Source organism: Paramisgurnus dabryanus, chromosome 3 (genome assembly GCF_030506205.2).
Source record: "Paramisgurnus dabryanus chromosome 3, PD_genome_1.1, whole genome shotgun sequence".
NCBI classification, from domain to species: domain Eukaryota; kingdom Metazoa; phylum Chordata; class Actinopteri; order Cypriniformes; family Cobitidae; genus Paramisgurnus; species Paramisgurnus dabryanus.
In genome coordinates this window covers 31845020-32133377 of record NC_133339.1, presented here as the reverse complement: position 1 = coordinate 32133377, position 288358 = coordinate 31845020, and the positions used below count along the sequence as shown (strand labels likewise).

General features: G+C 37.7%; 9 protein-coding genes and 1 long non-coding RNA gene across 15 annotated transcripts in view; 4 read left to right on the top strand and 6 right to left on the bottom strand.

The window, feature by feature from the left end:
• wnt9b (wingless-type MMTV integration site family, member 9B) overlaps positions 1–15 on the bottom strand; it is a 6617-nt gene extending 6602 nt beyond the window's left edge. The window contains exon 1 of the mRNA XM_065255365.2: positions 1–15. This exon is cut by the window's left edge and continues 205 nt beyond it. The gene's annotated coding sequence lies outside the window, so the exon portion shown is untranslated.
• A 2761-nt stretch (positions 16–2776) lies between these two features.
• On the top strand, positions 2777–17357 carry arf2a (ARF GTPase 2a). Its single transcript, XM_065255514.2, has 5 exons — positions 2777–2906; positions 9710–9867; positions 12360–12470; positions 12550–12674; positions 15186–17357. The coding sequence occupies exons 2-5, from the start codon at positions 9720–9722 to the stop codon at positions 15345–15347; spliced, it is 546 nt and encodes a 181-aa protein (XP_065111586.1). The 5' UTR covers positions 2777–2906; positions 9710–9719; the 3' UTR covers positions 15348–17357.
• A 58151-nt stretch (positions 17358–75508) lies between these two features.
• Positions 75509–157421, top strand: srcin1a (SRC kinase signaling inhibitor 1a). 3 transcript variants are annotated; one of them, XM_073814007.1, is made up of 21 exons: positions 75509–75587; positions 94034–94063; positions 95210–95526; positions 111881–111907; positions 124591–124786; positions 126703–126995; positions 128709–129499; positions 130085–130177; positions 132170–132297; positions 132986–133006; positions 135904–136064; positions 140458–140633; positions 141255–141385; positions 141506–141653; positions 141744–142062; positions 142818–143231; positions 143803–143955; positions 146297–146359; positions 146639–147421; positions 151903–152016; positions 157023–157421. In XM_073814007.1, the coding sequence occupies exons 1-21, from the start codon at positions 75560–75562 to the stop codon at positions 157026–157028; spliced, it is 4392 nt and encodes a 1463-aa protein (XP_073670108.1). In that variant the 5' UTR covers positions 75509–75559; the 3' UTR covers positions 157029–157421. The 3 variants fall into 3 exon arrangements, with proteins under 3 accessions (XP_073670108.1, XP_073670110.1, XP_073670109.1); XM_073814009.1 differs by lacking the exons at positions 146297–146359; positions 146639–147421 and having other exon boundaries at positions 75513–75587; XM_073814008.1 differs by lacking the exons at positions 75509–75587; positions 94034–94063; positions 95210–95526 and adding an exon at positions 100022–100464.
• Positions 157422–159184: 1763 nt separating this feature from the next.
• On the bottom strand, positions 159185–190911 carry fmnl1a (formin-like 1a). Its single transcript, XM_065255519.2, has 27 exons — positions 190517–190911; positions 181367–182274; positions 177839–177922; positions 174683–174769; positions 174443–174516; positions 174270–174353; positions 173941–174084; positions 173287–173395; positions 173121–173197; positions 172932–173025; positions 169714–169788; positions 169263–169373; positions 168986–169135; positions 168777–168878; positions 167213–167489; positions 166822–167091; positions 166600–166724; positions 166290–166492; positions 165928–166162; positions 165776–165844; positions 165621–165701; positions 165297–165426; positions 165051–165214; positions 164844–164945; positions 163634–163732; positions 163393–163498; positions 159185–163028 (listed from the first exon to the last, which is right to left on the bottom strand). Exons 2-27 carry the CDS (start codon positions 181529–181531, stop codon positions 162964–162966), a joined length of 3282 nt encoding a protein of 1093 aa, XP_065111591.2. The 5' UTR covers positions 181532–182274; positions 190517–190911; the 3' UTR covers positions 159185–162963.
• mlx (MAX dimerization protein MLX) lies at positions 185072–192419 on the top strand. Of its 4 annotated transcripts, none has more exons than XM_065255522.2 (8): positions 185072–185172; positions 186096–186135; positions 187610–187687; positions 187821–187930; positions 188033–188135; positions 188228–188327; positions 188483–188684; positions 191018–192419. In XM_065255522.2, the coding sequence occupies exons 1-8, from the start codon at positions 185131–185133 to the stop codon at positions 191072–191074; spliced, it is 732 nt and encodes a 243-aa protein (XP_065111594.1). In that variant the 5' UTR covers positions 185072–185130; the 3' UTR covers positions 191075–192419. The 4 variants fall into 4 exon arrangements, with proteins under 4 accessions (XP_065111594.1, XP_065111593.1, XP_065111592.1 ...); XM_065255521.2 differs by having other exon boundaries at positions 185077–185172; positions 186099–186135; positions 187598–187687; XM_065255520.2 differs by having other exon boundaries at positions 185084–185172; positions 187598–187687.
• An 82-nt stretch (positions 192420–192501) lies between these two features.
• Positions 192502–194691, bottom strand: psmc3ip (PSMC3 interacting protein). Its single transcript, XM_065255524.2, has 8 exons — positions 194576–194691; positions 194379–194479; positions 194045–194134; positions 193828–193939; positions 193116–193261; positions 192939–192992; positions 192798–192857; positions 192502–192640 (listed from the first exon to the last, which is right to left on the bottom strand). The coding sequence occupies exons 1-8, from the start codon at positions 194595–194597 to the stop codon at positions 192584–192586; spliced, it is 642 nt and encodes a 213-aa protein (XP_065111596.2). The 5' UTR covers positions 194598–194691; the 3' UTR covers positions 192502–192583.
• A 790-nt stretch (positions 194692–195481) lies between these two features.
• Positions 195482–203543, bottom strand: retreg3 (reticulophagy regulator family member 3). The gene is made up of 9 exons (XM_065255525.2): positions 202958–203543; positions 201373–201479; positions 200313–200343; positions 200080–200206; positions 199815–199899; positions 199601–199738; positions 198446–198525; positions 198195–198327; positions 195482–198026 (listed from the first exon to the last, which is right to left on the bottom strand). Exons 1-9 carry the CDS (start codon positions 203200–203202, stop codon positions 197467–197469), a joined length of 1506 nt encoding a protein of 501 aa, XP_065111597.2. The 5' UTR covers positions 203203–203543; the 3' UTR covers positions 195482–197466.
• A 535-nt stretch (positions 203544–204078) lies between these two features.
• On the top strand, positions 204079–222732 carry tubg1 (tubulin, gamma 1). Its single transcript, XM_065255526.2, has 11 exons — positions 204079–204327; positions 204813–204925; positions 207495–207662; positions 208252–208320; positions 211198–211277; positions 211627–211753; positions 213791–213877; positions 217392–217541; positions 217681–217833; positions 217910–218071; positions 218159–222732. The coding sequence occupies exons 1-11, from the start codon at positions 204279–204281 to the stop codon at positions 218354–218356; spliced, it is 1356 nt and encodes a 451-aa protein (XP_065111598.1). The 5' UTR covers positions 204079–204278; the 3' UTR covers positions 218357–222732.
• Positions 222733–223472: 740 nt separating this feature from the next.
• Positions 223473–278398, bottom strand: plekhh3 (pleckstrin homology, MyTH4 and FERM domain containing H3). Its single transcript, XM_065271534.2, has 13 exons — positions 277864–278398; positions 267936–267991; positions 256818–256906; positions 255115–255297; positions 250561–250718; positions 245581–245704; positions 245081–245393; positions 243690–243897; positions 241331–241467; positions 233864–233984; positions 232932–233363; positions 231288–231479; positions 223473–224507 (listed from the first exon to the last, which is right to left on the bottom strand). The coding sequence occupies exons 1-13, from the start codon at positions 277996–277998 to the stop codon at positions 224379–224381; spliced, it is 2277 nt and encodes a 758-aa protein (XP_065127606.1). The 5' UTR covers positions 277999–278398; the 3' UTR covers positions 223473–224378.
• LOC135753617 (uncharacterized) lies at positions 234624–241308 on the bottom strand. The gene is made up of 5 exons (XR_010533815.2): positions 238650–241308; positions 238003–238062; positions 237805–237895; positions 237626–237705; positions 234624–237248 (listed from the first exon to the last, which is right to left on the bottom strand). It is a non-coding gene; the product is annotated as an uncharacterized lncRNA (long non-coding RNA).
• Positions 278399–288358: the final 9960 nt, after the last annotated feature.

The following is a 288358-nucleotide window of genomic DNA, read 5'->3' as shown; positions in this document are numbered from 1 at the left end:
TCCAGAGAGGGTAAGAGACGCTCGTCAAACTTATTGGTTCATCTGTCGTTTACTCCGCCCATTGACAATGAAAATATTCTTCTCGTGCTGCATATTGGCAGGTGCACTTTTCTGTGGTTTCTACACTCTTGTGGTTTTTGTTTATTAAAGACATGAGAGAGCCATTTCATCTCCCAGCACCACAATTAGATGACTAGTATTTAGTAATAATATGTTGTTTGATGACTTATCGAGTGTACTAAAATAATAACTACAGTACAATATACATTATAGGCCTATGTTAAGTTTATTACAGCTGTTGTAATTGAATAAGAGTTTCTCAGTATATACACATGGGGTTGAGGGATGCGTACATTTAATTCAATTCAAATGTATTTCTATAGCACTTTTCACAAGTTTGCACTGGAGCAAAGCAGCTTTACAGTTAATACAAAGTTGTACAGGCGAATATAAAAAATTGAATATATGATACAGGATAGGGTTAGGGTTAAATTAAAGACCCTAACCCCAAACTAGTTCTCTTAGTGAGGATAGAGTGAGCCTATTTACTCTTGTTTAGTTTCAGCACCATGTTAACAAACTGTTGCCCCAAACTGTGGCTCTGTTCTCATTTCCTTAACATCATTAACTATGCTGCTGTTGTTTCAGTCTTGTCATCACTGAGCACAAGATATAATGAGCTAATCACGACTGATCTTTCATCTCAGTTCTTCCCCCCTCCATCAGTTACTGACCAACTGGGCTCCAGATTTCCCTTATGATGTCACCTTCTTTGTTTACAACACCCACCTTTGTCATAGAGGTGTGTCAGGTGCACTTCCTACTTTGCTGTGACCAAGCCCAACAACATGAAAGAGGCATACCCTGCTCATGAAATGTGAATGAGTAGTACATTTATGTGTCCAAAAAGTACACTCTTAAAACGAATGTGTTAAATTAACACATCTTGTGTCTAGTTAAGGACAACACATCTAGTGTGTTGTCCTTAATTTAACACATCTCTGTGTTATTTTTGGAACAACACACGTTGTGTTGTTTTAACACATCTTGTGTTGTCCCTTTTATTTTTTATGAACTTAAATGACACATAATGTGTTAAAAACAACACATAATGTGTTAAATATTTTAACACAAAATAATGTGTTAAAATTAACACATCCTGGATGTGTTAATTTTAACACACTGTTTTGTGTTAAACTATTTAACACATTATGTGTTATTTTTAACACATTATGTGTCATTTCGTGTTGATTTTGAGTTCATATAAATAAAAGGGACAACACAAGATGTGTTAAAACAACACAAAGTGTGTTGTTCCAAAAATAACACAGAGATGTGTTAAATTAAGGACAACACACTAGATGTGTTGTCCTTAACTAGACACAAGATGTGTTAATTTAACACATTTATTTTAAGAGTGTAAAGAGGCCCAATAATAGGGACCATATGGACAACGAATAATCCTTTTTCATAAATATGCCAATATAAGACAATAGCACAGTAAATTGATATAACCTGCAGTACTTTGAAAATGTAAATGTGTCAAACAAAATATTTGTATTATAATATATAAAACTATTTTTATTACGTTGATACTTAAACCTTGCACCAAGGTTGGTGCCATATATTGAAGTTGAAATTAATTTATATTTTAGGCAGTTAGTCCTTGAAAATATATCTATAAAACTTATATTAAAACAAGTAAAATTCTGATATTGCCAACATTTTGTCCCAACAACATTTTATGTGTCAGGAACTTTATATTTCTTTGTAACTGCTTTTGATGCATCTCACGAAAAAAATCTGCATTAAAGAAATAGCAAAATTTTTATAAAAACAGATCTCTCATGAAGCTATTTAACAAATTGATCTGAACTTAATTTGAACTTTAACTTGAAGTAATATAAAAACATATGTTAATATGATAACAATTTTTTTTACAGTGTATAGTGTTTGCATTGTCATTTTATAAGTGCAGATTTAACTGATTTTTTTTAAAAAAGCATGCTTTCAGATGGTTAGAGCCCCCGTCCTATAGTGATGTACAATTTTAAGGTCTGCCATTTAAATGCAGGTTAAATAGACATCAAAGAGCTGCAAGTAGCTATAGCTGTGCTACTTTAGTTTTAGAAAGAAACTGTTGTGGTGTCTTATCTGTAGCACCCTCTATTGACTTAACTATAGCATCCACAAGAAATATGCTCAGTGTGTATACGAGAACATTACACCATCTGGTGGACTACTGATTATAGGCCAGTCTCCTTTACTATAACAATGAAGTTTTAGCATTTTTCAGGCTGTCTAAATAATTTGTTAAATGATTATTAAATTATGGAATTATTAGTATTACGTTGTATGGAGTGCAATTTTAGGAGATAGCAAATGGAAAAAGTATCAATTATTTATTTATGCATGCAGTAGGTTACAAAATAGCACTGCTAAGCACCTGCCACGCTGTAGTATCTCTGCCACTAGAGGGTAACGTCATCAAACCCATTGAAGCAATCAAGCGGCTATATATTAACATTTCAGCACTCCTACAAACCTACATTTATTTATCCGTTTACTTCGTAATTAAATAGATTTTAGTAGCTATATATAAAGAAAACCAGCAACTCGAAAACAGCATATATTTGTCTAACATTTTCAATTTTACAATTTGCATGAAAGGAGGTGGCCTGTACAAGCTTACCTCTGCCCTCCAATTATTTACGCCCACGATGCTATCATTGGGCTAAGCCGTTAAGAGGGCGGGTTTTCAGAGAACCTTTTGGCAATTTGATTGGGCAGCACTTTACTGAGGGCGGGACACATGACGCCACCGTCCTCGGACTAGAGAAAGACGCCATTTTGTTTTTAGCGGTGACGAGGAGAACCGGGAAATTGTAGCGAAATTGCATCAAAAGGTAAGTAATACGCAAACAGCGGGTTATGCGTTGTCATTTTGACGGATGTTAAGAGAGTTTGATCGTTTTTATTGTAATCTTCATTTTGCTATCAGAAGACGAGAGCTCGGTTTTGAAGGATCGCTTGAGTTAGGGAGGCTAACAGGCTAACTAAACGGATGTTTGCTTAGCTGATGTGGAACTGTAAAGCAGTTCTCTTACTCATCCCATTATACATGCATTTCGCCACTATTTTTATGTTTACTTGTGTAGTTACAGTCTAGGTACGTGGAAGAGTTAGTTATGAGTGATCTGATTAAAAATGTACAGCAGTTAAGTAAACATTGGTGATCTTGCTAACGTTACATTGCCTGCGCCCTTAGCACGTTAGCAGAATATGAACGTCGGCCCGACACAACTAGAACGCTGCATTTACAATCACCGACTTTTAAATCAATTCGTTTAATGTAGTAGCTTATAGCGTTTGTGGATGAGAATCAGTTATAGATCAGTTAATTTGTATGGCCGTGTTGCTGAGCTTTGATCATACAGTATGCAATCGTGTGATGTTTCCTCGGCTGATAGGGTCTTTGATCTGACTGCAATCCAGTCTGTAAACTTGACTAGATGTAAAGCTTTTTGATATGCGGGTTGTAAGAAAACTATCACACCTTTTCCCATTATATGATAAGCAAACAAATCATTGTCAAACACTAGATGACGACATGGTGAAGGGATCTTAGATCATCGTAAAAGATGATTGAACCAATTTCAGTTCACATCCAGGCCACGTTGACTCTAAATGAGAAATACAGGCGTGTGATGCGTATAAATGATTGATTTACCATGTTGATAGTGTAACTTTCAGCTGTGGTTTTACTGTTGGTTTTTTCACATTTAGTAAAAAGTTGTTTTACAAGTAGCCATAGACACCCTGTCGCCCTGACTGCCATTGATGTTAATTGATTTAGGAAACCCTTCTCGCTGAGCTTGGCTGTGTGTCTGTCGTAACATTGAAATTCCGTGTGGAATCAGATGTTGTCATGTGACTTTCCTTTAGCTTCTGTTGGGCTCTCACTTCCTAGTCTGCCTCCTAAATGCTGTGTGTATAAAATACTTTTGTCACACATGACTTATTTAGTCCCCTTTAGAAGTGCGTGTAAGAAGTCCATATGTCTTTTTATATTTGACACTTGTTATGTGGTTCTTAGTTGTCCTTTTATATGAACCAAAATATATAATTAAAGTTGCATTTAAGGAGCATGGGTATCACTTAAAGGGATAGTTCACCTAAAAATGATAATTCTGTCATCATTTACTCACTCTCATGTTGTTACAGACCTGCATACATTTATTTGTTCTGATAAAGATGAAGGAAGATATTATATTACCAAACATAAGCCCCATTCACTTCCATAGTATAAAAAAATAATCATATCAGATAGATAGAGCTAAGGCGCCAAGATACAGCTGAATATATTTTAAACAAGAGGGATAGTTAGCCTCAGCTTGCTTGAAACGCATAAAACTGAACCAACATATAATAATTACTACTTTTTGTTCGGACAGATGCAAGAGTGAGGCGCAGCTGCTTATGACGCTCTGGATTAGAAACGCACAACCAAATGACAGAAACTGAATGCGGCACCCTAATTAAATTAACTAAATTATCTTCGAAATAGAAATTTAAAGACGATTAATTGCACAGCCTTAGCTCATGAACGGTTTGGTTACAAACATTCCTTAAAATATTCACCTTCGTGTTCATTGGAACAAAGAAGTATTTACAGGTTTGTAACAACATGAGAGTGAGTAAATGATGAGACAATTTTCCATTTTGTGTGAACTATCCCTTTAATTGCATTATCGGTAAACATTACAGAGCTTTGAAGTGTCAGTTGAGAATCATCCTTTAATGTTACAGACACTATAGCACAGGTTGGATTGGTTGTAATAAATATCTGCAGTTTGTTAACTGTATAATAGAAATTAGATCTTAAAAATTTATGACTGCGTTTGCTTTGTCTTTCTTCTCAAACAGCAGGAATGTTGTTTGTTGGTACTCCCTGTTGGAAAAATAAACCTCCTCTGTGTTTAATTTGTAAAGTTTAGTGTACATTTTTTACTATGCGTGCAATAGGGCTGTGATGATGCATGGTGTTTCCCATTAAAAATACCTGTCTGAAATCGATTCTGAATCACAAGACTCGGATTCTGTGTTTCATGTCCAGCTTGTGCGTGTACTACAGGTCTTTGGTCAGTAGGAAGTCTTTATCAATCTAAAATCATTACGAGTCTGAGTTGTTTGCAACAACGTGCATTTAAAAAAGCAACACTCGTCAGACAAAATCATTCAAAATATTTTTTATCACCATGAAAACACCTGAAACTATTTGAAGAACAGATATTTTAATATGTTTATAGACATTTCTTGGAATAGCATTTGTAATGGTTCTTCTTCTGTGGCACACATGGCGTTTCTGCACGAGAGTGCCCTCTGGCTTTTGGATGTGGCGGCATTTCACCGTAATTCATTCAAATGTATTTATTCAGAAGATGCACGATTAATCGTCCCATCCTTAATGTGAAAGTTACTGTGCAGTTGAAGTATAAAGCTGAGGGCTTCATAGTAAGGTGGGTGCCATCATATAAGCTAGAGCTCAACCTTAAATTCTATCAGTTACAGCATGAGTAGGTCAATCTGTTGAAACCAGCGGAAACAATACTGTCAGCAATAATCATCACATGTGATGCATGATTTGTAAAGCATTGCTGCATTGAGGGACAGTATGAATCACAGTGGAGAAAGATCACATCAGAACACAATGTTCAGCTCCAGTTCTATAGATGTGCGTATTGATTAATAAACCTGTTCATTGAACTCCATGACTTATATTTATTCAGGACCAGATTATAAAATACTTTTTGAGTCCCATTACTTTATAACACTAATAATGGAGGCAGGGTTCAGGTTCAGTGTGTGGTTATTGCACAGTTATTACTAGAGAAAGCGTCTTGCTTACCATGTCAATTTAATAATTAAACTTGTTTGGGTCTCATAAATAATATATGTGACTTAATTTGTGGTTGATATGCCAAATGGTGCCTTTATCTAAAACAAATTAACAGCTTCATTTTCAAAAATGTTTTCCCATCTGTTCGATAGCTTTTTTTTTTCAACCTGGCCTTACTTTAGAGACATGCTGTTTGTTGGTAATTGTGAGTCTTACTGTGGAAATGTTTGTAATCTTACTTCTGAAAGTGAGTCAGTTTACAGGACTTCACTGCAGCTACAGTGATCTCTTTTTCTGATGTTATCACCATCATGGGTGTTTTTCCACATAATTTGATGCTTGTGTAGTAGTTTTGTTAAAGTGGGGAATGCGTGCTCCACGCTGTCTCTGTATTCTGAAGCCCCACCCTGACTTCCTTTAGTAATTGCACACTACTCCGACATCACAATGGGTGTGTTCTCACAACATTTTTAAAGGGTAACCTTTTTGCCACAATTAGACCTAGATGACAATACAGATGATTAGGGCTATTACTGTGCTACTGACAAGCCAACCGCTGAGGACGACAAGCAACTGCAACATTTATATGCTAGTTTTTCCTCAACAAAAAAATCAGCGTGAAACAATATTAACATGACGATCATGCGCTGGCTCGATTGTTTCAGTACATTGTGCTCATTTAATTTATTTATTTATTTATGCCACATCATTAAACTATATTATTTCTAGAGGTCGACCGATATTTAGAAATCAGGGCAGATGATGACCGATATATGATGCAGATTTTTTTGGCCGATATGTTTGACAATTTTCTGTTTGTACATAATAATCAAATTGTCCTCATCATTAGCAGATATTTTAAATGTAAAAATGTCACTATTTAAGCCAAAGTATTTTTAAAAATAGTAGAAAAGGAGTCAGTTCGCAAATCGGGAGCGTTGAGTACTAATCCGGTTTGGTGCCCGCAGATGTGCCTGCCAAATTATCGGCCTCCCCGATAAATCGGTTGACCTCTAATTATTTCCAAACAAATATAGCAGTCATGTGCTTCTCTTTAAATAGGGCCTTACACAATAAGTTTTTAATTTTTTCCAAATTCTGTTTTATTTATTCTCAAATTCTGTGTTTTCCGTTTGTATCTTTCTGGATTCTGGTTTTAATGGTTAGATAAAAATTTCTCTAGAGAGAAACCAAGCGCATGGGCTGTTCTGTTATGCTGCTTAATGATCTCAGCTTCAGCACGGATAGTGAAGAGCCCCCTGATCTCTGCTTTAGTCTAGCTTTCAGATATTTCTTGACGTGAATGTTAATCTGCATTTAAATCTTCCATGTCAAAAAGCTGAACAATATATTCTTGTTCCAATTGTTTCTGCCTTTTGTTCACACAGAACACTTTCAGTGTATGTTACGGAAATGTTACTAGGTCCACGTTTACAGATGTTGTTTGTGTTCACACAGAAGGCTCTCTGCCAATTTTACGAAAATATTCTGGGATCAAAGTTCTGTGTGAATGGGGTTAGCGTTGTCTCCACTAGGGCTGCAACAACGAATCGATTAAATCGATAAAAATCGATTACTAAAAGTGTTGGCAACGAATTTCATAATCGATTCGTTGTGTAGCGTGACGCAGAGACGTTTAATAAAAAAAAAAAAGGAAAAACTTCAGTTAAGCGCGAAGCGGAGTGAACACACTCGCACTGCGTTCCAAACCGCCTAATTCCTTACTATATAGTAGGCAAAGAGTACGAGAAGTAGTGCTTTTTGCCTACTATATAGTATGGAAGTATGCGGTTTGGGACGGAGCGTCGGTCTCTCTCGCGCACTGTTGCTTGCAGAGTTCGGCGCCTCATAGACAGGGCGGAGAAATTACAGGGCGGCGGGGAAAATATAAAAAAAACGGCAAAGGTAGAGGAAAACCACATGTCAGTGTTTTACTCCTTCCAAACGTAAGCGCGTCACCTGGAAGTTATAGCCGGCAAAGAGGTAATCAAACAAAGACGACACGCTTATGCTTTATGGAGCGACGACAGCGAGTTTCTAGAACGAAAAAAAACTCCAATGACAAACTCTAATGATATTAAACAAAGAAATATAACGTTGAGAGAGAGTTGTATGGACGCTTTTCCCCGTCATAGACCTGTATGTTAAATCATCGCGCGTCACTCTCCTGCTGTTCTGTACTGCGCGCTCCAGCTCATGCAGAGCAAGGAGACGCGCGTGCCCGGCCCAACATACAGTACATCATACAGTTAGTGCCGCCTTTTGTTGCAAAAACATCGTCTTACATTTTTTAAGGCGAAGTAATGAATGGTGTATTTGCATTTTGCGCGGGAGTAGAAGACGCATTTTCCGTTTTCACAAGACGCATTTATGTGGCCAAATGTAATGGAACAGTTTTAACAAATGAGATAGCTATCCGATCAGAGAAAACACATAAAGTCAAATATAAGGTACAAAGCTGTCACTGGGGCAGTACCCTTTATAAAAGGTCCTAATATGTACCATTTAGGTACAAATATGTATCTTTGAACTGCCAATATGTACTTTTGAAGTACTAATATGCACTTTTTGGGTACAAAGGTGTACCTTTTTGAAAGGGTACTGTCCAGTGACAACTTTTGTACTTTTATTTCTGAGAGTGTACTCGTATACTATCTTTTTGATCCCACCAAGAAATGCTTCTTGATGGGAAATGCATCATAAAAAGTCTATATATTTGGCAGATGTAAAGCATACATGTGTGTATTTTTTTGTGTTAGTCCATTTTTATTTTATTATTATTGTAACAGCTCAGGTGTGTTCAATGAGCAACAAGTTTGTGCACTTTCTAAAGATTTTAGTTCTGTTTTGAATAAGGGGTTGGAAATGAATGCTTTTCTTGTTTTTTGTTTTTTATCCGATTTATCGATTAATCGAACAAATAATCGACAGATTAATCGATTATTAAAATAATCGTTAGTTGCAGCCCTAGTCTCCACTTTCCCAGAAATTTGGCTCTTACTTGAGAATCATCTCTATTTTCCTGCACCATGTCATCTTGTGTACATTGTGTGCTTTGTGTGTAACTTTGCTCATGGAGGCTGATCACTGATTAGATACGCTTCACTGTAAAAAGTGAAATGTTGGATCAACTTCAAAAAATTGAAATTGGTAACACCAAAGTAAGTCTTTTTTAACTTGACAATGTCTAACAGTTTTCAAAATATTTGGCTCTATATCTTTTAGGTACAAGAAACGCACAATAAATAACACATCTGTCCTGGTTGTGAATAGGGTTGTGTAGGCCTCTTTGTATGAAACTGCAGTTAATCTCTTGAGTTAGAGTTCAGATTAAAGTTTAACTCAGTAGATAGGGTGCAGCATCTCTCCCTCTCTGATTAATTCAGATGGTAGGTGTCTCCTCTTACAGGTTGTTCAGGTTTCTGGTTTCCTCCTGTACTCTTCTTTCTACCTCTGGCATCCGGCATTCACCTCATAACTAAGCCTATTGTTTTTTCTTTTCTTCTCCTCCCTTCTCTTGTTTCTTCACATGGTGAATCAGGTTTAAACTAGACTTGTTTCATTACTTACAGATGTGGCTGAACTATAACCTACATCTATAGCACTCATAACATTCAAGGAGTTACCATCACAATTAAAAATACCCATCATGAATTTTTTACTACCATTGTTTTCTGTGAAAATTATTTTGGACTAAATAACTATAAATTATGTTATCTGATTTCTTTATCCGACTAAATGACGGCTGTTTAGTTTGAGTATTGATGTCACAATCAAGATATTTACCGTACTCTCTGTTCCTCTCTTCAGATCTGCCATCATGGGGAACATGTTTGCAGGCCTCTTTAAGAATCTCTTTGGGAAGAAAGAGATGAGAATTTTGATGGTGGGATTGGACGCTGCTGGAAAAACCACAATCCTTTACAAACTGAAACTTGGAGAGATAGTCACCACCATCCCCACTATTGGTCTGTTGAACCGATATACCCTATCACACTATTATTGCGTAGTATTCAATGCTATACCTGACTGCTAAGCTGTTGTTCTACAAGATCATTTTGTAGAGATGGACTACTGAACCCATATAATTATTTTTATTAAAAAAGTGAGATTTTCAGTATAGACTGAGGGGCAACCAATATGGAAGTGACTTAAACGACAATTCATCTTAATTTGTCAATTTGATGAGTGATTTATTAATTTTTTTATGTTTGAATTATTCAATTTATTGCCACTCATTTTAGCACATCACCTGAATCTATTATATATGGAGGACCACAAGAGTCATGCAAAATGTAATAAAGAACTTCAATATTTATTAACTACCTGGACAATAAAAATAGCAATTAATAGATTTGTTTAAAATTTCATTAATTAATCTATAAATAAATAGACAAATTTACAAAAAAAATCATTATGTAACATTTTATTAGGCAATAAAAAGTTAGATTATAAAAATAACGTAGAAATGAAATATTAATCCATTAATAAATAGTTCAAAGTAATATAACAATTTACAAAAACAACATAAAACACTCAATAAGTTCATAATTTAAATTGCATTTACAAATTCTTACATTTTGAAATTCCATTATTTAATTTGTTCAAAAAGCGATTTAAAAAGAGAAATAAATAACTGGATTTATAAATTGAACTACAAATACAGGTTTAAATTAGCCATTTAAAAGGGCATTTCCGTTTAACATTTCTGTTTTCATTTCCCGATGGTTATCCTTATTCTTTTCGCTTTTGATTTGCTTTTCGTTTTAGCCTCTCTATTAGGGCTGAACAATACATCAAATTTTTATCGTCATCGCGAAAAGGAACTCACGCGATGAACACATTGCAACAGACAGCCTTGACGCGATGAATGAAGGGAAAACGGTAAGCGCATGTAATAAACGTTTGACCTATCACGTTTAGTCCTGAAGACATGCCCTGCGTCCCAAACCGCATACTTCCATACTATATAGTAGGCGAAAAGCACTACTTCTTGTACTCTTTGCATACTATATAGTTTTGAAGTAGGCAGTTTGGGACGCAAACTTTGGATGGTTTGCGCGTTCATGCTATTAGGCCAATCAGGGGAACTCCAAGTCAGCTACGCCCAATTGATTTGTGAGGTGTCAGTTGCGATGCTGTGCCTGTTAGCAAAAACGATGGTGGAGAAAGGAGAGAAGAGTGAGGAAAATGTTTTGTCAGACAAAGACCTTGTGGTGAAAAGGAACAGCACTTGAGCTATATCATGGAATTATTTTGGATTTAGGAGAGATGACGCCGCAAACACAGGTACTGTGGAAGCGGTGATTCACATATTGCACCTATTGCGCGCTCAAGTTCATTATTTCAAATGTATGTGCGCTCTGGAAGCGCCGCAGTCACGACTCGCACGTGGTGCGACGCGCTCGTTTTTCCAGGCTTTTCAAAAACATTTTAACTTTTTTCATGTGACAATAACCTACGTGTCTAGCGTGTTCCACGCGTTTTTAGGCGCGACATGTGAATGGCCCCTAAAACATGAAAAAATATAAAATATTTATTGCAACTCACATCGTCATCGTAACATTAAACAATGTCATCGCACATCGCAACTTTTCCTCACATCGTGCAGCCCTACTCTCTATTTAGCTTTTCTGTGACTCTTTGGGTCCTTGCAAATGGTCAAATGAGAAATGCAAATTAGCTATGGCCAGGAGGATGTAACAAGCTCGCTGATTGGCTCTGATTGTACGTCATGCGCAGATTTATAGATCTCTGTTGAGGACCCAAAGAGTCACGGAGAAGCTAAATAGAGAGGCTAAAACGAAAAGCTAATCCAATAGCGAAAAGAATAAGGAGAACCATCGGGAAAATGAAAACAGAAATGTTAAACGTTAATGCCCTTTTAAAAGCCTAATTTAAACCTGCATTTGTGGTTCAATTTATAAATCCAGTTACTTATTTCTCTTTTTAAATTGCTTTTTGAAATAAATTTGGAAATTCCATTATTTAACTAAGAATTTGTAAATGCAATTTAAAATGATGAACTTGTAGAGTGTTTTATGTTGTTTTTGTAAATTGTTATATTAATTTGAACTATTTAGATTAATTAATGAATTTTATTAATGTATTAATTGCTATTTTTATTGTCCAGGTAGTTATTAAATATTGAAGTTCTTTATTACATTTTGCATGACTCTTGTGGTCCTCCATAATTATAGGACTAATCTAGTTTTTGTATATGACTCTTTAATTGTTTTTCTTTTAACTTAAGCTTTTCACCAACCCCCATCTGTTTCCAGTTTTTATTGAAATGTCCTGTCTGTCTTTGTTCACTGTGTGTGTATGGTAAAAAATCTTTGCCTTGGGCAGTAGTGTTATGAGAGCCGGGGCCCAGTGTGAGCCGCAGTCAGTTCATGCCCCCTCACCCCTCATTCCTCTCTAAGCTGTTGTTTAACTTGCCGTCTGTCTCTTTGTACAGGTTTTAATGTTGAGACAGTAGAGTATAAGAACATCAGTTTCACGGTGTGGGATGTGGGCGGTCAGGATAAGATCCGACCGCTCTGGAGGCACTATTTCCAGAACACACAGGGTCAGTGTCCACACATACAGAAATTGAGCATCACTTGGATATTTAAGCCATATTCAGTGTCCATCTCTCTCTTTTGCAGGCCTGATTTTTGTTGTGGACAGTAACGACAGAGAGCGAGTTAATGAGGCGAGGGAGGAGTTGACAAGGATGCTGGCAGAGGATGAGTTGAGAGATGCTGTGCTCCTCGTCTTTGCTAACAAACAGGTGAGCGACAGCAGACCAACATTTCCTGATCTGAATGCAGGCGGTGTCTGCAATCCTAAAGCATGTTTGGATCTTTTCTGATTGTCATACATCGCTTTAGGTATATCTGCAAATGCTTAGAGTTACTAATAGGTGTGAGTAAAGAGTTTGTTTACTTGGAGATATACTGTATCAATGCACCAAAATGTTATTTATTTACTAAGTTTTGTTATTTAAAAAAGCATAGAAGAGGGAAGCAGACTTTCATTTACACAGCTTTGATATGAGCACTTGCTCTATTTCTAAAACAGCTTTTATACAGGATGCTTAAGTCCTTGAATAGAAATTAGATCAAATGGTAAGGTGCCTAAAGATTCTTATTCAGAACCGGTTCTCGGTTCCCAACCCTAGCAGTTAGTAACTAGGGTTGGGAACCGAGAACCGGTTCTGAATAAGAATCGGTTCTGTTTTTTAAAAGGAATCGAAATGCACATAAATCTTAAGTTTCGATTCTAAAGCGGTTCTGTTGTGATGCACGGGCAAAGCGCTGGGAGCGGTCACTTTAAATAGCCATGTCTTACCTCATGAATATTAATTACGTTGAGCCACTGTTTACAGTCACGCAACCACATTAACGCAGCTTACCACAGAAAACACTCGCACTGCTGAGGTAAGCTTTTTATACTTCGTGTCAAACATGTCTAAAAGAAAGTCAAAAGTGTGGATTCTAGGGCTGTTGATGGTACAGTGCGCCCCGCGGTGATGTGCATGTCACAAACTATGAAAAATATAAAATACACTCCAGCAAAATGTCTTCAAGTTCGTGTAAACGCAAACAGCCAGCAGACTAGAGTTGGGGTTGTGCACACCAAAACTTTTAACGCGGCTAAAAACGCCTGGAGGACACCGGTTGCCAGCTTTTTTCAGCCGAGCGCTTTGGTAGCAGTGATACTTGAACTGTGAGCCGGTTGGTTGTTGTGATACTTGTCCCGCCCCTCCTCCGCTGTGATTGGACGGCCGTGTGGGAACTGACATTGACAAGCGGAGCTTTTCACCCAAAGTTGAATCTCTTTCAACTCTTGTTGCTCAGCACCGAGTGTGGAAAAACCGCAGAGCGCCGGTTTTCCCCGCGGAATAAAACCGCTGGCTGCTAGCTTATTTGCTTATTTGAAAAACGCCGAACTTCCATTGGAAACAATTGAAAACATCCGCCGGCCACAGGCGTAAAAGCTTTGGTGTGCACGCCCCCTATGTGTATAAACTGATATCAATGATGACCCACTGGCTTGGGGGCAGAACAATGAGTTAAGATATTCTCTCTTGGTCAAGGTTGTGAAAAAGTATCAATATGCACAACCAGTACAGCATCAGAACACGTTTTCAGAACGGCTGGAGACATTATAACCCCAAAAAGGTTCCTCACTTGAACCATTTGTTGTTTCACGGATGAAAGTGTTACAATAAACATGCACATAGGTGCCGACCCCATGGGTGCTCGACTCAAGCACCCACTGAAATGGCCAAGCTCATGCTCAATTTCTTTACATTTGCTTCACATTTCATGTGTAAAACCACGTGGAAAACGTCACCGTGCCGTTTTCCTCCTCTTCAAAGCATTTGGGGCTTCAGAGCGTCTGCCGTTGCTAAGTAACCTAAGCATTGCTTGACATTGTGACGAGCACCCACCGGCGGAAAAGAAATCGGCGCCTACGAACACGCACATTTGTTAAGAAATATATATCTGATCCTCATTACATTTTTAGATTTCAAAATGTATGTCTTATATACACTCACCTAAAGGATTATTAGGAAGACCATACTAATACTGTGTTTGACCCCCTTTCGCCTTCAAAACCCCCTTAATTCTACATGGCATTGATTCAACAAGGTGCTGAAAGCGTTCTTTAGAAATGTTGGCCCATATTGATAGGATAGCATCTTGCAGTTGATGGAGATTTGTGGGATGCACATCCAGGGCAAGAAGCTCCCATTCCACAACATCTCAAAGATGCTCTATTGGGTTGAGATCTGGTGACTGTGGGGGCCATTTTAGTACAGTGAACTCATTGTCATGTTCAAGAAACCAAGTTGAAATGATTCAAGCTTTGTGACATGGTGAATTATCCTGCTGGAAGTAGCCATCAGAGGATGGGTACATGGTGGTCATAAAGGGATGGATATGGTCAGAAACAATGCTTAGGTTGGCTGTGGCATTTAAACGATGCCCAATTGGCACAAAGGGGCCTAAAGTGTGCCAAGAAAACATCCCCCACAACATTGCATTAATGAGAAATTGAACAGGTGTTCCTAATAATCCTTTAGGTGAGGGTATAAGCCTATCTGCATCAATGTGAGTATGCACATACAAAATGATATGTACAAAATGATGCTGTACAAGTAATACGACAAAACACTTGCTCCAACATATAAACTCAAATCATACGTTTGAGAACTGCAGAACTGCAACCGGAAATTTTCTTACAATACCCAACCCTACTAACGGCACACCTCTTTTCATTTGTATCACTACAGGACCTTCCCAACGCAATGAACGCAGCAGAGATCACAGATAAGCTGGGCCTCCATTCCCTGCGTCACCGTAACTGGTACATCCAGGCCACCTGCGCCACCAGCGGCGACGGCCTGTACGAAGGGCTCGACTGGCTCTCTAACCAGCTCAAAAACGCTAAATGATCCATTCCACCCTTTCCCCTTCTGTCAGCGCTGTGTGTGTGTGTGTGTGTGTACGAGTGTGTGTGTAAAGGGTCACAGCACTGGTTTCAGTCTCACCCGGTTGCCCAGTTTATTCATTTCTTTATCTTGTGTCCAGTCTTGTGTACGTCAGAGGCTCTGCCCAGTGCTGTCTAATACACACGCAAGTGTGTGTGTTTGTGTATGAGTGTGTACTGAGGGTGGGAGCAGCTTTGCTGTGCCTTTTAAAATAGACACTCTGTACAGCACGGTTCTCTCTTTCTCCTCTCCCTTCTCTCTCCTGATCCCCCATGGTTTTCTGCACGCAAAGAATGATGGTTAATATTTCTGTTACTCTAATACACTGAAATAAGACTATAGGCCTATATTCTCAATGTTTGAAGCAATCACGCATGACTAAAATGTTACAAGGTGTGAGTTGCCATTTTTTTGACCCCCCCCGCATTTGATAACTCATTGTAACCTGCATCAGGTTGGGAAAAAGAAGGAAAAACCGACAATAAAGTGACGTTTCCCATCCATTCTTCTTTGCGTCATTTGAAAATCATGCTTTTGTCACAGGAAGCCTTTTTCAAGGGTTTCCATGTGAACACCAGCTCATTTTCTCTACTGCTCTCCTCAGTCAAGCGCATTAAAGCACAAGCGTGTGAAACCTTTCGTTTACATGGAGTCAGTATGTAAACGACTTAACGTTGTCTTAAACTATTTGTTTTTCAATGTGTGTCTGCTTCAGTTGATCTCATAGAGCTTCACAGCTCAAACATTGAAAGGTGAAGAAATCTTGTAGTATGATCATTAAATTGGATCCCAGGCACTAACAGATTTACATGTGTTTTGAATGCTATTTAAGAGGTGATGGCAGAATTGATGTGTGTGTTTATGGGATTGTGGGGGGAGTGAGCGCCCTCTGCAGGAGCAGTGAGGCCTTTTGAGAGCTGCTCCCACTCCAGTGATTCTTTTAGCTCTTTTCTTTATTTTTATTGTTATTGTGATTTATTATTTTTGGTTATTATGGTCTCTTTCAAGGTTTCCAGCATCATAAATACAGTTCAAATCTCATGAGTGTTCAGCCAAGGCCACTAAGGGCTTATAAGGTTGCATGCATTTTCCAAAGTGTAACGTGCCTGATATAAAAAACGCAAACCGAACATCTAGGCACATATCAGCTGGTCTTAAAAATAAGACCAGAGGGGAAATGCATGTCGGGTCCTCCCAAACCCAAGAGAACAGCTGCAGTTCAAAATGCAAACTTTAGCCAGTTAGATTAACCAATGGTAAACGTGTTCTCCCTCTTCCATGTATCATATTTTTGTCCTCCATGTTTCCCTTATTAGATGGTTGCTTTATCGTATGCGCCGATCCATTTTAAAACAATGTCACTGAAAGAAACAAGCACCAGCAGAAAGATAGGCTGAGTTAACTTTAAAAGTGTACACACATCTTTAAATTACGCACAACTGACAGACCCATTTTGCTTTCCTTCATATTCCAATTGCGACTGCGGTGTTAAACACAGCATTAAACATACATGCTGTAAAGATCACATTCTGGATGATTGCAGTAGTGCCGACTGACTTCTCATATGGGAATGGCTTTATGTTTCACCTTGTGTGAAACTTGATGGCAACATTAATTAGTTTTGACACAAACCCCTCCACTTTCAGTCATCAAAATCAACAAGTTTCATAACTCTAATAATGTTTTTTGGCCTTTTAGTTATATTATACAGATCTGCTGTAGTAGTTAAGATTTATTTGAATAAGCATTTATAAAGTGTATGGAAATGTATTTAGCTTACAAATTTCATTTAGCTGCCCTATGTTCAGACGACAAGCTTTAATTTACGAAATTCTGTAAAATAATACAAAAGCAAAGAACGTGTGCATATGTTTTTCTTTTACTTCAAATGGTTTTGTTTTAGCTTTTTTTTTTAAACCCATCTTGTAACATCTGATAAATGCACTATAATAAAGAGATCTCTATTACAATTGACTTTATTGCAGATTTATTTTATGGTTTCCTAATTTTAATCGATATTTGATATGGTGGAGCTATAAAATGACCGTCTCTTACATTTGATCGTCAGGGGGCGCTGTTGAATAGCTTTAAGATCAATCTGAAAGTTTATCCTTAAAATAGTGCATGCTTCGTACGTCATTAAATCCACATTAAAAAGGGCCTTTAAGGACTTTTTGAGCTTCTAGTAGTTCAGAATGTGTTTGATCATTTAAATTTATTATCTGATTGTGCTAAAAAAATGTCTGAAACAAAGCACATTTTCCACTGAATTTCAAAATAAGATACATTTCGAAGTCTGCATAAAACCTCATGAGCAAGCACACTTGGAATCTCTGAAAGATATTTTTGGTAACTCAAAAAAAAAAATCTATCAGCTTTATCATTCAAGGTAATTAATGAAGGTCGTGCGTTTTGCAGAATTTGCAACCTCCCATTTTACAGCTGGATTCTCAAATAATCTGCATCCCATTCTAGTACATTTTAAACATGTGCGGATGACTTTTGGTTTGGATTAACAAAACTGATGCTATTCCATAGAGTTAGATATGTGATTCAAAATCACTTTGAAGCGATAACTGTTTCCTACTTACATAACAGTGATGCATCAAAGACTTTACAAATCAAAGTTTAAAGTGCAATACAGTTTGTGAAGTGTTTAAAAAAATCTAAAGCAATGGTTTACTAACCCTACAGTGGCGCTTAAACTTCAACACATTAAAGATACTAATGCACTAACCAAAATTAAAAACTGGTTAAATGAAATTTGTCTCATTTTTAATACCAAAAAGACTGTTGTGATGATGTTTACAAAAAACTGTGAAACCAAAAACTATAGACTTTGATTGCAAGACGACCACTGAAAAACTACTAACAAAAAGTAGATCATCTGTGTTTTTGGGAGGTGAGTTTAAGCATTTTGGGATTATACTAGATTTAAACCTTACTTTTACAAAGCACATAAAAAAGGTAACTAAAGCTGTACACTTTAATTTACAACAGAGGCTGCCAAATCCTATCTTTACTATATGATTTTTTTCTCACTGCTTCAGTTTGGTCATTTGCTAGTGTCACTGCATTAAAACCCATTGATCAACTTTATAAAAAAGCAGTTAAGGTATTTGATAGGAAACCACAGTTTTTTAACTTTTTTCAATTCTAGAAAAGTAAAAATTCTTAAGTTTTGAAAATCTTAAAGTTTTGAAACACCGCTGTCTTATCTATAGGTCAATGAATGGAATGGCCCCACCACCACTGGGGGACTTTATAAAAAAGAAAAATAGAAAGACTAGTACAAAGGCAATAACTCAAGGGGACTGTGAAGTACTCTTTAGAAAGTCTACATTTGCACAAAATGTCCTCTCTAAAAATGTATTAAAAATCTCTAATCACAAAATGTGGCCATTTAACTGTAATCAGTATGGGCAGAAGGGAAACAATTAAGTCCATTAATTTAAAAGAGATGCCTTACTTGTGGTCCTTTTTTGGAAGGCATGCTTCTACCTTAAAAATTAAACTTTAAACAAAACAAATCACAAATTATGCGTTAAAGGTCATGTTCCTGATCCCATTTTCAATCTTTAGTTAGTGTGTAAGGTTGCTGTTAGAGCATAAATAATACCTACAAGTGATATATTTTCTTTAACAGAATTCAGCGAACGGCCGGTTTGGACTACAGCCCTCTACTTCCCGGTTGAATGAGGTTAGGGGGTGTGCACACCAAAGCTTTCACACCCGCAGCCGGCGCATGTTTTCAATTGTTTCCAAAGGAAGCTCAGCGGTTTATTAAATAAGCCAGCAGCTAGTGGTTTTCTCCGCGCTAAATACCGGCGCTCTGCGTTTTTTCCCGTGCTCGGCGCTGAGAGTAATATTCAACTTTGGGTGAAAAGCTTTGCTCGTCAATGTCAGTTCTCACAGGGCCATCCAATCACAGTGGAGGAGGGGCAGGACATTACCACAGCAACCAACCGGCTCATAGCTGAAGTATCAGAGCTACCAAAGCGCTCTGCTGAAGAAAGCTGGCACTCAGTTGAAAAAACAGCTGGCATTCGGTGTTGTCCATGTGTTTTCATCCGCGTTTAAAAGTTTTGGTGTGCACAACCCCTTAATTAAAATTTTTGACTAAACTCCGCCCACAGGAATACGTCAGTCGCCAGCTAAGCTCAAATGGCTCTGCTAAGCTGCACTGCTCTCGTATCACAACACACTAAACAAACTACACAATCAGAACTCGATACGTATTTCTGAAGGAGGGACTTCATAGAACAAGGAAGACATCAGCCCGTATTTAGGACAGTGAAACCAGAGGTACAGAGATTAGTAAATTGTGTGAAAAAGACAACGTTTTTTTACACGTGAAACATGAACACATGTTATATTGCGCATTGTAAACACAATCAAAGCTTCAAAAACACAGGAAGAACAGCCGTCATAGTAAGGGATCCTAATCCTAAAGTTTGCTTCCAAATACAGAGCATGCTGTAAGGCCCCACCCAGCATGGCAATTAAGCTTCCACATTTTAGAATACAAAAGGCTACATGTTGAAACCGAAATATTACACTCTAAAATCTGCTGGGTTGTTTTTAACCCAAGGCTGAAAAATATTGGACAGAACAAATAAGCCTATGATGGGTTTTTGTTAACAAACCATGAGTTGAAACAACCCAGCATTGTGTTGAAGCATCCTTATTTAGGCCTACCATTCAACTTGAAACTACTGTCTTTGCCCATGGTGCAGTTTTTGACTCAAACAAGTTCTCCATCAAGGACCCAATTTATGTTGTATTTGTTGCCAATAAGCCAGCATTCAGTTTTGTTAAAAAGAAACTCCAGAGCTTATAGTAACACCGCTAGACAGTAGAGATGTATTATGCAGTGGGTTGTTGGGCTATACTTGGATTGTATCTAAATATAACTTTGCTTTCAGGCAAAAAAGTTAAAAGCTTTTTCTTTTTCGTTTTTTCCTTTGTTGAAAAGTTATCTGAACATTGCAAACCATGATACTCTGATCTGCTGCAGGCTATTAGTTATGAGATTACATCACATCAGTGAAATCTTTTACATGATTGTTCACCTAGTTTGGGTTGTAATCATCTCCTGTCACAAATGAAGGGAATTTAACGTTTTTTTTTTTTTTTTTTTACATTACTCCCAAACAACATCTTGAGAAGAGAAGCAGTAGAGAACTCATTTATATTATAAGAATAGTTCACCCAAAAATGAAAATTCTGCCATCATTTACTCACCCTCATGTTGTAGGCTACTAAACCTGTATGAATTTTTTAATCTGATGAACACAATAGAAGATATTTTGCTAAATGATTAGCACATAGCTGTTTGACTTCCATAGCAGGAAAACAAATACGATCGAATTCAATGTGTGCCGTCAATTGTGTGCTTACCATCGTTTATCAAAACATCTTCTTTATCATGTTATTACTTTAATAATATTTGTTTTTCTACTATATCGAGGTCAATGGTTATAATCAGCTGTGTGCTACCTTCATTTATCAAAATATCTTCTTTTGTGTGCATCAGAAATAATAAATACATCAGTTTGTGTTGAAAAGTGGTGTGGACAAAAAATCAGATGAAAAAACATTACAGCAGGACGGGAAAAATATTGAATAACGGCGCATCAAAAATGGGCATAGTGTAGGCCGGTCAACAACACAAAAATACTCAGCATAAAACCCTTAACAATGTCAACTGCGCATATTACAGTCCCTACAACACCAGCTCAACCGAACAGTGCCAAAGCACCATACTGTAGATAACGGCAGCATGTTAAGTCAATGATTACAATGAAATTTATTACATATGTAAAAGAAAACACACCATAAGCACACAACACAACATATGTGACCCTGGACCACAAAACGTACACTGGAAAAATTATTTTCAAGAAAAACATTTCTTTGTATTTTTGCCTTGTTTTCAGTAAAAATATCTAAAAATTCTTAAATGAACCGTATGTATGAAATTTATATCAATTAATTATAAAATGGCTCTGATATGTCACTAGACATTAAGAGATCATTTTCATTTCAAATACTTATATCACTGACAACAGTGGTCCGGCCAGGATATTGTCATTTAAAAAGTGGAGTTGCAGCCCTCAACTGATGTTTATGTTGTCATGTTGTGTATTGGCCACCAGTTGTGTGATTGCAGTACCAGTTTTAGCCACAAGTTTTGTGATTGCAGCAGTAACAGTTTTGGCCACAATCCTACATACTGTTCCTTTTAATTAAGATGCTTTTTTTTGAAAAATAAGAAAATAAGTCTAGTTTTTAGACGAAAAATACAAAATTTAAGTGATTTTGTGCATAAAACAAGCAAAAAAATCTGCCAATGGGGTAAGCAAAAAAATGTGAGAATTTTTCTTAAACACAAAATTCTCGAATTGGCAGATTTTTTTGATTGTTTAATGCACAAAATCACTTAAATTTGATATTTTTGGTCTAAAAACTAGATTTTTGCACATCAAGAAAAAGCATCTTAATTTAAGAATTTTTAGATATTTTACTAAGAAACTTTTTCTTGAAAATCTGACATTCTTAGTATTTTGTCTTGTAGAAATATCTAAAAATCTTAAATCAAGATGTATTTTCTTTATGAGCCAAATGACTTAAGAAAATAAGTCTAGTTTCTAGAGAAAAACTATACAATTTAAGTGAATTTGTGCTTAAAACAAGCAAAAATATCTGCCAATGGGGTGAGAAAATTTTGCTTAAATTAAGTGTTTAAGAAAAAAGAAATCTTATTTTTAGATTTTTTTCTCTCCCCATTGGCAGATATTTTTGCTTGTTTTAAGCACAAATTCACTTAAATTGTATATTTTTTTTTACTAAAAACTATTTTCATAGGTAATTTTGCTCATCAAGAAAAAGCATCTTGATTTAAGAATTTTTAGATATTTTTACTGAAAACAAGACAAAAATACTAAGTAAGAAAGTCATTTTTGCAGTGTAAGTCGCACAGGTATTGTTTGATTTTTCAGAACATTTTAACCAAATGCTTTCAAAAAGTGGTGGGGACAAAATCAGCCATTTCAAAAAGTGATGGGGACATGTCCCCAGTGTAAATGACACCTCTGAAATACATACAGATTTAGAACAACATGAGGATGAGAAAATTATGACAGAATTTTCCTTTTTGTGTGATCTTTCCCTTTAACATTACTAATAGTCAGTGTTGCAAATGTCAAGGGAATGTTTGCTGAGCTATAGAACAATCACTGTAAATTTGCCAAGAGATTCCTATTTATTACATTATGACAATCCAATTTTACCCTCCATCTCTGTTTTCCTCAATGTATTGTTACATCCTCTATTACTCCTCTCCGCCCATCTCCTCCCTCAATTTTCCAATCTCCATGACTGATGTTTGATGATGGCTGGATAATGACTTCCATTGGTGTAATTGTGATAATCGAATCGCACGCTTTGAAGTTTCCTGGGATCCGCTTAGCTTAGATGTTAATAAGCATTATTGAAAAAGAGCTGAGACAAGGAGAACATTTACATTGTGTACCTTAACTAGTTTTGGTGTTTTTGTATAATAATGAGGTTAATAATACTATATTTCCTTACTTCCTAGCATGGTTCATTATCGCCTTAACATAGGTCTCACTGACACAACTGTCAGTGCAGGAAAGCGATCGACTTAATCCAGCACTGCGCAGATTGATCGGCGTGTGACATCACAGTACCGCGAGAGCGATTCGAAAGTTGTGCTCTCGCGGTACACAAATGTTAATCGCAGATCTAAATGCGCGAATACGGTTTGTATTTATTTCACACAAAAGTCCTTTTACGTCATTATATAACGGCAGCCGTTTTTATAAAGTCATCGCAGGTACAGTACAATGCAAGTACACTGTTTAATTAACTGGAAAATACTAAAATATTAAACGCTTTGCTAACCTTACCAATTAGTAACATTGGCCAAACCAGCAATAAAATCCGAAATAATTTTAAGCTATATACATTTGTAAGTAATTAAATAAATAAAATACAACATGTTTTTATCAAAAGGTGGCTGCAAAACCGAATGCAGGCAACCAACCCACAGGAAAATCCATCAGGACAATGAGCAGCCCAATGTTGAGCTTTTACACAGCTTGTTGCATTGACACACATCTCAATCTGTTCCAGGATTTTGGCTGGGTTTTACTCGTGTCAAAACGACCACAAGTGAAGACTAATACAGTAACAGGTGAGAGTTTGGGCCTTTAGTTAACTAACATTCATGTTCCAGAGACGTAGCTAATAATATAAAACTGCTGCTAATAGTTTTAAGCTACATCAAGCATCTCCATTCTCTTCAACATGCGTATCTGAGCAAATTCAGCAATGAAAATGTAACTGTATTCAAGTTTCTAAGACATAGCATCTGTTCTCTTTCCTGCTGACATGCTTTAAAGCAATGTAATTGTAAATTTCCACCCGGTTTATGAACACTTATTCATGCACCTCAGCACAAAGGCATCCCCATATGCTGTGATTTAATGGCGGCCGCTGATGGGAAGCAGTGCTTTGGCAGCAACACAAACACGGAAGGGGAGAATGATGGGAAACGTGGGACACTTGTATTGATTTATGATCGTAAATATTTGTTTGCGTGTGGATAGCGTGTGAGTAAGTTATGAGGGCTTTATGAGACCCGTTGTGAGTAACTGTTGGTTTATTTCCCACCTTTCCCCTCTAACCATCGAAGGGACCGAATCTCAAGGGACAGGTTACCTTGGTAACGCGACCTTACTTATTTATAGAGGCGGGAAGAGAGAGAGAGAATAGGACACGATAAGAAAGAGAAATCTCCTATTTTTCTCTTGCCTCCATGTTTGTGTGACGTTTGGTTGGCGAGGCGTGTCTTTTAAATATTCAGTTTGAATTCAACATCACAGACTTTTACGTTAAAAGCAATCCAACCATCTTAAACTGTTTCCTCTACATTATATCTTCCAGGAGACTGAACAGGCTCATGCATGTGCACATGCACTAATTGTATTGACCGCTGCACAGATTGTCCCTTTGAAATTTGAGGGGTTTTTTGACAACCCTGATGGGCTGATGGATGGGGAATGATGGATTGATGAGCGTTTATCTTTCCTTGATTCCCCACACTGTCATAAAGTATAATTGCGAAAATACCTCCCTCCATCGTTCTTGTTGTGTTAGAGATGATTGGATTGTTGTGTATGCATCATAATTCCATCCATTGGATAAAATGCGATCCATCCGTCCATTGCAATAATAAAGCATTCACTATAATTTAATTTTTTTGTTATGCAGGCAGGCCTTTTACTTCTTGGTAGGAGATCTGAGAAAAGCCTGTCATTGTGTGTGCACTTAGTTCATATTTGTGTGATCTCACCTGTACCGTATGCTTAAAGGTTTTCGAGGCCTTCCATATTGATATACAGTATAAGTACATGGTTTTGCTCTTACTGTAGCTCAGTGTGTATGCGTGTATTTGGTTGTGAGTGGTTCATTTGTTATGTGACCTTTTATAGATTGTCACATCACCTTTTTATCTTCCTCAGATTGACAGCTCCCATTCAGCTTCACACGCAATCGCTGGCACGCAAGCCGTACTCTGGGGACATTAGAGATCACCCTCGTTTATGTGTGTGTGTGTGTGTGTGTGCATTAGAGCTGTGGCTAGTGGCTTATGTACTGCTATGAGATGTTTTTCACATGCCTGCATTATTTACATCCAGTGATGTTTTACCCTCTAAAGGTCTTTAAAGTCTTAAAATCACCTGACAGAGTCTATGAGGTGCCCGCCAATGCACATTCTATTAATAGTCTTGATATATATATATATTGCATATTTTTATATTAGCTTGGCTTCGTTTGTGTATGTTAACAGTTTAAACAATGTTAAAACATATCGACAAGTAAAATAAAATAGAATCAAGTAAAACAAAAAATTTCAAAAAGTAGCCCTCCAGATTGTTTTATCCATTGTGGTAGCCCTTGCTCACAAAAAGGTTGAAGACCTAATAGTATATTCCCCTATACACATACGTTCTATACATTATCAGCAGCATTGTAAAATCTGATGCTTTAACTATCTGATGCTGACTTCCTATTTCCTGTTCTACAGATTTTATAATGATCTCGGCATACCTGTCAGCAGATCCTCACTGTTTCTTTACTCTCTCACACAACAGTGCAAAATAGCAGTACACGTCCACCATCATATTGGTCGCCATGGCAACCCAAAGGTCTGGGATGGTGTGTGATGATGCGTGCTGTGCTTTGGGGTTATGATTTAAGGGGAAAACCCTTTATTTAAAGCAAAACCAATTTTGGGAAAATTGTGCAGTTTTTTTAGATTCTACAATTATAATTTTTTTCCAAGGTAATCATTTTTAAGAGCACACATTATGAGATGTAATATAAGTCTCAGTTTAAAATACCCCACAGATCAAAATGCACCTTTTGGGGTGGGTGCAAAAACTGCTGTTTCCATTGCAAATGAGCTACTGCCTTCACTTCCTTACTAAGAGATAGCGAGTGCTTTCAGTTCAAAATAGGTCTGATTCCTTTGAATACTGTCATGGACAATAGTATATTTAGTTCTACAATGTGCCAACAAATAAATTTGCTGTAGAAAAGCTTTTGGGTAAAAGGTTGATTTTTTTATTGTAGGGTTGTTGTGTTAAAGGAAAACACCACTGTTTTTCAATATTTTACTATGTTCTTAACTCAACTTTGACAATTTAATACATACCTATCGTTTTTCAATGTGTGCACTTTTAATCTTTGTACATCGCCTAGCCCCATTCATTCCTATTTAGAATTTAGAAGCCACCAAACACTTCCATGTTTTCCCTATTTAAAGACTGTTACATGAGTTAAACGAGTAAGTATGGTGGCACAAAATAAAACTTTTGTTTGGAGCCATAGGAATGAATGGGGTTAGGTTAAATGCTAACACATGCAAGAAGCGCTGTACAAAGATTAAAAGTGCACGCACTAAAAAATGATAGGTGGGTGATTATCGCCAAATTAGATTTATGAGGTGTTATGAAACATTTTGATAAAAAAAGTAAATGCAAAGTAAGAGTATCAAAATAAGAAACATACAGTTGCAAACATCTCTTCATGTACTATTTTTGAATCCAGAATCCTGGATTCGGTGCAGCCCTAATACAAACCAATTTTGTTGTTTTTTTCCACATTTAAGGGGAAATTTTTCATTCCCGAAATGTGTCCATGACTGGATTTGGGATCTTTGACATTGAAATATTTATAATTAAAAAAGAAAAAGCATCAGTGCATGTTGTACTATAAACATTTACAGTAAAGAAACATGCAATTTGGTGATCATTGGTCAATGTAGAGACAATAATAAGGAATATAAATGTGTCCAAGACCAATTTTCACATCCTCCGCAACAATTTTCAATCATCGATTAAACCCTCAAGGAACTAACATTTGAAAAAAAAATAAGTTGGAAGGGACATAATTGACTGTGACACACAAGATGGCTACCAGGTAGGCAGTTCTTGGCTGTTTCTCAATATGCGTTCTTCAGCGATCTTGCGTCCTTGTGTCCTCGCTCTACGTCATCATTAACAGTCGAAGTTCAATTCCAATTCTCAAGAACGCAAGTACAGAGGACGCATGAAAATACCCGGATGAGTTCTTGATATCGAGGATGCATCGAGTGCAGACTTGCGCGCTGAAATCTGGGGAGGTCACGTGACCAGCAGGAAGATCGCACACATCTCAACTCTCACAAGTGCGTTCTGTGTTCTCGCGACCTTCTGAGTTCGTTCTTCCGAGGTCGCCTGGCAAGACCAGTCTCCACGAGAACACAAGTCCGTTCTTTGCATTCTTGGAATTGAGAAACAGCCCTTATTTTTTCTCTCCAGATAAAAGTTGAAATTTTGTTTGTCATAGTACCTAGACAACTTTTTAGTTCTCATTACCGAAACATGAGTTTGTAAATGCATATATTTAATATGTAATATCATGTTGCAGTAATGATAATTTTTGATAATGATAATCTAAAAATCTTTAATAATTCTATCTTCTTCTTAAATCCTCTAAAAATAATGGTTATAGTAAGTTCAGACCTTAATCTTGTGCAAAAACATTTTGGCTTCAACAGCTTTTTAAATGCTAGACACCTTCTAAAGCTGGATTTCGTGAGAATCACCCAGGTATGTATTAATTCATCTAAGCTGATGAAAGAACATAGTAAAATATTGAAAAACGGTGGTGTTTTCTTTTAACATTTATGTCCAAACACCTTGTAAAAGTGTATTTTGCATAATGTGTGCCCTTTACGGCAATATCGGAGAGTGAGTCATATATGAATGTGTGCAGTATCGCAATTGTTAAAACATTATTTATTGAGGGGGGACCTGGGAGTGATGGGACATAATGTAAGTAATTCATTTTAAATGGTCTTGCCCCTTTGACAATGTTTTAAACAAATATAAAAAAACACTTCTGGAGATATTTCTCAGTTTACATCAGATGGACAATGTTCTATCTCAAAAGGCCATGTGAGCAAATAAAAAAGAAAACAAAAGGAGCAAACGAAGGCACAAAATTATGGATAGAGCAATTTACATAGGAGGACTGTAAGGAAAGTGATAGGTGAAGTACAAGCTGCTTTGCGTCCAAATCCAGCAAGACAGCGAGAAGATGGGAAGCCAAGTGTGATGAAGAATTGAAGTTATTGAATCCTTTGTGCCCGACTGTGCTTTTCTTACAGAGTTATCCATCACTCTGACTCCTTATCTCTGTTCCATGACAAAGCAATATAGCCTTAATAGTCTAAGCAGAAATTGTGACGTTTAAACTGTAGATATTTGTTTGTGTATCTATGAAATAATCAAAAAGCTCTAGATATATGACTATTCTTTCATTAAAACCTGTTTCAGTAGCCTAGGTATGTGTGAAAGCAAATGCATTTGTGTGTGCATAGCATGTTTTCTGAGTAGGTGTGTTGGTACACAAAGCAGGCAATAGGGAAAGCTGTGATAAATGCACAATAAATATATATTTTTTATTCTCTCTCATGCACAGCTTGAGAAGTGTGTGTGCGTGTTTGTGTTGTTATACTAACCCACTCGACTGGCCTGTCCAACTGTGTTTTCTCAAAGCACCAGCCTAACATATCATATCGACATCTCCACCTCCAGTTGGATGGCGATTGCCATAGCAATGCTGTCAGTGGAGAGAAGGAAAATTTCTTTTAGCTGGGCTGCTGTCTGACGCAAAGGTTTCAGGACGTAGCACTGGGATTGCTGGAACAAAAGACAAGTGGGATGGGTAGTGAAAACAGACGCTTACACACATGCATACCAAGAAAACAATCATGTGGAGCTGCTTGCGGGTTTTGTGAGGGAAGAGTCAGGTGGAGAATGGTAGAGGAGAGCGGAGATGAGGAAGGTTAAAGAAACCCTCAAATCTGTCTTCAACTGTGCAGTCAGGGCCGTGAAGGAAAGATGACATGTTATTAGAAAGTAGGAATGAAAGGGGGATACAGCACAGTGCCTAAGGGAGAAAAGGATGAAGCCTCTTTTTTGAGCACAACCATAACCAGCTCACTAATGAGACAAGGGCATGCAAGTTATGTATTTAAAGACACAGCATATCAGAAAGATGTTAATGCTTTAGTAATGGTTGAAATTAAAGCCAGACCACATGAATTCATAAGTAGCCATAGGTCACCCTAAGAAATAAACATGATCAGCAGCGGTCAGTCTCTGCCAGCCAAGCACTCTCGGATTTGTATTCCCCTATAATTTGCGCTACTTAAGAAGTAAGGGATTAAAAATGGTGAGACTGCAAATTCTGTCTCAGAAGAAAATGTCATAACTTACTTGTTTGCGCTGAAATTCTCAGAAGAAAATCATTTCATTGCTGGCTGTTAGAGCTCAGAAATGCCTGGCGATATTTAAATTGCAGTAATCAAATTCCTCAGTTGGTCTCAGCATGACTCCACTGATTAGTGCTCAGAGATGCTTTTAAAGGGTACGAATTACTGTCCAAAAATCAAATTGCTGAACTGCATAGAAATGTTTCTCTGAAATAAATAAGAGTGCAGACAGCTGGGTAGGTTTAGTTTAGTTGACTTTTTACACAAGCAGCTGTAATATTAAGATGCATTGTGTAACTTTTAGAAGGATCTCTTGACAGAAATGTAATATTATATACACTCACCTAAAGAATTATTAGGAACTCCTGTTCAATTTCTCATTAATGCAATTATCTAATCAACCAAACGTATAGCAGTTGCTTCAATGCATTTAGGGGTGTGGTCCTGGTCAAGAAGATCCTCTGAATTCCAAACTGAATGTCAGAATTTAACATTTAAAGATTTAAGCAATTTTGAGCGTGGCATGGTTGTTGGTGCCAGACGGGCCGGTCTGAGTATTTCACAATCTGCTCAGTTACTGGGATTTTCACGCACAAGCATTTAGACGGCTTACAAAGAATGGTGTGAAAAGGGAAAAACATCCAGTATGCGGCAGTCCTGTGGCGAAAATGCCTTGTTGATGCTATAGGTCAGAGGAGAATGGGCCGACATATTCAGGCTGATAGAAAAGCAACTTTGACTGAAATAACCACTCGTTACAACCGAGGTATGCAGCAAAGCATTTGTGAAGCCACAACACGCACAACCTTGAGGCGGATGGGCTACAACAGCAGAATAATAGGAAAAAGTGGCTACAATTTGGAGAAGCTCACCAAAATTGGAAAATTAAAGACTGGAAAAATGTTGCCTGGTCTGATGAGTCTCGATTTCTGTTGAGACATTCAAATGGTAGAGTCAGAATTTGGAGTAAACAGAATGAGAACATGGATCCATCATGCCTTGTTACCAATGTGCAGGCTAGAGATGGTGGTGTAATGGTGTGGGGGATTTTTTCTTGGCACACTTTAGGCCCCTTAGTGCCAATTGGGCATTGTTTAAATGCCACGACCCATCTGAGCATTGTTTCTGACCATATCCATCCCTTTATGACCACCATGTACCCATCCTCTGATGGCTACTTCCAGCAGGATAATGCACCATGTTACAAAGCTCGAATCATTTCAAATTGGTTTCTTGACAATGAGTTCACTGTATTAAAATGGCCCCCACAGTCACCAGATCTCAACCCAATAGAGCATCTTTGAGATGTGGTGGAACGGGAGCTTCGTGCCCTAGATGTGCGTCCAACAAATCTCCATCAACTGCAAGATGCTATCCTATCAATATGGGCCAACATTTCTAAAGAATGCTTTCAGCACCTTGTTAAATCAACACCACGTTGAATTAAGGCAGTTCTGAAGGTGAAATGGGGTGATGACGTTAGAGGCTCCACCGTAAGACATCTAGCCTTTATTATGTATATCTATGGTTTTTATTAGCTTACATGGAAGTCGCTGTTATGTTTCTACAGTAGCCCTAAACAGACAAACTGTTCTAGCGCATTTCATCCCTACATTGTCTCAAACGTCAACATGTTTTATCCTGTGGCAGCTACTGTATGCGTTTCGAAATTGAGGGGTGAGCATTGGACTGCGTGTTGGTTGCAGTTTGCAATCTCATCCTTAGATGCCACTAAAAAACCCACACATGCTAGAAACTACACAGTATTAGAGATACTCAGTTATGAGTAATTTGCTCATAGCGTCATCAAAGCCTTTCCTTTAGGAAAACATATTCTTTAAATGACAGTGATTGAATGTGCAACAAAGAAACGACCTTTAAACAAAATGGATGTTTGCTTTTAATGTCATGTCAGAAGTCACTGTAAAATATGCTTTATGATTCTTTTGGTTTAAAAGAAAAGAAAAGCCGCTGCTAGTATTCGTTTGACAATTTAGTGCTGCATTGTAATTGTTTTGAGTCATTGATCATTTTTAATGTTTGAAAGAGGCATTTGACATGCTGGTAGAAAAAAATCACAATTCTGTAAGCTGCTACCAATGCCACGTTTTTACATGAAATAAATGCCTTTGTTGAATATACCATATAGGGTTCAAAGGAGTGTAGTTGTAAAAATTCTTTGATTTTGCATCTCTAGTTTATTATCTGTTTATTTCCCAGCATGAGAACATTTCAAAAAGCATCTTTTATGCAAAGTTCGACCTTTCATGCAAAGTTAACACAGTCATTTTGACTGATACCTAGAAAAAGAGTCCCTTATTGTTGCAATGAAATGAAAATGAAAAACTGTCATTTGTTTTGTAATATTATGGATTTTTTTTTACAAATGACTTGTAAAAAATCTGTGAGCTTTATTATTTTTAAGAAATTCATGTGCCCTCATAATTTTTAATCAAATCTCCTCTCTTCCTCAAAACGATCTCGCTTGGTATGGCAGGTGGGCAGATTCCGGGAAAAGATTGCAGCGATTAGCAATTAGCAACACACGACCCATCTTCAAATGAACCAATCAATTCTCAATGGACGAATTTCCAGCCCTACCTTTTTCTTTTCAGAAGCCATTTCACTCGGATATACGTTACCATGGGGAAAAAAGACAATTGCTACTTCCATTTCATGGCGACTTTAATGCCAAGACATTTCTTTGTTTTACATTTAAAACATTTCAATGACTTTTTAACCTGTGTTATCGTGGAACCAAGACAACTACACAATTGACCTATGGCTTAGCCATGCCCCCTCCACTCACTCAGACAAACAATCAACATTTGGTGATAGGCGCTACGGCAGCTGTCACAGGAGGAGACATTTCACAGGAGGCAAATTATGATTTTTGGAAACAGAAAGACTATATATAATCTCGAAGTCATCAAAAGGGCCTTAACTATGCATTGGAGAGTTATATTAATAATTTATTGTTGAGAAGGTCCATGAAAAGCTTCAGCATACGTTTCCAGGACAAGCCTATTTACCATCTTTATCAAGAGTAAGTTACCTATCCGTTAGTTTGGTGCTACAGTATTTACATAAATCATTCAGCACAACATTGCTATTACAAATAACATTTGTTATCTCACTATTTACATATACGTTTATGAAGCTAAGTGACATGATATACAACTCAGCTAGAAGCTAACGTTAAAGGTGTAGCGGAGGATTTTCTCGAATTTTAGAAAAGAACGGCCTTCTCCACTTTAAAAAAAAATGCAATTGCTCAACACTCCTTATTGACAACTTGGAGGACCAATAGTCTTGATGATCCACCCGGAAAAAGAAAATCCTCCGCAATACCTTTAACGTTTTCTAATGTAAGGCTAACGTTACATTAGAGATGTTGAAGATAACGTTCAAATACATATTTGACTTAGCTTAGAACAGATCTAGACATCCTTGTTTAATTTACCAAATTTAGTTGGTGTTGTGGTCTACGGAATAACTTAATCCAGAGCAAATGCTCAATGTTATCTCAGTTGAAATGTGGCTTTAGGAAAGAATAAAAAATACGCAACGTTGTCCAGCCTGTCCAAAGATGTTGTATTAGGGGTATTTGTAACACTATTTATTAAAAACTATAATTTAGGGTGTCAGGCAAAATCAAGAGGCAAAGGTGCGGTGCAAAAACAAGTGGTTTTTTAATACAGTGATAGTGATTGGTGTACAAAGTGCTGGTTATATATTTTATATTTACAACTATTTACAATATACTTGGTAACAAACAAACAAACACCAGGAACGCAGAGAAGGAACGCGATCAGTGCTAAATAAAAGAAATAAACAAAACCAAACAAATCTAACTCACGTTTGATCTTCTAAACTGCCTAAACCCAAAACAAAGAGAGAAAATAAAATATCTTCAGCGTCCAAGACGCCCTATCTAAGCTACATTCTCTAACCAGAAAGTTGGGGAAAACATACAGTGGGTGGCACAATGCATTTCAATGGACATGTAAGCAGAGAATGTACGAGTGTATTGAGTTAGCTACGCGTGATTGGCTCATCGCGGTTGGGGGGTGGCTTAGCCATAGGTCAATTGTCCACAGATGAGATATCAAGGGAACCTATCAGAAGGTATTGATTCATGTGGTTGTTGTAACATGAGGTACAGTAATCATGGTACAAACAGACTTGATACCGACTGCATTTGATATCACAGAATGTGCTGCACCCCAAGAATAGTACAAGAACAAAAAGGCACAAACACACTGAAACTGAAAACACTACTTTTGCTGAGTTGGACACATCGTCCTAATAACGTAAACCGGAGAGGCTCTATTTCAGGTCTATCAATATCTCTGTTGTTTCACATTGTTCTGTACTGGTTGTGATTGTTTGTTAAAAAGTCCATGACTGGTAGGGGTCCAAGGACCTGACCCTTTTAGAGATTTCCCGCTGTTATTTCGATCCATAGTCTTCATCTCACTTTCTCACGAACACAGTAACCCTTCTTTCCTTACTTCCCCAATCATTTCCCCCTTTCTCTCCTCCCTTGCATTTCATAATAATAATGACCTTGAAAATTACTCGACTATTATAATCATACTCATCATCGTCATGGTGTCTATCTAGATTTGAGCGAGTGTGAAAGATGAGCGTGATTGAGGGTGTGTGTTTGGAGTGTGTTTAATTATGCACTTGTATTTGAGAGCGATAGACCCCTGTGGTCCAACTGTAACGTGCAGTACTGCATAATAAAAATTGTGTATGTGTGTGTGTATCCTTATGCTCTCTAAAGAGACTAACTAGCAGAAACCGCTCTGAGGTTGTGCAGGCAGATCTTACCCATCTCATTATACAAAGCATAAGACATAGCTAGTGGCTAAACTGATGTTGGACCAGTGGGTAAAATATTAAACTACATAACCACTTGGCATATAGCCTGTGATCACCTGTAAATCTGTTTTTAATAGAGGTATAGCAGCAGGTTGAAACCGTCCTATTCTGTTTTTTCTGTCATTTACCAGATGGACTGCAGGCAGGCCGTCGTGTTCCCTGAGTTGGAGCTTGCCTGACCATACATTATTAATGATACAAATCATTAAGATCTCTTTTTCTCCCACTTGCCATCCCTTTATCTGTCAATCTTTCGACCCCTTTTTGTGAAGCATCCATAAATACACAGGAGCACAAACAGATCCACACAAACAAACACATACGCATACACCACTTAATGATGATCAAAAGATTTGTTTGACCCATGAATCAATGATGTATCATTAATATGCTCTTCAAAGACATTCAAAGCATGCTTTTAATATGTCTCTAGCAAAACTCGGGGATGACCTTAACATGACCTTCAGATAAATGGGTAGTTGATATGCAGTATGTGACATGCTGTACTTAATCTAAAACTTTTAAGATAATTTTTAAGACAGTATGTGCACACATATTATTTATCCAAAGAATTAGGAAGATGTATATATATATAAAACATTTGGCACACTACAGGACCATTCATGTGGATGTAAAAGCACTAAAGGGTGATTTTTGCACGGTTCAATAAACCAGTAAGAGCGACTCGTGACTGCTCATCCGATGGGTGCAAATTCAAAATAAGTGTTCGGAGTGTCGTGTGTTGCTTGCGTTTCAAAATATGTGTTTGTTGCGTCATGTGAACCATGTGCATCACGTGTTTTGTCAAAATAAGTGCCTGCTGCACATGCGTCAAAACCGTTTATGATTAAAGAGACGCTCACATTCACAAAATACACGCAAGACACTCACTTAACAGTAAACTCTGATTACGTATGAGATTATGCAAACGCGAGCGTCTCATTTATCATAAAACCTTTAGACGCATCTGCAGCAGGCACTTATTTTGACAAGACATGTGATGCACCTAGGTTCACTGGACGCTGTGAACACATAATTTGAAATTACGAACCACACACGACGGGCTACATACATGTTTTGACGAACTTCGCATCGAGCGCCCTCGAAAAAATCACAGTACATTGTGAGACTGCTGCTATTTTAAATTTTTCTAATTTAATAGTGTATTTTAAATTGAATTTTAATGTCAAAATATGTTTTAACCAGACAATGAATTTTTTTTCGAATTCCTATAAAATATTTTATTACTTAATATATAGTATATTTTCTATAGGAGCGGCTAAATCTGGCTCTCTCTCTTTTTTCTAATGCTGCGTTTACACCAGCCGCGTTAGAGGCAGCAAGCATGGGTGATTTACATTTTAAGTCAATGCAAAGACGCGATTACATGCGGATTATTATCCTGTGGCGCGGTACACGCGGTAAGCGCGGCGCGAATGGTGCGGAACGCGTGTTCCGTGCAAATCAAGCGTTGCCGCGGGAAACGCACAAGTTTAAAAATCTGAACTTTGGCGGATTTCCACGCCACATTGACCAATCAGGACCTTGCTGTAGTAGTGACATGATTACAGGAAGCGAGCAGAGTCTCAGCGGAGTTGCAGAAGCCCCTCCCATGACGCGAATTTCCGCGTGAATTTCTCGAATGACTAGAATTTCACCCGCAGATTTCACGTGCGAATGAAGCGATTGAACTCAAATGTTCAGGCGTCCAACTACCGCGTCTGGTGTAAACGCAGCATTAGTAGTTTTTTAACCCCTTGGGAGACAGATGACATTAGCTTCAACTAGATTTTTTTATATGTTACATTAACACTCCGCTAACTACTACGGTTTCATTTTAGGCACTGTATTTTGCTAATTTTGTTGTCCTTTTGTTGTCGTCTGTGTTTCTCTGTTTTTTATTAATGTAAAGGTGCTTTGAAACAATTAAGCAATTGCGAAAAAGCGATATATAAAAAAACTGAATTGAAAATGAATTTAAAATGACATAGTATTTGGTATTTATATTGTATTAACACCTCAAATCAGGAAGTTTAATTAGCATGTGCATGCATTATATGGCTTTAGCATATGTTTATGTGTTCTTTGCATGATCCTTCATGTGTTTTCACCATCTGCTCTATGTCTTTACTCCTGTTGTGCATGATGTCATTCTTTGTGCACTGTTATTGTATGTAACCTTAGACTGACCTTGATGATTTCCCCACCGCTATTATGATGAAAATGTGGATTGACTTTGTGATCTGCAATCATATACAGATGTGAAAGGATCTACCCTGTGCTGGGAGGTTATTTCTGCCTATTCTGAAAAAGCTTGTGTGCACAATGTGTGATTTGTTTTATCTTTTATTAATAGCATTATTTTTTGTGTATGAATGAAGGATAGTGTGTTTGAGCATTTTATAGCTGAGGGACAAGGAGTTCTGTCCTTCACTGTCTTCACTAATCTGCTAACTTTGGCAAAAACCCTCCCCTTACCATGCCGGAGAACATGCTGCTGTCATGGCAACCTCACCATGTTTCATCGCAATCATGAAACACTTGCTTGACTCTTCAGTATTGCGATTCTACACTGAGCTCATACGAAATAAAAAAACAGGATCGTTCTTCACTATGTTTCCTTATTCTAGTACATGCACACGTCAATCAAACTCTCTATAGGGCTGTCAATGTCAACACCTCCAATTGTCATTCTCAGTCTGTTAATTACTGTCATCACCCGAATCCTAATTCCCATTTATTGCCTGTCAGAAAATGGAGATAACCAGAATTGTTTAGGTCTTAAAAAATGTATAACAAAGAAACATTATGACATAGAGTACATTGAATAAGAAATATTTCAGATTCTGCATTATTTACAGTGTAGGCCAATCAAATTAGTGACATAGACTTGCCATGCCACTGAAGCACACAAAATGCGAAAATCTCAAATCAATCTGGGAGAACAAGGATCATCTGATGTTGGACTTTAACCCGAATTAATGCCAGTTTGTGTAAATGTCGTCATTAGAGTCAAAATGGAAACATTGCAAATACAAAGATCTTATTAGTTCACGCCTTGAACTCCACTTTAGATGCAATAGACATTCAAGGTGTGTAATGGTGTACATAAACACTGTCTAAAAGCAATAAAAAGCTAAATGAGTAATGTGCAAAGCAATAAATCAAGTAAATTATGCAATACACTAAAGATGCAAGTGAGTTTTATCTTCATCTCCATGTTAAACTTTCTTCCTCACCTAATCTGTCACTTACTTCCTCCTCATCTACTCTGGTGGTCCTTCCCATCACTCTCATACCCCCCCTCCCTCTCACAGTCTCAGCATTGCTGGTCCCACAGGCCTTTCGTGTGACTTTCAGCACCACGGAGAGCTCCGATCTCTCACAAAAACTCCATGCACTCCTCTACAAAGTCGTTTAGAGAGAAAGGTGCAAAGAGAAAAGAGATTAGCCCGCAGCCCAATCGCTGCAGAGAAGAGACTGTACCTTTAAGAGCACACAGGGAGAGCGAGAGAGAGGAAGAACAAAGCATCCTAATTCATCTTGGACTGGTTTTGTTAAGTCCAAGAAGCTGTACGTTTAGTGAAAGCTCTGTGCAGAGACACTCGTATATCCGCTCATTTCTACCTCGCGCACACACATGCACACGCGACCGCACGCGCTCGTTCTCCCTGATTCGCGCGCGCACACACATCGCCTCACGCGCGTACGGCACTGCCTGCGAGAAGCAGCTGGGAAGAGCCCATCTCTCGCGCTGAAAAAGAGAGAGAGAGACAAAGAAAGACGGGACGGAGGACAGAACCGGCGCCGGGAGAGACTAGCTAACAGTACGGAGTGAAGAAGAGAGAGAGAGAGGCGGAGGACCGGAGGGTGGATCAGGAAGCAGGCTCGTGGCTCTCTCGTGTAGGCAGCGGAGCACGGCGAAGGCATTATGGGAAATGCACCATCTCAAGGCATGTCAACCATATCTGTATCTAATCTTATGTAGCAGGCATTTTTCTTTGGTATTTCTGTGGAGAGGGGGTGGGGCAAGGTGGGGTTGGAAGGTGTGTGGATGTATATGTATGTGTTTATTTGCTTCTTCGGTGGTTAAACTGATGGCAATGGGTTCATGGGAGGCTACACTGGTGAAACTGGTATCCAGGCACTGGCTCAGTGGGTGTGGAAGCATAGAAATGAAAGGAGGAATTCACGCTTGGACAAACACGAGGCTGGGAAAACAATTATGTGATTCAGATGTATTACTAAATTGACATTTTGTTTGGATGTGTTGTTGGTTCATTCAGTGGTAGTATTTAAATCTAGGCTAAAGTCTCATAATCTAATTTTGAGATTAGAAGCATCAAAGTTTGATTTCACATTTATTTTCATAATTTACCTACTCAGTCAATATAAAAAATATCAAGATTATATTTTAACCGAATGAAGGATCATTTTATATAGAAGACAGTAAATCACAAACAAAACAAGGCAGAGTTACATAAGAAAATGTGTTGCTTGTAAAGCATGAATTACTAGTTGGTATCATATACTCAGGCTTGGTGATTTGAACAAACCCCTTACCTTAAATACAACAAGTTTGGCATGAAACTCATCATTCAATATTTTGTACTCAAAATGTATAGCATGTTGAAGAGGCGTGCCTATACCTTTTAAGAACCCCTTAGTAACTGCATAGCAACACCCTGGCAACTGCTTACAACACTGTGGCATGTTTAAAAAAATCTGGTTTTAGATTTCTCTTTTGTGTTGTGTGTGACAGCATTCAGAAGTAACTCCTTTACGCAGGAGGCTGAGAAACGGAGCCTGAGAAAGAGAGACGATAAAAAGCTGGAGAAAGGGAGTTGGGCAAAGAGGAGCTTGCAGGCATTTGTCCCAGAAGATCGCAAGCATGATAGAAAGATTTCATATAAGGCATAAGACAGAAATAGTACAAGGGAGAACAGGGGAATTCTTTAGGAGAGTAAAAACCATACAATAGAGCGGATGAGTGATAGAGTGAAGGACAGTGAGAGAGAGAGAGAGAGAGAGAGAGAGAGAGAGAGAGAGAGAGAGAGAGAGAGAGAGAGAGAGAGAGAGAGAGAGAGAGAGAGAGAGAGAGAGAGAGAGAGATCTGAAGGCAATACCCACACTCTCATGGGACAGACCAGCTTTGGTAAGCAAAACATGTAGGACTGTTATACATTGTTTAAATGAGCTGAATATTGTGAAGAGCTTCTTGGTGAAAACAAAAATGGTCAAGTTAGCAAGGATGATGTCATACATATACAATCTGATGTCAAGAAAGATGACCCCAATGTTTGTTTGTTCCTTTTTAAAAGCCTTTTCTTTGTCATTCTTAAACACATTTAGAATATGCAAAATGCTAAAAACTTTATATTTCAAGTTTAGCAGGGTATTGTGTATTGTCTTCCTGCGTTATGTTGCATAACTTAGCACATTATGTTTAATATATACATATAAATAGATATTGCCTTCAGTTTAGTCTCAAAGTTACAGCCAGCAGCACATCGTATATTGGGCTTGTGTGGGAAACAATCCCATTAGTCTGATTTAATTGATTTTACCTGTAATAAAATCTGCTGCAGACATACACATGCTCAGATGTGGAATTTCACTTTTCTTATTATCTTGTATCAGCTGCAGGCATTTTTTTTGTCATTCACTGGAAAAATATTTTAAAATACCCAAATATTGGAAGTTACCTTTTATGTTCCTTTTATGAAATGAATGGGTAAATGGTAACGGGCTTTCTGTAATGCTACACCAAGGCACAAGTACATGACACACAGGCATGTGGCATATGGCATGTCTATGGTCAAGTAGCTAATTTAAAGGGATAGTTCAACCAAAAATGTAAATTCTGTCATCATTTACTCACTTTCATGTTGTTACAAACCTGTATAAATTTCTTTGTTTTGATGAACACAAAGGAAGATATTTTGAGAAATGTTTGTAACTAAACCGTTTGTGGACCCCATTTACTTCCATAGTATTCTTTTTTCCTAATGAAATAACAAAACGTAAATGACACTTAAAGGTGCAGCTTGACAGAAGCCACTCCAACCCAGCATGAAATCTAGGACAGGCTCCATCTGGAACTTCTCGGATTGTAAACACAGCTAAAGAAGAAATTAGAGGATAGAGATCACTACAGATAAACTAGAACATTAGTCTGCAAACAGTTAACCGTGTACTTATGGTGCTTCTGGTCCTTTTTTCTTCACATCTTGGGAGAATAAGGTAGAAGAAGAATAAAAATAGCTTAATAAAAACAAACAAAAAAAGGTGAAAGTTGACCAAAACTCTGGTGAAGAAACTAGAAGGTGCGGAGGAGGAGAGGCTATAAAGAGCATTGCTCCGAGGAACGCTGAAGGGAAATAGGTGTCAAGAAAGACAGGTGGGCGTAACGAAAGCATAGAGTGAAGATGAAAGAAAAGAGGGGGATGAAAGTGATGCTAGGATGAAAGCGAAGGATAGAGAGATGAAATTAGAGAAAAGGGTTTCAGGATGAAGAGTAAAAATGAGACATTGAGAAATTATGTTGAGAGTTTATGCATTTGAGGGTTTGCTGAGTAATGTACTTATGGTTGTTTTGCAATGCAACTATTATACTATTTATAGTATATTGGGTACAAGGTTACATCTAGTTAAGCATTGAAAAAGTTCATCTTTAGTTAAAGCTTTAGAATCTATATAATTTTTCTGTAACCGGTAAGGTATTATAATATACACTCTTTTTCAAATTGCTGGGTTATTTGTTTGGTAAATATTTGACAGAACACACCACTGGGTTAAAACATAGACTGTAAAAAAAGATGGACGACGCCTGTTCGCCCCCTTCCATTGGTGAAAAGTGAAGCCGCCAGTGTCCCGATATGGCGCTGACATCTTGGGTCTTTCTCGCAGAATGCGCATATCAGACGATATCACAGCTGTCAATCATGACGTGACACCACTGTTTTTATATCATTAAATAACAATTCAATTTTATTTATATAGCGCTTTTCACAATTGTTAATTGTTGCAAAGCAGCTTTACATGAGTAGATGTAGAGGAGAACATTGAAAATCAATACATAGTATAAGAAGTAGAATATAGCGGCTAAGGATAAAAAACCGTGTAAGCGAGCATATTAATAATGTAACGTATACAGTAAAGTGCTAAGTTAAGCCAAAGTTGGCTGACTCTCCCTGGGACTAAAAACCCCCCTAGGAGAAAACCCAATGGGAAAAAATCCTAGAAGGACAAAAAACCCTAGGGAGAAATTAATATTTATATTTATAATATATAGACACGGTAGGGATAGGAAGCGTGTAAGCGGATTAAACTGGTTCAGCCGGTGGCCGTTGGTCGCGCATCGGTTGGGCGTCACGTTGAAGGACAGCCAGTTGATTAGTGGTGCGATGACCTTCACAGCAACAGGAACTGGGTCTGTTTGTCTCATTGTCCTCAGAGTCGAGGACGAGACAGGGAGACAAAAACAGAATTCTATTAGCGTAGGGGCCGTTCGCATGTAATGCAAGTGTCATACATTATAGTGGTTTAATTCAGCTTGGTTCCAGACAGGCTAACTATTGCGGCAAGAGTAAATTACCCATATGAGGTATGTGAGTGCTTTGTTCTAGACAAACTACTGCGGGAAAAGTACATTTACTGGACATTCTATGTGAATGCTTTGTTAAAGAAGAATGTCTTAAGTTTAGATTTAAATTTATTTAAATTTAAATAACTAACTAAACACAAACGTATTTTAAAAACAAACATTTGAATTTACATCAGTGTGATAAAAACTACAATAAATGACAGAAACCAGGTTCGGAAAAAAGATAATTGAAGTGTAATTAATTTTTTTAGTTTGTCTCAAGTCCCATTGAATAACATGGGGAGGCGGGGTTTATGACCTATACTGGGACCAGTCACTGGGGGGCGATCGAGACGTTTTGGCTTCACTTTTCAGGGCTTGTGCGGCACGCTTGGGTTAAAATTGATCTAATGCTAGGTTGTTTTAACCCAACTGCTGGGTTATTATACCAACCAAACACTGGGTAATTTTTTACCCAGCATTGGACAATTTATAACCCAGCTTGTGTTTTGTCCAATATTTACCCAACATGGGCCGAAAAATAACCAAGCCATTTTTAGAGTGTAGCATCAGCTTAACCATGCTTGATGTCATATATAAAGAGTTTGGTTCCAAATGGCGACAAACAGCATTTAAAAAAAATATCCACCGTGTTATTCTGTTATCTTTTCTCCATTTTTTTTCCAAAAATGCAAAAAATCCGCTCAACAAACCACAGCACACCATTCCACACATTGTAAACATTAATAGCGGTGCATTGAATAAACACAGAATCCTAGTTTTCCTCTTCTACTTTGTACTTCATGATCAACAAACAAACAAACACAAAATAAAACTTTTGATGGCATTGATAAACCTGTGGTGGTTTTCTGTGGCGGGGAAGAAACATAGGCTATCAAAATCGAATAATTTATATGAGAGGCACTCGGGCGAAGGAAAAATGCTGGCTGTTGCCTGTTCTCACATGACAGCATCAAGCCTCAGTCATGCTAACACATTGACCCCAGAGGATCTTATGAAAAATTTCCATTATTTTACTCAAGTCAACGAAAATCGAGCAGGAACAAAACATTTTACAGCTGATCGCTGTCAAAAAAGTTCAGCAATGACGTCCCAAGGATGACAGCAGCAATGACAATGTTCTTAATATGACAAAGGAAGTGTTTTGATTAATGGCATTAATGTTTATTTTTTTAATCCGTGTATACCACTAGTCAACTAAGTAAGGGATAATGTAGAGGCAGCCGGTAGTTATCGGGAAATAAGCCCCGACAGTGTGATCAGGACCCGACGCGAAGCGGAGGGTCTTGTATCACACTGAAGGGGCTTATTTCCCGATAACTACCGGCTGCCTCTACATTATCCCGCTTATTACACGGCTACTTGCCACATAAGAAAAAAAACCGGACATGAATATGAATTTGAAACATTTTATTGGCATATTTGTTTCAAATTAAAATTTTTATCCTTCCGCGAAACTTTGCACAGATGCATAAAATGATCGTAATACCTTATTAAGATCCTCTGCTTCATACTTGTCTATCTCCATTTTTTTTTTCTTTTAGCCAGTCTTTGAGAAGTTTTAATGCCCATTCTGTATTTTTTGTGTTTGTTGGCTTCGTAGCTGTCATGCTCTATTTTGTCAAGTTCAGTCTCAGTAAGCTCTCTGTGTCTTGTCGTTGTTCGTTCTTCTATCCACTGTTTAAATGTTTTGTTTTTTCCGTACGTGTTAAAATTATGGTTGCCCAGTGTTTGTCACAAGATGGCGACAAACAGCTAGTATTCTTTATTGGCGTGGAGCGATTTTAATCGTACAAGTAGTACCGGCTATGCGTTATTACTTTGGAGCGGTTATTATTTGAAAAGAACGAACCTGCAAATGTCTCAACTGACCAATCAGAATCAAGCATTCCAGAGAGCCGTGTAATAAATAAATATAACATGGCATAGATGAATACACATTTATATATTGATTCAATAGATTTATAGCATTTTGAAAATATTTTTTTTATAATAAATCTTTGAAAATCAAATTATGGATTTGAATTTTTAATGTTACTATAACCTACAGATGCTATGTGAAAGTTTGTAACAGAAAATAGTGGTTTTCATCTTGTCACTTTCTTTGCATAGAAAACCCAAATTAGTCAAAATGGATTTATCACGTTTTGGAACCAAACACTTCATATGTAATAAGATTATTTGTAACTTAATAATGGATACTCATGACACACAAAATAAATTTTCATATGATTCTTTGGCCTTACTATTGTGAACATTCCCATGTATAACCCTTCAGTTAAACATTTATTGTATCTAAGATGTATGATCTTTTTTGAGAGAACATGCTTTTGATCAGGATGATTATGCAACTTCATAGCATGAAAACAGTGGGGTAAAAATTGTCATTCTGACCCCACTCCAATTTTTGTCTGCCTCTTGATTGTTCGAGAGCCATTGAAGTGATTTGTACCTGATTTGAGTGTTTGCATGCAGTATGTCTTTTGGGTTGAATGGCAGTTTAAGAAATAGTTACAAATGATATTTCACAGTTCAGCTGAAAAGCCATTCATATCTTTATACTTGGGTGGTTATGGAAATATTCTAAATGCGGAAATTCACTTTGCAGAGGACCTCCTTTAAGACAGATTGTGTGTGACATTGTAAAATATGTTGTGTGCTTATTATACAAGGGCACCATCACACAGTCAGTGTTTAGGGTTGGCAACTTGGGTTAAAAATGCAGTTGTTAACACACCAAGCTGTGTGTAAACTCAACTAATAGATTATAGCATGCCCACACACGATTTGATATTGCTGTAATTGTCTGTGTTAGAAAATGACTTTTTATGTTTAGATTTGATCATATACTGTGGCACAACACTGATAATATTACTTTAAAGTAGAAAAGTAGCATTTATGGCACACAGAGAACAGGGAAATTACTAAACCACCAGTGTCAGAATGATGCTTACTTGTAGTGACCAAACTACATAAAAATTCATTGACCGCAACAGAAACAAATCATTGGATAAACAGCCCTCCTTGTTGAGAATTTGTAAGACATTTTAAAAAACAAATCTTTTCAAAGCATTTATGGATAACTAAAACAATTAATAGCTAATTGGCTGCTTAGTATAATTAGTATATAAAGCATTAGGTTTATGAGCTGCTTTAATGCATGGGGTATAGCTGCACTGAAAAATTGGTATCTTTCTACAGGCTGTTTATGCGAGGAGGTGGCGAAAGCATTTTAATAAGGTTAAATCTGTTTTTCTATATGAATACCTGTATTATAATCAACCTTTAATGTCCACTACATAATGAATTGTCAAATTTATAGCTGTATCAGCTCTTCTTTCTTTCATTCTTTCTTTTCACTCGTTCTTCTCACTCTGGTGCAAATACACACTCAACACAAATATGCGCTGCTTGTATTAATATGGGACTTTATTACAGCATGGCCGCTTTCATGACAGTAATGTCTTTCCAGGCTCAATCAGAATTAATTACGTCATCTGTTTCTGTAGGATGTAAATCTTTACTCTCAGCCAATATTACCGTGGTTATGGCTAATGCTGTAATCCCTTAGTAAGTTATGAGCATGCCCGATCATACTCATGCCCATTTGAGTAAATGTGTTTGTTTTTTGTGGATAAAACAAAGATTTACTAGGGGCTTTAGGTCTTGGCTCACAAAATAAACAATAATATAAATCAGAAAATTACACCCCTGAAAACAACCGTGCGTGCGCAATGCTTTTGAAAGTGTGTGGTCATATCTACAGATTTACTTCATAAATCCAGTTCTGGGCTGCCTGTACATGCGCTGGATCTATATCAATCAGTGTGCAATTTGCTGTGGAGCACAGAAAAGCCCACAAATGCTTTCATAGCACTTTCCTCCTGTGAATCGATTTGTCTTTATGAATGAAGAGCCAAGAGTCTTCAACATTCTTCTTGTCCTTTGTATACCTTTCTCGCCATTCTCTCCATCTTTCTTTCCCTGTGATCTCTTTCTTTCTTTGTGCAACTATAAATCTACATCTGATAAATAGTAAACAGAGGCTACTAGACATTTTGTGATGTGGTTTGTGAAGCCACATTGATGGATGATGATGGTAATAACATTTTGTATTTCCTAAAGATTTTTGCATATGAAGCTTATATTAAAAAGCACCTATCGTCTGATTCACGATTTTACATTTCCTTTGGTGTGTAAGTGTGTGTTAGTGCATCTTAAAGATATGCAAAAGGTAAGAGCCCCAAAGTAAACGATGACGCGAGTTACATCTCAATCGTAAATCTCTTTTCTTGGATTACAACAAACACACGGATTGTAGGCAACAGTTTACTTCCTGGGATTGGTGATGTAGACAGGACCAATATTATCAAAATTCCTCCCGCTTCGACTCACAGCCTGTAAGTTAACTCCTGTTAGCATTGCATTGTGAGCAAATCTTTCAAACATTCTAAGGAGCATCACATTTCTGGCTGACGTCAGATGTATACAGGCTAATCACAACATACAGATTAGCTGGAGAATCAGGGACCCAGCGCTTTTCAAGTTGATGAGTTTTGTACAAAATCAAAGAGTTTAAGGAAGGCAGGATATCTGGAGCTACACAAATATGTTTTTTCATAAAAAAACATTAACCATGCGAACACATTGTATTATATCAAAAACAAAAAATATTTTTTTTAGCAATGAAATAGGTGACGTTTAAGTTAAAAATTAGTTAAAAGCAATTACAAATAATGAAAAAATGGTGAAAGTATGTAACCTAGCTGTCACTGCGGCCATACTCTTTCAAAAAGTATAGCTTTGTATCTAAAGAGTTCATATTTGTACCTCAAAGGTATACATAAAGGGAACTCAGTGATACATGTAAGTACATATCGGTACCAAATGTATCTGTTTCTAATGGATATTTAGGGTACTGTCCCAGCAACAGCTGGGTTACATATTTCGACCATTGGTTTAACATTGTAAAAGGCACAATAAAATGTTTAAAGCTATCCTTAAAACCTAAAATGATTGTTTTTATGCAAACTTGTCATGATTCCACTAGGAAGGAATGGGAAGTGCAGGTAGTTTAGACCTCAAAGCGGTTTATTTAAAGGCGTTCTAAGCGAATCTGCGAGACGTTAGTTTTTGTTGACGTTTGAATTGTTTTCAAACAGACGGAGCGTAGCTAACTCCTCCCCCTCCCTTCCGTGCTTTCATGAACGTGCCCAACCCCCACCCCCAAATCCTTTTTGTCGTTTATTGGCTGGAACACTTTGTTTTGTTTTGTGGTGCTAGGTTTGGCCACTGTGTTGTTATTGCCGTTTGTGAAGCCTGGGCTGTCTACAGAGATCGCGTTTTTTTACAGTTTGATCAGCGGTCAGGCAGCAAGCAGATAGTGAGGAGATGTTTCCGGTATGTAACAAAAAATGTTTTATGGTCTAAAACGCGTCAATTCGCTTAGAGCACCTTTAACAAAAGTGCTCACGAGGGGGCAAAAGACAAACATTAACAATGACTAACAGGACACTTGACTTAACTTGACTCAACTCGACTCAAGCAGCAAACAACCAAAACGTACAAGACGATTTAGCCTTAAAAAGGAAAACTACACAAGATAACAAGGGAAGGTCAGGTGAGTGGAGTTAACCAATATTGAAATATTAACGAGAAGACAAGGGGGGTGGGGACATAAGTGAGGCACAGCAGCACACAGCCCAAACAAAGGCCATGTGCTACCACAAAAAACACGGGTACTGCCACAAACCTGCCACATGACTATGAAAAACTATGAATAACTATGACAGGACGGCAGGATCATGACACAAACTATCTTTGTTCTTTAACACTCTACACTATTAAAAATAAAGGTGCTACTAAGGTTATTTACAGTGATGCATAGAAGAACCATTTTTTGGTTCCTCAAAGAACCCTTCAGTCAAAGGTTCTTAAGGAGATAGTTCACCTAAAAATGAAAATTCAGCCATCATCTATACTCCTCCTCAAGTTGACCTGTGTGAATTGGTTTGTTCTGCTAAACACAAAGATATTTTGATACCATGCAGTTTTACACCATTGACTTCCAAAGTATACTTTCCTATTATGGAACTCAGGGATGCTCATACTTTGTTTACAAATATCTTCCTTTGTGTTTAGCATAACAAAGACATGCATCCAGGTTTTGAACAACTTAAGAATAAAGCCTGGTGCACACTGTGAGATTTCAGCCACGATTTAGCTGTCTAGGACACATTTTGAAATCCTTAAAGATTTCTGAAATCCCAGGCAAAAATCTGCCGTCTTTGATCGCTAGTTTGACATGTTCACAGAAAGCCAATTAATGACCGTTGCGATCAAAATTATCCTCTGACAAAATTCTGGCAGTGTCAGAAATTTTGAGAGACAATCCTGCTGTGTGACATCTCCCTACGACAACCGGCAGATCAAGAACCAATAGAAGCACAGAACCCGATGACGCATTTAGTGCGGCGACACCAACAAATCAATGCAGACAAATGTCAAAAAGAGCCAGGTAGATTGTACAGCAGGAGGAGAAACTTGTGGAGTTATGGAGAGATAAAGAGTGTTCGTACAACGTGTCATTGCCACTGTACCATGATAGGATAAAAATGAAGCAGCCTGGAGAGAAATCGCGCTGGAAATTCAAATTCCAGATACACGTCTCCTTTGTTTTTTCTTCTTTTTATGCTCTAGACAAGTCATGATTAAAATGAACAGTAGATGTTGTTTCGGTTTGCTCGCCTCTGCTTCAGCGTGTGTTTTCCTAGCCGTCGTCGATCGATGATGTAAAACTGCGGACGCATTTGTTTGCTTGTGTCCGATTTTTAAAAGTCTTTAAACTCGTACAGTCTGACATTGAAACTGAGATCATACAGTGTGACATGGAATCAATCCTAAAGCAACAATCCTAAAGGACTATTTAAAATCGCACAGTGTATACCGGGCTTTAGATGATGAATGAATGTTTAATTTTTTTATATTTTTAGGTTAACTATCCCTATAAAAGAACCACTTTCTTTCCTTTTTTTAACTTACTTTTGATAGGTTAAAGTGCCACTACAAAAAACCTTTGGTGAAACAGAAAGGTTCTGTGGATGTTAAATATTCTTTATAGAACCATGATTCATCTATGGCATAGTTTAGCTTAAATCTCCTTATTAATAAATCACTGATATGAAATTAAATTATGTTCACGGTTTTATTGCTGTGACTCACGATGGTCTCTAATATCCAGCTGTATATGAAAGCTGTTACCGCTTAAAAAAGTCATGTCATTCTTCACTGATTCTTGTCATTATCAGATATAATTCAAACAGTGAGGCAATCACACTGCACCACAGTTGCCACACAGGTGCCTGAGTTTGTTCTGCTCTCCTGCAGGCTCTCTGCTGACTGTCTCTTTCACTATCACTGTTTTTCTCCGATGATTTTCTCTGTCTCTGCATCCAAAAATCATCTGCCCATGCATCACTGTCATGTATTTGTCTTAAACAATATGTCTTAAAATGTCACCCTGTTCGAATCCCACTGATATTACCAGCTGCTATATAATATTTGATTGTTTTATGAAAATGTTATTTTTTTTGTTCTATACATGTGCGTGTTTCATTGGCTTTATATAAGTCTCTTTCTGTCTGTGTCTTTTGTCATCTACAAGCACCCTTGGCCTGTTCACCTGTCATGACTGAAAGTAGCACACCGCTTTTTGGCTGGACCGGTCTTTATTTCCTTTCTATCAGAAGCAGAACTAGGTCACACCAAGCTAGCTGGAGCCCGTGTCTAAAGAAAAAAAAGCGATCACCACTTAGTCTGGCCTGAGGAGCCCACAGTTCTGCGCTGTTAGCCATTAGTACCAGACAATGAGACTCCATCAGCACACGCTCCATCACTCAATTCAATCAACTTAAGCAATAAAACATCACATGCCGACACATATATGCTTTTAAAAGCAGCCCGTGAGATTTCACACCGATCTTAGTGCTCACTCTTAACCAACCATTGACGAATTCAATAAACTTGTTGTATCTGCCATGTTGGAAATCATGTGACCCTGTCTGTGCAATCCAGCCTAAAGCCTCCAAAAAAGTCTTGCTTTCCTACATTTGTTCAATATGATGACACCCCTCCTTCTTCTTCTTCGTTGGATGATTCTTCCCCCTATAGGAGAGTAAAGTGTCCATTGAATGCACACTACTTCAAAAGTAGTAGTAGGTCATACTTTCCGATTACTGTTTTTTGAATACTATAAATTTGGACATAGTACTCACCTCGCCAACAGATTTTCACCTACTATATATAGTATAAAAGTAGTCGGACATAGCATATGTGTTTGCAGGAAGGTATTTAATATTGAGTTATGGTGGGAGGGAAACAGCCAGCGCTTGCTGCATATAAACACACTTGGCCATAAAAGAGCAGAGAGTTTTACCCTTGCATTTCCTTAACTAAAGCACACATACACTCTTACTCGCACAGCTGTAACTAATCTGTAAATCTTTAAATAATGGCCTTTAGAACAAGGGTAAGGATCCATGTGTATTCCTGGCACATAGACTACATGTGTGTGTTTGTGTTGATGCATGAGTACTTGCCTTGTGTTGTGTCACTCTGAAACTGTGAAAGTGTGTGTTTGCACTGAAATGGTAATCGCCTGGTCTCCCTCTGACACTCATCTCCCTCCCTCTGTTCTTCATACATCACAGCAGGAAAGACCGAGGGAGAGAGAGAGAGTGAGAGAGAGAGAGAGAGAGAGAGAGCGAGCACGACAGTCACTCCAGAATACAAAGCAGGCTGATGGTGTGGGAGGGGTGCAGGGGCAAAGCAGGTTTATGGATAGGGTGATATGATGATGCACCTGTAAAAATAGTATGACAATAATTTTCTTATTTTCTGTTCTGCCTATATATATATATATATATATAACTTTATAATTTGCTTCAGTGACAGCAGTGTGAATACAAGTAAAGCACACTGAGATTTCTGCTTACGTTTCCTGCTGATTATATGTTTCTCCTGAGAAAAGAGCTCTCTCAATGTATCATTTAGCATTTCTTGAAAGGTCTCAAACTGTGTTGACTTTTGTCAAAGTCTGTGTAAAGCCTCAAAGATTTTCTTATGAAAAAAAACAGTTCTTTAATGTCCACTTTTCTCTTTAGGGTTTTAAAGTTAAAGGGATAGTTCACCTTGAAACTAAAATTCTGTCATTATTTACTCATCCTCATGTTTTTCGAAACCTGTATGCATTTCTTTTTTCTGATGAACTCAAAAGAAGATATTTTGAGAAATGATGATAAACATACAGCAGTTAGTGACCTTGACTTCCATTGTAGGAATAAAAAAAATATGATGGAATTCAATGAGTACCTTCAACTGTGTACTTACCATCATTTATCAAAATATTTTCTTAGTCATTTATCACAATACTTCCAAAATATGTTTTTCCTACTATGGAAGTCAATGGTCACTATCTGCTGTGTGTTTACCATCATTTCTCAAAATATCTTCTTTTGTGTTCATCAGAAAAAAACTTAATTCATACAGGTTTAGAACAACACGAGGATGAGTAAATGATGACAGAATTTTAGTTTCAAGGTGAACTATCCCTTTAAGATGCTAGTGTGCTTTAGTAAACCCTACGTATAGTGAAGGAAGAGTAATTATGAATTTTTCTGTAGCTAAACTGAATTGCTAAATTTTACTGATTAAAATAAAATAAAGCAAATATAAAAATGAAAGCAAATAATGTACTGTATACAGTTGTTAAAGCTGCCATTACACACGCTGTTTTTGCATTTCTGATGTTAATCCTATAGACCAGTGTTTCTCAAACTTTTTCAGCCCAAGGACCACTTTATCTTCCAATTTTTTTCTGAGGACCACCTGACAGAATCCCACTCTAACACGCCCCCAAAAAACAACAAAATAGGAAGGATAAGCTAAGTTTACATTTAATATGCAACTGTTTAAAGTCAAAAACTAATTTTTTAAACACAAATGCAATGCTATGTTCAGAAATTATTATACAGTATGAATTTTATTTCATTTGAACAAGTAAATGTGAAATGAGTTGCAGCTTAATATGAACAACAAACTGCACAACTCAACATACTATAACAGCCTAGGTCCCACTTAATGTCATTCCAAAGAGCCATTAGTTTAAAACTGAGATGGTGGGTATATGAAGTCTATGGTTGTAACTATGGTAACAATAAAATACTGAAGAAAAAAATGTCGCCTTAATGTCCAAAATCACTGAAATTACAGGGATTTTACACATGAAACAAAAACTAGTACATTACAAAACTAATAGATCTGTGGATTTTAGCTATTTTCAGTTGATGCTTGATCTTTTATTTTGACTCCTCTTTGGTTTAGCCAACCGATCCATTTTTACGTTAGTAAAACCGAAAGGCAAGAACTATCACAGTTTCGCAAGTGCATTAAAAATCTACTTAAATAAGTGACGATTGTATAAACACTTGCCTAGTTTAGGTCATCTTTTGGCGGACCACACTTTAAGAATTACTGGTGCTATTCACATAAACTCAATATTATTACTGTATGTAAACTCATTTTTATCTCTCTTAAGGAATTTTGCAGAAAAAACGTAAAAATCTCAATACAGTAGGGCTGCACAATTATGACAAAAATCATAATAGCTAATTATTCATCTTGATATTGTAATTACGATTATTATTGCCGATTAATAGATTTTTCATTGAAGTTTGAAATGTTTTATAACTTTCTTTGAAGCAGCTATGTAAATAACAAATAATTATGGGAGTTATGTTGTTAGTAAAAATACACGTCAACTTATCAATTTTAAAATCTCCACTGTATTTGGTGTCTAAACATACTGCTGAAACACACAGAAATGAGCACAAACAGCTGTTATTAAGGCTTTTGGGGATTATGTAATTGTTTCATCCGTAATTGTAATCCCAATTAGTTTTTCGGTTAATTGTGCCGCCCTACTGTACAGCATTACACTTTTTTTTTTAAATAGCTTGTTTGCATTAGTAAATCTTTTCAAGTAAATCTTTCCTCATCACTTAAAGCTCTCGGTAACACATGCCCCCAGCCTCTGGCACATGCCCCTGTTGTTTGTGTGGTCTGATTGTCATCAGTAATTGCCAGCATTTAAGCTCAGTAATAAGGACACCCGGGTTTTGTTTACAAGTAGACCTATAGGGGTGCATTCGGAGTGTAGCACATGTTAACAACACATGTAAAAATGCACGTTGGTGGGCATCTGCTATAGTGTTGGTAGATTATTACCAGTCAGAAGATGTACATTTTATTGCGCCAGGAAATTTGCTTTGCTAGTCTTTTCTGAAATTGCTCCTGCTCTCTAATGATTTGTGATATGAGGACAGAAGTGAGTAATATTTTGGAAGGAAATAGCGAAAAAAGTAAGTCATAAAGGAATAAGTGTAAGAGAGGATGTGTCTGCGTTAAGAGAGACTGTACATCATGAGTGTGAGGGAGTTAAAGCTTCAATTGTTTGACCTTCATCAAGATCAACATCAGAAGTGCAGCAGGGATTCATGCCAGCACAGACTGAAAATAATTTTATTTGGCTACATTAGATGGCTTCTAAATACAGTTCATACATTGTCTGTCTGTATGTTTGTTCCTGTAGCTCAAATGGTTAAGCATTGTTTTAGCAGCGCAAAAGATGATGGGTTCGATCCCAGGGAACATATTTTGATAAAATGTGTAGTTTGAATGTATTACAGTAAGTTGCATGTAAATATCTGTATTTGGCCAGACAGATGCTGTAGTCACTGAGATGCTTGAAGCACTTCATTTTCGCTTTTATTTGTTTTTCTATTCATCTTTCAACGTAAGATTTCTGGGTGGGTGAAAGATGTTTAAGAAAGCAATGGATGTAGATAGCAGATGACACAAACCATCTGTTTGCCCCTGCTGTTTAGACAGGATGTGATTTCGTAACTGTTGGACAGGTATCAAAGTGCTGGCCTCTGTACTGCCTGGCATCTGTGTAGGCAAGATGCTCAGTGTGTGCGTGTTTGTGTGTGTGTGTGTGTGTGTGTTAGACATAAACAAGCATACGCAATGAACTTTCAATAACTTTGCAAGAGTTCGGCCACCGTCCTCTGTTTGTCTGCCTTGAAACACCATCAATAAGTCCTGTCACTTAAAGATCCAAGATATTTACATGGTGACAAAAAGCAATTGCACCTCTCTATCTCTCTCTCTCTCTGTAACCCACACTAAATCTTTTGAGTCCGCACTGTTATATTTCTCTCTCTCACATATTTTGTTCCTCTTACCATCTCAGGTAGAGAATCTTCAAATATTCATGAACTTCTGGAATTACTGATGCAGCTTGTGAGTGTTTCCCGTGGGAGGTCTTCTGTGGTTTACGGGTTTCATTTAAGCAGCCTGTTTCGAAATGAAATGCTAGACAGTGTGAAAGTATGTGTGTTTGTCTTCTGAGCAGAAAGTCTCTTCTGAGGAGAGCGTTTGCTAGACACAGTTTATGAGATTCCATCTGCAGCCATTTTAACTGTATTAAATAACCACGAACAAGAAACTAAATGGATGTCCAGTGTTGTCATGGTTTAAAAAGCAATAAGACTAAAGAGGAATGTAAAGTTGATTGAATGGAATGTCATTCATACAGGACACCAATGCAATGAACTTAATGGAAAACACCACCGTTTTTTCATTATTTTACTATGTTCTTACCTCAATTTAGACAAATTAATACATCCCTATCTTTTTTCAATGCATGCACTTCATCTTTACACAGCGCATTGTGAAAGTGTTAGCATTTAGCCTAGCCCCATTCATTCCCAAACAGGGAAGCCACCAAACACTTCCATGTTTTTCCTATTTAAAGACAGTTACATGAATAGTTTGCGATTACATGAATACACGAGTAAGAATGGTAGCACAAAATAAAACGTGGTAATTTTTTTAAAGGATAAACATGAAAACTCTATTGTATGGCTGAAGATCACTTAGTTTGCAACATTTCGACCTGGGCGCGCCGTAACATCATCACTCCTGACTATTCCCCCTCTCGCTCAAACTTCCGTCAATATTACTGCACCTGAGGTCAAAGTGTTGCAAACTAAGTGCTCTTCCGCCATACAATATAGTTCTCTTTTTTATCTGCTTAAAAATTGCCACGTTTTATTTTGTGCCACCATACTTACTCATGTAACTACTCATGTAACAGTCTTTAAATAGGGAAAACATGGAAGTGTTTGGCGGCTTCTAAATTCATCCCTGTTTGGATCCTAAGGAATGAATGTGGCTTGGCTAAATGCTAACACATTTACAAAGCACTGTACAAAGATTGAGTGCACGCATTGAAAAAAGATAAGTATGTATCAATTCGTCTAAGATGAGGTAAGAGCAAAGTAAAATATTGAAAAACTGTGGTGTTTTCCTTTAAACACTCTGTTGACCCTAATCTAAACACCATCGCACATTCTCTTAACATTTAAGCAATATTGCACATAAACCTAAATCTTAATGGGGGTTGCATACCGTCTTTTGTTTTTCATTTTTATTTAACAATAGGTGACGGTTGGTAAATCCATTTTCTTCAATCTGTTATTTGGTATGTGATTGCATCTACCTGAATGCTTTTGCTTCTCATCCTGTGTGCAACCCCCTCCCTCATTAAGCAGCACCAGAGCACATTTTTAATATCTAGCTCATAATGTTAAACTTTACCTAGCATTTGAATTTGCTTCAGAAATCATTTGTAACCACTCATAGCTTTCCAACATGTACACGTACAATAGTAATACCTGACAGTTGCATCAGGAAGTTGGGATTGCACTATGAATAATTTAAGATCTAATTGATGCAGTGGTATTCACAGTGTTCAGTGTGTAGTATGTGTGAGAGGATTCCTCCTTGTTTCAAAGAAGCCCAATACCAAAGTATCTATTAGTGGCTATATAATTTCCTCTGATCTTTGTATTTAAGGTGTATGAAGCTGTATTGATTTTTCTCTATTTCAGTTTTCTGCTTCTCTCTCTGTTTGACACATGTGATATTGCTTTCTCTCCTCCGCTCTTTTCCTCTGTCTCTCTGGATTATTCCTTCCATCCTTCTCTTTGTTCAAAGTGCATTCTATTACATCCACGGTCCACCCACTTTTCAACATCGGGCCGAGCCAAAGATCCTGCTGTTCTTCACGTGACTGTAAACTGTGTTGCTGTATCTGTTTTTCATGCATGGGAGAACCTTGTATTAGCAACACACAAGTCACACTTACAAAATGTAAAGCATGCAGTGGAAGTTGCTTTGTAATGTGATGCACTCCATCAGCTCTGGCCTCAAGCTAGCACCGTGTTCTGGTGAATAAAGCCTTGCATTTCTATGCCTTGCCTGTCTGTTTTATGAAAGTGATGAGTTATTGTTGTACACCCGTGAGGCTGCTGGAAGTGTTTAAGGCTGAAGTGTGTAATTTTTGCAGCACTTGTGTCACCAAATGGAAATGCAAAAACAGTGAGTGAGAGTTTTCTTAAGCAGTCCCCTAAAATGCTACTACTACTCATCAAACAAAAACAAAAAATGAACCCACCAATTTACATTGTGTCAAATCAATGATTTAAAGCAGCTGTGTGTACGTTTTTGCCTGTTTAAAATCAAGAAAAACTATAAAATGTTTGTTCACACATCTGTTTCTCTGACAAAACAATGCTGTATCCAGTTATTATCTTTCTGAAATAGTATTAAGTAGTCAGAATATCTGTTTTTGTTTTGGTCTGTATCCTGCCACTACCAATTAAGCCAAATTGGACCACTTGGTTACCAGTTATCATGGTTGCTTAAATGAGACCAATGCACCATATATGCGACCCCCCGGTGGATGCAGCCTTCGAAGTGAGGTATTAATATCCACTAGTGATGCAACAATACACTTGGTTCACGGTTCAATACAATTTTCGGTTCTTGTCCGCGGTTTTCGGTTTAGTTTCGGTTCTGATGCCTTGGCCTATTAAAGTGTTTTTTAATTATTCTTTGCTTGCGTAACAGGAACAGTGAGATGTTAAGAAGCAAAAATACTGGTTTAAATTGCAGTTCTCTTTATTTTATGTAAATGCAAAAATCATCATACACATTTCTAGCATGGGCGTCGGAAGCAAATGAAAAGTGGGTGGGTCCCCACATAACAAATGTACCTCGCAAATATTAACAATACGTGAAGACGTTCAACTCTGTAATATCGCAAATGAAAAGTAATTGGCTTCTGTAAAAAAAAACTTGAAAATTATCCAGCGATCGTGCCATAATCAAAATAATCTATTTTACAGCAGTAATAATATTTTAACAAGTAGCCTATACTTTTAACGTTTGAAAGGAACCACATTTAGTGCTGTGTTAATTATCATTAAAAGCAAAACGGGAGTCTCTGTGCCTCCGCGACAGATGCAATTCTTCTGGCATCTCTTCTCATCATCTCCTCTTTTTTTCTTCTGTGTCTTGAACTTGGGGCTCGAGTCCGACCTAAGGTTCGAGCTGCCTTTAAGAACAGCAAGATAAGTTCGTTTACCGTTAATATTAAGACTAAATAGGCAGGCAAACTCGTGAAACAATGAAAGTAAAATAATCCGCTTTAATATGGTTTTACACGTCTCTAGAAATTATACTATAAATAAAGCAGTTATTAATTTTCCTAATGCATGGTTGTTTGACATTTCCTTCTGTTTAAAACGTTATACATTTGGCAAAGGAGGTTTTTCAGCACTTTGTTCGAACAGCAACTCAGCATCCACTCACCCCCGCGAATTATGTTTAAAAGCTGAAACGGGTCCGCGGTGTAAAAAAAGCAAAGGTTAGGGATCCCTGCTCTAGTGGAATGGATTTGGACTAACAGCGCTTTGATAAGTGAACAGACAAATGCGCTAAATTAGAGAAAAAGTGGGTGGGTCCATTATCATTGGTCTTAAAAAGTGGGTGGGTCCTGTCCTACCCACGTATAATGGTTCCGACGCCCATGATTTCTAGTGTATTGATACAATAATGTAAGATATAATTAAATAAAGATTTATTAAAATGATATCCTATTTAAACTGGGGAACATGGGAATTCATTACATTACATAAATTGGCCATTTTATATACCTGTACTTAGTAAATTAAACTTTACATTGTAAATTGAGGCTATACCTTACTGCACCACTGTTAAATCCAACATCATGCTGTCTGTGTAGAAACCAAAAATGCGTTCCTCAATCAAGATTACTGGAGAGATTTATTTTAGCATCATGCGCATTCTCTTCTTGAGTTGAACTTTTTCAACGGAAGACGTGTTTGAGGCAAATAACGCGTGTTTGCATCAATAACAAGCCCAATTTGCGTCACTCGCATTGCCCCACGCAAATTTGCATCTTTACATTGATGTTGTATACAATCTACACGTGCAAATAATTAATCCACGTCAGATTTAAAAGACAGTGGTGCCGCTTTTTTTGTTGTCGTACTTCTGATGGGTGTGTGTGCGCGAATTAAATCTGACACCAGCATTGCAAGCAGAGTTCAAGCAGAGTTAACGCAGCTAGCGCACAGTGACTGGATATCAACTCGATGTGGCGTTTAAGCATGCAGATCAAGCGGGCGCGCACAGTAACAAAAGTGCAGGGAATATAAAACTGACAGATTTGGATGGATAAAAAAACGCAATTCACATGCGCATATTGGACCGTGGGGGTTGAACCGAACGGTTCAATATTATATTTAGAATTGTGGCATCCCTAATATCCACACAAACGTAAAATGTAGCAGATAAATGTATGCATTTCATTATCCTGCATGTGTCTGGCAACTGAAGGGGGGAAGAGAATAAACTGTCACCAATATTGTGAATTTAGACTGTAATACGAAGTAATACACAAGATGTCAATGTTACATACAGCTCCTTTAATGATGACACCATAGAGCAATGGTTTATACTTTGTAAGGGAATTAGTTTGAATGGCTTACTTATAGTTGCCTTACTTAAATTATAGTAACAGTAAAAAATAATTTTATCTTATAAAACAATAGAGAACATTGTATTAGCTTACAGGCATTGTAGGCCATTTGGTCAAGAAACATTTGTTGTTACAGTATGCTGGTTGAAGATCTTTTCACATCCTGATAGCAGTCACTAAGTAAAGTGGACTAAATACATTTTTATAAATATATATTTTCTGTGAAAGGAGCAAGACCATAAAATATTGGCTTAATCATTGCATTTAATCAGGTATGATGATTTTATTAAAGCAATGTTTTGGTATTTATGCTAGGATCATTGGGTTAGTTTTGATTGTTATGCAGATCTGGCAACCCTGCATGTTTCATTACACCATGCAGACCAGCGAGACTAGAAGGCAAAAAGCAACTGCCTTACTTTCCGCAAAAACTAAAACGGCTATGAAGAAAAGCGTCTGGATCAAGAAATAGCTAAAAGCTAAGTTTATGTATTTTAAAGGAGATGTGGCTTTAAAGAGTACTCCGAAGGGACGGTGGGATCTTATGGTTCAAAGCTAGTTTTCCATGGCTAGCCTTTCTGAAATGCCTACCCTACCTTTAAAAACACAAACCAAGTTCCTTATAGGTGTGAGGAATAATATGAATCAGATTGGATTTCTGTTATTAGTTAAAATCAAAATTGCAAATGTACATACAATAAAGGTTAAAGGTGATCTAATAATTGTTAATTAATTGGATATGCTTTTTTAACAGAAAAGATGTTTATACACACACAAAAATGCATACACATGCACCCATGGGAATGATGATACATACACAGACTTTCACACAACATTTCAAGAAACTGACTGCCACAGCCGCACAGGCACACTTTCTATTAGCTGTAATCAGCATATTATTGCTTATTTCCCTGCGTGCACATACACACACACTCGCGCGCGCACACACACACAGACACACTCGCGCACTCACACATGGCATGGCACAGTCTCATAATCACTTTAATTGGAGGCAGTAGAAAGGAGGTAATTTGGCAGCAAGCGGAAGAGTGGAGAATGAGGGAGAGAGTGAAAAAAGAGATAAAAAGGGCAGGATTGAAGGCCCGTGTTTACTGAGCGACTGATGACTGGCTTTTGGCTGGTGTTTTTGTTGATGTGTTTTCGGTATTGTCTCTGGAGTTGAATAGAGGTTAATTCAGCGATTGAAAAGCAAGGATTGACCTTTACTACGCATTTGTGGCGTGTGAACTGTCATTTTACTGTACAGATTCTGTTGCTGGATTATATCCCCAACATTTTGCATTGCATCCTAGTAAAATATTTTGATCTAAGGGGGCATTTCCCCCAAAATTAAATATTTTCCTCCATTTTTGTCATGTGTGGGAAAAGAAATGAAAGAAGTGCTTCTGTACCCTCTAGTGCACGTCTTTATCTGGATCTTGAATAGGCCTGCTCTGAATAGTGCAGATGTATGTGTATGTGTGTGTTTATGAGGCATTTTATATATACAATTATGCATCACCACCACTGGCCCGTCCCAAAACATGCGCACACATACATCGGGGTATGGTGCAGTATATATGTGTATTGGAACCGAGAGCTATATCAGCCATCACTGTGGGATGTTTTTGGACTGATAGTGATGATGCAGGATGACTACCTGCTGTTTGGGCTGAAAGAGGATGACTTTTGTACACCCGGTTTGTCTCCATGCAGTAAGTTTTCACCAGGCTGCGTCTGGATCTGATCCAGGCTTTTGGAAGTTGCTGTTATCCTGTTGGTTGTATTTGCTGCAGATTGTCTTGGACTGAGTTTAAATGTGAAAGATTATTTTTAATTCACCGAAGCTTTTAATGCCGACAGCGACTGTTTTTCTGCTCTCTGCTGTTCACATTAGATTGCGCTACTGTATGTTTGGATTGCAAAGGCGAAGGAATGAAAAGCTTTTGTCTTTTTTTAATTGTTTACTTACATCATTAGCGAGCCTAAGATAAATGCTGTGCTCCGTGCCATTTTCCTGATGTGTGCGTGCGTTTCCATGTGGTGCAGCTTGCATATTTGATGTAATATAAACTCCTCGTAGGGGTTTTGTAATTAGTAATTGTGCGTTATATAGACAAATAAAGGTTGTTATTTAGTAAACAATATAGTGAAAATGATTTGTAATATCAAGGGGGCTTTAAATGTGCCTCAGAAAAACATCTATTTTTAAAAACGAAGGATTAGGAAAAAATCTGTGACCTGACTTATGGATGATGTCTTTTGATGCCAATAGTTCCTCTTCACATATACACTATGGCCTTTGACAGCACAGGCCAATTCATGCAGCACATCAGAGAAGTAAAGCCAGAGCAAAGTATCATGGGAAACCATGGGCGTAACAGTCTACTGCTAGTCGTCTTGCTGTACTGTCTGAATGTAAGAATGGTTTCTCTTATTATTTTACATCCATTTACTGTGAGTTTTATATTATATCGCTGGGGACGCTTGTTGTATAAGCTATAAAATTCACTCACATGTGAACTCTGAACAAAAGCTGTTCTTTCTAAAGCGCATGATGAACTTTTCTCATCGCAGCAGATGTTGTGAACCTGACACCGGCTGCAGTATTGTAAATTCTTTCATTAGGCATTGGGTGGGAGGTTGCATAAAATAACCAAGCATTTTTAGGTTCTGTCAGAGCCTGTGATTTTAAGAGGTCTATGCTAACTTATTATATGTTATTCGCCTATCATGTTCTCTGTGGTCTATCCGGGCTTTGAGTCATGAGTCATGCTTTAGTTTTTTAAGCATTGTGCAGCAGGAAACAGGCTGGTCATGACTGTCAGGGAGAATTACCTAGCAAAAGAAGATTTCACTAATGTTCCTTCACCTAAATTCCCTATAGCTGAGATTTCTGTGCTTTGTAAAATGCAAGGAGTGAGCTAATCAGGTGGGGATTTCATGTAGTTTTGAAGTTTCACAGATTCATGAAGGCTAAGTGATTTAATGTAATGTGACACGGACGGTGTATTAAATGGATTGTATGGGCAATTCGGTGGTTATGCAGATTATAGTATTGGTGTCCAAATCACCGCGCACAAACTGTCTGATGTATATTATGACAAACCTGAAAGCACTTTCTCAATGTGACAGGTAGGAGTTTTTTCTTACAATCCGAAGTTGTGTTTATAAGGTGTACGGTTGAAGTAATCTGCAGTGCGGTTGAGACCTTTGATCTTATTTCCAATGTTGTTTTGTAACTCATTCACACATGTTTCCAGCCCTGTCATTGTAGGAATTTTCACTGAAAAGTTAATCTGTTGTTTCATAGTAAGAAAATTACATTTTCTATTACATACGAGAGGTGCACTGTAGTTGAAGTATACTTGTATTTTTGTAATAATCGTATTTTATCATTTTTTTTGGAAGCATACATTACAAAGCGTATTATTATAATTTTTACTCCACTACTTTTTAAGTTTTTGTTTTACACTTAATATTTAAGTTCATTTTACAGCAAGTACTTTCTTACTTTTACTTAAGAAAGCATACAATTGCAATTAGGTATTAAAGGGGTCATATTATGAGATTTTTTAAAGATGTAAAATAAATCTTTGGTGTCCCCAGAGTGCGTATGTGAAGTTTTAGCTCAAAATACTCCACAGATAATTAAGTAAAGCATGTTAAAATTGCCACTTTGTAGGCTTGAGCAAAAGTGTGCCGTTTTTGGGTGTGTCCTTTAAAATGCAAATGAGCTGATGAAATGCAAACACTGATCACAATGATAGTGGTTTGTTGTAATTGAAACTCAGTTGTGCTGTCAATTATTTTTTTTTATCTCTGTCTCTTTCCCTCTTTACTAAATGACAGTGCCATGGTTGGTTTTTAGAGGCAATATTATTGTAATTGGCCTTGCTACCTACCTAACAAAACATGCGAAATCTGAATGACCTCATTTTTCGCATGCTTGCAGAAAATGGCTTACCCGAACTAAGTTACGTGGTTGATATTTTTCACGTTTTCTAGGTTGATAGAAGCAGTGGGACCCAATTATAGCACTTAAACATGGAAAAAGTCAGATTTTTATGCTATGACCCCTTATAAATAATTTTATATGCAATAGAAAGGGATGAACAGTATGATTTTATGCTTTATAATGTAGTGAAGTAAAACTTCCCCAAGACAAACACTCTTATAAAGTACAGATTCTTGTAAATTGTAACTAAAATACTTAGGTAGTGTCCAACTTTGTTACATACCTACCTATAACCCTAATGCTGCGTTTACACCAGACGCGGTAGAGGCGGCAAGCGCAAGTGATTTCAATGTTAAGTCAATGTGAAGACGCGTGTTCGCGCGAATTGAGCGTATGGGGCGATCAGCGTGAATGGTGCTTTTTGTGCATTTTGCGTTTGATGAATTTGAAGGCTGACGCCCTTGAAAAATGTGAACTTAACCAATCAGGAGCCTGCTTGCTGCTGTGGCGGCAGCCCCGCCAGGAGTCACTCATTCAGCATGAAGGCTTGATATTGTCCTTGTGCAGTCACCCGGAGCTATACGACAGAAGTTCTTATTTCTATAGAGACAGGAATAAAAAGGACCTCGCTTGAAAGAGTGTCAGTGAGGACATTGGGCAACCTGGTAAGTTGTAAATACACATTTCACTTTTGAGTCACATGATGTTTATCGACCCGTGCCGTTTATTTTCCCCCTATAGTAAGGTGACTAAACACAAACTGGTAACTCTCTCGATAAATGCACAATCAACATCAGCCATCCTGCAAACAGACAACCGCAAAGCACTTGCCCCTCCCACAAGATGCGGATTTGGCTTCTGATGCGCATCAAATGCTTGCTTTTTCCGCGCCTCTACTTCACTCTAGACTCGCAAATGCATTCAAACTGTTCAAGTGGCAAACTAGGCCTGGTAGACGCGATCTTGACGCCTAAAACACGGTTGGTGTAAACGCATCATAAACCTAACATTTTACATTTTTATAGAAAAACTTTCATTTTGTCATTGTTTAACACCTACTTAATTTTAGGGAACATTAATTGTTTAATTAATTGTTAATGGTTTGAAATGACATGGTTGGGGGGGTGGTCTAAAGCTATTTCATGCATTCTGACTTATTAACACTGTTAAAGGGTTGGATTTTTCATGCTGAACATAGGCAAAGTAGGCGTATAACAGAATATTTATTTTCTGAATGCACTTTGCCAGGTTCGTACAAGTTTCTGAAAGTTTTTTTTTTTAAACAAGAGAGATTCATACATAACAATCTTTGCTTGCACTTGTTTCTATGTTAGATTGATAAATGAGGTTCAATGTGTATAATGTGTAATAACTGGCTCACGCTGTTGTTGATTTTTTTTTTGTTTATCCTGAAGATATTGGGTAAAAAAGCTTAATCTATTTTAAATCGACATCTTAATTGCCCAAGTCAGATGCAAGGCTTGAAGGTCGCGAAAACACTTGTGCAACTTTCTATGAACTCTTTGCCTCTTTTCAGCATAATGACTCATGAAAGTATGCCACAGCGTTAAACTGTTCAGTGTCTATCTATAGCAATGTGCATGGCGTTCTGTGTGAACGACAGCTGGAGAAAATTAACAAGCACTCGAAAATCAAAAGTCCCCATCCATCTTTTCTCCTCAAGACTCTTTTTCCGTTTCTCTGCCATTTTCCGGATGAGTGACAGATTGAAAAGATCCAGAGATTACTTATTCTTTGTCCCCAAAGCGAATTGAAAACAAAGCAAAGGAGGTGGAGGGAAAATGAAAGGAGAAATATTTGGTTGGGCGGAGGTGGAAGAGCGGGGGGTGGAGGGTGCAGAAATATGTGTGATAGAGATAAGAAAGATAAAGATGAAGAGGTGGTGAGGTCTTTTTTGATACAGAGATACCATTTACTAGAAATAAAAAGACAGAGAGAAAAGCTGGAAAAGAAAGGATCGATCAGATACATGTGTTTTGTTTAATTCGAACAGATCCCGGTCTTAAATTCACAGAAAATGCAATGATCAAACAGACTTTTTTTTATCTCACAGAGGACCTGAAAACATCTCTGATGTTTGATTTACCCAAAAATTACTGTTTTCGAAGTTGAACAGAACCAGAGCTCTTGTAAAACACTTTAAATTCTGCACTTTTGTAGCACTTCAATTATGATTTTATTCATTTCAAGTCTTTTGCGCCAAAAAGTCGTTATTTCGTTTTATTTTCTACCCACTCTCTGAATTCAATAGGCTAAGAAAATAGGCTTTTTTGTACTTTTAACACTTAAATTACCTCTTATAAGTGGCCACCTCTTCACATGTGAAATTACTAACAGTGGGTCTTATGCAGTTAGTAGTTTCCAATCTTTCAATATTTTATTTGCCAACCTGAAATACACTGGGACATGTTCACTCCATACTAAACATTCAGGTTGGATTGATATTATCATCATGTGCTGTCATACAACAGGGTTCCCATGGGTCCTTGAAATTCTTGAAAGTTTGTGAATCTGGGAAAAAAAATTCAAGGCCATGGGAAGTTTTTGAAAATATACATACATAGATACAGGTCATTGAAAGTGCTTGAATCTATTTTATGCAAGAAGTTTTCTGGAAACAAATCCATATTATTCCCTGTGTAGTGTCAGATAATATCATAAAAATTCTGGACTTTTTAAGCACACATGCTAAACTGTTCGCTTTAAATGCTTATATCTTCTATATGTGAATGTTGATTCATACCAAAATGCTTTTTTTGCATAATTGTGTTTGACACATGAAAACGTCTCGGGTTATGTTTGTAACTGTTGTTCCTTGAAAGGGAACAAGACGCTGCGTCTCCCTTGCCATACTTCCTGCGTCCCTGTAACGCCATCTTTGGCAATATTTCAGATAGCGATATACTTCCTGGCTCCCGCGTCACCATGTCTTTGTTGTTAAGCCTCACCATTGGTTGAATTTGATATACACATTTAGATGCACTTACCACTGGAGGCATCCCCAAAGTGTCACTGCAGTGACGCAGCGCGAGTTCACTCGAAAGGGAACTGTAACAATGTATCTTAAAAGGTAACATGATGTAACCTTGCTCTCACTTGAAATGTGTCCCCACATTTAGTCCTTTAATTTGAGGGTATTGGACCTGGAAAGTCCTTGAAAGGTCCTTGAATCTAAAGTTAACTAAGGTGTGGGAACCCTGATACAAAAATGACCTTCCACAACATTTGTTAACTAGAATAATATACTGAAGTATTATTGCCTTCCTCTAATATTAAGAAATATATATTATGGTATACTTATTTAACATGAATTCACTGTTATTACATGTTGTCTACTGAGTATCTTATAAGTCATATGTACAACCAAGTAAATAGCCAAATGAATGGCCAATATTTGCACCATCATTTTATATACATAGTCTGAAGTAAGCAGTAAGCTTTCTGTCATGTAGACTGGTTTATTTAAAAAAAAGCAAAATCCTTACATTCATTATACAGATATTGCTGTTTTAAGTGGCTTGAAAAGTGCATGGAATAATGCAGGGAATTGAAGGGCGGGTGAAGGACAGCTCTGCTTGTCCCACTGAGTGCAATCATCCGATTTTTACATCATACCTACCCACCCACTGTCTGAATGCTTATCATTCGATATTCCATCAGATTTCCAGTTTTTATACTCGTTCATGCCCCATGGCAAAATGCTTGTTATCCATAAACAAGCATTTTTTATTTCCCTTGGAGCACTGTGGTATTTTAAGACATGCAGTGCATATTAAATAAGCTTTAGGCATTGATTTTGTCAAGATCTTTTCTAGATCTGTTTACATTGAGAGTGAAGTGGGTGCTGTCCATGGTTCTGAAACACTGGGCTAACCTGAAACTGTCCTTGGTGCTGAAAAAATAACTCCCTATAACCATACAGCTTGTATTTACTGCTTGCTATTTATTGAAGCTGTCTAAAATTATACAGACTGTGGTTTTGTTGCTGTTCTGTATTCATCCATTTTCTCTTCTAAAACGCTTTACTTAAAGTTTATTTTGTTCAGTATTTATCCACAATAGAGTCTATGTCATGTCCTCCCTTACAGTAAGATACTGTATCTGTGCATGTTTGCATTTAGCCATTGCATGATGCTTGCCACAGCGAGGCGCTGTATGTTGCTGCGAAACCCCTCCCTTTTTCCACAGACTCTCTCTTTTAGTTTTTCCACCGTCATCTCTTCCGCTTCATGACCGGTGGGTCTAATCAAATCATCACGGCCACACAACTGTGCCGCCTCCTGCTCTCTTTCTCTCCATTCCTGTCTCTCTTGTGTTCATGCTGTCCAGCTTCTTCTTCTGGGTTCCTTCTCTCTTGTTCTGAATCTGGGTCATTTACTCTACCGTGACGGACAGTCTCCCATTATCGCCCTCTTCACCTCTCTTGCCCAAAGCAAGAGAGCGACATTAAGAAAGGAGAAAGCAGGTGAGAGGGGGCTAAGAGATGACAGGAAGTCACAGAGCGTCCCAGTTGCCGGAATGCATGCTCTGATTGGCTGCTTGTCCGCTGGTGTCAGATTCTGCCCTCTTCACATGTTCACGCATTAACATCATCCTCACATGAGTGTAACACTGTAATGCACACACACACAAACACACACAGATGCATGATTGCCGCTGGATACTGCTGAAATAATGGCTTGTTTTGATTGTTTTTGCACGTCTCCCTCTAAAGCTAATGGACTAAGCATTGTCATTTTCGCTTCGAATGAGTAAGTGACATAAAGTCTATAAGAATGCCTGCTCCTTATGCAGTCTTATGCATGTGTGTGATTATAGCTTCATTCTGTTGTGTCAAACTGACAAGCATGTTGATCTTTGAAGCTCTTAGTTTAGTGTCTGCATATAAGCTTTCGCATTTGTATTTGTGTGTCAGGCTTTCTTTATCTATTCTCTTCCATTCGTTTTCTGTCACTCATCAGATAATCTTTCTGCAATATTTTCCTTTTCTCCTCTAAATTTCTCTGTTCTCTTAGTTTTATGGCTGTCACTTCTGCTTCTTCTGGCAATAGTTTTTTACAACAGTTATTTAAACAAATGTATTGTATGTCTTTATTTGAAGAGTTTGGATCCAAAACGCAATAAATCCACTTTGACTAATTTTGATAAAAACGTGTTTTCAATACCAAGAAAGTGACGAGATGAAAACCACTATTTTCTGTTACGCTACAAACTTTCACATAACATCTTTAGGCTATAAAAACATAAAAAATTCAAATCCATAATTTGATTTTCAAAGATGTAATACAAAAACAGATAATTTTTTCCTTCAAAATGCTATAAATCTATTGAATCAATATATAAATGTGCATTCATCTTTGCCATGTTATATTCATTTAGTTGACTAGTGGTATACACTGATTAAAAAAATAAATATTAACAGCATTAATGAAAACACTTACTTTTCATATTAAGAACACTGTCATTGTTGCAGTTATACTTGAGACGTCGTTGCTGAACTTTTTTGACAGCGATCAGCTGCAAAATGTTTTGGTCCTGCTCGATTTTTGTTGGCTTTGCATAAAATAATGAAAAGTTTTTCATAAGATCCCCTGCGGTCAATGTGTTAGCATGACAGAAGCTTGATGCTGTCGTGTGAGATAGAGCAACAGCTGTCATTTTTCTGTCTCCCGAGTGCCTCTCGCGTAAATTATTAAATTTTGATGGCTTACATTTCTTTTCCATCACAGAAAACCACCACAGGTTTATCAATGCCATCAAAGTATTATTTTTTGTTTGTTTGTTTGTTGATCATGAAGTAAAAAGTAGATGAGGAAAACTAGGATTCCGTGTGTATTCAACGTGCCGGCATTGTTGTTTACAATGTGTGGAATGGTGCGCTGTGATTGGTAAAGCGGATTTATTGCATTCTGCAGAGAAAGAGGACTGGCGTTTATTGCGTTTTGGGAAAAAATTGGGAAAAAACTTGACCGATATTATATTTTGCGTAAAATTAAGAATTTACTTTTAAATATTGACCTAATACAATACTGATTTTGGCGTTAACCCCCTTTTTTAAATGGCGTTTATGCATTTTGGAACCAAACGCTTTGTTTGTTTTTCCATACTTATGATTTAAATATTAATTTGAATATTTTAAGAATAAATTAATGTAATATGTCTGAACTGTTCTGCAATAACATGTATTGTTGCTGAGAAACCAAGCAAACCTTTTAAATTAGTACACTCTAAAAAAACAAACGGTGCTATATAGCACCAAAACAGTTGCTTTGGATCGTAACGATAGAAGAACCATTTTAGTGCCATATAGCACCGGTGAAGAACCAGTGAAGCACCAGTGAAGCACCAGTGAAGCACCAGTGTAGAACCATATAGGGGCCATATAGCACCACATATGGTTCTACATAGCACTATATGGTTCTACACAGGTGCTTCACTGGTGCTTCACTGGTGCTTCACTGGTTCTTCACCGGTGCTATATGGCACTAAAAATGGTTCTTCTATCGTTACGATCCAAAGCAACTGTTTTGGTGCTATATAGCACTGTTTGTTTTTTAGAGTGTACGGTTTCTAGTTTGAGAAATGTTTTTTTTTTTAAACATCCAGATGAAGATAATAGTTTTGGTGGGTTGAGTGTGAGGCTACTCTAGTTGGCTAACTGATTAGACTCTGTGCTTGTGTTTGTGTAATTTGGCACAACTGTTTTGAGCAGTCCAGGTTTATGTGTGTCAAATGCAGCTCTTTGAGGATTTTACAATGTTAGTATCACCATTGTTTCACTCAAAGCTAAGGTGTAAATGTGCTGCTTTCTTCACGTAGTGTTCTGAAGTTTAGAGTTTCATCATTACCAGTCACACTCGCACACATGCACACACACAAACATTCTGGTTTCCATGTTTTGTGGAGATATTCCATAGATGTTCCAAACTGTATATTCTATTCCCTAACCCAAGCCCTAACCCCAACCATCACAGAAAACTTTCTGCTGCTACTTCACATTTTCATCATTCTGTTTGATTTATAAGCTTGTTTCCTCATGGGGACCTCAAAATGTCCCCACAAGGTCACAAAATCCTGGTATTCCTATCTTTGTGGGGACAATGGGCTTTATGCCCAGCTGCACTACTTCCTGAACTTCAGCCAGCTCCTTGTTTCCTGTTTGCCATTATTGGACAAACTGATTAATCCAGGTGTGTCTGATTATTGTTGTTGTGACTGCTGAGGTCAGGCACACCTGGATTAATCAGTTTGTCCAATAATGGCAGACAGGAAACAAGGAGCTGGCTGAAGTTCAGGAAGTAGTGCATAAAGCATAAAGCCTATTGGTCCCCACAACGTGATAATTACCAGGTACACACACTCTCTCTCTCTCTCTCTCTCTCTCTCTCTCTCTCTCTCTCTCTCTCAGGCTATATCTTCTCTGAAATACCTCCAATCCCTCTCAGCATGCTGTCAGTGTGCTTGGTAATGTGTTTGGATGTGTGACTGATGCATTACATGACAGATATCCATGTGTGACATTCTTTTTCTGTGCTTAATTTTGTTATTCTTTGGCTTTAGAGACATTATGCATATGTGTGTGTGTGCTGTAAAAGTTGCCATGAAAATGTAATGTTAATACAACAGAATTCTTGGGAAAAACATTTTGAATAGGGCGAAACTTTGCAGAATACATTCAGACTTTCAGTATTAGGGAATAGACATATCCACACTGCACTGCTGTTGTGCAAAACACACACACACACACAAAATCTCTCATTAAAGTTGGTTTGTAATTGTTGTACTTGATGATAACCGTAATGTCTGGCAGCAGCAGATATGTACACGATGCATTAATGCTAAAATTCTCTAGAACAGAATTCCTATTACCTCTGGAATGAGATGCAGAGCTCCTGGCCGTCTGATGCCTGGCCTCGTTCTAACCTGACAGCAATACCCTCATGGGTGCTTGCTTATCTGTGTGTAAGACATATGTGTTTACTGATAGAGGTAAAGAGACATACACCTTTATACATTAACACAGCCAGCATGTATAGATATGCTTAGACACTGCATAAACCCACACACCGCCTCCGCTGTCTCTTTCTCTGTTTTTCTCTCTCTTTCAATGTCTCTCACTGATGGCATTTATTGTCCTGCACAGACCTCTTGTCTGTATACTGTATTGTTTCACTAATCTAATACTCTATCAACAACACTTGGTACTTGTATGGTACAGATTTGCCTGAAATTACAGTCCTAGTTTCTGCTTTATGAGATCTTTATGTTTGTAGTCCATATATTTGTAGAATAGAGTTTCAGTGCTGTTTGAATAATATTCACATCTAGTTTATGAATGAGTGTGACAGCTGTGTACTAATACTAAAGTGACTTCCATTAGTTTCCACACCATCCATTCAGATAAATCAGTTATCCAGATTTACACTTTTCCACCATTTGCTTGTTTGCTTCTTTCCTATCATCCCTCGAGTGCTGCTTTCTAGTAAGATCTCAGAAATGCATTGGGATTCATTACAGTCAACATCTTAAATTTTTTAGCACTGTTGGATCTAGAGGTCCTGGCCAACTTGTATTGTTTGTGGTCTCAAAGTGTTGTCCAATGATTTAGTTGAAGTCTTTGAGAGCTTTCCAAAGAAGAAAGACTTTGTCTCTTTCTCACACACAAACAGCTTTATGCAGTGGCCACAAAAGTGTTTAATTGTTTAAAGGTGCATTGTGTAACTTTTAGAAGGATCTCCTGTCAGAAATGCAATATAATTTACATAACTATATTATCAGTGTTGTACAGTGCTGGGCATGTTACATTTCAAAACATTTAACAACATTTGTTAGAATAATCGCTTTGTCGTTGAGAATGAGCTATTTTTATCTACATACACCGCAGTGTGAGAGGCTGAAAAGGAGATAAATCAGCTCTTTTTAAAAACTTCACTGATTATACATTTGTATTTAATTGAGGTGGTGGGAGTGAATAAGAGAAAGTAATGATTTCCAAACGTCTGCTTAAAGAAAGTTTGCATACGTGTGTTTGTGTTGTAAAGACAAGTGAGAAAAACCTCTAAAAAAAACTTTTTATTTTCTCTCATTTTCGCATAAGAATTTTTCACAGCAGGTTTCCAGGGATCGTCGGCTATTGAATCTCACGCTTCCAGGCAAAAATAGTTCTCTGTTTGAATATTCATTAAATGATATACATCAAGTGGATAAGCCGGAGGGTGGCAGGAGTAAATTCTCGTAATTTATGTGCATCCCGCCAGTGATCTTTTTGAGCACTGATGTCTGTTGTCTTTCTCTAGAAATAACAGATGACTCTTTAATTATTGTACGACTAAAACAGTGTGGGTCCATACTAACAAGTAGATAACTAGCAATGACATGTACACAGCAGTGATACACATAATAATAACTGTGTATTATCAGTATCTCTGAAAATCGGTGTATGTGTGTGTTTAAAGGAACATGCCCACATTTTGGGAATTTAGCTTATTCACCGTATCCCCCAGAGTTAGATAAGTCCATACATACCTTTCTCATCTCTGTACGTGCTGTAACTTTGTCTGACGCAGCCCCAGCTAGCTTAACTTACAGTAGCACAAAGACTGGAAGTGAATGGCTCCAGCTAGTAAACTGCTCCCAATAAGTGACAAAATGACATGAACATTTTCCTATTTATGTGTTGTGATTTGTATTGTCACAGCGTGTACAAATAACAATAATAGTACAAATAACTTTTAATAGTATACATACTGGGAACTATATTATCAGAAAGCGAAGCACTGCTACTTGGGCGGAGTGATTTTTGATCGATTTTTCGATTAATCGTTTTTTAAAACGTGGTCGATTAAAAATCGATTCTCAAAGAGCAGAATCGATTTTTTTTCCATATTTATTTCCGCAAACATTGACCGGAGGAATGGAAGCATTTTAGATTTCGCAAGCAAGACGTGTTGTGGCTTTTAATTTCTTTTTATTAATTACCCACTTGTAAACTGCTGTTCACTGTTCTTTTTTATTAATATAGTATGTATTAAATCTATATTCATTGAGTTGAATCGAGAATCGAGTATAAAAACCTACCTGAGAACCGGAATCGAAAATTTAATCGAGAATCGGAATCGAATCGAATTGATAGCTTGTGAATCGAAATCAAATCGATCTGGAACATCTGAATCGATACCCAGCCCTAGTGATAAGTAGCAGTGCTTCACCTTCTGAGAATATAGTTCCCAGTATACTGTTAAAAGATAGCTGGGTCTCATATGACCTTGTTATTTGTAGACAGTGTTACTATACAAATCACAACACATAAATAGGAAAATGTTCAGGTTATTTTGTCACTTATTGGGAGTAGTTTGCTAGCTGGAGCCATTCACTTTCAGTCTTTGTGCTAAGCTAAGCTAGCTGGGGCTGCGTCAGACAAAGTTACAGCACGCACAGAGATGAGAAAGGTATGTATGGACTTATCTAACTCTGGGGGATACGGTGAATAAGATAATTTCCCAAAATGTGGGCATGTTCCTTTAAAGAAGGTAAAAGGGAATGCAAATACATATTTAAAGTTGAAAATGTTGATGTTAAATTATGCAACAGGAATTAACGGTCTAGAAAGATCTCAGATTTACTTGGTGATAATAATTACAATTTAGTTTCTTGGTGCATAGGTCCTGACAACAGCCAATTAAATTGCAGCAAAGGGTATCCACCGGTCTACAGCTCTGGAGGGAGTACACTTTCTGTCCCAAAAATACATTGATTTATGTTTTAGTATAAAAATGTGTGTGATAATCCAAGCTACGAAAGTCCTTTATGTATGAAATCCATAACATCCATATCCATACAAGTAGCAAAGAAGCCTGGTTAAACAACCTGATGGTTTTAAAAATTATAAGGTTAAATAATTACAACAAAGATGGATTAAAGCATCGGGTAAATGAGTACATTTAAAGACCTTCATATATTTGGGCTTCTCAATGTCGCGCTAATTAAAATTAAGAGAGAGTATCCGTTAAAGAACTCATGAAATGAGACAATAAATGACATCTTCTTCTATTTTGTGTCCTGGCCTTGCCTGTAAAGTGGTTATTAGACTTTACAAGCCAACATCATTGCCTAAGAAATAATTAATCAGTGCATATTTAAAATGTCTTCACCATCTTCTGCTGACATTGGTTTAGTGTATAAACAAAATGAGTTCAAGGTTGTTGAAAAAGATATGATGAGGAAACATCTGCCACTATTGTCGACAACCAAAAGCTACACTTTCATGAATGAAGATCTAACAAAGCCTTACCTTACTTGAACAATATTTTAAAGAGACAACATGCTCAGCTCTTGCCTGAATATAAATGAAGTTGACCAAAAAGTTCTTCGATTCATTTTGTAAATGTTATGCATAAAGTTTAGAGAGTGCCATACCAGCCCACTATTATTACTGAAGTCTTGCCTGTTTCTGTCTGAGATCTGTCATGCTCACAACAAGAATGGATGAGGGGTGACAGATTCAACAACTGCCTCTCACATTTCTGTCTGATTTCTTGTGAAGTGAGTCGAATAAGAACAGAAGTGTTGTGTGAACATAAACAATTATAATGGACTAACAAGGATTCAATTTATGCACTGCTTAAAGGTCTGTATTATATAGAAACAGACTGTTTAGCTTCTGCGTTAGTCATTGAAGTGTAGTAGAACCCCAGAATAAAACTTTGTTAGTCAGCATGGATAACAAGCGTCTTTTGTGATGTGGCTTTGTGCTTGCTGAGGAAACAGTTTAGATAAGACTGAAGCAGGACAAAGGCTTGTCAGTTCTTTAGTGAGAAAAGAAGCTTATTGGCCAAAACCAGAATACATCCTACGACTGTCAGCGATGATTTCAAGATTGCTGGATGTTGTCAGCAGGGCTTTCTAGTCAATATAAAATTATCAGTATGAGTCACTGGGGCAGTCGTAGCTTAGTGGTTAAAGTGTCGGCTTGTAACCCTAGAGTTGTCGGTTCAAGGCCGGGAGTGAGTGATTTCAGACAATAAGAGCCGGAAGCGCTGCGGGCACTGTCTTGTGTCGAGATGCGGGGGTTCACTTGGCACAGTGAAAAGGATTGTACATTGGTGGACACTCATTATTGAGGTGCATTATGGGATTGAAAAAGTGTACTCGGTAATGTCCACTTTCGGACACCACTACAAAATGGCGGATAGGGCACTATTTACGGGTATATGGAGATAATTTGGACACAGTCCATGCCTGTGTGTGTGCATGTGTGGGTGTTTGTTTTTTTCTCAGTTGGACTGTCTGGTAGCCAGGTTAGTTATTACTGATGCCTCAGTGACACATCCCACCTTATCCATCACCCACTGACTAAACAACACCGCCGTCTGCTCATGCTGAAACACAGACACACACACACACACACACATTAAATCTTGCTTAACACACAATCTCATAAACACACATGCTGGTGCAGTTTTAGACTGGTAATAGCTTCTTGCCCCTCTTCTATCTTCCTTATGCGGTGAGCTGTGGATAATGACAGAGATATGTGGAGAAAGAGAGATGGACAGAAAGGAACATACAAAAAGAGAGAGAGAGAGAGAGAGAGAGAGAGAGAGAGAGAGAGAGAGAGAGAGAGAGAGAGAGAGAGAGAGAGAGAGAGAGAGAGAGAGAGAGAGAGAGATTGTGAACAAGTGCCAGCTTTCTGTTACCAACCCGCAAGGGCCATTGCTTGCACATATAGCTCTCTCTCTCTCTCTCTCTCTCTCTCTCTCTTTTCCTCAGTCGGTTCTGTCAATGCCTTAGAAATATTCAGTTGTGTGGTTTATGATTTTTGGGACCGGCTATATGAGGAATGATGGCGGGCTAAAGCTGTACAGAAGCGATAGGGAATGTAATGAGAAATGAGGAACAACGGGAGCCAGGTTGGATGAAAATTAATCTGTTTTTCATCTTAATCTTGATATTCCCAGTACTTTCCCTATTTGATTCTTTTTTTAAGGAGAGGTAAGCTTAACCCGGGGAGTATTATGATTATTTAGATAAGTTTGCCTTTCTCCTGGGTCTGTCCTTTTTATGAATGTGAATATAAGTTTACTTCTGCAGTCTTTTTAAGCTTTATTATTATTTTTTAAGACTTATACTGTATTGCGTGTTTCTGTTTGTGTAGTGAGTTTGTGTAGTTGCAGGTGCTTCACTGAGGGTTTACAACTGACTATATAATCAATTAGAATAATATGTGCATCAGTAAACACATCTGGCTTTTGCACACTTAGGAAGGGATGAAAAAGAAACTGAAAGTGCTTGTGTGTGTGGAAACAGACAGCGGTTCCTATTTCACCAATTAGTGTATTTAGAGAAAGTAGAGCGATGGTTAAGTAGCATTGATGCTGGAGGGAGCATGTGAAAGAAGAGAGAAGATGCAATTCAGAGCGAAAGACAAAATATAGAAAGCACCGAAAGAACCTGATGAATTATGCTAATCATTTTCGCTTTTAATAAAGTCATTTTAGATCGGTTTGTGCTAGAAACAGAAGGAGGCACGTGGCTCTTTGTTTGGTTTGGGAGAAAGAAGTTGAGTCTCTTTAGGGGTCATGTAATGATAAATGCTCCAGTGCCGTATACCAGAATAAAACGTGTTCGACATGACCTACGTGATATTTTTAACCAATCACAGTGCCTAACAAGACATCAAGTGTTCCACAAAATCCCCTAGTTTCTGTCATACCCTGTTACTCCAACTCGGGTCACCCATAATTCATCGCTCTTCTGGTTTCTGAGTTCCTCTTGCCCTCCTCTTCTTGTCCCAGTTTTATCTCTTCTTTTCTCTCTCTCAAGATTACACAAGGTTTTTCACTACCTCATGGATTTAGAGCGATCAGTTGGTTTTTTGCTGAAAATACAATTTTGTCTTCCATTGCTGCTGGTGGTTAAATTAAATTATTATATTTTAAACACAGATGTAAGATCAGTTTTGCAGTCCCTCTTAACTCTTTCACCGCCAGCGTTTTTAAAAAAAGTTGCCAGCCAACGCCAGCGTTTTTCATGATTTTCACCAAAGTTTAATGCCTTCCAGAAAATGTTCTTCTTTAAATATATAAACGTGCAATATACCAAATGAAAGAACAGACCCTCTGCTTTCAAACAAACAAAAAAACCGTTTCATCCTACCTTCAGTGGTTCTTTTGTAATCAGCTTTTGAATATGGGTAGGTTTCTGCAAAAACACCACATTTTGAGCAAAAAGCAGAGATAATTCAATTTTTGTGACGGACTTTTCATAGAGATCCCATTCAGTGCGATCTTTAAAACAGACACGGACATGCAGCCGCTTGCCATAGGGCAATACTTCCGGTTTTAAAAAGTTGCGGAAGGGCGCCACCTGGTGGATAATAGCGGTATTTCGTAAAGACGGAAAATCTCGGCATTGGCGGGGAAGCGTTTTCTCTTAATTGACAAGATATCTCGTCAATGGCGGTGAAAGAGTTAAAGGATTAGTCAATTTTCTTAAAGAAAAAGTAAATTTTCTTTAATGGACCCAAACACGTAACAATTTTAATTGCAGTTTTAACTGAGTTTCAAAAGATCCCAAACGAGGCATAAGGGTCTTATCTAGCGAAACTATTGTCATTTTTGACAAGAAAAATAAAAAATATGCACTTTTAAACCACAACTTCTCGTCTATCTCCGGTCCTGTGACGCGCCAGCGCGACCTCTCGTAATATGTCATCACGTCAAGAGGTCACGGATGACGAATGCGAAACTACGCCCCAGTGTTTACAAGTGTGGAGAAAGAGGACCGCTCCAACGTTGTTGTTGTTTTAAAATCGTCCACAAATGTGCGTTTCATAAATGTAACACGTGACCTTTCTACATCATTACGCAATTACGTGAGGTTGCGCTGGTGCGTAACAGGACCGAGGAAGACGAGAAGTTGTGGATTAAAAGTGAATATTTTTATTTTTCTTAAAATCGTTTTGCTGGATATGACCATTATGCCTCGTTTAGAGTCCTTTAAAACTCTGTTGAAACTGCAATTTTAAACTGCATTAAAACTAATAAGTGTTGGGGTTCATTAAAGACCATTAAAATGAGAAAAATCCTGGAATGTTTTCCTCAAAAACCATAATTTCTTCTCGACTGAACAAAGAAAGACATCAACATTTTGGATGACATGGTGGTGAGTAAATGATCTTGATTTTTTTTAAGAAAATTGACTAATCATTTAAGTCTTGAGATTTGAGTGGTCTCAAATTGCTATAAAGACAACTGCAAAACCACTCAATGGTAAAAGTTAACTTCACATTTTAAGGTATTAGTAAATCCTCTAAAAGAAACAGCTGTCATTGGAACTATTTGCTGTCATAATTTATGCCGGTTTGTCGAATAGCTGTGGCCATATTGTAACCTGTAGCAAATAGAATAGGAAGCAAAACTACCTATTTATCGGTAGATATTTTCATGTAGTTTATTGATCATAACAGATTTTCGCAAGTTGGCATAATTTCACTTTGTAGGGCAGGTGTTCCCATTACCTGCAGCTGTATCACCTGTAATGTTTTTACTTGTAGTTAGTATAACAGTTGGTAGAGCAGTAGGCATGTTGCCCTGTGGATTGTGGGTGTCGTGGGTGAGGGGCAAGACACGTCATCCCACCAAATCATTGCCAGATGGCTCCTCTTCCTTCTTCTTCCTCGCCTGTAACCACGGAAACCTACCCACCAGCCCATCTGTGAAGCAGCCCCACCCGATTCTTCTTCCATACAACACTCCCTATAGGCCACCACGAGGGACTAAGAGAGAGATAGAGCCAGAGAGAATAAAAATAAGCCTGAGATTTAGGAAGGGCTCATGGGGCAATCTCGGGGGAAATATGCAACAATTTGAATTTTGAGTTTCATCGTTTTTTTTTTTTTATTGTCCCAGAATATGTGTATGGTGGTTAACTTTTGTTAAAGTGTTTTTGCATTCTGCTCACCATATCAGAAAAAGATGACTTTTGAAAGATTTAAATGCATAAAATTTTTGATGTATATGTCTAGAAATTCGATTTTTAACTACTCAGTAATAACTTCATATGAATCATCTGTGTTTAGCAAATGTGAGTCTCTAAGCTAAAGTCAATATAACCGGATCAATGAAGGAAGCATATTCTTTCCAGAAACAAATGCAACACTATAAAGCAAAAAAGCCCCCTCCCAGATAAACTATATCAGCTGAATACATCAGTGTCTTTAAGGACATTAGCTAATGTTACCTTTCCCTTGAAACAAACCTAAAAACTTTGTCTTAGCCACAAACCCTTACAATTACAGGACCATCCACCCACAGTCTCTCCTAATGGTCTAGGGTATATGTCTCTGTCTGGAATTTATAATAGTTAATAACATGCCTTTCTGTGTTTTTGTATGAGCAGGAAAAGAGCAGAAAAATGTATTAGAGAATTCTGTGGGTTGTCATGGTGACTGAACCGAGTCTCTTTTTTGGCAAACAACTTGATCTTTTCCCCCCGTTGCTTTATCCCCAAAACAATATTTGTTTTTCCCAATATGCATTACTCATCATGCGGTTGAGTTTAATTAAAACAGTTTTTGTGTACAGGCGTGCAAGTGCTTTGTGATTTTTTTTTTAATATAAGATGTCATCTGAGGTCACACACATTTATGCAAGATTTGCATAATTCTTTTCCTATTTAGATTTCATTTACATCCCGAAAGACTGTGACTACTATCTGTTATAACTCGGGTCTGATGTGAGCTCCTTCTGTTTTGCCTGTCTCTAGATTCAGTTTTGTTGCCTATTTCTCGTGACTCTGGATTGTTGTGCGTCTAAATAGTTTTTGTTACTCAGCATGCGTACAAGTGGAATGGTAAGATCATGTTTATATTCTCATGTTCCTTACCAGTACTGCAAGGTGGTTTGCGATGCAAATTAATGCGAGGCTGTAATTGTTATATGTTTGCTTGCATGTGTGTTTACGTGAATGTAAATTGTGTGCGTGTACTTATGCATATCGCCTAGTTATAGATTCAAACGACCCATTGAATTTAATTTCACAGTCAAACGCTTAATAAGGTTTTATTCTGAAGTTATACATCATTATGACATCATCATTATACAGCTTCATTCTCCCATAACAGGCTTAAATGTGTCGTCTCACTACTAATGAAGGAATAGACTAGTCATCTACTTAAAATGATTCATTTTGGTTGTTTTACAACTAAATCCATCTTGTAACGGATGGAAAAGCAATAAATGTCTAAACTGTATCGGCAACTAAGAAGCTTTCAATGAAATCAGGAAGACCTAAAAAAGATTTAATTTCTGCTTGTGTGTGTGTGTGTAAATTGGGTAGCGTGGAGCAGGGCCGCTTGTCTTTCTAGAGACAACTTGAAAGTGGGTCGATTCTTCTGCCTGTTTTGTTGCTGTAAAGTGAAGGGATGAGCGGAGATGCACACATAGAGCTCCAGCACGTCTGACTTGGCAGACCCTGTTATTTTAGCCTGTCAGATAAAGAGAGGGAGAGAAAGAAAGAAGAAAATGTTTGCTGCCGGTAATGATTTCCTTCGAAATAAACACTTTCAATTCTTTGCTGGTATCGTATAATAGCTTAATAACTCGAGACATCTTACCCTGTGTGAGTTTTTAGGATTTCATCAAGAATCGTTGATTTTGTTTATCACAGTTGTCGGTTTTAGCAGCTTTTGGAAAATAAAACAAATCACCTGATTTTAAGGCTTCATGTGACACATAAATGACTAAAAACTTACTTTGGCAAAGTATAAGACCTAAGGAGTAATAGCTTTGTGTTTAAACAACACAAAGTTACTGTAAGATTCACGTTTATGTATATAAAAACACCGAAAGGATGTGTAAAGTCAATTCAGAGAATTGTTTTTAAACACTTATATATACTGCGGAAACATGTTACAAAGAGACTATTAACCAGTTTTTCACTATTTTTTTGTTTTTTTGGGTGGACCTGAAATCATGGCTCATGAGGCACTGGATTCAGATTCATTTTTTACTGGAGCCACCGAGCATGGCCCCAGCTCCTAGCACAATAATAACTAAAGTGCATTAGCATTGCAAGCATTCATTTGGGTTGTAGTGGTTGTATTTGACGGTTGAGTGAGTCGGCAGCTTTCTCATATTGAGTGGACGTGGTTTCAGCACAAACAGCGGACACGCCCCCAGCATTTGAGAGCAGAGAATCCTCCCTTTTTTCCAAGATTTTTATCATTGCTTTTATTTACACTGCATGAAAAGGCAGATTTTCGTACCAGTTAATGCCTGATCTTGATAGTTTTTTAATCATTTAAAATTGGCTAAATTAACACAATATTCGGTGGCATGACAGTGTTTACGCTCTTTAGATTAACACTGGGACCTTTAAAACATTTCCCAAGCCTGAACCTAGCAGCCTGAACAAAGCAGAGCCAAAGGCTCCAATGTAACCTGACTAATTCTGTGCTATTTAAAAACAAAACCTATATAATAACTAGTTTTACAGACTTACAATAGTTTGCAATAGCTAGATCAGTTGTTCCCAAACTTTGGGGTTGCAAGATGGTGCCAGGGGGTCCCAGTTTTATGACATTTTATATAATACATTACTTTATCAAAAATTCAGTGAAATCAAGTCTCAGAAAATATAGCTACCAACCAATAGCACTAATTTGATCATTTAGGGGCGGTTTCCCAAATCAAATAAAATTTTAATTGTCACATACACATACATACAAAGTATGAAACGCAGTGAAATGCTTTTTACAACTGTCCGGTATTCAAGCATAAAAGGAAAAAGGAATGCAATTTGGGAATAAATAAATAAATAAAGTATAAACTATACAAGAACTATATAAAAAAATAGTGTTTTTATGATTGTCCTTAAAGTGTCGGTGTGGTTAAAGTGTATGAAGTGGCACGGTGCTATGCAAGTCCAGAGTTAAAGTAAGAGTCCAGAATTAATCCCAGATAGGGATTAGACTACTTCTGGACTAAAATAAATGTCCAAGAGCTGTCCAAACTGAAAACAACATGCACTGGCATACACTCTAAAAAACAAACGGTGCTATATAGCACCAAAACAGTTGCTTTGGATCGTAACGATAGAAGAACCATTTTTAGTGCCATATAGCACCAGTGAAGCACCAGTGAAGCACCAGTGAAGCACCAGTGAAGCACCTGTGTAGAACCATATAGTGCTATGTAGAACCATATGTGGTGCTATATGGCCCCTATATGGTTCTACACTGGTGCTTCACTGGTGCTTCACTGGTGCTTCACTGGTGCTTCACTGGTTCTTCAGCGGTGCTATATGGCACTAAAATGGTTCTTCTATCGTTACGATCCAAAGCAATTGTTTTGGTGCTATATAGCACCGTTTGTTTTTTTAGAGTGTATCTTAAAGGGGACAGAGAATGAAAAAACATTTTTACCTTGTCTTTGTTGAATAATGGTAGTCTACCCACATTCACAAACATATAAAAAGTGCTAGACATGCTAAACATCTCAGTCTCATAGAAATTCCTCTTTTAGAAATGTCAGCCAGAAAACGGCCCAATCTGAAAAACTGATGCTTATGACATCACAGGCATCTCACTGCCCCTCCACTTTAAAATAATTGCCTAAATTTTTTGAGTGGCAGCAAAGTCAGCCAATCAGTAATGAGATTGCAAGTTAAGCCAGTAGGGGGAGCCAAATAGGTGCAAAACCACTTGTTTAAAATCCCCCACCCTAATAGAGCTATCTGAGAGAGGTTTTTAGGAAGCTTCTAAGGCATTACAGACCCCAAAAAATTTTTTTAATCTGCATGTCACATCACAGAACAAGGATAAATACTCCGTTCAATCATTCTATGTCACCTTTAAAATACATCAGCACCCTTTGTTTTCCCTCAAAATGCACACAATTAATGTTTTAGTAAGGCATGTTTGTTCAAACTAGTTATATTTCCGAATTAAACTAATTAAAATAAAATAAAAATTAAATGTCTAGTCCTGGTTAAAGGACAAGTTCGGTATTTTAGACTTAAAGCCCTGTTTTCAGATTGTTTATGGTCAAATAGAATGGTTTTGACTGAAATTTCGACATTTTCGGCTGCCCTGAGAATTTTCGCTTGTTTGTGTTTCAGCTCAGACCTCTACAATGGCTTTATAGGTGCACTGGAACAATCCTTCCTAAAATGCATTAAACTTTCGTTTACAAAGACGTGAAACTCACCGAGTGGTCAGGGGTGTTCACTGGTATGCTCACACAAAAATCGCTCCAAAAGACGCATTCCAACAGGTTTTATCGTAGTTTTTACCAACTCCATTGACTGTATTAGACGTCCTGTGAGGTACGGTATTACTCCGCGCCGGGAACTTTGTTTCTATTCTTGCAATTGGCAAAGGCGGATTAGCGCCACCTCCTGGGCTGGAGTGTTTATTATTCAAGCTCTAAGCGGAAGAATGTACGGGTGTGAGGCGTTTGGGGAAATAGGTCCACAAGTTAACAACGAATGCTAAAACAGCTGTTGGAAAGCATCTTTTGCAGCGATTTTTGTGTGAGCATATCAGTGAACACCCCTGACCACTCGGTGAGTTTCTCGTCTTTGTAAACGAAAGTTTAATGCATTTTAGAAAGGATTGTTCCAGTGCACCTATAAAGCCATTGTAGAGGTCTGAGCTGAAACACAAACAAGCGAAAATTCTCAGGGCAGCCGAAAATGTCGAAATTTCAGTCAAAACCATTCTATTTGACCATAAACAATCTGAAAACAGGGCTTTAAGTCTAAAATACCGAACTTGTCCTTTAAGCTAATCCCTGTTCGGGAAACCACCCCTTAATGTTTTGTCTAATTCAAATTCAAATTTTAAGTTTGAGTTTGTTTTATGTCATTAATTTTCGGGATGGGGGGCATGAAGAGATGCACCCTACACAAGAGGGGGAGCGCACTCCGAAAAGTTTCAGAACCACTGAGGTAAATAACTTCTTTAGCCTACTTGTGAACATTTACATCTGTGAAGTATTTCAGTAACAGAATTCAGAACATTTCCCACATCCAGTCCATGAAACCGTTAAGATCCCCATATTTCATTTGAGTTTCGTGAGGTTATTTTTGATTTAACATTACCGCACTTCTCTGATGTTGGCAGTTATGTGAAAGCATTTGACAGTGAAAGTGTTCTGCTAGACTGAAGGTCTGTGAAGCGAGCAGATCTGAAAGCAGACGTTTCTCACTCTGTCTCAGCTTCTTTAATGATGTCTCAGATGGTTTCCAGAAGTATATTAAAGAACAAACACACTGATTCACACACATAAGCCCACATGCACACACATTTTTACATATATTTGTGTATATAACATTTATATATAAAGTTTGTTTTTTTACATCTACTGTAGATGGACAAGTCTCCGTTGTGATAATGAGAAGATGTGAGATGGCAATCTCTTGTTTAGTTTAATTAAAAACTGTTATTAACCACAAAAGAAACAAACAAGCTGTTAATCTGTCCCAATCATTGCGAATGTGCATTTGTGTACTACTGTGTACCTGTTGTGTGTGTATTCAGAATACCAAAGGCAAAACCAGATTGCACCTCAATGGCACTGCTTGAGTCTAATCACATTTTCCAAGGCACAGTAATGATCCCTATCCAAACATATATCGTTTTAGATGGGTAGATAGGACAAGAAATTGAGTTTATGGTATGTAGCCGCTGTTGTACTAGTACTTCTGTAAGGTGTGTAAGTCTGTGAATTGTGCGAGTCGTCTGTAATGGACTTGTTATAGAAAGAGTTGTTTCCCAGTCACTTTGATGGCCCCTAGGCAGTATTAGCAATTATACAGCAGTGAGGGAAGGTCTCCTCTCTCTATCATTCGGGTGTTAGACACTTAAAGAGAGAGAGGAGGGGAGTGAGAGACAGACAGACAGACAGATAGATAGATAGATGTGAAATAAATGAATAATTGAGGTTATTTAATAACATGCATCCGCTGAACCCTCTACCCACACAACTGTATATACAGTATCTCTTACAGTTGATCTAGTGCTTTTTTTAGTAAACTTCTGTAAATCCACCACCAGACTGATTTATAGACTAATCCACAGACTCGTTTCATTCTAAATAGCTCATTGCATTTGCTAGAGGGCGTTTTTAATATGAATTTTGCCCGATTGAATAATTAATAACTGTATATGGTTACGTTGCAATATTTTACTTTCTGGTTTTGATTGATAAAGCAAAATGGGAAATTGTAATTTATGGAATTTATGTTTTCTTTTAAGGGGTTAAATATAATAAATCATATCTTGAATGTTTTATAGAGGTTAATTGTGTTAGTAAGCAAATAACCTCTAGAGGCCACTATAAAACAGTCACTTGCTGACTGATAAACCAGTTTGTGCTTCCAATCGGTTTGGGTTCACTGTTTGTTTAATGGTGTGTTTTGTGAATAGGTGCATATGTATGTGAAACCCAGATCTACTAGCTAGGATTTAGTAAAATAAAAAAAAGTAAAACAGCTAGGAAAGTGCCCTCTATGTTATGGATCTATGTTAAACAGATATTATTTTAGTAGTGGGTTTAATTTAAAAATGATTAAAAAAATAAATGGATGGATATTCAAGTGTGAACAATTTTCACTGACTCAAACATTGGACATGTTATCTTATATGCAACTCTATGCTTTATTTTCATTGGTAATGAATAGAAAAAATGTTTAATTAGCTCATTTCTTTCTTCTTTCCACATGACTGTTTCTCATTTGCATTTGAGTTGAGCGCATCTTCATGTGTAAATGAGTGCAATATATTCATATTTTCATCTGATTCCTGTCTTTTGGAAATAAGTTTTCAAACCCTTGTGCGTCAGCATTCTGCTTTCTCTCTGTCTCACTTCTGCCCTGTATAGCTTCTCTGCCGCCTCATTTGTTACTCCACCTCCTCCTGTCTTACCCCTCCATATGCTCCTCATAGGCTCCCGGCATCAGAAGGCAAAGTGTCTCCCTAATGGCAGCATGTGCATCACTGTGGTGGGTAAAGCAATAGCCAGGAGGCAAATGGGAAGTGAGGCATTAGAGCGTGTTAAATTTGAGGTGCTAAAACTACAGCATGTGTGTGTTTCACTATAAAGCTTTAATTTTTCATGTGTCAGACAATTTGTCCGAATGAGTTTTCTTAACTGTCCTGTTTTCTAAAAAGTGCTCTATGCTGCTGCTGTCGCTCATTTTTATTAAAACTTTTTAATTGTCTTTACAAAACTATTTTCTTATAACATGCTAATATTGCCATTCAGATGATTTAAACATTTCCATAATTATTATAAGGGCTGTAAAATACTTATTTTTTGGCTGCATACTCTGTGTGTAGTTGTGCAAAGATAGGACAATGATGTTTCAAGAATTTCTGATGCTGTGTCATTTCTTTATAAATATAAAGGAATGTTTCACTCCGAACAAATATCAGAAATCTTCATGTGGTTTTAATCTTGAATGTGTCCAGGTGTCTTTTTTTATAAAAATCTTTTTTTTTAATTCAAGCATGCATAATATTTGTGTTTAATGAAAGAAACAACAGGGGTTAAGTACACTCCAAAAAACAATGGTTCTAAATAGCACTAAAAGTGTTTTACTGTCTCATCGGGTAATCAGAGGGGAACTATTTTTAGTGCTAAATTGCACCTACATGTATGTATAACCTATGTAGAACCATATTGTGCTGTGTTGAACCAGAGGCGTTTTCAGCATTGAAGGATATCCGGGGCTTAGCCCAAACCATATTAAATAGAACTCGAAGAGCGTATAAAGTGTATAATAAGAATATTAACGTGATCTGTAGCAGCATATAAAAGTGTACTCACCTAATCGCGGTGGGTCACAGGAGTAAAGGGTCATAAGAACTTTAATCTTTCCTATCAAGTAGATTTTGCATGTGAGTTTTACACAGAACCGCCAAAATTAGATTTTTAAACTGCTGCGCCGAAGCAATAAGGATCGAGTGATAAATAAACCTACAGTACAATACTGTATACCTACTATCTTATATCATTTATATCTACTGTGTATACTACAACCAAACTCTTTTATTTTAATATACAGAATGTCTTAAACATAATATAAACGTATTGCTGCCGGAGACTTGCCATTGGCTGTTGTAATTGAATAAATGATGAGGTCAGTGTAAGAAAGTATTACAGGGGCTATTTTGGGGATGTTTTTCTAAATTTTATTTTGTTTCCTAGTATTTAAATATAGTTTTAAATTATTACGTTTAATGTAATAATGCGTTAAGTTATCTGTTTTAAATTTTAAAGATACTTTTTCAAGTTACCGTTGTAGAGATCAGTAGTTCCATTCCTGTAGTTAAATACTGCTCTAATTAGCTCATCCCTTACTCGCTGCATATTCAACAGAGAGGAAGGAACAAAGTAGCCCATAGGCTACCGACAACAAAGAAACGTGTATTATAGGCTTGATTTTTTTAAGACCTAGTCCTATATCTATTTTTAACAGACTATATGCAGTTAAGCCAATGCACAATAAAATAAGGCAACTTGATTTTACATAGGCTATTGTCCGGTTTCATATTTGTTAGTCAACTTTTCAAAATACATTCAGGGCTAAACTCTGAAGCCCCGGGAAAATCGCATGACACCGCCCCTGTGTTGAACCATAAGTGGTGTTATAGTCATCCAGCACCACTTATGGTTCTACAGAGGTGCTATATACAGTAATGGTTCCCCTATGATAACAAGCTTTTAGTACTATTTAGCACCATTGTTTTTAGAGTGTATATCAGGGGCAACTTTGGTCCTGGAGGGCCGGTGTCCTGCAGAGTTTAGCTCCAACTTGCCTCAGCACACCTGCCTAAAAGTTTCTAGTATGCCTAGTAAGACCTTTATTGGCTGCTTCAGGTGTGTTTAATTATGGTTGGAGCCCTCCAGGCCCGAAGTTGCTCACCCCTGGTGTAGATGATGAAAAAACTAATTCCATCAAATCCTAACATAAACATTTTAAGTTTTAAAAGTGCATTGTTACATATGTAAATTGGGTTGCAAACTTTACAAAACCAACATGCCCTTGTAATTTGTGGAGGCATTGCCTTTATACACACCAACCTTTATAACAGTGTTTAATTTGTTAGCTGTCGTTTTCTCCTGCTTGCTATAAATGTTGTTTGCTTGTATATTTTTAAAAGGTCTTGCTAACACATTATTTTGCATTGATTTTGTCTGTCAGAGTAATTCTAGCTTTAGTTTGATGGATGGAAGCCAACAGTTTGTCCTTACCCACTGTGTTCTGTGCTCTCTCTCTCTCTTTCTCTCTTTCTCTCTCTCCCTTTTTTCTCTTACCTCCATTACTGTAGTTACCTGCTTTACCACATCAGATGGGTCAACTCTATGTACTGATGATATCTGCTTAAGTGGACATCATGTCAGATCAATGTCTTTGAAAGACTTTTCCTCCATCCTAAACTTAAGACAATTAATCAGCTGGCATTTTTACCTTCATTATAAGAATGAAAAGACAAAAACTTGTAGTTTTCTGCTTGCGATGAACATGTTCTACTGGATTTTCACTTAATTATTTGTCCCCTTTGACATTCTGTTGACTATAAATACCAAATCATATACTCCACGCCTACTAATGTACTTTCTGCTTAAAGGTAGGGTAACAGAGATCCTGAAACATTTTTAGTTATGCTGGTTAAAAGTCTCCTCACATTCTGATAGCAATCACTGTGTTAAGTTGTTTAAATGTATTTGTAAAAATTGATGTCATCTGTGAAAGGCGTAGGACCAAAAAATGTTCAACAAATCATAGATTTCGGTCCGAACGGACGTTTCCTTTTATGTCCCTCATACGTAAGCGTAATTTGTATTCCCACCGCGCAGCGAGTCCACGCAGATACCATACGTCATCGGCGCGTTCACTTGCGCTCTGTCTGTAAACAGCGAGAACAGCAAACTTTTCTGCTGAATTGACAACCTACACAGGAGCAACAAAACTAAATGCATCTTTTATAACAACAACAGCAAAAACTGCCTGGATCAGCAAGAGCAAAAACCCAAATTAACATCTGTAACTTTACTGCTTTACCGCGAGATGCAAACAGCTACAGGAGGCAAAGGGTCTGAAAGGGTCGTTGCACTGTTTATTTTGGTAAGGTAGGTACGCGATATGTTTGTATTGAGATGGATTCAGATATTCTACTTTGATGAAACGTTGTGTTGCTTATGAAATTTGTGTTCGTTTTCCGGATTAGCATTCTCTGATGTAAACCAGTTGTTTATGTTGGTTATTTTGGAAATGTTATTCACTTTGTACTGCAAAGTTTTCTCACTGGTGAATGAGACATGAGACGTGACCGTCTGATCTGTGCGTGTTCATGTGTTTGGAAAGAGGCGTGACTTTGGATGGCGATTTGACTTGAGGGTGGGATCGGGATTTCATTGCTAGGCGGCTACCGTTAGCATTTTTCAAAATGTGTTACCCTACCTTTAATATCTGTTTACACTTTATTGTGATGATCCCAACGTTTTACTGACTATAAGTAACTTTTCAAGTAGGCTTATTTTAACCCTAACCTGTACAGTAAAACCTAACCTAACAATCTACTAATACTCTAGTGAGAGTTTGTTGACATATAGCTAAGGGGACTATCAAAATAAAGTGTAACCATGTCACTGACGCGGCGCCGACGGATCCACAATTCAGTTCGCCAACGCTTGACGTCACCCATTAAAAGTGAATGGGAAGCGTCAACGCTTACGCCCCGTGTGAATGCGGCGTAAGAGGGTAACACTGGCATTAATTTTGTTACTTATACAGCTTTAAACAGAACCATGTGACTGCATCCTTCACAATGTTACTGTACCTGCATATGAACCACAGATCAACATGTCTGATAATTCTTCGTTGAGAGGTTGTTTATATCTGATTAGATATGTTTTTTTTTTCTTTTTTTTAAGTACCATTAACAGTGTATTGGATTTCACTGCAGATTGCAGTGAAGAGAAATGAAAATAAAATCCTTGACATGCATTAATATTATTAAGCTATTAAATGAATGTCAATTGTAAAGCGTTCTTCCTTATGGGTATGCACTCAAGCAATATGCAAGGCAAGCTGAACTACACATCATGAACAACTCTTAAACAGTAATATCACTCAATTATACAGGCAGTTAAAATGTATTGAACACCAATGCACAGCTTGCATTCCACTGACTTATTTCTAATGCTAACACAGTTTAGTCAGAGTGTCAATGTATATTAGCGGCTACAATTCCCTAGAGCAAGTATCATAGTAAGTCTGTATCCGTTCTGTCTGCCCTTCATCGGGCCACTCTGCGAAAGATAATGCTGCTTCTCATGAGAGTGAACGCTATTAAAGTATTCAATCCTAACAACATTAACCACAAGGTCATTCAATTGAGCTGCTCCTCTGGAGCGCTGCTGCTGTCTATTATCAAGCACAACTCCGCTGTTTGTTTTAAGCGCCAGCTATGTTTCATAAAATACCTACTTTTAATCATATGTGAATAATTCATTGCATGGTAATCATGTTTTTAGCCCAAAGCTTACTGAAAGGGAGTAAAGGGCCGACAGAGAGACCTTGGTGACAGCCGAGTTGCTGAAGAGTCATTCAAATCCCATTGAGCTGAACAGAAGTGAGAAAATGATATGATATTTCTCATAGTGTCTGTCTGGGTCATTATCTAAATGCTGTCTCCTGCTCCACTGGTCACTGTGACATTTAAAAGTTTCCAAGGCAGTTCTTCTCAAGGGGAAACAGAAAGTTGGCAAAAACCTTTGCCCTTGACAATGTAGTGTGAAAAGGTCTTAGGCCACCATAAGATTTGATGTTTTGCAATGGTATAGTGATCATATATCAGTCTCTTTATTAAAGGGACAATGTGTAGTTTTTTAAGTATTTTATTAGTCAAAATCAATGTCTTTATTCATAAATATGTCCTCTGGCATTGATCTGACTTTTCTTGGTAAGCTTAGAATTTTTTTTCTTTACTTACATTGAACGGGTTAGTCCATGTCGTTTCGCCATATTGAAAAACTGTAATAGCAGAGAGGGACAAAAAGCGTAACGCGTTTCCACAATGCGTTTTCGTTCAGAACACCTGAACCAGCTGAAATGGACAAGGAGATCAGTGAATACATAACGGCTACCGTAGTTGCAACATGCATTTGGAAAAGCGAGGCGCTAGAGAGCACTATTAGTTTGAATGCGAAATACAATTTTACCACTAGATGGCGGTAAATCTTACTTACTGTGCCTTTAAAATACAACTATCAAATACAGAAAGTTTGTTTGTTGTATTAAAGGAACACGCCCACATTTTGGGAATTTAGCTTATTCACAGTATCCCCCAGAGTTAGATAAGTCCATACATACCTTTCTCATCTCCGTGCGTGCTGTCTGACGCAGCCTCCGCAAGCTTAGCTTAGCACAAAGACTGGAAGTGAATGGCTCCAGCTAGCATACTGCTCCCAATAAGTGACAGAATAACGAAAACATTTTCCTATTTATGTTTTGTGATTTGTATAGTGCAAATATCAAGGTCATATGAGACACAGCCATCTTTTAACAGTAAACATACTCTGAACTATATTCTCAGAAGGCGAAGCACTGCTACATGGGTGGAGTGATTTGCACAACTCTGACCAAACTCTCTGCTCCTCACCAGGTGCTGCGAGCATACAAATACAAATCACAACACACAAATAGGAAAATGCCCATGTTATTTTGTCACTTATTGGGAGCAGTATGCTAGCTGGAGCCATTCACTTCCAGTCTTTGTGCTAAGCTAAGCTTGCGGAGGCTGCGTCAGACAGAGTTACACCACGCAGGGAGATGAGAAAGCTATGTGGACTTATCTAACTCTGGGGAATAATGTGAATAAGCTAAATTCCCAAAATGTGGGCATGTTCCTTTAAAGTCACAATTATACGGTAGCAATTGTCTCATTTTCTCCGTTGTGATGTATGTCCGAGTAAAACGACTTCTGAAATGAAAATAAAGGTATGGCTTGACTTGAATTCATCCATTAAGTATTGTTTGTATCATTGGATGTTTGGTAATGTTGCTATTTGCTAATCTCTGCAAGCACCTGCCATTCCCCGTGACCAGAAGTAAAGAGAGATCATTTCGAGGATTAAAGATTATGAGAGCACATTAACTTCTGTTAAGTAAGCTCACAGATAAGTCATTTGTAAAAAATACCACAATATTTCAAAGGTGACATAGAATGATTGAACGGGGTATTTATCCTTGTTCTGTGATGTGACATGTAGACAACATTTTTTTGTTTGGGTCTGTAATGCCTTAGAAGCTTCCTAAAAACCTCTCTCAGATAGCTCTATTAGGGTGGGGGATTTTAAACAAGTGGTTTTGCACCTATTTGGCTCCCCCTACTGGCTTAACTTGCAATCTCATTACTGATTGGCTGACTTTGCTGCCACTCCAAAAATGTAGCCAATTATTTTAAAGTGGAGGGGCAGTGAGATGCCTGTGATGTCATAAGCATCAGTTTTTCAGATTGGGCCGTTTTCTGGCTGACATTTCTAAAAGAGGAATTTCTATGAGACTGAGATGTTTAGCATGTTTAGCACTTTTTGTATGTTCGTGAATGCGGGTAGACTACCATTATTCAACAAAGACAAGGTAAAAAGGGTTTTTCATTCTCTGTCCCCTTTCAAAAAGTATGTTTTTAATTTCAATTTCAGTGTGACTTTATTTACAGAAAAAGTCCGTTTAAAAATTTTTTTGTATTTAGTGTGACGTCCCATAATACTTAAGCAATATCAGCAACCTCCAGGCTCTCTTAAACCTAAATGTGCTTTTTATTGTTTACATAATTCTTGTATTTTCTGTTCAGTGTTTTAATAAAAAGACATAAAAAATATATATGGATGGTCATTCAAACAAATTATATACATACAAATATACACTCTAAAAAATTGGTGCTAAATACTATAGCACTAAAAGCTTGTACTCATAGGGAACCATTTTTAGTGCTATATAGCACCTATGAAGTGCCTATAAAGAACCATCCAAGGTTGATAGCACCACTATAGCACAAGATATGGTTCTATATAGCACAAAATGGTTCTACACAGATACTACATAGGTGCTATATAGCACTTAAAATGGTTCCTCTAAGTTTACGAGCCAGTGAACCACTTTTAGTGCTTTTTAGCACCGTTTGTTTTTAGAGTAATACATACAGTATATAATGATATAATATAATAACATATTTTGTTATATGTACAATGCAAGGACAAGCTGTTTTAGGTTACTCCACTCCACACCAGTTTGGGAGTGAATAGATTGCTGTTGCCACCGATTTGCTGGTAGTGGCAAATCTTCAGTTTTTGCAAATGTTTTCTGTAGATACTCCATTAAAGTAGCACAATTTCATTAATAATTGATCACATTCAAGTTAATCGTTTTTACAAGTAATTATGGAGTGAATTTATAATGGTTTAATTAACGTTTGAAATACTGAATAAGCAAGTGAATAAATATATGCTCTGCAGAGTCCTGCAGCTGTCAGCTGTATAGTAAGTTACTGTTTTGTTATGCTCTGTGTGTTTCTGTAATCTGACCTCGGGCTGTGTAAAGGGGTTTTTATCACCTGGGGCTACAGTTTATCATGCTAAAATCTTACAGGTACTCCATGAACATTTTATTAGTGGAATTGCTCCATACAAACAATCAAGGCTGAATATTTCCAGGCCTTGCTATTTGCCAAAACACTTTTCTGACTACCTCACCACACATATAAACTGAATTTTCGTATTTGTTTTTTGCAGTTTCACTCCTAAAACCTTAAAACCTGCCAGAAGTTAGAATCTGTGAAACGTGAAAGAGAAAGTAGTTGAAGGCCGATAGCTCGGATGGTTGATAAAATGTTAATTTTGAATGCGTGCATGTGTGTGTTTGTTTACCGGGGCTGTAAGGGAACTGACAGTGAGACTTACAAACACATAAGACAGTAGATATGTTTGGTTGGTGTGTTTTTATATTTCAAATTTTGGGGATGTTTACCGAAAAGTTCTATTTACATAAATGCACACACATACACCAACCAGCATTGTGAGAGATTGTTGTCAGCAAATAGTTTTTCTGTGTTTTGTGAACAGAGGTCTTGCGTCTCAGTGTAGGATTTCATTTCTTGTATTATTGATTGAGCAAGGTTTTTTATTCCTTTGCATAATACAGAACAGAGAGATGATTTGGGAATCAATTCTGGCCAGCAGCACCAAAGCCAATTATCATATATGTGAGAGATATACAGCCAGTGTAAAAGAGGAAGAATGAGATGTTTAACTCTGGTTGATGTTTTTTGTTATTTTTTTTTCAGCTAATGCTGGGGCCTGCTTTCCAAAGCAAGGTAACCACACCCGGCCTTTCCCACATTTCCTCATGTCAGCCAATCAGAGCCATTTACTGGCTTGTCATTTGTTTTACTGACATTGTCACCTGTACGTCAAGGTCTCGTCTGCCCAATACAATGAATGAGTTTGTGTTGTCGTGTCACAGTTCAAACTTCTGTGCTTTTCTACCGCCTTGACTTTATAAGTAAAAGAGAGGAAGAAAGTAAATCATTACAGAGAGAACTGACAGTAAACATGCATCGGATTTCATTGCTGATCCTCTGAGGCAGTTTAGGATGTGTGTGCTCCTGTCAGAAACTACATTATATGCAATATAAAAAAATGATTTATATATTTCATATTTAAAGAAAATACATTTAAATTTGGTCACTGGTTACTTGTGTTGCAAAAGCAGCTTGACTTTCTTACCACTGTGAAACACAAAATGTTTCCTCTGCAAAACACCAGCTGTTTCTTTTCATACATTTGATTAATTTTATGGTATTTTATTGCATAATATTTATATGAGCATTTCCACACAATAATAGACATAATCAAATGTTATAGGCCTACAATAGAAATGCATGCATGGAATAAATGGATCAAACTCTTTATGAATTAAGCCCAATTTCGTCAGAACAACTGGTGCTTTAAAAACCATCACTCTTGACTAGTGTAGTTATCTCTTTTTTACATGTGTATATGTGTCTGAGCATGCAGAAGTATGTGTGTGTGGTGGCTGTGATCCAGCATGTGTCCTTGGAAAGCAAAAGTGACATGACAGGCAATCCCCAAATGTAATATCCTACAGAGAAATTTCGGCTTTATTCTTTTCTCTAATCTATAGCTTGGTGCTTTTACTTTTTCAAAGTTTCTTTTCTTCCTCTAAACCTAAGATCAATAGCTCTGCAGGGAGCAGCCACTTGCTCCTGTGCTTTTCTTTGTTGTAATAAGTCTAATATCTCATCCCATTTCTCTCTCTCCCTTCCCTCCATCTCCCTCTCTCTCTCTCTCCCACCGTTTGCCTGTGTCTGTTTTCGAATGCATTTGCGCTGTCGCATGCGCGTGTGGTTGCACGATCGAATGAATGCGTGATGCCATGCTTCTCACATTCCCTAACTCCTACTCTTCATCGTCCCCCTTCATCTCCTCTCCCAAACCAGACCCGGAGCGTGGCGGAGGTCACATGATCTCCACCGATGACCTGGAGTACCCGCGCGAGTATCGCACGCTGGGAAACAGCACGCGACGCTTCTCCAACGTGGGACTGGTCCACACCTCAGAGCACCGGCACACGGTCATCGCCGCCCAGAGCCTGGAGGCCCTCACCAATCTGCACAAGGCTGACATGGAGCGCAAGCGGGACGTCTTCATGGACCACCTGAAGAACAAGTACCCACCGCAACACTCCCTACCACCCTCTCCATCCCCATCGCACGGCAGCATGAGGGGCACGGCCGAGAGGAACGCACGGGAACAGGTATGTTAATAAAATTATGTGCTTTAGGAAGTTCTTGGATCAGCATTGTTGTGAGTCCTGGAATAACATTTCAGTCAGCCAATTAGATTCTAGTGGTGCATGAGGTTGGGTTGTTGATCTATAGTCTTGAACCTATAATTTTCCTCTGATGTTAAAAGTAGTAAATGATGAAGGTTAAGGTTGGGGTTATAGATAGAATAAGGAAAGTTTGGTAGCACTTTACTTTACAGTACGTGTACTTACAGTACCTTGTACATATATGGTAAATATGTTGTACTTACAGACAAACGTGTGTTACTTAATTTTGACTATCTACATGGTATCTAAATAGTATCAGTACTGTACTTACCGGTTTAACATACTTACATAGTTATTATGATACTGTAGATAAGATACATACTTATAGTGTACTTATACTCTGTGACTAACAAGAAACGCTACTGTACTTACAAATGAATGTACAATGTAAGTATTAAGTACTTTCAGACAAGTGTGGGTTTTTGACATGTACTTATTGTGAACATATATGATAACAATGACAAACACTACTGTATACTTACAAATTGTATGTACATGGTAAGTGTGTAGTACTTACAGACCAGTGTAATTAATGACATGTTTTTATAGTGTAGGTATATGATGACTAATAACAAACATTACTGATGTGCCACTTTGTACTCAGTGTCTTTGTCCTTCATTGTACACTTGCATCTTATTTTATGGTCTGACTAGTTAATATAACTCAAGGTTGCATATGTATTCTATATCTTAGGTGGTAGGTCCTGTTTAATAACTGTGTAAAATGCAGCACTTTATTTTACAGTCCTGTTTCCATGCAGTTACTATGGACGTACTAATGAATCTACCCAGTAGTTAATGCATACGGTATTCAATGCTTGGGTTTAAAGGGAACAATAAAGGACAAAGAGACTTAGTACAAAAATGGCACATCAGTAATGTTTGTAATAATTTATTATATACATACACTATAAGTGCCTTTCATTAACTTACACTGGCCTGTAAGTACTACAAAAGTTCCATGTACAGTATATACAATTTATAAGTACAGTAGTGTTTCTCATTAGTTACAGTATACATATATTATATATGTGCTGGTTATTAACGTACACTGGCATGCAAGTACTACAAACTTAATGTGCATACAATTTGTAAGTACAGTGTTTGTTATTAGTTATCATATATGATGCCTATAAGTACCTGCCATCAACCCACATTTGCCTGTAATTACTTAATACTTAAATTGGACATTCATTTGTTAGTACAGTAGTGTTTCTTGTTAATTACAGTATAAGGACAGGACACTATATGTATGTATGTATGTGTATCTGGTATAACCCAGTACTTATCTAGAGTGACATAATAACTTTCAAGTATGTACCATTGGTAAGTAAAGTACCTGTGATGATACCATTTAATTACCATGTAGATACTCAAAAGCGTGTAAAACACATTTGTCTGTAAGTACAGCATATTTACCATATATGTACGGTACTGTAAAAATGCTGTTGATTCAAGAATGTACAGTTTTTGTTGTTTCTATCAACCAATTACTGCCATCTGATTTTAGATTTATCATCAGGTGAGTGCTTTGTTTGGTTGATCTTTGTGCTCTCATTTAAAATTACAGTTGTAATTGGTTGTTAGGCATGTTATTCCAGAAACAACAAAGCAGTTGGATCCAGAAATGTATTCTACTGTACTTGTGTAAACAGGATACACTCACACACAAAGGCACAATGATTTTAAAATTATTCCCATCAGTGAGGTATTTTGAAGGCGCCACTGGAAAAGTGTCTATATTGAGCCAACAAATAAACACTTTTGTCTCTGGTGGTATAGACTTTCTTTGCCCACTTACACACCGCTGGAGAGAAGCTGTCAAAATGACGTCAAGCCATTTTGTTCCAGCAGTAGATAAGATCCAGTCGCATGCTGAAGGGTAGTGAAAGCACAGTCACACTGTGAATAAAATGATTGGTTGTTATGGAAAAGCATGACGTAATGTTGATTTCGAATATGGATGATGTCATTGTGTCAAGCTAATATCAGCCAATCTTGTGTGCATTAAAATAAAGAGAGATAGGTAAGGGGCACATTTATGCTTAAGTCATTTAAATTAGTTTTTTGTTGTAGGAGGGGTGTTTTTTATAGGGAGAGATTTTATAGCTTCAGTTCTTTAATTATACTCTTCATTCATTCATTTATCTCTCTATCATCTCCATTAATCTCTATATCCCCTTTGGAAATAATTTGATTTCAAAGCGTTTCTTTATTTTGACACGATCTGTTTCTAGTGAGCTGCATGCTCCCTACAATGGTAAATGGACTGCATTTATATAGCGCTTTACATATTGCCTCACATTCACCTATTCACACATTCATTCACTGACAAGGCGCCATCCAGCTTGTCGGGAGCAGCTGGGGTTAGGTGTCTTGCTCAAGCCGGGGATGGAACCACCAACCTTCCGATTTGTAGACAACCTACATGAACCACTTAACCACTGCTGCCCCAAATGGCAGCTGCTTTCTTCTGCATCATCCTAATGCTCATTGGATGAATTTTGCTATACTCTATATAGACGGTTTTAACCTCAACAACATAAACAAACAGCTTTTGTGGACTAAACGTAACTCCTGGAAGACCTATGCATTGAATTAACAACAAGAGGGTAGATTATGTCTGATAACAAGCAAAATAAATAACCTGTCAATTACCTTAGTTTGAATCATAGTTATTCCTTACAAAAATTAACCATGGTTTTAACATAAAAAAAACAATGGTAACCACAAAATAATCAAGGTTTTGACTCAAAAACCATAGTTAAACCATGGTTAGAGTAGTAAAAAGCGTATCAACTACTACACTGAGCTACACAATGTTACATACAGATCCTTAAATTTTTGCCTGGCTGCTAAATCTGCACAGCAATGATCAATGCTCACCGTCTTTTCTTATTTTTATGAAACCAAAAGATTTTTAGGTATTTGCCAGACCGATAAACAAGCACAGACAGGAAGTTAACTGCGGGCCAGGTGTTTAACTCTTTCCCCGCCATTGACGAGATATCTCGTCAATTAAGAGAAAACGCTTCCCCGTCAATGACGAGATTTTCCGTCTTTACGCAATACCGCTATTATCCACCAGGTGGATAATACACCACCCTTCCGCAACTTTTTAAACCTGGAAGTATTGCCTTATGTCAAGCGGCTGCATGTCCGTGTCTGTTTTAAAGATCGCTCTGAATGGGATCTATATGAAAAGTCCGTCACAAAAATGGAATTATCTCTGCTTTTTGCTCAAAATGTGGTGTTTTTGCAGAAACCTACCCATATTCAAAAGCTGATAACAAAAGAACCACTGAAGGCAGAATGAAACGGTTTTTTTTTCTTTGAAAGCAGAGGGTCTGTTCTTTCATTTGGTATATTTTATGTTTATATATTTAAAGAAGAACATTTTCTGGAAGGCATTAAACTTTGGTGAAAATCATGAAAAACGCTGGCGCTGGCTGGCAACTTTTTTTAAATCCGCTGGCGGTGAAAGAGTTAACCACAACAACACTTGTGGGTCAGATGAAACCGTCTATAGTTTGCCATTTAATGCACCACAAAATTAATTTACATTTATGCGTTTGGCAGATGCAAAGCGAGTTATGTAAATATTTTTTATCAGTATGTGTGTTCCCTGGGAATTGAACCCATGACCTTTAAGCCGCTAATGCATTGCTATACCAATTGAGCTATATGAATATAAACTGGGGTGTCAGAAATGTTTTCAGCAATTTGAAGGGTCAATTCCTTTATTTTATACGCATAAAATGAAATACTGTAGCACGCACATATTGGTGAAAATAGTCGTTTTGTATTACACAGAAATGAGTATTGAATTAATATATATAACATGTTTGCGCTACATACTGGATTTATTTTTGCACTTGTTCCAATTCATAAAATATTTTTTCTCAAGTGGTTTAGGAATGGCTATTCATTTCCTGTTGTAGATCTCTCTTCCAGATCCCTGAGATTCTTATCACATATTGGCCTAAATGAAATTTCACCCACAAAAAAATTCCCATCATTTTACATGATGTCAATATTCGCAAACAGCTCTCATTTGTCCCCAGCCACATGTACATTCTGCCAGCTGACTCCCTTTGTGAACGACACAATAAAGAAAGTCACTCGGTTTATAAAGGCATCAGTAAATGATGAGGCAATCTTCATTATGCTGGTGAACTATCCCTTTTAAATATCCAATGAATGTGTGAGTGAGAGAGAGAGAGAAAAAGAAAGAGTTGGAGATAGCAAGAGAGAGAGAGAGGCAGGGAGGTTGGGTGAGAGACAGGTGGAGTCCGTGGTTGCCAAGGCAACATCGCCCTTATATGGAAACTGGTGATATCATATTGCAAAGGTCAGGTTGTAGCGAGAGAGAAATAGAAAGAACAGGAAAGAAAGTGAGACAGGTGAAAAGCGGAAGGGAGAGAGAGAGAAAGAGAGAGAGAGAGAGGCAGGGTTCTGGAATATCCTCACCTCTAGGAAAGACGCAGGATCACAGGAATTCCTCATTTGCTTCTCCGCAGCCTTTGCCATCGGCACAGCGGAAAAATGGAAAGGGGGAGGGGAGCAAAAGGAATAGAGGAGAGAGAGAGCAGCGACAGATGAGCACAACGCTACGCAAACCGGCGACAGGAGAGTTAATTGCTGCCAGCTTTCCCAGCACTGAAGAGTTAAAACAGGCAGCCAGTAGCCAACCGATGCTGTAATGAATTAAATAAAGCATCCTGCCGTCGCATGTGCTCGAGAGAGATAGAGAGAGAATGAGTGCACCTGACAGCCAGCTGCTAATACTGACTGTCTGAAGGCATCTAGCTGGTGTACATGTGTGTGGACACACGCTGACACAAACGCATTCAGGTGCAGGTGAGATTTGCAATGATGCTTTTATTTGTTTTGTTTGGTGTATGCGTGGTTGTCATGGTGACTACATGCAGATGGACACTACCTGTGTTTGTTTTAGGGCAGGTTTGTGTGAGTCAACTTAATTGGAGTGTGTTTGGTTGCATTGCTAATGAACATATGTTTGTAAGCTAGTGTGAGTATGTGTATGAATGAATGAGCGAGAGAGAATGGATGTATTTGCATGCCTGCGTGTGCGCAAGAGAAAGCTGTTTTGCATGCGGATCAGGTGGTGTAAAACTCCAGTAGACTCTGCCCTTCTGTCAGCTAACGCTTGATGTAGTCTTGCTGGGCTGACACATGTTTCTCAGGTGGAGACTAATGCTGGTCACAAGATCAGATGCGATTTGGGTTTAGGCCTGATTGTTGTGTGCTGTGCTTATGAGGGTGTGTGTTTTTACTTTGAGTGCTTTTAAAATTCTGCTGTCTATGTACACATGAGGTTTGAACTACAAACAAATGCTCAACGAACAAACAATGATCACAGGTGGTTGTGCGAGGCAGAATGCTGTCTACGCTTGATAGTAACATGCATCTCAAATGTGTCTCCTGTGACTACTATGATTGGATTTCAAGAGGAGAGTCTCTGATTTCATGACTACATGCATCAGTGAAGTTAGTGTATAATTGCTTTTTGAGCAGATGATTAGGCACACCGTTGCGTCCAAATATCAATATCTCCATGAATCAAGCTTTTAGGTGAAGCTTGCTCCTTTACTTTTTTCAATTTCTTTTGATCTGAGATGTTTCTATAGCTGACTGTGGAGTGAATATCTCTTTATATTAATGTCAAGTAAACCAGAGAAGTTTGTTTGCGCCTAACCAGGTAACATTAAAACTTTTTAGCACAATGGATGATTGACAGGTGGGTAGGTGTTGTTTGATGTTGTCCAGGATGTATCCGGTATATAGATTAGAATATATAAAAATAACTAGCATGACTATTCAAATGTGATGTGGTGACATGCTATTTGACTCCAGTGTTGTTTTAATGTAAACAAAGTTACAGTATGTACAAATGATCTGGATTCACTAGGTAGGAAGATTTGCAATGTTAGTCTTAAAGGGATAGTCTACCCAAAAATAAAAATGTTGTCATCATGTTATTTTGATGAACACAAAATAATATATTTTGATAAATGATGGTAAGTACACAGCTGCCGTAACCATTGACTTCCATAGTAGGATAAACAAATATAATGGAAGTATTTTGATAAATGAAGAAGAAGATATTTTGATAAATTATTGTAAGCACACAATTGACGGTACCCATTAAATTCCAACGTATTTGTTTTTCCTACTATGGAAATTAATGGTTGCAATCAACTGTGCGCTTACCATCATTTATCAAAAAATCTTCTTCTCTGTTCATCAGAAAAAAAAGTTCATAGAGATTTAGAACAACATGAGAATGAGAAAATTATGCCAGAATATTCATTTTTGGGTGAACTATCCCATAGATAGATAGTTCCCATTAGATCAAAATTCATATTTTTCTTGTAGTATAAATAAATTAATAAATACATAGGTTTAAGGTTTTTCATTTATATGCAAAAGTTTGGGCACCCCTAACAATTTTCATGATTTTCATTTATACATTTTTGGGTGTTTGGATCAGCAATTTCATTTTGATCTATCGAATAACTGAATGACACAGTAATATTTTGGTAGTGAAATAAGGTTTATTGGATTAACAGAAAATGTGCAATATGCATCAAAACGACATTAGACAGGTGCATAAATTGGGGCACCCACCCTTGTCATGTTGTTGATTTGAATGCCTATAACTACTTAGCACTGATTTATTGTAACACACAATAGGCTTCTTGTTTCCTGTCTTCCATTATTGGACAAACGGATTAATCCAGGTGTGCCTGACCTCAGTAGTCACAAACAAACGGATTAATCCAGGTGTGCCTGACCTCAGTAGTCACAAACAAACTGATTAATCCAGGTGTGCCTAACCTCAGTATTCACAGAGCCATAGAAAGAGAGAGTTACGTCAAGTCCGTTCACTCCAATGGAACGTTTTTTTTACAGCAATGGCGGACCACGGAGTCTCTACAGAGTTCCCGGAAGTCACAGTCAGCTCCATAGAGTTGCATTAGAAAGATTGAATGTGTTGAACTTAATACAAGACTTAATACGCTTGACAAATAAGATTGTATGTTAGCAATACATGTGAATCGAATGACTTTATGCATCAGTGTGTTTGTAGTGCATTATTTCTCATTTAATTAGTACATTTAGGGGGTGTTAGTAGAAAACGGGTCAGGCTAGGACAAGCTGTGGATAACCTTAGCAACACACAACAAACCACGAACAGCCTTTTATTGGTAAATTTCGTTTTTTTAATGCAGATTCATCCATTATTGTACATAATGTGTAATTAGAGAGGCTATTAAATAAAGTGATGGTGGTATAAAGTGCATATTTATGCATCAAACGTAGAGTGTTTTTGACACTGTGGTTTTGCTGGTTAATAAATAAATAAAAATAATGTATTAATAACTTGTCAAATGTATACTTACATAGTTAAGAGATTAGTAATCATTTAAAGTGATGATGATGTTATTTCCCATCAGATATTTATATTAACAACAAAAAGAAAACTACACTAAGCCAGAAATAAACAAAGTGCTTTGTAAGTCTTTTTTAATGCTGCGCTTTGTATATTTATAAATTAAACCAGTATGAGTTACATTCACAGCACATTCACTTTGTACGTTATAAACAAGCATAACATTATAAACTTACATTAGTACAGCGTGATGCATTTTAAAGTGGCTAAAGGCAGCGTAAAACATGTTAACAAGCCACATACCAGCAGATGACCATACAAATGTTTCTATATTGGTGGATTTATTTTGTCAAAAAGCATTGGTTTGGTGAGCTCATTTAGCCTTGAACTTCATAGACAGGTGCATCCAATCATGAGAAAAGGTATTTAAAGGTGGCCAATTGCAAGTTGTTGTTTTCTTTGACTCTCCTCTGAAGAGTGCCAACATGCAGGCCTAAAATCAACTCTCAAATGACCTGAAAACAAAGATTGTTCAAGATTATGGTTTAGGGGAAGGCTACAAAAATTTATGGCAAAGATATAAGCTGTCAGTGTCCACTGTGAGAAAACAGTGAGGAAATGGAAGACCACAGACACAGTTCTTGTTAAGGTCAGAATTGGCAGGCCACGTAAAATAATGGAGAGGCGAAGGATGGTGAGAACGGTCAAAAACAGTCCATATACCACCTTCAAAGACCTTAAACATCAACTTGCTGCAGATGGTGTCACTGTGCATCATTCAACACTTTAGCGCACTGCACTTTGATGCAAACACACATTTGGACAAGCCAGCTTCATTTTGGAATAAGGTGCTGTAGGCCGATGAAACAAAGATCGAGTTATTTGGTCATGACAAGGGGTGTTATGCATGGCGGCAAAATAACACAGCGTTTCAAGTAAAATATTTGCTACCCACAGTAAAATTTTATGGAGGTTCCATCATGCTGTGGTGGGGCTGTGTGGTCAGTGCCGGTACAGGGAATCTGGTTAAAGTTGAGGGTTGCATGGATTCCTCTTAATATAAAGTCACAAAGTTGAAGTTACGTCCGGGCTGGATATTTCAAGAAGACAACGACCCAAAATACTGCTCAAAATCTACTCAGGCATTTATGCAGAGAAACAAGTACATTTTGATATGTTCTGGAATGGCCATCCCAGTCCCCAGACCTGAATATCATTGAACATCTAAAGCAGGCTGTCCATGCTCTGCAAAAATCAAACCTAACTGAACTGGAGATGTTTTGTGAGGAGGAATGGTCCAAAATATATTCATCCAGAATACAAACACTTATTACAGGCTACAAGAATCATCTAGAGGCTGTTATTTCTTCTAAAGGAGGCTCTACTAAATATTAATTTGATTTTTCTGTTTGGGTGGCCAAATTTATGCACCTGTCTAATTTCTTTTTGATGCATATTGCACATTTTCTGTTAATCCAATAAACCTTATTTCACTACTGAAGTATTACTGTCAGTTATTCTAAATGAAATTCCTGATCCAAACACCCAAATATTTATAAATGAAAATCATGGAAATTGTCAGGGGTACCCAAACTTTTGCATACGACTGTATATAAACGTGTATGGTCCAAAACGTAAAAAATTGCATTCAGAAGATGTAAGCATTCAAAACTTATAGTTTTGCACCTGCAATGGAATATTTATAATGTCATCCTACACTCCAGCTTCTCATCAAATTTCCTGTCCAGTCAAATGTTCTCTAGATGCCAAAGCTTCACGCCCCCTACGTTGCACTAAACCTTCAAATGAAAGACATCGCCAAAAGCCAATGAACAATCAAAGGTTTAATAAAAATATTAAAAAGCAATGAGAACACTTTTGTGCACAAAGAAAACAAAACTAGCGACTTAATTCAGCAATTTGTTATCCTCCTCAGCCCGTTCACGAGTAGATTTCACGCTGTTTCATACTTTTCTGGGCTTGAATATTGTCATTAAATAGCAGCATACACTCTAAAAAGAAAAGGTGCTAAATAGCACTAAAAGTGGTTCACTAGAAATCATAGAGGAACCATTTTAAGTGCCATGTAGCATCTATGTAATACCTGTGTAGCACCTGTGTAGAACCATATTGTGCTATATAGAACCATATCTGGTGCCATAGTGGTGCTACAGTACTGTATATTACCCCCGATGGTTCTTCATAGGTGCTTTATAGGTGCTATATAACACTAAAAATGGTTCCCTTATGATTACGAACTTTAGGTGTGTACTGAACAGTTACAAACCTCCCAGTTTTCGTCTAAAATATCTAAAAATGTGTTCTAAAGACGGTCAAGGACGTATGAGTTTGAAACGACACGGGGGAAGTGTTTATAATAAAAATTTGATCTTTAAAGCAGTGGTTCTCAACTTCACTCCTCAGGCCCCTCCTCCCAGAATGTTTTAGATGTCTCCTGAAATGAAACACCTGATTCCACTCATCAGGCTCCTTAAAGAATGTTTGAAACGTTTCCTTAATTAACACACTAACAAGTTGATGAACTGAATTAGGTATTTTAAATATGGACACATCTAAAATGTTTTGGGAGGGGGGAGCCCAAGGACTGCAGTTGAGAACCACTGCTTTAAAGTGACATCACCAAATCATATAATGCTGGCACTTTAGTGGGCCTTTACAGGAATAGTTCACTGGAAAATGAAAATAATCCCAGATGTATACAATCGAAAATATATTAAACAGTTATCTAGCTTTCCTAAGCTTTGTAATGGCATGGAAGGGCTCCAAAAATCACATGAATCCAGCATTAAAGTAATCAAAATTACTCTAGTATGTCTTTGCAGCATAATGGGTTCTAAGAAAAAACTATTAATATTTTGACCATGTTTAGTGGTCAATATGCAGTGTATTTCTGTTAACACACAAATCAGTATTGTAAGTTAAAATATAGCACCACATCGATAATGTCGTATCTCATTGGTTCTCGTGATGAAATGCAGATGACAGCTAATCACAATACACACAAGAACTCTGATTGTGTTCAGCTGTAGAAATCAATTCATATACATCTGGGATGGCATGAGGGTGCATGTGTACATTTTGGGATCATTTTCATTTTGTGGTGAACTACACCTTTAATGCATGCCAACACTGTTAATAACCTTTCATTTTAAACAGGTAAAAAATCCTGTTTAACCTGACGCATCCCTTTTAACCCTTAAAGGTGCTGGACATTTTTAGGCTAGCAATAGAATGCCACAGCTTAGACGGCCAATTATCTTTCATTAGGAGTCGTTTCTTAGCAACTGTAGACGCTGGGCTCACACGCTTCACAGATATCTGCTTGTTATGGGAATGTAACATTAACCGGCCCTGCTGCGCATAAATCCATGTGTAGCGCCTCCTCCATTATTATCTAATATGATAGCGTCAGTAGTTACGTTATTTCAGTCATTTATCAAAAGCAATGTCAAAGAGAGAAATTTACAGCGGGATCAGGGCTGTCACATCACAGTGATTTAGGAGCCGTCAGTTTGCTATGCTGTGAATTTTTAACATTGACAAGAAACAACACAATGTGAAATGACCAGGAAGATGTGTGTTTCAGATTTTGCAGACAGATTTGCTACAATATGTTCCTAAGAGTTACCTAAATCTGATGAAACATTCCTTTGGGGGACGTCCTAAAAATGTTTAAGTATTTAATAAGGCTTAAACTGTAGTAATAAATACTGTTTTGAAGAATATAAGCTTTAGAAACAGGATTTTATTGAATTTCACATTTTAAAAACCTGCATCAATGCTAAGGATAAAATCAAGTACCGTATCAAAAGACTGCTTTAGTTTAAAGCTACTGCATGGGGGGCATTAATATTATGACCATGAGCGGGCTCTTAAATCTCAAGCAGGTTCAAAGGGACAGTTTATCTTTCTGGATTGACCATTTTTGAGAATGGTCCATCTGCCGCTCTGTTGCACCTGACATCAGGTAACCTAGAATAAATCCCTGCAGGTGAAACCCTGCCCCTGAATCTGACCCATTTCTATCTAGAGGGGTATGGAGCATTAGCCACACATACAGGGCTTGGCAACCGGTTAAACCTGCTCTATAAGTGAATGGATACAGGATCATCTGAGAAGGGCAGATGAGATTCCCAGAGATCAGTAGCACACAAATACTGACCAAAAGTAATGCACAGAAGCTGATAATTTACAGCCAGTAAATCCTTGGTAAATAAAGCTGGCTACATTACAAGAAACGTGTCTAACTCCATCAACAGCATCCTTCTGCAGAACCATATTTGACTCCAGTCTCACATCAGAACCAAAGTTTAGAGCGAAGCTTACAGACTCAGTGAGGATAGGACAAAGCCCCGCCTCTAGCAGGAACATTCAAGGTTAGCGAAACAAAGCAGGTGCACTGCAAAGATTCAACGTGTTTTTAAATGGATGTCAGCGGAGGAGATGCTTCTGTACACTAGTTAAAACTGTTAAATGAGCAGCCAGCTACTTTAGTCTAGACATCATCCTGTTAAAAGGGATGTTATAAGCATTTCTGGGTGAAATATTTAGCCGATGCTTAATATTTCAACATTTAATGACTTGGTGATTAATGCACCAAACCACTTAATAGTGTTAAGGTGATAAGCATTATTGAGTAGCTTTATTTAAGTTTATTGTGCATATCTTCCTTAAAGTTATGCTGGGTGTGATCTGCTGAAACTGTTTACATGCTGCAGGATTTTTAATGATTTTTAATTTAGCTTTCTAAATGTATGTTCACAAACAAACCCACACACACACACACGCGCGCGCACACACACACACGCACACACACACACGCACACACACACACACACACACACAAACTTTTAATCAGTAGATTATGCAGTCTAGACTTGCACATGAAATATTCAGAGGTCCTGATCCATCAGAGCAGGGTTCTCCAAACCCCTTTTTGCACAGAGATTAAATACATGGAAATGCGTCTGGGATTTGTCTGGGATTGTTTGATTTTTGGTTCATTCTCACTGCCAATGATTTTCCAGAATCTGTGCATGCAGTCACACACATACCGCAATGGGGTTTTTCTGCAGCGTATAAAGTTTGCTTATAATCCGTGATTTCTCTCTTGCGAAACCCCACGCACGTGCATTTTTGTTCATGATTAGATAATAAGGAGCACGTGATGCGTTGTTCTGTCATGTTGGTGAAGGATCTCAGCTTCAGCACGGATAGTGACAAGCTCCCTGTTCTCTGCTTCAGTCCAGTTTGCCGACATTTCTTGCCTTGAAAGTTGATCTGCATTAAAATCCCTGTGTCAAAGAGCTGAACCAAAACTTCTTGTTGCGATGACACACGCGTCCTCCTTATGGCACACCCCTTAGGGCATTGTTTCTGCCACTTGTTCACTCAGAATGTGTTTTGTAAATGTTACGGCACTGTTACTGGGTCCTCTTTATGGGAACGATCCCAGAACATTTACAGGAAGTGTTTGTGTTCACACCAAGCATGCCGCACAAGCCCTGAAAAGTGAAGCCAAAACGTCTCGATCGCCCCCCAGTGACTGGTCCCAGCATAGGTCATAAACTTTGCCTCCTCATGTTATTCAATGGGACTTGAGACCAACTAAAAAAATGTATTACACTTCAATTATCTTTTTTCAGAAGCTGGTTTCTGTCATTTACTGTAGCTTTTATCACGCTGATGTACATTCAAATGTTTGTTTTTAAAATAGGTCTGTGTTTAGTTAGTTATTTAATGATATAAAAACGGTGGCGTCACGTAATGATTGACAGTTGTGATATTTGCGCATTCTGCGAGAGCGAGGGCGGGGTCTTGATTTCGTGGCTTCACTTTCTGCTCACTACTGCTGCACATGACTGGTCCCGAAAACGCTACTGCGCAGACTCTAGACCCAAGATGTCAGCGCCATATCGGGACACTGGCGGCTTTTCACCAATGGAAGAGAGCGAACAGGCATCGTCCATCTTTTTTACAGTCTATGGTTCACACACGCATGCGGCTCGGCAGGCTTTAATTTGTGGCTCGCATTGCAGTAAATAATACAGTGTGATCATGCAGGCATGCGCATTTTCTGTCTTTTCTGCTCCGGACGCTAATTTAGTTAGAAAACCATACCTATTAGATCAAGATACACGTCGATAAGCGTGTTCAATCGCATGCAGCATATTATTAGAATGCTTAGCATTAAAATCCTGTTTTTGTCATTAAGGGAAATCATATTGTCTCAGTTACATGTGACTGGTAAATGATAAAGAATGATTTGCCCTTGTATTTATTGCATTGCAACAGATTGATAAGCAGACTATTTATGACTGCATGTAACTTTTGATACTTTGCGGTAAAGGCGGCTACGCCTTACCTATCAGTGTGGCTCTCATGAAAAAAATTGTGAAGACCACTGTGCTAAAGCATTGCTTTAAAAGAACTGAAAGTTTTGAGTTTAATTCTTAGGGAACACACATGCTGATTAAGATGTATAGCTTGAGTGCACTGTAAGTTACTTTGGATAAAAGTGTCGGCCATATGCATAAATGTAATGTACATTTTTATTGTAAGATTTCTTAATAAAACTGTAGTGTATGTTGTAAGTCAGATTTTGTCTATTTTGTGTGGACCAAATGTCCCCACATGGCTAGTAAAACCTGAAAGTACCAATATATAAACGGTTCTGCTTAATAAGTGTACTAAATAATGCAAAATTGAAATGCGGCAAGGTTTTATAAGGGGTACAGTAGGGATAGGAGATAGGAAAATCATTAGCTCAGTATAAACACAACAAATGTCCCCATGAGAAAAACACCTTAATAAACATAACAAATATTGTTTTATTACATTAACTGTAAAAATGCAGAAAGTTCCCCACATAGACAGATAAAGAAATATATGGATGAGTGTGCGGCTAAATGTAAGAAAATGGACAAACACAAATTTAAAGTTCACACACCAAATAATTTTAATTATTATTATTAAGTAAAAGAGAGCAACAAAGAGGGAACCAAATATAAGTGACAAAAAACAACAACAACAAAAAGTTAGGCGGTGAAATCAGAATTATGATTGGTTGTTGATGTCTCTCCCTGGCTGTAAATGTGAAATTCACAGATGTAATGGCAGTAAGGTGAGGGCTCTGCAGACAGCTGACCCGTCTCAATGTGATTGATGGGTTTGGGCAGCAAGCCAGGGCTGCAGACAGAGGGGATCTTTTTAATTAATTTTTCTCATTTACTTCAATCCTGTCAGTTAGTCAGGCAGACTGGGCAGCTGATGGGAAGGGGAGCGAAGAATACAGACAAATCCTCCAAACACCTTCAGTCAGATGCATTTAGAGGACTGAAAACACATTGGCTCCATATTATACCTCATGCTCATAGAATTGCAGTCTGGTCCCAACTCTTAAACCACATTGAAAAGCTATGGTTTAAAATGTAAAACCTTAAAAAATTGAAGTTTTATTAGATATAGACATGGTTTCTCGGACAGGGCTTATCCTAGTCCCAGACTAAAATGCATGTTTGAGGTGCCTTAATTTAAAAACATCTTGCACTGATATATTTTAACATATATCAGTGCTATTGTTTTGTCTCAAGATGCACAACAGAATTGTTTTTTGTAAGGTTTGTTTGTAAAAACTACTTACATGTCCTAATATAATTAAGGTCTAGTTCTGGATTAATTTAAACCCTGTCCAGAATACTGCCCCCATAATTCGAGTAGTTTTAGATAGGTTGCACAAACCTATTTAGTTAGAATGCAAAGGACATATTCACGTATTTTTTATGTAATTTAAGTTACCAATTTGTGAGTAAAAATTGGAAAAAATGTAAATCAGTGGTGCAAAGTATGCATTTTTATTATGGCGCTCTTCCATTGCATAGTACCCCACATAGGTCCAAGCGACCTGAGCTGATGCCAAAACGTGATGCGAAAACACTGTAGATCACTGATTGGACTGAGAGAATCGTCACTACTAGCGTCATTGCTATAATGTAAAAGATTAGCTTTACCTTCATGCTAGCTTGCGCTGTCTCGAGCAAACATGTTGTCATCTGTGCTCTGCAACAAGTTCCCAAACTCCCTTTTAGGGATGAAAAACATCCACAGGTTGAAAATCAGAAACTCCATAACAGTTTTTTTCCAGACTGGCAGTTTGTGGCGGCACATTTGCGATGCACACGTTCGCATATATGCTTAAATGCAACTTAAATGAGGCTCAGCGAAACGCATCGACTGACGCCACGGGTGTTTGTAGAGAAACTGTCATGTGAGACAGAGGTAGTGATAAACGCGATGTGCAAACATCTATTTGTTGTGGCCAATTTTAATTTTGTGGTGGACTGAGAAATAAATGAATGTATGGGAATGTACAACGACACTCTCACTACAGCAGTAGGCAGCACAAATACAACGACACGCCTATAATCCCTTCCACTACGGAGTGTAACTAAACTTGATGGAAAAGCTAACCAAGCCAAAGTGAGGTGAGCTGAACCGACCTGACCCAAACCTATGCTATGGAATATGCGATGGAAAAGTGCCATTAGTGGTCTTAAACCTTTAGACTCCTGTATTGTATCTGGTAGTGTGTGCTTAAAGTCTCTCTTTAAAGAGACTTTACAAAGAGGTAAAGGGGGAATAAGAGAGAGAGGAAATGAATGATCCCTCTCTCTCTCTCTCTCTCTCTCTCTCTCTCTCTCTCTTTCTCTCTGATGTCTATTCACATAATTTTTTATTATCAAAGATTGGTGAGTTGATTGTAGATGGTGGCTGTGTATTAGGTGTGACCACACACAGAGATAAATGTCCAAGTAACTCTTCTCTCTCCTTTCTCCATAGCAACAACCAAACTACTGGAGCTTTAAGGTCAGTGCTTTGACTATTTCTATGTGTTTGTGTTTGTGTATGTGTGTGTGTGTGGTGTATCTCTATCATCTGTATGGGATAGGGAAGGCATCAGTTTTGTGTATATGGGTTTACTTAGAGTGTGTACAATATGTGGGTCTATGTATTGTTCACTTAGATAAGGTAAGGTAAATCTGACATATATCTCACACAGTACAATATTTTTAAAATCCTGGCTAATTAGTTACAGCACACAACATTCTTAGAAGGGATGTAATAAAAACAGCACAATCAATGTTAGTTTAAGGACAACACACTATTATGGGCCAGATTTACTAAACAGGGCAAATTAGCACGAGAACATGATTCCAAAACAGAGCCGATGGGAGTGGTAATATCTGCAGTTTATTAACTAAAAAAGCGCAAAATAAATAACACAGGCCTAAAAGCTGATTTCCATAATGACCAACGCAATCTACAAAGAGAAGTGCAAATTAGTTCAGGGTCGCAAATAAGCAGAGCTGATGCTCATGTAGGTGCGGGTGATCTTTTAACACCTGATGCGCTTGAGTTCAGCACCACGGACATCTCATGCACCTATTTGGCTCCCCCTACTGGCTTAACTTGCAATCTCATTACTGATTGGCTGACTTTGCTGCCACTCAAAAAATGTAGCCAATTATTTTAAAGTGGAGGGGCAGTGAGATGCCTGTGATGTCATAAGCATCAGTTTTTCAGATTAGGCTGTTTTCTGGCTGACATTTCTAAAAGAGGAATTTCTATGTTTAGCATGTCTAGCACTTTTTGTATGTTTGTGAATGCGGGTAGACTACCATTATTTAACAAAGACAAGGTAAAAATGTTTTTTCGTTCTCTGTCCCCTTTAAGGTTTTAAAACACCTGGTATTGTGTGACCCCTCGTTTTCTTTCAAATAAAAAAAACATATCTTGGTAAACAATATTTTTAAATAATAAGTTCCTCTTGCATTCCAAAAAAAAAATTTGTGGAAAACATCCTCTGCTTGTACCACACACTTTCTGATCTCTGCTAAGCCTTCTCCTATCAGCAAAAATTGCAGACATTTCAAGCGCAAAATTACAATTTTTTCTGTGTTAAATAATGGTGCAAATCACGTGCGCAAACATTACTAAATCGTGTTGTAAGAATTTTGATTGATCCTGACCAAAAGGTCAGCCCTTCCTGGGAACACAGCATGGATGCCCGAGAGTGCAGTGTGTGTGCCCTGTAGGTGCCTGAGGCAGCAAGGACATCAAAAGAGAACTTTTTTGCAACACAACAAGTTTTCCTCCAGGACTCACGGCAGGGGACCAAGACCCCCAAAACACCCCTCTCGGGAACCAGAACTTTATCTCGAATACAGGAGACTCCCTGGAGAGTTACACTTGATTTTCAAACACCACATCTCCATACAACAACAGGATTCAATGTTAATCTGTGACAATAAACAAGTAAACTTAACCTAATGTTGGGAGACAACTCCTACCTTAGAGATGTTGACCAATCACCCACTGTATGTATATTAGGCAACACCCCTGAATTTTACAACAACCAATCAGTAGCAAACTCCTATATGCTTTGTCTCTCTGGATATTTAAGGGAATGATGTAAAATGGTTCAGCGGGTCTTTCTGTTCATGGAAGTTCACCCCCATGATGCTGTATCTTTGATACAGCATCATGTATTTTATTTTACTTTGAGAAATCTGTAACCAGATATTCATCATTTGCCAGGTATGCATTATTCTCATTTGATTATATTTGTTTTTTCTCGTATTTGAATTGGAATGTGAATTGGCTTCTGAATTATGTTTTACCTACCTGGTTAATAAATTGTTATATTTGATTTTATTCTGTGTTGCTCGGTAAATGTTGACACTGCAAGTAATATCGTTGTATCCGTAGTTACCGTAAGGACTGAAATCAGGCTAGGATCGGCCCAAACCCAGTTAGATAGTGAATAATACATCAGCTGAGGATTTGTGAGATACGAATAGCAATTGGCGTTAGTTTAAGTGTACTTAGAAGCGTGGAGGCTGTGTTTCCGTTTAGAGTAACATTTCTGATTACTCTAAATAGGGTCAGCCTCAACCTCTGTTTATTTCAATGTTATTCTATTCATTAATCTTGATTAGAAATAATAATTGTAATAATTAAGTGTCACCTCTAAGGGGACTAAATAAAGTATGTTTAAAGTTGAGCACGCAGAAAGCGGCCGCTTAAGCGTATAGTCCAACCTCTGGCAGTGACCAACACTGATTCGCTTACGACCGTTGACCAGTATATTAATTATGAGGCCCATACTAGGATCATGTGCGACTGTGAGAACCGAATGAACGAGTGTAATACCAGAGCTTTATCAGAATAAATAAACAAACATCCATCTAAATTCTGTAAGTTTTAAAGGTAATAATCAATCAAATTTGTAATATAATATAAACTAAATCTTTGTCTTTGGAGTCAGATTAGAGATAAATATACCTAAATTACGTAACGCCAAAACGTCATCTGCAAAGCTCCGGAAAAGACCGAACGCGCTATCAATCCTTCCCATGCGGTTTGGACTTCGCCATTGGGCCAAACGGATGGATGGGGGATATAATTTTCACCCCCTTACAGTGTTGTGTGAATCATTTAAATATTCTCGTTTTCCATACATTTTCCATCTGAAACTCCTAGAAATGCATATGCAATAAGGTCAGTCACTTTTCAGCGCTAATTATCCACTGCGCTGTCGTTTTTTAATGACAAAATGATGGTTTGCGCTGGAACAAGCTGTTAGTAAATCTGGCCCATAATGTTTTAAATAGCATAACACAAAAAATGAATAAATAAATTAGCACAAGAGCACAATGCTTATTTACTAAAAAGGGGCAAAATAAATAACACAGGCGCAAACACCGATTTCCATAATGACCAACGCAATCTACAAAGAGAAGTGCAAATTAGTTCAGGGTCACAAATAAGCAGAGCTGATGCTCATGCAGGTGCGGGTGATCTTTTAACACCTGATGCGCTTGAGTTCAGCACCACGGACATCTCAGCTGAAAATTTGAGGTGTGAAATCCCAGCTAACAAAGCCATAGGGCACTAAAAAGAACTGGAAGATAAATAAATAAAGGTTTTAAAACACCTGGTATTGTGTGACCCCTTGTTTACTTTCAAATAAAAAAAACATGTCTTGGTAAACAATATTTTTAAATAATAAGTTCCTCTTGCATTCCAAAATAAAATTTGTGGAAAACATCCTCTGCTTGTACCACGCACTTTCTGATCTCTGCTAAGCCTTCTCCTATCAGCAAAAATTGCAGAAATTTCAAGCGCAAAATTACAAGACATGCTTTTTTCTGTGTTAAATAATGGTGCAAATCACATGCGCAAACCGTGTTGTGTGAATCATTTAAATATTCTCGTTTTCCATACATTTTCCGTCTGAAAGGGAAACTCCTAGAAATGCATATGCAATAAGGGCAGTCACTTTTCAGCGCTAATTATCCACTGCGCTGTCGTTTTTTAATGACAAAATGATGGTTTGCGCTGGAACAAGCTGTTAGTAAATCTGGCCCATAATGTTTTAAATAGCAAAACACAAAAATTGAATAAATAAATTAACACAGAATTTCTTAAAGTAGACATCCTCTCATATATGAAACATGCACACACTACAACATTTTGGCATGGGTTAGGGTTCAAGAGGTGCAAGAAGGTACAAAAGTTATCACTGGGACGCTGTACCTTTTCAAAAAGTACACTTTTGTCCCTAAAAGGTGCATATTGGTGCATGCATACCTGTACCATTACGACCATTTAAAATGTACCGTCCCATTGACAACTTTTGTAGCTCCTCGTACCTTTTATTCTGAGAAAGTCACTGATATATGGATCATGTAAGTCTGAGGCTGATGTGGGATGTGTTATGATCTGCCTCACTGGCTTTTATCCTCTAAATCTCATCGGTGTCATCTATCTTTCTCTCTCTCTATCTGCCTCTTTATCTCATTGACTTGCATCCTTTTTCTTATATACCCATAAAACTCTCCAGTCTCAAGATGTTTTATAGCTCTGATGCTGTTATAAAGTTCTGGAGAGAGATTATAACACAATTGTGCACAGATTCATGACCAGTATGGGAGGTTTACAGCTGGTAAATATTCTCAGTTCACTCGCCACTGGCAGGTGTGACAAAAAGCTAATTTTGGTCCCCGCCTGTGCTGTATTGTAAATGATAGTGTCTCATATGGAAACTGTCTATTGTATGTAGATGTGATTAGTGATATAGGAGGTTGTCTGTAATTGTATAATAATACAGGAAGTGGCCTTAGGCTGTGGTGAAAAATTGTCATAAGAGTGAGGCTTGAGTAATTTGATTCATTCTGTTTGTTTAGATTCAATCTCACACTTATTCACTCACATTACACTGTTAACCCAAACACACATTTATTCTGTGACTAAGGCCTAAAGTCATGTTTGGAGATTTAGCATCACAAATATAACGTTACCAATATAGCTCTTTAGAAAGGGTACCGCCACAGTGACCCTTTTTCGACCATTTTTTCTGACAGTGCATTGTGATTTATGGACGGCGAGTACTAACTTAGTATTTAATGATTTGAGACTAGTGAATTGAACTGTGTAAATGTATTTTCCTGCTAGAGTTCCTCTGTGTACGACATCTCAGTCAGGGTTTATAAGCCATAGTATTTCACACAGTATAAGATAATAGACTCCCTCTGACCTCACCTTCTAAATCCCACATAATATTATACAGCTCACACTATCTCATCTCTCCAGTGCCTATTATTTCCTATCATCTATTGGTGCCCTCAGGAATAGACTTGATGTGGATAAGGTCAGGAGACAGCTTTGGTCATAGCATCTGGGATACTCTTATACGTCTTAAACTCAGATAACAAGCATTACATGAGTTCTCGTCTCGTATCTCTACTGATGTTCTGTTCTATTTAAAGTCCCATTTGCTTGTTTTTGTCACAGTTAGATGGACTGTCAGATGTTTGCATGTTATTTCTACCTTAAGGTGCAGATGCTGAGCCCCAAAACAGACGCTTGTTAAAATCAACCGTCTCCCCTGGCTGGTTACACCATATAAATTTAGCCTCTCTGCAAATTACTGTCAGAGTCCTGGTTTGTTGGTTTGGTTCCTGTAAAACTTGTAATTGACTATGTAGGGGAGGCTTGCACATTTTTGGGCCTTTAACTCTTTCCCCACCATTGACAAGTTAACTCGTTAATTAAGAGAAAACGCTTTCCTGTCAGTGCCGAGTTTTTAAGGCAATCCGTGTTTCGGCTATTATACTGTACTGTACACCAGGTGGACCTCCTACCCAACTTATAAAACACGGATGTATCCTCTAAGCCCAAAACAGTTAAAACTTCATGTACAGTATGTTTTGATCATCGCTCTGAATTTGATCTTTAACAAAAGGCCTACCCATATTTGAGGATATCTAAATGAAGATAGGATGAAATATTCATTTGATATATTGTATGTTTATATATTTAAAGAAGAACATTTTTTGTAAGGCATTAAACTTTTCATAAAAAATGCTGGCGCTGACTGGAAACTTTTTTTTTACGCTTGCGGGAAAACAGTTAAGCATTTTTTCAGAAGCATAACAATAGCTAGTGAGTAACGTTTGAAGAGCATAGATAGAGACAGAGCGCAGCGCGTCATAACCTGAAAACCATGCCCACCGGGGGGAAAACAATCAAACCGTCTCCATTGACTTTGTATTGCGAGAGGCCGCCTCCTTGTCATTTCTGGCTTATAACAAAAACCGAATAATGCCTAAAAGCTGCTGTGTGACAATATGTACAGCTAACAAGCCAAGCCAAAGAACCCAGAAATAAGTTTTTATAAGCTGTTGAGCCGTAAAACCCAGCCTTTAAGGAGAAAAAAGTGGATCACCGACTACGTTTCCCCCTAGTGGACGCAGTTCTACTAATATGAGTACTAAGAAAAGTTGCCTGTTTCCACATTTCTGTTTTTAAGGTCGACAGCTTATAAAAACTTATTTCTGGGTTCTTTGGCTTGTTAGCTGTACACATTGTCACACAGCAGCTTTTAGGCATTATTCTGTTTTTTTATAAGCCAGAAATGACAAGGAGGCAGCCTCTTGCAATACAAAGTCAATGGAGACGGTTGGATTGTTTTCCCCCCCGGTGGGCGTGGTTTTCAAATTTGCATAACTGCGCTCTGTCTCTATGCAAAACCCTCTAAGTGCGTCCGACATGTTTTCTGGTAAATTAGCATTTTTACAAGAAAAAATGGGTGCATGATTTTTGAAAAACACTTTGAAAAAGGGAGTCGGGCCGAGTAGGGTTGGGCGATGTCCCCTAAATTGGCAGTTGACGATGCTTACGTTAAACCATTGCGATGGACAATGATATTGTTAGGGCTGGGGGGTATTTTATTTTTTGTTATTATTCGTTATTATATATTTATTTAAAGAAATATATTCGTTATTTTACTTCATTGCTTCCACTTAAGAAGAGTTGTGCACTTTTTATTTTAAACCAGACAAAGTGACAAGTTGGTATTTCTGGCCAGAAATATAGAAATTTAAACATGGTCTGTGTATGTTAATCCCACATTTCGGTTGCTCCAGTTTTCTTGTTTTTGGCGTTTGCTGAATTCTGGGTTTATATGTTAAATAAATAGTATATCTGGGTTTATGCCGCTTCAAAATGACAACAATGTCAAGATCAAATGCTTGACAGGATATTTTCACAGACTGACACACGTCACGTCTCAGGCATAGACTAGTACAGAAGAGAGTTAGTGTATGTCGACTCGCAGCCGGGGGTGGGTGGGGGGCGTGGCATCACGATGGTGTCTCTCCATCGTGATGTCAGTCAACTATCACGATGGACGATAATATCGTCCATGGGCACAACCCTAGGGCCGAGTACCAAAACACACTTGTAACCAACATCTACTAATTGCAATCGTTGCCTGGGTTTATCAAAAAAAGGTCCAGATTATATCTGGGTAGGGGCGTGTTTGTTTAGGTGATTTCAAATGTCAACATTGGCTTTCAGAGATCATAGACCCCACCTTTAATGGATTCTGACAACAAACTGGTATTTCTAAATGGCCTGAGGGCAGGATTAAGTGAATTTGAGGCGAAACTGTTTTCACTTTTAGAAAGTCTGTTTTTTAGTAAATTAGTTCAGAAACCTCCTATTGTAGGGCAATAGATGAATAATGGCTGAGTATACTATAGTGAATTTCTGTTAACTTTCGCTAAGACAACTGCCATACCAGCTGTTCTAACGTGAACAGAAACTACAAAGTGAACCTCTGTACCACATTTTTTCAAATTGTAGGAGACAGGGCTAACAGCTTGTCCTCCAGCAGAGAGAGTAAAGGTGGTAAACCCATCCATTTTCCCGCTTTCTTCTCCGGTCCTTATCATTGTAGCATTTATCATTGTTATCAGTCCCCAATGATAAGTGCAGTGAATGCCGCCATTTTATGACCACCTTCCAGCTTACCATTTTGCTGCTTCACTCAGCACAGGACTGAATAGGCCAACAATCTACTGCAATTTACCAGAGCAATTTCAGCTATGCCTTCACCAGCCTGTAGCTAACAATAGCGAGAGAAAGAGAGAGAGAGACATTATTCAAAAAGTCAAATAATTTTCTCTCTCTCTTTCTCCCCATTTACCTCTTTGTATGTCTCTCTCTCGTTTATCCCCCCCTCTCTATTTGTCTATTTATATTAGTCAATATCATTATTTTAAATATTATGTACATCCTCACTCCTAGTTCAATCTGTGTGCATCAAATGCCTCTTTCATTCAGGGCTGGCCCATCCTACAGGAATAACAGGCAATCGCCCATGTTCCCTCCTTAACATTAGTACTTATATTATATTATACAATACTCAAAAACACGTTCGGTCAAAGTAACTAGTGTTTGACCAACCTGAAAACCTAAATGACACTGTTTATTTTATTTGTATGTTTGTTCTGTTCTATTTTTTTTGTCTTTTTCTATTATTGACTGTTTACAATTTACGAAATCTACATGAGCTGCATGGTGCCAGAATCTTATTTCACAAGTTCGCATTAACATCAAATATCATGATGAAACCTGGGCGGGGCCAAATACTGCAAAGAACTGTCACGGAAGTTAAAACAACTTGGTTTTGCAAAGTAGATGAATTGTTGACATACACTGTAAAAAGGTCAAAGTTGGATCAGCTTACAAAGTAACTTCAATTGGTAACACCTAAAAAATTTAAGTTCATTCAACTTAAATGTTCACTTCAGTTTTAATTTAGGTGAAACTTTCAATTTGAATAAACTAAATTTTTTAGGTGTTAATAATTGAAGTAACCTTTTAAGTTGCACCAACTTTTCACTTTTTACAGTAAATAAAAACAAGTTGAAATTGTTTAACTTCATTTTTTAAGTTAAAGTAGCATAAAAATATATGTTGATTTGATAAAAATGCTGCTTTTTACAGTGTAGAGACCTTTTTGCACTGATTGGTTGGATAACAGCATGGTCCTCCTGAACTTAAATAAACTTCATTTTAAATAACATGAGTCAGTGAAAACAATAGTCGTATTTCATTTAATGTTTTTGTGGTGGGCCAGAGCAAGTATAAAAAACCTTGAACTCAACAAAGGTTTAATAATAAGATCTGAGTAATCATGACAAATCACTGAAAATAACTAAATTGCAGTGCTATGACAGTTTTTATACCAAGTGAGACATTTTCATGATCTCGCCTATCCCCACAACCTCACACGTCACCCCTGCTTTCATCTATACCTTTCATCTATACTAGAAGGTAAATTCTCAAAAGAAATGTATTTAATATCTCACTTGTTTCTCTTTAACAACATCAGATTAGATTAAAAGGTGAGTATACACTTTTCCCCCTGAGAAAAATACCACAATAGTTTTATGTGTCATCTTGCCATAATATTTAAAGTCTAAAAACAAATATAATATTATAAAAAAAACACATTTCTGAAACTAATGAATACTTATATCTGAGCTTTGCTATCTACACTGATTTTAAAGCAGTATGTTCTTACTGTATGTCAACAAAAAGGAAAGGATAAGAATAGTGCAGGAGGTTCATAGTACTGTCTATCATATCATAAGACTATAAGTGGCTGCCTACCTGATCCTTATCTTGCTACAAGCCCAAATCCGTCTTTTTTCTAACATGTCAATCACGTATTAAGCACTAATCCTCTTTTATGAATATCTTTATCTGACTTTAATAAAGTAGTGTGGGAAATCATACAGTCATGTCTTGTGCTAAGACACCTCTGTTATGGACAGCAAAGCCAAATCACTCTGAGTGTTATATGAACATGTGAATTAATATCTAGGAACTCCAATATGTCCTGTGAGCTACAAAAGAGCAATATCTGAGCAAAAAGGTCTTTTTTTAAATGATACTGTATATCAGTGGTTCTCAACTCCAGTCCTCAACCCCCCCTTCCAGAACATGTCTCCATATATAAAAAACCTGATTCAGTCCATCAGCTTGTTAGTGTGTTAATTAAGGAAACATTTTTAAACATTCTTTAAGGAGCCTGATTAGTGGAATCAGGTGTTTCATATAAGGAGACATCAAAAAAATTTGGGAGGGGGGCCCGAGGACTGGAGTTTAGAACCACTGCTGTATTTAAACAGTTATTTGTTTAAAGGGGACATAATATCTGAAATTTTCCATGTTTAAGTGCTATAATTGGGAGGGCTTGTAACCTAGTAAAAGTGAAACCCACTTACTTAGTTTTGGCAAACTATTCTCAGCAAGCATGTGAAAAAAATAGGTCATTGAAATTTGACTCCTTTTGTGATGTCAGAAGGGGATAATACTGCCCCTTTATCTGCACTATCCAACCACAGCACTGCCATTTAAAGGAGTAGTTCACTTTAAAGATGGGGTCCATTGACTTTTTATAGTAGGAAAAAAAAACTATGGTAAGTCAATGGGCCCCATCTATAAAGTGGACTACTCCTTTCAGTGCAAAGAAGCTAATTTACATTTTTTGCTCACACCTTCAAAGTGGTCATTTTAACATGCTATAATAAATTATCTGTGGGGTATTTTGAGCTAAAACTTTACATATGTAATCTGGGGACACCAAAGATTTATTTAACATCTTAAAAAAGTCTTGTGAAATGTATTATGCATTACACACACTGTAAGCCCAGGGAAGTTGATTCAACATAAAAAACATAGGTTAACTCTGCCCTTAAAATGTCCCTGTTGCCTTAAACAAGCAACTTTATATTAAATCTACTTACGTTCACTAAACGTAAAATGTCTCGTTCTAACAATATATCCTTGTTAGAGTTACTAAACATTTCCTGTTCTACAAATGGTCCTGTTCTACTTTATTTCACATGTTTTATTTTAACATATTTATTTTTAACCTTTTTATAACTACTTGTAATGTTAAGAGAACTCTACAATATTTACCTCTCAAAAAAGAGGCCACCTTTCAAAACAAATGTAACATCAAATAAAAGAAAGGTTTCAACTTCACATAGTGAACTCAACACACAAGTCTCAATAATGGTAACAGTAATCAAATCTCATAAAGTAAAAAGATGAGCGCTTGTCTTCACCATAAAAATAATAAGCAATAATGATGACAAAAAACAACTGCAGTACTCTAAATAAAGACAACAAATGGCAAAACAACACTCATATACTGTAAGTGTAGCAGTTCATTTATGTATTCTGCAATACACCATGGGTAACATTTTCAAAATGAGGGTACCTTCATGATTAGTAAATTATATTTTTACTGTACATTTTTTCAATTGTTTTGCTTATCGGTTTTCTTTTTGGTTATGTATGGGTCACTAACTAGTTAATAGTTAACAAATGTCTTTTGTCGCATGCTTAAGTGTGTGTGATGAGATTCATTGCTCGCCGAGGGCAGGGATATCTAATTCAGAAAATACTGGCATTTTATGCAGGTAATATGACACACACACACACTGACACGTTTATTGACACGAATAAAAATCTGAATGGAAGGTGAGAGCTTGTGTGTTTATAGCCTTTGACAAAAAGCCGTTTAAAAGTGCATTAGTGCGAGTGAGTGAGAGAGAGAAATCTCTCCTCATTACAAGAGTGATCCTGGGAGTCTATCAGGTTGTATTAGTCAATTGTTTTGCTATTTTGTTTAATTCTTTTACATACTGAACGGACCAAAGTGACTCGTACCTTTACGTTGACAGACTCTTTCTATTTGTTTTTCTTAAGGACGTATATGCGTGTTTGTGTATTTGTATCTCCCAGACCGGTCACTCCTCAAGATAAATGACCCCATTATAGTTACACAAGGGGCTCATCGATCAGCTCACCTCAGCCCCTTCAAGCTCACACAATGTCTGCAATGGGGAAGAGGCTTTTGTGTGTGCGTGTCTGAGCTTTTACCGTATGTGTCCCAACAAAATATACATTCCTGAGCAATGTATATTTATGCAAACTTTTCTTTGCATTTTGTTATTTATGTGTGATCTAGAAGGTGGTCTTTTTTGTGTTTTTAGAGGATAAATGGTTTGATGTATACTGTATTAATGCCGCTCTGTGGGTGTGTCTTGCTTTGTAAACCTGTGGATTTCCCAGTGCATTCTGGGTCCTCATTACAGGTGTCTCAGAGTTAAAGTTCACCATGAGGTGGTTGTGCGATTCCCTTCATTAAATACTACAAAACAAGCACAGCAATGTTACAGACCCACCTGACAACAGTTCTACACTTCACCAGTTTCACAGAGAGAGAACAACAAACGGGGTTTTAATGTAATTGTTAGCGTGTCAGACATATCCACATAGATAAAAAAATTTCTGCGTGGTGATTTTCCCGTCATTGCACATTTAGGAGCCGGTATATTTATCTGCTTTTATTTGTGTTGTGTACATGCTTGTGTGCAGGTGTAATTTGCTGTGGCTGTTGGCTTCTGGCCTTTGCGCTGTAAAATATTAATGTTCAGAAAATAATGCCGGCACAAGAGAATGTGTGAAAACAGTTACTCTGAGGAAGGAAATGTTCTCGATCATTATGTAATTTTCACCACTCAACTAATAAACCTGTATTTAGTTCATTATAATTGCCGGGTTGAGTCAACCTCTTAAATTCGGTTTCTTTGCATGAGGAAAGGAGAATTGTACAAGCTTACTATTGTGACTATAGGGTTAGATTTCCTGTAGCTCAGCATAGTGCTAAAAATGTCAAGGTCATGGGTTTGAGTCTCAGGAAGCACATCAACATCTATATAAAAAGTAATCCTATGGCTCAGTTGGTATTGTATCACATTATTTTCAGTGCAAACGGTCATGGGTTCAATCCATGTTTACATTGAAATGCTGTATAAAAGTGTCTGTGAAATACATAAATGTACCGTAAATGCAAATCTATTTAAAGAAGTGTTGAATATCTCAAATTCAAGTACAAGTACAGTCTATATTTCTATTCATGCCCATGTAATAATACGCAATTTAACCAACCAAAAACTTTAGTTAATTTTTTTCTTTTTTGGTAAGAGAGATGTCTGTTTTTACATGAATGCGCATGTGTGCATGTTCTGTTGGTGTCTGTGTTGGATTAAAAATGGTGTTTTTAGTCTATATGATGCAATTTAACATGTTGACAATCTCTCCGTCTTTGTCTCTTATAGAGCCGCAGTCCACGTCATTCCCAGTCCACTCAATCAGGTTTGGCAGACCAGGCGTCTAAGCTGTCCTTCGCCTCTGCCGAGTCTCTGGAGACCATGTCAGAAGCCGACATGCCACTAGGCTTCAACCGCATGAATCGCTTTCGTCAGAGCCTACCCCTGTCCCGCTCTGCAAGCCAGAACAAACTACGCTCACCAGGTAACACACACAGAAAACTAGCTTATGTTTATCAGCCTTAAAGCTGTCATGCGGTTATCGCCTTTGGGAAATTTGGGAAGAATCTGCAACATTTTCTGATCCCATTCTGTTCTCTAATTTATCTCTTTCCCTGCCATTAAGAGAAAACGCTTCCATGCCAATGACGAATATTTCCGGCAATCTGTAATATCGCTATTATCCACCAGGTGGCCACCTCTTCCGCAACTTATTAAACCCGGAAGTATCGCCCTAGGGCAAACAGCTTAATGTACGTGTTTGTTTTGAGGATCGCTCTGAAAACGTTTCCACGCTAATGACGAGCATTTACAGCAATCCATAATACCCGCATTATCCACCAGGTGGTGCTCTTCCACAACTTATAAAACCTGGAAGTATCGTCCTAGGGCAAACAGCTGTATGTCCGTGTATGTTTTGAAGATAGCTCTAAATCTGATCTCTATCAAAAGTCCTTCACAATAATTTATTATCTTAGCTTTTTGTGCAATATTTGAGAAAACATTTTCCTGCCAATGACGCTTTCCTGACCAGTTTTTACGTAATCTGTAATTCTGTTATTATTAACAAGATGGTGCTCTTACCCAATTTATTAAAAGCTAAAGCAAAAATTAATTTAATTCATTTTAACCTCCATGTATGTTTTGAGGATCATTCTGAATCTGATCTCTTAAAAAATCTTTACAAAGAAACAATTATTTCAGTTGAAAAAACTGACCCATATTTAAGAGGTTATAAAAAGTATTTCCCCCGTTTTGTTTGTTTGTTTGTTTGTTTGAAAGCAGATATACAGTATTTCATTTGATATATTTATATGTTTATATATTAACAGGAGAAAATTTTCCTGGAAGGCATTTTGTGAAAATCACTAGCAAGTTTTTTTAATAAAGGCTGGCAGGGAATGAGTTAACTAATTATTTCGGGCCTACTGTAACAATTCCAATCTGATGCGTGATTTCACAGACATCATCCCGGCACAAAACACAGTTTTTGCTTCAGTCTCTTGAGGAACTATATCAACAGTTTGAGGGCACACATAAAAAAGCTTTTATGAAATGCAAACATTATTGTTAATTAAGTTATGCCTAAATGAACCCTGAGGTTTAAAGGGCAATTAAGTATGCATTACAAAAAACTATTCAGTTATTTTCCTGGAAATACTGTAAATCAATGTTAAACTGACCATGTTTTTAAATTGCAATCTAGATGAATATCCATGGGATAAATTAAAGGGTTAAAATAATAGTTAAGACCATTATCAGTTGCTGTACTATGCAGTGCCTACAGATGTTCTGCTGACTACTGCATTTGCATGTAGACATTAAGCAGACGCTTTTATCCGAAGATTAGGAAACAATAAAGCGATTTGTCATAGGGAGGCAACAATACAAGTAGTGCTAATACCAAGTTAAAAGTCTTCACTATTCTGAAACAGTACCGGTTCAGACAGAAAGAGATTTAGTTAATTAATTTATTTATATTATGTAGGTGACTACTGACTGGCATTGACATTTTGCTTTGCCACAGTTAGACGCTACCAACAAGGACTGGGCGGTATATACTTTAATTTTCAATGATGGTGTGATGTTCCTTAGTGCAGTTTGGTTGTTAACCATATAGCTGAGCCCATTAGTAGTCAAAACAGAATATTTGCTGAAAGTGGTTTTGAGCTTTTTCCCACAAGGAGATTATTGTCCCATGATGAACCGGTGGTTTAGGATCGCCTGCTTTCCTGATGAAAACTGACAGATACTAATGACAAAAATCAGTAAACACTTACTGTCATTGATCTTTTCCTAAATCTGTCCACCGGATTTACTTTCACAGATGTTTGGTATGTCACAGCATTTCCATCTTAATCATTTCCTCTTACCTCCCTGTCGGTCTCTCTCTTTCCTCAGGTGTCCTTTTTCTCCAGTTTGGAGATGAGACCCGGCGTGTTCACATCACTCATGAGCTCAACAGTCTGGAGACCTTGCACGCTCTTATCGTGCACATGTTTCCTCAGAAGCTGACAGCGGGAATGCTGAAGTCCCCCAACACGGCCATCTTGATCAAAGATGAGGCGAGAAATGTTTTCTATGAGCTAGAGGACGTGAGGGATATACAGGACCGAAGCATCATTAAAATCTACCGCAAAGAGCCCATTTACGCCTCCTACCCTGCGGCACATCTGGCCAATGGAGACCTCAGGGTGAGCATTGTTTTATTGCATTCAATGACTTCAGTCTGTTTGTCGTCATAAACCACAACTTTCATTGTCCCAGCATGGGCTTTTGGGTAAACGAATGCACCAAGCCATCTATATTTAAAGAATGTTTTCTTTCCAAAATCTAAACAACAAGAAATCGGTGTGTCGTGAGTTTAAGTTGCAGCATGGGGTGACATCAGAGACCCTCACCTAACCTTGAATTCAGCGTCTCAGCTCTCTTTCATTATTTGAAGTTTTAAAGATTCACAGCTCTTAAAAGTAGCATTGTTTGATCCAGTGAGCGACATTTTCAGATGTTCTTGAACTTTGATGTTTTTGAATTATGCACATTTATTTCACTCTGGGACATGTTTTACTTTGTAGGCTTGTGTTTCCAGAGGAGCTTGATGTGCTTTGACTTTGAAATGCGATTGCGTTGCGTCACTCTGTTGATCAAATGCTCTTGTGTGAGACGACTTTACCATTCACTCCATCAGCGTTATGAGTCAGTGGATACCTTTTTTAAGATGTGAAATAAATCTTTGGTGTCCCCAGAGTACGTATGTGAAGTTTTAGCTCAAAATACCATGTAGATTATTTATTATGGCATGTTAAAATTGCCACTGTAGGTGTGAGCAAAAATGTGCTGTTTTGGGTGTGTCCTTTAACATGCAAATGAGCTGATCTCTGCACTAAACTAAGCTACTAGGTTGATCTTTTTACATTTTATGGGTTGATAGAAACACTGAGGACCCAATTATAGCACTTAAACATGTCACGGATGTCAAGTGATGTCACGGACATTATGTCCATATTTTTACAGTCTATGCTTCGGATATACACCCTTGCCCGGCGGCTTACTGTGCTCCACCCCCTTCATAGACATACAAAGTGAAGTTGCATTTTTCTAAATAAAATGTACAATAACATGCCCCTGGACCACCATACTTTTTTGGTACTTTGAAACATTTTTCGGAATGATCAAACTCTAGAAACACCACTAGAGAAGAAAGGAAAAAGGAAAATGAATAAAAAAGACAGATGGATGATTGCCTCAAGATAAAATAAAAAAAGTTGTGGCATAAATGCAAGTAGAGATATGAACTTTATGAAATAATATGCAGGAACTAGGAAATAAGATGTAAAACTGCTGTAGAATACTGAGATATTGAAACAAGCGCAAAAAATCTCAGCCTGGTTTTATATGTTTTGTGAATGGCAAGTCTGCTCATTGTAAGAGAGTAAAGGTATATGTGCTCAGCAGTGGCAGTACAATCTGAATACCAGTGTCATGTAATCCAATGTTATGCCAGTAGCTTTAGCTGTGCTCGACCAAAAGAGTGAATAGATTGAATGGAGCTCCCCGGAGTTGAATTACAGTCTGATGAAAAGAAAAAGTGACTGAGAAGAAAGAATGAGGACAATGAGTCTAGAGCTCTCGTCTCGGCTTCTTACTAAACCTCAGTAGATTTTCTTTCACTTCTGCTGTTACTGAGATTTATTAACCTGTGCCACATTTTCAATTTTGGGTAAAAATTTAAAATCAAAATGGCTGCTTCACTGCTCAAGGTTAAAGTTATGGCTTTTTTCATTACTTATTTATTATTAAATATTTTTTTATACTATATTATGTGGCTGAGGAAGATGAAATATGAATATGCATATACAGTACATTTATTTTGGTAGTAGCATGTCTCTCTATCTCTTTAATTTCAGAGAGAGATGGTTTACAGCTCTCGAGACTCATCACCTACCCGTCGCCTCAACACCCTTCCTTCTTCTACTGCTTCTCCATCCTCCGGTTCCCCTTCCCGGTCCCGCCTGTCCTACAGCGGAGGCCGCCCCCCTTCCTTTGCTGGTCCAGGTCACCCTCAAGGCCCTCAGCATTCGTCCCACTCCCACCACCCCTCGCCATCTCACGGACAAGCTCAAGGCCTCACGCCATCCTCTTCTGCCATCCTGGAACGACGTGACGTGAAACCCGATGAGGAGATGTCCGGTAAGAACATGGTTCTCCTGAAAAACGAGGGATTGTATGCTGACCCCTACAGCCTGATGCACGAGGGCCGGCTTAGCATCGCATCCACTCAGTCCCTGGCCACCATCGCCGATCCTTTCGGTTTCCCTGTGTCGGGTGGGTTGTACCGCAGGGGCTCAATGAGGTCTCTCAGTACGTATTCAGCTGCGGCGCTGCAAGGGGACCTGGAGGACTCTCTGTATAAACCTGGAGGCTCTCTGTATTCCGATACCTACGGCACCAGTTCTACGCTTGGCATGGGCTTTCGTCTTCCGCCCTCTTCCCCGCAGAAGATTCCCGACGTGCAGCTGCGTGACAGGGATTCGTTTACCGGGTCTCCAAGCCGGGGGTCGCCAGTGAGACAGACCTTCCGTAAGGACTCCGCCTCTTCTGTGTTTGTGGACAGCCCGAAGTCCAGACCCAGCTCCAGCTCTGAACCCATAGGGGATGGAAGTAAGGGAACAGGGTTCGGGGGTGAGACAGATTCACGGTAAGTACTGATAAAATTGAGCATTTACATGCAAAGGAACATGTTTTGGCTCAGTTGTACAGTACTGTGCAAAAGTCTTAACCACTGTTTTAGAAGTTTTAATGACCATCCATATTTATTTTTCAATCTATTTTATTAAGATACAAACAGAAAATACAGGAAATATTTTAGTGTGAACTCTCTTGGCACTAAACACATCTTGAGCATTTTTGAGCAGAATGAAGGAAAAAGACTAATTTCTTTAAAATTAGAAATTAGGATTTAATTTTATTTATGTTTAAGAGATCCTGCAGTTTCCTGCTATTGCTCAAGGAAGGGGAGTTTACCCTAAAAACTTGACACTTTTTTATTTTTTAATATAGTTTTTAATACTATATACACATTTCCTGTATTTTCTGGATGTATTCTTTTAAAGAGACTGAGAAACAATTATATATAATCACTATAACATTGCAAAAACAACTAATATAATTATGGCATGGTGGCCTAAGACTTTTGCACATGTATATTGTATAGTATTAATTATTTAAATGTTCCTACAGGTTACAAAAATGTTGATGGTTATGTATGTGCTGGTTATGTTAGCAGGGATCGTATGGAGGCAATGGAAAAGCAGATAGCCAGTCTGACCGGGCTGGTTCAGAGCGTCCTTACCCGAGCGCCAGACAGTGACAGCACGTAAGACCTAAATACATCCATCAAAGTACCACAGCCAATCAGAAGCTCACCTACATTTAAAATCCAAACCTACAATCTCACTCATATGGCCTGACAGGGCGCTCATAGTCATTTGATATGTCAGTCATTTACCCTTTATGTAAAGGGTTCATATAATGCATTAAACCATTTTACACATTACATTGTTGGTACCATGGGTTATTGTGATAATTTGTGTTTGCAAATAGGGATGGGTCAAAATAGTTGACTGAATGATTAGTTGTGAATTATTTTATCTAAATTTCTATCATTTTTTTTGCGTTGTCCTTACTGTTATGTCCTTCAAATGGCCAATGTTACCGTCATATGGTCCACTTTTTTTGTTAGTGTCCCACCATGATTGTAGTAACATAAAGATGGCATGTCAAATTTGAAAAGGTCGACTTTAAAACATGCTAACGCCATATCCGGTTTCTTTGCACTGGCTGAAATGCATCTTCATTCCATAAAATAAAGGTGCTTCACCATGCCATAAAAGAACCATTTCTGGCTGAATGGTTCCATAAAGAACCTTTAAATCCAAATCTGTTTCAAAAAAAGTTCTTTGTAGTGGAAAAGGGTTCTTTAAAATGTATAAAAGACATGATTATTTTAAGAACCTTTGATTTAATGGTTCTTTGAGGAAAACCAAAAATGGTTCCTCTATGGCATCGCAGGAAAGTAATCTTTTATGCACCTTTATTTTGAAAAGTTTTGCAATATGTGATAGTCACTAAACAAATTAAACAGATAAGCACTAGTTGTTTAGGCAAATATTTAAAGGCGGGGTGCATGATCTCTGAAAGCCAATGTTGACATTTGAAATCAACATAACAAACACGCCCCTACCCCATTAAATCTGAACCTTCTTTTGATAGACCCGCCCATGCAACCCAGGCAACGATGTCAGATAGTAGACACGCCCCTTACTGCTGATTGGCTACAAGTTTGTTTTGATACTTGTCTCGACTCCTTTTCCAAAGTGTTTTTCAAAAATCATGCGCCCCGCCTTTAACTGGTTGGTTTTGGAAATATGTAGTTATGCACATCCCTATTTGCATTTCAACTGTTGGCTGTTCTTACTGTATGTGATCCATGAGCTTGCAAATTGTCTTCACTTGCTAAATGTTCGTACTGAGATTGTGTGTTGTACCTTTTGTCCTGCAATTGCCATGAGTCTTCCACTTTGGTGCTTTGATGTGGCCGGCCATTTACTGTTTAGTCATTCATATACTACTCGTTCATATATAAATATAGATTATAATTATAAGAGCGTAAAACAAAGAAGCATAATTTAGATTATAACCAGGAGAAGAGAAAGTTGAGTTAAAAGTTACAGTAGTGTTGATTAATGGCCAGTTCATATCAAATGTAACGTTAACACTTAGTGTCCTGATACAGTATCTTATTGCCTAAATAGACTGCTGAGATTAGTACTGCAAGTAGTACTAGGTAAAAAGAGTTGCTGTTGTCAGAGCCAGTGTGGTAAAGCAGTTGTGGATCATGAAACTGGTATAAAGCACCATAGTTTATTATTTATAATGCTACAGCGCACTGCCAGGCAAATGAATTGAAGTTTAGAAAGTGTTTTACAGTGCTTAATTCATTATGAAGTGCATTAGTTGTATAGATACAGTAGCATACATTTGTTAGAGGAATTATGGAGATTAGAAACGGCAGAAAATGAACACTTATCAAGTGCCAAATGCGAGTAAAAATTAGTGAGGGAATAAAATGAAGTTACTCACTGACTGCTAGCTTTATTAGGAACCGCACTGTTACTATAGTTTAAATTGAATAGTAGGAGGAGTAGGAGTCAGATTTTTTTAGTGTAGTTTCCACTTAGTGTTGTATCAGATGGTTATTAGCACTGCTGTAGTACAGAAAAGGACAGTTTAGTGGTGCTGTAGTGTAGTATAGTATAGCGTTAGGTACTGTAGTACAGTGGTAGTATCATGGCTGTATAATCCTCAGATGCGGCCTGCTGCGTCTCTGCATGATGGCGGGCTGCCCTCCGGACCAGGGTGCGGAGTTTTCACGGCCCTTCCCTTTCTCTTCCAGCGAGAAGACCGAATCCACCAGCGACGGCTCCGCCACTGGAAGTGAGTCAAACTGCATCCTCTCTGGTTTGTCCAGAGCATTCACGAAGAAGGCTGTGTTTTTAGACTTTAGCGCTTTTACGAGTTGAGTAGGTACTGTTATGGCTCACATTAATATTCATGCTGACCTGAGGGAAAGTGGTTTGACGTACGCTGATCTCAGAACATTGAGGCCTACAACCTGCCGTGTGCTTTATGATGCATCAAAACAAGTGACACCATTTTTATCAGATAGATAAATCTTGATAGAAGCTCCTCATCGTGTTTACTTTTGAATCCCTCCTTGCTTTCATTTTTTTCATGATACCCTTCAGTCTTTGACTTGTTTCCCTTTTCTCTTCTTTGCTATTTTCTTGTTTCCCCACAAAGCCCTCTCTTTCTTTTCATATCACACTTAAATCAGTGATGGGTGTCCTCAGAGAGCGCTCTTTGAGTGGCTGCCCCTTCAAAGGCTGAATCCTGACTTTTGATTTGCTAGATTCGCCTTTGAAGGTTCTCCACAGTGGAAATTGTTGAGTCAGAATTGACTCATACCTCAGTAAAGGGGCATCAACTGTTTTTTTGTGTCAGTCCTGGTCACAACCCTTTGAATCTTTCCAATCCCACACGTTGTTCCTATACTTTATCATATTTTATAGTTAAATCTAATAAGGAATTGGGACAAGATGACAGCTTCTAATGTATGTTACAGCTGGCCGGCTGAAGAAGAAAGGTAGCTTTGTCTCTGATCTCTCATTTTCAGTTTAAATTCCCTCTCTTTCCCAGTGTATGTAGTATGTGCTGTTTTTACAACAGTGTAAACCGTCCTTTCTAATGTTTGTTCCCGCAAACACTTTTAAATGCGTCTTCCCTCTATGATTTGCCTGCACTTTAGATGATTCTCTCCCTCAGTCTGTTTTCAATCCTTAAGTCGACACATTCACACAAGTCAAATGTGAAAATGTGTTGTTATCTTACCTGAATGTTGAGGAAAAACTACTGACTGGAGAGGGGTGCTATTATTTTCAGTAGCGCCTCACTCCAGAACACGACATCAAGGGGGCGGAGCTGGATCCAGATCCAGAGATCTCTTCCCACTGCATTTTGATTGGTCGACAGTTTCACCACAAGACACGTCATACACGTGTTGTTGCGTTACCATTTACACATTGAGTCATAACTAAATTACGTAATTTTTTGACAGAAAAATAAACTTTACCTATGAGTACCATAAAAGTAGTGCCTTTTAGGTGAAAGGTTGCTATAATGTTTTGGAGTAAAACATTTCGGGTACTACGAGTAATCTTACCACATGCAGTTTAATACCCATGAATGGATACAGTATAAATATGCATAGTTATTGGCATGTTATTTAGAAATATGCTTTTATTAGCACAAAATGTGCAAGTAAAAGATATCAAATAAATTTGTGTTTTTATATTAACTCGTATAGGAATAGCAGTGTAATAAGTGGGATAATGTACAGCCAACCGGGTCGCAAATAAATCCCTTCAGTGATATCACTTTGTTGGGAACGTGTCCCTTACCTCCCTGTACACCTAACTGTGATCATTACTTACTAAATTATGAATCTTTCTCGACTATATTATTAATCAAACATAGACTTAAATAATAAGAGCAAACGTTGGCAACCACAGGTTGCAACTAATTGCGGGCTGCAACAACGCAAATATACTGCTTCATTTGGCGGAGCAAAGTATATAAAGTGGGAGGAGTTGGATCTAGATCCAACCTCGCACCCTGGATGTTGTGTTCTGCAGTGAGGACCGTGTCGATATTTCTGTACTCTACACTAACAGCATGCTAACTTCTGAATTGACTCTAAATGGGACAACACTCTTTGTGTGTGAGTTAGTGTGTGTTTGGCTGCGGCAAAGTTAAAAAAATTCTGCATTTGTAGGCAGTACTATATGGAGATGGTGGAGCATTAAAGTCCCCATGACAGCAAAACTGACAATTCTTATTTTTAATGGAATATTGCAGTGTTTATTATAAACAAGTGACCCGTGCAAGTCATAATTTTTTTAAAAAGGAATGTGTCCTTATAAACTAAAATCTAAAAATGTACTTCCGCCCTCTTGTGGCGATCATTCTCTGATGACGTCAGCTAGACTGGTTGGGCTTTAGCATCCGTTTACTCCGCCCCATCCAACTGTCAGTCTAATGCCAGTTCCATTTCTGACTAAAATGCCTACTTTTATATATCCAATCAAAGCACAGTGGAAAACACAAGCCACACCCACTATTTTCCTTGCGTGGTATTCTGTTCGTTTAGTTAAAAATATGTCACAACATGGAAGTAAAGTCGATCATGACTTCCAGTTCATGGGACTTTATGGCCCATCTGACTTTAATGTTTGCATTAAATTCTGTCTACTGAGATGCCTTCATCTGGTAGGTGTTTAAAGGAAGCATACTGTAAATGCATCCTATATTATTTAAATGTAAAATGTGTTAAACTACATTAATTTATTTTTTATTATGACTGAGAAGATATCACTGTAGTCACATATTTTTAAACACTTGAATTAGTTTCAGTTCAAAGACATGATGTTATAGTATATGCCTTGTTACCTTAAGTACCAAAATACACAAAACCCTTCATGTTTCTGATGCAGCATGTGTTTAAAGAGCACCTATTTCATTGCTTAAAACAACGTTATTGTGTGTATTTGGCATAATACAATGTGTTTGCGTGGTTTAGGGCTAAAAAACACATTATTTTCCACACACCGTACATTTTTGTAGCTCCAGATTTCCCTCTCTTCCTGAAACGCACAGATTTGAAAAGCTCTGTGTCTCTGATTGGCCAACTAATCTGTACGTTGTGATTGGTCTGAATATGTGACGCTCTTTACCATGTTTGAAAGATTCGCGCACAATGCAATGCTAACAGTAGTTAACTTACAGGCTGAGTCCAAAGTGGAAGGAATTATGAAAATGTCGGTCTTGTCAACAAAACCAATCCCAGAAAGTAAACTGTTGCCTAAAATCCGTGTGTTTATTGTAGTCCAACAAAAGAGAGTTACGTATGAGATCGTTTACTCGCGTCATCGTTTAATTTGGGGTATCTACATTTTGCATATCGTTAACACGTACTAATACACACTTACACACCAAATGATGTTTAAAAACATGAATCTTAAAATAGGTGCTCTTTAAAATAATAAGATTATATGGGTGTGGGTATTCCATGACTCCTAAAGTCTTGCTTTTCCTGTGGGGTTTGAAATAAACTGTAGGGGGAGGTTTCCCAGACAGCGCTTATCCTCTTCCAAGACTAGCTGTCTCAATTTAATAACATCTTGCACTGACATATTTTTACATCTTTGCCTCAAGATGCACACCAATATTGTTTTTTGTTTGTGAAAACTACTTAAATAGATATAATTTAGGCCTAGTCCTGGATTAATTTAAACACTGTCCGGGAAACTGCCCCTTGAAGGTGGATCTATACTGAGACAGCAATAGACTGTGGTGTGGATCCACCCCTGGGTAGGAGCTGGATTAAGCAATGGTTTATATAATGTTGATGGGTAGATGGTGACTGTTAAACAGCAATATAACCTCAGATTATTAACTCTCTCTGTCCTATGTTGTGGTTGTAAGCTCTGACACCATCTGCTCCGCTGGCTCTGATGCCTCCACCTTCATCTGGGGGTTCTCAGTCCTCAACTGTCTCCAGGCTACAGATGCAGCTTCACCTACATGACCTACAACAGAACGCCACTGATCTGCGCAAACAGCTCGCACAGCTCCGTAAAATGCAGGTAATGCATTCCAACATACACGCGCTCATCTTGACTATATCTCGACATGCAGTAACGCCACATGCATGACCTGATAAAGCATCAAGCGATAAATCACTTCAGTTTTCTGTGTTAATCTGAGTTTTGTCCTCACCGTGGGCGAACGTCAATGACGTGGCAAGTCACTCGCTTGATTTCTATTTTGGTTACATCGTGTCAGGTGCATGATTTTACTTTCAGGGAGGAAAGACACTCTTGATGCTCGAAGCTTGTAGTATTGTTTATATTGAAAAATAATTGAATCACCGTGAGTCATAATTGTGAGTTTTGAAACATAATGTCAAAGCTTTGCATGTATTAACATTAATGCTGCACACGTTGTTTAATTCTTGATTCTGATTGGTTGGCATTATTGAATTGTAATTGAATTCTGGTTTATTGTTGAATTGTTGTAATCATTTTTAGTAGCACCATGAGAATAATAATAATCTCTATTCTAATAGATAAAGCATCAATTATGCATCTGCATCACATCCTTTTTTTTCATATTAGTGCTACAATGCTTCCCGTCTTAATAAAAAATGAAATATATTGTAAAACCCCAACACACATTACATTAAGATGCTACGGTATGTGCAGGGTAGTCAGTGTCTGTACATGTTGGAATACCAATGTAAGCTTGACAGATGGAGAGAAGGAGAGATCATTAAATTTTTACTTCCATGGGAATACGAAAGGCAAACATAACAATAACATTTATATACAATTTCAGCAGTATCAGCTGCATCTGTCAAAATGTCGCTTTTTGAGATATGGATCAACAGTCCCAAGACATCTCTGACAAGAAGGATAGATATAGGATCTGATTTCAGAAAAGTGCAAAATGTATAATAAATGAATACATAAGGATTGTAAACTGTTGCATGTACAGGCAGCTGTCAGATTGCCATGGTGACAGTGGGGTGACAGGTTGAATACTTTGATAGAGGAAGTGTTTGTGTTGGTGAATGTGTAATGATGCAGAAACGGCAGGAGGTGCGGAGAGAGAGGTGAGAAATATGCCAAAAGCAAAACAGAAAGAGACGGGATTATAATAACACAGAAGTTGATTTTCATAGGATTGTTTTCCTGTATGTAGGCTATAGCGCTCCCGCAGAATTTAGGAATAAAAAGGAAATTTAAATTTGGACAAATCCTAATGGAAAATGCCTAATGTAAATGATTAAAATCTTTAAAGCCATTCTTAAGTCAATCTCAACAGCAAATTGATATTTTTTGCCATGCTAGCTATAGACATAACCACTAAAGAGTTAATTACAAAAGTGTGAAATTCCCTGCCAGGAATTCTGATCCCACAAATCATTACTGTATTGTCTCAGAACGTGTGTGTGTGTGTGTGTGTGTGTGTGTGTGTGAGCATGTGTTGTAGTCATTTATTTCTGGCCTGCTCGTGAGTGTGATTTGCTCCTATTGCAGGACAGGCAATAACTCTTAATACAGTACTCAATGATAAGATGCTATGGGCCTGTGGGGACACATCACAGAGAGTGAGAGAGAGATAGAGAGCATCACAGGTCTGGTCTCAAATCAAGTCAACTTTTTCGGCCAGCAGACCCACTAAAGTGCCTTGGAAGGTGCAACATTATTTGTAAAAAAGCACCGTTCTCTGCCACCTCCGTTCTGCCAACCGAACTATAGCAACACTGTTAAAAGTTAAAGGCACAGAAAGTAAAGGACATAAAAGCATGCAGACGGATAATGTTTAGATTGGTGTCAGTTGCTTTGGTGTCGAGAGCCAAGCCTCCGGTGCCATGACAACAGCGAATTGCTGAGTTAGAAAATTACCTTCCCGAGTGCCGGAGCTGGAGACACGGCCCTTGCCCTCATCCCGTTACCTAGGAGACATGAATATGTTGAATTATGTATGCGACTCATAAATAAATCTGCTCGAAAAAGAACTGCTGCGAAACGACACTAAAACCTATTGGAATGTACATTCATACGGTGGAAAGGAGCAGCGTTTCGCACACTTTTCTCATTATGGCTACTCTGCAAGTGACAAAGTTAGCCTGGTATTTCTCTGAGGGCAAACAAACCGTGTCTGAACAATGCTTACACATCACAAAATAATGATGATGTTTTGTACTCCTACCCATATGACAAAAAATAGAAATATTTTCAAATATAATTTTAAATACAAAGTTTTACAAAGTTGTACAAAGGTTTTTTCCAATTCTTTGCTATTTATATATTAATGCTTAAAAATATTTATTTTAAAATGTATTTCAAAATATACAAAAAAATGGCTGAAAATATATGTTGAAATGTTTACAAAAATGTATTTTTTACCAATATATTTTTTGGCAATTTTGAAATAAATCATTTATTCATTTACATTTATTCATTTAGCTGACGTTTTTATCCAAAGCGACTTACAATTGCTATATATGTCAGAGGTCGCACGCCTCTGGAGCAACTAGGGGTTAAGTGTCTTGCATTTTCAAGCAAAAAAATACTTATAATTTTTTATTTGATACATACTTTTACATGCATTTTATACTTATGCTTTTTAAATTTTATACAACAATTATATTTTGGCCAGGAAAATCTACAATTTATTGTTGTATGGGATATAAAATTAGAAATTTATTTGTTACCCCTAAAATACATTTTGAAATTTATGTTAATATATATGTAGGTTAAAACTAAATATATTTTCAAATATAAAAATATATTAAATAAGGCTTAACTTTCATAAAATTCAATAAGTATTTAGCATATATTTAAAACATATTTTTGGCCAGAAAAATGTGTTTTTGCCGTATGGGTAAACAAAAACTATTTTAAAACACCTGCACTGAAAAAAAATATTCATTCCATTTACTCAATTTTTTTAAGGAAAGTGGTCACAATCAATTTATTAAAGCTACATCTAAAAAAAAATAGAAAAACTAAACAAAAATCTTTTGTTTAAATGTAGCTTAAATAAATTGATTGCAACCACTAACCTTTAAAAAATCAGTAAATTGAATGAATTGTTTTCAGCAAATAAACTCAAGGACATGGATGTGCGCTCACAAGCGATTATTGGATGTTATACGAATATACGAATAATGCTGTCAAGGGCAAGCAATGTGCATAGTTATACGATTATATACGGTGCGTAAACATGTGCCCTTAATCTCTAGCAAGGACAATTCTGCATTCAATAACAGTACACCTTCACTCGCAATGTGACACAATGTGACAGCTGCATATGGTCAGAAATGCTACATACGCATGCACATTTATGAGTGGTCCGATAGTGATGGCTTTGTTTTGATATATTGTGACAGCTGACCTTCTATAAACTATTCCCAAGCAGTAGTCACCCATAAAAGCTGCATTTTCCACACTGATATACTGTACTTAAAACACATTGTGGATATTTATACACATAAAATCTGTAATGCAACGTGATGTATACATGTGGGAAATGTTCTTTGTTTAATATACCAATCATGCTTACTAAAAATACCTCTGTTGTTCTCACCTTGATGTACATTTATATAGATGTATGAACTTGGCAGATGCTTTTATCTTAAGTGATGTACAGTGCATTCATGTGTGTTCCTGGGTATTAAACCCATGACTTTAGTACTGCTTACAAAATGCTCTATTAGTTAAGCTACAGAAACATTGATGTCTATATCCACTGTAATTGTATATAAGAATAACAGTGTGAACTTTCTGTCTGGCGCGAAACACAGCATAAGGTTTTAAAAAACATAAGGGGGACTAAAATAATAATAAGAAGAAAAATAAGTTTTATTTATGTAGCTCCTTTCCTTTGCACAAGGTCACTTTACATGGCAACTCACAACATTCACACCTCCAGACAGGGAATGCATCACAGTAAATTAAATACAAAGTTTATCCAAAGTACAAATTAAAGAGATATGTTTTAGCTGAGTCTTGAAGGGAGACAAAGATGAATGTTTACTGGGGCATTAGCACTAAATAACCTATACCAAAAGTGAGAAATGGACAAAAGACCATGTTCAACCAATCTGTGGGACCGGGCAGAAGAGTATATGTGAAGTAGGTCAGAATGAAAAGGAGGTCCAAGAACATTTAATGCCTTTAATGTAAGCAATACGATCTTATAATGAATATGTAAAGCCACCGGCAACCAGTAAAGATCATGCTGTACAGGAGTTACTGTGCAGTATGTGAGCCGTGACAGCACTAGCTGCTGAGTTTTGCACATACTGTATCCTTGCAATTAGTTTTTTTGGGGCACTGTAGTAATCCAGACGTGATGTGACCATTTGAACTAATTATTCTACCCCAAACTAAGAACAAGAAAGGATGTTTATCCAGGAAAAGTGTCCCACATAAAGCAGACTCCAATAATGGGTGTGTATGTGTGTAGTTGCAGAACCAGGACTCCGTACGCAGTCTTTTGAAGAGGACCGAGACGGAGCTGAGTCTGCGCCTCTCTGATGCTCTGAGGAAACAGGAAGACCCTCTCCAGAGACAGCGCCTCCTGGTGGAAGAGGAGAGACTTAAATACCTCAACGAGGAGGAACTTATAATACAGCAACTACAGTGCGCCTTATACACACACTCACACACAACTTGTGTATTTGATGTGATAATGGGCTTATTTACAATTTTTTTATGAAACTCATTTTTTGCGAAGCTCGATCCCGAAACCTCATTTCTCTCAAAGCACCTGACCTACCTGACCTTACCAATCGCTTGTACAAAGAAAGACGGCATCTCATTGATTTATTTTGTTGCAATTAAAAGCAGCGGGGGTGAATAAATCCGCCTCTTCAACTCCCCGCCAGACCGATCGTGTTGCTTTTAATTGATAGTGGTTATTAAGTATAGCTAACAGGCAGCTGATGTGATTCAATTATTAACCGTGCTGTTGTAACAAACCATTTGGCGGGGGTTGGATTTATTTGACGTGGTTAAATTGGATTTTTAGTGTAAACACTCCGACTGTGTCTCAGTCATTTAGCTTTAACACACCCCGTTGTACAGACACTTATTCAAATACAGGCAGACGCTGTGGCACGGCTTTGGATTTTTTACACTGACATTTCTGAACCTTTTAAATGTCTAAACGTCAAAAGTGTTTATAAAATGTATTTAACAAAGAAGAGGGGTAATACTAACCTTTCATGCAATATGTAATACTGATTATGTTTATGTTGACAGTGATCTAGAAAAGTCAGTGGAGGAAATCCAGAAGGAGATGTCTGTCAATCATCGGCATGTGAGTGTGCAGGAGCTGGAGGAGAAAACGTCCCTGCTAAGGAGACTGGGAGAGACTCTTACAGAGCTCAAGAGTGAGACAGACTGCATCACGTTCACATCTACCATCCTTTACAAATATACACTTAAATATCAGCTCCACCTACTTAAAGATGACATTCATTGACATCTCTATCTGTGTATGTCTTATACAGATCAATTCCCTGGACTTCAGAGTAAAATGCGGGTGGTTTTGAGGGTTGAAGTGGAAGCCGTGAAGTTCTTGAAAGAGGAACCACACAGACTGGACGCCCTTCTGAAACGCTGCAAATCCATCACAGACACACTTACAACGCTGAGGAGGTATTTTATCACAGTACTTTTAGCAGACTCACACAACGCTTTCTTACCGTTTCTGCATTGCAAATCATGGCTGCTTATTGATTTATGCAGGCAGGTGAATGAGGGAGTGTGGAAAAAACAGGATGAGTATTCTAGACCCTCCCCTAAACTCGGAGGAGGGGAGGAGTACAGGAAGAGTACAGATTTTGACATTCCCACCAGCCCACCTTTGAGCCTCAATGAGACCACTCTGGCTAATTGGAGCCCTCACTCTGGTCAGAGCCACGCCCATAACCACACCCACTCCAACCCTTCTCCTGCACAGCGTGAGAAAGATTCTCATGGGATGGGGTCATTAAAGGGGCGGGGCCTGGAGGAGATCGGAGGTCGGGGCGGGACAGACAAAGCTTCATCAGTGGAAGTGAGACTGGTGAGAAATGAGAGTGTAAATAACAGTGAAATACCCTTATATTCACAATATAAAGGCCATTTCACATCCTGAATTGCATGCATTATTAATCAGTGTTGGGGGTAACGCATTACAAGTAACGTGCATTAAGTTATAATATTACTTTTCTGAAGTAACGAGTGAAGTAACGCATTAGTTTATAAATGTACACATTAATATTTTAGTTACTTTTAAAAAATGTAATGTAAGTTACTTTTCAGTTTAATTAATTTAAAGGTGTAGCGGAGGATTTTCTCGAATTTTAGAAAGGAACCGCCTTTTAAAAAAATGCAATTGCGCAACACTCCTGATTGACAACTAGGAGGACCAATAGTCTTGATGATCCACCCGGAAAAAGAAAATCCTCTGCAATACCTTTAATTTAAATTTAACCGAACATTTTAATGTAGAATTATGCACTATGTGCGCCTGAGCAGGAACAGTTTGAGTCAGAAACGGAGATGGCAGGCCAGAGCTTAACATTTTTTTGCGATCATAAAAAACACCTGCAAGGCCTGAAAGAGATCAAGTCTCAGCCAAGAAAGAAAAAAAAACAAAAAAGTACAATTTAAAAGTAACTTAAAAGTAAAGTAAGCATTACTTTCCATGAAAAGTAACTAAGTAACGCAATTTGTTACTTTTTGGGGAGTAACTTAATATTGTAATGCATTACTTTTAAAAGTAACTTTCCTCAACACTAATCATATTTTATAATAATGTCATGTGTGTGTCTTCAGGCAGCAGAGAGGGACTGGGAAGAGAAGAGGGCCAGTTTAACCCAGTACAGTGCTCAGGACATTAATCGACTGCTGGAGGAAACTCAAGCGGAGCTCATGAAGGCCATTCCGGACTTGGACTTTGCCGCCAAGCAAATCAAACCTGCTCAGAACCAAAACCAGAACCAAAATCAAAACCAGATCCCATCTTGCGCCAATGCCACACCTGAGCACAAGCCTAATAAACCTCAACATAAACTCTCTAGTAAAGAGGGCGGGTCCAGGCGGGGCTCGGACGAGCTGACGGTCGCGAGGTATCGAACCGAGAAACCCTCAAAGTCTCCTCCTCCCCCACCTCCCCGCCGGAGTTTCCCATCTTCCCCTGGACTTATTACACGCAGCGGAGAGACCATCATTCCCGGGAAGAGCATAAAGGTGATTTATACTGTACACACAAATGATTGTACTTGTGCGTATGTGTGCGCTGTGTTTTTACGTTTGTGCATGCAAATAATTTGTTTTAAGAGATGCACACAGCACCCTACATCACTTTTATATGAGTGTAGGGTTTCAGAAATGTCGTCCATCTCGTAAAAGTGGCCTGTGTTTGTGCGAATATTAGTCATGGTTGACATTTCCTTTATCGCCTTGCTGTTGCCATGGTGATAAATCACCTATGGGTCAGACCTGAGGGAAATTATGTTGGTTTCAAGAGATTTTCTTGTGATGACTTTAAATTAACATTCAATTACAGTCACACCTCTGTAGCATTTTTTTTCCCTGGAACCCACTTGTAATTTTAGCTAAAAGTAAGTTACGACTAGTTTTGGAGCAGTACGGCTTAAGTTAATTATTGCATTCTTAGTAACTCTTACCTTTGTTTAATTGTGGTCAGTTGTGTAATTGGTTTTTATATTTTTGCTCTGAACATTAAATTATGTCTACAGTACAGTCTAAAATACAATTTTCATCTCTCCCTTACTAACATCCATAACACATAACCCAGAAATCCGAATCAGAAGAGACAGAGTCTCAGAAGCCGCACGTGAAGCTAAGGAGAAGTGTATCTGAAGCTCCCCGGCCGGCCTCCACTCCTCCGACCGTCGCCGGAGGAGAGAAGGAAGAGGGCGACGAGGACAAGTTAACAGCTGAGCTGGAGGTGAGCACATGTCTTATTTTTGTTAATGTCTGTGATTAATGTCAAGAGGTCCAGATGTGCCTGTTGTACACCCACTGAGCATTACAATTACCTTTACACATACAGTACACACACACTGGTGGGTGCTACCAGTTGGCCAGTTTGGGCATTCATTAAGTACACATTAACAGGTTGGAGATCTACATTTCTTTCTGTGCTCTTTGGCTTATGACCAATTAAGCTGAAATGAGGGGTTTGAGATGTCTTGTGCAGCGCTGATGTAAAGTGATGTCTTGCTGTTAGGTAGGCGCTGGCGAGTGCATTGTGGGATACCGATTGTAACTAATATAACCATACATAAAACCAATAACTTTATTATACGGCCCCGTGGAATACTCATTTCTGATTGGTCAATCACATCATTATGCGGTCAGATACTTTTGTACCATTAAGCTGCACGTCCTTGACAACCAATTCCTCTCATATGGCCACAGTCTCTCGACCATCATAAAATCATTTCAAATGACTTTAAATCAATATTTAATATCCATTTATTTATTTATTTATTTGGTTGGCAGCCATGTAATAAGATGGTTAATTTACAGTCTGCCTGTTGCTGCCGCATATTAAACTCTGCTTGTGCTTTGTCTTACGTAACACCAACACATTGCATTATTTGTAGTTTATATTAAAGTCTCTTCTAATCTAAAGAAAGTTATACTAAGACCTTCTGTCTTGCTATTCAAGTTTACATTAAAAGCTCCATTGGGTTAGTAGAGGACAGTGCTGCTGACAATCAGCACTTGATCTGTGCTTGTGTTCATTGTAAGGCTTCTTGAGCCGCTTCAGGGGAGCATCGCACCCTCACATAGACCGCAAGGCTCATTAACACCAACAAGCAGACAGATTTTGTTCTCTTGGTTGAGTGAATGAGAGAGTAAGAAAGCAGATGTCCCCTGTCCATCTGCATGCCTGTGCTAATGAATCTTAAAACAAACCCATAAAGCCGACATTGCTGACCCTTCACTTTACATACCCATTTATGAGCACAAATAAAGCAAAAATTCAGCGGGGAAAATAAGTATTTGACACATCAGCATTTTTATCAGTAAGGGGATTTCTAAGTGGGCTTTTGACACAAAATTACCACAAGATGTAGCCATCAAGTCAAATATTGAATTCATACAAAGAAATCAGAACATTTAAGTATACAAGTTGAGTCATAATAAATAAAGTGAAATGACACAGGGAATAAGTATTAAACACACTTTATTTGAGCGTTTGTTGGTGATTACAGCTTCTTGATGCCTCTTGTGTGGAGAGAGTAATTCTGCTCAGGGGTAATTCTGGCCCATTCTTCCACACAAATGGTCTTTAAATCTTGAAGGTTCCTTGGGCCTCTTTATGAACTTTGATCTTCAGTTCTCTCCATAGATTTTCTTTGGGTTTTAGTTCAGGTGATTGACTGGGCCATTATATATTATGACTCAACTTGTATACTTAAATGTTCTGATTTCTTTGTATGAATTCAATATTTGGCTTGATGGCTACATCTGGTGGAAATTTTGCGTCAATAGCCCACTTAAAAAATCCCCTTACTGACAAAAATGCTGATGTGTCAAATACTTATTTTTCCCGCTGTAAATTATGTTGGGTCATACACCTATATATACACTAAATGCCGTAAAAAGACTACATGCTTAATCTCTACTCAAGCAGCAGATGACTCCGGGCTGGAGTGATCTGCTGTGTGGGAAGTGTTTCATGAAAAGTCCAAAAATGTTACTAAAATTGTTTATCCTATTTTTCCATTCATGTCCCTCAATCTTCCTGAGCGCTCAGCTCTTTGAGCGATATCTGACTCCCCCCCTCCCCTCTCCCAGGAAATACCCTCCACCCTCTAGTTTACAGCTATTGCCCTATGTGCCCTCAGCTGGACAGGTAACAGCTCTTCTGCAAGCTAGTGTGGACTGTTAGTGTACACCCATGCACACACATACACGCATGAATCTGTTGATTGCCTCAAATGAAGAAACTTTATGCACAGTAGACAAAAACCTTTACCGCACTCAACCTGAAGATGCTATTGGGTACAAAGAAACAAAATGAAGCACAATCACAGCTTCACAATCACTTATCACCACACAAAGTGTGTGAGCGTGCAGCTGCCAGTGCATGTCGGTTTTTGTGGGAGTGTGTGTGTTCAATGCTAAATGATACACTGTAGTTCACACCCAGATTTGATCTAAAGCATGACTGTTTGGTTTGTATATGAGTACAGGGGCAAATCTCTGGTATGAACGTGTGCATTTTTCTGTATAATTTTGTGTCTGTATGTGTCACTACACATGTTTCGCACCAGCAGCTGACTGCATCTCAGTCTGGTTTACATGAACAGTCCAGTGATATCACAGACGAGGCTCAGGTGAGTTTATTTCGCACATTTCAGTCTTGCTTTATTTAAGATGTACAAAATCTATAATAAATGCAATACAGTAATATTTTCACACTTGTTGCATTAGAAAATACACACAATGAAAGTAAAAGTTTCCATGATTTAATATGAACTTCATGTAAGATAATCTATAAAAGTTACTTTTTAATAAATCAACCCCAGGGACATAAACGTGCTGAGGTTGAAGCAACACCCATGAGTCACACCGAATAATTAATTATGCGTATTAATCCTGCTTCTATTTTGCAGATGCAGAATGAAACCTCTTCTGCTCCGGTCCCCCAGATAGTCTTGACTGAATGTAACTCACTTCCCACGTCCCCTTCCGGGGACTCGACTGAAGCTCGGTCGTCTGCAGAACAGCAGGAACCCGACGGTGTGCAGGTGGTGAAAGACAATAACTCTGAAAGTGATATCAGAGTGAGTTACTTTAGCCACATTGTGAGGACCCCCAGTCTGTCGCTATGGAAACCAGCCTCAAGGATACGAGACTTGGACCTCTCCCAGGGGGAATCCCGGACAAAGCAAGCTCCTGTTCGAGATCTGACCCAATCTTGGTCCTCCTTAACAAGGGAGAAAGCAATTAAGCAGTCCTTGAAGAGGGCACCAAGGGTCCAGGAGTCTCTTGAGGCAGAGAGAGAGCCGAAAGACGAGCAAATGAGGGATCAGAGGCCGACTACACCAGAATCTACAATGTCAGTCATGCAGGAAAATGGCCCCTCGGAGACGTCTCAGGTCGGTTTGATCCGCATCCCAGGCGTTGGAGGGGAGAAAGAAGACATCTGCCACAGCACCTACCGTCGCCTGGACAGTCTGGAGGAAACCATCCGTGAGCTGGAGCTCAGCCTGATGGAGTTCAGCGCTGACCCTCAAACAGGGAACATCATCCACACAGCTTCCCGAACACAAGGGTCCATCGAGAGATCCAGCAGCACTCTCAGCTCCAATACTCAGAGCTCCGGAGAGGGAGGAGAAATAAACAGACCCCCTGTGCCACCCAAACCTTCCTACATCAGTACATCAACAACCAAGGTTCAACTTCGCCTTCAGTCTCTGCTTCAGCGTTAGCTCTGTCGTTTCCATCTTCTCAGCTATATTTCTATATTCTTTCTCTTCTTCTGGCTCTTCCCTTGGGTTTCTCGGCTAGCTAATGAGTTTATGCTGTTTTTGCAGATGCTTTGATAAATTGTTTGCCCTCCGGTAGCTAATGTTCGTACTTTGTAGAAAAAACCTGTTATTGTATCTTTCGCACACAATAAATTCTTTCATTTCCGCTGCTTCCTTTCTAGACTGCTGTTTTTCTCTTAAAATGACTATGCAATTTGATAACTTTTCCCTGTCTTCTTATCTCAAGTACAGTATATGGACATTAAAACAGTTTTTTATGTGGTGTAATAAAATGTACAGGAAAATGTTTTGCTTCAAGCACTTTTAAGGTAGCTAAAACAGGGCACCACATATTCTACTCCCACCTTCACCTCAGTATACAAGTATTGCAGTATACTAATGCGGTCCAACGCAAAGAGCTATTCTTTTATAATAAATGCTTATTGCATATTTATACGGCATTGGCCAAATTCAAGAATTATTCAAGAAGATATTTAAAGTACATTTGCATTTATGCATTTGGCAGATGCTTTTATCTAAAGCAACTTACAGTGCATTTAACCTAGACGCATTATCAATATGTGTTATCCCTGAGGATCAAACCCACAACCTTTGCATTTTCTCTTATCAGAGTTTGTAGTGGAGTATTACTTGACTGTTATGGTGTGTGCACACCAAAAGCTAATCTAGGGTGTGTCTTAATCAGCTCCTTTGTTTATTAGTCAGGGCACTGATCAGGGAGTCGGCCATCTCATTCGCAAAATCCTTTCAGTGCACTGGAACGTTTGTTCCCTTAAAAATTCCCACAATGCAACGCAAAAACCAATGAGCATCAACGGTCCCTATGTTCCCTTACCGGAAATCACGTGACCTTTTCTGAAGCTCACCAACCGAAAATCATTGTCAGCCAATTCAATTAACTTTATGAAGTGTGACAGAACTTTTATAAAGACAAACGTTTGTTTTAGTTTTAAATATAAACACACATCGCTAGACAGTAAGGAACCACAATCGACTCAATATTTAAAATAATATTTATTTAAAAATTTTAAATATATTTTATATTTAAGGCAACACCAAAGAGTTTTTTTTACCTTAAAATAACGTTTCCAAAAAAGTTTCAGTCATTCATCCACCCGAAACAGGGTGAACGGCACTTTTACACATTCGCTTTGCAGCCCTCTATCGGCCAAAACCGCACTAAAGAAGTTTCCAACCGTCGGGTAGCGGTCCTGTAGTTCGAGTGAAAACTACAAAAACTTGCTTTACAGCAGACCTACAATCCAATCAGAGCCAGCTATTCTGCAGTATTTACGACAGTGGTAATGGACAATTACGCTTCTAACCTGTAGGGGGAGCAAAGAGCAAAAACTCTTTGGTGTTGCTTTAAAATGTAATTATATTTCTTACATTTTATGCACGGATATGTAAGAGAATAATGACAGTGTTTTTCACAATGTATTGTTTAAAATTAAGTCAGAGAGATGTTGGTTTTGCCGGTTGTTGATGAGTAACAGCTGTAAATAAACACAACCGTGCTTAAGCAGCCACGTGACAGAAAAATAATTGAACAGTGTCCCAATGTCAAGTGAGCTAGGGTCCTTACCAGTGCCCGAACCTGTGTACACGATATACTGATTCACTACCTTGGGAGCTAGGGAACGAATTGAGACACAGGGCTAATTATATGCGTGAGAATATATAATACAAAAACAATGCAATGTGATTGCTACGAACACGCAATATATAAAAATTTCAACTTGAGTGGCAAATTGTCCTAAAACGCATGAAACGTTGTCATACAAGCCAATCAGCTAAGAGCTTATTGACACATCTGGTTTGACACCTGTTTGGTCCTGTTGAATCATAAAATGGAGGAGAGCATTATTGTAGCTGTCAGTGGGCACCCTGAAATTGATGACAAGACTTCTAACACAATGTTTCATTCCTGCAAGTGATGTAAAAACAAGTAATTATGCAGGTCATCTAGAATGAGTAACGCAATACTAATATTTGCTTCACTTTTAGTTTGCACACACCATTAGGGTAAGGGTAAGTAGAATAAGTTGATGTGTACTTGCTTAAGTTAATTACAGTATAGTCAGTATAAAATGTCTGTTGAATGATCATCACAGTCTTCTAATACTCTAATGAGAGTTTGTTGATATGTAGATGTAATAATCCTTATAGTCAACAGAATGTCAATCAAACTTTTTATTAACTCTACAACTCTGTAGGATCATGTTTTACAAGTGTAGCATCAATTATGCATCTTTTTATGCGGTGAATATACTTGCGTTTGTCTCTAGTGGTCACGCTCGTCTTTAGAGAGTAGATTTCAAGGTAAAAGCAGCTTTGAATGAATGTGCTGTGAAGCATTAACCCAACAGACTTCATGTGTGTTACTCAGATCCATTTAAAACAGAGCTGATCTCTGTGAGTGACAGCAGAGAGATTTGGACGATGTCACTTGGGTTTTCCACTACATTGAGCTCCTGTCAGCCCACACAGTTGTACGCAAGCCAGCACTGCGTCATCATTCCTAACTAACACCTTGTTTGTTCATTCTCAGACCCTTGCTGTCTTTTGCTGTCGCTTTATGCTTTGTCTAACAGATTTAGCCTGCATCCGCAGGTCCACATGATTTAGATACTGTTACGCAGAACCCATATCCCTTAAACACACAGCTCAAACCTTAAATCAACAAAAAAAAAATGCTGGGTTGTTTTCAACTCATGAGTTGGGTCAAAAAGGGACAAACTCAACCTGTTAGGTTGTTTCAACCCATTTTTGGGTCAAAATAGATTCTTTGTTAATTTAACCCAACGACTGGGTTTGTCCTTTTTGACTCAGCGCTGGATTAAAATTAACCCAGCAATTTTTCAGAGTGAACTGTTGACTGAAGACTTTGGATTAGTGCCTTGTGTAATGTTAGGTAATGTTCTTGTGAAGGAATAGAGAAAGAGTTTATCCACACGTTACAGGTTTAGTAATACTGTATGTGTCAGAATGTACAAGAAAGACAGAGAAAGATGCCGCATCTCAGTCTCATGGCAATTTGTAACTACATGAGGTGGCTTACGTGTATATATTCATATAAGCTCATTTGTGACCCCGAACCACAAAACCAGTTACAAGTCGCACGGGTATATTTAGCAAAAGCCAACAATACATGATGGCCTGGTTTCACAGACAAGGCTTGGCTAAAACCAGCACTAGGCTTTAGTTAAATTAAGATCGTTATAAAGACATTACTGGTGTGTATCGTGAGACAAATAAATGGCACTAATATATTTTAAGATCGATCAGTGGAAGTTTCTTTTAGCTCAAACATGTATTTTAGTCTAGGACTAAGCCTTGTCTGTGAAACCGGAGGTATATTTGTCAAAATATTAGATTTTTTTTATAACAAAAATCATTAGGATATTATGTAAAGATAATATTCCATGAAGATATTTTGTATATTTTCCACCATAAATATATAAAAAATAATCATTTGTCATTACTAATATGTGTTGCTTAGGACTTCAATTAGCAATTTTCTCAATATTTTGATTGCGACCTCAGATTTCAGATTTTTAAATAGTTGTATCTTGGCCAAATATTGTCCTATCCTAACCAACCATACACAAATGCACAAAAGACTTCTTTGCACATCATCAGCTTTCAGATGATGTGCAAATTAAATTTCAATAATTGACCCTAGGGATGCACCGATACCACTTTTTTGGAATACGAGTACGAGTACTTGCATTTCAGTACTTACCGATACCGAGTACTTAATAAAAAAACATGATTCAAATTTACAGGTAACAGCTAGTTTTCCAGTTTGTAGTAAACTCTGCCTCTTTGGACAACACAAGAGACATTAACCCCTTACACGCCGCTCAAACATAGACATTTCTCAGACTGTGGTATCGATCCCTGGTATCGGGGGACTTTTAACGAGTACTTTAGAAAATGTGGTATCGAGGCAGATACCCGATACAAGTATCGGTGCATCCCTAATTGACCCTTATGATTATTTTTGTGGTCCAGGGTCACATTTGTACATTTTAGTTTACAGTACAGGCATAAATTTAACAGAAAGTGTAGAGGTGGGGTAAGGGTTGAGCCTTCACCAGTGCTTTTTTAATAAACTTTATCTTTTTACTATTTACCTTGTACGAATTCATACAAATTAACCCCTTCACAAATAATTACAAACTCCTGTGACATAAGACTGGTGGATCTGAGATACTTGCATGCTTTCTACTGAATCCCCCACTACCTAAACTGTACCTAGTTTTTTTTCTGCACTTCCTCTGACTGCGAGTGCTAGCAAACACACGGCTGGAAATGAGTGGGAGTTTGGAAATATGACAAAACACACAACATCTTTCTCTTCTCTCTCTCCCCCGTCTCAGACTGCTGGTGGTAAGGCGTTGTCTCGTCTGAAGCATCTGCAGCAAAGTGGCTCAGATAAAAGCAAAACAAGCAAACAGAGAGATGACTTCCTTAAAAGTCAGGGTCAACAGCAGGTACGAGTGTCTGTGTCTGTCTGTCAGTCTATGTGAGTCTTCATGTAGTCTTCGTCCGTCTATTGTCTACTCTTTCAACACGTTTCAGAAAGTTTAGTCCCCGATGAAGTGAGGTAGGGAGAGAACTTTCTGATGGGAGCGGCACTTAAAAAACTGAATCGTTGTGTAAATCGCAGAACATTTGGGACTATAACGTGCTCTTTAAACTCCCTAACAGAACAAAGACACTAGGAAAAGCATCGAGGGAAGGAATCATGAAAACAGTGATGGGAAAAAGATTAGAGGAGAAAGACACACATGTGCAGACAGCCGAGCGCCTCTGCGCTGTAAGTTAGATATGCTGATGTTCTGTAAATCTCTTCACTTTGTGTTTAATAAATCTGGCCCCTGTTCAACAGGCCATGAATATTAGAAAAGAAAATCTGCTTCCGTATTAACAGAGAGGCAGATATTGGCACTATAGAGGGAGAGAGATCAGAGAGTTCACAATTACACAAGAGCATATCTGCTGTTATAGGCACTTCTGTTAATCCAGATATGATCATAGCTTCATCTTTTTTTGGTATAACCGATAATTATTTTCTTTTTAAAGTGGACAGTATACGCCTCATTTCTCTTAACCCCAGGAGCATGTGAATTCAAGCAACATAAACATGCACATTTCAGCAAGTCCTTCAGTTTGCTTGTTTACCTCTGTCCTTGTTGGTCTGCATTTGATTCAGTTGTCTGATTCGGTCTGTTTATGATTGTACTTGCTGGCTGCCCACATCGATGAAACTTAAATCAACACATCTTTGTTCAACAAAGACGCAGTCTCAATTGTTCACCCTGTCTTCGTCTAAATGTGAATTGAATCTAAATGCTTGACAATCTTGATTAGTTTCACAGAAGCGCGAGCTTAAATTTGTGCTGTATTGATTTAAAATTTATTGCGCTCTCTGAAAAGTGCAAATTAATCGAGAATTGTTGTCTCTTCATATAAATGTTGAGCTTTGTTGTTTGGAAACAACATTCCCCAGATACAATACAGTTTGGATTGCTTTTATTAACTTTTCACTGATGCTCTTCATAACGTGCTAGGTCTTTTAATAGCACAGAGACTAAAGGGTCTCTATGAGGTTTTATGGGGTATATCATTGACCCTGGGGCTGTCACAATATCAGATTTTTCACTACATGATTACTGTAGCCAAAATATTTTACAATATTTGCTATATTAACATAACATGGTGAAATCTTTGATGAAATAATGAGAAACAATACTAGAATCAAATTAGTCTTTTATTTACCACTACCTACTACGTTCAAGTCTCAACTAGATACTGGCATGGGATTATTCATGATATCATAAGACGTGTAGTATTAACAAGATATCACTATTTGTGTATATACGGTTTCAGCAGTAACAAGCGGTTTTCGTGGAACAAACGTAAATTCCGGTAAACTCTGCTAAGAATCAATAACAACAAAGTCCTTTTAGAGTAGTTTATTTATATAACAAGCAAAACAAACAATAAGTAGATTATCTTATTTTAAATCATAGCTAAAGTGTATCAAAACCTACACTGAGCTAACGTTACTGTGTAAAATGTGTACTTTATACAAGATGGGAGCAGTTTCCTGGTCAGGGTTTAGATTAATCCAGGACTAGGCATTTGATATATTAGGACATTTAAGTCATTTTTACAAACAAACCTTAAAAAAAACTATACTGATCTGCATCTTAAAGGTGACATAGAATTATTGAACGGGGTATTTATCCTTGTTCTGTGATGTGACATGTAGACAAAAATTTTTTGTTTGGGTCTGTAATGCCTTAGAAGCTTTCTAAAAACCTCTCTCAGATAGCTCTATTGGGGTTGGGGATTTTAAACAAGTGGTTTTGCACCTATTTGGCTCCCCCTACTGGCATAACTTGCAATCTCATTACTGATTGGCTGACTTTGCTGCCACTCAAAAAATGTAGCCAATTATAAGGTGGAGGGGCAGTGAGATGCCTGTGATGTCATAAGCATCAGTTTTTCAGATTGGGCCGTTTTCTGGCTGACATTTCTAAAAGAGGAATTTCAATGAGACTGAGATGTTTAGCATGTCTAGCACTTTTTGTATGTTTGTAAATCCGGGTAGACTACCATTATTCAACAAAGACAAGGTAAAAATGTTTTTACATTCTCTGTCCCCTTTAAGACACAACAATGGCACTGATATATGTTAAGGCAGCTTAAACATGTATTTTAGTCTGGGACTAGCTTAAGCCATGTCTGGGAAATCACCCCATAGTGTACTAAATGTGTACTAAATACAACAATATATGTTTACAATCCTAACTATCGGCTGCTCGCGTCTTCCCTCGTCTTTAGGGAACCAAAACATTTGTTATTTTCGACGAGGTATTTCATCCAAAGTTAGAGGGACACTCCACTTTTTTTTTAAATATGCTCATTTTCCAGCTCCCCTAGAGTTAAACATTTGATTTTTACCATTTTGGAATACATTTAGCCGATCTCTGGGTCTGGCTGTACCACTTTTAGCATAGCTTAGCATTATGCATTGAATCTAATTAGACCATTAGCATCGCGCTCAAAAATAACCAAAGAGTTTCGATATTTTTCCTATTTAAAACTTTACTCTTCTGTAGTTACATTGTGTACTGATACAATCGGGGCAATGATATAGACCCTTTTACTGTTTGTACACTATGATGACGTGGCAACTATATGCGTGCGCATTTTGGCAACGGAAGTATGGCAAGAATCAGCAATGAAGCAACACAGAGAGAGAAAGTTCTTTTAAAAAGTTGACTTTATCAACTTTTTAACGCAGCTAACAGATCCGTGTACTATAGTGGAGTGGATAGAAGACGTTAGCAGATAGCCAAATGTAAAGTGGCCAGATACATATATACGTATATTAGTATATTATATTAGCACAACCAAACGCAACAACAACCAGACATTTTGATGCTGGGAAACCGTTTTGATAAACTTTCTGAGTTGCTAACACGTTAGAACCACTGGGGAATAACACCACTTCCATTGCCAAACTGCGCAGGCAGGCTATTTGATCACGTGGGCTGTAAAAGGGTCTATTACACAGTGCCCAAAAATAGTCCCCTGCTGCTGAAAGTAAACAAGTGGACTGTTTTCGCTGTGTAATATCATTGCGCCTCCTGCAGCCATGGTACAGCAGCAAAGTCCTTGATTATTACGCCAGAATGAAAGTATAGTTCCTAGCCATACCTGCCTAGAAAATTTTAACTTTTAATTTTTCGTTAGTCTTAGTACACGATTTAACTACAGAAGAGTCAAGATTTAAAAAGGAAAAATATTGAAACTCTTTGGTTAGTTTTGAGGGCGATGCTAATGGTGTAATCAGATTCAAGGTGTTAAGCTACGCTAAAAGTGGTACCACCAGACCCTGAGATCAGCTGAATGGATTTCAAAATGTTTTATTCTATGTTGGGGTTAGGGTAGGGGTTTCGTTTCGCTATTGTTTTTTTATGATAATCATACGTTTTTGCACAATTAACTTCATACTAATTGATTCAAATTAGCCACTTCACAAAATACATACAAGTTGCCATGAGATAGCGTTAAAACTGGTACATGTTGACGCCCCCAGTGGGACCCACAAAAATTCTGACCCATACTTTTTACATGTAGTTTTATGGCCATGCTTTTACTGTATCTAAAACGGTTGTTTGGTCTCTGCTATTAACAGTGACACATTTTTCATTAATTCCTCTAGGTCTAAACAAAAATTTGTCCCTTTGACTCTCTGTCTCTATGTTTTCGAATATCACAAAGAGAGAAAAAATTGCCAGATGGGAGATCTATTAATTTTGCCCAAAGCTAGTCTCTCCAGCCATGCTCTTTTTGACAAAACTTGTTGAAAAGTACATGGACCAGCAGGTTTGGAAAAGAGAAGAAAGATATTAGAGAAAGAGAGAAGGTTAAAGGAAAGAGAGATAGGGTCGAGAGAGTTGGAGAGTCTTTTTCTGCTCTATCAGGGTGGAATAATTGGCACTTTGGGTAGAAGATTTGTGCTCTCTGGACTCTCTTTACCCATGTCTCTGTCCTCTTCACTTTCTTGTGCTGTCCATCTGTCTCCCTCATAACTGTTTGAGTGGCTTTCGGTGGAGCACTTACTGTAGTCAGAAAGTCACTTCCTGTTGTACAGAGAGAGACTATAAGAGTGTTTGTGGGTGACTGAGTGTAATGGACATGTGCTCATGTTCACTTGACCAAGCCAAGTCAATGTCTGGTGACTATTCACAGTGATTCCCAACCAGGAGTGTTGTGTAACCCAGTGGGTACTTGGATATTTGATTTTGCTTTGTTAAAAAAATTAAACATTTAAATAACTTAAATATAATCACAGTTTTATTCCACATTGTTAATGAATTTGATATTTAGAGTTTTAAAATAATAATGCACAGAATTGCTGTATCCTTTACAATACTACACAGCAAATATTACAATTTTATATAATACTGCAACCTAGAATAATTAAAAATATGTCCTGTGACTTAAAGGAACAGTATGTAGGATTGTGGCCAAACCTGGTACTGCAATCACAAAACTTGTGGCCAATACACAAAATGACAACATAAACATCAGTTGAGGGCTGCAACTCCACTTTTTAAATGACAATATCCTGGCCAGACCACTGTTGTCAGTGATAAAAGTATTTGAAATGAAAATGATTTCTTAATGTCTAGTGACATATCAGGGCCATTTTATTATTAATTGATATACATTTCTTACATACTTTTCCTTTAAAGTTTGGGAAAAACTGCTGTTGCATTGAATCTGTTGTAAATCTAATCACGCATGAATGATCCTAACCTTAATAATGTTAACCTGTGTTTGTCTTCACCTTCCCACCCTCCCTTTCCTCTGACATTTTCCTCTTCTTCAATGTTACCTGCCATCGTTCCTCGACCCGATGCGCTCCCTGTGTCACCATGGCAACCATTCACGTCCGATCCTACGACCCTGTGAGCAGCAGTGAATGACCCAAACCTTCCTGTACCTGACCTGACCAAGGCTTGCCACCACCCCTTCTTCATCATCAACAACATCTGACTTAAACCCACAATCCTGTGCCTGGTTTCCCCTCATACCCCCCTTCAACTGGTCCTACATACAATTTGGGAATTAAATACCCTAGTCGTCATGTTCACTGGAATCTCATCATCTTATAGAGTGTGGATGTTACTGCGTGAGGAGACCTCCACAAGCCTCATAGTTTGTACTCTCTTTTTCTTCTCTCTCTACTCCTGACCTTCAGACTCTGAACCGAAACTTCAGCAGATCCAGAGCAACAGAGTCACTCCTCGCAAACACCAAGGCTAACAGCTTTTCCGGCCACCTGCCCTCCAGGCTCCGTAAGTACCCCCAGGATGGGACGTTGTCCTCCCTGACGGCCTCTTCCAACCAGGCCAGAGCGCTGCTGGCTAGTCTGTCCGCATCCAGCCTCTCGGCCGAGGCCCTGCTCCTCTCCTCCACCCTCAGACAACACCGTTTACTCAGAGAGCAAAGCATCAACTCCGCAACTCTTCCCATCTCCAATGGCCGCTCTCCTCCCTCTCCGTCCTCGCCGACCTCCCCTTCCTCCCCTCTGGTGTCACCTTCCTCAGTCTCTCCTCACTAGTCCTGAAACCAACCACCGTCTGCAGCGTGGAGTTTGACAAGGAAGGAAACAAGTCTGTGACCCCTGATTAAGAGCTGATGAGAGGGCGTTATTCAAGAAGAATGCAAAGCACACTACACAAAATGTACTAATGAAAGGATATAATAGAAAGGTTCAGATCTAAACACAACCTAACCTGTACTTCTGCCAGTTCTCTATAGAGAGAAGCAACAGATGGGCTTGGACGCTCAACACCAGCCGGTTTCCATCTCCACCACACAGCCAGCATCACACCCACGGGAGACTCTTTACCCAAACCCTCATTTGTTTGCCAAATCTCACATGGTGGAGATCTCATGGATGGGTCCAGTAGATGTCCATCAAGTGTAAAATTTGAGACTGTAAGACTATGTAATACCAAGTAGAGTTGCAATAATCGAAAAGTGAGTACTGTAGTAGTCGGTGTTTGTTCAGAGTTTTTATCGCTCTTATCTATATCAACAAAATGGAATGTTTAAAAAAACAGCGAAACCTTAACGTGGAAAACAACATCACTTGTTCTAATGTAGATTTTTTTGGCGGTAATAGTTAGGAGGACTAAAGGAAAATAAGTGAAATCGGTGCTATGATTATACTAACATTTTCAAAATCTCGTAGGGTTACAGATTATACAGTCCCTTATTGCACATGCACTGCCGAATATTTGGCTTTAGTTCTCAAATGGGTCCAGCCATTCTTGTGTATTTTCTGTACCTTGTGGGAAAGTGGCACGCTCCTTGCTTTTTAATCACCTGTGCATATTATAGGGTGGTGCTGATGCTATCATTCAAAGTCAAAGTTTTCCCAAAAAGCTATTTAACACTGTCAGAAACAATGGTGCCAAGCTGTCACTTGGGTAATACACTTTTTTTTTTAAATCCTACTATTTACACTTTCAGAAATAAAGGTACAAAAGTTGTCACTGGGACAGTACCCTTTCAAAAAGGTACACCTTTGTACCCAAAAAGTGCATATTAGTACTTCAAAGGTACTTATTGGCAGATACATATTTGTACCTTAATGGTACATATTAGGACATTTGGTACTAGGGGTACTGCCCCAGTTTTGTTTTTGACAGTGTAGGTAGAGATATACACTTTGTTAGCCTGGTTAGCCAGACCTACATCAAGATGTAAGGTCTGGCAACTCTTCACACAAACGGCTCAATGCAAGGGGCGGGATATAAGGTTGTCCCTCAAAATGCCTCTGCACGCAATAGGATAGCGCTATGACCAATCAGAGCAATGAAGAAGGTGACGTAGTTACCGTAACCAGTCGGCAAAACTCCAAACACATCTTTCTTGCTTAAAAAGGACTTCAGTAGGGTTTATTTGCTCTTCTCTCAAAGAAAAACATAAGTCTAAGTCCTCCAGAGTCGCGGCCAAAGCCGCTTCAAAAGAAAGCTGTTCGCCAGCAGCAGCAGCCATTCTTTGTTTTCAAGTAGGAACCGTTGCAGCTCTGTCGTCATCATGTTTAGCCCGCCCCACAGACGCTACACACGATGTGATTGGCCTGACCAAATTTTGGTTTTTGGAGCTGTTAAGTGTATTGTGAGTGCCTAGACTAAACCCTGGCAGCAAATATATTTTGCGGCCGCTAGGGTGCGTCTAGATTTCTAGGCTAACACTTTGTCTTTGTCTGATCAATTTCATTCAAAAACTGATTACTGGGAATGGGTTTTTACATGGTGTAGGGAGATCCTGTGTTGTAGACCAGGGAAAATGAGACACCTTCATGAGACAGTGATGAAAACCCAAACTGTATGCACCCATAAGGTACTATTATGCATTTTTATAGTACTAATATGTACTTCTGAACTATTAATATGAAATCTTTTGGTGCAAAGGTGTATATTTTTTAAAAGGGTACCACCCCAGTGACAGCCAGGCTACTTCCAGTGGCAGTGGCTACTTCCTAACTGCAGTAACGTGGCGTTCATTTCAAAAGCACAACACATTTTATAGGCTTGAGATGAATCTCATACCTTGATAATGTATTTAAATGAACAAGTACAATAAATCTGACAATCATCAAAAGTTGGGCACAAACCTAAAACTTCGGGACTACCAGATTGAGGAGAATTAAGTCTGATTGAAAATGCACAAACAGATGGATAGGTTCACCATGTAGGGGTTATAAAAACATGACGAATGAGGGGTAATCATTAGGCATGTATGCCAGTGGATGTTATCCATCGAGCCGAAGACATCTGTGCAGTAATGCAGTCCAACTCGTCCTCTCTCCGTATGAGCCAATCGAATGCTCCGCATACATTTCTTGTCAAAACTACATTAGATTTACTGTCATTTCCAGTGTCATTATTCATTTTGAAGCTCGTAATCAGGTGTTATTTTACGCTTACCCGGAATATGTATACAAAGATGACTATATGGCAAGTAATTTGATAACTCTCGGCAGTCGTGAGCTTCAGTCTAGAGGCTTTGGTAATGCCCACTCATCTTCAATTCTCATTTTCGCTAGTGAGAGTTTATTTTCCTCCCACTGTGTATTTCTCTGTCTTAAATTTGTCAATCTTACAGCCTGCAGGTTTACTTAGTAGCCCCGATCATTTAAATGCGAGGTGAATAGAATAAGATGAATAGAGAGGAGGGAGATTTTTCCAGCTTTCTGATAAAGCGAATGCGTGAAATTGATCGCTTGTGGTTGCAGGGTTTAAAATAATGGCTTAAGCGCTCACTCGATGTCAGGAGTAAATGGCCAGAGGAGAGATTAGTGGTGTAACTCGTGTCTTAGAATCGGCTTGAAATGTGGGGAACGTGCAATGATTCACACGGGAGTTTCGGCGAGCTTCGTATGTTAAATGCATTGTTCATTCATTGTTGTTTACATGTATTGCCATATGAATAGAGCAGAACAATGTGTTCTTCATTCAATGTTCTGCTTTGTCTTTTCTGTCATTCTTGCATAGATTAATTTCATTTAAAAAAAAAAGATAAATGACTAAATGGGTTTTTACATGGTTTAGGGTGATCCTGTGGGAATATGAGACACCTTTATGGGACAGTGATGAAAACCCAAACGTTCCAGTTGTGTCTTGCGTTTCTCTGAAAGCAGAAGCAGGTTTTAATGCTTGAATGGAGATGCTGAGGAACTGCGACCCTTCCTGTCAGAGTTTCATTTGCTAAGTAAAGCAATGGGTAGATGATGAAAAGAGTTTTGGAAAGTGGTGAAATCTCCCTGTTATAGTAGGATCTGAATATATTAGGATGGTGAAATACGCTATCTAAATGTCTTTACAGTTCAACATTTATTTTCACTCTGCACAGTTGGTAGAAAATGTATGAAGCAAAATTTGCGTTTGTATATTTTTCTTTGTTGATTTTATATCGAGATTTCTTTGTACATATTTTGCTTTTTGTAATCCTGATGAGATATCTAGCATACAAAAAAAGAGTGTTTTGTATATTGAGTTGAAAATATTACTCTGTACAGCCTATAGTGTAATGTATAGCTGTTTATTAACCCAGTACAGATTGATAATTTTATTAATTATAGTTTTAATGAGTTGCTTTATTTTTAATTGTGGGATGAATATGAAGTTCTTTATCCAGCTAGCCTCTCATAGATTTCTGAAATCAGACTCATCAAGTGCTAATGTTTCGAAAAGCTCAAATCTGTATTATGACCTGCGAATGTATTTTTATTTTGTTTTAATTGCAAAGTACATTTAGGAGTTTAATTGTCATGTCACTTGTCTGCCCTCTGGTGGAACATACTGCAACTTCATGCTATTCATTCCTACAGACAAACAGCTTAGTTAATGGACACATGCTTTTAATAAGTGAACTTTAGTCTTTCTGACATATTTCACTCAACACACTAAGAGTGTAGTGTGCTATTTTGCAAACTGGGCCTTGAGTTTCATTTCGGGTTTTTTTTACAATATCAGGAAAAGGAGGAGCTGGAGGTTTCTGTTATTAGGCAAGAAAACAGCACAGAGAGTAAAGCACATTTCTTTGTTAAACGATTGATGGTGTCAATATATTTCAGAGCGTCTTTTATGTCAAATATTTTACCAGAGCTCTTTAGTCCCTTAAACTAGATTTTTCTACATGATTGTGTGGATGTTACAAAATGATGGCGTCGACAACAATATAATACTATAGAAGAGAAAAATAGAAAAGATAAACCAAACTATATAATGTGTAAATAAAACCGTAATTATTAGAAGTCCTACCAAATTGTTATGTCCAGAAAAAGGTTTTATTTAAAAGATGGAGTATGTATTTAAAGTTAATAAAAAATTATAAAAATATTATAATTATAGCAATGCATGTACATTCTAAAAGCAATCGCACGGTGCAGATGATTTAAAAAAATTCAAAAAGTTATTTACATGTTTTTTAAAAAAGAGTCTATGGAGAGAACGGCGAGGTCATGATGGTTCATTTTTCTATGTCTGATGTTGTGTGGCTCAGGCATGTTCAGTCTTACTGTAATGTGTGGTGATGCGGTAATCAGACTTGAATGGCAAGTGTGTATTATTGAGTGACCGTACAGACAGGACTCCACTCTGAGCATCAACACACCAGTGATGGTGTGAACCCTTAACCCACTCTGTGATCATCCCATCTCTATAGAGTAGAGTATATACCAGCTGAGAATAGCTCTAGATACAAAGTATATAAACACCTATAGATAACGAAATTATCAGTGTGGATGCCATGATAACTTTGTGAGAAATGTAACTTTATTATTTTTCCTGTGAGAAAAAACTGAGAGCCGAGACCTTTTTGTACATAATTGCTGTGGTTGTGTGTCTAATAAAGTACAGCTCTCTTCTACAAAAACAAAAACTGATTGAGTATTTTATTTGAGCAGAAAACATAAGAATATATGTGTTTAATTCATGTACAATTTCTCACACTAATGTTCTTGTTAAAATACAAACCCCAACAATTTTACTTAATACAGAGGTCATATAAAAATACTGATGCCATCTTTTCGGGGGCTTTTTACAATTTAATTAGCATAATAATAAACACAGTGAAGGAAAATGATAATTGAAGCTCATGGTATAATTTTCATACACAAATGTGGTGGTACAAAATATTTTGTATGATGTATTTACAGTTTTTTCGGTTTGCGCTTTAAAATGTTTCTCGAAGGTTCATTACTGCACAAACATGAGGGAACATTGTGTGTGCTGTACAGATGTCATAGAAATTTTGTACGATATATAGAGAACAAATTAGATGTATGTATAAGAACAGATGTATTTACAGAACCGTCTACTGTTCATTTTAAGTAACCCTCAGTTTTCCTGTCGGGGAGCTGTTCTCCGCCCATCTCCTCTTCTGTAAGGTGCATTTCTCAAATCTGAAAACACGTACACACAAAGGTCTCAAACTAAGAATTTGAATTAAACAAAACATATATAACTATACAATGTAGTGCTGTTGGTCAGTAGCCTTATTTTTCTAAAGTTTAATTACACAGAATTTATGATACATTTTTAAAATATTTTTAATATAATTTTTAATTATTAAGTATTTAAACTTAATATAAATACAATTATTCCTATTTGAATAATAATATTTCATAATTTATATTTTTTTATAGTATTGCATAAAACTGGGCCCACCCTGGCACCTTTTCGCAATAATGCAATATGTTATGAAATATTATGTATATATTCAGTAATTTTAACTTTTTTATCTATAAATCTCTAACAGCTTTTTACCTGTGATTATGTCGTCAATGGCTCCATCTGTGACTTGTGGCTTCACCTGTCTCTTCTTCAGCTCTGCGATCAGATCCATCTGAGGCATTTTGGGCATCATGGGGCCCTGAAAGACATTACGGGATTATCCATCGTTTTATTCACCAAATATAACAGACATATATGATATTATTTTTAATTAAGAAAATTTAGTATTAGTGTTGATGGCGCAGTTCTCAGGTGAATTTCAGAGGTGTTTAACCTTTTGAGGGCTGCTGCTTTCTTTCTTCTTTGAGGGGGTTGTCTGTTCCTCTGCTGCGAGCGCTTGTTTCTTCTTCATCTCATTGTCATGTTCTGCTTGCTGTACAATCATTTATAATCCAAAAATACCATTAGCTATGTATTCCTTTAATATTTTCTGTTTAATATTGTGTTCTTATACATGCACTTTCCATATAAGCATGTGATTAAATATGCTTTGACTATACCATATTAATGTGGATATGAATATTTACAAAATATATCAGGATAAATATTGTTATTATTTATTTTATTATTATTAAATAATAATAGTATTATTTTAAAGGATTATTCCACTTTCTTTAAAAAAAAATCCAGATAATTTAATCACCCCATGTCATACAAAATGTTGATGTCTTTGTTTGTTCAGTCGAGAAGAAATTACGTTTTCTGAGGAAAACATTCCAGGATTTTTCTCATTTTAATGGACTTGCAGTTGGAATGCAGTTTAAAAATTGCTGTTTCAACGCAGCTTCAAAGGTCTCTAAATGATCCCAACCGAGGCATAAGGGTCTTATCTAGCAAGCGATTGCCATTTTTGGCAAGAAAAATAAAAAATATTTTTAAACCACAACTTCTCTTCTTGCTCGGGCTGTGTGATGCGCAATGTGTACATGCATTGACCTCCATGACGCATTACGTGTGGTCGCACGGATAATGCAAGACGAGAAGTTGTGGTTTAAAAGTGCATTTTCTTTACTTTTCTTGCTGAAAATGAATGTTGTTTCGCTAGATAAGACCCCTATATCTCGTTTGGGATTGTTTAAAGCCTTTTGAAGCTGCTTTGAAACAGCAATTTTTAAACTGCATTCCAACTGCAAGTCCATTAAAATGAGAATAATCCTGGAATGTTTTTCTTAAAAAACTTTATTTTGTCTCGAATGAATAAAGTAAGCCATAAACATTTTAGAAGACATTGGGGTGAGTGAATATTGGGATTTTTTTTAAAGAAAGTTGATTAATCCATTAACCTATAGTTGGGTCAACTATGGACAAACCCAACTGTTGGGTTATAAAAAAAACTATTCCGGCTTGTTATTACCAAATGCAGCATTTGGGTTGAAAAAACTCAGCACTTGCGTTGAATTGCCCCAACTGTTGGATTTGTCCAAATGCGACCCAATTATGGCTTAAAACAACCCAACATTTGAGTGGATGGGTCAATTTCTCACCTTATAAGCTTTGATGAACCTTACAAACACTGGGAAGAACATGGCAGGCTGTGTTGTCTTGGGGTTTTCTCCAAAGTATTCGACTACAGACAAATATGCCTCCTTGTTTGAAGAAGAGAAAGACGGAGTAGTTTGCATCAGGCATGATTTTTTATTTTGTTTATGTGTATGTTACAGTATGTAGTATGCACACTACTGCGGTCTCACCTGTGCTGTTTTACCATCTTTAATAAGTGAATCTAATATATCACTGTTGCCTTTAACAAAATCTTTCAATGCTGGAATGTCATCCTGAACCAGGAATTCCTTCTTGGTCCCTTCCATTCCTCTCTCCAGAGATCTGACATCTTGTAGCACACCATCCAAAGACACTGAAAGAGAACATTTATAATTTACAAAGGTAAAAGTAACACATCTTGTAGTGTGTGTATATAGCAGGACTTTATGTCTCACCCAGCGCAGCCTTGTCTATAAAGCGGAGTTCTGAGTGGAAGGAGGCAAGCTCTGGATATTTCTCTTGCACCATACTTGCGATAAAATGCAGTAAAGTCTGCGATCGGTCTGTGGATTTTGTGTCCAACAGCTGAAAGATACAAAAGAGTGAATTATTATATGGCCACTATTGACCAAATGTAAAGAAATTTGACGAGGCATCAGTATTGGATTTTTAATGATGGCACATTGCTCTCCCACATGAATAATGCATAATGCTAAAGTGGTGCATTACAGACACGACCCTTAGCACCCATTTACTCTAAAGTTACTACAGTAACTCACCAGGTCAAGACTTTGCAGACGGAAACCATATGCTGCTCCTCTTTTACTGCTGTTCATGTAATTGCCGAATGCAAGGATGATCTGTAGCAGATGACATGTGAGTTCAGACTGCACTGAAGAAGGCCGGCATTAATGTGATGGACAGAGCTACTCACCTCTAAAATCTTTTTAAGCTTAGTCGAAGACTTAATGGATACAGAAGCTGCGATGATGGCGTCCAGTTGCTACGGAAACGGAAAAGACAAAGTAGTAAAGCGTATGCATTTGCGAGGTGAGATTAAAGAACAACAACGAGATGTAAACTAACCGGCTGCAAGCGTTTTATACTCTCCGGGAAGTTGCCCATGAAGGTGAGGGTGTTGATCCGCTGAGTTAGGCGTGGGATTTTGCCAAAGCGACTTACGAAGCGATCCTCCTCACTCAGGTCTTCCAATGAGCGTCCTTCTTTCTCGTAGTTCTGGAGGAGCTTCATCTCATACTCTGATGGGATAAAACGTTCAAGGAGCTCCAGAAAGTCTAGACTCAGAGACTGCTGATCATATCTGAAAACGCATGAGAAGATACGTTAACCATTCTGAAAAAATGATGTCAAACAGCCATTAATGCTTTCAATCTGTTCCTCAAAGAAACATAAACAGTTTTTTTGTACATTAAATATGAGATGCATACCTTTCAATAGCTGTACAGATGACATCAGGGGTCATGCCTCCCTTGCGGAGGGTGATGGCAAGGTTTTTGGCTTTGTTAGCCTCCAACAGAGACACCTTAGCGGGGGCCTTCTCAGCCACCTTAACTTTGATCTTAGAAATATCTGCAGGAGGACCCTGGGCCTTGGTCTTAAAATGCTCCTCGAACAGATCCATATTCAACATCTGACAAAACGGGAGAGATGTTTTTTTATTTCTTCAAATAACTGATTCAATATTTCAATTACATAAGAATCCGTGTATATTTTCTATAAGTATTTGATTTCTCATACCCCTAACACTTGCTCATCATCCAGCTCGCTGAACACAGTTCCTGTCACTTGATTGGGCTTCAGAGCCTGCCAGTTCAACAGAGGCATCCTGAACTTGGTCTGAATTGGCTTACGGGTCTTAACTCCTGTGTGAATATTAAATTTTTTGGAAAATAGTTAAAGTGTCATCCGTATTCACTGCATGTCCATCATACATTCATTGTTAAAGTGTTGTCCCTTTACCTGTTTCAGCTCCAGGTGCAGGTGGAGCTCCCGGAGGGGGCGGCGGTCCACTTCCAGGTGGGGGTGGGGGAGGCGGTGGTCCACCGCCACCAGGAGGGGGAGGAGGAGGTGGGGGAGGAGGAGCACCACCTCCACATCCAGGGGGAGGGGGTGGTGGAGGAGGAGGAGGCGGGGCTGCTGCAGCTCCAGGTAGTGGAGGAGGTGGAGGTGGTGGGGGTGGTGCTGCGCCTGAAGAAGGCAGGGCTTGAGCACCAGGTGTTGATACGGATACTGAGAATATTAAACACAGCAAATGTAGGGAGTGTAAGGAGCTCTGGTTCATAAAGTTTTCATATGTTTTTTAAATGAATAAAGTAATACATGTTTAAAGTAAAGAAAAAAGATCCTATACCTGTTTGAGTGACAGTTTTCTCTATGACAACTGGAATGACTTCAATGTCCAGGACTCCAGATGGCGTGCGCTGCAGTCGGACTAAACCTTTCTCCTCTAGTTCCTTTAGCTTCTGCTCCAGTCTGGACTCCTCATCGCTCACCTTCTCTCTGTTAATTTCTCTCTCTGTCTGTGACGGCCTGCGCTCCTGTTCTCGCTCTCTCTCTCGCTGAATCTCTCGTTCTCGCTCTCTCTGCTGTAAAGTGCTCACCTGAGCACACGACTCTTTCAAGCTCTCCTGTTAAACACACATATATGAGTTTTGTGTTGAATAGTGGGTGAATCTTAAAAGTATGTACCATAACGGTAAAGTACATACTTTTTTATAGTTTCTGAAAACGATGAGAAACAAAGTTTGAATGGATGCCCAGATAGCATGCAACCATTGAAACATTGTTAAAAATCGTTGATTTGTCAACGTTAATACCATTGAATCAATATCACGTTTGCACCCTCCATTAATATTGAAAAAATATTGAAATTTCAACAAATCACCATTATCGTGATCAGTGTTTGCTTTAGTTGGGCCCTTTACTCTTGTGTTTTAATGGTAAGTTTTCTTTGGCTGCTGAAGCAGTGTTTTAAAATACATCTGCTATTGCAAAGAAAACAAAGATCTTATGTTATCAAGTAGTTTAATTCTTGTAGATATACCTAAATTATATTAATGAAATACTGTTAAAGTTATGCAAAAAAATCATTTTACAGTACTAGTTGGAAACTGTGTCAGGTCTGTTATTTTGAGGATTACAAAAACACATTTAAAAAGTTAAACTACTGAATCTATCTCTGACATCATGAATCGGTCTATGAATCTCATCAATGGTGACGATTAACAAAAGAAAGCTTCATGCTGCAATGCATGCTGGGTATCATTGTAGTACTAAACTAATTTATAACTCCCAGCATGCATTGCAGTTGATTGTTTTATCTAAATTTGTTTGATGATTGTCACCATTGTTGAGATTTGTAGGATGAGTAAGGATGTCTGAATGTGTCAGCTATTTTTCTGTTTGTCTTGTCACAGTGTATTTACAAACCATAACAATTATAAATGTCAAAAACGGATCAACATAATCATGTAAAGCAACTTAACTTTGAAACACATCTTTCTTTTCCAATGCACATGTGTTTTTACATAAACACAAACAAACACTAATAAAAAGAAAAGAAAGATTTAACTTAGTGAATAACAAAAGTCAAGGACCCAACTAAAGCAAACACTGATCACAATAATGGCGATTTGTTGAAATCTCAATATTTTTTCAATATTAATGGAGGGTGCAAACCTGATATTGATTCAATGAAGTTAACATTGAGAAATCAACTGTTTTTAACATTGTTTCAATGGTTTGCATGCTATCTGGGTGGATCCATATTACAAAAGCACTTAAGGTTGCATGCTTTAAAAGCATAGTATTTTAAACATTAAATTACATTAAGAATTACATAAAGAAAGAGGGGAAAGTATGCAAACTGCGATTTAGCCAGTGTGCAAAGATGGAAAAAGCAGTACTGTTGGTACCTTCAGCAGCGCAGACTCTTTTGTGGCTTGCATTAGCTGTTTCTCCAGTTCTGCCATTTTTTCCATTTCTCCATTCTCGTATTCCTGCAGTCTGGCATTCAGCTATATCACAACACACGCATATAAGGGACAGTAAAGCATATTTATATTATACCTTAATTTTATATGAAATCTGTGCCATATGCAGTATGTGTCTGTGTGTTTTTCACCTGTATATTGGTCTCCTGCAGTTCTGTTGCATGCTCCAGTAATTCAGCTTTATTCTCTGCATCTTCCATTAAAGCTCCTACGTCGAACACATTATCAAGATATGCCTGGATCTGCACTTGCAACTTCTCACTTTCCATCTCTTTTAGGGACTAGGGATGCATGCATACAAACACACGTTTAAGATGGAAAGATTATGCATAAAGATTCAATCCGGTGTTAATCATAATAAGGCTTTTATAAACTACTTAACTGTGTACTGTAAGAGAGTAGGTTTACCTCTAAGTACTGGTCAAGGCCAAGTTGAGTAAACTCATACTGAAGATGCACACGGAAGTTCATGTTCTCCACCGAGTGGACCACAATGTTAATGAACTGCATGCAAGCCACCTAATGAAGAAACCCAACATGCTGTGATCACGCTAAGATAACTGGTGTCACCCAGTTGTGTAAAATAAAATTATTTATTCATTTATTTATTTAAAAATTGACCATGTGCGATTTTTAACATAAATGTTTTCATTTTATGCATTGTGCCAGATTTAACCAAATGCTCATTTTTATCCACAACAAAATGTAAGTAAGGTCACAAAGATTAAAATCAATGTGAAACCAATGATTGATATCAAACTTTAATGCTCTAATCGGATTAAAACAGACAGGGTCACATATCACAAGACAATCTTTTGTTAAACAGTAAATGCAATTCATCTGATAAGTCAAAGCTCACCATGAAGTCTATGTTGCTGTCATCATGCATGAAGTACTCCACAAGCTTCTCAAAGCGATTCTTCTCACCACTCACCTGTGCCATAAAATGGGGTACATTTAAGCATGAGTGTTTTTCCAAATATATGTGTTACATTTTTTTTTTTTATTACGAAATGTCTACACTGTCAGAAAAAAAGGTATGAAATCTGTCAATGAGATTTAATGTATGAACCTAACATATACCATTAAAGGGACACTTCACCCATTTGCATTAAGCTTTGTATAGTTAGAACCCCAGTCATGTTTTTGAATGGTCATGCATCAATTTCTCAGTTGCCGCTGAGACGGGAGAAATACAGATTTCAGTGTTGCACTTCCTTCTTTCAATGATGTAAAAATCGTCATTTTGCATCATTGAAAGAAGGAAGTCCAATATCTTTGTTGAGGGGGTGAGACTACAAACACCCCTTTTCTCGGTCAAATAGGCACCAAATTCTAAATGTATGTTACATTTCAACTACAAATATGACACACTTTCAATAAAGATTAATGTTTCTACGGGTGAAATGCTCCTTTAAGGTACAAATATGTACCCCTGAGGAACCAATACATACCTCTGAGGTACTAACATTTGGGTACTTTTAAGTACACCCCAGTGACAGCCTTAGTCTTAGTACCTTTTTTGAGTGTGAGAATATATTTGACCCAGGACCACAAAAAATAAGGGTAATTTTTTATATTATTATTGAGATTTATATATTAACTAAATGCTAAATAGATAAGCTTTGCATTAGTGTTTTTTGTTAGGATAGGACAATATTTAGCCGAGATAAAACTGGAATCTGAGGGTCAGGAATGCTATCTCTAGCTCCAGACGAAAGAACCGTGCTGACCAATCTTTTAAAATTGCGGGCCCAACACTGCTTTAAAATTTTTTTAGTAAATCTTTCGCCGAGATAATTCGTCAATTAGGAGAAAACGCTTCCCTGCCTATGACGAGAATTTCCGGCTTTCCGCAATACCGCTATTATCCACCAGGTGGCGCACTTCCGCAACTTATACAACCCGGAAGTAGCACCTCACGTGAAAGAGAAAGAACTCCGTGTATGTTTTAAAGATCGCTCTGCATCTGATCTCTATCAAAAGTCCTTCACAAAAATTGAATTATCTCAGCTTTTTGCTCAAATTTGGGTGTTTTTGAAGAAACCTACACATATTTGAGAGGTGATAAAAAGAGAACTATGAAGGTAGGATGAAACGGATTGTTTTGTTTAAAAGCAGAGTGTCTATTCTTTCATTTGATATATTGTTTATATATTTAAAGAAGAACATTTTCTTGAATGCATTAAACTTCATGAAAAAAATCTTGAAAAATGCTGCCGCTGGCTAGGCAACTTTTTTAAAACGCTGGCGGGGAAAGAGTTAAATCACACATCGAGCAATTGTCAGAGGCCCAATAAGTTGTGGATTTGGGTTTCTTTTTTCTCTTTTTTATGTGTTTTTCTGTTTGTGATTATTTTTAAAGTATAAATTATTGTTGTGTATTGAAACCTCGGTTGTTAAAAACTGTAAATAAATGGAAACAAAGTAACTAAGTCATTAGCAACTGCATTCACTCATAAAAATATATATATTTACGGTAGGAAATCTACATAATATCTTCATGGAACATTTTGACATAAAAGAAAAATCTATAATTTTGACCCATACAAACAGAGCTTGACATTAACTTTTTTGCTCACCAGCCAAAGTGGCTAGTTGTTTTCCAAAGTTAACAGCCATTCAGCATTTTCACTGGCCACAACTTTGTTGCTGGTAAAATAAATTTATTATTAAACTTCAAATTTAAACAGCAAATTTACTTGATTTAGCTGATGCAGATTGACTTTCAAATACGGATTAACCACCCAAATGAATAATATATTTATTAGCTGGCATATACCAGGTATATCAGTATAGATCACAGCATACAGTATATTTAGGTACATGAAAAACATGCTAGTAAGGTGTAGAAGATTAACTGAAATGCTAAACACAAAAACCCTTGACAAACACTTTAAATATTTATTAACAACAGCAGTAAATACTGTCAAGACATGTACTTGTACATGAATTTTACTGTCAACTTGTTTTTGCAGATTGTATTTTATGAGCTTGATAATGGTTTCTGTTTAAGGTGATTGGTAAGGGGCCATGTCACAAGACTTTTTTTAAAAGATGTCAAATAAATCTTTGAAGTTCACATGTAAAGTTTTAGCTCAAAATATCATATAAATAATTTATTATAGCATGTTAAAAATCACACTTTGTAAGTGTGAGCAAAAATGTGCCATTTTTGGGTGTGTCTTTTAAAATGCAAATGAGCTGATAAAATTCAAACACTGATCGCAATGATGGTGGTTTGTGGCAATTGAAACTCAATTGTGCTGTGAATTATTTTTTCTCTCTCTCTCTTTCTCTCTGCACTAAATGGCTGTGCCGTGGTTGGATAGTGCAGATTAATGGCCGGTATTATTATAATAAGATCTCCTTATGACATCATAAGGAGAGCAAAATTTCAATTACCTAATTTTTCTCGTGCTTGCAGAGTTACTGGGTTGATTTTTTTATAATTTTTTTTAGGTTGATAGAAGCACTTAAACAGCAATTATAGCACTTAAACATGGAAAAAGTCAGATTTTCATTCCATGGCCCCTTTAAGACTTTTATTGTCAAGAGGGTTTTATCATTGCCCAAAGAAGCCTACATTAATATGATCTGCGAACCTCTCGGCTCGCGGGTTTCCTTTGATTTCGGACAAAACTGTGACGTGTGCATTCAGGTATGCACTATGAATTTCTCTCCGCTCATCCCCAGAGAGTGTGCACACACTTTAAATCTCTTCAATCACTTTCATGCAATTGTTTTATTTTGAACGAAGTGTGCGTATCCATAAACGCTTGAGCTCTCTGTGGTAAATAACCCGTACTGTACGTTGCGCTGGGTGCAGGGCGTGCTCATTGTAGTTGTAGTTTTGCAGTGTCGTATTGCTCATTGTTTAGAATTTCGCATAACTTTCAAGTTTAAAGTACAAAAAAAACAATTATATTCAACCTGCCAAAATGGCTAGTGGGACTGTCGGCCTTACCTGCCCGCATTTGGCAGGTGTGACTGTCAAGCCCTGCATAAAATGTATTTTTAGCTTTTGCTACAAATATACTCATGCGACTGAAGGTCCAGGGTCACATACAGTCTTACCTCTTTAAAGTTGTCAAAGGCAGAGATGATTATGTCATGTCCTCCTCTAACCAGACACACTGCCGCCAACAGCTCCAGCACCAAAGCCCTGGTCCTGCGTGACATGTGCACAGACTATTACTGTACTGTATATGACAAACAGCCACTGACATGCATTATGACCCACATACACCACATGAAACCACTAACCTGGGGTTTTTATTGTTGAGACTAAGTGTAATTTCATTGACACATCTGGGGTGATTCATGACCAAGGTAAAGCCAGACTGTTCCAAAAAAGATCAAATTAGTCACGTAAGGGTCTCCTCAAATGAACTTTGAGCAGCTCACGTCACGGGTAGACGCCCCCACATACCTGGTAATTCATGATAGCACGCAGGCACATGATGCAGAGGTGAACGTCGTCTCTTTGGCTCGCCAATCGGGCATTCCGCAAAGTTTTCCTCTGAGCCAGTGAAGTTATTCTGATATGGAAAGGCACAGAATTAACTAAATAAAAGCAATGGGAATGAAAACAAGCTTATTTGCATAAGAATAACCCAGCAAGCAATTTGGGCTAAAACCAGGCTAAATTTGGGCTGTCAGTGAAAATCTAATAGACGTCTACCATAGCCCAAGAATAGACGATACATATAAAACAAATGAAAGCAAACACCTTGAACACCTGTTGACTTTGCTTACATGTTGGAATATCATACATCTTCAAGTTATTTAGGCAAAAATGGCATGCAACCAAATTCAAGGCTATTTAGGGTAGAAGTGGGTTACTCATAGCCGGTCTATATTGGGTCTATAGTTAGCCGTCATTTCAACGTCTTTGTTTTTGCTTGCTGGGAACTTATGCAAATAAGGGATGCAAAAACTGGTTTATTATGTATATGTTCACCAGCATAAGTAGTGTCAGATGACTTCACAAAATACTGTATGATCTCTAATCTACTAAGTGAACTGCAATGTAATCAGTGTTAGACTTTTTTTCTGTAAATTTGGAAGTGTTATGGAGACTCACCGGACAGTCAATGCACGTGCCGCTCTGGTCATCCCATGTGAAGTAGAATGATTGCCGTTTTTGGCCAGATCTTCCACAGATCTTTCAGACAGCCTCCTGGTGTCTGATACTGAGCTGCCATTTTCCACAGATTCCATCTCAAACCTGAGAAACAGATCGTCACATGATCTCGAGTCAGGTGTGAGACTACATTTAAAATGGTGAGGAAATACAGTTTACATCTGGAGAACTACATAAAAAAGTCTTTATGGACAAAAACACTTGACTTATTAGATGACGGTTTTATTGGTTAGTAATGATTCTTGTTAGCAATCACAGAATAAACATACGGTGCATCACTCTGAGCGTAGGACAGGTAGTCCACCAGAACATTCAAACCTTGGTTTTCCTCATTAAGAAACTCCTGAGCCCAACTATAAACAGAATTAAAAACAGGGACAAGTATATTATTACATATGTCTAAAATTATAACTTTAGGATAATGACAAAGCTGAACACTTACCCTATGTGATTGGTTCTCAGAGAGATTTCCAATTCTCTCAGGACTTGTGTTGACTCCTGTACACGTTTCTTAAACTGTGAACAAAGAATCGGATACGTTTAATGATAGTATGAAAGACAATCACTCCACATCAGAACTGTCTTCATCTTTTAAAAGGCTTTTTATGGCATGGACTCGTATATGAGGGAGAGACAATATGGAGATGTGATGAAAATGAAATTGAGATATGATGCTACAGACCCTGCGTGTCACTCCACCTTGATCCTGGTAAAAGCTCTTGATCTTAGTCAGGTAAGCTGAGGGAGGGTTCTTCACCTGGAATCTCTCCTATATAATAGACGAAGCAGCCATCATGAATGCATTTACAATCACGCTTACTAGGGATCTTTACTCTAAAAAATAAAGGTAAAAATAACACTAAAAGTGCTTCACTACCTCGTTTTCACACTTGAAATAGTCAACGAATGGTTATTTTAAAACCCGGGTTAATGGAATCCTAGGTTATCTGTTTCACATTTCACACTGTTCTTACTTAATCAGGGGTTAAGAGATAAACGGTATTCATAATCTGACTTTCACACTGTGCATTCCTAGACCCTAGATTAACAACATTCAAATTTGCATACTTTTTGCATATCTTGTTTGCTTCGGAGCAGGGTTTTTATAACCCATGGTTAATTTAGGTAATAACCACACTTTAAAATACAGCTGTGAAACGCTCATTAACCTAAAATAATCTGGGGTTAAGACGAGTGTGAAAAGCCCTTTTGTGTGCTATATAGCAAATATATAGAACCAAGATGTTTCTTTACATTAGGGTGTCTTAAAGGTCCCGTTCTTTCTGTGTTTTCACTGTCCTAAAAACGACCTGATGTCTTCCTTGTTCTATGAAGTCCCTCCTTCAGAAATAAACTACACAATCGAGTTCTGATTGTGTAGTTTGTTTAGTGTGTTGTGATTCGACAGCAGCTTAGCTTAGCAAAGCCGTTTGAGCCATAGCTGACATATTTTTTGTGGGCAGAGTTTAGTCAAAAACTCTAATTTTGACTTTATTTAACTGGGAAGTAGAGGACTGTAGTCCAAACCGGCTGTTCGCTGCAGGCTTTGAAAGGGGAATTCTGTTAAAGAAAATACAGTATATCGCCTGGCATTGAACTTTGAGATTGATCATTTTACAGGTATTATTTATGCTCTAACAGCAACATTACACACTAACTAAAGTTTTAAAAAAGGGATCAGGAAGAACGTGACCTTTATTGTTTCTTTGATTGCCTCATTACTCTTTCAGGTGCTATAGGGTGAATTCCAGAAGTGATCATCCTCTATTCCCTTCGAAGATCAGAATTTTTAAAGGGGACATTTCACAAGACTTTTTTTAGTGTCAAATAAATCTTTGGTGTCCCCAGAGTATATATGTGAAGTTTTAGCTCAAAATACCCTACAGATAATTTATTATAGCATGTTAAAATTGCCACTTTGTAGGTGTGAGCAAAAATGTGCCGTTTTTGGGTGTGTCCTTTAAAATGCAAATGAGCTGATCTCTGCACTAAATGGCAGTGCCATGGTTGGACAGTGCATATTAAGGGACGTTATTATTGCAATAAGATCCCCTTCTGACATCACAAGGGGAGCTAAATTTCAATGACGTTTTTTTCACATGCTTGCAGAGAAGTGTTGACCAAAACTAAGATACTGGGTTGATCTTTTTCACATTTTCTAATAAAAGCACTGGGCATCCAATAATAGCACCTAAACATGAAAAATGTCAGATTTTCATGATGTCCCCTTCAATGTGTAGACTCAATTAACGCAATAGTGTTTAATAGTGTGGCTGATTAAAATACATTTGGCCAATAGAGTAATGAAAAACTTCATTTTCTCTTTATTTGGAGCAAATGTGCAAGGATCCTGCCAAGAGTCTTGTTTTATAATTTTATCTAGTTCATAATGACTGGGTTCTGACAGTCCCATGTTCTATGTAGAGGCTCATGGCCTTGTGTATCATCCGGTCATGTGCCTTCGGTGTCTCGTCTCTGGTCCCCGCCCCTTCGTTGTCCCTGTTAATTATTCATCATTAGTTTATTCCCCTCACCTGTTTCCCCTTGTTATCTTGTTTAGTTTTTCTTATTTAATCCCTTTGTGTCCATAGTCCTGTGCTGGATCAAACTGTAATGTTTGTGTGTTTTATAGTTTAAATATCTAAGTCAGTCTAGTCTAGTCGAGTTTAGTGTAAAGTTTGTTTTTGTGAAAACCTTGTTTAATGTTGTTTGCCCCCACGTGGGCTTTTGTGTTCCTTGTCTCTGATTAAAGTGTTTTCTTTTTACCCAGACATCGTCTGCGATTGGCTTTTTGTCAAGATCCTTGACAAAATGTTTATGTGACGTCCCCTTCTCGAAGTACTCTTAAAGGGGCGCAAAAACTGTGTTGGTAATTCACCCTAAATCTATTACATTGGTGAATAAATACATCTTGTATTTTGGTTGCCATAACAACGTGCATTTTTGCACATTCTGCTAAAAGCTTGCATCACAGTTGCCATAGAGACACAAATATTAACACAGGAAGTGCGTAGCCACAGTTTCACCACCTTAACTTTCTGACATCATTCACCTACCGTTTCTCTGTTTCCCTATAAGTCACACAGGTTTCAACTGTTTCCCCACTGTTAGGTTTGATCTTACTTCATTTATATACAACATGAACTTAGCTTAAAAACACATAAAAACTTGAAAAAGTGATACATTCTTTGCAAACAGTCTTTATGTCTCAGTGTTTCAATTTATAATCTGGATTAGTCTTTTTTTAACAGTTAGGCTATTTTTTATAGTGTACTAAATAAGAAGTTGTATTTGCTCATGAGCAAGGGTGGTATGTGAATAACACCCTTTCTCATGAGCAAATACAACTTCTTATTTTGTTAATAAGTAGAGATAATCTAATTTTTATCAATGATCAGATAGGTATGCATTTAAGTTTTTATGTGCACTTTAGAATTAATTATATGCTGATATATTTCTAAAACTACATTTTCCCCCTTAACTATAATTTTTTTCTTCTTGCCTTTGAGATGCTGATGTAGATTAGTCATCCCTCAACTCCCTCCCCCAAGAAAGAAAACTACAAATGCTATTTCTATCGCTATGTAACGCAGTGTGTCAGTTTTCATATTTCTAAATGTGGTCCACCAGACAACTTCCTCTCAAGTAGGTCACACCCACACTATAGACATGCAGTATCGACACTACAGACAATCTGCATGTAATTATATTTACTCACATGGAAATAATACATGTAAATGAGATAACAAGTCACAATTCAAATGATTCATATAGAGAGAAGTTAAAACTTCATGTTGTGATCTGACTTTATTGGGATTCTCGTTATGTGGAAACTCACCTGATCACAGACGAGCTCCCATTTCTTCTCATTGTCATACTGACTTAAAAGCTTCATTTTATCTGGAGGCAGATTCATGGTGCTCTGGCAACAGAAATTAGAGAGAAAGATGGGCATCAGGTCAGTGTTCACAAGAAGATGTGTGTATATTAACAGATCCATGCATTCAAGGTTGATCAATACAGGTATGATCAGCAGCTTGTGGTTTATGGGTTTAACAGTAAAATACCAAGAAGACTTCCACAGTTTCTGATAACATCTACCATTCATACTGTTTAAATGTTTAGAAATACCTGACTAAACAGCCTGATCTCACGAGAAATCATACATATTTTACGAGTTCGCTAATTCGTATCAGTTCATTCGAAGTTAATCGTGCAAAATCTTTCAATTCTCATGAATAAAAAACCTAACCCCGCACCTAACCCCAACGTCACAGGGGTCAAGGCAAATCGTACCAAAACTTACATATGTGGTCGTATGAATGTATACGAATTAGCCAACTTGTAAAATATGTACGAATTCTCGAGAGATAGCGTTGCAGCGAAATATTTCTCATGATCCTAAAAATCTATTGATCTGAAGGTAGTTGTGTAGGTGGTTGAAAAAAGTAAATATATATATATATATATATATATATATATATATATATATATATATATATATATATATATATTTACATACACATTATATATTTATTGACTAGTTCCTATAAACTATTAAAATAAAGTTAAAAATAACTTTTTTTATAATTTATAGCAACTTCTTGCAAGTCAAGAAAGTACATTTAAGTTGATTAAACTTTAAAATAAAAATAAAAAAACTTAATAGTGCAACAAAACAGTGCACTTTAAAAGTAATAAAACAATCCTTATGTCTCAGTGTTTCAATTTATAATATGGATTATTATTATTATTTTTTTTAGTTTTTATCAGTGTTTTTCAGTGTAGATTTAGGAACAGAAGAACATTAAGGACAAGCTAGCATAAAAAAGAAATAATGATTATAAAGGATTTCATTTAAGTTTTTTTTTTTTACAAAAAAATCAGAATAAATACAATTATTTGAACAAAGTCAAAATATTTATAGGATAAAGTCAAATAACAAACATAAAGTCATAATATTTATAGAATAATATCAAAATAAATATAATAAAGTCATAATATTTATAGAATTAAGTCAAAAATAACAAGAATAAAGTCATGATATTTATAGGATAAAGTCAAAATAACAAAAATAAAGTCATAATATTTATAGAATAAAGTCAAAATAACAAGAATAAAGTCATATTTTTAAAATTCAATCAACATTTGAAAATAAATTTGTGATATTTCAGGATAGTCAAAATTACAGAAAAATAAAGGTGTAATATTTTGAGACTGAAGTCATAGTTTTTACATACACTTTTTTGTTTATTTAATGTTTAATGTTTGGAGTTTATTTTTGAAATATTATGACTTTATTCCCAGAATGTTATTAGTGTTGATTTTTGTCACGAAAACTGCCAGTTAAATCTCACATTATAATGGCTTTAATCTCAAGATGTGTGGTTTTTTTTTTTAGCTTGGCCCTATATGGGAACTCTAATATAGGATGAGACATCAAGAAGCTGCTTGATAAAATGCCATCAGTACAATTCTGTAAATTCTAGTAAAATGTGAATACTGATATACCACACTTTTAAATGTCTACATATTTTGTATGCTGTCAGTCTCAACCTAATTCCTATAGTTACATTTATGTTATTTCATAGTTTTGTGAGCATACTATTATGCTAAAATGTGGAAAAAATATAAATAGAAAGTGTTTTTCTAATCTTTTGATCAGTAATTCTTGTCATAGTCATCATTGACAGTCATCATTATACATGACATCAGTCCAGTGGATGAAAAGGAAATGTGATCATTCATGTATAGGCTAACTATGACTATTTTTGAGTGTTGGGACAATACAAGAGGCTTATTGAATCATAGCTTATATTTAGACTATATATATGAAAATTAAATAATGAAAGATTTTTTGTAATAATAACCTCTCTTCTCTCAGAAGTTCAGAGCAGCTGTAAGATGTATAAAGTACTTAGTTTGAGGACAGGCGGCTTTGACCTCAGTGAGTAATTATGTATTCTCATAACTGTAATTAAACATGAAAATTAAATGAAATTGCACATTTGTGGCTCTGATTCATTAACACCGTTAATGTCCATCATTTACCCCTTGGACAGTAATGTCTCACTTTGCACTTTAGTTGTTGAATCTCTTGATGATCATTCACACGCTGTGTCTAACTCATCAGCCTGATGCAATTTCACTTCCTGAAAAGGGCTGTGTTGCCTATACATCTTAAATTCAACTTTATACCTCATAGCCTACAGTTTTAGTGCCAATCATTCAAACATTTTAATGCTTTACACTCTCAAATGCATTTGTAGACAAAATTAAGAGGGTGTGGTTTGTGGACAAGGGTGTTAAGTGCAGTCTAGAAGCGTTGGGTGTTTCCTCCTAAAGCAGTTTGAAGCTTCCGCTCTGTGTGATCATCTTTTTTTAAGCGTGTGCATAAAGAGCGATAGCGGTCTCAGAAAGACACTAAGCTGATTTTTGAAAGAAAAAAAGAGTATATCAGGGTGGGGCTGAGAGGAAGAGTGTGGTCAACTGATATTTAACATAAAAAGTAATTAAATCAGTGAATACATTATAATCATATAATAAATTTATAGGTTTAATATTCCTTTCTTTGGTACAGTACATATGGTCCGATATGTATCCAATATCATAGCTCATGGCCCAGGACAAACATTCGCCAGTGTAAAGACAACATTTTCGGCTGTCACTATTGTCGCAACACTATTGTTTACATATTAAATAACTGACTAAACTACATTGTTGACATACAATAAGAGTATAGAGCTTTAAAATGAATATAGATGCCTATAGATTTTGATCTAGATTTGAGTTCCCACATTTTTAATGAAGCTTTCATTAATGGTCAATTGAACGCCACAACAAATTACCCAATAAAAGGGGATCTCACATTTATGAGGATAACAGACTGATGTAACGTAAATGGTTTAAGGTACTGATTTAACTATGTCACTGCTGTCCTACACTTAAACTAAAAGATTAAGATGACATAATCTGTTAGACATGGCCTCTTTTAGTCTCATGACTTCTCATAAGAGGTTTCCTAATTTGTCATTCCTCCACTGCAAGTTCCTGAATGAAAAGACCATGTGGAACTAAGGTGACAGTATTTGTACTGTTTGTTCCACCCAGATTTGGTAATAAAGCTAAAAGAGATCTATGTATTAGTAGTGTTTTTCCAAATTATAATAATTTACACTTCAAAAATCTCAAGTAAATGGATTTGTTTGTATGTGTGAGCCTTTTCTACAATAGGGCTCTGTGTAATCATAACAAACTGTCCTGTCAAAGCAGAATGTCACTTTTTAATTAAAACAGGAAGTGTCAATGACTAACTGCTTTAGTGAAATAATGTCACTGTTTTCATGGCTTTGTATAACAAACTCACCAAAACTGCATTGAACCGCTCCTCCAGCTCTTCCTCGGGGGGCATGGGTAGTTTAGGAGGGGCACTTTTCTTTTTGATTTGGGAAGGAGTGGGGTTCATACCACTTGTTGAACCCTTGGTCTCCTGCCCTTCATCCTGCTCTAGGCCGCCTGCTGCATTACCCATCACGACTTTCTTTAGGAATTCCAGGATACAGATCTGTTAAGGAAAGAACTGCTGACAATTCCAAAAAGCACAATCTGTGAAGAAATCCCAGACTGCAAATCACTGCTCCTTAATCCAGTGGTAGAAAAAATACACTGAAGCGTTCAAGGCCGGTCGGGTCCAGAACTCATGGACTCTCCTTGAGGATGTGCTGTCAGTAAAGTCAAGGCCTATAAAATGACCAAAACTAAGCGAAAACTGAATGTTAGTAACCTTGTTTACTCCAGAATGGTGTAACAGATTATGTAACTCTCAAAAGAAAGAGAGTTGTCAAAATCGCAGCAGAAAAAACCCAAATCTTCTTCGATTTCAAAATGGAGGATAAGATGCACATGCACTTATGCTTAGTAAAAAAATAACAAGAAATTCTTCTGTAAATACTCTCACAAGAAAGACGGTCCAAAGTTCACCCCTCCAGTGTCTCAATGTAAAACATGTTGATTACCGGTGCAGCGGGCCTTTATCCAGAAGTCTGTGTCTCTTGCTTGATTGTTGGAGCATCTTTCACAAAACTTTTTGCTTGTGTCCGCACCTTTCCTCCAATCAAGTTTCTTTCGACAGGCGATGCAGATGTTTATAAATTTACATGAAGGCACCTGTCCGGACACACTATTGTGTGTTGCTGTAATGAAGGAGAAGCAAGTGTGCGAGCAGAAGGAAACCACAGAAAAGCAGAAGCTTACCAGCTTCCTGAACACCTCGCACTACAGAGAGAGAGAGAGAGAGAGAGAGAGAGAGAGAGAGAGAGAGAGAGAGCGAGAGAGAGAGAGAGAGAGAGAGACAGAGGGTGTGTCAATTTGTTGTTACAGATACTAACTAAAATGTTTGTATTTGAAAAATAAGAAGGCCTTTGCAACTGGCCATGTGTTTAACTGACAACTTACATACTCATGTGTGGATTATCTAATGCCTCCTAGGGTATCTGATCCAGAAAAATTTTAGTTGAGTCCTGATAGCAATTACTATGTTAAAGTGTTTAAATGTTTTTTAAAAGGGCTGTCAATCGACTAAAATATTTAATCTTGATTAATCACATGATTGACGCGGGTTAACTCGTGATTAATTGCAAATTAATCAAAATTTTTATATGTTCTATATTTACCTTCATTTAACACTTTTAAAGGGACACTTTTTTGAAAATATGCTACTTTTCCAGCTCCCCTAGAGTTAAACATTTAATTTTTGGAATCCATTTAGATGATCTCTGGGTCTGGCGGTACCACTTTTAGCATAGCTTAGCATAGGTTATTGAATCTTCTGTAGTTACATCGTGTACTAAGACAGACGGAAAATTTTAAGTTGTGATTTTCAAGGATGTTACGCAGTGCCCGAAAATAGTCATCTTGGTAACTTTCAATTGCAGAGGACTTTTTTTTGGGCACTGCGTAATATCATTGCGTCTGCTGCAGCCATGTTACGGCAGCAAAGTCCTTAATAATTACGCCAGAATGAGAGTGTCTAGCCATATTGGCCTAAAATTCGCAACTTTTGAATTTCCTTTGGTCTTATTACAATGTAACTACAAAAGAGTCAAGTTTTAAATAGGAAAAATATCCAAACTCTTTGGTCATTTTTTGAGCGTGATGCTAATGGTCTAATCAGATTCAATGGATTATGCTAAGCTATGCTAAAAGTGGTAGCGCCAGACCCGGAGATTGGTGAATAGATTCCAAAACTGTAAAAATCAAATGTTTAACTCTAGGGGAGCTGGAAAATGAGCATATTTTCAGAAAAAGTGGGGTGTCCCTTTAAGTGTTTTAATACTTTAATCATCATGGGCATGGACAAATATGGACTCTGTATGCAAATGTATGTTTATTATTAGTGAGTCACCAAAAATAATTTTTTTAAAGATTTTTTAAGGTTCAAATACATTCCATACATTAAAATCACTGGTAAAACTAATAGATCTGGCACACACAAAGAAAAAACTATATCTGTTAAACTTTTTTTTTTCCTTTTATTGTTTGATTGACTTTGAGACAAAGGATCTATTATATAATAATATTTTCCCCAACAGTTAATCGAACCTTTACCTCAGACTTAACAGATTATATCTGCATGAATTCTTGCCAAAACAGATATTTTTAAAATTGTCAATCTGTCTATGTATGCATATATCGGGTCGCGTGCCTGTGTGCATGTTTCAGATGTGTCAGTCAGCACGAAACGTTTTCATGTCTTATCACTATTAATAACTCTTTAAACATCAATCAGGTCATGAACTTTATCTCTCTTAATAACTACTTTAACATCAAGCAAGTTCTGCATTTGTTTTTGTTTTCAGCATGATATTTTTAAACTAAAACCAAAATCGCAGTGGATGAACACAAATCATTTGTATTAGTTTAAGACGGGACACCTCTCAGAAAACGTACAAATAAAGATCATAAGACGTTTGATGTCTAATGCTGCATCTTAATTTATCCAACAACGTGCTAGGCCTAGGGTCAAACAGAAATTGTGTGTTACTAGTGCTAGTAGACTAAAGTTAGCATTTTTCAAAACCAGATACCCTGCCTTTAAGGCTCTTTACTTGCATATCCGGTTGCTACAGTATATAAGTTATACTTTCTTACATTTATATGCCATTTAGCAGCAGAATTGCCAGAAGCACAAAGTTAAAAGATTAAAGGAAGTTTAAGGATACTAAATTATTTTTAGGCAATTTTTCAGGACACTTTTATTACCGTTTAGACAAACAAACCTCCCCAAACTTACCTTTGGCTAAGCCAATTTTATTACTATAGGCCTATTAATTTGGTCAGGATGATCAGACAGTTTTGTGCCACAGCATTTTCAGTTTTCCTGAAATTCAAAATGGCTTACTTACAGTTGTCTCTGCATATTAATGTGAGATATGAGAAAGTATTTGAGAAATGTACACAGTTCAGCTGTAAAGCTGTAATAACTTTCACTTTGTATAACCTCTAGTACAGCACCACCATGTGGAAAACATGAACATAGACATAGAAGAAAATAGTACACCATTCCCATCTACATCAGTCTGTTTCTAGGGGTCTCAAAAGACTTCCAAGAGCCCGCAAAATAAATACATAAGTTAAACTAAAAGATAACAAGATCAAGTTAATGTCAAGATAAAATTTTTCTACTTATGCTAACCTTTAAAATTGTAAGTAGGGGGGTATTATAAGATCAAAAAGGATGAGATCGCGTGATCTACATGGAAATGGGACATTTATTTTTGTCCTCTTGCGCATTTTCAATGGTTATATGAATTTATAGTCAGCACAGTATGTAATTTAAAATAAGGGATGGGCAAATTTCTGTAAATTGGCTTCACAGTTTTAAAAGAAACTCCATTGTTAAATTTTAGATAATATCACATTTTTGCAGGACATCCTGTCCTTTTTCAAATTTAGCAACAAGCAAAACTTGTAATGACGAGAAACTGCATGTATTCCCAAAAGTTATAACCATAAAAAAGTTTCACCAATTAGTAAAAGTAAATAAGTTTCTCGTGCTAAAATTCAGACTGTCAGATGATGACCACTAGACGGCGCACTTTGTAACATCTCCTCATTATTGTTTATTCCAAAATGACGGAAAACAGCGCGTCGCCGGAGGATCCCTGGCTTAAAGTAGGCAAAACTATTGAAATAATTACAGTCTGTTGATTATCTCAGATGTTTCCTCTAAATGTCCCTCTTAAAAGTATCTCTCTTATTTGTGTAGGTCTCTAATAGTTGGTTTCACTCTTTAGCTCAGCTTGCTAGCCGTAAAGATCAGTGAGACAGAGGAACAATTATACCGTTTCCCCATGTGTCTACATTTTAACTAACGTTACCAACGTTACAGGGCTATTGAGACAACATATCACAGCAAAACACTGTCAAACTGTTTTTGAAATTAAATGCACTATTTTATTAGCTACTACTAGAAGGGAAACTGCGTGACAGATGTGTAGAAGTTCGTTCTGCTAAGCTAGCGTGGCTAGATTGATCTTCCCGAGCGTGTCTTAAAACTTCGTAAGCGACCTATCAAGAAAACATTTGGCATAATGTAGACTTTCAGTGTCTTGAAAAAGACTCTTAAGACCAAAACTAGATTTTGACGTTTTGTCCCGAGTGTGCCAGTGTGAGACTGTGAAGTTGGCACAAAGCATGTGATGCACCAGTGTGCTGTCTAGATAGGCAGCTTACCAGGTTTTAAGACGCAGCCTTTTTGTTTGACCAGTCTCTATTTTTACACCATGTATTGTCCCGTTCAGCACATTCTGTGTTCTTGCAGCATTTATATTCTTTCTAAAGAATAATGAAAAATAAAATATGCCCTCATTTCACTGTAAATGACAACTTTACATTATGACAGTGATTGCTCAGTGGGAGAAATATTATGCATGTCATTTAAATGCCACAGTTTGTGGGGTTGTTTGGGACACATCACAGTAGGGTGTAAGAGGTGTCCTAGATAAAGGACAGGTCAGACACTTTTTGTAGATTGTTTGATCTGTGGATGTTGTTAAGGACATTTCACAGCTGTATTATCTATCATCATGTCCCAGCAGACGGACGGCACATTTAGTGACGGCGGATTTGACCACAGTGAGTACCTGAACTATACTTTACACTTTAAGTTTATCACACTTTCATTGACTTACTATCTACAACGCTTGATCTCCACTGTATACAAGAGAATGTTAAATGTCAAATTATTAATATTATAAGATGCCATAATTGTTATTAACTAAATAAAATTTCTTTGCAGTCAGTCTAAATAATCGTCTATTGTTATCAGTAAAAAATATTATATTGGTGCATCTCTACTTTTTACTCCTTGTTTCAAAGTATTATGTTGTGAAATGCGGGACGTACAAACTGCATTTCTGTAGTCATTGTCACTAGGGCTGCTCGATTATGAGCAAAATCATAATCACGATTATTATTATTATTTTAAACAATCATAGTCACAATAATTTAACACGGTTACTCCATGACTCAAAAAAAAATGCATTTATTTTACCTTTTTAATAAGTAAGTGTTGCAATAGGCTACACGTGTCAAATACGCCATCAAACCACAGGCGTGCATTATTTTAAATTATACCACGGGTCTGTTGAATGCTGTATTCTGATTGGTTGAGAAATGTTCTACAGGTATGCATTATTTTTCAATAACCGCACACTTAACTTGTCAAATGTCTTAAAAATAGGCACCAGAGCAATGTATGTGGTAACCATGATATAAGCAAAATAATTGACTCCGGACCTTGGAATTATTTGAAAATAATGCACACCCGTGGTGTAATGTGCGTTATTTTCTTATAATTCAATGGCCCATCGTCAATTATTCATTACATAATTCAAAGGACCGGAGTCAATTATTTCGCTTATACCATGGTTCCTACAGACATTGCTTTGGTGGTTATTTTAAGACATTTAACAGGTTAGGTGTGCTTTTATCAAAAAATAATGCATACCCATGGAACATTTCTTAACCAATCAGAATAAAGCATTTTACAGTCTCATGGTATAAAGGCCGATATATCTGTGCATCCTTAGTATTAACTATAAAGCAACACAAGTTCTTAATACAGTATTTATGTATAGACCCTTTTACTATTTGTATACAATAATAACGTGGCAATGTATGCATGCGCAGTTTGGCAACAGAAGTAAGGCAAGAATCAGCAGTGAAACAACACAGACAGAGAAAGTTATTTTAAAAAGTTGACTTATCAACTTTTTCAACACCGGTACCAGATCCGTTTACTATAGTGGGGTGGATAGAAGACGTTAGCAGATGCCCAAATATAAAGCGACCGGATACATATATAAGTATATTAGTATATTATATTAGTGCAACCAAATGCAACAACCAGACATTTTGATGCGAGGAAACCATTTTAATAAACTTTCTGAGTTGCTAACACATTAGAACCAATGGGGAATAACACCACTTCTGTTGCCGAAATGCACGCGCAGGCTATTGATCACGTGGGCTGTAAAAGGGTCTATATTAATTTAATATTTAATACAAATTCTTAATACTTTTTCTCTGTATTGAGGTTTCTTTGCAGAGAGCGCTCGCAAAGGTAGTGTCGTTTCAAGAGCCAACAGCATTGGATCCACAAGTGCATCTTCAGTACCAAATACAGGTAACAATACTACTGATTCTGTTTCCAGCAGTTTTCTAGACTTGGTTCAGGAATGATCAATCTGGCACGTCTTTTCTGGAAGGTTTCCCATTAGTAATGGCTAACAGACTGTTGCCCTTTCGCTTTTATTAAGATGATGAAGACAGTGACAACAGACACGAGACTCCCTATAAGGAGTCGTACAAAGACCGGAGGAGACAAGCACACACGCAAGCAGAGCAAAAACGCAGGGATGCCATAAAGGTACCAATGTACAACAGTTTAGTATAGGAGGAGACTGCCGTTATTTTATGGTGGTGTTGCGGTTGTTTGATAGTGTCTGCGTGTTTATCTCCGTCTCCATAGAAAGGCTATGATGACCTGCAGTGTATAGTGCCCACGTGCCAGCAACCGTCTGAGTTTGCCATGGCTACACAGAAGATGAGCAAAGCTACGGTCCTGCAGAAAAGTGAGGACCTAAAATCTTGATTACCATTTCCGTGTCTCTACCTCTGGACTGGTCAAAAATTTAGCAAATCTTGTCCGTCTGTGTGTTTGTAGCCATCGACTACATTCAGTTTCTCCACAAAGAAAAGAAGAAGCAGGAAGAGGAAGTTTCAACACTTAGGAAGGAGGTGATGGCACTGAAGATTATGAAAACGTGAGTGGTTGGTTTAAGACAAAGCTTAGAACATTCTTTTGCAACTTTCTTATAAATGTAGAACCGTCACAATTTACTTCGAGATACTCTGGGCTTTCTTAAGACTTGACATTGAGCTGCGTATCTACGTATACTTTATATTTGTGATCATGCAGGAACTATGAGCACATTGTGAATGCGCATCAGAATAACCCTCAGCAGGGCAGCGAGCAGGTTTCAGATCAGGTGAAGTTCAGCGTGTTTCAAAGCATCATGGACTCTTTGTTCCAGTCCTTCAGTGCCTCTGTGTCTGTCAGCAGCTTTCAGGAGCTTTCTGCCTGTGTCTTCAGCTGGATTGAGGAGCACTGCAAACCTCAGGTATTACTCAAGTCCATGTTCACACATAAAAAAAAACCTATTCGCATTTAGGCTTTATCAAGTTTACACCACTCCAACGATCCAAATCTCAGGTTAATTTTCAATATTTTTTCCTTTAAATTCAAAAATTTAACCAAGTATGTAAAAAAATCTGCGTCAGATTCACTGTTTGAAAAACTTTGTTCTTGTTTACTGTGCTAATTTTGAATTTTTTTCACCCAAAATTTAAAATTAGCCCATTTTATACACACCCTCAAGCCATCATATGTGTACATTACTTTTTTTTATCAGCCAAACACAGTCAGAGACATATTAAATAGTATCCTTGCTCTTTTCAGCTTTATAATGGCATTGGATAGTGCCCCACTTTAGGGCTGAGTGATATATTTAGTTTTGCTAATATATTGGTATTTTTCCATTTGGGATATGGGATAAGTCAATACAGTCTATATCGGTATGGTCTGATATGACGTTCCTCTCTTCCAGAAATGTAGAGATCAGATGTAAGCTTTCAAACTAACTTTTATGTTGCGCACCGATATATTTCTTTAACAGAGGGAGGATAACCCTGTCTTTGAATTTTAATAAAGTTTACTGTGACATCTCAAATGAGGCTTTGACGTGCATGTAAACATTTAATCCCATAGTATAATCTGTTTTTTATGTGTATGCAAAGTACGCACATGTTTAAAGCACAACCTTGCAAAGCACAGTTTGACTTGTACATGTACGCAGAGCAGACATTCGACGCATGGGCATTGCGACAAAATGCAATGCATCTCCTGGGCTACATACTACATTTTCCCATACACGCATGTGCGACCTATACATACAAAGTACACGTGGTTACAAAAATCCAAAAGCACTGTATGCATGAAAACGGGACTATATTTATACTACAGTTTTTAGGGATGCACCGATACTGATATCGGCCTCGATACCACATTTTCTTAAGTACTCGTACTCGTTAAAAGTCCCCCGATACCAGGGATCGATACCATGGTCTGAGAAAAGTCTATGTTTGAGCGGCGTGTAATGGGTTAATGCCTCTTGTGTTGTCCAAAGAGGCAGAGTTTACAAAAAACTGGAAAACTAGTCACTTGTTTTTTTGTTAAATTATATGACTTAAGCTGTTACCTGTAAATTTAAATCATGTTTTTTATTAAGTACTCTGTATCGGTATCGGCAAGTATTGAAATGCAAGTACTCGTATTCCAAAAAAGTGGTATCGTGCATCTCTAACAGTTTTATTCCACTTTGTAATAAATACAAAGATATGTATCGCGTATTGCCATACATCCCAAAACTACGATATATGAATTTTGGTCAATATCACCCAGTCCTACCCAATTTTTAAAGCTCCAAATAAAGTATCCATCCATCAAAAACTAATCCGTACGGTCTAGGTCTAAAACTAAATGTATGTTCTTTTGAGGCAAAGTGATGTATTTTTATAAAAAACTTTATATTTCAAATAAACTTAGACATAGACTTGCTATGTTTCCGGTACTATGCAATGGTCACCAATTACATCACTTGCCCACCACAGCACCACACTCACCGTCATTTTTATAGTAACAAAATTATTTAGTGCATTTAGAGAGCAAACACTATCAAAACTAAAAGCACAAGCTGAATGTGAGTCACCGCAAAGATAAGCAGCAGGTATCACATTTCATTTATCACATAATCAGAATGAGGTGAAACCAGCTGACTTACAAGACAATGGCAGAAACCACATGCTTATTCATTTTGTAAATAAAGTTTTATGTTTAAGCGAGTTTGTCATCGTTTTGTTGTTGTCTTTTTACTAAAAATAAGAATTAACCCACCGTTCAAGCAGGTCTTGAAATGAAGAAAAGTGCCATTATTTGTCCTGATGCTGAATCCATAACGTGCTCCTTAAGCTTGGGATGGGCGGGCTTCCATCCGTACAACATGTCAGAAGTGCCAGCGTGCACGGCTCACGTCAAGCACATCATTCAAACAAGTGCATTGCAGCTAATTCAAGGGTGAAAGTGAAATGCGCACGGCCACATGCGCATTCCTAAGCTATTTAAACCCGCCTACCCCACCCGGTGATACCGGTATCACCAGATTTGTCACAAGTCGAATAACTGGTGGTAAATTTCTTCACCATCACATACCTGATTGCAAACTTTATAAGCTACAGCTTCAGAAATGGGGCACTATCCAATGGCATTACAAAGCAGAAATTAGCATTTAATTTTGGGGTGAACTTTTTCTTCTTCCAGTTCGTTTAGCAAAAAAAGAAGTGTTTTTATATATAAAAGCTAACGAAAACTCACTGACTGACCGTATGTTGTTGACAGACGCTGAGGGAGTTTGTGGTGACTGTGCTGCGGCAGGTGAATGGACAGATGTACTGAAGCTTTGGAGCCGTCTGCCTCTCAGGCCAAGGGTGTAACGTCTTTACACCCAGCTATTATCCGATTCAAAAACACAGGGACTGTTTCTCTCATAAATACACACTATGCAGCAGGGAATAAGCACACTATTAGACTGGGGTGCATTCAAGAACTTGAAACATAACAGTGCATTTATATATACAAGTATTGACTGATGTACAGGTATTGGGAGTGATTTAATGCAATAGTTCAGTGAGTTCTGTTGTCGGGTAGGTTTAATGTGCTTTTGTCTTTCATAACACTATGATACAGTTTTGTTTTCTCTTTTACATTCAGGTGATTAAAAACCATCTTTATTAATATCTTCTAAAGGGTGAGGAATTGAATGGGGACAAAATGTCTTCTTTACATTGCTGTTGAAGTTGTTGAACACACCCCAGTTCAATCACATATTTCAACACCAGTATTCTTATGTTCAACCGGGCTTATGTTCGTATTGCTGCTTTACATTTGCCTATTTGATTTACACCCTAAGCTGTGCAACAAAAGATGCATACATCTATCAAACTGCTCAATCAACTGCCATGTAATGATTAAACTGGCTGTGATGAATTAATTTATCTTTACCTCATAATCTTAACTACATCTGCGTACAGCTTACTTATGGAAAGGGGAGCTGGGAGATTTGTAGTTCAACTGTGATGTGACATTGTCATGCACCACACGTTTCTACCTTTTATTATTTTAAGCAGTTGGTTTTAAGTCAAAAATCGGCTGTTCCACATGCTTAAATATCATCAGGCAACGCTGAGCCAAGTCTGATATCTTAGTTCCTCTTTTAAGCGACTGTCCTTGAGATGCTGTGACCAAAGATTGCGGTATCTACTGTGCGCACAAACAATAAACCGACATTTATTTGTTTAGCTGTATTACAAGCTTGTGTAGCTGAATAATGTCCAGTGTTTTATTCTATACATATGTCAATAGTTTGTGTTCTTGTGATCGATATGTTTTTTGTGCTGCGTGCATGCTGTTCATGGTAACAGCTCCACGTGTTGTGACCGCCCAAATATATTTATCATTTAATGAATGTTATCAAACCAAACAATAATGGATTACAATTGAAGTCGACTCAGGAAAACTGTATGAAGACTTTTTTTAAATAACAGATGATTGTACAATCATGCTGTAAAAGGGACATCTTTAAATATCAAGCCATAGTGGAGAGAAATGCTAGCCTCACAGAAATGAGGCTAAATCATGTTACTGCTCTCTTGTGCTTTTGGATTTCTGATGTCAAGAGAATTTGCTTCAGATATTTTTGTATCAGTATAATGTTTAATTCAAAAATAAACGTTCAAACTTATTTACAATGTGTTTTTCTTTTTCAACATTTATACATAACATTTTTAACAATGCAGTTCTCTCTGTATCCCAGAATCCTTTGTCACGTTCCAACTGTTGGAGCTGCTCAACTGGTGTGCCAGCAACGGTATCCATGGCATCGAAATTAAATCCGTAATTCTTACATCAAATGTTGGGTATTGTCACTTTATGGTCCTCATCTGTTTCAATCCCAGCCTCCTCCTGATTTCAAACACATACGCACAATATAAAAGAAAGGCTCGGTTGGGAAACATTAACAGTAAAACAGATGCTGACAGGCCATTTAGAGATTATTGCTCTATGCAAACTCATGTTTTTTGACCTGTCGGCTTCATATAATGATAAAGGAATAACTCACCAGAAATTGTTTCTTGCTCTTTGGGTAGCCCTCCAAAATAGATCCAATCATATCAGAAACCTGACAAGAGTGAATATTACAGTTGGACACTTTCAGTCTCACTGCATGTTATGCATAAACCATAAAAGTATCTTGAAGTACCAGTCTCTTTCTTTTCCTCCACTCCTTTACGTAGGTCTCTCGCTCTTTGTAAACCTGTATTATAAGAAACAAATTAACCAAGTATTGGTGTATAATCGGCAGATATAATCGGCAGATAAAAGCCACTACCGGGCATCAGCGGATATCTAAAAAAGACAGAAAAACACAGATTCAGACCTTCTCCCTCTCCTCTGGGGTCACATGGTTTGTGGCTGATGTGATTTTACTCAGGCGTTCTTTGTATGAAGAGCACTCTGCCTCTAGTTCCTGTATCTGGATCTTCATATCAGCTGTGGTTAAAGAGCTGTTTAACTCTTTAAGCTCTAAGGACAGAAAGATAAACTTGAACTTTGACACCCACCCACTCACATCTGTTCATCAAGTACCGATTCATATTAAAGGGCACCTATTTCATTGCTAAAAACTATGTTATTTTGTGAATTTGGTATAATACAATGTGTTTGCGTCGTTTAAACATTATTTTCCACATACTGTAAATGTTTGTAGCTCCAGATTTCACTCTCTACCTGAAACGCACGGATTTGTACAAAACTCATCGATTTGAAAAGCTCTGTGTCCCTGATTGGCCAGCTAATCTGTACATTGTGATTTGCCTGAATACCTCTGATGTCAGTTGGAAATGTGACGCTCATTACCATGTTTGAAAGATTCGCTCACAGTGCAATGCTAACAGGAGTAAACTTACAGGTTGTCAGTCTAAAGCGAAAATAATTGTGATAATGTCGGACGGTCTTATCCATGTCAACAGGCCCAGTGTGTTTGTTGTAGTCCCTTCAATATTTTCACATAAGAAATGTTTTTACATATATATAGGGGGAGGATAAAGAAAAAAGCAGATGTGTGTATGTAAAAAGCAGATAGCACATGCCTGTGTCTAGTTGCCTGCAGCTCTGTGAAGTGCTTTGTACTTCAGCATTGAGGTCTGCAATGCGACGGTCCATCGTTTTGAGTTCAGCATCACTCACATCAGCAAACTGAGACTGGGGGGTATCAGAGATAACAGCAATACTGGAGTCACAGCTGCCTCATCTTCTTCATCTCATCTTGTTTATGGTGTATCATAGTATGTGATGAAGTGGACCAACCTGATCTGCAAAGTAGATCTTCTGCTTGCCATAGACTTTTTCTCGAATCTTTCCTTCCTGGGCCAGTTGCTCCATGGCTTTGACCACTGCCTGGAATAAGTGCAGGGAAACACATTCCCTTTTTTGGATTACTGCATAAAGGTCATTTAACATCATATATCCAGTCATACTGTAATACTAACGTTAATAGATTGCTGATGCACATACAGAAGCACTGAATGATCATCACAGACTCTTGTGATGTGTATTACAAAACAAAGGTAGCGTTAATACACTAACGACGTGTAACGTTACATCGACGAACTTTGATTTAAGACATAATATTTTAATTTACCGTTTTACCCAAGCCGCATTGTTTCTGTAGGTTGGTAAAGACATCTTGAGCACTGTACGGTCTGTTCTTCTCATTCAGGTAAGCGAGGATCTGTGTTACACCTGATTGTGAGAAACAGAAAAAGAATCACGCAAAGTTGAGCGCTGATATTAATGAACCAAACCTAACCAAAATAGTCTTGATAAAGAATTACACACCTGAGTTGTCTTTTTTACTCATAGTTTATTTATTAAGAGCAGAGCTGTCAGCGATCTGCACTTCAGGGTTGTTTACTTCAGTTTGCATTCGCGCGCCGAGTTGAATTGTGGGTCTACGGATGACATCATATCCGTCATCACAAAACGTGTATTTTCCTCTGTGGTATTTTTCCTATGGTGTGTTTTTTGCGTTTTGTACAATGTTTTTTAATATAAACGTGTATACTACAAATTATCTTGTCATTATTTAATATATCTACATAACGAGGTTTTATGTTTACAAATTTTTATTTAAAAACTGTTTTGTACAATGTTTTTAATATAAATGTGGATAATACAAATAATCGCTTCATTATTTAATATATCTTCATAACGAGGTTTATGTTTAACATTTTTATTTAAAAACTGTTTTGTACAATGTTTTTTATATAAATATGGATAATTCCAATAATCGTGCCATTATTTAATTTATCTACATAACGATCTTATGTTTAACATTACTATTATAATTATTATTATAAACGTCTTTATAAACATTTGAGAATGCAAATCTTTCAGGTGGAATATATATTTAAAGATAAGTATTGTATTAAAGATTAATTTTGTATTTTCTATTTTTAAATTATATAAAATTCAATATCCTTTACAAACATGTAATTCATAAATGTGGTTCTTGAAATCACCCCACTTAAAAAAAATACATTATTTTAAAAAGTAAATATAATATACAGTATTATAATTTCTTATTTAGTGTTTCATGTTTGTGTTTATTAGTTAATTATTGTTTTGTAGTTTTACAGAGGTTGACGTATTAATTATTATATTGTAGATGCCAAAGTTTGCATTTTTAACTTGTAATGTTTTTATTAAATTTAATGACTATGATAGAACAATTAATAACTTGAATATGTTCATTCATCAGTTTATTGTCTTACACATCAAAAGTTATCAAAAACTGATTACAGATAATCAAAGGAGAAAATACTACTGTACAGAAAAGAAGATTTCTGACATTGCAAAATCCAGCTATACAGAAAAACTTCAGTAAAAATGTTCACACACAAAGAAAGGAAAATTTATTTTGTATTTTCAGCCTTAAAATGACAAACTGCTGATTTATATTGAAATCTCTGACAACATCAATGGATGATACTGGATGTCAATTCTTTCACGTATAAACCAGCACTTCAATGTTTCATTTGGATTGCTGGTGAGTTTTGTTTGGTTTAACCTGTTTCTCTTCAAAAGATAAATGGACAATTTATCAAGGTGCATATAAACATGTTTGAATAAAAATAATTGACTATGACCAACTTAAAGTGTACACATTGAAAACTATTTATGCCAAAAATCAAAATAGGACAAGATCAAAAGGCTTTGTAGTCTATAAACTAATCACAATCACTTCAACCATTTTCAAGTAACAACTGCCCCACAAATTTGTCGTCACGCATAAGGTATCTCAAAGCAAAACAAACCTATTAAACACAGCAATCCATGAAAAGTCAGGATAGGGCTTAACAAGCAAAAAACAATTTCAGAAAATGTTAAAATCACAGCAAATTAGGAAATTTCAATCCAATAAAAGCTACACTTTTAACATAACTCAAGTTTGTTGGAAGAAGTAAGACATGGATATGTAATAATAAACATACTCTTGTACAGCAAAAAATGACAGATTGTAAATACACCAATGATTAGAAAGAATCTGCTTCATTACCCACTTCATGAATCCTCTATTACTTAAAATGTATTCTTTCATACTTATTTTCATCCTCCAAAATTAAGCCTAAAATGAACATTCTTACATATTAAACTAAAAACCAAAACCACAGATGTGCATTCCATTTATTTCAAATGATAGAAAACCAAAAACACTTGATTGATCCATCTATAATAAAAAAACCAACAACTTGTTTGTATCTCCCGAATCATGGGTCTCATCTGTGTTGGGGAAGTTCAGCATCTACTAAGAAAATAATTGAAAGAGAAAAAGGTGCAAATGCTTCACAAAGCAAGAAAATCTGAGAGCCGCTTACAATAAGTGCTTTTAAAAAAGCTCACTTCTCAAGTGTCTTGAGAAAAGACCGTGGTCTTAATGTCACTATTGCTTTATCAGACACCTCTGCTCAGTGACATTTTTTTATCATTGTTCTTGCTGATTTATATTTGTATACATAAGTAGTCTTGACTCTGTATTGATGGTGGAATGTCTCATTTGGTCCCATTACCTAAGACACAAATAATGCTACCTGTATGAAACAGAAGCGTCAGATGTCAAAGACCTATAAGACATGTAGTAGAAAGGTATTGTGTTGATTCTGCTGGTTTACAAGTAGTTTTTTATGTTTTTATGACTGTTATCCTATTGCTTAGCCGCCAAAACAAATTGGAGTCTTTCGCATAGGAGTCTCAAGACATTTTTATGAAGACACAAAAGCTCAAAAGCATAAAGAGAGATTCAAACTAAAAACAAGATTTTTTCACAGTGATATCAACTGAAGCCAGTTAGAGGAATCCTGGCAACTGGAACAAAATATTACATTAAATGGACAGGACAGCTCCCATGTCTTTATGCATTTAGCTTCTTTGTGTGAAAAACTGCGTCAATATTCTTTGCATTTTCTCTTAGCATTCCACTGGTGAAAATTCTAGAGTCATAATTTTCAGTTTTAAGTAAACTAGTCCTTTAACTGTGCAAAACAAATACACTCTCTCATTCGTAGATACAAAGATAAAATCTAAAGCATTTCAGTAGACACATAAACAAACACTGCAAACTTCTACATGGATAAAGGTGCATGGGACAGGTACAAATATGAGGAGCAGATAGATAGAGGAAGTATCTGCAAGCTGGGTATGTTTCAAGCACAAACGCACATACGAAGGGCTCACTGTGGCTTCCTCAGCAGACTGGATAGGAAACTGGCTCCCTGGGTTCTGTTCTGGCCACCCTGGCCCTCTCCTAACGGATCTAATTGGTTTAGCTCTGACTGATCCAACATCTCAAAGTCTTCTCCATCCAAGTCCAGGTCCGTGTCAAGCTCCGAGCTTGACTGCTTCCTGTAACCCCTCGGCGGTCCTGCCCGCGGGCCACTCTCTCTTCGACGACCTTGTGGTGGACGAGGCTGCAAGGCCCCAGAGATTGCTGCTTGGATCATGTTGCTGGCTATAACCCCTGCCAGGTTACTAGCGAGGTCAGAGGTAGTATTTATGGAGCCTAGGGACAACTCTGGTTCAAAATCTTCCTGGTCAGAGTCCATCTGGGTATCTAGGTCCAGCATTGCAGAGGTAGTGCCGCGAGGGCCGGAGACAGCGGCCGAGTTGAGACTGGGGAGCCCGAAGCTCGCATCATCATCATCGTCCATAAGGGTGGCATCTGGGTTGATAGAGGGAAAGTCTGGAAGTCCACAGGCAAATGATTCTTCTGGATCACTGTGCCGGTCTAGATCTAATAAATAAATAAATAAACATTACATAATAGCATTTATACAGAGGAATGGCCAAATAACGATCAAAACATGCAAGCATAATCATCTATAAATATAACAATAACTTTTTTGTAAAAGACCAGATCAGAATTCAACATTTGTTTCCAAAGATGCCTAAGGTGTCTTACCCTCCGATCCCTCTGTGAGGGGTGTCTGACCCCTAGAGATGTTAAAAGTCCCATTATCCATGTATGACACTTCTGCATCCGAGTGTTCAGAGTCAGTAAGGGCTAATTCTTTAGCAACCACTGCTTCATCAAACTACAGGTGGAGAATATATAAAGCATTAGAAGCATGATGGATAAAAATTCAATTTGGTGTCTTTACTAACACTGAACTCCTGCAAAGGCTCTGTCCTTAAACCTAACAATCCACTCACCATAGGGCAGAACGCAGCCAGTTCCTCTTCACTGTCACTGGCTTCATCTGAAGCTCCCCTCTTTATAGGCTTACGGAGGACTACACACACAAAATATAAAAAGGTCAGTATTAATAAATTCATGTGCACATAATTTTCTAGTTTTGTAGACATAATTTAGTCTAGTTTTCATGCTTGTTAGCATTCTGGCATGCACTTTGCACAACTAATCGCGGCGCGTGTTTATGTTCACACAGAAGCATCTCTGCCAATTTTACGGAAATTTTCTGGGACTAAAGTGCTGTGTGAATGGGGATTATGTTGCGGTCCACTGTGATCGGCTGTTGTTACCATGACGATCATCTCGGGGCCTCGCTTCAGACACACCCTCTGTCAAGTGTTAATGCTGAATGTACTGTAAGTAGCTTAGACCATTTGATAGACATAGGCAGCAATTTGTTAGTATTTTGATTGGTGCTGGCTATGTCTATCATTTTTATTTATGCTCCCAACTTCCCACTGCCAATTTCATGGCTGTTGCTCATAGCATTGCATCACAGTCAGCTAGATTTCAAACTACTTGTCTATGACTATTCTGAGCATGTTTGACACAAGAGTATTAAAGGGATAGTTCAGCCAAAAATGAAAATTCTGTCATGATTTACTCACTCTCATGTTGTTACAAACCTGTATAAATGTAGTTGTTCTGATGAACACAAAAGGAAGATATGTTAATAAATGTTTAATTATAAATGTTTATAAATGTTAAACTTAACCGTTCGTGGACCCAATTTATTCCATAGTATTCTTTTGTCCTACCATGGAAGTGAATGGGGTCCACAAATGGTTTGGTTACAAACATTTGTTAAAATATATTCCTTTGTGTTGAAAAACAAATTAATGCAGGTATGTTGCAACATGAGAGTGAGTAAATGATGAAAGAATTATCATTTTTGGGTAAACTATCCCTTTAATGACATGCATCCGAAGGGTTTTTTCTTTCAGACCTTTTTACTATAGTGTGTGCTAAACTAAGCTTTACTTATGTCTGACCCTGACTATTAAAATAGTTTCCATACTCAGACACACAAATGCAAATCTTGGACCAAATATAAAGAAAATGCTGAGTTTGAATCTTGAAATAAACAGTCAAAAACATACATGTGTTGTACTTACACTGGTTATCTATAGGCTTTGACATCATGTATCCTTTGGAACTGAAATCCAGCCACTGCAGGGCCGGTTCCAGCTTCACACATGCATGCTGCCACAAACGATAATACAACGCCAATGGGCAAAGCAACACACCCAGCACTGAGAGAGAAAGAGTGTCAATATTTTATAATTGTTTAGGGACTGGAAAGAATGATTAAGCCTTTCTGCAACTCACAAGCCACGTATGAAAGCACCAGTCCAGGAATGCAGCGCCCCACCATGGCCAGTAGTGTAAACAGACCACAAACCAACGTGCAAAACTGTAAAACAATGAAGAATTTTAAGATTTGATAAACCTAAAAAAAATGCCTTCATTGCATCTCAAGTTAGTAAATTATCTTTGTAATAAAATAAATAAATAAATGGCATTACAATATTCAGGACATTGTCACTTGAGTTTGACAGTGCTTCTGGTCAGATGGGTTTGAAAGGAATCTCACCTTTCCTGGTTTATGTTGTTTGAACTGCACAATATCGGCTGTACATGTAGTCACTGTAACCCATACTTCAGCCATGTGGTGGCATAACTCAGGGACACTCAATGTCCCAGGATGCACCAGACCCCAGCTGACAGCCAATCAGAAGGGAGCAAAAATATATTTTAGTATATTTATGCATTGCTTCTTAAATAGACCAAACCAAATCTGAACATTTACAGATGCGTTCACATTACCTTTCATTCTCACTCTCATCTGGCTTTTTAACTGTAAAAAGCCAAAAATAAAACAACGTCAGATGTGCATTAGGCCCATGCTCTGAATTACCAAACGTAAAAATAGAAAACAGGTTAAAGGACAGCTGAACAACCAGCAAAATCACAGTAAGAGTGAGCAGTTATAAGGATCATTTGTTTTTACTGTATTACTATTTGCTAAATTAGTTTTTCACAGCTTTCAAAAATATGTATTATTCACACCTTTATAGAGAGTAGAATTTTTTTTTCTTATGACAGATCTCAAAGCTGATTTAGTACCACACAATATTGGAAATGTTTTCCCTTATAACAAATAAAGTTAATAAAGCCAATATTAAAAGAAAATTAACAAAATATAAAATTTTATATTTTATAATACGGTGTAGTTCATGGAAATAAATTTTATTTTCACTTTCATAATTACTCACTGCAAAAAAATGACTTTCTTACTTAGTATTTTTGTCTTGTTTTCAGTAAAAATATCTAATTTGAGGTAAATAAGTCAAATTTATATATATAAAAAAAAATACAATTTAAGCAAATGTGTACTTAAAACAAGCAAAAAAAAAATCTGCCAATGGAAAAAGAAAAAATGTCTTGAATTAACCGTTTATGAAAACGTAAACTTATTTCAAGAATTTTTTTCTTATTGCATTAGCAGATTTGATTGCTTGTTTTAAGCACAAATTAACTTAAAGTTAATATTTTTGTCAAAAAACTAGACTGTTTTCTAGGTCATTTTGCTCAAGACAATACATCTTATTTTAAGAATTTTTAGATATTTTTACTGAAAACAAGACAAAAATACTAAGTAAGAAAGTCATTATTTGCAGTGAGCTGTGTGAATGAGAAAGGAGATAAGCAGTACATAAATATTATGTGTTAAGTATGTCACAACAAAGGAAATAAAGATGTTTTTATTGTAGCATGTATGATTATATCATAAAATAAAAGATGGACAAAATGTCTCAACAAAATGATCAGACATTGCAACAGTAGCAGGTGTTAGTAGAAATGCAGGAGTAAAGGTCGTATTTACCTTTGATTTTTGGCCAGATTTTAGTCATCCATGTGTCGACACAAACAAATAGAGCCAGACCTGATGCCAGAACAAAGAGCAACCTCAAAGAGCTCAGAGCAAAAAACCTGAGAGAAACATATAAAGGAAATGTAGTTATGAGTGAAACACTGTAGTTTGCATTATAAGCTCTAACAATGTTTCATGATTACAATGCATTTCATGCTGTAACACCAGCTCTGTTGTGGAATCTCCAAACAGGCCTGGTGATAACATCTGTCCTGCTAAATCAATGAGGAAATCATCGCTCCGCAGGTGTTTCCGGTCTCTCTCTTCCTGTGCAAATCTCATGTGACATTTGCTGCATGACATGATGCTGCGAGGATGTGGATTTCGACAGTTTCCCAGCATCAGCCCGTGCCATAAAACTTGACCAAAAGGTAAACCTGTGGTGAGACTCTCCGAGTGTGAAAGTAGACAGCCTATGCTGTTTGATAACAAGATTAAACACCAAAATGACACAATCTGTAAAAAGCCGCATAACTGATATGAGGTTTGGGATATTCTGGGATGGCAGTGATAGGCTAGCCTATGTCTGAATGTTTGGACTTCCATGTGCTGAATAAAATATAATAAGACGTAATATAATAAGATTTCTCATTTACATTAGATCTTTAGTAAATGAAAGATAAATCAGAAAGATTATTTTCAATACTTTGTGACTAAGTATCAACAACAGTGTCTGTCTTTTCTAGATGAAAATCACTGCATTCAGAATGCACGTCCTAAAATAAATGAATGTCTTAACAAAGACAGAAATGCAACACGTCCCATTCCTCTGCTGCTCATTGAGGCAAATAAAAGGAGATAATAAGATCAGAGGGAATGAACACTGCATCCCTGAACAGAAAGGACAAACAAGACCATTCAACCTATGATAATTCTGTCTTCCCAGCAAATCTTCAGCTCCTTAAGCATCTCTAATATCTTCATGTGTGTGTTTAATGTCCTCTACTCAACCGTAAAGCTTTTCAGACATTTTAAAATTGAGCATGGTCAAGTTTACATTATGGATGCGCTGATGTGTGTATCAAAAGCATATAGGTTTCCAGCTTAAGACTGGCCTGAAAGTAAAAACAAAAGGAATCAAGATGTTCAATACTTGGCAGGGCTCAGGTCAATCCCAACCAACCGGTTTGGTAACAAAGTTGGCATGGAAATTAGATGCATCAAATGAACTGACATGGGATTAATATATAGGTACTTTTTGCTAGCTGACAACATAGATAACACACATCACCTGCATGTAAAACTCTAGATTACAATAGCATTAAACAAAAATCAACTCTGTAATTCACCAAATCACACGGTTTTGCATGCACACAGCATTGAGTGTTTACAGTAGCACCAACACAGCCGGTACTCCCTGTCTAAATATAGGCGGCCATCTGTTTCTTATCTCAAATTAAAGGACCAAAAGTCTGTCACATACAGACACGTATGCACTAAGATAAAACAAGTATAGCATGTTTCACACGCATGATCAGAATTAATAATGTTAAAGGTAGAACTAGAAGGTTGTAAACAGAACTGAGATGAAGCTCACCAGAAGATGACATTGACGGTCGTGTAGAGTAGAACACTATGAAGGGGTCTTTCCCAAACTAATACAGACTGCAGATAAGTGATCAGGCGCTCGTGCGGTCCTAATCGCTCCATCAGCATCGTTTTCACCGCGGAGATCTGCTCGCGATTTATGCCAGAGCCGCTTCTGAGGCCGACCCTCTCGCGCAGCTTTCCAGAGAAACCGCTCTCTTCGGTCATGTATTCTGCTTCACCCTTATGAGACATACTTATTGGTGTTTTAAATGTAAAACAACAAAAATAACAGCAAAAATAGCAGCAATGTGAGGATTAAACAAAGCCTAGATGTTTCGTAGGTACAGGTCGCTGGCTAGCTTAGCCTGAAGCGTCGAGTAGACCTCGTGCGCTCAAGAGGCTGTCGCGAAGCGAAAGGAAAACAAAATCCATCGTTGAGTTCAAATATATATGCTATTTAGTTTTAATTTCTGTGCCGTTTCTCTTTAATGTTTTCGCCGTGGCACTGTCATGCCCAGGCGTTGTTTTTGTCTTGTTACAACGAAAGCGTGGAGGACGGGCTTGATCTGGCCAATGGCATCAGGATTATCAATAGAGCTGGTGAATAACAACCAACCCTAACTGCCTAACCCAAACCCATCATTCACAAAATACTTTTTATATGTCTTAGCTGCAAGTTTTAATTCTTACAGTTTTTTTGTTATTAGTATTCGTTTTATTCAAGAAATCCCAATAGCTTAGTTTGGAAATTCCTTCCACTAATTAATCAAACAGTATTTCACATTTGAACATGTGACGTATGTTAAACTCATAAATAAAGCAATTATTTAGTAAAAACTCTTATTTTGCAAGCAGTTAATGCAGTGTCTACAATTAATTATTTATCTCATTAATCCTGTTTAAAAGTGATAATAAAGACAATAAAAAATCTGATTGTTAGACGATGAATTAAGGACTGTACTTTGAATACTTTGGAGGCAAATTTGCGTAAATTTCACGCAGCTTTGATGGTATTGGTTACCTTATTCTGCGTCATTCATTACGTCAAAAGTAAATTTTAGATCTGTCCTCCTTGTTGTCTTTGTTTACCTTTTCTCTATCTTTCTCTTCTCTGAACCCTGTTTTTAGGACATTTTACAAATATTATAGATTATTAGGTGACGTTTGCAGAGTTTTTAAAAGTTGAAAGCGCGCAGGATTCAGCGCATGCGCAGTGTGCTTCCGTTAGGCCCTTGTGCTGGAGCGGGAATCCATACACGGTGACGAGAGAGAAACTGTCAGACTGCAGCACATCTCTCTGATTAACAAAGCCGAAAAAGCCGGGCAACATGCCTCGAGAAATCATCACCCTGCAGCTCGGACAGTGCGGGAATCAGAGTAAGATTATAAGACATTCCTAATAGTATGATGATTATTTGCTGAGAGAGTATTTGCTGTCTTTCTTTACTACATAAACAGTTAGCTTGCTAACGTTAGCTATCAACATGAATAGATTCTAATCACTCCGTAAATGAAGTATGATTATGTTCTGTTGAAGCCTATAACGGTTTCGAAAGTTTTCAAATATTGACATGAAGTTATGTTTGTATTTGTTGGTTTATTTATCGATAAATAATTAAATAATAATGTCCTTTAAATATGTCTGTAAGCAGTTAATGAAAGCAGTTCTGTAGACTGGGTGTAACGTATTTAAAACAGATCTGAGCCTTGCTTTGTTTCTGTTTTGTTTACAGTTAGTTTATTTATCATTTTAGCACTGTGTACCCAGCAGTATAACAGCAATAGCTTCATACTATTTTTAGTTATATTCTTAAGCATTCTGCATTGACGGTTTGAACTGTGTGTCTTTATTCTCTTTGCAGTTGGCTTTGAGTTTTGGAAGCAGTTATGTGCTGAGCATGGCATCAGTCCGGAGGGCATTGTAGAGGAGTTTGCTACTGAGGGTACTGACCGGAAAGATGTCTTCTTCTATCAGGTACATGCAAACTATAGATGGATTTGCACTGTGCCAAATACCAATCAAAAACCCAACATGTAAAAAGTTGTATATATTTGACACGATTACATAAACCACAGTTTCTTTTTTGATTCTGTTTATAATAATCTTTTCATTGTCAGAGTCATCATCATCAAGATATGTAAAACCTACACACATATCCACCGTATTTTTTACTTAAATGCGGGCCCCGGCATCTTTGAGCTCCTTTGTGTAAAACTTCCAGTGAGCCAATAAAGCTAATGATAGTCGTATTGTAAGGGACACGAGTGTGCTGTTTTGACTGGCTTGTTAATGTTTATTATGAAATCCAGAAAAGCATAATATGTGCAGTTAGGAGTTGCCATATAAGCTGCTACAAACGCAGTAAATCTCTACAAAACATTTGACTATAATTCACCAGTAAAACTTTTCATAACTGCCAGTGCCCAGTAAACATTTAATACAGTAATTGTTTAAAAACAACTTATATTATGCTAATGCAAATATGCTGATTTAACTGGTTTATTTATTCAGTGTGAATACAGTGCATAATATATACAACATAATGCTATTAGTTAATGTTCATAATAGTTCTGTGTTTGCGCATACCGAGCAACAACACAAAATTATTGAATATATCTTCATATATTATATCAGGCCACTTCTTCATTTCATCCTCACATCTGGTTATACATGGCAGGTGTAGTAAATATGTATTTACCATTACCATATCTGTTTAAACCATGTTTTATGTGTGCTCCCACTACACTGTTTTCTACCGACCGGCTTTTGAAACGTCTCGCACAACAAAGGGAAATACGTCAGATCACTTGCTTCTGCATTTGAAAATAAGGTGGATAAAGTGCCGCAAGGATGACGAATTGTAGGCTAACCCGGAAGTTAGTGGGACACTGGTTTCCTTGCAGAAAAGCCCATTAATTTTCCCATAGACTTTTGGATTATTACTTAACAAAAGTTTATAAAACACATTGGGGTGGTGTCCCAGACAGGAATTAGTTAAAGCCAGGACCTTAGTTTAATTAGGAAATATAACTAGTTTGAACAAACATGCCTTACTAAACACATTACTTGTGTGCATTTTGAGGCAAAACAAAGGGCATTGATGTATTTTAAGATATGTCAGTGCAAGTTGTTTTCAGTTTGGACAGCTCTTACTTTTATTTTAGTCTAGGACTGGTTTAATCCCTGTCTGGGAAACCACCCCTTTGTCCAACACATTAGTCTTCACAGATGAACACTACTTTTACCAGGGTCCCGCTTACTTCCGGGTTGGCCTACAAAAATGCGTCATCCCTGCGGCACTCTGTAGAAATCCCTAATGGCTATTTTGATCAGTGAGAACACATCACCAAAGCTGCTTTCCAATTCGCCTACTTCTACTATGTCCTAATAGTATGTGCTGTTTTTGTGTTGGGAGAGTTATGCACACAGTGGGACATACCAACTTGAAGCGAAAGTGATGAGTGACGACTGTTGGCTGGACGATTCTGTGATTTTTGAAGAAATTCAAACATCAGAATACAACTAATCTTTGTATACAAGCATTTATATTTTCATTATTTGTCATGTAAAGTTTACTCTGTAGTTTCACGTATTTATTCAGAGACGCATCATTTATTTAATTTGTTAATTATGTGTAGCGCAACTAAACTCCGCACTCTTGCTGTGAGTTGTGGGTAATATCAGACAATTTAGTGTCCATGGATCTACATTTCAAATTTTCACTTAAAACAATAGACCATCCTGGAACTTCATGGACACTCATTTTAACATACCATAATTTGGGATATACTAATTCTAATTTCAAATCCTATTTAGGATGGAAAGTATGAAGATTGAGAGACACAGGGCTAGACTACAAAAAGATTGAGTGGAGTTCATAAATTGACCACCAGGGGGAGCCTAATCCCTATTTTTGCAACTGTCATGAAGCCATTATTACACTGCAGTGTTTATATGGAGACCTTTTCGGTGGAAAATGGAAACAAATGAATTTGAATTAAATGGCATGGCTCTTAGTTTCATTTTTAAGATCAAAAGAGCTATCTTCTAACAGATCAGAATGAGCTATGTGACTTCAGTGAAATGTTTATTTTTAATAAAATGTATCACATTTCTTTTGTAATGATTGATTGAATGGATTATTGTCTATTAATGGTGTGGATTACTGTGTTATAAATTACTCCGTATTGTTATTGTGAGAAATTTGAAGGTTATTATAGGTAACGGACAGGGGTTTTCAAACTTTTTATTGTCAGGGACCTCCAAATATGATGAACCTTTAGCATAGGGACCCCTTTTTCTAAAATATATATCCCTTTTTTTATAAACTGTGTTAGATAAATAGTAAGCGTAGTATTATAAATACATCAAATTATTTACAAACTTAAATAATTGGCTACACATAGACTTTTCACAATTTTTTTATTTGTCTTTTTTTCTGGGGACCACTTGGAACCTTCTCGGGTTCCCTGGACCACAGTATGTAAAACTATATAAACAGTAATTTTTACTGATGTTTTCCTTTTTTTTTCTCCCCCTGCAGGCAGATGATGAACACTACATCCCTCGGGCTGTGCTCTTGGACCTGGAGCCCAGAGTCATTCACACCATCCTAAATTCCCCCTATGCCAACCTGTATAACCCAGAGAACATCTATCTGTCTGAGCATGGAGGTGGAGCTGGTAACAACTGGGCCAGCGGCTTCTCACAGGTACCCGGACTGAAGTTATTTCCCAATATGACAATTTCGGCTTTGAGATAATTTGCAGTTCACTAAATAAGTCCTGACATGTTTTCAGAGTACAGGTATTTTACATAGTTTAACAATTAAAAAGGTAATATAAAAAACTGCATGTATAAGAATATAATATAATTATACCAAAATTAGACAAATTATAGTTTCAAAAAGTTTTAAATGCATGTCACTGCATGAAATCACGTCATGTAAAATACCTGAAACTATTTGAGAACAGGATCAGTTACTTAATTCTTTGAGTCGAACACTTTGCCAACCTGTAAGATTCTGTCTCATCATTACTATATAGGTATTATATAGTAGGTATGTATGTAATAGTACTAAGTTTTAATTTGGCCATTTTTTGTTGACATTCTTAAAATTTCAAAGCTAAAATACAACAGTTCAAATGTATTGTGGCACTGCAAAGTAAAACATTCATAGTTTTGTTAAGTAAGAAATGGTTCCCATGGATTTTTAAAGCTACACTATAAAGGCGTCATTAAAATGAACATATTTTCTAAAGCATTTTCAGACGGTTATCTAAGACCTTTCCTCATTTCAGGGGGAAAAAATCCACGAGGACATCTTTGACATCATCGACAGAGAGGCAGATGGCAGTGACAGTTTGGAGGTAGGACTCTCATTAGACAGTAGACTGCATTCACTTTCTGTGCTGTTTATATGTGGAAGAACTCGACGGGGAACTCTTCACTCATAAAGACCCATAAAGTGACGGCTCACGTCAGATTTAGCTCAGGAATAAACACTGGAAAATAACAAAAGTAGCATACGGTAAACTCTGAAACTAAAGGCACACATATTATGAATGGACTGTTTTACAGTTGTGTGTCATTCATTAATGCTGTTTTTATGTCTTCTGGGAAGAAGCGTTTGGATTTTTCTGATTTAATTTTTAAACAGAATTAAACACTTTCTGATGATCTCCAGATGGTTAAGTGACGTACTGTTTGACGTCCTCTCATTTTTTCTTCCCTTTTTTCATTCGTTCCTTCTTCTACAGCGCTGGCAGAAACACTTTTAGCATGCTGACTATTACTGTGTTTAAATGCAAAGTATATATTACGAATATATATGTATAGGTTTATATAAGAAGTGCCATTTTATACCCTTTTTGGACGAATTTACAACCTGCAGATGTTTCTCCCGTTTAAAAAAACAACAGACAGGGTCCCACCCTCTTCTCTGCGTAATCCGTGTTGTATATTTTATTACCCACAATTACTGGTGTGTGCACATGTGTAACTTGCATGTTAGTGGGTGTTAGGGAGTGGTTTAGTGGATAAAGTTATCAGTCATCAAGTATGTCTGTGTAGTACATTGTGCTTAATGATCTAACGAAAAAATCTTTTATAGTGAATTCCTTTGTTATTTGGTATGCAAGCACTTGATGTATTACATGGTATTCTGCTCTAGGACCATCTAGTTATAGGGTTGGTTTGTGTGTCAGATTATACAGTAGAGAAGTGGTTCCCAACTGTTTTCCTGGATGACCCCCAACAGTACATTTCTGCTTAACTCAATGTCACTGATTCATCTCATCAGCTCGGTAGTAAAGCGTTCCAAGATTTTGAAATGCTTGTTAGATAAGAGGGACATCTAACCCACTGCAGTGAAGAGCTGTATTAGGGAACAAAGCTAAAAATAAATAAAAAATCACTTGCACTTGATGAAGAAGAATTGTTATATTTACAGTTCTTATTTTGTGTTATACAGAAAAGCAAAAGCGTAACGGTGTCAGCCACAAATAGAAGGGTGAACTATGGCATAGTTTACCCAAAAACTAAATTTCTGTCATTATTTACTCACCTCATGTTGTTACAAACCTGTATTAATTTCTTTGTTCTGCTGAACACAAAGGAAGATATTTTTAATAAAGCAGGAAAAAGAAGCACCATTGTCAGTGGTGCTAAAAATGGTTTGGTTACAAACATTGCTCAAAATATGAAGAGTTAGGTTTCAAAACGCAATAAATCCATTTTGACTAATTTGGGTAAAAATGTGTGACAAGATGAAAACCAGTATTTTCTATTACAAACTTTCACATATAATCTTAAGGTTATAATAACATAAAAAATTCAAATCCATATTTGATTTTCAAAGATTTATTATAAAAACAGAATATTTTTTCAGCAAAATGCAATAAATTCATGACAAGTTATTATTATTTTTTTCAAAATGCTATAAATCTATTGAATCAATATATAAATGTGCATTCATCTTTGCCATCATTTATTAATTTAGTTGACTAGTGGTATACACTGATTAAAAAATAAACATTAATGGCATTAATCAAAACACTTACTTGGTCATATTAATAACACTGTCATTGCTGCTGTTATACTTGGGAAGTCATCGCTGAACTTTTTTGACAGCGATCAGCTGTAAAATGTTTTGGTCATGCTCGATTTTCGTTGACTTCGAGTAAAATAATGGAAAGTTTTTCATTAGATCCCCTGGGGTCAGTGTGTTAGCATGACAGAAGCTTGATGCTGTTGTGTGAGAACAAGCAACAGGTATTTTTCCTTCAACCAAGTGCCTCTCATGTAACTTTTTTGATTTTAATGGCTTATGCTTTTTTCCCGCCATAGAAAACCACACAGGTTTATCAATGCCATCAAAATTACTATTTTGCTTTTGTTTGTTTGTTGATCACAACAGGGCTCCAAACTGCCACCAAATGTTGGCATTTTGCCACCAAAATTTGAGAGTGTGCCACTGAATTTTACATCCAGTCGCACATGTACGACCAGTAAATTTGACATTTTTTTTGTGATGTGACACTGAATTTGAAACAGCACATTCTACTTTCTGCATCTATCATCAAAGTATTTATTAGTAATACAGTGGAAATTTGTAGAAATATTATTATTTGGTTAGCATGTTGATTTACGGTGTGTGCCCCAAAATTTTTTGGTTGCGCCCCTAAAATTTTCAGTTGGGGGCCACTGTGCTCCTAGTGAAAAAAGTTAGTCTGGAGCCCTGCACAAAGTACAAAGAAGATGAGGAAAACTAGGATTCCATGTGAATTCAAAGCAAACAAAGGGGAAAAGACGGCGTATATCCGATTTTGTGTAAAATGAAGAATTTACTTTTTAATACTGACCCGATACAATACTGATTTTGGCGGTAACTCTTTTTTTTTTTTTTTTTTGCGTTTTGGAGCCAAACTCTTCATGTCTTCCTTTGTATTCAGCAAAACAAATAAATTAATACAGGTTTGTAACAACATGATGCAAAGTTTCATTTTTGGGTGAACTGTTTGTTTAAAATTGAGTGCTTAAATTTATTTAAATGAAATAATTCATATGATTTGACATGAATGCGTGAGACAAGTATTACCCCTATGGCATTTCTGATTGAACTTTGGTCTGTTTCTGACTAAAGCGCAACTAGTTGGTCTGGTCCCCTGTAGGACCCTAAAGCACCTTATATGTGATGTTACATATGCATGAACGTTTGTTAAATGTGTTCTGTTTGCCTTCTTTAGGGGTTTGTGCTGTGTCACTCCATTGCTGGAGGAACCGGATCTGGTCTGGGGTCTTATCTCCTGGAAAGACTGAACGACAGGTGCATGCTTATATCGGCACATAGATGATAAGCTGTTATATAAGAACTATATATATATATATATATATAGATCTTATCATATATAGATTAAAACTGTGATTTTTGCATTCAACACTCCTTCTGCTGGAGGGTACATCATCCACACCCTCTGTATTGTTCGTCTAGACTTGCAGCTACAGAATGAAGTGTTTGGATGGCAGTCAGTATAATTAGAGGGACATGCAGGCATATATCACCAGCTGTAATTACCTCTCTTTAGGGGTGTGTTTTAATACCATCGCTCGTGCAACCTTAAGGGCACACGCGTTACTGTCAAGTTTAAACATTCCGTCGCTCTTTTCTTCTTTAGGTATCCCAAAAAACTGGTTCAGACCTACTCCGTATTTCCTAACCAGGATGAGATGAGTGATGTCGTCGTCCAGCCTTACAACTCTCTCCTGACGCTAAAGAGACTGACCCAGAATGCAGACTGTGTGGTGAGAGAGCACACATACACGCATGCTGTCTGCTAACCTTTGCAGCTGGCCTAAAACTTTGGAAGAGCTCCACAGACGCACACACACCGGGACTTTGAATGTATTCCTATGTGAACAGAGCCCTTCTCATACACACAGCTTGCAAGGCTAACTGCACATTTCCTCAGTTACTCAATCCACCTCTCCAGACAGACCTTCTTTCTTCTTCTCATGCTTTCGTTTCCCAAACGACAGCGGATGGAGGAAAAGAGGACAGTTTTATGTGATTATCCACTTCTTTACCTCCATTTCCCCCCATTAGCAACAGCTCCGTCCTGGATTTCATTCAATAAAATTAAAAAGATTGGACACCGGTTTAATGTGGATGGAGGGCACTGTCATATCTGTCCGTCTGGAACAGAAGTGTATATTTGTCAACACTTGCTGTTTTACTTCAGCCTATTGGATAGATATTTATTCAGAATATGGATACTGTTGACTTTATGAAAGAGTTACAGGTGGTGGGATTATATTTTAGCGGCATCTATTGGTGAGATTGCAAATTGCAAGCAAAAAGCTCACCCCTCAGTTTCAAAACACATATAGTAGCAGCCACAAGAAAAAAACATGTTCCCATGATGTCTGAGACAACGTAGTGATGAAACGCACCTTGTAGAAGTTTGTCTGTTTATGGCTACTGTAGAAACATGAAGGTCACTTCCATGTAATAGAACCCGCGGTGTATGCAGATAAAAACGTCTCTTTCTACGGTAATAAAAACAATACAGTTTATTATGTAAGGTCTTTACACACCACAGATAATATTGTTATGTTAATTATACTGCATTCCTGTCAAGAGATCATTCTAAAAGTTACACAATGCACCTTTAACATTATATTTACATATCCTTAGAGAAAAACATCACCGTTTTTCAATATTTTACTAGGTTCTTACCTCAACTTTGATGAATTAATACACACCTATCTTTTTTCAATGCGTGCACTTTTAATCTTTGTACAGCGCTTTGTGAATGTGTTAGCATTTAGCCTAGCCCCATTCATTCCTATGGCTCCAAACAAAAGTTTTATTTTGTGGCACCATACTTACTCATGTAACTACTCATGTAGCAGTCTTTAAATAGCGAAAACATGGAAGTGTTTGGTGGCTTTTAAATTCATCCCTGTTTGGAGCCATAGAAATGAATGGGGCTAGGCTAAATGCTAACAAATTCACGAGGCACTGTACAAAGATTAAAAGTGCGTGTACTGGAAAAAAAGATATGTGTATTAATTAATCTAAGTTGAGGTAAGAACATAGTAAAATATTGAAAAACGGTGGTGTTTTTTTCCTTTAATAGTATATTATATTAGGCCTTACTCAACATTATGTCATTGAAAACCTGTACACTGTTGTTATCTTCTTGGAACATTACAACACTAAAGTTTTCCATTAAATAATAGTTTGTGTCAAGCTCCGTAAAGGATGTCATCACCGTCAAAACAACGCTGCTTCTTGTGTGTAGTAGCCAGATGTTTAAGAGTAAATTTGGTCTTCATTAACTCATTGAGTATTCATGTCTTCAGATATGATTGTTGTTATTTTTAGTCTCATTGCAGTTAATCAGAGCTTAAGGTATGACATTACCCCTAACATTATTCGTATCTTTAGCAAATCTTTGCAGTGGAGAATAGATTGGGCATGAGTGTAGCAAATGTTATTAGTAAGGGTTTATGAATATTGTGTTTCTTGCAGCTGTCTGCTAGTTTCATTCCTGTGTCAGGCTTATATAATAACCTTAGTGAGAGAGAGTCTGCACAAAAATATAATGGCTAATCGAGGGCAATGACTTTTTGCTTTTAATCCATCTCTTACTGAGACTTAAATAATGCTCAATTAATTCTGCATTATCTCTTATGATGCAGTAGTCTCTTTAACAGGGATATTTTCTTGCAGCATCTGGTGAAAAAGAAACACTCATTCATATACATCATATCACGTTCAGATGCACAATAAATATAAATGTGATCGCAACAAACAGTCTGTCTCTGTTCTCTCAGGTGGTGTTGGATAACACGGCTTTGAACAGGATCGCTACAGACCGGCTGCACATTCAGAACCCTACGTTCTCTCAGATCAACCAGCTGGTGAGTATTTAAATGACATCCTGTGTCTGATCCTTCTTCTGGAATCATACGGCTACCAGTAAAACTGCATAATAAATCACTGAACAATGAAAATGGAAATGCATCAATATTTTTAAAGGGGACATATTGCGAAAATCTGACTTTTCCATGTTTAAGTGCTACAATTGAGTCCCCAGTGCTTCTATCAACCTAGAAAATGTGAAAAAGATCAACCCAGTAACTTAGTTTTGGTAAACCATTCTCTGCAAGCATGTGAAAAAATATGGTCATTGAAATTTGGCTCCCCTTGTGAAGTCTGAAGGGGATATTACCGCCTCTTAATCTGCACTATCCAATCACAGCACTGCCATTAAGTACAGAGATCACCTCATTTGCATTTTAAAGGACACACAAATCTGCACATTTAAAAAAGTCTTGTGAAGGGTTTACCATTTTTTCATATTTTATTTGTTTTCACGAGGTTGCCAAACAAGTTGTTGATAAAAGTTCAAGTTTGTTTCATACATCAGACTCTTTTTGCGTAATCTGGGAATTTAAATTGTTTGTTGTGTGTAAAATAAAATACAGAGATGTGATTCGAGACACTATAATAATAATAAAAGAGTCCAAAACAAAACGGAAAACTTGTAGTATTTCAGCTTTTAGTCAATTTTCTTAAAAATTTTTTTAGATAATTTATTCACCACTATGTCCTCCAAAATGTTGATGTCTTTCTTTGTTCATTAAAAAAATTATGTTTTTTAGAGGTAAACATTCCAGTGTTTTTCTCATTTTAATGGACTTTAATTGACCCCAACACTTTTTAACAGTTTTAATGCAGTTTAAAATAGCAGTTTCAAAGGACTCTAAATGATCCCAAACGAGGCATAAGGGTCTTATGTAGCAAAACAAATGTCATTTTTGGCAGAACTTTTAAACCACAACTTCTCGTCTTCCTCCAGTCGTGTGATGTGCCAGTGCGACCTCACGTAATACGTCATCACATCAAGAGGTAACGTATGCGAAACTACGCCACAGTGTTTACAAGTGTGGAGAAAGAGGACTACGGCTGGGTATCGATTCAGGTGTTCCGGACCGATTCGATTTCGATTCACAAGCTATCGATTCGATTCTTGATTCAATTTTCGGTTCCGGCTCTCGGGTCGGTTTTATACTTGATTCTCAATTCAACTCAATGAATATAGATTAAATACAAATACTATATGAATAAAAAGCAGTTTACAAGTATTTAATAAAAAGACATTAAAAGCCACAACATTATCGTCTTGCATTTTAAGAACTGAATGAATGAATAAATGACAGGCTCGCCTCTCGCTCCTTGGTAACATCGCGCAAGGCAAAAAAGAGGGTGACATTTAGTGAAGAAGACTAGTAATTAGATTAACGTTAAATTTACGTTCAATTTTTGCAGAAATAAATATGAAAAAAAATAGATTCTGCTCTTGAGAATTGATTTTGAATCGACCACGTTTAAAAAAAAAAGATTAATCGAAAAATAAATTTTTGTTACCCAGCCCTAAAGAGGATTGTTCCGATGTTGTTATATGTGGAATTATACTAATTAATGTTTTTGTGTCAGTTCATTGTTTAAAATGGTCCGCAAATGTGCGTTTCATATATGTAACACGTGACCTTTCGATGTCATTATGCAATTACGTGAGGTCGCGCTTGCGCGTCACAGGACCGGAGGAAGACGAGAAGTTAAGGTTTAAAAGTGCATATTTTTCACAATCGTTTCGCCCGATATGACCCTTATGCCTCGTTTGAGATCTTTTAGAGTCCTTTGAAACTGCAATATTAAACTGCATTAAAACTTTTAAGTGTTGGGGTCCATTGAAGTCCATTAAAATGAGAAAAATCCTGGAATGTTTTCCTCAAAAAGCATAATTTATGACATGGTGGTGAGTAAATTATCTGGATTTTTCTTTTTAAGAAAATGGAATATCCTTTACATTTATTTGACATGCATGAATGAATGATATTTTCAATACAGAATTGTCTGTTTCTGTCAAGATGTGTCCGAATGGTAATGTCAGTACCGTATGTGGGTCTGCCATAAGTCTTTAATCTATATTAGCTGTCTGAACCTGTTCTGTAAGACTCAAGTCATAAGACCTCTGACGTCTTTTAGAACCAGACATGTGACTTTGTTTATTGCAGTCTGACGTACATAATTAAATGCTTGAGGTACTGTAGCTTATAAAGGCATTGTACCTAAAGTTGTGTCTGTACCTAGAGTGCATATTCTGCATATTGTTTTTTTTTTTTTCACTTGATGTCCAAACACCATCATGTGCACTGAATAAGAAAAGATTGTAAGCGTAAATGACAGTGTGATGTCACTCACTGACACTGATTCTAGATATTTTAAAGCATTTATACACAAAATCCAAATTGACACTTCAGTCTGTTAAATTGAAATTAAAGGGCCGCATTCATTTGGCCTGAGGCATCCAAGCCAAAGCAAGTCTGTGTCTTATAAAGCCCATCCCTACAGCAAAGAGGAAGTTGTCTGGTGTGGTTCATTTTGGGACAGTATCACTGGGACAGTCACTTCTCATATATTAATCAGGGTTAGGCAGTGGCAGTTCTCCTCTGATAAGCCATGCATTCTGCTAACGAAAAACAGACTCTGCTTTGACCTTGCAAACACTAGCGTAATAAAATTACAACGATGAAAATGTTAGCAGGAGAGTGCTGCTTGTGTAGCTTAAACTCCAAGTATCGAAATATCTTAGCACAGCTAATCGGTTATACATTAAAAGGATGAAATAAATGGGCAGTTGTTTGTTCAGAAAGTTTTCACATTCTCGCACTAAAATAATAAATAACCATTGACACTTCCGTCATTAGCCGCGTGCTGCGTTTTCTACACCTCTTTTTAAAGGCACAGTGTGTAGATTTTAGTGGGGAGATTGTGAATTGCAACCAACGGCTCAGTCCACAGCTCACCACTCACTTTCGAAACGCATGGAGAAGCAACGGAAGCCGCCACAGGAAAAAAATGAGACAATGTCGTAGCAACGAAACGTGCTTTGTATAGCAGTTTGTCCATTTAGGGCTACTGTAGAAACATGGTGGTGCAAAACGGCGACTTTTATGTAAGGTGACCCGCGGTGCGTTGTGGCTGTGAAATCTCACCGGGTGATCACTAGGATAGGCTTTTCATCCTAGTCCTAACCCTAAACCCAACATTTCACAGGGTTTAAACGTAGCTGTATCCGATCTTGCCAGAACTGGTGTTTTTTATGCTAATCCTTTCCACAAACCTAACCCTAAACCCAACGTCTCGTGAGATTTTGTCCATATGGTGAACTTTAACATAAACGGTCCATTTACATGAAGTGTGACTAGAATGCTAATGAAAACCAGTTTCACCACTCCAGGCTGTTGTGCTGCTTAAATATACATACATCAGAGGATCCAACTGTACAGTTAGCACGCAAGTCTTATGAAATCCACTTTCTCAGTTCAGTGCACTTACTAAGTTTTGTTCTTTAATCTCTTCCAACAGGTGTCCACTATAATGTCAGCGAGCACAACGACCCTCCGTTACCCCGGGTACATGAACAATGACCTTATTGGTCTGATTGCATCACTTATTCCCACTCCCCGCCTCCACTTCCTCATGACTGGATACACACCACTGACCACCGATCAGTCGGTAAGTTGAGCACATCCAGCATTTGCATGAAGATCATTTGGAAAAATGTAAATCAACTTGAGACAAACCAGTGACAAACTTTTCAAGAGCAGCATGTTGTTAATTTCACACACTTACTTGATATTGGCTCTTTTGTTAGGTGGCTAGTGTGAGAAAAACTACAGTTCTGGATGTGATGAGGAGGCTGCTACAGCCCAAGAACGTCATGGTGTCCACAGGCCGAGACCGCCAGACCAATCACTGCTACATTGCTATTCTCAACATCATCCAGGGAGAGGTGGACCCTACGCAGGTGTGTGTTTTAGAGGGAAAAAGGCATTTGAATGGAGTCACATGTACTAAGATTCATGCGCAATGTTTTCTGTCAGGTTCATAAAAGCTTGCAGAGGATCAGAGAGAGAAAGTTGGCTAGTTTTATCCCATGGGGTCCGGCTAGCATCCAAGTAGCACTGTCACGCCGATCTCCCTACTTGCCTTCAGCCCATCGGGTCAGTGGTCTTATGATGGCCAATCACACCAGTATCTCCTCGGTAAGTCCCATATTTGTACCATAAATGTGTCATAGTTTGGAGATATAAGTAGACGTTAGACTTTCTAATCTTTCTTCCTTGCTCCAGTTGTTTGAGCGTACCTGTCGTCAGTACGATAAGCTGAGAAAGAGAGAAGCTTTCCTCGAACAATTCAGGAAGGAGGACATATTCAAGGAGAATTTTGATGAGCTGGATAACTCTCGCGAGGTGGTCCAGCAGCTTGTAGACGAGTACAGTGCCGCCACACGTCCTGACTACATTTCCTGGGGCACACAAGAGCAATGAAAACACCCTAAAGCTCTTGATCCAACAGATTTAACAAGGCCGTAAACTGATCCTGTCATTCTACTAGCAAACTGCAGTATTGATGTGGTAAATGCACCTCTCAACCAGATAATCATGTTTATAAGCCCATCATCACCATCGCTGTACTGTTACTCCAGAGCTATGTGTGTGTAAGAACTTTTTACATATGTATATACTTGTAATTTTCATCTGTTAACTGGCCTATTGATTAGTTCTTCATAACCCGGTGCCTCTTTTTCACTCTTTGTCTGTCCTTTATTTCTTGTTTATTTTTCTTGGTCAGTCAGTTTAATGCTCTCAAGTCTATTTTTGTTATGCACTCTTCTGCACATCAATGTCAAGGTGATGCACAGTGGCCTGCTCACAAGCCTTCATGACCACACACATTTTGGGTAGATAAGACTGGGTGGTCTTTGATGAATGTAACTGTAGGAGGGAGCGTGAAAGATTAAGCTTCTTTGGAATACAAGACTAAAAGTAGCTTATGAGTACACAGTCTTACTCCCTCGTATTCACGCATGCATGCTTTTAAACAAAAAGCACTTGCTTTCAGGGCATAGACAATGATTGTGGGTGAATAATTTTTTTTTTCTTTTTTGAAACCACTTCTTGCAGATTACACTAGAAGATTATCTTGAGTGCATCAACAATGTCAAGTGGTATACTTAAAGACATGCTCAAATCAGTGATGTTACCTCAAAGTATGGCGAACTCAATCATTCACATACTGTAACAACTCAAATGCCTTGTGTTTCCAAGATATATATATATATATACACACACACACACACACACACACACACACACACACACACACACACACACACACACACACACACATACTAGTGCTCGATTTTCCTACATACTGGGAAAATCTTGTACCTTCTGTGTTGACCTCTCATGCTAAATTTCTTGCTCTACCATGTGTTCTTGTTGTAGTTATTATTATATTGTGTACATAGTTTGCAGTCAGACCTGATGAAGTATAAAGTTCACGAGATTTAATAAATGTTTTTCTACAAGGAACATTTCCATGGTTTTTGGTTTTATCCATGTGTTAAAATGCTTATTACTCATTACAGTAAATTTTTTACGTTTACGTGAGAGTCTACGTACAGTGCACGTGGCGCAATTTGGGTCATCAGCACCGCCGGATCTTTGAAATCCTCCGCTGTACGCATCACGCCCCATTCAGATCACCAGTGACTAGCACTTCATTGATTTCAATAGAAGCTTGGTGACCAGATGGGGCTATCTCGTCGCGAGACATTCAAAAAAAGTGTAACTTTATGCAAATGATGAGTGACTTTTTGGAGCAACTACCAATGAGAGCGAAGCAGTGAAGTTCATGTCATCCATCTCTCGTCAGTTACTGGAGTGGACGTAACTCATTAGTTTTTGAAAACCAGATTTAGGGGTCGATCACACCAAAAGCGTTTATGGCAGTTGCAGGTGCTTTTTTGAATGATATTTTATGGGCAGGGAGCGTTTGCGCGCTGTTTATGGGCGCCTTGCGGTTTTTGCTTCCAGCCGCAGCAAGCGCTTTTGAAGGATCACTGAGAGCGGAGAAGTGCCCGACGTCATCCGCTTCTTTCCATTGTCCAATCGAAATGAGGGGAGAGGCGGGCCTTACGTTGTGGTGGAAGAACCGGACTCCACTCGCTCACTCTCTCCTGCGTGTTTGTGCACCTCTTATCCTCAAACAAGGTCAGAGCAAGCGCATTCTTTTTAAAGTTTCTGCTAATGTGACCGTTAACAGCAAAAGAGCGCTCACGCTTCAATATTTGATTGACAACACAGCTGACTCGGTGGTTGCTTAGTAATATAAAAAGCCGCCTCGCACTGCTCTTTTTAAAAAAAGGCAGTGCGTCGTGCCTTGCATTTCCTAGCGTTTAAAGCGCTTTTGGTGTGATTAGCCCCTTAGAAACGCCTCCTAACAACCTCTTTGAAAGAGACGAGCGACACGCAGTGACAAAGTCCTTGTAATGTGAATGTGGCTTTATTCATTTCAATGGAAGCTTGGCGATTTCTAGCAACACGAGCGAAAGTGACAGTTGGCAACCATATGGGCATGTTCATTGAGGCAAAAAAGTGGACGGTACTCATTTGTTTATGACAACCAGATTTAGAAACGCCTCATTGAAAGAGACTGGTGGTGATACATAGCGAGGAAGTCGCTGTTGGTCTGAATGGGGCGTAAGTAAAGCGTAGCCACGCATATAGTATGTCGCAATGCACATGCATCAAAATCAAAAGTTAGCGCAATGAATCAGAATCTCTATAAAGTGCCTTTTGCTGTCCCCATAAGAATCACTCTGTCCTCATGAATATAATCAAAAATAATGAAATTCTGAGTTTAATTATAAATGGCCAAACATTTAAGTTCAATGGTAAGTCTCTTGAAATATGTTTTTCCCATTTTATAATATTTTCTTTGATGGGATGTATGCGATTTTGGCATGTCCCAGACACTGCTCATCTAACTTTAGTGAATGTAAAAAGTGAATAAATTAGATAAAATTCAAAACCTTTATGATTTTTTCTTATTGTCCTCAACAAGTTATTTAATAAAACAAGTCAATTTTTTATTTATATAAAATTTTCATAATAATATGAAGCATTTTGCACGTGTCCCTGAAATTGCTCACCACCCTGTCATTTTGAGGTAAACGCCCCTTTAAGAAACCAACTGATGTAGTAAGTGACATCCAGTCCCCCATTTGGTATTTCTTCATAGGAGGTTAAAACATATAATGCACACACAAAAAGTATCTACACTTATTTTTCCTTATTTTCATCATATTGGGTTTGTAGTTGCATGTTTTCAAGCCAAGTCCACCCTTTCATTATGAAATATTAATTAGCAGAAAATCAAAATATGTATTTTAAACAGTGCACAGTCAGCTTCAACAGTGAATCACTTAGCCAACTCCAGCTACATCATGTGTTCATTAAATGCTAAAAAATTTCATGAAAATTTACATTGAATTTTCATGAGAGGGTGGACATATTTTATAGGTTTATTTGTATGGTGTCTGCTTGCAGTTAATTAATAAAAAGTGCTGGAGCTTGACCAATATGCATTTATAACCGCCTACTGTCTTCTTAATACAAAACATGAAGTTAAATAGAAAATCTCTGATGCATTAAACTGTGCGGGTACTCTCGCACATGTGTAAAAAACAGACTAGGGCTTTAAAACACACATAACCAACTCTGAATTGAAAGTCTTTAATTCACAACCTTTACTTCAATACAAAAAAACTGACGCCCAAGTGGTGGTGTAAGGGTGCTGCTTTTTATTACATACAGTATTCATCATTTTGCATTATTGCACATTTAAGTTAGCTGTACAAACAATAGTGCAATCGATTATTACACATGTAACATAAAGAGAAAGGTACCATGCTGCGTAAAACAAACCGTCTATTGCATCAGAGGTTGTCATTCGAGTTTTCATACACGCATGACAGTGGGCGGAGCTGCCTGCAGCTGCAGAGTGACATGGGAAGAATAATAACGTAAGCACTGTCAGTTTAACAGTGGAGCAGAAGACACTTCAATGACGTAAAAGATAAAGAAAACAAGTTGCGATTGCCCTCCTTTTTTTTAAACTTCAAGTAGTTGGTAACCTTTTTCAGATTAGTTTTCAATAGCAAAGATAGTGCACACCAAAAAGTATACAGAAAACAATGAGCCAGATGAAGTTGTAGATTGTACAGGCTTTGTGTTTTACAGGCACTGGTGGCTGCTACGAAGGCAACTTTAAGGGATACTAATAATGGGCTTATGCTCAGAATAAGTGGGCAGGATTTATTGCTTCAGTTTGGCAGTCATTCAAGGGGAACAATAAAAACCTCCAACTTCTCGATACAGTATTTGGTCCATGTGACTTTAATTTGGGCGTACGACTTCATTTTTGGTTTAATTAATGACACAAATAAATCGAAATAATGCTACTACAACACACATAAAATACGATCATCTGCTGATGCTTGTAGACCTTATGCCATAGGGGAAAGCAAGCTCAACAAATAACACAAAAGCATATTAACATTGCCGCCATAATTTAACTATGACATCATCAGCCGTTCGTAATTTTCAACGCACTAAAATACAAATACAGGTCTTTATGAAAGATATATAAAACAAAAGTTAAAAAGCACAATAAAAAAACATCCACACACAGACAGCCATAAATAAAAGTAGCAGAAAATAAAACACACAATGGGACAATATGCGCTCTCAGCAGATAAAGGACAATGTACTTGAGTTGTTAGTCATAAAGCTAACATAAGCAAGACGTACGGCTTCATAAAGCACAACAAAGGCTAAAAGCCAGGCTCTTATGGAAATGTACTTAAAGGGATAGTTCGGCCAAAAATGATATTAAACCCATGATTTACTCACCCCCAAGCTGTCCGAGTTGCATATGTCCATCGTTTTTCAGACAAACACTTTTTCGGATATTTTAGAAAATGTTTTAGATCTTTCAGTTGATTAAATGTAATGTTACGGGGTCCACATCCTTCAAGTCCAAAAAAGTGTGTCCATCCTTCACAAATGAAATCCAAACGGCTCCAGGATGATAAACAAAGGTCTTCTGAGGGTAATCCGTGCGGGTGTTGTTGTAGAAATATCCATATTTAAAACGTTATTAACGTAAATAACTACCTTCCGGTAGCGCCACCATCTTAGTCGCGTCCGCATTCAGGATGAGAGCTTACGCAGCCTACAGAGGCTACTCTGCTGCTGTTCTGTGCCCCCGCCCTCCGAATTTGTCATACGTCACTAAGAAAAGTGCGTACACTACGCTAATACTCTCTCCTGAATACAGAGGAGTCTAAGATGGCGGCGCTACCGGAAGGTATTTATTTTCGTTAATAAAGTTTTAAATATGGATATTTCTACAACAACACAGCGCGGATTACCCTCAGAAGACCTTTGTTTATCATCCTGGAGCCGTTTGGATTTAATTTGTGAAGGATGGACACACTTTTTTGGACTTGAAGGTCGTGGACCCCGTAACATTACATTTAATCAACAGAAAGATCTAAAACATTTTCTAAAATATCCGAAAATGTGTTTGTCTGAAAAACGATGGACATATGCAACTCGGACAGCTTGGGGGTGAGTAAATCATGGGCTTAATATCATTTTTGGCCAAACTATCCCTTTAAGGGATGATAATTAATATTGCATAACAATAGTGTTACATTATCTTCAGTGTTTTATAGTTACAGGTCCAGGACGCACTGACAAAACCCAAATTTGCAAATGTGTTATTAACCAGAATGCAACGGGATATCTAAATGAGTTTGTTTTATCCTTTAGTAAGGCTTTACAGTGTAAAGTTACTGTAAGCTAACAGCTCAGTCAAGCAGCACCAGGCTCAACAGGTTTCACAAATACACTCATCATACAGACAAGCTAAAGATCCTTTGGTTTCAATTCTACAGCTTAAAGAGTTCAAATCTATCTTTCACACGCACACATACACCACCGTCGCTTTATTAAAGAAAGTCTGTCTGTACAACGAAAAAGTGACTTGCTTTCATTTCAAGCTCATTTGTGAGGTGATGAATGAGATTAACAGCAAGACAATAAAAGCTGGATGAGCGTGCGTGCGTGTGCAGTTTAACTGTCATGGCAGCTTCCTTTAAGATGCTGACTTAAAACGTTTAACCTGCGAGTTATCTCTGACATCTTGCATTCTGGATGTGGCGTTTAAAGCCTGTCCCAGGTGGCCACCAACGAACCCTGTCTCCTCAAGACTGAGCTTATAAACTTGCTCTCCTGTTTGTGGTTATTTGGTTTCCCGTCCAGTCCTTCTCCCAAGAAGTCGCATCTTCTTTTTGTATTCTGAGCTGAATATCTACAGTCTCGTAAGAGTTCGTCTACTGTCCAAAGCTCCTCGGGAGGGAATCGGCCAGGACTGCGTATGCATACGTGTGTACATCAGTCAAGAGTTGAGTGCATATGTGTGCGAATCATTCTCTCCTCACACCGGGTGAGAGGGTAGCTCAAGTAGGGAGGGGTGGAGCTTAGGGTTGGTGATGTAGTCATCCTTGCCTAGCTGGCGACGGGTGGCACTGAAGTAAGCATTCATCAGCTGCATGATCTCAGTCAACTGTGAGAGAGAAAGAGATGACATTAGTAACTTTCCACTGGGAAATTTTCGCCACATGCAGATTGTCATTGCTAAGCAATTCATGCATTTCCCTCAGGCATTACTTTATTGCCAATGAACTCTACAGAGGTAGAGATGTCAAAAGTATAGGTGCTTAAACAATAATATATAGACAAACACAATGTGGATAAGCTCACAACACATACATAATTCTAGTTTCTTGTGTCTTTTTTTGAAAACACCCATTAAGCATTCACAGTGCTGGTAAGCAAACCCTTGGATTTAACAGCTTGTTGAACCTCCGTTGGCAGCAATTCATTCAAGCAAGCGCTTTCAGCAATTATGAATCAGATCTGCACATCGTTTAGAAGGAATTTTTGCCCATTCCCCTTTCCAGTTTCAACTCAAACACATTTGTCGGATGTCTGGTGTGAACCGGTTTCTTGAGGTCATTCAACAGGGTAAGGTCTGGGTTTTGACTGGGCCACTCCAAATGGTGCTTTTTTTCTCTGAAGTCAGTCTGTGGTGGATTTACTTCGATGCTTAAGGTCATTGTCTTGCTGCTTCAACCAACTTCTACTGAGCTCCAACGGGCGGACAGCCACCCTGACATTATCCTGTGGGATATTTTGTTAAACTTGGAAATTCATTTTTCCCTGGATGATGGCAAGTGGTCCAAGCCTTAAGGCAGCAAAGCATGTCCAAATCATGATGTTCCCTCCATCATACTTCCCTTTTGGGATGATGTTTTGGTGTTGGTAAGCTGTGCCATTTTTGCACCACAGTATTTTCCCTGAACAATTCAACTTTTGTTTCATCAGTCCATAAAATATTTTCCTAGTAGTACTCTTTTGCAAACTTAAGGCTCACAGAAATGTTTTCCGGGAGAGCAGTGGCTTCCTTCGTGGTGTTCTGCCATAGGCCAGAGATGTGTGCCAGTTCAAATGATTTATTCAAGCCTTTAGCTGTTACTCGTGGGTTCTTGACTTCTTTGAGTTTTCTACATTGTGCCTTAGGAGTCATCTTGGCTTGGGCGCCTACTTCTAGGAAGGGTAGCTACAGTATGAAACGGTCTCCATTTATAGACAATTTGTCGACTAAACATTTTGAGATTGTTGAGAGTCTATGGGTTAACTTACATTTAGCTCCAGCACTGTGAAAGTTTAATGGGTGTTTTTGAAAAAAAAAAAAGAAACTAGAATTATTTGTGTGTTGTCAGCTTATCCTGATTGTATTTGTTTATTGTTGTGACCTAGATCACATTATATGGCAAATCACAGTAGAAAACCAGTTTATTCCTAGGGGTTCACATACTTTATCTTGCCACTGTTTTTTCACAATTTTTTTTATGTTTTTACTGTATTTGTCTTATTTGTTAATGACATTGTTTAGCACTTTGGTCAACCATGGTTGTTTTTAAACGTGCTATATAAATAAACTGAACTGAAATTGAATTGAACTGTATATAATACTGGGGTTTAAAAAGAAAGGTTAAAAAACTAGTCTAAAGTATTAGCGTTTCTTCTTTAACCCCAATTAAAGGACACTCTTTATCCTGGGTTATGCAGCGTTACATTAGTATACAATGCAGCGTGATGTTTGAATTCCCAAAACTTAAAACCTGTTTATGAAATCTGGGTTAAAGTCTCAATCTATTAGATAATGAGCATTAAACTTTCATTTCAGAACTGTACAACTTGAAAGCATCATTAAGTTATGTGTTTTACTACTCTATTTAAGTCAAATAATCATGGCAAGTTTTAGATATTGAACTCATGTTTGTAAGTTTCCAAAAGGGAAACTTGTGGGTTGAAACAAAGCACATTACCAAGTTTTTTACTCACATTTTTAAGGCAGCTTAAATTAGCTTTTGTTTCTATGTTTAACCAGCTTGAAATGTTTGACAGTGAGTCAATGATTTTACATTTATTTTAATCATTGACATGACCTTACTCCGTTAATATTAAAGGATTAGTCAATTTTCTTAAAAAAAAATCCAGATAATTTACTCACCACCATGTCATCCAAAATGTTAATGTCTTTCTTTGTTCAGTCGAGAAGAAATTATGTTTTTTGGGGAAAACATTCCAGGATATTTCTCATTTTAATGGACCCCAACACTTATTAGTTTTAATGCAGTTTCAACGGACTCTAAACGATTCCAAACGAGGCATAAGCATCTTATCTAGCAAAACGATCGTCATATTAGGGAAGAAAAATAAATAATATGCACTTTTAGGGCGTTTTCACATTAGCACTTTTGGTGCGCACCCGGGTTCGATTGACATCAGAGTTCGGTACATTTGGATGATGTGAACGCTGTCTTCCGAACTCGGGTGCGCACCCGCGAAACGTTCTCGAGTCCGCTTAAAAATGGGTGGTCTGGGGTCCGGTTCATGTGAACTCCAGATCGGTTCGCTGCTAATGTGAGCGCAATCGCACCAAATCCAGGGTTTCCGCGGGGTTGTAAAAAGTAGTAAAAGGTAGTAAATTAAATGATGCCAAATTAAGGCCAGTAAAAAGTAGTAAAAAGTAGTAAGCGTCATCTGACGAGGTAGTACATTTTCGATTGCCTTTTGTAATGTTATGATGCCTGGAAATTAGTTCAAATCACCTGCATATCTGGGCAAATAATCAAAGATCTTTCATCTCTGGGATGTGATCAAAGCCTGAAGTGGAGCCAAATCACGTTCCTCTCTCCGCTGTAAGCGTTCTGTAATCACTACGGACCGGATCCACTCCGGGTTTTCTGACTGTATCACGTTAAGCTGAGGTAAAACTTTTTCAGCTAGCATGGTCAAACTTATAATGCAGGAAGGCTCCGATGTTTTGAAGATCGATAAAGGTGTAAAAGACGATTGACTTGGCTTAGCGAAATAATGAAGATTGGCAAGCCTTTCAGTTCGTGGGATAAGAAAACCAAACAGGTAATTGCGTGTCTTTGCACAGTATGACTAACGTAAGGGGTCCTGTATTTTGGGGGTAAATGATTTCTCACGTTACTGATCATCCGCGGCACGCTTTTACATGCTATGCTGATATAGCCAGTGTCTGGTACAACGGGTTTGTTTAACTCGTGGGTAAACATCATGTGGATCCACAAGAACCAAGAGGCAGATGACATCCAAATCCTTTGAGAGCGATTGACGAGGAATCATAAGAGGAGACTGCTTCCGAAATGCTCTCGCGGGACTTTGATGTCATCCACCTGTCGGTTCTTGCAGTTGCATTTGCGTGTGGTCACAAAAACGTAACATTTGTACATATATTTAAGCACAGCAGTTTAAAAACAGGTGATTTTAAGCCATTCAAACACAAACAACAGTGCGTCCGCAGTTTCTGTGTCAGAGGAGCAGGCTAGGCGCGCATTCGTTTCTCATTGAGCTTGTGTTGTACGTATTTTTGCCGCTTTATTGGCCTTAAATAACACATATGCCTCAAAAATCCCGTCTTTACAAATATCCTCATATAAACACGACCATTTAGGTCTTAGGAGAAAGTAAACAGCAGAAACATTGCGCATAAACTAGCAGATCAGCGCTGCCTCTATTGTAACATAATATTTTGTTGAGAAATGTACAGTCATTCAATTAACAACATTCACTATGGTTACAGACATCCTGTGCGAATTCTACACGAGTTTGACTCGAGTTACTCGTTCAGGGTTTATATTCATACATAACGTTACTGTATTAGAGCTGTGACTGTAAACTGTTGTGTGAACAGAACAGACCCTGGATTATTTGTTTATGTTTACTGAATAATATGATATTAAAAAGTTGTATTTGTTCACATTAGTAAATGCATTATATAACAAACAAACAATGAAAAATATATTGCAAGTATATAAGCATTAATTAATTCTTGTTTATGTCATTACAGTAATTGACGGTGGTTCATGGTGCATTCACTAATGTTAACAGTTTCAACTTTGATTAAAAAATTATTAGTAAATGCTAAAATAAATACATTTACAATTAATAAATAATTAATAAAACAATCATTAAAGGTGGTGATATTCATGTTTTCTTTTTATATAGTGAGTTATTTAGCTGTTTCGCCTTAATCTGAAATGCCCTGCAAACTACAGCTACCTATATGCCACATGAGACTTCAATGTAGAATTTATGGCAAAAAAAATCTCCCCTTAAAATGCTATTGGTCTCGCCTACATAAAGTGTTAGGTAAAGGAATATGACTTGGCCTGAAAAATATTTCAGTCAGAATAATTTTTTCACTTTAATTCTTTTTTTGTATGTTATATATGTCAAAATCTGTGTAAATAATAGAAAGGTCGCTGATTAACACTTGCAATTCAGTGTCGTGATGGTTTTAAAAAATATTCTGAAGGTAGTAAAAAAGGTAGTAAAAAGTAGTAAATTTAACTTAAGGATTTCTGTATAAACCCTGAAATCGCGGAAGTGAACCACTGTTAATTACGTATTATATGGAATGTCCCACCAAAACAGACGTGTGTGTTTGTGTGCGTGCACTAACCTTGACAACAAAATGCATAGAATGCTTGCTTGACTTTTGTTCTTATTTTTTTAAACGTTTGGTTTTGTTTTCAAAGAAATAATACAGAAACGCACTTGCGTCTATCTGGCCCAAACATACTAAAGTCGTTTCGATGACAACGGTCTGTCCGCCGACGTCAATTTTTGCGGAGGCATTCAGAAATCATCTCTCTGCTTGGAGTTCGTTGTCGTCTTCTCGTTTACAGCGGTTGCCAAGAAACATGAGAACGCGCCGGCTGCAGCTTGATGATGCAAGCGTACCGCGGTTCGGATGCAAAAATAATATGTGAACACAGTCCATGGGGGGCATGGGGAGGGGGGAGCAATCGAACTCGGGTTCGGACCAGGCAATCGCACCAAATGTGAAACCGTCCTTAAACCACAACTTCTCGTCTTACTCCGGCTGTGTGACTCGCCAGCCCAACCTCACGTAATTGGGTAATGCCGTGGAAAGGTCACGTGTTACATATATGAAACACATATATGAAGTCCTTTGAAACTGCAATCAAAACTGCATTAAGCCTGTTAAGTGTTGGGGTCCATTAAAGTCCATAAAAATTAGAAAAATCCTGGAATGTTTTCCTCAAAAAACATAATTTCTTCTCGACTGAACAAAGAAAGACATCAACATTTTGGATGACATGGTGGTGAGTAAATTATCTGAATTTTCTTTAAAAAAAATTGACTTATCCTTTTAATATATCAAGGTCATATTTTCACATTATGTAGGATGATTTTATATAGAAAACAGGAAACCACATTGAGACTCCCATACGAAAATGAATCATTGTTTTATTATAGTAAAAGTCTAGCATCTGTGTTTTTTGGCCTATTTATTACCATTTGTAAAAAAAGTGGTATAAATACAGTAAACATGTCTTTTAGATTATTTGTAGTAAAATCATGCTTAAAGCGATAGTTCGGCCAAAAATGATATTAAACCCATGATTTACTCACCCCCAAGCTGTCCGAGTTGCATATGTCCATCGTTTTTCAGACAAACACATTTTCGGATATTTTAGATAATGTTTTAGATCTTTCAGTTGATTAAATGTAATGTTACGGGGTCCACGAGCTTCAAGTCCAAAAAAAAGTGCGTCCATCCTTCACAAATTAAATCCAAACGGCTCCAGGATGATAAACAAAGGTCTTCTGACGGTAATCTGCGCGGTGTTGTTGTAGTAAAATCCATATTTAAAACTTTATTAACGAAAATAACTACCTTCCGGTAGTGCCGCCATCTTAGTCGCGTCCGCATTCAGGATGAGAGCTTACGCAGCCTACGGAGGCTACTCTGCTGCTGCTCTGTGCCCCCGCCCTCCGAATTTGTCATACGTCTCTAAGAAAAGTGCGTACACTACGCTAATACTCTCTCCTGAATACAGAGGAGTCTAAGATGGCAGCGCTACCGGAAGGTAGTTATTTACGTTAATAAAGTTTTAAATATGGATATTTCTACAACACCGCGCGGATTACCCTCAGAAGACCTTTGTTTATCATCCTGGAGCCGTTTGGATTTAGTTTGTGAAGGATGAACGCACTTTTTTTTAACTTGAAGGTCGTGGACCCCGTAACATTACATTTAATCAACAGAAAGATATAAAATATTTTCTAAAATATCCGAAAATGTGTTTGTCTGAAAAACGATGGACATATGCAACTCGGACAGCCTGGGGGTGAGTAAATCATGGGTTTAATATCGTTTTTGACCGAACTATCCCTTTAATATTCATAAAGTTTATTTTAAAGATTATGTTTACACATCGTCTAAAGCCCACGTTTATATCCAGTATGAGATATAGTATGACACACCTTTCATATACATGTTCATTATAAAAGCAGTAAGATCAGGTTCAGACCAGCTATGGGTTAACATTGCTGACTGGTAATAATTGAGAAAATTAATATGTTTGTACGAGCTGGCCGTTGTGTTCTTGCATCACTCGAAGTTTGGTAGAGGTGAAGAGAAGTGGTTTGTCAAGAAAACGTCAGACAGAGAGCGATTCATCAGGTTAACTGCCCACAGTTGTGAGCCTGCAGCTAATATCAGAAGTCAAACTGGTTCTGGTGTTTCCACACGTGTCTGCACTGACTCTAACAGCTGGTTTGACCTGTATTGTGTGAGTGGTGGAGGGAGGTTTGTACTGTATTACAAATCCACTGATGTCTTTCTAGTTAATAAAAACTTAGAGAAACATAAGGTAAATCTGATATTTGTGTAAAATGACTTTATTTTATTAGTGTGGTATGTGGTGCCACATACCTTGGTGGTCTCAAAGAGCAGATCTCTATCTCCTGCGGTGATCCTGAATGTGTTGCTATCAGAGACACCGTAGGAACAGATCTGACCAATAGGCAGAGACTCCAATGCTTCAGCCTCGCCCTGGCGATATAAAGACACGCAGGAAGCGGCCACGCCCAGCCACAATTTCTGAGAGAAGCTTCCTGTCGAACTCTGAGAGACAAAGGAGATATTCAAGACAACTGTGATAAAATACACTTTATCTAGTGTAAATTATTAGTCATAATATTCATTTATAAGAAGTCACAATGAAATGGAGATAACGATTGTCTTATTTTTCTCATGCAGAGTATATTCAAGTGAAACGGCTTCTCACATAAATAAAAAAGATAGGGCTTGACATGAATTCGTCCATTGAGAATTGATTGGGTCGTTAAAGGTAGGGACATGTTGCTATTTGCTAATCACTGCAATGGGCCGCAAATACCCGTGACCGGAAGTAAAGAGATATCATTTAGAGGAGGGGAGAAGATTTGTGTTTATGATTAAAGATTATAAGGGCACATGCATTTAGAAAAATGTATAAGTTATTGTAAAAAAAAAACACAATATACCCACCAAAATCTGGTTTTTAATTTCATTGCGACTTTAAAATATACTTTGCCAAGTCATTTCAGTTGAAATTAGTTTGATTAAAATGTGATATCATTTTTAGAGCTGTCAAAAGATTAATCGCGATTAATCACATAAAAGATTAAAGTTTGTGTTTGAATAATATATTTGCAGGTGTATTGTGTGTAATTATTATGTATATAAATATAATCACACACATACATTTAAGAAATTTAAGAAACATGTTATTTATGTTTTTATTTTTAAATTTATATATAAAATAAAATATGTAAAAATCTAAATAAATATATATACAAATGTAAGTGTTTCTCAAATACATACATATACATGTTTGGTGTATTTATATATACAAAATAATTGCAAACAGCGCACACACATATATTATGCAAAAACAAACTTTTATTTTGTATGCGATTAATCGCGATTAATCTTTTGACAGCCCTAATAATTTTAGTTGAAAACTTTAAAGTAACAATAATAACGTGTGACAACCTGTAACAAAACTTACATTTATTACTTCAATAATATCCAAATGTACACTGAAAAAAAAATGATTTATTTAATTTACTCATTTTTTAAGGTAAGTGGTTGCAATCAATTTATTTAAGTTACATGTAAACAAAAGTTTTTTGTTTTTTATTTTCCTTTACTAATCTTTTTTGTTTAAATGTAGCTTAAACAAATTGATTGCAACCACTTACCTTAAAAATATTTTAAGAAATTTTGAGTAAATTGAAGGAACCCTTTTTTTAAAGGAACAGTATGTAAGAAATTTATATCAATTAATTATAAAATGGCCCTGATATGTCACTAGACATTAAGAAATCATTTTCATTTCAAATACTTATATCACTGACAACAGTGGTCCGGCCAGGTTACTGTCATTTAAAAAGTGAAGTTGCAGCCATCAACTAATGTTTATGTTGTCATGTTGTGTATTGGCCACAAGTTTTGTGATTGCAGTACCAGTTTTGGCCACAATCCTACATACTGTTCCTTTAAGTATTAAAATGAACTCTGTGTTTTACTCACAATGTAAAAATCCACTTCATAAAGCGTGCAGCCGAACCCCGACCATTGCCGAGCGATGGTGAGATAGGCGGCCATGCTGTCTCTGCGACTGTATCCCACTAGAGCTTTCCATCGCTCCAAAATGGCCGACATCACCACGGCTCCCTCCTCCCTCAGCCTGGTCCGTAGTCTTTGGTCCTGTTCTTGACGGCACTTGTGACCCCACAACGTCCCGACCAACAGGCCCCCGGGGAAAGAAGGGCAGCCGGGAGGATCTACAGGAGCCAACAGGGCCCGGGCCTCCACCACTTCAGCTGGGAAGAGCTGTTCCAAGGGCGGGTACGGAGAGAGGGCGCTGAAATCTCCCAGAAGACATTGCAGTCGCAGTGCTGCCAGGGAAAGGAGGTCATCCTCGCAGGCTGGCAACTGCCCTCGCACCACCATCTCATGACACTGAGAGAGAAAGTTTACTGAGTTCACAGGCGTTTCGTGCTTTTGATTCAAGTGACAAAGATGTTACACATACATCTGTCAACACCAGTGTGAAAGTAGCCCACATTAAACACAAAGTGAAGAATTGGAAAATTCCTCTTTCTTTCTGTGGCCCTGAACCCTTGTTTGCCGTTTCAACCAGATATATAACATCTTAAATAGCTGTTTGCAGACAGATCGAAACTGGCTTGGCAGTGGCTGTGTTACTCTAACCCTTCTTTTATTATCCAGTAGGAGCGAATCAATGACTTCAATAGTTCTGAGGAAGATATCCATTATTAGTCTGAAATGTTTAGTCCTTTAGAAAACATGTTCCACTGAAGGCTATTTCTGTCACAGTCATGCTTTACAATGCTATCATTTCAATTACACTTTCATACTCAAATTTTCTCAATATAATCTGACTTTTTACATTGTTATTATTTGAATGACTCGTGTTAACTGTATTGTTGTCTGTTTACCTGCTCATAGAGGAAAAGGTACTCTATGTTGTCTGTGCTGATGTTATCTGTGTCCAGCAGACAGTAAAGTTTAAAGCACAGTCTCCAATGGCTGTCTGAATCCGGCTCTTTTGCTGACAGACTGGAACAGAAAGAAGGAAATTGTTCATGGAAAATGAAATACGTAAGGAATATTTAAGAAATAATTGACTCCGGTCCTTTAAAGGGGTCATAGGGTGAAAATCTGACTTTTTCAATGTTTAAGTGTTATAATTGGGTCCCCAGTGCTTCTATCAACCTAGTAAATGTGAAAAAGATCAACCCAGTAACTTATTTTTGGTAAACCATTTTTTGCAAGCATGTGAAAAATGAGGTCGTTCAGATTTTGCCTGTTTTGTGAGGGAGGTAGCAAGGCCAATTGCAATAATACTGCCCCTTAATCGCCACTATCCAACCACGAAACTTAGTACAGAGAGAAAGAGAGAGAGAGAGAAAAATTATTGACAACACAATTGAGTTTCAATTGCAACAAACAACCATCATTGCGATCAGTGTTTGCATTTCATCAGGTCATTTGCATTTTAAATATATTTATATTTATATATATATATATATATATATATATATATATATATATATATATATATATATATATATATATATATATATATATATATATATATATATATATTAATTGTTAAGCTTTACAATGTTTCTCTAAGAGACAGTTTCCTAGGCAGGGCTTATCATAGTCCCAGACTAAAATGCCTTAATTTAAAAACACCTTGTACTGATATATCTTGACATATATTAGAGACATTGTTTTGTCTCAAGATGCACACCAGTATTTTTTTTTCAAGGTTTGTTTGTAAAAACTACTTAAATGTCCTAATATAACTAAGGCCTAATCCAGGATTAATCTAAACCCTGTCCAGGAATCCGCCCTTAAATGCTTAGCTTAGTTTTGTATTTTGTATTTAAAGAAATAGTTCACCCATTATGCAAAGTTATCTCATTATTTACACATCCTCATATCATCATAGATGTACATGACTAATAATTTTATATAAAAAATGTATATGAAATGTTATAGTAAAATGCCATCATGCTGTCCTCTATGGAGGTTAACATGTCGAAGCTCCAAAAAGCGCATTAAGCAACATTTAAGTAATACATATTACTTCAGTGGATTAATATATAAAGAGCTCAGATGCAAAACCCTCTAAGTGCATCTGACATGTTTTCTTGTAAATGAGCATTTTTATTATCAGGCTCTGATCATTTTTACTTTTACATATTTAGGTTTACACTGAAGCATACATTTTTTTATCCATTTACCTAAAGGAGTTATACCAAATAACAATAACAAATGAGATCCACCCACACTTCCTAAACACAACACAAAACTCACCTCAACACATGACTCACTCTCTTTATTGCTGTATGTGCATTTTTGTGTTTGTGTGCGTGTGTATACACACGTGTCACTGCATGAAAAGAGGTGTATCCGTACTAGGAAACTCCTGTAAACACCACTGATTTTCGGATGTATCTACTAGTTCCACTGAGGGTAAACTTCTAATTCCACCAAGTTAGGAAACTCCCGTAATGATACCAATTCGGATGTATCTTGCTGATGGGATATTCCTGTGGTACATGCAGCCATTTGTTGCCATGGCAAATAATCCCATTGAAGATTTTGTCAGGGGACATTTTCACACCTGCAGAGGTACTGGGATTTCACACCTTTGCACAATTCTAGTGTCTCCATTGGTGTTTAATCTCAACACTGATTGGTTGCTTTTAAAACCCCCTCCCAAAACTCTGACAACTAGTGGGACACAACTTTGAAACTTTCCAGTTGAGATCATTTGATTGGTTACACTTTGTATTAAGCCCAACCCAAGCCCTCATAGCTTAGTGACTTGATTGGTTATTTGCCTGCTATGCAGATAGACTAAAAACCCCCCCACTATATATATATATACACATATTTATATTCATATACACCCCAAAACCCTTATGTAAAATAAAACACTTGAATTGAGTTTGAAATGTTTCTTTAATAAAAAACTGAACAATTCACAATTGTCACAATAACAAAATAATATTATACACAAATATTAAAAGTTGCATACATAAACAATACTATTTAAACTCATAAATATACAGACAGAGAAAGCAATATTAGAGTAAAATAAAACAAAATAAAAGCAACAATAAAAATTACATTCAAAACAGTACAATGTAATGTAGCAGTGGCGGCTCGTGACTGCGCATCCGAGGGGTGCAAATTCAAAATAAGTGTTCGGAGTGTCATGTGTGTTGCTTGTGTTTTTAAAATGTGTTTGTTGCTTCATGTAAACCATGTGCATCACGGGTTTAGTCAAAACACGTGATGCACATACACGCAGAACACATATTTTGAACCACACAAATGACTGGCTATATACATGTTGTGACAAACTTTGCATCGAGTGCTCACAAAAAAAGAAGTCACCACCTGCCACTGTAATGTAGTAAATATTTAAATAAAATAAAGCAAGATCAATATAGTTGTTGTTCAAGAAATCAGTCCTACACTGCAAAATAATGACTTTCTTACATAGTATTTTTGTCTCGTTTTCAGTAGAAATATTATTTAAATAAAATGCTTTTTCTTGATGAACAAAATGAACTAAGAAAATAAGTCTAGTTTTAGACAAAATAAATAAATGCACACAATTTAAGTGAATTTGTGCTTAAAACAAGCAAAAATATCTGCCAATGGTGTGAGAAAAAATCTTAAGTTTTCTTTTTTCTTAAAAACTTAATTCAAGCACAATTTTCTCACCCCATTGTTAGATATTTTTGCTTGTTTAGGCACAAATTTACTTAAATTGTATATTTTTGTCTAAAAACTAGACATTTTCTTAGGTAATTTTGCTCATCAAGAAAATACATCTTGATTTAAGAATTTTTAGTTTTTCTACTAAAAACAAGATAAAAATCCAATTGCAGATAGATACAATTGCAGAGCTCTGTCTTGGAATTATTCAAGAATTTCTCACTGTAAAACCTAAAAGTTAACTAAACTCAAACCATTTAAGAAAACCGGTTGCATTAAACCATTTAAGTTTTAAAACACATAGATTTGAGTACTGTGATCTTAAACAAATTGAGTCACATGCAGTTATGCACTTATATTTAAGTTCACACTAACTAAATATAAGTGCATTATTGCACAAGACTTAAGTTCACAGTACTCAAATGTATGTTTTTTTTTTAAACTTAATGGGTTAAGGCAACCGATTTCCTTAAATGGTTTGAGTTAAGTTAACTGTTAGGTTTTACATTGTAAAGCATATACTTGTCAGCAAAGGTAACGTTGATGCACCCTCATCTGGACAGACATCTCTTTGGAGCCCTTTGGAAATATAAAAGTACATATAAGTATTTGGCATAATACTAATACACATACACACGACAAATCAAATGACATAGAATTAAAGTTGTACATTTTAGAAAGTTAACATTAAACCAGTGGTTCTTAACGTAATTCCTGGAGGCCCACTGCCCTGCATGTTTTGTATATCTCTTTTATCTGACAGACGTAGTTCAGTTCATGGAGATCCCTTCTAATGAGCTGATGATATGAATCAGGTGTGTTAAATAAGGGAGACATACAAAATGTGCAGAGCAGTGGGTCTCCAGGAATAAGGTTAAGAACCACTGCATTAAACTGTACAAAGATACAACAATATATGATCAAAGAACTTCATAATACTTCATAAATCTTCTTACTTAATTTTCTGTGTTGATGTCCTCAGAGTCTCTGTGTTGTTCTGCAGCTTCATTACAGTAGGTTACTTCAATATAGTTGTCTATCAAACACAGAATAAAAAAAATAGAATCACATACATCATAACACATCTATTTACGATTTAACCTTTTTAATTGAATAATTTAATTATTAAACTTACATCATTTTGGCCAGATTGCAGTGACATCAATTTCTTCAGTGTCTGGATCAGTCTGATGTTTTAGCTTTCACTGTTACTTCATTATATTTCTCTGGCAAACACAGAATTAAAAATCAAAATCACATATCACAATACATCCGTTTACTATTTAACATGTTTGATTTTAATTTAATGTAATCATTGAATGATTAAACATACATCAGCTTTACCCAGAAACCTCTTCATCGTCCACAAAGTTGACCACAGTGTACATGACCTCTGTAAACACAAACATGTATAGACTTCATATTTAAAAAGATGAAGAACAGCAAACATATAACGTTTAAATATATTATGACTCCAAGCTTCTTTACAATTAGCATCTAGGTTCTCTTAAAGTGAAGCTGGCTTTGTTACAAATCAATATAAAGCTATTAAAACAGTCTTGAAAAATAAGCAGCATCTACCAGAACTGAATGAGCTTTTAAAACAACAAAAGATCGTCTGTACCATTTAAAATAGCAGAGAGACACTTGCTAGCTGCTAACATTTCAAACACACGAGTTACTGTTGTTTTGTTTGTTTTAAGCAAATAACGTCTCATCTTGGCTTCTTTAAAGTTTTGTTTTTAAAAATTTAAACATCGAATTGATTCTTTTAACAGCCCGGTTTGAATGTTACTTCGCGTATTTTTAACCTCATGTTTACCGCTGTGTACCACGTATAACCTTAATGTTTTACTGTTTGTGCTTTAAATTCAAACAGTTCTAGTATAAAGACAAAAACGAATCATAGTTAATAACATAATATGAACAAATAGGCAACCGATCAGCGCGATGCAGACAAATGAATTAAATCAAACTTACCTTACTGTTAATGAGCAAACAAACAAACAAGAGACGGAGTAGTCCAGGCAGTAACGGTTCGCGATTTTGAATTTTCCCGTCAAGCCCATAGGTTGAGCAGTCGCACCTGAAGGGTGGGGGCAGATGAGTAGGTGCAGGTGCATTCTGGGAAATGTAGTCCTTTTCTTTAATATACTTTTTATAATCCGCGTTTTCACACTATGCATTGTTCTTTATACTTGATTATTAATAAAAAATAAAAAATATTTTTATAAAGTTTATTACGTTTACAAAACATGTTTAGTTGACAAACATGTTAACAGTTATTTGGAATGATGCTCAGATTTTCTTAAATATAAAATCTTTGTGAATCAGCAGCACCTTCTTGATGAAATACAAAACTCTTTAATATGCCTCAGGAATTATCTCTGGGTTTAGTGGATTAACTGCTCATCATTGGAAACATTGAACGTATACCTAAATGAATTCTTACTTAAATATTAGTAAATATAAACTAATGCTGAGTTAAGACATGTAACTTACTGAACTTACTTAACTACAACATGAACTCAAATTAATTTATTGTAAATGACTGCATTAACTAACAATGAAAAACATGTCGTAGTTAATGATGACTCTTCAATAGTTTATTATTAGGATATGCTGTAACTCAGCATTAGTTCATGTTAAAGTAAAAATACATGTATGTCTTTTTTCACTGTGATATATGGACCCTTATTATATTATAAAGTCCCCATCTCTTTTGTTTAAATTGATTGATTGAAGACAAACATTATAATATGTGGTCTGACTTTGTGCAAGCATGCATTATCATATGCTAAAAGTTACCTCCTCAGATAGACTAGAACATTCATTGGTGCCCGAACATTTTCCTTACAAGGGCCAAACCTGACTGAGGGCCGTGGGCCAAAAGTAAATGTTCTTGTGTTATATTAAAATTAAAGTTGCCCTGATAACCCCTAATTTATAATTTTCTAATATTTTAAAAAATAAATAAGCAAACATTACTCTGTTTATGCATAACTAATGCAGTTTTATTTTCCAAGGCTGTTTGTAGGAAAAAGAAATCGTTTTGCCAATCAATTTTAAATATCCTTTTCTCTGTGTGCCACTGCCGCAACCTCTTCATTTTTAGCCTATAGTACCCGAGTTCATTAGGTTTTGTGATGCATTTTATACACCTTCAAGTATGCATGAAACATAAAAAAAAATGTAAGGTCTTTTGTGGGCCAACTTTGGGCACCTCTGGACTAGAAGTACAGTAGCTGACAGGTATCTGCAGATATGTTTACCCGAGTTTGTCAGTCTGTTTCACCCAACATGTTTTGCATCCACATGTGAAAGACTGTCTTTTAGATTATGGACCTGTCTATTGATATTTTTGTTTCTATTTTAAAAGATTTAATGAAATGTTAGGGTAGAATTATAATAACAATAGAAACAGTGAACTTCAAATCATGAGACATCAGCAAAAATAAGCAGCTTTACATTTCACTGACTAATTTATCAACATCCTAGCTAGCAAAAATGAGTTACATGATGTCATTTGAACGGCTTCCTTTAAACGATGTATGCAGCATTGAGAGATACGTTCACAATATTCTGACCTAGGGCAGTTGGAGACATGTTTTCAAAGTGTTGGAAATATATATTCTGAAATAATATTTGTTGCATTTCTCTTGAGTCAGAGACATAATTTTCACACATTAAAATGGTAATTGTGTCCATTGAATTTTAGTTATTTTGAATGATGCTTAGTTTCTTAAATAGACTAATTAAATTATATTAATAATAAACATATTTAGAAAACACAGTTTTTATGTACCACAATACTGTATGTGCTGTCTTAAAGAGACATGGTTAACCCCCCACCCCACCCCACTCAGCTCTGAAAACAAAGAAGACACCTCTACCTGTGGGTCATTAACATATAAAAAGCCGTTCACACCTCACACCCACCGCTCCTCACAACCAGCTGTAAGGATTCCTGGAAACTTCCACCAGTTCCTACATACATCCACAAACGTAAGGTTTCTGGATGTTTCACGGGTTTACTTTGGTGTATTACCTTTCCAAGCACTCTGCCTCAAAAATCTGGCAAACCTAAAGTTTAGCAGGGATTTCCCATTCCGTATTTGTCCGTATACAGCTCTTTTCATGCAGTGTGTGTCTGAGAGAAAGACAAGGCGTGTGCACATGAACCCACTTCTGGGAACAGTTGTCACGGATACGTGCAAAAACACACACAGACAAATACAAACACACTTCCGAGAATAAAGCAGATGCATTGAATTCTGGCTGGGTTTGCTTATCTCTCTTGCAGCTTGCTCTCCAGTTAATGCTGATGACATCAGTGTCACCTTGAGATTCCTAATGTTACACTGAATGCTAAAGGACTGGTTGACCCATGTGTGGGTATGTGTGAGAGATAGAGTCAGGTTTGTTTCAATGTGCTGAAATGTACCGTTGCGCCAACAAAGTAGATTGATGACATCAGATGGCAATATAATCCTACTCTGATATGTACCATGGGACTGAATGATCATCATAATCATCCACAGTACATGGTTTACATGGTTGTGGTATTTTCTGTAAGCTAAATAAACTACGAGACACTTTAGTCAAACCTGTAGCAATCCACATGATACAGTTATATGAAAAGATTTATAAAAAACATTTACTTTTCGAATCTGGTGATGACATCGGCAATTATGGTATTTCCTCCAATAGCTTTCTCCCAGCATGCATTCTGCTCAAAGAGAGCAAACGTGTTTCGGCTGTCCTGCAGCCCAAGGCGCTCTGCCATTCTCTTTACAACCTAAACAGAGAATGAGAAATCTCTGCATTAGATCATCTATTTATACTGTAAAAGCATGCAAACAAATGATGCTACACGTCATTCTCAGAACAAACCACTTTTTAAAACTATTTTTAGCAAGAACCTTTTACTATTACTTTTAACCAACCTGCTTTTTGGAGTTCACCTAAGTGTCCCTTTCACACATACAGTCTTTACTGGTAATTTACTGGTAAATTGCAGTTAACAGGTCATGTGTGAACCAGTAAGAAAGTTGTAAGATTACCAGTGATTTACCGGTAAGCGCTATGTGTGAACAAAAAATATATATTACCGGCATTTAGAAAGGACGACGTCAGACCGCGCTGACAGCTTGGGGTCAATCATTACTTTTTGATACAGATGACGCGTTTACCCCCGCACTGTTTACAGACGTTTCCACACAAACGCTGCTTAAAAGTCGAGCACTTTTGAAGTTAACATCCACATTTCTTTAACAAAGTTGTTTAAAACAGCGCAACATCTATTTGCCGAATTGCTTACGTCCTTAGCACATTCTCTGTGAAGCTTAATGTGAAAACAGTACTGTTGTTTAAGACGCAGTTTCGGTTTGACGTCGCCTAATGCAATGTTGTTTGGTCATCATGAGCAACTTCACAACCATCAGCGTTTGCCACAGACGTGAAAACAACAAAATACAGACCGTGGATATGAAGTCATAACCTGCCATTGTTTACAAATACAACGAGTTCGCCAGGCGCCACAGGTAACTTCCGCTTTCTTAACGAACTTACCGGTATTTTGAGACTCATGTGTAAATGATGTCTTGGTGGTAAAAAGACGGGTGCGGGTGTGAACTGCACATTTTTGTATTTACTTGTAAAATCATTATGGTAAATTTATGGTAATTTACCGAAAATACTGTGTGAAATAAATAATTAAATAATTAATAAAAATAGCTCCTTTAGACTGCATTTCTTAGTATTTTTGTCAAGATTTTGACAAAAATCTAGAAAATTTTAAATCAAAATGTATTTTCTTGATGTTCAAATTTAACCTAAAAAATAAGTCTTGTTTGTAGACAAATAAATATAAATTCACAAAAATAAAATGTAAGTGAATTTATGCTTAAAATAAGCAAATGGGGTAAGAAGATTTTTCTTGAATTAATTGTTTAATAATAAAATTTAACTTATTTCAAGATGTTTTTTTCTTACCCCATTTGTATCAAATTATTTAGCTTGTTTTAAATACAAATTCACTTAAATTGTTCCCTAATATCTACATAGTAGATATGTGGCTTTATTAAATGCAAAATGATCCAAAAACTCTTTTACATGTGCATTTACAGCCCTAAAATTTGCCATTCGAATAAAATGGTCTATTATCACCTTATTTGAAAGGGCCATGAATAATAATGTTGAGCTCTGGCCTGATTGGCTGTTTCTCAGAGCAGTTCAATTCAGTAGCTCTATGTGTGTGTAAACAGATATTATGTTTGAGCCTGTATCAGATGAAGATACAGATTTTGAGGAATGTTTCTGAATGGTAAGTTTGTGTTTTTTCAGTATGGACCTTAGCTGTAAAGTCAATAGTAGAACTTCAGCCTAATTTGCTAGCATATAGCATTAACTAGCATATGGCGCTTATTCAGCAGTCACAACTTTGTTTTTATTATTGTAACAAGTTTAATTAATTTCATGTGTTATTCAATGTTGGGGTGTACATCACAACTGTAACGTCACAGTCTGTGTTATGTTGAGATTGGCCTGTTTTCCAGCGGTCTTTTGCGTGCACAAGGTTAACATAAGAAGGAGGAACAATAGTGTGCCTCATAATGTCATTACCACAGAACTCTTATTATTTATCTATGCCTATAGAATGTTAAACTTTCTTCTTTTACCAAATTTTAAAATTTTTGTTTAAAAATTAGACTTAGGCTCATCAAGAAATTCATTTTGATTTAAGATTTTTTTTATATTTGCACTGAAAACAAGACAAAAATACTAAAGTAAGAAAGTCATTTTTTGCAGTGTAGGGGAACAACTACTGTATAAACTGTATATACATTTTATGCAACAAAGTTTTTTGTGAAATGCTTTGCTTATAAAGTGCCTTGTTATATAATGCAGCATTTAATTCAGCAATAGACATTTTAAGTATGACAGTGGCCACTTCCAGATGCATTTATTGAGCCGTCTGTTATTAAAACATTATAAAAGAAAAAGTTTGTCTGTCTGTACCTCATTAGCAGTAGTGTGCGAGGTGATCGGTATCTGGCAGCAGCCTGGTCCAGGGTAGTGCACGGTACACAGTATCTCCTGCCTTCCCATCAGCCCCTGGATCTCCTCCCATGAAGGCACACACTCACGGCCACGTGTCTTCTCCAGAGCCTGGGCTATGAACGACGCGTAGCTCTCTACCTCTGGGTCCAAACACAAACTCTGAACCCTAACCCACAGGGGATGAGATTACACAGAAATTATGGTTTGATCCTAAACTATGTGAAACATGTTAAACGAAAGCACAATATACTAAACTAAAGATAAGAATCTAAAGTTCAGCTAAATTATTCAATAAAGAATTCAAGTACATTACAGTACATTTAAAATACATGTGTGACACTGAACATGAATGATGATTATTTTTTAATAACCATTTCAGCACCACAACAAAAGTATGTCAATACGGTACATTAATACACATTATTACAAGGCAAAATTAGAAAAGATTACACAATTAAACATTTACTGGATCCTTATTCACCATAAGTTTCAAATGTTTAAAGGCCACCGTTTTACAGGAACCCATTTCAGAAAATTTCCCTCGAAAAATAAGAGGAAGAAACAGTGAGAAGTTGTGTGGTCTCTCTCTATTTAATGTGTGTATTTGCGATATGAAGTGTCGGGCATTTGGGAATCACGCGGGCAGCGTAGGGCCCTAACTGTGTTAAGTAAACACATGCGGGAAGCGTTTGAGTGCCCCAGAGAAACAGAGACCGCTACGTCTCCGTTGCACCAGCTGCCTGTGTAATCACAGTCCTGTGGTCAACGCACCATTTCCTCGTTTATTTAGCCTTTCTCTTATTTGTCTATCCTTCTCTCCTGTCTATCCTCTGGGCCTGGCAGTGCTTTAAGACCCAATTAGCCATGGGACGCAGAATGCATCGTGCCGTTACCAAACCCCTCGAGGAGGGATGGGAAAAAGAACAAGCTAACAGGAAGTATCCGATCCAGTCGACCTCAGGCAGACGATATTTCCTACACACTCGACCACAGGACCGGAGGCAGCGTGTGTTTATGCTCAAGACATTCTTTTGAAAAAAGATTGTTTACGAGCGCATGTTTGAACCGCAATGGTGGGTTCAAGAGTGTATACATCCAGTGCAGTGTGTATACTTTTGCAGTTACGAGAAAATAAATTGTTGACCTAAAAATATTGTGTCTTCATCAATTCAAACTTGTATGTAATGACATGATACAAATATTAATAACACAATGTCCGTCATATAGACATTCTGTGTAAAATATAACTAGTAAAAAATTTAAATCAATGAATGAAATCAAACTTTGACAGTCCCAATCCCATATTTAGTTTAGCGACTTTAAACTGGATTTCACTTTTTGTAACTGACCTCTTCAGATGAAAGCGCAGGTACTTAAGTATGCTGCTGCTGGGCAGGAAAGTGCAGCTCATGCAGGTGAGCAGCTGCCAGTATCGGAGCCTCAGGTTCGGCTGCGTTTGGTTTTGTGCGTGCGAGCTGGTGACGCTGGTCTGTTTGATGAGCTGGCAGTACAGCTCGTCTCGGAGCGGCCGGAGATCGAGGCAGGTTTGGAGGATTCCCTGTATTAGAGGAATGGGCTCATGGGCGGACTCTAACTGCTGAAGGCAGTTAAACAACCTCACGGCTTCTTCGCGGACGGATGTGTAGCCTTTGCTGTACATATCTGTGGACGACACATTTAACGTTCATTGCCTGATCAGACACATCGCAGGCAATCCCAGTTATGCACAGTAATGAGGAATGGGAATTTGGAGCTATGAAGTAAAGTAACGTACAGTAGTATCTCCACAGAAAAACATTTACATATATATTCTTTTCAATGAAGGAGTAACATTAGTAGCTTGACTCACGTGTGTGATGTAGGCTGCCATAAGGGAAAGGCAGCAGGGGGGCGTAAAGAGGGCTCTGCGTGTACCTCAGGATGGGATTATGCTGATATATGTGCTCCACAACTTCTGGATTGAATTTGTTCTCCTACATAAAAACAAAGCAATACAAAGCCCATTAAAAACACCTTATAACAAGTAATCAAGATAGATTTCTTTGTGTGTAACCCTATGCTAATACTGTGTATACAGATAAGGTCTTTGTTTTGAAGTGTTAGATAAAATTATGAAATTATGTCCTGTGTGACGTGGATGACATTTCCGCTTACAAATGGACTTGTTGACCCTGGCCTGAGGTGGGAAAGGCCTACTGTGTGTGTAATAAAAACTTTTGTGTAAAGTTTCAGGGTGAATGAGTCCAGTTTAGGTTTGTAGTGGGATGTTTGTTTATAAAGGATGTGATAAATCTATCCAAATGGCACCAGAACACGACATGCCACTAGTGGCTGACTGATATATCTTTGGGGGGGATATATAGAGCGATATTTTTTATTATCGCCAGCAGGCAATAAATGTTTACGTTTGCCTGATATGTTTTTACGTTGGGCCGCCATATAGCGCATTAGTAAGAAAGGAAAAGCCACTTAAATGTAAAGCCAGCAATATAAACAAATAAAAAATAAAAAACATTTTTCCATACAAACAATCCTGCAACTAGACCTTCCTAGACCTGTTTACAAAATACATCATATCATGTGTGGAGGCCTTAACATGTGTTAAAGTCTGTTTATGGGCTATAAATAAACAATAAAATGTTCATTAAGTTTTACTAATCTTCTATATGTCTTATAGGGGTGGGACGGTTGTCATGAACACCGCACCACCGCGGTGGTGAAATGCCACCGCAGTGGTGAAGTGCCACCGGCGGTTGTGTGACGTCACATATCAGGTGAATGATTAAACAAAATAATAAGTAAAAATTACAGTTTTTTTTACACGTGAAATAATAATAACAAAAGTTGTACAGTAATTTAAAGCCTAAGATACAAATTTATAACATTGTTTTATGTTAATACACAAATCTCCGCTACATTACCATGTATGGCGTTTCCACTAAACTGGTGGATTTTAGCATAACTCAGCACGTTGGAGTTTAGCCATGTCACTGTGTTGTGCGTCTGCTTTAGTTTCTTTTGGTCTCCAGTGACAGTGATACATACACATCACGTTTGTCTTTTGTTGTGAAAGAAAAATTTTACCAGGTTAAAGTCGCGCGCATCAGGAAGCGCATTTAGTGAAACTTTATTTTCTTTCACCATTTAAACCACCCTAACCCCCCCATGGACCCCACCACCGCAACACCGGCGGTTGTTGTTGATGGTTCCACCGCGGTGGTAAAAATTTGCCACCGTCACAGCCCTAATGTCTTATTTACTTTTATTACATTGCTGTTATATCTCAATGTCAGCTTCGACCATTCAAAAGCCCATATTGGTCAACCACTATATTTTTTACTATACGTTTGTGTGCATATGACCGACATTATCTGAAATAATTGAACTAAAATTACACATACAATAAATATGACCATAAATGCACTCAGTTACACACAGTTTTGATCCTGGATGCTGATTGGTCCATACAGCCGAGGTCGAAAATTAAAGTGCACCTATTTCATTGCTAAAAAAACGATGTTATTTTGTGTATTTGGTATAATACAATGTGTTTGCGTGATTAATGGTTAAAAAACTCATTATTTTTTCACATACTGTGCATTTTTGTAGCTCCAGATTTCACTCTCTTCCTGAAACGCACAGATTTGAAAAGCTCTGTGTCCCTGATTGGCCAGCTAATCTGTATGTTGTGATTGGCCTGAATACCGCTGATGTCAGCAGGAAACGTGATGGTCCTTACCATGTTTGAAAGATTTGGTTGCTAACAGAAGTTAACTTACAGGCTGTGAGTCCGAAGTGGGATGAATGGACTCTATGCACGCTTAACTTCCGCGTTTGACTCAAGGCTGCTCTTCAGTTTCCGGTACGGGAGATTTAAAGCGGAGTGACGGCAGAATCGCTAAATTTACTCGTTGTTTGCTGGATTTACCCAAATTTACAACCTGTGATGTGTGAAGAATTGTCCAGATGTGCAAACTCGAGAAAGGTTGCTAGTCGTCTTATCTCTGTAACCATTATGATATGTTCATCATTCTAGCAGAGCTTACATTGTGCTGTTTTTATGATTCAGGATTAATGTCTTTGTAATGTTATCTTAAAGTGTCAGGTAAATTAAAAGACGTAAATGAAATCTCACTGCTATATGAGGAAAAAGCAACACGAACTGCAGCAGGACTTATATTAAATGTGACGTTTAATACCTTTTTTTTGTATATTCACGTCGATTGTCAAAACATTTTTACTTGGATATTTTTGAGTCATATCTTGGAACTTTATAGGATATAAATAACAACGCAAAAAGAACTATTGACTATGGTAAAGTCCATTTAAGAAATCTATTCCATTATTTGTTTATTTCTTGTGCTGTTTGTTTATTTTAATACCCCGTGTATTTAGTTTGTTGTGTGTGTGTTTTATTTTTCTCTGAAGTTATTCTTGTTGTCATTGATATGAATTTTCTATTTGTCTTTTGCATGTGTTATTAATAAAGCATAAATGCGCAAAATACACGTTTTTTACTGTTCTAACATTTTGCTTGTATGTTATCTTCGCTAGTACTGATGATAACAATTATACAAAATTCATAAGTATATCAACAACAGATGAATAGCACTGTTATCAGTGCAATTTCTTTCTAAAACTAGTGTTAATGCAGATACAGGGTAGCAGTGTAGAAGTCGTCATGCTTGAGTCTAATGCTGTAAACACTATGACACACACCAGTGGTGGCTAGAAGTTCGGTTCTCCCGTCTATAAAAATATACTTTCATACGTTTAAATGTCATTATGGTATTAAATGTGAAGTATAAGTTATTTCTATGTAAATTAAACAACCATCAACAAAATTTGCAGTGTTATTTTGGCTATTTTGGCAACCAACGTTCCTGAATATCATTTAGCTCTATGACTGGCGGAAGTAGTCCAGCATCCTGAGATTTCACCGGAAATACGTCAAGCACCGCCGTGCATAGAGTCCATTGTGATAATGTCGGTCTTGTCTACATCACACATCCCAGGAAGTAAACTGTTGCCTACAATCCGTGTATTTGTTGTAGTCCGAGAAAAGAGATTTTCGTTGGAGACTAGGGCTGAACGATACATCGAATTTTCATTGTCATCGCGATATGAACTCACGCGATGAACACATCGCAACAGACAGCCTTGACGCGATGAATGAAGGGAAAACGGTAAGCGCATGTAATAAACGCCTATGTCCCAAACCTCATACTTCCATACTGTATAGTAGGCGAAAAGCACCACTTCTCGTACTCTTTGCATACTATATAAGATGGAAGTAGGCTGTTTGGGACGGACAGATGGTTTGCGCGTTCATGCTACTAGGCCAATCAAGGGAACCCCCAAGTGAGCTACGCTCAGATTGATTTGTGAGGTGTCAGTTGCGACGCTGTGCCTGTTAGCAAAAACTATGGCGGAGAAAGGAGATAAGAGTGAGGAAAATGTGTTGTCAGACGAAGACCTTGTGGTGAAAAGGAACAGCATTTCAGCTATATCATGGAATTATTTTGGATTTAGGAGAGATGACACCGCAAACACAGGTACTGTGGAAGCGGTGATTCACATATTGCGTCTATTGCGTGCTCAAGGTCATTATTTCAAATGTAGGCGCGCAGTATGTGCGCTCTGGAAGCGCCGCGGTGAATGACACAAGCGCAGCGTGCAGATCATGTGACAATAACCTACGTGTCCAGCGTTTTCCACGCGTTTTTAGGCGTGACATGTGAATGGCCCCTAAAACATGAAAAAATATAAAATATTTATCGCAACTCACATCGTCACCGCACATAGCAACTTTTCCTCACATCGTGCAGCCCTATTGGAGACGATAACTCGCGTCATCGTTTACTTTGGGGTACGTACCATTTGCATATCGTTAACATGTACTAATACACACTTACACGCTAAAGGAAATGTAAAAACGTGAATCGAACAATAGGCGCTCTTTAACACCCGTCAAGCAGCAAAGAATGGTAAAACATTGACTCTCCAGAGTAAAAAAGTTTAGCCGTGACTATACTCACAATAAAGCACAGCCTTGCATATCTTATTACATACATACATATTTCTAATAGTATTAAAGCAATCCCCCCGGTCATTTAGAGAGCTAATGGTCTACCATTTCAACACTGTCTGTCTCCATCTGTATGTCTGTTTATGTGCAACCTCAATGGGATTCCGGAGAGTTCTGTGGGCTAGCAACTAGCATCCTATTAATACAAATCTGGCCTGGAGGATTACATCATAACAACAGGGATATTCTGATGCGCTACACGCTGCCTTAAAAACTATTTCAAGAGATACAAGATACCGAGAAGCACAGCTATTAGTGTAAAATCACCAGCCAACAAACTAATAATAAGATACCGGGACAGAGAGATGACCGTGGGTGGGGTTTACTTAGTTTACACACACTGTATAAATGTGTGTTATCCCAACCATGACCATGATCCACAATATGCACACACATATATATTTTCAACACAATACGGCCCAGAAGTGTGCGACAACTGGTGGCCATTACCACATTTACATTTTAAGCATAACATTATGAGTTTCTTTTTTAGTTTGTGCCAAATCTGATTCAGTAGTACAGTGTAGTACAGTAGAAGCGAAGAAAACTTTTTGTACAATGTATTGTACGTTTTTTATTAGATTTTGTCCGACTTTTATACCCAATGGTGTGTGTGTGTGTGTGTATATATATACACGTATAGTGTATGTGTATAAACAAAGTCTTGACATGTTACAGTTTGTACAGTGTGTGTTTTTGAGATCTCTCTTGTTAACATAGGTGAGTGATGTGTTGTTTTACCTCAATATCTCGTATGAGGAGCTGTGTTGGCGTGTCCACTGGAGCTTTGCTGTCAATGACTTTCTGTACAGCACACGCCCAATGTACAGCTTCATTATAGTGCTTGGTAAAGAGCCTGTAGCAGTGCTTCCTGCCGTACACCGTCAAACTCCAATAACCTGTCAAACACACATCAAAGCGAGTCATTCCACAAACCTTACATACAGTATACTATACAGCTCCAGCATTATGACAGCCTCATAATTCACATGTCTGGTCTGCTGCAAATGTGTTCAGATGTTCTTAAAGAGAGCTGGATCTTTTATTAGGCTCTTACCAATATCTAATTTCCCCCCTCCCGTTGTTAACTTTGGCAGTGAAAAGAATGGAGCTTTAGTTTAAAAGTGGGATTTTTGAAGACATCATTTTTTCCCACATCTCCATAAGCCCATCATGCTTTCTAGACTATGAGATGGTAAAAGACTCAACAGGAATAGAAACATTAAAATGCAACTTATTTTAGACTTCATGTTCGAGTGTTCCTGTTATTCAAGATGACGCTTATTACACAAAGGTAATAGTTCAATTTCCAAAGAACACACAAGCTGATAAAATGTATATTTTATGTGAAAAAGCATCTGCCAATTGCAAAAAAATTTTTTAGATAAAAGATAAAAGAGACCCAGTTGTGAAAATCTATTTTTTGTGATAAACTGTTTTCTTCATCATTCATTATGTAAAGATAGGTTCTGTGAAAAAACAACTTTGATATCTATAATATTGACGAAAATTATTTAAATCAAATGACTGAAATCAAACTGATGTTCTTAATCTCATAATTCAATTTGCCTGGATTTCAGACAGGGTCACATATAATCTAACTAACCAATAAATCTCCAAAATGTTATTCAATTTTCATTCAAATGTATTTATTTGTAAATTCACTGAGAATTCCAAGTTTTCCAAGATAGTTGCAACCCCAGATTTTGGAAATTTCTTAGGATTTGGAAATATTTGGCATCTGACTAGTGTATTTGGCATCTCCAATATCCTGAGAGAACGCTTAGATCATTCACCCAGATGTTAAGTTTTCCAAAATCAAGACTTAAATCCAAAGATGACAGGGTTTTTCGGTACTCTACCTAAAGCTCTGGAATTCCCTACCACTGTCCATTAGGCTATCCCCTACCCTATCCTCATTTAAAGGGATAGTTTGGCCAAAAATGATACTAAACCCATGATTTACTCACCCCCAAGCTGTCCGAGTTGCATATGTCCATCGTTTTTCAGACAAACACATTTTCGGATATTTTAGAAAATGCTTTAGATCTTTCAGTTGATTAAATGTAATGTTAGGGGGTCCACGACCTTCAAGTCCAAAAAAGTGCGTCCATCCTTCACAAATTAAATCCAAACGACTCCAGGATGATAAACAAAGGTCTTCTGAGGGTAATCCGCGCGGTGTTGTTGTAGAAATATCCATATTTAAAACTTTATTAACGAAAATAAATACCTTCCGGTAGCACCGCCATCTTAGTCGCGTCCTCATTCAGGATGAGATTTTACGCAGCCTACGGAGGCTACTCTGCTGCTGCTCTGTGCCCCCGCCCTCCGAATTTGTCATACGTCACTAAGAAAATTGCGTACACTACCCTAATACTCTCTCCTGAATACAGAGGAGTCTAAGATGGCGGCGCTACCGGAAGGTAGTTATTTACGTTAATAAAGTTTTAAATATGGATATTTCTACAACAACACAGCCAACAACATTACCCTCAGAAGACCTTTGTTTATCATCCTGGAGCCGTTTGGATTTATTTTGTGAAGCTTGGACGCACTTTTTTTGGACTTGAATGTTGTGGACCCCGTAACATTACATTTAATCAACTGAAAGATCGAAAACATTTTCTAAAATATCCGAAAATGTGTTTGTCTAAAAACGATGGACATTGGGGGTGAGTAAATCATGGGTTTAATATCATTTTTGGCCAAACTATCCTTTTAAGTCCTCCCTTAAAACATTTTTTCTTTTCTTCAGCTTATGCTTAATTGGTTTTAAATTAAAATTAATTGTTTTCGTTAAATGTTTATTTCTTTGTATATTACGTGTGGGTGTGCGCACTCACATTTAGCTCGTTCGTAAGTCATGAGACGTTAAACGTCAACGATGAACGCGCACGAAAAACGTTGCGCTGTGTAAAGACCTTAATGGTGTGGATTTGTTTTTCATATGTTGTGCAGCACTTTGGTCAGCATTTATGTTGTTTTTAAAGGGCTATAAAAATAAACTTGACTTGAATGTAAACATTCATGTTTTCATAGAAATGCTTTATGCTTTAAGTGTGTGTAGACATGCCAAAGCAGTAGACATGGCATTGCATTACAACATATAAGAGGTGTCTGACATTAAGATAAGACATGTTTCTGTTGTATTCACAGTTTTGTATAATAAATAACTTCTGATTAATAGCTGCCCTACTACACACACACACACAAAGCTCCACTGTCACAACACACATACACTTTTATCTAGGAAAGTCCCCAAACCTAATCTGGGAAAAGTTCAGAGTTGTCTAGAAGAATGTGCTGGTTAGAAAGTTTCTGCATGTGTGTTTGAAAAAAGCAGCGCAACACTGGCTTCAATATGAGTCAGATGCTGGTCATTGGCTACCAGACAACAATGCCTCTCACTTGTCTGCCTTCATCTCTCGTTTGGTCTTTTCTCTGCTTCTGGTCTTATCAAACAATCCCCCATTTCATTTCCCGAATCAAAGCTTTCCCACAAGAAAGACTTTACACCATTATTGACCGGAGCTGGTAAACAGGTCTCACGGTTTCCCTGTGCCCGTGACCTGTGAGGTTTAACACCTCTGACCTTGTGGTGATAAAAAAATGGTGGATGTCACTCTGTTTGCGAGTGTGAACCCTGTAACAGCGTGTGAACGGCTGAATGAAATATTGAGTTTATCTTGGCTCAGTCTGAGAAACATTCCTCAGTACGCCATTGATTTCATGACAGCCTAGGTTTTCTCAAACATAAGAGGTTCGAGGAGAATGTAGCCATTTGTAATTACATGTCATAGATAAGGATTATGTGTGTGTGTTACCGCTCTCACTCTAGGTGTGTGTTTGTCAGTTACTTGACTATTTGTACACTGCAAAAAAAAAACCATGAAGATAAAACAACTTGTTTATGCATGTCAAATTTAACCTACTATTTTAAGTTTTGACTGTGATACCTGACTTAAAAAAAACTTATAAAAAAGTTACAACTGTTTAACTTCATTTGTTATGTTAAAGTAACATAAAATATATGTTGATTTGATATCATTTTTACAGTGTAGGTGTGTTACAGTAGTCTTTTTCTACGGTAAAGGAGAAAAGCATTGTGGTTGCGTTTCCGCGTGATTTTAAATGTGAAATGTGAACCGCTAGGGATGCAACAATAAATTCCGATATACACTAAATGGTCACTTACTTACTTTGAGAACTAAATTTTGTCCCAAATCTGACGAAAATCAAAAAGTGGTTAAATGGAGAACAAAACTCAGGGATTGGATCACAATACGTTTTTGAGTAATGGATCGGAAACAAATGTTTTCAGATCAGCAAATAAAATAAGAACAAATCAAGAAATTAGAAACAAAGAACAAAGTTAAAAATAAATATTTTTTTTACGCTACAGAAGTGATTTTCTCTTTGTCTTCTGTTTTTTGATTAACATTACTGAGAAAGACATAAGCAGGTTTATTAGGCTACTGTTACTTTAAGACCGGATAGGCACGGATCCAATATACTGAAACACAATTGATTTCTTTCTCAACTGTTAACATTCATTTAAGACATAATCGACCGTGGTATTTTGAGACACATTTGATTATTTTAAGCTAAGAGATTCTGTGTTCACAAATTTTTTTTCTTTGTGCGTGCTTTGAATGTGCGTCTGTGTGTGCACGCTTTTGCATGTGTGCGTCTCTATGGATAGAAAACCGATCACTTTAGTGTCTTCTTGTGCTTAAAATGTTTAATATCACTTGAAAATTATTATTTTATGATTAATAATTAATGACAAATGATTAAATGATTAATTTCACTATCTAAATGAGCAATTTTGCATGGTTGCAGGACCATAGGCCTGGTCCGCATTAAACTGTGACACATTATAATTATTTTATTTATTTATGCATTTGGCAGACGCTTTTATCCAAACCGACTTATATAATATTATGTTTAGATTAGGGTATGTATTTGAATTTGCGGTACATAACACCTAGGATACAGGTGTGTGTACCTATTACATGTGTGTATCAGTGTGTAAAGTTTATTTGAAGATATGTTGCCGGTCTGTTTATAGGTGTGTGTACCACTTTCCTGTATGTGCCAGTGTGTTATCAGTTAATTTGTAGGTGTGTGTACCTATTACCTATGTGTGCCAGTGTGATATCAGTTAATTTGTAGGTGTGTGTACCTATTACCTATGTGTGCCAGTGTGATATCAGTTAATTTGTAGGTGCGTGTGTACCAGTTACCTGTGTGTGTCAGTGTGCAAAGTTTATTTGTAGGTGTGAGAGTTACCTGTCTGTTTGTAGGTGTGTTTGTCGGGCCACAGCACAGAGCACAGTGAGGTGAGTACGAGTGTGCCCAGTCTGCGTGCATCCCTGTCCGGGCCGCTGTAGTAGTCAAGAGAATCTGCAGTCAAAACGAACCAGAACCTCCTCTGTCTGAGCCAGCCGCCCTGAACCTCCCGTAGGAGCCAGCCTGTGAAATAAATGAAACAGACCCATGTTTTAAACCTCAAGTACTGTAACAGACCAAAAATCATTACATTAAATTTGGCAGACGCTTTAATCAAATCGACTTTTTTACATTGTTGTCACTATGCATGTTCTGTGGGAATCAAACCCGTGACCTTTAAGCTGCTAACGCAATAGTGCTAAGGAAATACAAACAAACTGACATAAAGAAACCATTTGTGATGCATTACATGGTTGTTTGCTGATTCAGCTCATGGAAAAGGCGGAACAGCACAAACCAGAGCGTCCACATCCAGCCGAGACCAAACCAGTGCTCCTGGAGTTTAATAGTGGGTTGTGCTGAGGTCAGACTAGGGATAAAAATCTCCCTCCGTACCTTCAGAAAGTTTGTTGTCTATGCACAAACGTGTATCTAATAATCGAGCAAAGCTGTTTTTCTTGGGTAAACGCTCATCAAAAACTTTGCAACCCGGACCATGTTACAGTTTTTCCGCTGCGGCTTGCAGATGCACACCACCTGCCTCCTTACCCTTTGAATAAGTGTATGCGTGCAAGTGTGTGTGTGTGTGTGCGCAAGAGCGAGCCAGCCAGCCAGACTGGGGGAAGACGGTCTTATTAAGCAGCTCTGCGGACCAGCATGAGACAGGCTGGCGGAGTATTTGGACTCCTCCACACTAATATTACTCTGTCCTGCTTATTATTACTCATTACATGTGATTGAGTATTATTACCACTCTACTGCAGCAAATAGCGCACAGCGCTTGCATTCAAGCACTGTGAGATCATAGCAGACAAACTGTGAATCACACACAGTTGTGGTCAGCAGCTTAAGAGCTGGTTAAGTGATGTTTAACCGTTTCAATTGGTGTGCGGTGCATCGGACAATCAGTGTGTCATTGATAATATTTCAAGAGCAAACCCACATGTGTGTGAATGTGTGGACTGTGCTGATATTGTGGTAAAACAGCTTATAAACATAGTAAGTAGTATCTTGTGTAAGGCTTAGGGGGGAGAGGATTAGAAAATATATTTTGCTTATTATTATTATTAATAAACATGTGTGTGGATATACTAAGTTTGGGTGCAAATTCATCATTTAAATTGACAAAACCTCATTTTGGGCACATTCTCAGATACTGTTATGTGAATAAGCAAATGCAAAAAGATATCAAATGCAAAAAGAAACATAATATAAACAAAAGAAGTCTATGGTATGTCCTCATAGATAGCTATTCTAGATAGCCAAGCAAATATCTTTGTACTGTAGGTGTGCATGCATGCATACAGCTATAGTTTATCTTGGATGTTTACAGACTGATTTAAGTCATATCTGATTGTCATATAAAAGCAACTACGGTATTTGCACAACTTTTAAGCTGAAAACAAGTACAAAAGATGTGAGATTGACTAAAGATTAAATTCAAAATGACAGACAACGTAGTGCAAGCACATGCACCAGTGCATGCAAACAATGAATACTGTCAGTTTACAGATATGAAGCGATCAGGCAGCAGAATCTCTTACCCTTCACGAGCACCTCGGGGTCTTCCTCCATCTTCATCTTAGTCTTCTCCGTGATGAGGCTTCTTCTCTCCTCAGAACCCCCTGTCAGACTGAATGAAACACACACAAAACAGGTCAGCAACGTTCAAACTGTAACCCAGTAAGTACTATACCCCCCCCTTCACCAGCCCCCAAAACACATATACATACACGTATACACACACATCACACCCCTGCTGCTAAAACGGACCCCTAACCACTTCACATATGCAGACATTTCACATCTCACACGCACAAATATACACAAACAAAACACACACACACACACCCCTCCGCCACCATGGCCAGGCAGGCAGGGCTTTATCGGTCTGGCAGCCAGGGAAAAGACTGAAAATAAATGTGACTAAGAGACGCCAAGGACGCTCGCACGCAAAGAAAGAAATAGAGGAAGAGTCGAGGAGAAGGAAAAGGACAGTGGTCTGGGACAGAGAAGGGCACAAGTACCCCAGGGATATATATGGTCTCCAGAGACCCCAGCAATTCAATTTTTCTTGTGCTGCTGTATTATAAACAGTACATTTTGGGCCTTTTAGAGATACTAAATGTTTTGAGGTTTTGCCATGACTTCTTCCTCTACTTGGTTTGAACGCCACAAGAAACAAGCCATGGGTAAAACATGGTTGCCAAATCACTACTTGCACACCAGTAGCCGGTTCAAGTTAAGAAAGCCCTTAGTGACAATATACTTAGATTTACGAAAAGTGAAGGAATTGTAATTATAAGGGGTTTCTTCATCTGAGTAGAATTACAACAGCTTGTAAAGTAAAAAAATTAAGTAATGTCACCAAAGTGGGACCAAATGTGAAATGAACCAGACACATATTGTGACAGTGCGTACCTTATGCATTTTACATAAATTATATATAGTATGTGTGGGTAATACTGGGTATGGATACATTCATATTAAAGGTGACATAGAATGGTTGAACGGGGTATTGATCCTTGTTCTGTGATGTGACATGTAGACAAAAATGTCTGTTTGGGGTCTGTAATGCCTTAGAAGCTTCCTAAAAACCTCTCTCAGATAGCTCTATTAGGGTGGGGGATTTTAAACAAGTGGTTTTGCACCTATTTGGCTCCCCCTACTGGCTTAACTTGCAATCTCATTACTGATTGGCTGACTTTGCTGCCACTCAAAAAATGTAGCCAATCATTTTAAAGTGGAGGGGCAGTGAGATGCCTGTGATGTCATAAGCATCAGTTTTTCAGATTGGGCTGTTTTCTGGCTGACATTTCTAAAAGAGGATTTCTATATGAGACTGAGATGTTTAGCATGTCTAGAACTTTTTGTATGTTTGTGAATACGGGTAGACTACCATTATTCAACAAAGACAAGTTTAAATGGTCTTTCATTCTCTGTCCCCTTTAAACAAGTACAATTTAAGCACAAATAATATTTTTATTGGTTAATATTTTCCTTATACTTGAGTAACCCGATTCATTTTTTTATATTATTATAGAAAAGTATCCATGTGATGCAATCTCGATGGAAGATCATCTTCTTTTGTCTTGCCTACTTTTTTTGTATACGACTGTAGGTTGTGGAGATACTATTCATTTTGCATATCCATTTTCTCCTACTACGTAGTATGAAGTAGGCGATTTTAATTCTGATATCAAAAGAACTCAATACACGAACACTGTGAGGATTCAGTAAAGGATTTCGAATGTGACAGTGCTTTACTTAACCAAACAAGACATTACTGAAGTTCCTGGTGTCTAAAGTCTTTACTTCATTTCGCTAATGATCTTGCTAATGCACCGGACTTGTAAGTCTCTCCCTCTAATTGGTCAATCACAGAGAGTCACGAAAACTCATTAACCTGGTGTGAGTACAGGATCTGATGGTCGATCTGATCGATCATGCACACACACACACACACACACACACACACACAAATTAAACTAATCTTTTACATGATGAATTATCATCACTAACACTAATGCAACTGGGAAGTCACATTACATAAGCAAAAAGGTTGAAGTTGAAATCATTTCTGATTATTATAAAATAATGACATGGCACTAGTCGCACACACACACTGTATTTTGAATCAGTCCACAGTGTATGTTGCCCTGTCACTGACCCAAGGCATGACGTGTATACGTCTGAGTATTTGTGTGTTCTTTGCATATCTGTAACCGTATCAATGTGCTGTACATTTATTTACAGGACTGTTTATGAGTGCGTCTGCGTGCGTGAAGAAGCATCAATGGCAGATCACTGGGGATTTGCATCACTCTCTAATTTAAGTTGAAGCGCAGACGGAGTCAAGAGTTTACAGACATCAGAACGAGAGAGAGAGAAAGAGAAAGAGGAATCCTCCATTGAGAGCTGTGAGAGCTGGAAACAGGCGGTCGGAACCTGTCAGAACCGGTTTATAGATCCTAGCGGAGAGCTGATCTGTTTTAACAAAAAACCTTTACTGTGCCTCAGGCATGAGAATAACCCTCATCCTAATCTAGACGGCATTAACGCACTCAGATAAAATGAGCAGAGGTCCGTCTCTGGCTATATGTAGACTTTAAAGGGAAGTAGGGTCTCTTATAGATGGATATGGGGGTAAAAGAGGAGATGGGCTTTATGACTCATGTCTCATGGGCTATAATGTTTTTTTATCCGTCTAGACTATCAGTAAAACTAAAACTGTTTTATGAATATGCGGTTGAAAAAAGGATTGATATTTTAGTGCTAAAATAAAAAGTGAACCTAGACTATAGGAGACTTAAAACACAGTACACTGTAAGAAAAAAGCTGTCACTGGGGCAGTACAGGTACAGATATGTATACATTTGTGGAACTGACATGATTCTTTGGCACCTATATGTACTTCTGATATACTAATATGTACTCCTTAGGTGCACTTTTTGAAAAGGTACTGCCTCAATGACAGCTAGGGACCATTTTTACACGCTTGACCTGATTTTGTCAAGTGAGAGATGTTCCTGACTCAACAACATAGCTTGTAAACTTAGTTACTGTACTTGTAGTTACTTGTAAACATAGGCTGCGTCCAAAAACTCTAAATTGCTGCCTTCTGAGGCAGCTTTTCAAGGCAGGAAGGCATTAAGGCACGTCCGAATCCAATGTTAGGTTTACTTCCTGACTCCTGAGATACATCTTATCCCACAATTCTATGCGTGTGTGCACAAATTTAGTGTAATTAAATGTATATTTTCACTTTTTACACATTTTAATTGCATTTCTAGAGAAGAATTAGTATTGTAGTTTTCAAATATGTGATTAGTTTAGTTATCACAAATGCACTCTCTGTTTATATTTATTATATTTATAACAGGTTCCCTTATAAGTGTGTCCAAAAGCTTTTCTCTGAGCTGCCTTCATGCCTCCAAAGTCATTGCTTACTGAGGCAGCGAGGCAACAAGTCAGCTGCCCAAGCTTTCGGACGCAGCCATAGTAACTTTAACTTTCTCTCAAATATGATTGGTTGATTCAAATGTTGTCCAGGGGTCAACAATGGTGTTGATCCAGGAACATCTCTCACCTGGCAAAATCAGCAACAGACAGACCTTTCAGAGGACAAGATTTTAGTACATAACATACAAGTGTACTTCAAAGTAGCAAATCATCAATACAAAAATAAAGTTTTCAACAAGAAAAATGTCTCTACTGAACCATGGCAGTGCCGTATACTAAAGGTTATTCAAAAAAAAGGAAGGATTCAATGTGTTCTGTACAATCTTCAAGTTTCAGTTGGATATATAGTATAACACCACACAAATTAACTACCATATTTTCCAGACTATAAGTCGCTCCAGAGTATAAGTCGCATCAGTCAAAAATGCGTTTTGAAGAGGAAAAAAACATATAGGTTGCAGTGGACTATACGTAGCGATTTTTTTTTTTTAATGATTTCACAAAATCCAAACCGAAGAACAGACATTAAATCTGAAAAGGCAAGTTATTCAACTAAACAATAGCACAGAACAGAGGAGGCTGACTAGGTGTCCGTACATGTTAAAGTAACATAAACAGTTATCTACACAGAATATAGCTGGTAGGCTGAATAGGCTAAATTAACAGAACAAACCAAATCAAGTTTAAAAAGGTCCCGAAGTCATTCAACATCACTGAATTCAGTGAATTACATAAATACAGGAGCAGCATAGAGCCGACTCTAGCGGCTGTAGACGGTAATGGTTTCTCTTGGTTCATATAAAATTATTTTGAAGTAAAAGTCGCACCTGACTAGAAGTTCCAGGACCCGCCAAACTATAAGAAAAGTGTGACTTGTAGTCCGGAAAATACGGAAGTTGCATGGTTGTTTACATTTTTTTTAGTTTATTCAACTTCAAAATATAAGTTGACACAACAACTTTTTTGGGTCAACTAATATTTATAAGTTGAAAGAACTCAACCATGTAACATAAATTTTTAAGTTGAACAAACAATTTTTTATAGTGAAGTGCTTCATAGGGTGCTTAAGTCCACTTAAAGGTGACATAGAATGATTTAACGGGGTATTTATCCTTTTTCTGTGATGTGACATGTAGACAAATTTTTTTTTTTTGGGTCTGTAATGCCTTCCTAAAGCTTAAATAAGCTTCCTAAAAACCTCTCTCAGATAGCTCTATTAGGGTGGGGGATTTTAAACAAGTGGTTTTGCACCTATTTGGCTCCCCCTACTGGCTTAACTTGCAATCTCATTACTGATTGGCTGACTTTGCTGCCACTCAAAAAAATGTAGCCAATTATTTTAAAGTGGAGGGGCAGTGAGATGCCTGTGATGTCATAAGCACCAGTTTTTCAGATTGGGCCGTTTTCTGGCTGACATTTCTTGAAGAGGAATTTCAATGAGACTGAGATGTTTTGCATGTCTAGCACTTTTTGTATGTTTGTGAATGCTGGTAGACTACCATTATTCAACAAAGACAAGGTAAAAATGGTTTTTCATTCTCTGTCCCCTTTAAAAAAAAACACAGTCACAATAACTTTATATTGTTTATAATGGTTCTGAATGTAAAAGGGCTCCTTGTTGAACCCCAAGCGCAGTGTAATCTCCAAAAACCTTTATTATCAGGAATGATCACAATATCACCTTATCTGCCCTTTCCCCTGCGAAAATACATTTAGTAAGTAAAAAAGCAAAAAGAAAGGCAGGAAATAGGGGTGACAGTAGTCTTTCACTAAACTTTCGGCTTTCTAAACACTGGTGCCCTTCACGAGTGAATAAGCGACTTTAGATCAATACGAGAACCTTGGACCCTCTAAGCCAGATAACAGGCAACACAATTAGTTGTGGTGAATAACCTAACAATACCCGCTCCCGAAAGTCAAGAAGCAGGTCACGTCTCGTTCAGACCTCACAATATACACGCACACACATAAGCACACACGCACGCGTGTGTCTGCAGTCATTGTAAGTCTGAACTTGAAATGCCACACCTACACGCAAATGCACCGATAAAGCGGAGGCTTGGCTTTGGCTCGGTGTTTGATCTATTACATAGGATAAGATAAGTGGCGCACAATGACATCAGCATGGCACTGGGCCAAACCTGTACTCACCGACTACAGAAAGAGCGTCATAGAAAAGAGATACTTCCTTCTTAAGAAAGAAGGTGTGTAGGCATGATGGGCATTCTGTTAAAAGGATCACTGTATCGAAATACCTGTGAATCGGATCAGGTTGAAACGACGTGTTGGGGAGAGTAACAACAATGGTTAGAGGCTGTGCTTTGGTTTAACTTGTATCATCTCAGACACATTTTTACGACAAATGTTTGAATTCATACCTAAGCACAGTTTGCAATCTTAAAAATAAAAGGGATTTGCAGTGCCATAAAATAAATGTTTTTGCCTACATTATTTTGATCTCTTCTAAAACTCTACATTTGAAATTATTTTCGACTTACAAAAATCTGAATCACTGCCGAGAAACAGCGATGTCTCATTTACAGTTGTTGCTTCCTGTGTGTGGGACTGAATATTAGGGGCAGATTTGCGATGTGTGTATTAAATGTGGAGGCGTGTTTGAAGTTTACGTCTGGAAATTGTAAAGTAGGGGTTTTTCAATAGTCACAGCTGGATCGCAGGTTTGGATGCCATAGTACATCTTTTGGATGAGTGTGTGGGCGAGCAAGAGAGGTGGAAGATAAGCGTGTGTGTATTTTGGACTGGGGGGGTGGGGTCTCCAAAGTTTCCACAGCTGTCCAATCAAACCCATCCAAACACGTCCCACCGCTACCCACTCTTTTCCCAGAGTTCACTGCAGCGCCCCCCGAGAGGGGCCTACGAGCTGACTTCCTGTAAGAGGGAGAGCAAAGCGGGAAGCAATTTGTCATGCAGGATTAAACGACACGAATAATAAAAGGAGGAGAGGAAAACAAGTGCGTCTGTCTCTGAATCTAGACATGGGATCCCGGAGGGAGAAACAGCAGGAGAGAAATACATAAACAGACGTATAAGATAAAATAATAAAAATAATAAACCGACCTGTCAATCAAGTGAGATGTTGACTTAGAGAATTTATACATGGGTTAAGAGTGAGATCATAGATTGAGATATTGAAGGAAAAGTGCTACGCTGTGGTGTAAAGTTGATAATTAAATCCTATTTGAAATTTAATTTTTTCAATATAAAAAGCAGAATGCATTAATTGTTTGGTTAAAATCGAAAAATGAAAAGCCTTACCAAGCAACATGGTGTTTGCTTTTGACAGACTGCAGTCCATCTGGTTAAAAACCTCTGCAATACGACTCTTTTCTCCTCACATCCAGTCTATGGTTCCCCCTAAAGCTAACTCTATATTTATTTAGCTCTTTTGACCATCCAGCACGTGAATCAACAACCTCTTCAAATGACTGTATGTTTTTACTTCAATAACGTCATGGAACTGAAAACTCATTGTTAAATTATGCTGGCTGGCAAAATGGTTAATATGAAAAGATTGGTGTGTGCAAAACTTCTCTGACGCTCGCTGCTAACCTAAACCATCTGTGTGGTCCACATCGACAGGAAACTGATAAAAGAAATGGAGGGATGAAGAAAAGGTAGAAAGCAAGGAAACAGCCCACGTTTCAAACGTCAGTTGATCAATGGGATTTCTTTGGTATGCGTGTGTATACAGTGCGTGTTTGTGTACTGCATAAGGGGATTTTACTGAAAACTCCATGTCATTTACAGTAGGAGAGTGACAAACGTCATCAAAAACCCGATTAATCAATAGACCCCATTATAATAAAGTCTTAGCCCAGTTATCCATTACACAAACACTCTATAAAATAAAAAAATAAAAAAATCCCATTACAAAAAATAGCAGAATAGCCATAGACTAATTTGCTACATAACCATGACGTGATGATAAAAAAATTAGTATTCTGCACTTTTGAGTGTGTACTTCTTCCTGTAGTTCATTACAGTGCGTGCAACGTTATGTATGCTACAAATCATTCGTAATGCAGTTCTTTGATGTTGAACTGTAGCCATTAGGTGATAATAATCGAAGTCAAATGAATCACGGTATGTTTAAATAAGCAACGCCTTTTGGTGAAAGACTCATGCACATTTGTCTACGTGTGTATTTGATGATTGTGTGTACAGTTGGTGTGTTTTAATCATGCATTACTGATTGAGATATCATTTAAATTTCTGATACAATGCGATATGCTACACAACGCATGCACTTTCCTGTAGCTTAATTATAGGAAATTGTGTTTCCAACGCTAAGGTTGTGTGTTCAATTTCCAAAATATTTCCAGTTAGTCGCTTTTAATAAAACCATCTGCCAAACAAAATCACAAAAAAAGAGAAACCAACTGTTAAAAAACAACAACCAACTGATCTCAATACAGAAGCTATGAAAGCACCACTGGTCAGCTGTTAAAACATGGGAATCCGGTGACTTGTCAATTTGGTTACTTACAGTACATTGCATTTTCCATGGACAGCTGACCAATAGGACAGATAAAAGACTTGAAAGTCGTTTTCAGTTTAGATACTTTGTTTGAAATGAAAATGAGACTGATGTCATGACAGTAACATTGTCCGGCCTTAGCTAAAAATAATGAAGTTTACTTAAGAATGCTGCCAAAACATTACAAACACTGTCCAACCAGCTGAGCAGGACAGAAAGCACTCGCAATGGCAAAATGTGTATTCGTATACACGTTTGCCTATATTTGCAAAGGCCAGGTTCTTCACAAATACAGTGAAACATGTCAAATCATTCACATCATCTAAACGTAGTACAGTAAATCTCATGATCTTAAAGGGATAGTTCACCCAAAAATGAAAATCATAATTTTCTCATCCTCATGTTGTTCTAAAAATGATTGAATGCACACAGCTGATTGTAACCATTGACTTCCATAGTAGGAAATACATTGGAATTCAATGGGTGCCGTCAACTTTATGCTTACAATCATTTATCAAAATATCTTCTACATCATTTATCACAATACTTACATAATATTTATTTTTTTCTACAATGTAAGTCAATGGTTAGAGTGTGCTTACCATCATTTATCAAAATATCTTCTTTTGTGTTCATCAGAAAAAAGAAATTCGTACAACATGAGGATGAGTAAATGATGACAGGATTTTTATTTTTGGGTCATTTCTTTTTAATATAAAAACCACTTATAGTTCTTCTTAAGTCTTCTTGAGGTTATTGAGGTCTTAAGTCTGACCTCAACAACCATAAAAATGAGTCACTGCCTGCGAGACGGTTTTATGCAAATCTCATCCTGCTTAAACACACACACACAGATCTTTATGTTCACAGCTAGCATACTACAGTAACACTTCTTTACACTGTTTTGGTGAGATGGGTTAATATTAATCAACCAGAAGGACTTTCTATTTGAGTGTTTGTTTTGAGACACACCCAAAGTGTTTCACAAAACAGTCAGGCTGGCCTACATACCATGATCTTACAAGTGGTTGTATAACTTAAAGTGCTAAGTGTTGCTGATGTGTGCACTGTATTAAAGCTTCTTAAAGCACAAAGACAATTTGTTCTTCACAAAAAATAAAAGAGATTTTGTGAAGGGTATAGTCAGCTACACCCACAATACACCAGGAGAATGTACAGAAATAGACTCAAACATAACACACACAAATCAATATACAACCACAAGACACAGATTGACACACACATGTGACATAAAACATGTAAAATGCAGTACAATGCAGTACAGAAACAAATAAGTGTACATAACGAAGCCAAAATAAACATATAAAAAGGTAACGCATTATTGAAGGTCGGTTGTTACTGAAAGCTAGTTATTTTAGTTTGTAAAGTTTTAAATATTGATTTTTTTTCTTACAAAATCACATCAATAATAGCCCTCTGTCAGAAGGCCTTTATTAACCCTATGGAGCTGTGTGGACTACTTCTGTGAAAGATGGACTTTTTTGGTCTTCAAATCGGAAGCACCATTTATTACCATTATAAAGCTTGAAACAGCCAGGGGATTTTCTATTAATTTAACTCAGATTGTGTTTGTCTAAAAAAAAGATCATGGGGTAATTTTTTATTTTGGGGTGAACTGTCCCTTTAAAAGGAATATTCCATTTTCTTAAAAGAAAAATCCAGATAATTTACTCACCACCATGTCATCCAAAATGTTGATGTCTTTCTTTGTTCAGTCCAGAAGAAATTATGTTTTTTGAGGAAAACATTGCAGGATTTTTTCCATTTTAATGGACTTTAATAGAGCCCAACATTTAATACTTAACTCAACACTTAACAGTTTTTTTCAAAGAAGTTTCAAAGGTCTATAAACAATCCCAAACGAGGCATAAGGGTTTTATGTAGCAAAACGATTGTCATTTTTGACACACAACTTTTCGTCTAGGTCAAGTCCAGCGCGACCTAATGTAAATGCGTAGTGACGTAAGGTCACGTGTTAAATATATAAAACGCACATTTGTGGACCATTGCAAACAATAAACTGACACAAAGACATTAATTAGTATCAGTTGACATACAACAACGTAGGAACGGTCCTCTTTCAAGACGCTTGTAAACACTGGGGCGGAGTTTCGCGTTCGTCCTCTGTGACCTCTTGACGTCATGACGTATTGCGTGGGTTCAGCTTGCGCATCACGAACAGATTTACATGACGAGAAGTTGTGGTTTAAAAGTGTATATTTGTTATTTTTATTGTCAAAAATGACAATCGTTTTGCTAGATAAGACCCTTATGCCTCGTTTGGGATTGTTTATAGTCCTTTGAAACTCCGTTGAAAAAAAACGTTAAGTGTTGAGTTAAGTATTAAATGTTGGGCTCTTTTAAAGTCCATTAAAATTAGAAAAATCCTGCAATGTTTTCCTCAAAAAACATAATTTCTTCTGGACTGAACAAAGAAAGACATCAACATTTTGGATGACATGGTGGTGAGTAAATTATCTGGATTTTTCTTCTAAGAAAATGGACTAATCCTTTAAGACTGTGTGGGTCAAACGTGGTAATCCTTGAATATTTATTGTATATCCAATACCACTACCCTGCACAGAAACCTTTTTGGATTTTCATGAAGGCATTATATCAGTGGCGGCTGGTGACTGCTCTTCCGAGGGGCGCAAATTCAAAATATGTATTCGGAGTGTCATATGCGTTGCTTGTGTTTTCAAAATATGTGTTTGTTGCGTCATGTGAACCATGTGCATCACGTGTTTTGTCAAAATAAGTGCCTGCTGCACACGCGTTAAAACAGTTTATGATAACAGAGATGCTCACGTTTACAAAATACACGCAAGACACTCCTTTAACAGTAAACTGTGATTACACATGAGATTATGCGAGTATCTGGCAAACACGAGCGTAACCCTTTAGACGCGTCCGCAGCAAGCACTTATTTATTTTGACAAGACACGTAATGCACATAGGTTCACTCGACGCGCCAAACACATATTTTGAAATTACGAACCACACACATGACGGGCTACATACATGTTGTGACGGACTTCGCATCTTGCGCCCTCAAAAAAAAGAAGTCACCGCCACTGCATTATATGCTCATTATCTGTTGGCCACTCCTTAATATGTAGATGGTTTTAGATCACACGAGCACACAAACATTTTCAATATCGGCATTAGTTTCTGAACTCACCAGGGAGTGCCATTGACTGAGCGAGAGGGTGGAGTCATGGTGACCTCTAGTTGGCCCTGAAAAACAAAAAAAGAGAAAACACATGGGCATCTGGCATTTATTGATCCATCCATTACTTCCAGTAGACAGTAGTGATCATATTCTCCAAGGATCTGCAGTACATAAGCGAGCTGACCCGTTTTGATACTGTATTTTATATAAGAAACATCATGTGGTTTGATTTGATACTTTATATTCTGATTTTCAAGGTAAAACTGTTGTTATGAAACAATGGATTTTGAATTATGGTTTGGCATTTCACCAAATATCTAATACCAGTATGTCCCACGGGCATAAATGTATTTTCATTGTCGCCCTGACTGGTTGTAAGTACACAAGTACACAATGTTTACTCTTGTAGAGCACTCCATAGACTAGCTGTCAGAGTTGTTTTGGCGGTTGACGTCAGCACAAATGATTGACAGCATTGCGGGCAACGGTTCGAGAAGACATCCGGATTCTTGAGTGCATTCCTTGGGCCCGGCTTCCCCCTGTACCTTCTCAAAGCCCGTACTGATGAACTGCAGCTGGAATCCAGCAAAGGTCAATCTGAATGACCTGGAAACCCTTTGATGTAGCGCAACGTGTCTAACCACAAGCAAATGTACCATTTGGTCTCTAAGCATGGCAAAACTTTGAGGTTGTTTGGAGGCAATATGTCTCATGTAGACGGACCTCTGTGCTTTTTTGCAACTAAAACCACCCACTTAGATAGGAAGAGCCAGCAAAGTGACATGTAAAGTGCCCAATGGTATTTCATTTTGCGTGTCAATATTAAGTGTGTGCGACATATGCATGAATGTAAATGACTAGTTTTATCAAGTCAAATACACACAGCCTTTACACTTCTTAGTCTAAAGATGTGGGCCTTAATATACTGCATTTTCGCTTTGGCTATACCTGCCATAAACTCTACACTGGAGTTTTCAGTTCCCCTACTGAAGTCTCCCTGGGTTGGAGACTCTTTGTGGATATAATGCTGAGCGATACAAAACTGACCACACTTCCTTTTTGCCTTACAATACTGACAATTCTAAAACTACCACACACGCGCACAAAAACCTAGCCATCTAAACGGGGACTTCCCACTGACCTCTACTGATCTGTAACTAAGCTAATTATAATTAGTGGTGCCTAACCCAGAGTATGAAAGTTTTGCTGGTATTTTTCTGAGCAGTCAAGACATACAATTTATTTTTGGTGAATTATAAACTGGCCAAAAAAAAAAAAAAAACAGACAATACGTAAAGAGACTAGTAGTCACCTGGCCAAACCTTACCTAACAGACAGCAATGTACAAATGTAAAGCAAGCCCTGGCAACCATCCATAACACCATCAGCAGCACCGTATCATGTTTTGCATTGGCATTGTAAAAGTCTAGCTTCTATAAATCTATTCCTAAAAACAACCCTAAGCCTAGTTTTGATAAGTAAATATAATCATTATTTATTCTCTTTATGAGTCATTTTTACTTTGAGGTAGTCCCTAAAGGAGTTCTTCCAAAAGTTCTGGGGACATTTTTGTAACAGGATCATAAACACACACACCCATACACCTTAAAACAAGTCTACTTAATAACAGCCTCTCTTCTGTGCTACTTAATTCAGCAGTGGATTCAAGCACCCGCACTTAGCAGTCCTGGGCACTCGTCTGCTGCGGGCAAAACATAACATTTGAAACGAAGGCCGGTCACTGCGCTGACAAAGAAACAGAGAGAGCTTTTGTGCTCAATTCGTCTACACGCAACACCAACCAAGATCTGCCCCACCCATCCCCCCTGGACCAACCCTGGCCGGTACCGCAACCGGCCCTTCACACCCAGTGGACAGCAAATACAAACACTGTCCTTCCCTGCTAGAGGATTTGATGGTGGCTTTAATCTTCTTTCAACTTACTTTACATGTTAGAGAAACAGTTCACCTATGAACATTCTGTCTAAATGTACCCTCATTTTGTTCCAGTTCTGCAAAACACAAAGGGTCATTTTTAAGAACACCCCAGCCTTATTTAATGAAAGTGAATAGGGGACTGTCAAACTTTTCTATAACTTCATAGATTTGGAATATTGTGCACTATAATTCAGTTCTACAGGGTTTAAAATTCCTTTAGAGAAAACAAATATTAACAGAATCAAAGGGACACTCCACTTTTTTTGAAAATATGCTCATTATCTACCCCACTAGAGTTAAACATTAGATTTTTACCATTTTGGAATCCATTCAGCCGATCTCCGGGTCTGGTGCTAGCACTTTTAGCATAGCTTAGCATAATCCATTGAATCTGATTAGACCATTAGCATTGCGCTAAAAAATAACCAAAGAGTTTTGATATTTTTCCTATATCTGCCAAGAAAATTGCAACTTTTTTATTTTTCTGTTTTTTAGTACATGATGTAACTATAGAGGAGTCAAGTTTTAAATAGGAAAAATATCAAAACTCTTTGGCTATTTTTTAGCTAAATGCTAATGGTCTAATCAGATTCAATGGATTATGCTAAGCTATGCTAAAAGTGGTAACGCCAGACCCAGAGATCAGCTGAATGGATTCCAAAATGGTAAAAATTAAAAGTTTAACTCTAGGGGAGCTGGAAAATGAGAATATAAAAAAAAGTGAAGTGTTCCTTTAAAGGTGCAATGTGGGACTTTGAGCGGCATCTAGCGGTGAGACAGTGAAACGCAAAGTGAAGCTATGGTAGGCATCACAGGACAAACATGCCACTGTCTGAGACAACGTGTATCTATAGAGCAGTTTGTCCGTTAAGGGCTACTGTAGAAGCATGACGGCGCGAAATCGCAGAAATTCTAAGGTAATAAAAACAATATAGTTTATGATAAATTTAACATGATAATATAGTTATGTATATTATATTGCATTTCTGTCAGTAGGTCCTTCTTAAAGTTCCACATTGCACCTTTAATTCAGTGTTTCTTTAACTCTTTCCCCGCCACTGACAAGTTTACTAGTCAATTAAGAGAAAACGCTTCCCTGCCAATGACAATTTTTTCCAGCAATCCATATTTCCGCTGTTATCCACCAGGTGGAGCTCTTACCTTATAAAACCCGGAAGCAACCCCTTAAGGCAAACCATAAGAACTGCGTGTATGTTTTAATGATTGCTCTGAATCTGATCTCTATCAAAAGTTCTTCACAAAAAATACAATTATCTCAGATTTTTGCTTAAATGTGGTATTTTTTTAAGAAACCTAACCATATTTGAGAGGTAATAAAAAGAGAACAAATGAAGGTAGGATGAGAATGCAGAGGGTCTCTGTTCTTTCATTTGATGTATATAATGTTTATATATTTAAAGAAGAACATTTTCTGGAAGGCATTAAACTTTTGTGAAAATCATAAAAAAGTTGGCGCCGGCAACTTTTTTTGAAAACGCTGGCAGGGAAAGAGTTAATATTTATAATAAATGTGCACATAAGATAGAAAGAAAGGAAGTGTCAGACATATAAGGCAAAAATGAGGGCAACATTTCCTGCTTGGTACTGTGTTGTCTCTGTATTAAAGTAAAACACACAGACAGTGAAGCGTCCGGTATTTTTGTAAGGTGATGAGTACAGAGCACGTTGAGGCATTTACTTGGCTCTCGCCATTTCGCCAACAATTTTCGTGAATGGCTCTGTACTCAATAACGCCACTGTTTCACCATACAGGCAGTAAGCAGCCTGCAATTTGCAATAAATACTGTTTATGAGCGGATCCTAGTTAAAGTTGATTTCCAGGAAAATTACAAGGAGACCCGTTTACACAACCATGTATTTCTACCCACTGAGATGACCATACCATCTGACCCGTCAACCGCCCACCCACCGGCAGACATGAGCCGCGGTGCCGCATTCGCCTGTGGGTTCCTGTTAATGGTCAGCATGCGTGTTGGCTCTCATTCAGTCTTTTGGTCTAGTGACTCCGTGAGGTTAATCAGAATTGATCCCGGCTGTAAACCGACTCGTTTCACATCAGCTGTAACTCTAGCCCCCCCTCACCTTGACCCTTTTCACAGACACGCATCTGTGTGTGTGTGTGTGTGTGTGTGTGTGTGCGTGTGTGTCTGAAGCTGTGTCGCTCTCCCGAGTCATGTTTCAGAATTTTGGCAAGGCCCAGAAGGAACGTTCCGTGCCGGTCCAGGGGCTCATGAGGGTCAGGAAGCTAAAGTGCCAGCATGATGGTTCTTTTCTGACGCAATCACTTAAAAAAATGCCTGACATTTCACTGTCATGAAAAGAATACAGTGATATTTAACAGTCTGGGATTGCTGGTAAAATACTTTTTTTTTAGTTTCTGATTTTCCAGAGGAAAATTTTATTGCTTAGGAGGTTGCTCTTCCATATCTCAGGAGATTTTTTCATTTATTTCATTTAAGGATTAACTTAGGCTTAGACATCCCTCTGAAAAATTGCTTTGGATAAATAAAATAAGAAACAAGTGAGACATTGAGAGAAACATTGAGGGTATGGAACCTTAAAATTAATGTAGATTGTACAGGTGAAGTGTTCCTGTATACCTCAGTGGTGGAGCATTGCATTAGCAGCACAAAAGGTCATAGGTTTAAACCCAGGGGCGCACCATGAAGGCCGAATGGTCAATGTTTTACGCATACACCTGGGTCCGCATACACTGCATGTGACGCTATTTTCGTCATCAAAAGAGTGCGATCATAGTATACAGATTTTGCGTTGAGCATCTGTGTACACATATTAATCAAAATAAACTATACTTGCAATGCAAGGCTATGGAAGGCTGTGTGTTTGACCATGCGGGTACGTAACGTTCCCAATACATAAAAAACAGACTATACTCCGGCCTTAAGTGACTTTGAACAAAATCTTCTGCCAAATGCGTACATTTTGTTAAACATTAGTTTTAGCAGAACAGTTTGAGTTAAAAGTATTAGTGAAAATTTAACATGAAGTTCAAAATGTCATTCGCTTTAATGACAGAGAGCACTTCCCATTGTGATCTCAGACATACAGTACACATACTTTATAATACATAGTATAAACTATATATTTCATTCATATCTCCTAATCACCAATTGCATAAGTACAAATCTACATTTAAATGCAGATGAAATGTCTTGATCTTCAGTGTATATGACAGGTAAGGACCTTAAACAATGTTTTACATGACTGGTGCACTATATTTCTAGTTATCTGAAGCCTTAAATTTAATACAGACTGAAATTTCAGTCAATATAACATGGATCTTGGAATTCACATCAACTGTCCACTTTAGTAAACATCACTTGTGTTTAACAGAAGAAAAAAATTGGGTCGGAATGACGTAAAAGGTGACAAAATGTTACTTTTTGGTTAACCGTCCCTATAAAAGAGAGAGAGAGGGAGGTGAAAAATGAAGGTAAAAGTGTGTTACAGAGTAAAAGAGGTGTGTATAATGTTTAACCAGGGTGGAGAGGTACCATAAATGTCAGACAGGCTCAGCAGGAGAGACTGAGATGTGTCATTACACTTCTCTCCCTTTTCTCTCTTTCCTTCATACACCAATGGAGCAGACGTGCATGTGTTCAGATATTTATGACCTCTGTTCAGTCCAAACATTCAGATCAAAGATCAGTCTGAGACAATTTTCAGGAACAAATGCTTTTTTTAAGCTATGACACCTTTCACTTCCCAGAACATACCAAGAGTTGGCATTGTTGTTGTTTTTTCGCATTTTAACTTCAGGAAAGGTATGGCGTGTGAGCAGGACCTCTGGCAAAAGCATACCAGGACGAGTAGCTAGATGAATCATCCGGGATGCTGTGATGGGTTCGTTCTGTGGCTCACTTCCGCTCCTTTATCCCAAGAGACAGGGGTTGAGTAAGCGGGCGGAAATGCCGCCACTCTGCCAACCACGGGGAACTGGAGCAGATGTGTAAAGTTTTTTTCTTTGGTTCTACCCTTGGGGGACTTTTGGGGACAGGCGGGACTATCCAAACAAACCAAACGACTTTTAACTTTTTTCCATTTTTGCTTTTCACATTAAATGTGAACACCATCGCCATAATGTTTTTTTTCTAAATCAATGTATCAGTCAGACCCTTTAAAGTGTTTATGTTTACATTGCTCAAGTCATTGTGTGTTGCTGGGAAACCACGTCTAAAAAGTGAAAACATAAGTGGAAAAAACAAATGTAGTGTTATGGAAAATTCGTTTGTTTTGCCCATATTGCTCTAAAAAAACCCATTAAACCTCAAATTGAGCCTGCATTGCTAAAGATTTTGGCTCGTCGCGGAGGGTGTGGGGGGAAATACCATTACAAGCGCTCTGTGGTTCTACCGTTATACATTAACAGCACTAAACCTCAGCCAACAAGCACTGCCAGTTTGTGTTTCTTTCCCAGGATGCCCTGCTCCTCACCCCAACAGCTGCAGTGGGCGGGCATCCTGGTGTCATAACATCTTCAAGGCACAGAGTGAATGTCAAAAAAGGAAAGTTTTGGGTCTCCTAAGAAACACGGAAGAGCGAAGTGAGCAAAGGCTCCAAAATAGGAAAAGGGGGAAGAACGTGCCGGTCAAACAGAAGCGGTCTTTCAGCTCGCCTGCTGTCTGTTTGACCAGCTTGGTTGGGGGGGGCTGTTGACGTCAGAGATTTACACATGGAAGAGAACTTCCCTGAACCAGCACTGCACCACTGCAGACACATTAGGCTACACTCTCAGAAATAAAGGGACAAAATCCGTCACTGGGACAGTACCCTTTGTCCCCAAAGAGTTCATAGTACCTCAAAGGTACATATTTGTACCTAAATGGTACCTTTTTAAAGGGTACTGCAGCTTTTTTACCTTTATTTTTGACAGTAAAGATTAGTTCATCACAAAAAAAACTTGCCCTTATGTAGTTCCAAACCTGTATGCATTTATTTTTTAGTGGAACACAAGATTTTCTGCTTTTTTTCCATAAAATGAGAGTTATTGGCCACTTCTGTTAAGAAGGAAAAAAGCACCAAAAAGTAAAGCCACGTCAAAGATTAAAATCAATGACTGAATCAAACTTTGATCCTAATCTCATAATTAGATTACGACACTTTATCCTGGATTTCACAGACACAGTCACTTATTATAAGTCTTCTGAAGCCAAACAGCTGCTCTGTGCATAAACTAAATTACTAAAACTAGACTCACCGGATCATTAATTCAAACCGTGTTGCTATAACTCATTTGTGTTAGTAGCACAAAGGTCATGGGTTTTATTCATAGGGAACACACATACTGATACAATGTATACAAAGCCAAATGCATAAATTTGACTATTTGTGACTGAATCGATGCATTAAAAATGGAAAATAACAGCATATGGTTTGGAAAAGCACAAGATTGAGTAAATAATAAGAGTTTATTCATTCTTGGATGAACTTTTCCTTGCATGTGAGCAAAGATAAAAGCGAATCTGTCAAGAGGATGCATTCGGCTGCGGTCTCCTGTGGCAGAAGTAAAGACCGTTAACAGTCGCTGTACAGAGGAAATATCCAAACACACACGCGCGTCTGTGGGGTCCGACCACCTGCTCGAGTGTGCGGCCTATAGTGGGCTGGGTCTTTGTGTAAACACGTCGCTGGAAGTTTTCCAGACTTCAGCCAAATTCTTGCAGTACCCTCCACGTCTCCAAAGCACCCATTTCCTATTCAGCACTTATCACTGAGAGTGAAAGCTCAGCTTTCTCAAATATCTGATTTTATGTCTCGCCGAGGGAAAATACTTCCCGCTTATATTTCATCAAGAAACACCGACCGATCTGGCTACAGTGATGAACCTTGTTTGGAAAATTACCTATTAATCGATGAACTTCTATCTGATTTAGCTTGCAGATGACAAAGCTTTTAAAGAGACAAAGCATTGTTGGTCAACACCAAACAGGGGTTTGCACTCATCAAAAAACATGAGGCTTCCCTAAATGCCAAATAAATCCAAAACAAAGGTACAACTTAAAAAAACACGAAAAGTTAACATGATTTAAAATCTCCATTAAGTGAAAATACAACTTAAAAAATAGGTTATAGGAAATCAGCTGATAAAGAAACATTTGAGACACCAGTTGTTAATGATAACACACACACATATATACACAATACAACACATCATCTACCAAGACAAAGTGTAAGTGGGCAGCAAACAGCAAATCTCCTACAAAGGACATCTGAGGGTTGTTGCCCGGGCTATTGATCCTGCCGGACATGAGGAGGAAGTTTGGCTTTGCAGATGCACTCTAGATATCAATATCTTTTATCAGTAATCAATGATGGCACGTGGCAGCGACAATAAAGCTGTCTGTAACAGCAAAGCGGCCCTAACAAATCATAACCAATTGACTGATGCACTTTTACTGTAATAAAATCTGTGCCCTAAAACAATGACTCAACCAAAAGTCACTCATATAGCCATTCAAACTCACATTAAGTCTTTAACATTGGTATACGTGATACCTAAAGATGTGGCAGTCTGTCGGTTGACTCTGTAAGATTATCTTACAGTTACATTTCACACAACGAAGAAAGACCGGTGCATAAGTGTACTCCAGAGGTGGGGAGGGGGTATATTGACCTATTAACCTCCTAAATTCAACACCCATTACACACACACAGTGGCTTAACAGTGAAAGATATCAGGGAAATATAGGCATTATTGATTTTTGGGTGATTGTCTGTAGAGGATAGACAAAGGATGAGCGAGTTAAACATTGAGTGGGGGTTAAGATGGTCAATCCACCGACTCTCGCAAATGGCCCCTTAGGCTGTTTCCTATTGATTGGCTGTGTGAATGACTGAGCCACATATGTAACACCACACAGTTACACAATGTACAATAAACCACGCCACGGGAGTCTCATTTATGACTCGGTGCGTGTGTCCAGACATGTCAATAGCTCTTCGTATCTGCTTATCTTAGGAGTGATACAGAGACGTGTTACAAATTGTGGATGCATTGATGAGATAGTGTGCAGAAACATAGTGTCTCTCATGATGTTTTTACATTAATATCTACACATATTCATTATTTACTTTAGTGTTAGGGAATATCTTTAGTTGGGTGACCTAAATCTGTCATGTTTGGTAAAAAAAACCAAGTAAGTCAATCATTATGTGATTATTTAGCCAAGTACGTGTGTGTGTGGTGGGGTGAGAGAGAGGGTGAGAAAGAGAGAGGGGGTTAGATATCTGCAGAAAACCTCATTTAGCCTAAAAGTGTGGATCAATACCAGAGATTTTCCTGACAGAGGAGGCATTTATAAATATTTGATCATGAGGATGTGTTCAGTTGCACAGAGGCGTAAAACAGACGGGGAATTGGACTGCTGGCTCAGCTAAATCTCACTGTTCTTTACATCTAACAGTAACCCTTCATGTTCCCTGTTCTTGCACTTGTACCTTCCCCTTTTTAGCACACTATTGTACTCATACAGATTAAACATGTACACTATATGTGTCAGTTCAGTGAACATCTACACATAGTGAACATGTGCAGTTGTCTAACAGAAAATATCAAATAGATTTTTGCTTGGTTCATGTTATCAACTATACCTCAGTCAATGTCATTGTTAATTTTAGAATCGGTATATGATTAAAAAGTCATATAGTGAATATACATGAACGTGTTTGAAACATTAAACCCCTAAGCACTTCTGAAAATATGACCTGTAAAACTTGTTTTGCTAGAATAACCTTGGTGTCCTAATAAGCCTCCATTTCAACCCTAACAAATCAATACATTTTCATATCAGCCTTACTGTTACTGATGAGTGTTTATATTTTGATATGCTGTAAACAAAACCTGCTTAGCATTTAGGCATCACATGTGAGTTCAGCATGAGCCTGTGATGTCCCAAAATGCCGTCTAGGTAGTCAGCTCACTAAGATTTGCGAAACGGCCTTGGTTTTGTCTACATACCCGTCCCGTATGTGTGTGCCCGTCCTGATTGCGTAACTCGAAAGACTCTTCCTCCTCTTTCTCCCCATGTTCCCGAGCCAACAAACTGAAGCCTTGTCTGCAGCACACAAGCCAGCAAAGTCCCGGCAAAGGCATTCAAAATACGGCGTGTAGTCCAGTTTCTGTCCGTAAATGTCCCGTGATATCCACTGTCCCGGTGCAGTCGTGCGGATGGGGCAGATGGAGTATGTCTAGTCGCATGAAACAGGCAATACACTCCTGAAGTGTGATTCCGATGTCCCGAAGCAAATAAAATACTCAAAAGTTTAAAAAATTATGCGCTGACTAAATTACAGCAGCTCAATGTTGTTTCGTCGTCTCTCATTCCAGGATTTAGAAAATTATAAATAGTCGGTAACATAGTAAATCCAAATACATGTCCGGTTTGAAGCAAAATATGACTAAAACAACTTTTATACGGTGTTTTAAAAGTGCACCGCGCTGTGTATGTGACTGTCTTGTCGGCTTGTTTCTCTTCTGGTTCGTCGGGATATCAGCATGCAGACTCGTTCTGTAGCGTGAGTGAGGAGGGCGTGGCGAATCACCCCATGTGTTAAGGCCTGGAATATGATTGGCTCAGAGCACACACGCCCAGAAAATGCCCCGCCCCTCACTGGCTGGCTGCTGCATGGCTGCGCAGTACACACAAGCGAAGCGGCAGCAGCAGGCATTTCAGGAAATGGAAGCAAACCGTTGAAGAAACGTCATGAGTTTGATGGTTCATTGCTTAAACAAATTGCTTAGAGACCACAGACAAGCAACGTTATTAGTAGCCTGTCTGGAGTTTGTGCTGTGTTTTCACAGGGTAATAACTATACGCGTAAAATGTATGTTAGATTGAGGCCCAATCCGCCTTTGTCCGAACTTTAAGGGTTAACTGAAATGAATAGCAAAGTAAATTTCAGCTTGCTTTATTTGGATAGTTCTAGGAGGTGAGGACTGTGCAGTTACATTAACAAATAAGTGTGAAGATCTGGGTAAAGGAGTGAATGAGCACTTTGTGTTTCTGTGAGTGTGTGTTGGGGGGTAAAAGTCTCCTGAAACGCATTACGTGCCTGAATGAAAAGCAGATGGACTCCTTTATTCCAGGAAACGCCTGTCACGAGAGGCTCTGAAGAGATGGAGACAAGGCCGAAAGAAAGAAGAAATATGGTATGATCACCAAAAAAGACTTTGTGTCACTTTCAACATGTCTGATGATCCCCTTCCCCTTTTTGATCTTTTGCAGTTTCTACTTTCTGTATTTTTCTGTAATGCACTTCAAAATAAGTTATTCCATGAAGAGAAATACAAAATTCCGTTTCTCCCAGGAAAATTGTCAGCAGTAAGTCATTCAGGGTGAAAAAAATAAAATAACATTCAATAAGCAAGAAATTAGATTAAAACCAGTTTGCAAAATACAAACAGAATAGTCAATTCGATTTTATTTGCATAACACCTTTTACCTATGAATATTGCTTCATAGGAAATTGTGAGTCAACAGTGATCAACCCAAAGGTGACACTGGCATGAAAAAACACGGTAAGATGTTTAGATGAAGTGAGAGAGAGAAACCTTGAGAGTAACCAGACTCATCTGGAAAAGCCTATCCTCCTCTGGTAATTCACTGCTATAAAAGTTCATTTTATGCCAAATCTAGTTGCACGGTATGTGTAATAAATCGTTGAATAAATTGTTAAACTCTTGTTATGTTTTTAAGACAGTGATTTAATTAAGACACCATGCATGACTACTATGAGTGTTTTCCCGTAGTGAATCTATCATTTTTACCAATTGTGCCTCAAAGCTTTATTTTTCCATAACACACATTGTCAGTCTTTCCACTCTTTCCCTAATCCTTATTTTCATTCAGTCTCACGCAGAACCATGCTCACTCACTCATGCACACCCATAAATCATGCTTTCGAAAAACACAGCAAACACACACCCTCACTCACACTTATGCACGCTGATGACACATGATATTTTTCAGGGCCCCTCTGTGCCTGCTCTCTCTCGTTCTCTTTGCCTTCATTTCCTTTGGTTTGCTCCGCTCAACTCTGCTGACTCTCTCCACACATTCATCATTCTGCAAGCTGGCCCTGCTGTTTGTCTTTTAAGTTTGCCATGGCTTTACCAAACACACTTGTATGCAAACGCACCCTCACACACATTGTAATGCACACTGTGCTTCTGAGCGGCCACCTGCAATCTCAATCTTTTCTTAGGAGTCACTCTCTCTCTCTCTCTCTCTCTCTCTAACAGAGCACAGTATTATTTTCCTCACAGCTCCTTCCTCAACTGCTTTCCTGTCTTCTCGTTTTCCCTGTCATGGAGCGTCAGACCTGCCGCCCACCTGACCTGCTCCTTGAACAGATGTTTTATTTTTAGAGCTCTTTCTCTCTCTCTATCTTTTGCTCTCCTCTCTCTCTCTGCCCACGCAAAGATGAAAAAGGGAGTCTTATGTCTATATATGGCTTGTGAGAGAATGAGGTTTTCAAGAAAAAACAGACTGTCATTATCACACCCATCTTGTGGGTCTAAAGACAAGGGAGTAAGAGGATTTTGACCACACTAATGTTTCAGTTTTTTGTCTCAATCTCACATGCTTTTGGATTTCAAATGTACTTTTTGGGGGTCTTCTTTCAGTTTTCAGTTTTGATGGGTTTGCATTTGCACCCTGTCAACTGTTTGTTTATGCAAGCGTCCGAACTTGGTTTTTATACATGAAAAAAGATAAAATTATGGATCTTTTGTTAGGACCTTTGTGCTCTCATTTGCTATTCCTTTCCTGTAATCTCAGGTCCTCGAGTGACTGGCATTTCTTGTCTTTGAGGTCTTTTCAGGCTGTCATGTAGAGACAATGGTGCTTTTGCTATGGGAGGAAAGAGTGTGAAGTCAACACCTGATCCTGACAGTCACCACACTCGTAATATTCATTCCTATGGTCTGCTTTTGTTCAAAGACAAAAAATGGTATGCTTTTATTTATACCCGATTCTTTTGTCTCTAAAAACAAATGGTGCTATATAGCACCAAAAGTGGTTCTTTGCTCGTAATCATAGAAGAACCGTTTTTAGTGCCATATAGCACCGGTGAAGCACCTGTGTAGAACCATATAGTGCTATGTAGAACCAAATGTGGTGCTATATGGCCCCTATATGGTTCTACACAGGTGCTTCACCGGTGCTATATGGCACTAAAAACGGTTCTTCTATGGTTACGATTCAAATCAACAGTTTTGGTGCTATATAGCACAGTTTGTTTTTTTAGAGTGTATGTGTAATGTCCCCTTGTTATGCATTTAACAATAGAGGCTACAGTTGTACGTGCTCTTTTTTGTGCCATGTTTTAGTTAGAATTTTTGATCTAAATGCCATTTAAATATAATATATGGAATATGTATACATTGTCAGACTAATGCATCAGCCCCGCGTCCTCCAGAATGCTTTTCCTGCAAATTGAGTTGAGAAATGTTTATCTTGGGGAGGAAAGCTCAGTTCATCGTGTCATTTTTCTCTTAGCCGTCCAATCGTAGTAACTGTCGTATCGTACAACGACTCCTTTGGGCATGGGCCTATGTATTTACCTAGGCATAGATGAATAATAAGTGTTCTGTACATGATAATGACATATAATGAGCCTCAAACACGATTGTTTCCTCCTTATGTAAACCTTGTGCATGCAAAAGACCAATAAAAACAGCCCAATCTCAACATAACACAGACTGTGACGTTGGTGTGACGTTCATGATGTATGCCCTTAATATTAAATTAAACATTACATGAATTACAACGTTTGTTACAATGCTAAAAAAAGTTTGTGAGTGCTGAGTTAGCGCTATATGCTAGCATTTAGGCTGAAGGTCTACTATTGACGTTATAGTTACATCTTGCAGGTCCATAATGAAAAACCGACCCATTCTCATGAAATACGTATAAAAAGCACACAGTTGAAAAGTCTTGCATGCAATTTTGCGTGCATATGAAATGCCAGTCCTTCTCGTTTAGTTATACGGCACATCTTTTCATCACGTTTTATTTATTGGTTTCTCTCTTTTTTCTGTTTTTTAAAACCATTGTCGCTTGGGGTTAGATTTGAGATTTGCTTTGGTTTCTTCATGTTTTGTCTATTTTTAAACCATGGTCAATTGGAGTTGGGGTTAGAATTGGGGTTTGGGTTAGGATGTCATTTTATGTAACAAAAACTTTCTCTGACCCCAAACCCAAGTCATTATGGAAAAAAAGTTTATTAAACCGATAAATAAAACGACACGAAAAGATGTGCCATATAAGTGAATGGGAAGGACTGGCGTAAACTGTAAAAAATAGGTAATTATTAGGGGTGTAACGATTAACCGTGCAAATGCGCATTTTTTCAACGAATGAATTTGAATGAATTACGGTGAAATCCAGGCACATCCGAACGCCAGGGGGCACTCCCGTGCAGAAACTCCCTTTGTGCCACAGAAGAAGTAGCATTACGAATGCTATTCCAGGAAATGTCTACAGGAATATTTATATCACTGTTCTTCAAATTGTTTCAGGTATTTTCATGATAATAAAGAATATTTTAAAAGGTTTTGTTTAACGATGATTTTAGATTGATAAGGACTTCCTACTGACAAAATGCCGTAGTATACGCACAAGCTGTGCATGCAACAAAGAATCGCAGCCTTGCGATTCAGAATCGATTTCAGACAGGCATTTTTAATGGGACACACGGTTGAATCGTTACATCCCTAGTAATTATGCAGCTGGTTGCCAGTAAATTACTGTAGAAGATAAAGACTTGTTAATGTTTATTTAACTTATTTAACAAATTGTTTGCTGGTAAATAACATAAATTTAAAATCTACAGTAAGTTACTGGCATCCAGCTGCCAGTAATACTGTAATTTCTTCAGAAGTTTTTTACAGTGTATCTTATGCATACAAAATAAAAAATTTGGCATATGTATTGCACAACTTTTCAACTGCATGCCATTTATATCCATTTCATGAGAATAGGCTGGAAAAAAAACAATAAATTCACTCCATTTCCAATAATTAGTTGTTCCTCAAAGTCTGTATCTTCATCTGATACAGGCTCAAATATAAGGTTTATTTACTAATGTGATCTACTGACATGAGCCGCAAGACCAGAGCTCATCATTATTATTCATGACCCTTTCAAAAAAGGTAATAACAGACCGTTTCATTCTAAGTAAAAAATCCTAGGGTTGTAAATAGACATGTAAAACCATATTTGGATAATTTTTGCACTTTTGAACAATTTAGCACAATGCATTATTTGGCACCTTTAAACACTAACACTAATGCGTACTAGCCTACGTTATAACTTCTGGGATACGGTTTAATTATATTTTGCATAATAAAAAGCAGCAGAAAATTGAGACGATTAACAAAATAGGCATTATTATTATATAAAACGTCCAAATGAATCGTTATAATTTTATCTCTTCGTGTCATTTGACTGTATGTTCAAAATGTGACCCTGTCTGTGAAATCCAGGTTTGACTTCAATCATAGTTTTCATGTCAATTTCAGGCTTTGACATGGCTCGGTCAATATTTAAGCTATCAAGGTAATATTTTCAGGATGTTTTTTGCATTACGAAGGATGATTTTATGTAGAAAACAGTAAAACACCCCAAAAAATTGCTTTAGCTGGGTTTTCACAGTCAGGGTCACTTTTTAGTGACACATTTTAGTTTATCTACTAGGCCATAAGATATCATATTAAGCCATATTAAGATATCTACCAGTTTTTTCGTGAACAGATTTTTAGCATGGTATGAAAACAATGGTACACTGTAAGATCTCTTCACTGATATACAGTGCTTCTCCTCTCTATTTTCCTCTGTAAATAGGGGAGTCAGTAAGGAAAAAATATTCTCTCCCTAAACTTCTGACCTCTCTTCCCAACCCCCTCACCTCCCATTATGGTCTCCATTACTCCAACTTTAACCCCAGTTCCTCCGACTCCCCCCCCCTCCCAAATCCCCCTGTCCTCTCACAGAACCCCACTCACAGCCCATTTCCGAGCCCCTTTTAACCATCTCCCACGTGGACCCTTCTGCTGTTCTTTTTCAGGATGTTGTTTTGAGAAAGAGAGCGAGTCAGTCTGTTCCTTCATGTAGTGTAAAGTTAACGCCATTCAAAGTGAACGTCCTGGCATTTCCTTCGGATAAATGTTTCTTACGGTCACAGTAGTGACAGAGCAGGATCTGAAACACTTCTCTGCTATCTGATAGTGGCTGATTTCTGTCCATTGTGAGCTAGCCTAGAAAATTAGAGGCAGAAAACAGGACATAAACAAAAGCGGACCTTATCGAAGTCTCACATCAAAGTCATACAACAATAACCAGGAAGAAACGGACAGATTTGTGTGCGCATAAGCAAACACAGACACATATTCGTGTAGGGTTGGATGAAGCACAGGAGAAATGAGACAAAACAGTCGCAAAGCATGCACAACAATCAGTGAGAGAGAGCCAGCATCCAGATGCCCTCATGTTGCATGGTATGTGCACACTAAAGAGGGAGAAAGATAAGCCCACCATCTCTTTTCCTCTCCTCTACCCCTCTTCTCCTGGCCTTTACTCCTTTTCTCATGTTCACGTCTTCTACTCCTCCACACTTCTCCTCAACAGTGGCGGTGACTTCTTTTTTCGAGGGCGCTTGATGCAAAGTTCGTCACAACGTGTATTTAGCCCGTCATGTGTGTGGTTCGTCATTTCAAAATATGTGTTCGGTGCGTCAAGTGATTCTATGTGCATCATGTGTCTTGTCAAAAATAAGTGCCTGCTGCAGACGTGTCTAAACAGTTTATGATAAAAGAGACGCTCGCATTTGCCAGATACTCGCATAATCTCATGCATAATCAGAGTTTACTGTTAAGGGAGTGTCTTGCGTGTATTTTGTGAACGTGAGCGTCTCTTTTACAGTTTTGACGCATGTGCAGCAGGCACTTATTTTGACAAAACACGTGATGCACATGGTTCACATGATGCAACAAACACATATTTTGAAAACACGAGCAACACACATGACACTACGAACACATATTTTGAATTTGCGCCCCTCAGATAAGCAGTCACAACAACCCTCCTTACTCCTTTACTTTTCTCTCCAGGTATTTTCTACTTATTTTTCTTGTCATTTCTCATTTGTGTTGCCCAAATTTTTGTGGCTGATTTGGAAGCTACATAACTTTCCAACTGTATTTGCTTATGAGATCATTTTTTCGTAACGCACCAGGCTATGACACGAAATAAACTATAATGAAAACAAAGGCTTATTTTTGTCGTCTATGGTTCAGATTTCCCATATAACATCTCAGCAGCGTTTAAATGTCTGTTTATGTACGTGCTTGCAATTACACTGATATTCGTGGCGTGCGCTTTCGTAAAAGAGCTTTTCTTACTGGTTTGCGTGTGAGCTGAAATGCAGGGCCCGTAACTGTAGGGTAGACCCACTGGTTATTAAGAGTTAAGGAAGGGTGGGCAGTCATCCAGAGACCTTGCTCTATTTATAGCCTTTAGACTGTGTGAAAGTACTCAGAACTCGAAAAGAGCTGCCAAAATCCTTGAACTTCTGTGTGTGTGTCTATATGTGCGACACGGGGTATTAAACCATGTCAATAGTAAAGACTTTTTTTTTAAGATTTAAACTTTAATCCATGAGGTGTGAGAGAGAAAAGAAACAGGAAAGAAATGTTGGCACGTCTGAGATAAGAGACTGGGAGTTGGAGTTTTGGCTCACTTTAGGCGATGAATGAAAATCTATGTGTGTTGTGTTTGCCTCGTGCCTTCAGGGTAGGGTGGCCTTTGCAAATGAATAATCATAGAAACCTACAATTTCACCCTGTATGCACACATTTAAAAAAACAAAAATGGATGAATGAAACCTATTTCAGTATTGAGGTGGGACTAAACTGTTAACCAGCAGTCTAGTGTGTTAAATTTACAAGCTATTGTGGTCAAAACTTTAAGCACTTATGACCCGTTAATGAAAGACTTTAACTTGCTGCTTAGCCTGCAGACATCCATACAAGGACACATACAGGCACTAAATCCCAGTGAAGTGCCTACAAAGGTGGCATTTTCTGCCGCAAAGCCTGTTTCCATATGTATGCATACTTAAAGGAATAGTATAACTAAAAAATTAACATTCTGTCAAGTCCAATTTCTTGTGTAAATCATACATATTCAAATAGTGCTCCACACACTCCAATGCAAATATACGGACCGGACAGCCAACAATAAGATTCTGGGTCAAAGAGTTGGCAAGGTGTTCACATGCACTGGATCATTTTGCAGTCGGAGAGTTCAGGGAAGCTTAAAGCTCACACAAATGTAGTCTATTTTTTACACCGAAGGATTTACAAACCTTCAAGCACCTGGAACAACTTCAGGCAGTGTCAATTAAAACTCAGGCTCCTTTTATTTCAAATGTTTACTCAGCAGGTCAAAGCGCATACATTATATACGCACGTTCCCGGCTACACTCAATTTGCATGCATATAGGCAGTGACGCGAAACAAAGACGTTTGTCTGCTCACTGCTGACACAAAAATATCCCCCCATGCAACGTATAGACCATATGCACACACATCAGACGGGTCTATGCGTTTGTTTGCACGCCAGACTGTTTGTTTGATATCGACAGAGCTTGGTGAGTTTTTTAGCTGACAGATTGTGTTTCAGTGTGCGAGTCCAACTTTTGTGCCACTGTATGTTGGAGTCTGAGAAGATGGCATTTTGCATGCTCACGTATGCAGTTGCAAATTCTTGCAAATTTGCCCCACACGCAACCCATAAATACCGTTCCACCGGCTTGTGCGGTAACGTGCGATTCAATTCATTGAGAGAATGTATGCGTGCAAATTTCATTTAAAAGGTGTTGGTTGATGGCCATTGACACCCTGATAAGGCAAACACTTTTCTAGCCTGCGAGCTGAGCTGCAGTCATGGTTATTTAAAACTGTAAAGTGGAACTTGATGACAGAAAGCGTCTGGGCTCTGTAAAATACAATACTTGCTTACACCGCTTGCGCACTAATGCTCCTGCTATTGAAACTCTTGCTGACAGAGTTAGCAGGCTAGCACGCTAACCCCTGAAGTGACTGAAAAACTGGCTTGTCAGGATGAGTTTATAGCTTCCAATTAAACCACTTTAAAGGAAAGTCAAAGATTTAGGAGGGAGCAATTGTGCCTTTCTCTTTTAGTTGGAAATTTCTTTGTCTGGTGGGCCTACTACGTAGGCGAATGGTGGCAGCGGGTGGCCGAGGATTAGGTCAGGGGTATTTATTTGTTTATTTGCCTAATAAACTCCTCTACAGCCATTTTGTTTTGGCAGCTGTCCTGTCAGTGGATGATGAGCTGAGGCTTCAGGTAACCCAGCTTCTGTTTGCCCCTGCTGGGGAGCACAGCAGCTGAAGGGTTTGAGTCAAGGGATTTGCTTTACAAGCTTAAATTCCAGTCGTGTAACTGTTTACGAACTACAGAATCTTAGCCAGAACTTGGTCTTGATCTCTCTAAATGTTTTTGACTTATCTACAGATCTACAAGGCATGGTATCTACAAAGCCTCAGTTTATGTTTAGTCCTTGGCACACACGATTAACTCAAAGGTCACGCATGTTTTTGTTTGATTCAATGTCAGTGTCTTGGGAATGTTTGGGATAACCACTGGGTGAACGGTGGGACAGAAATCCCAAATACCCATTTGGAAAATTTGTATGCAGAGATGCGACAGTCACACATACACATACACATACTGTTTGAATGTAAATAGATTGTCAGATAGACATGCATGTAGCCATCAGATAAAAAATCATAAATGATAAGGGGAGAATAGAACAGAAGAGCTAAAAGGAAAATGTCATTTAGTTTTTAGATATATAAAGATTTTGTGTATACAGACAGTATATGAGTTAACGCAATAGAGAACATGGAAACACTCAATAAAGAGGAAGAGGAACTTAAAAGATTAATATTTGAATGCATAGTTCCTAATGGCTCTCTATTTGCATGCAATGATTCGCCTGGTTTAGTTAAGTGGTTTTATTCCTCTGCCTGGTATTAAAAACAAACTAGAAACACTTAGTTGGTGGTAAACCAGACACATGACCCAAGAAAACCAAACTGTGTGTATGACACAACGTGACACTAACCACTTAACCAAGATAATCTAAAAGATGTCTTCGTCACATATTGAAAATATGTCCCAGCTGAGCCAGAATTTTCATGTTGATGTATGACACTCATTGTTGATTTTCTCAGGACCTCTCAGAAATAGTTATATTATGGTGTTGATGTCTTTAAATTAAATAGCAGTTAAAAAATAAATAGCCTAGAGAACTCTTGCACATCCACAGACAATAAAACAGCCATACACTCAAGTATTTATGTTGAAGAAAGGTCATAATACTGAAACTGATATGCCCGTTGGGCAAACATAAAGCCTGGTTTTACA

Bases quoted from the DNA above. Each gene is read 5' to 3' on its own strand.
- tubg1 (XM_065255526.2), top strand. From the start codon at position 204,279: ATGCCTCGAGAAATCATCACCCTGCAGCTCGGACAGTGCGGGAATCAG. The intron at 213,878-217,391 runs GTGAGTATTTAA...CTCTTCCAACAG, and splicing joins TCTCTCAGATCAACCAGCTG to GTGTCCACTATAATGTCAGC. The intron at 217,834-217,909 runs GTGTGTGTTTTA...GTTTTCTGTCAG, and splicing joins GAGAGGTGGACCCTACGCAG to GTTCATAAAAGCTTGCAGAG.
- retreg3 (XM_065255525.2), bottom strand. From the start codon at position 203,202: ATGTCTCATAAGGGTGAAGCAGAATACATGACCGAAGAGAGCGGTTTC. The intron at 201,480-202,957 runs GTGAGCTTCATC...TGTTTCTCTCAG, and splicing joins ACCGTCAATGTCATCTTCTG to GTTTTTTGCTCTGAGCTCTT. The intron at 198,328-198,445 runs GTGAGTGGATTG...CTCCACCTGTAG, and splicing joins TGGCTGCGTTCTGCCCTATG to TTTGATGAAGCAGTGGTTGC.
- mlx (XM_065255520.2), top strand. From the start codon at position 185,131: ATGACGGAAAACAGCGCGTCGCCGGAGGATCCCTGGCTTAAA. The intron at 185,173-186,095 runs GTAGGCAAAACT...ATCATGTCCCAG, and splicing joins CGGAGGATCCCTGGCTTAAA to CAGACGGACGGCACATTTAG. The intron at 187,688-187,820 runs GTAACAATACTA...GCTTTTATTAAG, and splicing joins ATCTTCAGTACCAAATACAG to ATGATGAAGACAGTGACAAC.
- srcin1a (XM_073814007.1), top strand. From the start codon at position 75,560: ATGAGAAATGAGGAACAACGGGAGCCAG. The intron at 141,386-141,505 runs GTGAGACAGACT...TGTCTTATACAG, and splicing joins GACTCTTACAGAGCTCAAGA to ATCAATTCCCTGGACTTCAG. The intron at 146,360-146,638 runs GTGAGTTTATTT...TCTATTTTGCAG, and splicing joins ATATCACAGACGAGGCTCAG to ATGCAGAATGAAACCTCTTC.
- arf2a (XM_065255514.2), top strand. From the start codon at position 9,720: ATGGGGAACATGTTTGCAGGCCTCTTTAAGAATCTCTTTGGGAAGAAA. The intron at 12,471-12,549 runs GTCAGTGTCCAC...TCTCTTTTGCAG, and splicing joins CTATTTCCAGAACACACAGG to GCCTGATTTTTGTTGTGGAC. The intron at 12,675-15,185 runs GTGAGCGACAGC...GTATCACTACAG, and splicing joins TCGTCTTTGCTAACAAACAG to GACCTTCCCAACGCAATGAA.
- plekhh3 (XM_065271534.2), bottom strand. From the start codon at position 277,998: ATGCCTTTGCCGGGACTTTGCTGGCTTGTGTGCTGCAGACAAGGCTTC. The intron at 245,705-250,560 runs GTAAAACAACAC...GTTTTTATGTAG, and splicing joins TCCTCATACGAGATATTGAG to GAGAACAAATTCAATCCAGA. The intron at 245,394-245,580 runs GTGAGTCAAGCT...TGTCGTCCACAG, and splicing joins TGGCAGCCTACATCACACAC to ATATGTACAGCAAAGGCTAC.
- fmnl1a (XM_065255519.2), bottom strand. From the start codon at position 181,531: ATGGGTAATGCAGCAGGCGGCCTAGAGCAGGATGAAGGGCAGGAGACC. The intron at 166,493-166,599 runs GTATGAGAAATC...CCGTTTTGTCAG, and splicing joins ATGATGAGCAAGTGTTAGGG to ATGTTGAATATGGATCTGTT. The intron at 163,029-163,392 runs GTAAAAAGCTGT...ACGTGTTTTCAG, and splicing joins CATTGACGACATAATCACAG to ATTTGAGAAATGCACCTTAC.
- psmc3ip (XM_065255524.2), bottom strand. From the start codon at position 194,597: ATGAGTAAAAAAGACAACTCAG. The intron at 192,858-192,938 runs GTACTTCAAGAT...CACTCTTGTCAG, and splicing joins GGAGGAAAAGAAAGAGACTG to GTTTCTGATATGATTGGATC. The intron at 192,641-192,797 runs GTGAGTTATTCC...GTTTGAAATCAG, and splicing joins AGAGCAAGAAACAATTTCTG to GAGGAGGCTGGGATTGAAAC.